The sequence below is a fragment of the Pipistrellus kuhlii genome, unplaced genomic scaffold (genome assembly GCF_014108245.1).
Source record: "Pipistrellus kuhlii isolate mPipKuh1 unplaced genomic scaffold, mPipKuh1.p scaffold_m20_p_5, whole genome shotgun sequence".
In the NCBI taxonomy this organism is placed as follows: domain Eukaryota; kingdom Metazoa; phylum Chordata; class Mammalia; order Chiroptera; family Vespertilionidae; genus Pipistrellus; species Pipistrellus kuhlii.
The window spans coordinates 20258816-20498844 of record NW_023425551.1 but is presented as its reverse complement, the minus strand read 5'-3'; the positions used below and the strand labels follow the sequence as shown (position 1 = coordinate 20498844).

The 240029-nt window shown below is 42.7% G+C and overlaps 2 protein-coding genes across 11 annotated transcripts; one reads left to right on the top strand and one right to left on the bottom strand.

The window, feature by feature from the left end:
- The first annotated feature begins 30773 nt into the window (after positions 1–30773).
- On the top strand, positions 30774–222333 carry NHSL1 (NHS like 1). Of its 6 annotated transcripts, none has more exons than XM_036415167.2 (8): positions 30774–31281; positions 175194–175346; positions 192953–193077; positions 202034–202226; positions 206599–206730; positions 212072–215302; positions 215795–215927; positions 220432–222333. In XM_036415167.2, exons 1-8 carry the CDS (start codon positions 30993–30995, stop codon positions 221126–221128), a joined length of 4953 nt encoding a protein of 1650 aa, XP_036271060.1. In that variant the 5' UTR covers positions 30774–30992; the 3' UTR covers positions 221129–222333. The 6 variants fall into 6 exon arrangements, with proteins under 6 accessions (XP_036271060.1, XP_036271062.1, XP_036271063.1 ...); XM_036415168.2 differs by lacking the exon at positions 30774–31281 and adding an exon at positions 108611–108853; XM_036415173.2 differs by lacking the exon at positions 30774–31281 and adding an exon at positions 134448–134574.
- HEBP2 (heme binding protein 2) lies at positions 221358–233160 on the bottom strand. 5 transcript variants are annotated; one of them, XM_036415179.2, is made up of 5 exons: positions 232978–233159; positions 232303–232438; positions 231352–231532; positions 223657–223758; positions 221358–222955 (listed from the first exon to the last, which is right to left on the bottom strand). In XM_036415179.2, exons 1-5 carry the CDS (start codon positions 233077–233079, stop codon positions 222946–222948), a joined length of 531 nt encoding a protein of 176 aa, XP_036271072.1. In that variant the 5' UTR covers positions 233080–233159; the 3' UTR covers positions 221358–222945. The 5 variants fall into 5 exon arrangements, with proteins under 5 accessions (XP_036271072.1, XP_036271067.1, XP_036271068.1 ...); XM_036415174.2 differs by lacking the exons at positions 221358–222955; positions 223657–223758 and adding an exon at positions 226885–227492; XM_036415175.2 differs by lacking the exons at positions 221358–222955; positions 223657–223758 and adding an exon at positions 226885–227438 and having other exon boundaries at positions 232978–233155.
- Positions 233161–240029: the final 6869 nt, after the last annotated feature.

Below are 240029 nucleotides of genomic sequence, written 5' to 3'. Positions count from 1 at the left end.
TCTTGGGTCACTGGTTTTCTTCTGATTTGTTGTCATTGATGGTGGTGGTGGTTTGGTTTCCTCTCCCATCTGCCACACATAATTACGACATTCCATTTCTTTTTAAATTAAACTTTTCTAACCATACTCATTCCCCATGAATCTAAGGCTAAAAGAAGCCAATTAAAAAAAAAAACAAAAAACTTTCTTGGGCTTCTCACACTTTCTGAATCCAAAACAAAATGTGCCTGAACAATGGCACCAGCAATTTCTGAGAAGCTGGGAGTGTGCTGCTGCCTGGGTGCTCTGCAAGGACCCTGGAGACAGAGCAGAGGGCCTCTGGGTGGGGAGCCTCTGCTGGCGCGGCTTGAGGGTGGGATGTGGGAGTGGCTGCTCACTCTTGACCTTTGGTACAGTTAGAATTTCTTTCTTTCTTTTCTTTTTCCCCCACCATAAATATTAGACATACTTACACAATAAACACTGAAATTAAGAATTGGGAGGTGAACTATAAAAATATCAGTGATTTTTTTTTTGAAACAGCCTATTTCAAAAGTACCTGAATATTGCAAAATATGCAGTACTCGCCTTGCTATGCCGCACATTGTGAAATGTAGCTTTTATGCTATACAGCAGTGAGAGTAGAATGAAGGAGTGCATGCGATGCAGCTATGAAGACCTGACCTACAATATTATTACTTAAATCAAGTAGCGATATGACTGGGGGAAAAGGAGCCCCTTCTCACTTAAAAACATTTCTACATTGTCCTGGCCAGTGTGACTCAGCGGTTGGAGTGTCGTTCCTCACACCGAAGGATCACAGGTTCAATTCTCCATCAAGGGCATGTATCCGGGTGGTACGTTCTTCCAGACGGTCAGAGCATGTGCAAGAGGCAACCAATCAATGTGTTTCTCTCTCAACGATGTTTCTCTCTCTCTCTCTCTCTCTCTCTCTCTCTCTCTCTCTCTCTCTCTCTCTCTCTCTCTCTCTCTCTCTCTCCCTCTTCCTCTCTCCCTCTCTCTCTCTCTCCCTCTCTTTCTCTTTCCCCTGCCTTCCACTCTCTCTAAAATTAAATGAGAAAAAATATCCTTGGGTGAGGATTAACAAAAAAATAAAAAATATATATAATTTTAAATGTTATTTTGTATAATAAGATATAAAATAGATATCATTTAATCATCAAATGTTTTGACTTTTCTATGGGTGGTTCTGTTAAAAATTCACTTTCCATCACTTTTTGCTGTTTATCCGAGGGGACATTTTTGGGTGCGTACTTTAATTTAGGCAGACAGCATATCTGCCGATCTTCTGATGCTGTTCTGTTGAGATGCTGCATTAGAAAGCACTTAACTCTTGCCTTGTTCGGAGACTAGTGCTTGTTACTTCTGAGACCTGCAAACTCTGTCAGACGAGAAGTGTGGTGTTCCGTTGCCCTTCACCACGGCACAGAGAAGCCCTGAGCAGGAAGCAGGTGTGTGTGGCCCACTCCTGAGTGAGATGCTAGTGAGAGGAAAAGGGTTGGAGCCATGTGGAATCATGGTGAGAGAGGGGAGGACGGGGATGTACACAAAAGGCTTCCAGCGCATATACTGGGGTAGTAGCTCATGAGCCTCAAGGGTAACAGTCAGCCTGGTATCAAAAGTATCTGAAGTCAAGAGCTCAAACCTCCCATCAACTACTGTCTCCTGGTCTGCTTTTCTCTGTACGTTTGCTCTATTCCCAGCTCCTGGCAGCCTAGCTTTCTTTACTTCACAAGTATGGGGCGGGTGGGAAATAACCAAGTCCAAATTCCCTGAAAAGTAAATGTGATCGAGTAAGCCTGGGTCAGGCCTCTGTGCTGATCTGGCATGTTTGAGCCAGTGGGGCAGGATCATGTGGTTCCAGCATAGTTGCTGAGAAAGCAGTTTTATGGGTGGGAAAGGGGCAGGGTTGTTGGCTCATGAGGTAAGTAGGCTCCCTTTTGGTGGGGACCACATTTTGAGGTATGCACTACATCAATCAAATCTATTAAAACCGTATGATTTCTATCTTTGGTGTAATGTGGAGAAAATCTTTCTCTAACCCCACAATTATATTGACACACGTTTTACATTTTCTTCCAACATTGTTGTTTCTTTTTTATTCACCTGGAATCTATTTAAGGACAAATTATCAGATAAGGACCTAACTTTAAAAAATGGTTAGTTACTTATCAATGATTATTTAATAATTCACTCTCTTCATGCTGATTTAAAATACCGATTTTTTTTCATATATCAAATTCTTGTGTGTGTGTGTGCATGCACAGCATGTGTGTGTGTGTGTAGATATAATACTGTTTCTGGGATTTTCCATTGGTTAGTTCATCTATTGCTGTTTTAAATATATATTAATACTTAAAAAATAATATGTATGCTACAAAAGCAAGTACTCCTGTTGGTTTTAAGTTTCTTAGAGGAACAATTATCTATACTAATAAGAAGGTAATATGCTAATTAGACCAAAGGTCTTCCATGCAAAGCCATGGTGGTGGAGGCCAAGGCAGAGATGGTTAGAAGCGATCAGGCTGGCAGGGGAGCAGTGGGAGGCAATCAGGCCAGCAGGGGAGGGCAGTTAGGGGGTGATCAGGCTGGCAGGGAGGGCAGTTAGGGGACAATCAGGTCAGCAGGCAGGGGAATAGTTAGGGAGTGATCAGGTCAGCAGGCAGAGGTGGTTAGAAGTGATCAGGCTGGCAGGGGAGCAGTTAGGAGCATCAGATTGGCAAGCAGAGGCTGTTAGGGGTGATCAGGCAGGCAGGCAGGGGAGCAATTAGGAGCCAGCAGTTTCTGATTGCAAGAGTGATGTCTGACTGCCAACAGAAAGACATTCCCCAAGGAGTCCTGGATTGGAGAGTGTGCAGGCCAGACTGAGGGACAACCCCCAAAGCCCACCCACAAATTTCACACACCAGGTCTCTAGTATAAATATAATTGCCTAGCACAGTTCTTCATGCATGCTAGATAATGATGATAATTATCATTTTTATAGTGATATATACATGACGAAATATAAAGTACATATTATTTTATAGTTTTCAATGTGCTTTCATAAAGTGTACATCATCTGGAAAAGAGCAAAATAAGGGCCTGGCCAGCTTGGCTCAGTGGTTGTGTGTCAGTCTATGAACCAGGAAGCCACGGGTTCGATTCCCAGTCAGGGCACATGCCCAAGTTGCAGGCCTGATTCTTAGTGTGGGGCATGTAGGCGGCAGCTAATTAATGATTATCTCTCATCATTTATGTTTCCATCTCTCCCTCTCCCTTCCTCTCTGAAATCAATAAAAAATATTTTTTAAAGAAGAGCAAAATAAGGGGTGATTTTGGCAAAAGTTTTCTAATATTTTAGGGTTTGAGAGGCATAGAGTTTCTGCTGTGACTATGGTAGCATGAGCACAACATCTATGGACAATATATAAACAAATGCTGTGGCCGTGCCTCATTATCATTTGGGGACCCTGGAATTTGAATTTCATGTAGTTTTGACATCAGGAGATATTCTTCATTTGATTCCCCTTCCATTCTTTGCCCGTGGGCTGTATAGATACAGGCAGTGGAACATGTTTGGCCTATGAGCCATAGTTTGCAGGTCCTGCCATAGGAGATGCTGGATGCTCTTGTCCACCCAAAGTCACCCCTTATTTTGCTAATAGGATCTGATTTCATTTGAGAAAGCTTTTTCTACTTGGACCTCTCATTGAAGACTATCCATCGGTCATATGCTTCAGCTTGTGCTATAGGAGCACATCTTAGCCTTGGCTCCAGTGACTGGTTCCATTGGCATGAAATTGAGGTCCACGCTCTCTCCTTCTATAGGAACTTTTAGCAGCAAGGAAGATGTGAGCCTGGAGAGACCAGAGGCCACCACATGAACCTTAAGAATGAAGCTGACACAGCAGAAGGCCAAGCTAAGAAACTATATAAAATGCTGATTTTCCCCCCATTTTTTTTTATTAAGGTATTATATGTGTACGTATCTTACCATTTACCACCCCCCCAACTCCCATACATGCCCTTACCCCCCAGAGTTTTGCATCCATTGGTTATGCTTATATGCATGCAAAGAAGTCCTTCGATTGATCTCTTATCTCCCCCACATATCCCTAACCACCCCGCTGTAATTTGACAGTCTGTTGCTTTACTGTCTCTGTATCTATCTTTTAGTTCATCAGTTTGTAATGTCCTTTATTATCCATAAATGAAGGACACTGAATTTTGATTTCATTTTTGGAGCTCCTGGATCAAGCCACTCATAATACTAGACTACTCCAAGGCCTTTCTGCTACATAAATATATACGTTTTCTTTCCTATTTAAGTTAGTTTGAGTTTGGGCTCACAACAGGACACTAACTGAGGCAAAACTCGTTCCCTCTCACATTTGTTAAAACTGTAAAACAGAAAGTGCAAAATTAGATGCCAATGTAATCACTAATCCAGGCAAGTTCAAATGAACAGTGTTTTTTGTTTTGTGTTGTTTTGTTTTGTTTTGTTGGAACTACGGTAAATCCCTGCTCCCAATGGGGACATGGCATTGGCTAATCCGCGTGGGTTGTGCTGAGCTCTTGCATACCTTTGTGTCCTACACACATGGCGAGTGCTATGCTTCATCGCGTTTCCCTGTTTGAACTATTGCAAAACCTTTATTCACAGAGCTTGCTGTGACAACCTTCAGCCGTCTCTTGGTACAACTATTGAATTTACATAAGTCTGCCTTTGTACTCTCCTTAGTTACTGAAACAAAGGAGAACATTATTGTGCTTGCCTTTCAAATTATATTGATACCAAATTTAAGTCCCATTTTATGAAGTTACTTAAGCTAAAGTCTCTGATCTGTGAAAATATGTTTCAATTATCAACTGAAGAGAGAAGCTTTGTGCTTTTAACAGGAAATAAATTCAACTGTGGTGACTGTTCCAGGTTGCCGTTGGGACATGCCACTTCTCAGTGACTGGGAAGCCTGTGATATCTAAAGCTGCAGCATTCATTTTTGGCCCTGCCTCTGCACCTTCCACTGACTCCCACCAGTGTCCCATAATTCTGCTCATTGGTGTGGTCTGTTGCTTCTATTAGAAATTTTAGCCCTGGCCAGTGTGGCTCAGTGGATAGTCTTGGCCTTCAGAACGAAGGGTCCTGGGTTCAATTCCAGTCAAGGGCACATACCTCGGTTGCAGGCTTCTCCCCGGCCCTGGTGTGCAGGAGGCAACCAATTGATGTGTTTCTCTCACATTGATATTTCTCTCTGTCTTTCCCTGTCTCCTCCACTGTCTCTAAAAATGAATGGAAAAATATCCTCAGGTGAGGATTAAAAAATTTTTTTTTTAAATAACTGTACAATTTTTTCGTCTCTTTGTCTATAATTGTATATAAAGTGTTCATACTGTCTTTTAGTTGGAGTATTATATTCTGTACATGTACTGCTTATTTTAACCAGGAATGGTTAATTAATCACCTGTTGCTCTAATCTAGCAAAGAGACCTCAAAAACACTGGCTTATAACATGAGGCATCTAGATTCCTGCTCACAGGGCTGCAGGTTAGCAGGGTAGCTCTGCTTCTGGCTGCTGGTCAGCACAACTTGGCTCTTGGCTGTCGGTCTGGTGTAGGACTGCCTGTGTGTCTTACCCTGGGGCCCAGGCTGAAGGGGGCGGAGCTAGCTGGTGCACTGCACTCTCTCTTCCTGGCAATCACAAGAGTGCTAAAGATTGGGCCAGAGGATGCAAGGTCATTGAAGTCCTTTGTGCATGCCATGTTCATTGGTTTCCATTTACTAAAATAAGTCTCCTGGTGCAATATCCATACAAAGCGGGAAGACAGCCACCCAATCCAGCATGCTGTAGGTTTACATGCTGGGGATGGAGAGATTGTGACTAATCCCATCCAGTACATATGGCTTTACTTTGTATGAACTCTGTCTCTGCTCCTCCAACTACAGATCTCAATTTCTATTGCTAATATGCCCTGTGGGAGGGAGAGGGCTTTCTAAATAGCTATTTTTAATTTTAAAGAAAGAGAATAGTTTCCAGATAGTTTAATGGCCATAAATTCAATAGCTGTTACAGCTGAGTTTCCATTTTTACTCAAACTTCTGGCTTCTTTGTTGATTTATTTTTATAATAATATATATTTTATTATTTTTTGGTTGATTTTAGAGAGGTAGGAAGGGGGAGAGGAAAGGAGAGGAGAGGGAGGGGAGGGGAGGGGAGGGAAGGGGAGGGAAGGAGAGGGAGAGGGAGAGGGAGAGGAAGAGGGAGAGGGAGAGGGAGAGGGAGAGGGAGAGGGAGAAGGAGAGGGAGAGGGAGACGGAGTGGGAGAAGGAGAGGGAGAGAGAAACACTGATGTGAGAGAACAATAATCAGTTGAATTCCATAGTGCCCCAACAGGGATCAAACCCACAACCTGGGTATGTGTACTGACCAGAAATCAAACCTGTGACCTTCCAGTACACTGGACAATCCAATCAAATGAACCACACCAAACATTTTAAAATAATAAAATATTTTAAAATGTTTTAAAATAAAATTAGCGTTAATTTTGTTTTTAAATGCAGTTAAAAACAAAAATGTAAATGATTGTGTCATTAGTTGTATACTTAAATATACAAAGGAACACGTAAGAGATATAGGTCTCACTCACTGCCAGTTTAATAGCTCTAACACAGTGCTGGGCATATGATGTGTGCTTAATAAATACTGGTCCACTGAAGTACATTTCTTTATTCACTAATGTTTATTACTGATCCACAGGTGGTAACTTGTACCTTAACAGACATCTTCTTTTTTAATATATTCGATACCTTAAAATGTATCTATAATCAATATCCTTCAACTTCATTAGTGTCTGTTACACCAAAAAGGTGTTTATAATATGAAACATAGAAAAGCATTAAGTATGTGTTCACTCTTTTTTGGACTAATTGTTGTTTGCTTTTCCTTTTTAGATCTGTTTTTAAGGTTATTTATTTACATAATCTTCTAATAGTCCTTAGAAGAAAATCTAAATAGGTAGTTAGAAATATGTATCAACATAGGCAGAATCTACTAACTTTCAAGTTTATAAATATCAACCAATGTAAATGCACTTAAAATAACTTTTAAAAAGCATTAAAAATTAAAATTATATATGATATAAAAGGATAATAATGCATGGAAAAGGTAATGAAAAAAAGTGCTTTCTGAAAGAGTATATTCTTCTTAGAAGGAAGTAAATTAATTTCAAGAGTTGATTTTATGAAAACTGAATAGATTATAAAACAGAAAGAATTTAATAGAAAGGCAGTTTGCTTTTATGATAGGTCATCTATACTTAGGAGAAGAGCAAGACTAAAGCAACTAAATGCTTTCTGGGCCTTTTTCAGTTATCCTGAAAATGTAGGCTATTTTTTTTTGCTTTCTTACAGGAAACATTTATTATAGTTTAAACATGCACTAATGTCTCAAGTTAAAATCATCTTGCCAGATATACTTCTGGCGTAAAGAAAGAAAGGAAATTCATATTTATGAAGTGTCTACTCTATGCCTGGTAAGGTGCTAGAAGCAAAAACTTGTTGAGATGAGAAACACTCTCATTTCAGAAAGTAGACTCAGAAAGTTTGTGACTGCCTTTTGACCCCGAAATCTTTAGCATGAGCCAAAACCCAAGAAAACTGTTCATTTGATAATGCAGTAAACTGGCATGAATTCCACTTGCAAGTTCAATAACTGCAGAGTAGGAAAACCAAGTTTTATTTAGAGATAAACAAACAATAACTCTGTACAGATGTTTTGCAATAGACAAGTCAGAGTGGTCCAAAGTCCTACAGTGGGTATTCCCCAATGCCACATCAGAGGTCGCCAAAATGATTCAAATGTGGATCTATCCACTAGATGCGCCTCCAGCCGGGGCCTGAGTGGACACGTGGCCATCTCCTGGCTGGAATTTTTTCTTGCTCTTGTGGCTGTGTCTGCAGCGTCTGCTGCGTGACCTTCTCCCTGGCCTCTAAATCCACTTCCTCTTCGGGTGGTAGCTTGTTTCTCATCCTTAATCTAGGCCCATTTTCCTAATCTGGTGAAACCTCCAGACGCTATTCTGTGACATTTCTTCATTTTACTTTTTGTAAACAACTTAATTTGGGGTTTACTTTTCATTACTGCATTATTGATCATTCCTTTCATAGGGGCTTTTGAAAGGAAGCATTTCATACACGTTTCAGGTTTTAGAAGTTAGGAATTGTTTTTTGTTTTTGTTTTTTTTTTATAAATATATTTTATTAATTTTTTACAGAGAGGAAAGGAGAGAGAAAGAGAGTTAGAAACATTGATGAGAGAGAAACATCTATCAGCTGCCTCCTGCACACCCCTTTACCGAGGATGCGCCCATGGTACATGCCCTTGATTGGAATCAAACCCAGGACCTTCCAATCCGCAGGCCGATGCTCTATCCACTGAGCCAAACCGGTTTCGGCTAGAAATCAGGAATTGTGATGAACAGTTTGTATACTATAAAATTATAAACTTATTCAGGTTGAGGGAAACTTACTTTCCTAGCTATACATAATTTAAGTTGCCAAAATGATACCTTGTTAAATAAACTTTATATTATGGATAGTGTCCACTAATCCATACTCCATAGGTTGGAGAGACTAGTATAACAAACCCACACATACGCATCACTCAACTTCAAAAATTAACAACGCTTAGGCATAAAAAGCACTTGACCGATATCAAGTAACAGGTAAAGGAACCCCAATCAAGCTGAGTTGACGTATTCTTGTTGTTGAAAGACATCCAAATAATACAAAAGTGTGTGAAGTACAAACGGAACTCCCAGGTTTTCAATCATTTGTTAGTGATCCCTTTAGCAAGGATGCTATCTCAGTCAGGAATTCCAGCAGCGCCATAATCAATGATGGATAGAAATTCTGGTCCTATGCTCACTGGGGACGGTTCTGACACAACAGTTACATAGAAAATCTGATTATTTTTTTTTTCAGATTAAAGGCCTAGCTGTTATTCTGTTTTAGATCATTATAATTCACTTTTTTTGGATAGCTAAAGATTACACATATTACAAGTTTTTGTAATTGCTTTGATGGCCACAGAAGAAAACAAAAACATGCATAAATATAAAAATTAATTACTATATTTGTATTATGGGATGATTGTGTTTTAATGATACTTTGGGTGGTGAGGAATTACAAATGTGAGAGGGGAAAAAACTTGTTATCTCTCCTGGTGAGGTTGAAGGACAAATCTTTCTGGATGAAAGGTGATCTGATATTCACATGCAGCACAATCTCTTATTTAAAAGAAGGCATCCAAATTCCTTCTAAATTAGGCAGAATTATCTCTTCATCAAATACTTATCCCAAATAGGAAGGTCCTCCTCTTGATCAATCGTAAACATCTAGCTCGTGTCCATTGTCTTTACCATCTGCTGCTTATCCATCCATCGTGGTCTCAAAGAATTCATAATCTACCTCAGGTGACAAGTGACTCACACGAAAATAAAGGCTGTCCAGTGAGAACGGTAAGTGTTATAAGGCTTCGTAGGTGGAAGGATGAGCGCGGACTCTGGTTCTCAGGGAGTGGAGACTAAAGCAGGCCTTGAAAACCAGTGTTGATCACGGGTCCTCCACCCCCAACCTAACATCGTGCTCTGGCCTGCATAAAAGGACACATCAAAGATGTGAGGAGCACAATGGGGCCATCATTCTGGAAAAACAAAGGCATCAACAGACTCTTTCTCCTGTGCTGAGTCACCTTCCCTCTCCCCTGAAAAACCTTCTTCTTGGTCCATGACTTCACCCTCAGATCCCCGAGCTTACGAGAAACGAGAAACGCGGGCCTGGCTCTGCTCGGTGCCTCACGGAGAGACATACTTGTGGTTTCTGCCTTGTCCGGCCCGACTCACAGAGTAGGAGATAAAGATCAGGCAGAAACTCTGGCCTTAGGAATAGCAAGCAGGCATTTCCCTCGCAAGAGCTCTGACATTTCTCTAGAGATCCTATACCAGCTGAGGCAGTGCGTACAGGAATTTAAAAAGAGAGCTCAGATTTGTGAGTAAACATTTTCCCTAAAAGAGTTGTTATAAGAATAGCGGTAAGTTGAGAGACCCAGAAGCTTCCACAGAGCTACATTCACCATTTGAGAAAATATCAGGCTGCTCCAGGGGAGGCTGACAGGACTCGGTGCTGGGATGGCTGGGATGGGATGTGTGTGCTTGCAGGTGCTTCACACGTGTTCATGGGAACAAATGCCTGGTGTGGTGGCAGCTCCATTACAACAGACTAGAGAAGTTAACTTGCTGACATTTATGAAACTATGAAGTGACTGATTAATTAAACACTTATTGGGATGTGAATATAAGTTCATGGATTGCACTAATTTTTTGAAAATTGATTTCAGAGAGGAAGGGAGAGAATAGAGAAATAGAAACATCAATGATAGGAGAGAATCATTGATTGGCTGCCTCCTGCATGTTACCTGATGAGGGGAGGAGGATCAAGCCCGCAACCAGGGCATGTGCCCTTGGCCAGAATCAAACCTGGGACCCTTTATTTATTTTTTTATTTTAAATATATTTTACTGATTTTTTACAGGGAGGAAGGGAGAGAAATAGAGAGCTAGAAATGTCAATGAAAGAGAAACATTGACCAGCCGCCTCCTGCACACCCCCTACCGGGGATGTACCCGCAACCAATGTACATGCCCTTGACCGGAATAGAACCTGGGACCTTTCAGTCCTCAGACCGACGCTCTATCCACTGAGCCAAACCGGTTTCGGCAAACCTGGGACCCTTTAGTTTGCCGCAGGCACATTCTATTCACTGAGTCAAACAAGCTAGGGCTGCACTAAGTTTTTTTTGTTAATCCTCATCCAATGGATATTTTTCCATTGATTTTTAGAGAGAGGGGAAGGGAGGAGGGATAGAGACACAGAGAGAGAAACATCTATGTGAGAGAGGCACATTGATTGGTTGCCTCAGAGCCAGGGATTGACCCTGCAACCGATGTACATGCCCTTGACTGGAATCGAACCCAGACCCTTCAGTTCAAGGATCGACACTCTATCCACTGAGTCAAACCGGCTAGGGCTGCACTCATTTTTATTTAATTCAATTGAAGAATTAACAACCTGAGGGTCGAATGGATAGTTCCAGACTATTCCACTGTTATGATTTACTAACTCAGCTAAATTCGATGGATGAATTAATGCTACATTTCCTGAGGAATTTATTTACATTGATAACTGGTGTTAGGATATATCTTAATCCAGTTACTGCATTTATTTATTTATTTAAATATATTTCTTTATTGATTTCAGAGAGGAAGGGAGAAGGAGAAAGAGACAGAAACATCATTGATGAGAGAGAATCACTGATCGGCTGCTTCCTGCACGCTCCCCACTGGGACCCATCAGTCCACAGGTTGATGCTCTATCCTCTGAGCCAAGCCGGATAGGGCCAGTTATTGCATTTTTAAAAAAGCAATGTGAACTTGCTGCAAATGAAAGCTTACTCCAAAGCCCCTTTCATAGAAGCCCCTAAAGCACAGTGGCTCTGACTCAAATGCAGCGGTGTGAGGGAGATGGTGAACTTGTACGATCTTTCCTTCTTCCATTCCCCCTCCCAAAGTATGCCCCTCAGTGACCCCAAAGTGTGCCTTATGTTCTACATGTGATGACTGACCACTGACTCAACCCCAGGGGGCTGCGAACTCTGAGCTAGATAGATCCAAGGAGATCTTGAAGTGGACCCGCCACAGGTGGACGGCGACCCCTTTCCTGGCAGAAAGCCTTGCCTGTAGCTCAGAAGTATGTCTCTCCTTTTGGAGAGATTCCAGCATAGTAGAAACTTTTCTTCAGTTTAATGTCCAATCATGTCATTTGATTATAAAAATTAGATAAGACAGCCCTAACCAGTTTGACTCTGTGGATAGAGCATCGACCTGCGGACTGAAGGGTCCAGGGTTTGATTTTGGTCAAGGGCATATCCCCGAGTTGTGGGTTCGGTCTCCATTAGGGGTGTGCAGGAGGCAGCTGATCGATGGATCTCACTGATGTTTCTAACGCTCTCTCCCTCTCCCTTCCTCTCTGAAATCAATGAAAATTTTTAAAAAACAAGAAGAAAGAACCAAGACATATCTCCAAAATTCACATCATCTCATGGGTGGGGGGTTGGGGCAGGGAGTGGCTGAGGTGGAATCACTCTATTGGGTTCTGTGAATTGCCCACATTTACTTCATCCGCCCCCCCCCCCCCCCCCCCCAGAATGAAGGACATTATGTAATTGTTTCCTTGTGACATCTCAACTTAGTGATGAAGAATGTTTTTAACTTCTTTAAGGAAGGAGAACTGAAAAGACTGACTCTGTTATACACTCACAGGTCAGAATCACATTGGTATTCTTTACATTATATGTTCATTCTCATAAAACTTTTAAAATGTCTACTTTTCATTAGTTTGACTCTGGTAATAAGCAAGGAAAGCAAAATTCATGTTACACATTATGTAAATCAAGTTTCTCAGGCATTCCTAGTGCTATTTGATGAAATGCCTTTTCTTAGGAGCTTTTTACAGTAAAAAAAATAAATAAATAAATTTCTAATTTCAGGGAGCAATCTATTTTCGCTGATGTGTTATCGTTATAAGTTGTAAACGTCTTTACCTCCAAGCAACTGAAAAGCCAGAAAGGCTTCAACAAGTGAGGCATGAATTTGCTTTTAGCAACATGGTATCTGAGGGAAGCCCCCAGAGCTGGGGTGGTGGCTCAGCTACATCTTCCTGTGGCTCTTCTCTTCGTGGTAGATTCACTTCAGGCATCATAGCAGAGTTACTAGTGGAGAGAAGGAGGGAGAAGGAAGCACAAAGTGTAAAGGACATTGCTTGCCGGGTCTTTTTTTTTTTTTTTTAATATATTTTATTGATTTTATACAGAGAAGAAGGGAGAGAGATAGAGAGTTAGAAACATTGATGAGAGAGAGTCATCAATCAGCTGCCTCTTGCACACTCCCTATTGGGGATATGCCCGCAACCAAGGTACATGCCCCCGACCGGAATCGAACCGGGGACCCTTCAGTCCCCAAGCCGACACTCTATCCATTGAGCCAAACCGGTCCCGGCTTGCTGGGTCTTTATAAAAGCTCTTCTGGAGCTCGGCCCATGTGGCTCAGTGGTTGAGCATCCACCTATGACCCAGGAGGTCATGGTTTGATTTTTGGTCAGAGAACATGCCCAGGTTGCAGGTTGCATCCCCTTTAGGGGGTGAGCTGGAGGCAGCTGAGAAATGATTTCTCTCTCATCATTAATGTTTCTCTCTCCCTTTCCCATCCTTCCTGAAATCAATAAAATTATTTAAGGAAAAGCAAAAAGCTTTTCTGGAAGCCTCTAGCAGAGACTTCCGTTGACACTGTGTTGGCCAGAACTGGATCACCTGGCCACCCCTCTTCCATCCAAGGAGCCTAGGAGAGCAAACATCTCACTTCCCAACCTGCCTTTTAGGGGAGGAGCAGGGTGGGAAGATGGAGGGATGTGTGGTGAGGGAGCCAGTTTACGAGATGGGCCACCACTGACTGGGAAGTTTTCTGATTGCTTGTCATGTGGAATTGTTTTTAACAGGCAAAAAAAAGTTTTCAGTTCAGAAGTTCTAGTTTCAGAATGCAATCTTCTCACCGCTTATTTTCTCTTTAAAATGATAGATTTGGGCTGTCTTGTCTCTAAATAGCTACTTATTGTAGCTTGTGTTTTGAAAGCAGCATATCTAAGATCAAATGACAGAATGAAGGGAAACATCTTGTGACCTTTCGGTTTTAGTCACTGGGGACGGATATCTTGCCAGGACAGACAGTCCAGTATTTTTAAATATTCTGGTGTTTATTTGTTCAAGACCAAGTCAGAAAAATCATGAATAATGACTATGTGAAAACAGAGCCAAACAGTAAGATACACACTTTTGAAATTCACTTGAGTCTATTGAACATAGTCAATTTCTATTAAAAAATGTAATGCCGTTCTTTGGAGGCAAACATTTTGTTCTTTTACGTGGCTAAAATCCTTAAACTCTCAAATTATTAAACTTTAAATTCTTAAAATTCTTAAAGGCAGCTAAACATGATTGGTGATTAAAATATCTAATTGGAGTGGCAGATCCTACTATAATTGTAATCATCATATAATTGCAACTAGGAGCTTTAAAAAGATTTCTTTCTACTTTTAGAATAAAAGGCTCTCAGAGTAACTTTGTAAAACAAGAGAAGACCCCCTAATACATTTACTATGACAAATTCTTAGCATTTCGATGTATTTCTGTTTATGAATAGTAAATAAATAACAGCCCGTGTTAATGGAATACGTACCCTAGGCCAGTAATTTTAAGGGTATTATGTAATTTAATCCTCTTAAAAACTCCAGGAGCGAGGTACAGTTTTATCCCCATGTTTACAGCTGAAGATCGCTGTGGTTAAGGAACTTGCTCAGTCACATGCTAGTCAGTAGCACAGCTGGAATGTGAACTTTCAAAGTCTTCAAAACTTCAGAACTTTCTGGCCCTGTATTGGCAGGGTGGGGTATCTAGGAGGCAGGAACAGAAAGATTCCAGGGCATGCCAGTGCTCTTCTGTCCTTGTATCATGTGAGTCAAGATCCTGCCTTCCAGGAAAGACGGATGGCTCAGCTATCATCAGTACCCTGGATCTGAGAGCCACCTCGGTTCTGATTCTTCCTGGGGACGGAAATTGCATGTCTCCTTGGATTCTGTGAGCCCCTCTGAAGCATTCAATACGTGTCTTCCTAATTTCCAGAGTATTTCTAATGCTTCCTATCAAAGAACACTTGATAACAACAGATCTGGGACATAATTAGGAAATCTCAACATTTTTCCCCCCAACAAGAAACCTATAGACTAGAGCTTCTTAAAAACAATCCATTAGAAAGTCAGATACTGTATTCATAAATATTAAAAAAAAATGTTATTCCTTCTATCTTAATTGACCTTTTCAAAAAGGTCTCCTTCTTGCCCTGACTAGTTTGCTTAGGACTGAAAGGTCCCAGGTTCGATTCTGGTCAAGGACATGTACCTTGGTTGCGGGTACATCCCCGGTAGGGGGTGTGCAGGAGGCAGCTGATCAGTGTTTCTCTCTCATTGATGTTTCTAGCTCTCTGTCCCCCTCCCTTCCCCCCTGTGAAAAATCAATAAAATGTATTAAAAAATAAATATAAAAAAGGTCTCCTTCTTCGGACTACTTGGTACTTTAGGATACTATCTTGACCCTAAAATTGTGTACAGGTAGCCATCTCCATTTGGCAGGGACCTCACCTATTTTACATAACAGCTCGTTCACTGTATATGCTTAGTAAAAGTCCTTCATACTCCTCCATTTGTTTTAAACAAGTTCTAGTGAGTGTGCTTATGTGTAAAAACTTCAAGCAACCAGGCAAAGTGAAAGGCCCCCTTTTCCTCCTCCCAGTTCCCATCCTTCCCGGGAACTGAACTCAATCATCAGTTAGAAGTGGAGCCTTCCATTTCTTTTCTATACTTTCACTTACAAAGAGGGTTGTGGTGTGTGTGTTATTTTTAAAAACTTAAAAGATGCTAATGGATGAAAGTGACTTTCTCATGACAACATGGCGTTGAGCTCTTTTCCACGTCCGTACAAACGCATCCCTCCATTTTTAGACTGCTGCCGCCGGGCATTCCATGATGTGATCATCGACAATGGGTTACTTAACTGTTTCTCTTCTGATGGACATTTCAGTTGTTTGTAATCGTTTGCTACCACAATGAAGCTGCACTGGCTATTGTACAGTCTCCTTGTGCATATCTGCCAGTATTTCTCTAGGACAGATATATCTAGCAGTCAATTTCTTGTGCTTGACAATTTTCATAGATGGTAAAAAAAGAAATGAATCTATAGCCAACTACATGGTCATATACCACCAGTTCCTGTGATCACACCAAGGTTCTGTTTCTCAACATTACTCTTACAGAAAATCACTTTTACATTCCCTCTTTCACTTCCTCTCTCTGATACTTCCATTCCTCTAAGATTAAAGACATATTTTTGGTTGCCAGCAACAGAAAACTTAATTGAACCAGCTTAGACAGAAAGGGTAACTTTTTGGCTTATGTAACCAGACTGTGGGGAAGGCCCCAGGCTCGCTGCATCTCAGGACACAAGCCCTTGAGGGCAGAACTGCCAGGACTCATTTTGCTTCTCAGTTTCTCTCATTGGCAGCAGCACAGCTTTCTCTGGGAGGTCTTTGTATTCAGACACAAGTCTTTTATCAGAATTCATGCTTTGCAAATATCTTTCGCAATCCATGGCTTGTTTTTAATTCTCTTAACTATATTCTCCAAAGAGCAGAAGTTTTACATTTTAAAGGCAACTTAATAATATTTTTCTTCTGTGAATTGTGAATTTTGGTGTTGCTAGATTAGAAATCTTGGCCCAACAGACGATCACAAAAATTTTATCCTATGTTAACTTCTAGAAGGTTTGTAGTTTTGGGTTTTACCTTTAAGTCAATGATCAATTTTGAGTTAATTTTTGTATATGGTGCAATGTATGCATGGAAATGTATTAGTATTACTACTTGAGGCCCAGTGCATGAAATTTGTGCACTGGTAGGGTCCCTAGTGGCTGTTGGCTGCTAGCTGGGGCCTCCCTCTCTCCCTCCTCCCAGCCAGCCCTGCCCCCTGGTTGAACTCCTGGACAACTTCCGGCCTAGGGGACAATTTGTATACTATGCTTTTATTTTATAGGGTTATTAGGATATCTGACTAGTCCAGCATGGTTTGTTGAGAGATGATCCTTTCTCTATTAAATTGCCTTTGTACCTTTGTTGAAAACCAGTTGAACATTTATGTATTGGTCTATTTCTGCATTCTCTATTCTGTTCCATTGATTGTTTGTTTATTTACTTCATTACCACACTGACTTGAATACTGTACCTTTATAGTAAGCATTGAAATTAGGTAGAGTTCACCCTCCAACTTTATTCTGCTGTTTTAAAGTTTGTTTTGGCTATGTCATGTCTTTTGCATCCCTATAAATTTTAAAATCAACTGTCAATTACTAAAAATAATCCTGCTGTAATTTTTTTTAAGTAAGATAAAATTCACATCACATAACATTTACAATTTTAGCCATTTTAATGGTGGGTTTGGTATATTTGCAATGTTTCACAACAACCATCACCACTCTTTAATGCCAGATTTTTTCATCACCCCCAAAAGAAACCTTGCATCCTTTAGTAATCACTTCCTATTACCCTCCCACCACCTCCATCCTATGAGTTTGCCTCTTCTGAACATTTCATGTAAATGAAATCATGCAATATTTGCCCTTATATTTCTGTCTTCTTCCACTTGGAATAATATGTTCAAGGTTTATCCATGTTGTAGCATGTATCATCTGCTGAGATTTTGAGTGGTATTGCATTGAATTTATGTATCAATTTGGGGAGAATTGGCATCTTAACAATATCAAGTATTTGGACCTATGACAAAGTATCTCTCCATTTATTTAGTTTTTCTTTAACTTTTCTCACCTGTGTTTTGTAGTTTTTGGTATAGAGACATTGCACATATTTTGTCAGATTTATCCCCAAGTACTTTGTATGTTTTGATGCTACTATAAATCATTAAAAAATTCAATATCAAATTGCTTATTGCTAATATATAGAGATATAATTGATTTTTGTATTTTATTTCATTGATTTTCTCTATTTTATTTCTCTATAATTTAATTATTTCCTTCTTCTACTTACTCTAGTTGGTTTTGATTTGCTTTTCTTTATCTAATTCCTTAAGGTGGAAGCTGGATCATTGGTTTGTTACCTTTTCTTTTTTCTAATATTTAGTGCTATAAATTTCCCGCTAAATTATGTTTTAATTTTCATCCAGTTAAAAGTATTTTCCAATTTCTTCTTTGACCTATGAGTTATTTACAAGTGTTATTTTGCTTCTAAATATTTGGTAATTTTCCAAAAATCTCTGTTATTGATTTCTAACTTACAGCAATTCTGTTGTAGTCAGAGGACATACTCTGTGTGACTTGGATTCTTTTAAACTTATTGACACTTATTTTGTGGCCAAGAATATGGTCTGTTTTAGTAAATGTTCCATGTGCAATTGAAAAATTATGTTTTCTGCTGGTGTTGGGTGAAGTATTCTGTAAATGTCAATTAGATCAAGTTGAAAGTGCTGTTCATTTATTCTATGTCTTTATTGATTTTTCTATCTACTTGTATTATCAGTTATTGAGAGAGGAACATGGAAATCTCTGACTGTAACTGTGGATTTTTCTATTTCTCCATGCAGTTCTATCAGTATATAGTTTGTATATTTTGAAACTCTGTTATTGAGCACAGACACTTATGATAGTGTGTCCTATTGCATTTATCATTATAAAGTGACTTTCTTTTTTTCCTAGTAATATTTGAAGTATTTTGTTATAGGCACCATAGAACTGGTTCTGTGTTTTTGCTTTTTGGTGTTGTTGGGTTTTTGTTGTTGTTAATCCTCACCCCAGGACATTCTCCTATTGGTTTTCAGAGAGAGTGGAAGGGAGAGGGAGAGACAGAGAAAGAGAAACATCAATGTGAGAGAGACATATCAATTGGCTGCCTCCTGTACCCACCCCAACCAGGATTGGAGATCCAGCCACAACCAAGGTATGTATCCTTGACAGGAATCAAACCCGGGACCCTACAGTCTGGCGGCCAACATGCTATCCACTGAGCCAAACTGCTAGGATTCTTGTTGTTATTTTTTAAACCCACCTGACAGTCTCTGCTTTCAAACAGTCAACATTTGGGGATGTTGACATTATTTAGTTTTAAGAAGATTATTGACATGCTGATGTAAGCCTATCATCTTGATATTTATTTTTTATTAGTTTTACTTGTTCTTTGTCCCCTTTTCTCCCTAACATTTTAAAATTTGAGTATTTCTATGATTTTATTTTCTCCCCATTATTGGCTTCTTAACTATAACTCCTTGTTTTATTATTATTGTGGTTGCTTTAGGTTTATAGTATACATTTTTAACTTTTCACAGTCTATCTTCAAGTGATATTGTATCACTTCACTTTTTTTAATTTTATATAATATATACTTTCATTTCTTCCTTCCTAGTCTTTACACTAGTGATATCATACATTTTATTTTATTAAAAAAGTTTAATGTGATACATGTAATTATATATTTGTTATTTTTAAAATTTTAACTATACATATGTTTTTAAGTATAACACATTATATTTGTTTAAATATTCAATTATTACTTAAAATACTTAAATAATGGGAAAATTTATATAAAAACCACTTAGCTACTATTTCCAGTGCTCTTTCTTTCTTTTTTGGGTCCATATTTCCATCTGGTGTCATTTTTCTTCTGCCTAAAGGACTTCCTTAGTATTTCTTAAAGCGTGGGTCTGCTGGTGATGAATTCTTTCAGTATTTGTGTGTCTCAATAACATAGAAGTGTGTGGTGAATGATTTAGTCTTATTAATTTAGTCTTTTTAAATTTAGTCTAAAGAGTTTGTATGGCTCACTTAGTGACCATGGTTCATTTGCCCACCAGGATTACTTAACAGTTTATTAAGGCTTGACCGTGGAGTGCATTCTTATTCATGTTCAGATTTGCTTTTTTTTTTTTTTCTTTCCAGCATAATGTCTTACTTTCTAATTGGAATTATTTTGTTTGCTTTAGAGCCTGCAGTGGGCCAGGCCTTGGGTAAAAGGCCTGTCCCAGCCCCCACAGAGTCTGTAATCCCAGCCTGGGGTCTCTCATTCAATGCGTCCAGCTCCCCATCCCCACTTCATAATAATTGTGCCTAGTTTGCTCCAAAGTAACATTTTCTTGTTAAGTCCCAGAGAACCCTTTTGAAAAATGTTTTCAACTTTTCTCCAGTCCCTTCTTAAGATTTAGAATTATTGAATTGCTAGTTCAGTATTCATTTAAACTTTTCTTTTTCTTTTTTTTTTTTTTTTCAATTCCTCAGGTGAAAAGTTCTTGTACAAAGAACGTAAGAAACAGAGAGAAACATAACCAGGTTTCTCAACTTTCTGGTACGTGGTCCTGATTATGTAGTCCAGTTAGCTCTCATCTGAGCTATCCTGGGTCTCTATGGAACTTTGGTTAGCAGAGCAGATGGTTGTAAACTTGACGTTGTGGCAGAAAGTCGGTCTAAAGAGTTTATACAGCTCACTTAGGGACAATGATTATTTTGCCAGTTGGATTACTCAGTACTAATTTAGTAAATGGAAATAATTTTAAAATATATACTGAGCACCATTTTTATCCAGTTTGCCCATGTTGCCTATCAGAAGTTAGCAAACATAATTTTTAAAACATTTTATAAAAAATATAAAAACAGCCCAGCTGATGTGGCTCAGTGGTTGAGGTTTGACCTATGAAACAGGAGGGTACATGCCTGGGTTGAGGGCTCCATCCCCAGTAGAGGGTGTGCAGGAGGCAACCGACTGATGATTCTCATCATTTATGTTTCTTTCTCTTTTTCCCTTCCCCTTCCTCTCTGAAATCAATAAAAATATATTTTAAAAATATATCTTCACACACATCTATATTAGTGTTTGATGGATAAGGAGGGACTATTGCCTCACCATAAAGCTGATCATCACCTTTACTTAATAATTTTTTAAAAAATATATTTTATAGATTTTTCACAGAGAGGAACGAAAAGAGATAGAGAGTTAGAAACATCAATGAGAGAGAAACGTCGATCAGTTGCCTCCTGCACACCTCCCATTAGGGATGTGCCCACAACCAAGGTACATGTCCCCCATCGGAATCGAACCCAGGACCCTTCAGTCCGTAGGCCGACACTCTATCCACTGAGCCAAACCGGTTTCAGCTACTTAATAATTTTTTTAAAAAATATGCTCACTATTAAGTATTTATACTGAAAAAGGAAATTTTGTTTTACTACATAATGAAAACCCCATGTAACAACGTAAGTATGTCAAAATAAATACCATGAAAATATTGTTAAGTTCCAGCTAGATACCACTGCCTGCACCAGGTTGAACCTGAGCTTGGTCTCACTGTTTACACAAGGAGATGAGCCAGGGGTAGTGAGGTGTCGACAATCCAGCACCACGCTGAGCCTTTCTCCTTGATGGGAAAAGACAGCTTGAAAAACCTTCAAAAGAATGTGACTTTCTCAATATTTAGTGAAGCACCCATACACCAAATAAAATCTTATTCGCCAGAGATTCTGTTTTAAAGTTCGGGAAACACTAGCATAAGGTTCCCAAATCCCAGCTGTTGAGTCAGACACAGGCTGAATTTAAATTCCGAGTCTCTCCCTCGCTCATTAGCTCTTCTTTGGTATACCTTCTCTATGAATCTGCTTCCTTACTAGCCTGGCAGTGATAATAAAACCTCCCTTGCAGGCAGGCCTTTCTGTGGATATTTAAATGACATAATTCATGTCCAGGCCTTGGCATAATGCCCAGCATGTGGTATGTACCTGGAAAATGTCAGTCACGTTGAAAGCAGGAAGTCATGATTGTAATCCCATGTCAGGACACAGTGTGACATTTTGGGCTGTCTCCTCTCCCACACCACCCTGAAGTTGAGACACTCAGCCTTGACCTAATCTCTTTGATCTCAAGCTGCAAAAACATACCCCTGCACCTTTTATTTCCACCATGGAATCCGTACCACAATGCATGCATGTATAAGTGAATTTGGGATTGGGGCACAGAAGCTGAGCCCAGTGGGGATTGTGGGCAAGGTCACCTGAGCAATAGACCGATAGTGAGTACTGGTTTGCCATAATTGTGCTTCTTCAGGGGTGAGCACCTGCTACAGCCTCCTGTAGGAGGATATTTCTCTGCAGTATTATGCCAGAGATGGTCGTCTGAACGCACTCTGAGGGGCCTTTGGAAGCTGTGGGTCACGCAATCCAGCTGCTTTGCAGCCCAGAGACACAAGCTGCATGGAGTGAAATTATAACTTTTTCAGAACTGTACTCCCCGCTTCCCTTTGGCGGCCTGTTTGTTTCTCAGTGTAATTTGCGGTATTGGCTGCGGGCTACAAAAATCTAGGTGGTTTTGGGTACCAAACTGTCTTTGGAATTACCTTTGTTTCCAAGTTCCTGGTAGCCAAGATTAGTAAGCATCACTTAGGAGTATAATTGCTGGATTTAAACTACAGAAAGAGTGTCCTTTGATGAGAGACGCTCACATTCCGTAAATGTTCTGATTTGATAAAACTGTACTCTCCTACCAACAGGTCATAATGGATATGTAATTTTTTTTTATGGTTGTAATAGTTTTGCTGCTTTTAAATACTTGGCCTAAAAGAAATGCTGGGGGAGGGATATTATTTTGACTCTTTACGGGCACAGATTCTTAAAAATCTGGTCATGTCTGTGAAATTTTAATTAAAGGTTGAATTATTGCCAAGTTCCCTGGGTTTATTATGAAATGTGAACTATAATTATATTATGAATAGAAATTAAAGCTAATAATTAAAGTTACAGTTGGACTTATTTGAATATGAAAAATGCCATTTCCCCCCCTAAATTGTATTTCTGTATTATTTTTAAAATAGCCTAATATAAATGACCCCCATAGGCACACATTCTCAGTCTCATGCAATTAAAACAGAACCTTGGGGAAGAGTCCTGGTTTGCTGTAGTTACAGTCTTACTTTTCAGAAAAGGAAACTATTGTACCAACCTGCTTTGCATTGAGATGGGGCCCAGATCCAGGCTTTATCAGCATGAAGCTTGTGCAAATCTGGAGTCCCTCTTTAAGAAAAAGAAGAAAAAAATCAAACAGTTGGCTTTTGCAAACTTTACAAACATGTGTGATCCTGTGAACATGTTGGTAAGGTCCCTGAGGCTTCTGCTTCGTTATCTTCACAGTGAGCTCACAGTGACGAGGCTATATTACCGTGGAAATTTCTGAGAGCACTCCAGTTTCCCAAATTACTGAAAAAGCTCTCTGGTTTTGATCCTTGGGGATGGGCAGCATTGCAAATAATCAATTACATGCACAAGCTGATGAATTACTCTGTTGACAGAGTTTTCTTATCAAGTTTATTGATTGAAGATGGTACAACAATGAACAATTCTTACCATTTTTACCATTTTGGATTTTCCAAATGCAAAATAGTAAGAATTGTTCATTGTTGTGCCATCAAATGCAAAATAGCCAGAATTACAAGTAGCCCTTTTAAGAGATGTGGGGAAAATGAAGACCTTCTCCCACATCTCTTAATTATACATATCTGAAAGCATTTTTTTTTTTTCCTTCAGTGTAGATTTTTCTCTAGAGACTTAATAAGAAAGAAAATTAGCTGAAACCGGTTTGGCTCAGTGGATAGAGTGTTGGCCTGCGGACTGAAGGGTCCCGGGTTCCATTCTGGTCAAGGGCATTTAGGGAGTGTGCAAGAGGCAGCTGATCAATGATTCTCTCTCTCTCTCTCTCTCTCTCTCTCTCTCTCTCTCTCTCTCTATATATATATATATATATATATATATATATATATATATTTTTATTTTTTTTTTTTTTTTAAAGGTATGTAGAAGTCCTATCCCCTAGTACCTCAGAATCTGACTTTATTTGGAAATAGGATCTTAGTAAATGTAAGAAGTTAAGGTGAAGTCTTACTGGAGTAGGGTGAGCCCTTAATCCATTATGACTGGTGTTCTTATAAGTGGAGAGTCAGAGACACACAGGGAGAAGATGGCTTGTGACAAGGAGACAGAGATTGGAATGATGCTTCCATCTGTAAGCCAAGGAACATGAGCATTGTCAGCAAATACCTGAAACTAGAGGAGGCAAGGAAGGATTCTCCCCTGCAGGTTACAGAGGGAGCAGGCCTCTGCTGACACCTTGATTTCAGATTTTGAGCCTCTAGAGCAGCGAGGCAATGCATTTCTGATGTTTCAGGTTTTGGTAATTTATTACAGCAGCCTGAGGAAACTTGTAGAGTTGGCTTCAGTTTTTATCAGAAGCCCCTGAGGTGACGGTGCATGTCTATTATCATTTAAAGTTTGAGTCTTTTTGTGATTTACTGAGTACTGTAGGGGGGGAAAAAGATTTATTGAGCACTGTAGTAAATATTTTTCAAATGGAATGAATTATTTTATTTCTGTTAAAAGATAGATTTTAGCTTTTACCTTTTGGATAATTATCAACCATAAATCAATCACACATCTCCTGGCTAGTTAATGTAGTTTGCTTTCCTTTAAGAATATTTCTTTTTCCAGTTTCCAGTTCACACAATCATACGTCAATTGTTCTATCTTTGATATTTCAGATTTGGTGCCCTCTTTTCTAATGCCTCCCATTCTTGCCTATTTTTTCTTTTTTCTTCTAATCTTCTACAGCCACTAAACATTCTCTTGGACCTTCCCAGGAAGGCAGGATTGACATTTTCCCTCCATACCCAAGCCATCAACTCACTTTTGTCCACTGCTTTCTTTCCGCCTCATACTCCGTAGTCAGCCTTTAAATGATGATCTTAATCAGGACCTTGATCGCCACCCCCAATTTTCCTCGGTGTTAATCTGCAAACATCTGCTATCGTGTTCTGGAGGTCTTAGGGTACAGAAATAGATCCATGGACATCTAGTGCCCCGCCCCCCCCTTACTCAAGCTGTTTAACTTACTTGAGCTCTCATTCAGCAATTCTTTTATTTATGACACTTGCTGAGTCCCTAACACCCTTCCTCCCCCATTTCCTTTTTTTGTACCTACTCCAAACAGATGATTTCTGCTATCTCCTTACAGAGACCTAGGACACCTGATAACGTTACTTGTGTTCTTGGTCTATTCCTACCATTTTCATTTAATTCCCTCCAGAGTATTCAATCCCTTGATCGCCTACTACTTCTCATAAATCCCTATATATTTAACTGTAAGTAACAGAAAATCCCAACCAACAGGAATTTAAACTAGCGCTTCTTAAACTGAAAATACAAGTGAGCCAGCTGGGAAATGTAGATCCCCACTTAATCCGTGGATGCGAGACAGTGGGGGCTGAGATTCTGCATTTCTAAGGAGCTCCTAGTTATGTTAATGATCACTGGTCTCCAGGCCTCAGGACTTACATCTTAAGTATTCCGAGTCCTTTGCACGGTGCTTTGATTCTCCTTGGTCTCAAGATCCTGGCACAGTGTCAGACATCCCATCCTCACCTGAGTGCATCCAAAGGCAGCAGGCAGAGGTCTGACCAGGAAGATGAGAATGAGGAGCTGTTCTTTTCTCCTCTCATGAGAGAGGTGACTATTTCTCAGAAGCTTCCCACTTCTCCTTACAATTTTCATTGGCTTAGAACTGGGCCACCCTTGAGCCATCACTGTCAGAACAGAATGGGATGGATGGGTGATGACTGATCTCAAGAGGCTGGACATTCTGGTCAACAAGTGAGTACTGTCCATAGGAAGAGAGAGGATGGCCCAGTGGGGTAGGCAGTCTCAGCCGTACCAGGCTTTTAAGCATTATTGTGAGGGAAAATATTTTTCAAACATTGGTTCATCTAACTAGTTTTTGAACTTCTTTGCCTGGCAGTTTTCTCTACGAATGTTCCAGTTCTATTATCAGTATATCCTCTTTATTCATCACTGAAATCTGGCTTCTGCCCCCACTGTCATAATACAGTTGCTCTTTTGAAGGTTGCTAGTAACCCTTTCCCTGCACACCTCTCTCTGCCTCTATTGACCACTTTATCTGAAGCCTCTCTAACCTTGGGACTGACAAAGGTCACACTCAGATTTCCTCTTCCTCTTCCCTTCAGTGCTCCTTCCTTCTCCTCTTGCTCCCTGGCTGGGAGCTTTCTTTCTCATGGGCTCACCCTCATTCACTAGCTCTTAGGACACCTGTCCTTGTGTAAGGGTCACATTTATGGCTTCAGTCCTCACCTGAATTCCACCCCAGATTTTTACCTGGCCCAAAGACACTTCTAACTGCATGTCACACCAAACCTCTTTCCTCCCAGACTAGTTTCTTTTAACCACTTCCTTTAACTTAGTTGGTTGATTACATTTTTCCTGGGATAAGTTGGTATAATGTTTGGTTCTGTTTTGTATACTTGCGGCTGTTAAATGGGAAGTTGTGACTGGACTGGTACACTAAGAAATGACAGATATCAGATAGCAAAATGAGTTGCGATAAGGACTATGGTGTGGGCATAGATGGACACTCATAGAGTCAGGTGACTGTCAGCAGGGTTTGGGGAGGAGGATTTTTAGATAAGAGTGGAAATCTTGCCTTCACCCCAAAATGGGTTGGGGCACTGGCATCAAACACCAAGCCAAGTGAGAAGCACTTCCCCCAAAGCACCCAGAGCTTGGTGTACGCTCCTGCCTGACTCCCACTGAGGAAGGTACTGCAACTGATGGCAGCAGAGCAGAGGGCCATGCCTGGGAGCGAAGTGTTCTTTCAGCTGTGAGATTTTATAAGGTATGTGAGGTGACAGGAAAAGATCTGACTTTGGGTGGGTAGGGAGCACATGGTCCTATATACAGATTGTATAAATTAGTAACCTACACATGTAACCTGTATGTTCATGTAGACTAGGGGTGTCAAACTCAATCAGAGAAGGGGCCAAAATCTAAAATCCAGCCTAAATCGAGGGCCGAATGGTTTACTGAACAGTCATAAACTGTCATTGTGATGGAAACGCAGTGGAGTGCAGTGATGACAGCATGGTGTGGGCCACATTGCAAGGCCTGGCGGGACGGATTTGGCCTGCGGGCCTTGTGTTTGACACATGTGATGAAGACTAATGTCACCCCAATAAAATTTAAAATAATGGGGAAAAAAAAGGTATGTGGATCTCAGAGACCATATGTGAAGTCTCCAGTAGGAAAGTTGGCCCCAGCTCAGTTTAAAAGGGATTCTGTCTAAAAGGTCTCAGCTAGAGAGTTGGTAGGACTGCAACAGCGATAATCTTCATGGAGTGGACAGAAGGAAAATCAGGATTGAGGTAGTATAAGCAATAAAAGGGAATGCATTGCCTGTGTCTTAGGAGGTATGGTCAAACATTCCCAGTAAAGGACCCCAAAAGTGTTCGTGAAAGAGTCAGCTTCAAATATGCCCAGGCCCAGGCAATGTGATGCCATTTTGTCAGAGTACCATCCAGTACACATTGCTGCTGTCTCCATTCCTCCCTCCCCAAACTATGGTTGGCAAGCTGGTGGGGGAGGGTGAGATGGAGTGGGACCAAGCCCTTTGCCCTGATTCCTAACTATAAAAAGCGCTGGCCAGGAAAAGGGGCAAGGTTTTTATTACAAATGGTCCCCTACTTATGATTTTTTTACTTTACCATGAATCTAAAGTGATACATGTTTGGTAGAAACCATGCTTTGAATTTTGATCTTTTCCGGGGCTAGCAATATACTGTAGGAGACTCTCTCTTAATGCTGAGCAGTGACAGTAAGCCATAGCTCCCAGCCAACCACACCATCCGGAGGAGAAGCAGCCCACTCCACAGCGTAGTATTAAATGCATTTTCAACTTAGAGTGGGTTTATGGGGATGTAACTCCATTATAAGGTGAGGAGCATCAGTACTGAATTGAGAGCACATCTTATCTCTTAAAGTAACAGTACGATTGTCTATTACCTAGAGCACATGTGTCAAACACAAGGCCCGAGGGCCAAATCCGTCCCGCCAGGCCTTGCAATGTGGCCCACACCACGCTGTCATCACTGCACTCCGCTGCGTTTCCATCACAATGACAGTTTATGACTGTTCAGTAAACCATTCGGCCCGCGATTTAGGCTGGATTTTAGATTTTGGCCCCTTCTCTGATTGAGTTCGACACCCCTAACCTAGAGAGAGCAAAATAGTTATGGGACTGCTAGAGTTGCCATTCAGTAGAAGAGGAAGAACAACCGCATTGCATTGGTTCTTAAACAGACAGTAGGCAACAAAAATGAAGTTGCTTTTATGTGTACACTCCATGAATCCTGTTTATTCAATGTTCTGGTTACATATAGAGTTTAAGTTCAGATTTGGGAGCAGTGAGGTCATTTTTATCAAAAAGACTGTATTGATTTTGCCCCTAGGGTTGCAAATATACAAACATTCCTTGCTCATTTAATACCATATTAAGTTTTGTAGTTAAACCATATTTCTTTTCAGATCAGGAAGACAGTCTCAAAGGACGCTTTGCCCTAGCTGGTTTGACTCAGTGGACAGTGTCAGCCTGCGGACTGTATGGCCTCAGGTTTGATTCCAGTCAAGGGCACAGGCCTGGGTTGCAGGCTCAATCCTCAGTGGGGGGCATGCAGGAGGTAATTAACCAATGATTCTCTCACATCATTGATGTTTCTATTTCTCTCTCCCTCTTCCTTCCTCTCTGAAATAAAAAACAAACAAAAAAAACAACAACAATGCTTAACCACAGCAAAATGTTGAAGCAATTAGTAAGTAAATTTACACATGATAAAGGACATGTATGTAGAATATATAAAGACCTATTAAACTAAATAATAAAGATAATTGAATTTAAAAATAGGCTAAAGGTCTGAACGTTAATTCAAATGTATGCGATCTTATTCCAAGGAATATAAACAAATGGCCAATAAACACATGAAGAGATGCTCAAAGTCATTGCTATCAAGGGAAATGTAAATCAAAACCACAATGAGATACCACTCATTGATAACAGATATTGGTTATCAATATAAAGACGGATAAATATTGGTGAGGATGAGGAGAAACTGGAGCCCTCATACCCTGTGGGTGGGAATGTAGAATGATGCAGCTGCTTTGGAAAAGTCAGTTCCTCAGAAAGTTAGACATAGTTATGATATAATGCACACTCCTCCTGGGTATATATTCAAGAGAAAGGAAAACATATGTCCATCCGTGGATGAACAAAATGTGGTATATCCATACAATGGAATATTACTCAACCATAAAGAGGGAATGAAGTACTGATATAGGTACAACATCGATGAACCTTATGCTAAGTGAAAGGCCAACTCAAAAGGCACACATTGTATGATTTCCTTTATATGAAATATCTAGAAGAGGCAGATACATACAAACAATGAGTATTAAAGAGAATTGTTTGTGGTTTTTTTGGGGGGGGAAAAGAGTGGATAGAGGGTGTGATTAAAGTGTTCTACAGTTGATTATGGTGACGGTTACAGAACACTGTGAGTATATGGTATTAAAAACCGCTGAAATGACCCCTTTAAATAGGTAAATTGTACTGTATATGAATTAAAGGTGTTTTGTGGCCCATTAGGTTGGGACCCTCTTGACGGTAGGGATGGAGCCAGCCAGCTTTGCACATATCTCCAGCCCGTGCCTCACATGCAGGCACTCAACAAAACTGTACCCTTTACTCTACCTGATGCTGATACAGTGCTTCATAAATTTTACAGCTTTTCTTTTTTTTTTTTCATTGATAGCAGCAGCTCCTTTGTGCCTCCTAACAACCCTGAAGGTGGTTAGAAAGACCATAATCAGCCATATTGTAAAAAATGACCAGCAGTACAAAGGAAAAGTCTTTGTCTACTAAGTTTTGTGTGGAGTTGCTCTCTGAGGTCCGTTTGTCTTGCACTTCTTGTCTGTCTTCCTTCGAGAGGGAATCCACTTTGCAGTGCAATCAGCACAGCTCTGGGACACCTGCCCACACTGCAACCCAACAACAGTGCAGCAGTTCCGGTCACTTGGGGGGCAGAGACCAAAGAAGCGGAGATTCCTTTTCTGAGCAAAGACCAATAAAGCTAAAGTGGGATTTTAGCTTCGGGGGTATTGGCATCAGTCTCCTCAAATACTTCTAAACCGAGGTTTGAGTTAGTGGGGTGTCCCATGACCGTGATCTCAAGAACACTTGGCTGGATCATCTCCCAGGCGCCAAATTCAGGGTTCAAACCCCCCACCCCTCCCTTCCTCAATCCCACTCACATGCTTGGGAGGGAAAACCCATATTTGGCACATTTCAGCTAAGGCCTTTCCAGTTGGGGACGGAGGGAGCCACTTTGTTAAGAAAAAGTCTATTGAAACCCTTCCAGCCCCGCCCCCTCCCCTCCCCCCCCCCCCCCCCTCAAAAAAAGGGTTTCCCTATTGGGAGGACTCCTAACCCTTGGCTACTGGACGATCCAACGTCCTCTTTTAGGTTCACCGAAGCGCCCAGCAGCCTTGGCCGCCTTCCAGGGTGGGACTGGGAGACGAGGACCCCCTGGGGCCCCCGGCGTTTCCCGCAGGCGGGGGGCGCCCCGACTCCCCGGTCCCCGCGGCGGGCGGAGCGCAGGTGAGCAGCCCGGCGGGTGTCGCCGCGGCCGCCCCGGCTCCTCCGCCCCCTGGCGCCCCACCCCCCGGCGCGGGGCCCGGTGAGGACTCGGTCCCACGGCCGGGGGCTTCGGAGAGGGACGGGCCGGCGACGCGGCAGCCCCTGGGCCGTGCGGCGGGCCCGCCCCGGTCCGATCGGGGGCGCGGAGCGCCGGCCGCCACCTCCCCGCGGGGCGCGGCGGCCGCGGGAGCCGCAGGTGGTTGCTCGGGCCGGCCCTTTTTCTCCTCCCCTTTTCCTTTCTTTCGTCTCCCCTCCCTCCCTCGCGCCCGGTGTCGGCGGCACTTCCCCCGCTTCCTCCTCCCTCTCCAATCGGGAGGGAGGGAAGGAGCGGCCGGCGCTTTCCTGCCGCCCAGCAAACTTCAGCGGGACGCGGCTCCGCCGCCGCCGCCGCGCCCCCCGCCCGCCCGCCCGGGAGCGGCCCCCGCGGCTTCCTCTGCGCGCGGCCCGGCATCCCGGGGCAGGACACCCCGGCGGCAGGACACCCGGCGGCAGGACACCCCAGCGGACAGGATCGTCCCGAGCCTTTCCCCGCCGCTCCCCCGCCCGCCCGCGCGCCCGTCGGTCCGTCCGCTCCCCGCGGGCGGCCGCCCCCCGGGCTGCCCCTGGGCGCCGCGCGGCCGCCGGGACTTCTCTTTGTGTTGGATGCGGACCCGCGCCCCGCGCCCACGGGGTGCGGCTTGAGGGCTTTGCCGGCGCCGGCGGCCCAAGCCCGAGCCCGATCGCCAGCCGGCCATGCCCTTCCACCAGAGGACCGTGGAGCCCGCGCGGCTGCACCGGCCCGAGGCGGCGGGGGCCGGGGCGGCGGGCGCGCCGCTCTTCCGCTCGCTGGAGCAGGTCAGCGCGCACGCCCTGGTGCGCCTGCTGGAGCAGCTCGCCGGCCTGTCGCGCTGCGCCGGGGACCTCTTCGGGGAGCTGGAGGGCCAGGCGGCCGCGCTGGGGCGCCGCACCGCCGCGCTGCACCGCCGCCTCGACGACCTGCACGCCGCCGCCGCGCGCCTCGACCACCGGCGAGTGAGAATCCGTGAGTGGCGGGCGGGGGAGGGGAGCGAGGCGGGGAGGCTGCCCGGGAGCGGCTCCCGCCCGCCCTCTGGCGGCCCGGGGCCGGCTCCGGGGCTGCCGGGTGCGGGGACGGCCTGGCCCCGGGACCAGGCGGCCGTGCAGGTGGCTGGCGCGCGCGGCACCCCCGGTCTTTGGGATCCTGGGAGGTTCCTGGCCGCCTGGATGGAGTGGGCGTCTGGCTGGCAATCTTGTCCCCCTGTCCGTGCTTCTCTCCGGGTCTCGGAGATTCTGGGGCCAAGATCCCGGGCAAAGGGTCAGCGGAAGGTAGCAGGTTCCAGGAGCCAGGGGTACAGTTGATATCATGATTACAATTTGGAGACGCCAGAGGGGATGTTTGTAAAAAATCTCATGGGGATCTGTCTCATGGCGCGTGGGAGCTGCTGTCCCCTCTCTGCCCACCAGGTACCGGTGTTCTCACCGACCGAACCAAAGTATGCAGACTTTGAGTTTAAGCTTTTCTTTTTTTCTTTTTGGTGCTCATTTTTTGTCTCTCTCTGCCTGCCCCTAACTATCTCTTGTGACTCACAGGGCCTTGACCGTGAGCCCAGATTCTGAATGCCCATTCATCTCTGTCTGACCTGCTGTACCCCTGAAAAGCCAGTCCTAAGTCTTGACATCGTGATCTCTCCAAAGACCCATTTCATACGTGCAGCTTAACTAACTAGCTCAGTGAATGAAGTAACTGGAATTTCCTGCTGGCCGGAAGCAGAGAGGAACTTGGAGTGTGATGTTCATGTGGTTTCTCCCCTTTTTTTTCGTACGTGGACTTGATCCTAATCCTCAGCGTGAAAGAGTACATGGAAGCCGGTTGATGGATGGATTGCGGGGTGGAAGGGGAGACGTTGGGGTAGCCCGCTTGGAGATGTCAGCAGCTGTGGAGGAAATACTGTCTCCTACCACTTCATGTGCGGCCCGGAATAGCTGGTTTTCCCTGCTGGAACAACAGCTCTGCTTTAACTACCTGACACCCATCAGAGTGCAAGTTTACAGAACTTATGTAGTGCGAGTGAGATTGCCTGCTAGACTAACTACATCTTCCTTTAAGTCGTGAAGTTATGGTGTGATGGTTTCACATTTTACAATTCGTCTCTTTGATTGTGCTGTCAACACTTTCTTATAAGTTGTGGATAGATCCCAACCAGGGAGTCTTCCCACCCCGCAACTTCAACAACAACAAAAAAAAAAAAGAAAAAAAAAAAAAAAGAGGGGGAATCAAAGTGGTCTCATAAAGTTATTGAACATAAATCCAATATTTCTGCTTAATGTGAATAATGATCTCAGGCATCAGGATACACAGCCCTACTGCAATGTCACGGTCATCTTAGTAGTAATCACTAGTTGCTTCTGTGCTTTTTCTGTGTAGAGTGTCGGTCGGTGTGTGGGTGAAGGAGAATTTCACCCCTGAGGAATGATGTGATGAGGCAGATCTACTAGGTAAACTGATCTATTGTGAGGATTAAGAAACAAGAAAGAAAAAAACAACAACTCCCTGACGGTCACGAACGCCTCCTGTGCTAGTTTAGTTTTATGTTTAAACATATCACTTTTCCCTCTTTGTGTACATACGCACCAATAGCCCAAATCCCCTAAACTCCCTACATCAACAGAGGTTGTCCTAAGGGACTGTCATAACTCTTCTGAAAACTTTTCACAAGTTTTAAAATCATCTGAACCTCAAATGGCTTTGCTTTCATATGAGAAAACCTGGCTCATTTTTTTTTTTTTTTTTAATGATCAAGAAAGAAGGTTTTTATTGAATGTAATTATGTCTGAGAGTAGAAGTACGTGTACAGAGAAGAAAGTTGAACTATGAAGACATTAGTTTTTGTGGTTTTTCACCTTCACACACTTTTTATATGCGAACACGCAGTGAAACACCCATGCATTCATTTCATTTAGCTTCTGTTAGGATTCTTTTTAAGAGGTGCGGTTAATCCTGTTCCTGTAAAAGCTACATTTTAAAAAGTCATTTTTAGATACCTTTTTAGGCAGGTCTTCAGAATAACATACTTCATTAGAATGGGCATGTAGACAGGAGTTGGAGTTATCTGTAATGGCCATCAATTTCATGAGCTCTTTTTAAAAAAGAGTCGTATTTTTCAGTTTTAGTTTGCATTCAGCATTATTTTGAATTAGTTTCAGGTGTATATTTCATGGGTTCTTAACAAGAGAGGAAGTCGAATTGGAGAGAGTTGGTGGTTGGCCCCAGGTTGTGTGGTTAGAGATGGTCATCTGCTGTCCCGCTTTATGGTCATGTGGAAACGGGAAACAAAGTTCACATGCATTTAACAAACAGCCCCAAGGATAGCTATGACTGTTCATTTCACTCCTTCTTGTCAGATAAACGTTTTAAGGAGTCTCCCGAGGAGCACGTAGCAAAACTGAGCAGCTTCCGGAAGCCAGCGTGCAGCAGGCGACTTCATATTTCACTACTCGATGGGTTTCTACCAATAATAAAGGGTGTGAGTGGAGCTGTTTTTAAAAACCTGTGGGCTTTATCTTTGCAATACAGAAGTAGCCCTTTTAGGCCTGTGGGCCAGTCCTGCTGGTCTCAAGGATTCTCAGAAGTATTTCATCAAGTTAGCCATTCCTCAAAATCTCATGGGTGGAAAGTCACTAAAAATCTTTTTTTTTTTTTGTCATAAATTGGGAAGAATGCACATTGCTATTTCCCCCCCCCCCCCTATTTTTTCCTAAGGCCTCTCTTAATGCTACCCGTGAACCCCCAGGCTGAAGGGGTGCTCCCACAGCATCCGGCAGGTCATCCGGTGTGCACCTCCATGCACTTAACAGCGTGGACTGCAATTATGCATTCACTTCTGCTCCATGAGATCAGTGATGGCTGGGTCACAACAGTGCCTGGTGTGAGATAGTTCTACAGATATTTGAATTGAACTGATATATAGTTTCTTGGTGCTTGGTGTCAGGAAAAATAACTAAACGTTTTCGGGAAGGGTTACTCTGCTGACTGCCGCAAATTTAAGTGAGCAAGACAATTACTTTAAAAACAAAGAAAAAAAACACCTTTCTGCCTTGTAAAGTGTTTGTGCTTCACCACCACTTTGCTCCTTTTTATAAAAGTCAAACTGCATTTGTTTTGTTGACACAATACTGGCGTGTTCTCATTGGAAATAGTGACAGCAGCAGGAATGTGGATCGCTGTATCCTGGCCCTGTCAGCAGTCCAAGCAGACTTTGCTGTGGAGAAATCGGTACACACCCAAGCTGATAGCCCTGTTTGATTTCTCAGCCACGTGGGCTTTGTTTCTGTTTATAATGAATACTAGCACGACATTTATGCAGTGCTTTCATGATTGGAAAAGTGTTTTTCATATTCATTATTTGACTCAAAAACCTTGTAAGGTAGTGAAGCCAAGGTTGTATTACATCCATTTTCGGACAAAGAAATGGAAGTTCTGGGACCAGTAAGAGGCATACCTAACACAGCCATTGAGTCTCCTGATTTCTAGACCTGAACTCTTTTCCTACTTCATTTTAAAAGTATTTCCTGGCGCCAAGACCGGTTTGGCTCAATGGATAGAGCGTCGGCTTGGGGACTGAAGGGTCCCGGGTTCGATTCTGGTCAAGGGCATGTACCTTGGTTGTGGGCATATCCCCAGTAGGGGGTGTGCAGGAGGCAGCTGATCGATGGCTCTCTCTCATCGATGTTTCTAACTCTCTATCTCTCTCCCTTCCTCTCTGTACAAAATCAATAAAATATATTTAAAAAAAATAATAAAAAAAAGTATTTCCTGGGTGGATGTAAAATGTAATTGTTGAAACAGGAGAAAAGATGACTTGTTGGCTTTTTTTTTTTTTTTTCTTATAGTGCCAGAAAAGCACAAGCTTTTCTCCTGTAGATTCTAGAAGTGTTCCAGGTTTAGGGAGGTTTGTTTTATTGCACAACTGTAGGGGGCACCATTCATATGTTAACAGCGCTCCTAAAGAGTTCTTAGCCTGTGCACCTACAGATGAAGGCCTTGGGAGAGTTTGAGCAGTTTATATAGGTGAAATGAATAGTGTTCCAGACAGCTGGTGGGCAGACATTGTATGAGCACTCTGCATCAACAAGGTATGAGTTTGTCGAGTCTGTGCTAGGCAGATACGATAGCCTTTTACCTTCTGGGCAGTGCTCAAGCTGCATTGTTCCACCTCACAAGGAACTGTCCCTCAAGCCAACCAGAGTTCTGGCTGTCCTGCTGTCAGAATATATTTGCTTCTCCCTCAGAATGGACCTTCTGTGTTAGGTGCTTGTCAGAGTTCTAAAGACAGAGGAGACTTCACTTCTAAGAACAGGTTGTGGGTTGTTCTTGTACCTCCCTGCTGATAAATGTTTGTATTTCTGGTGAAACTGGCACAAGACTTGCTTTTATTGAAACATACCACATACTTGGGAGGATGTTGGTGCAGGAATATGGTCTCCACCCTCCTCTAATCCCCACAACGTTCCTAAATGTATGAATGGAAACTGACAGCTGAGCAGACGCCCCTCAGGCGAAGGAGACTCTGTGAGATGAAGCAATGTGCCCCATACTTGCTTGGCCTTAAGAATGGCCTGGAACTCATTTTTTTAAAAAAAATTATTTTAGCTGGGACCGGTTTGGCTCAGTGGATAGAGCGTCGGCCTGGGGACTGAAAGGTCCCGGGTTCGATTCCGGTCAAGGGCATGTACCTTGGTTGCGGGCACATCCCCAGTTGGGGGTGTGCAAGAGGCAGCTGGTCGATGTTTCTCTCTCATCGACGTTTCTAACTCTCTGTCCCTCTCAATTCCTCTCTGTGTAAAATCAATAAAATATATTTAAAAAAAAAAATAAAAAAAAATAAAAAAATAAAAAAAAATTATTTTATTGATTTTTTTTTTTTTTTTTTATAGAGAGGAAGAGAGAGGGAGAGTTAGAAACATCGATGAGAGAGAATCATTGATTAGCTGCCTCCTGCACACCTCCTATTGGGGATGTGCCCACAACCAAGGTACATGCCCTTGACCAGAATCGAACCTGGGACCCCTCAGTCCGCAGGCCGATGCTCTATCCACTGAGCCAAACGGGTTTAGGCTGGAACTAATTTTAAAGTTACGGGTTCCCAGATGCTTCCAAAGCCCTTGTTAGAGTGTCCGGGTGTTTTAACAGGTGCAGCCACGGTGTTTTTCAAGCGCTCAGAGAAGTGAGAAATAGCCAGGAAAGCTCATGGACTTGACAGTTGGGAGCCTTGAGCCTGGCTTCACCTCTGCCATTTTCTAATGCAGATTTTGAGCAATTTATTCACCACCACCAGGCCTTAGTTTCCTTGTATGCAAAATTTACCTCTACTGATGTTTTTCAACTTCGGCATTTAATAATTCTGAGGGGTTACTATTTGATAACAGCAGTAGCTTAAACGGCCTTGTATGGATATGACTTTGATCAATAATCCCTCTCTGATTTCTGTGATTAAAAATTAGAAAAAAAAAAAAGATCCTTGTGGCCTGGCCAGGGCGGTTGAGCATCAACCTATGAACCAGGAGGCCGAGGTTGGATTCCCAGTCAGGGCACATGCCCGGGTTGCAGACTCAGTGTGGGGTGTGCAGGAGGCAGCCAACCAATGATTTTCTCTCATCATTGATGTGTGTGTCTCTCACCCTCTCCCTTCCTCTCTCTGAAATCAATTTATATAAAAATCCTTGTGCCTGAAATAAACTCATTATGACTGTACAGACTCAACTCACATTTTACCGACAGGGAGCATCATGTCTAGAGGGGTTAGTCATTTTCGAAGCACATCAGGCAGGTACTTGTTTCAAATTTATGTATACTTTTTCCACAGTCCATTCTTGGCCTCCTCTTCATCTTTCAAAAGTGCTAACATCATTGTGGAATAAGAACTATTTATGATACTTTAAAAGAAATATGTTTTTATTGTTTTCAGAGAGAGGAAGAGAAAAGGAAAGAGAAACATCAGTAATGAGAGAGAATCATTGAACTGCTACCTCCTGCACGCCCCCTACTGGGGATCGAGCTCACAACCTGGGCGTGTGCCCTGACCTGAATCAGACTGTGACCTCATGGCTCAGGGGAGGTCTTGCTCAACCTGTGAGTCACACTTGCTGGGTGAAAAAGAATTGTTTAAGTTCATTGTCATATGGCAGATATGCAATAATTGAGAATTATCTACATGTAGGTTGTATTGTTTTATCTAGCAATAGTCTGATTTTCTTCTACATTAGAGGAAAAGCCAATATTAAATTTCACCATGGGATCAGCAAATGAAAAAAATTTGATGAAATATTTGAGATTCTTAATATTTTGGAAGAAAATTCAGAAACAGAAAAACACTGGCTATCCTTTTAATATCTTTTAAAATTGGTATTTTAAACATAAAATAAAATGGTTTGCACCAAAGTAGACACTTAGTAGTTGTTTTAATTGTTTAATTCCATTTCTCCTCAGATTGGTTCATCTCCCAGAATGGATGAATTTTGCAGGCTTTGAAGTCCAGTATCAGCAGGGTGGCGCCGATGGCTATCTTGCTCTCACGTGTTACATTTGTCAGCAGCACTTGAGACAAATGTCGTAGCAAAAGAGACTCCTGTTCTAGTGAAGGCTCTTCTGAGAAAAGGCCCTGGAGGTGCCCCAGCCTCAGTCCCTTTCCTTGTGGATTAAGTAATGTGTCTGTGAAAGCACTTACTATCACCAACAAACAGTAACATTACTGATATCAATATTTGGGCAGCAGCACAATTCTAATTCCTGGTATTGGGTTGTATTTTTGGTGACTTTTTTAAAAAAAATATATTTTATTGATTTTTTTTTTTTTTTTTTTTTTTTTTTTTTTTTTACAGAGAGGAAGAGAGAAGGATAGAGAGCTAGAAACATCGATGAGAGAGAAACATCGACCAGCTGCCTCCTGCACACTTTCTACTGGGGATGTGCCCGCAACCAATGTACATGCCCTTGACCAGAATCGAACCCGGGACCTTTCAGTCCACAGGCCAATGCTCTATCCACTGAGCCAAACCAGTTTCGGCTTTTTGGTGACTTTCATTGCCTAATAATACAGACAGCTAATGAGCATCTGCTGTAGGCCAGTACTTCAGTCTGTACCACAGCTCTCTGAGGTGGGTACTCTTCCTATTTCTGTTTGACAGGTGACACAACTAAGAATTTGTGTGTTCACGTTCACAGCTAGCGAGTGATAGAGCTGGGATGCCAACCCAGGTAGGCTTAGCTCCTGACCACTCCGTGGCACTGTCTCTTCCAATGATGACGTTCTGTATTCGCAGGAGGAAAACCAAACACTGAGAAGGTTTGGCAAAAGCCTGTCAAATATCCGAGGGGGGAGAAACCTTCAGTCTTTTGGTCTTTTTTTTTTTTTTTCTTCTTTTCTTTTTTGTTTCGAAACCTCTCAAACTACTAGCAGATGGCCGAGAAATTTGAGACACACTTCTGAAGTACTTACTTAGCATAGTGCCTGGCTCGTAACCATCATACACTTAACACTGACTATTGTTTGGACGACAGAGAAGGCTGAGTTAACATCTGTGTGTACATTGATGTCCATAGATTGCCTCAGATGGCCCAGCCCATGTGACGCTGCTCAGCTCAAGCCTGGAAGGTGAAAGCTGACCAAGTGCACAGGAGAGCTTGTATCAGACATACACATAACATTACTTCTTCTTCTTCTGTTTCTTCTTCTTCTTCTTTTTTAATGTTTGGTTCTTTTTATTGATTTCAGAGAGAGGAGGAGAGAGGGTGAGAGAGAGAGAAACATCAGTGACGAGAGAGAAACATTGATTGGCTGCCTCCTGCATGCCCCACTCTGGGATTTGGCTTGCAACTCTGAGCATGTGCCCTAACTGGGAATCTAACCATGACCTCCTGGTTCATAGGTCAGTGCTCAACCACTGAGCCACGCTGGCCAGGCATAAAAATACTTAGGATTTGAAAACCAGAGAGTTCTGCCCAGGGATCCTAAAATATATCCATGAAGTGTATACATGTAGTTCCCTACAGGAGTGTGTGAAGGGTGGTTTCTTTCTGCCAGGCGTTTGGCGAGTGAGGGTTGGGGAGCTGGCCCGTCTCTGGAGTCTCTATGTAGATGTCCTTTTTCTCAAAGCCCTTGTCACCTTTGTTTCGTCCGTTTGTAGGAACTGCAGACCCAGCTCAGCTCTCACTTGGCTTCGTAGGTTTCCCTTTGCCTCAGTTTCCCAGGGGGTGATCAGAGCCTAAACCTACTCCTGTCTGATTTCCTGTTCCCTCCCAGAACCGGTGTGGCTCAGCTCAGTCTCAGCTTTTCCTGGCATCTTGACCTCGGCGATCCTTCACACTATTTCATTCATCCCGTGTTTTCCAGTTTCTGAATCATCAGAAGCACTGGGGCCCCTTTAGAAACGGATCCCCAGAGATTCTGGAGTTTGAGTCAGCAAGTCTGGGGCTCGGGCAGGAAGAGGCCTGGCGAACAGGCACCCTGAGGTGATTCTGATGAACCGAGTTTTGGAAACACCAGTCCGTATTGTGTGTGAGGAGTCTTGCCCATTGCTGCAGCAGGACAGTCACCCACTCAGGAAGTGCATTGTGGGTAAGTCTAGTGGTACCGCAGTGTAAGGTTATTGGAAAGCTGGTATTTTCTGCGTTTTATCTGTCAGTCCTGCATGCTGGATGTGAACTACTTCCTGAGCCAGCACTGATACAGGCTGCATCTGACTTGCAGTGTGGAGTCTTTTACTCTGAGATAGGGACTTCATGAGCTAAGTGCATGTGTTGGGTCATGAGGTCTGCTTGGTGTGCTCATGTCACTGGGATGGTCATAACTACCTGGGTTGCAACACCAGGCATGCTATGCTAGTGCAGGCCCACGGACGGCCATTGGAATGAAGCTGCTATAGTCACTTGCATTATTTTTTCCCTTGGTTGTTACCTTGCTTCAGACTAAAGGTTGGCACTGAATTAATGTAGAAATGACTAATTAAAGTATTATTCATGAGTGTGGACACAGAAATGTATGCATTGAATTACATATCGTACAGTGTAAAGTTTTGCGTACCTTTAAAAAGCTTTTAGCCTTACGGAGTATGTTCTACAATGGTATGTTCTACAAAGTATGTTATACAAATTAATACGTATTCATTTTAATTTTTGAATTTGTCAGGTGAAGAAAAGATAAACTATCATGACCTAGAGAATATCCATTTCCTCCCTCTTATTTTTGTTCGTTGATAGATTGATAGGTATGGATCTATATATTTTAAGGACAGTAATCGTGTTTTTAATAGGACGGGGGACATCCCTCCCTGCATTTAGTTTTGTGTCCTGACTTTGTAAACTGAAGTTTGTATTGTGAGATTTCCCCCAGGCCACAGACATTCAGGGGGTGTTTTAAACAGGAGAGGCATTGTGTGTCTCTGACATGCTCCTGTTTTGCTTTGGCTCCAAGCAGAGTTCTTTCAGGAGCCTGTGTGTTCACACGGGAGTTATCAAGGGAGCAGAAGTTTGTTCTTCTGGCACTTCCTGGGGTTTCTTCTCTGTAGTCAGTTATTTGTGCATTTATTGACTGCACGCACAGGTAGTCTAAGAGAAGACATGTGGGAGTTCCGTCAATTAGTCCAGTAGATTGCTAAGTCTTTGATGTTGTTCTGTCCCCTGAAAAGAAAGAAACATCTTTTATATCCAAAATTGTTTACCCACAATGACAGTTCTTTGAAGCTTTACAGTAAACAGATCGTTGAGTCAAAAGATACTTTTCTTCTGCTCTGGCCAGTGTGGCTCAGTTGGTTGAACATCATTCCGTGCACTAAAAGGTTGCTGGTTTGATTCCTGGTCAGGGCACATGCCTAGGTTGTGGTCTCCGTTCCCGGTCGGTAAGGGGTCTTGCAGAACAGCCCATTGATGTTCCATTCTCACACTGATGTTTCTTCTTTCTCTCCCCTTTTCCCTTCCCCTCTCTCTGAAAGTCAATACAAATATATATATATATATATATATATATATATATATATATATATATATATTTAAAAGAAAGTTGTCTCCTTCCTTACTGGTTCTTTAATTGAATAGTGTGCCTGTTGTACTGATAAATTGTGCTGGTTTCCCACCACCCCCCCTTCCGAGTTTATATCTTTCTTTTTCCCTTAGAAAACAAATAAACTTTTCCCTTCCCTATTCACCAAAATGGCAATCAGACATCTGCCTCCAGGTTTCTCACCGGGGCAGGTGCCTGCTCTGGGCAGCATATGGGGTCTGTTTAGATTGAGCTCAATAAGATTTAAATCAAAGCTTTGTCAACGATCTCTTGCTGTGACTGGTTCTTGGGTTGTGGAAGGATGAGGATGAAGTTTGTTCCTTTTATTACAAATATTGGCTGGTTTAACTGAGAAATATGTAGTCTGTAGAAAAGTTGGGGGACGGGGCATATTCATTCATGATAATAGCGCAGGAGATAAAGGTGTGAAGTGGGATGTGAGAAATGTCTTTGAGTGCCTTTAGTGCTTTTTACATAAACTAAATATATTTGCAAATTGCAAGGTCTGCTCTATAATAATATTAATAATACTTTCCATGAACATTTATGAGATTATTTATAGCTAACATTTATTGGACAGTTACTATGTTAGTTTCATTTAATCCTCATAAAAACTGTAGGAGAGGCATATTATCACCTCCATCTTACTGATTTTACTGAGTGGCACAGAGAGATAAAGTAATTTACCCAAGGTCACACAGCTGGTGAGTAGTAGAGCTAAATGTGATGTCGGTGAGTTCTTTGATTAAACATTTTATTTGTAATTGTAATTAATCTTTGTGAACTTTTTAAAAAAATATTTTTTTAATCAGAGAGGGAGGGAGAGGGAGAGAGAGAAACATCAATGATGAGAAAATCGTTGATCAGCTGTCTCCTGCACATCCCCCACTGGGGATCGAGCCCACAAACTGGGCCTGTGCCCTTGACTGGAATTGAACCCGGAACCTTTTCAGTCCGTAGGCTGATGGTCTATCCACTGATCCAAACCGGCGAGGGCTCTTTGTGAACTTTTGAATTTTACTAATGATACATTTTTTAGTTTGGCTAGGGGTTGATAAATGTTTTCCATTTTATTCTGATTATTTTAAATCATTGTGCCACCAGTCCAATGACAGAACCTGTGGAGGTGAGTTAGCAGCCTGTGTGACAACGCTCTTGGGAATCTGTGGAGAATTAATAATGTTTGTCTGCTTCTCTGAGCTGCACTGATGAAAGGTACTCTAGTGGCTAACTACAAAGTCTTTTTGTTAATGCTTCCCGTCATTCTGGCCTCTTTTTCTTTGCCAGGCATTCAGACCAGTGTCAGAAGACAGGTGACAGAGGCACACATTGGCTTTCTGGCTTATTTTTATGTGATATGTTAGGGGAAATTTTTCCCCCCTCTTTTTCTTTCCCCTGTCTCTCCACTCTTGCAGTATTTAAATACCGTCCCTGTGTAAAATGCTATCTCAAGCCCATACCTCCAGGACATTGCTTAGTTTACTTTAACAAGGGGTGGAGGGCCGAGACCGGTTTGGCTCAATGGATAGAGCGTCGGCTTGGGGACTGAAGGGTCCCGGGTTCGATTCTGGTCAAGGGCATGTACCTTGGTTGCGGGCATATCCCCAGTAGGGGGTGTGCAAGAGGCAGCTGATTGATGACTCTCTCTCATCGATGTTTCTAACTCTATCTCTCTCCCTTCCTCTCTGTACAAAACCAATAAAATATATTAAAAAAACAACAACACACACACACACACACAAAAACAAGGGGTGGAGGATGAGAAGCAGTGAGGATACTAGCTGGTTGATAACTCCACTCTTGAGTGCATTTTTACCTCTATTGATGGAAAATGTCTTTAACTACTTGGGCTGGCTGGTAGCATCCGTCAAGACAATCGTGACCCATAACCATTCACTTAAATCAGCAGTTTTCAAAGTGTGATTCCTGGGCCAGCAGCATCAGCTTTTCCTGGGAACACGGAGAACCTGGCCCCACCCCGGATCTTCTAAATCAGGATCCCTGGCCGTGGACTTACCAGCCTGCGTGCTAACAGCCCTCCAGGTGATTCTGATGCTGAAGTTTGAGAACCACTGTCTGCGGGATCAGCTGGCCTAGGGCCAGGGAGTGAATCTGCTTAGAGACCCGTAGGCTGTGCTGTGCTTTTCCCGGCTGGGGCTGCCAAAAGGAAATCCCCAGAGGGTTCTTTGGAAGCTTCTGCCTCTGGGCCAGGACAATACAGGTTTAGGAACTGATGCTTCATTAGCGTGCAACAATGAGCGGCTGGCTGTGAAGAGCCTCTGAGGCCCTGCCAGTGCGTGCTTGAGAGGCACTCTGGCTGGTGGGCCTTCACGAGTTGCAGATAGTAACCTGGCCCCTGGATTGTTCATCGTCCTCAAAGTCTCTCTGCTTTCCCTTTTCTCAGGAACTTGAAGCAGCGTCCAGAGAGCAGGGAAGTGACTTGCCACAATCATAGGGTAGGGACATACAAGCTAAACAAAACAGAATGGGAGAGGGTTATCCTTTCTAAACACAGATTACATAAAACCCCTATTTCAATATTTTGGTGAGTGCTTCCTGAAAAACATAAGTAGGAACACTTGAGCAGACATGGGAAATTTTACTTGTGGGTGGGTTATAAACATTCGAAGAAGCGTAAGAAAAAATTTATAAGCATGAAACATACTGAGTAGCTGGTGTTGGTTGTTGGTATAGGGATTCTATTTTGTTTTACCCAGTATAGTTCAGCCTTTCAATTGATTACTTTCTTATTTATGTGATCTATCCATAAAGTAGCTGTTAGTACGATATAATCTACTCAAATTTGGAGAAGTCAAAAATGATTGAAGCAGGCGATAAAAGGCCAGCAGAGCATCGTGGTTAAAAGACAAAGACGTATTAGCTGTGTGACCTTGGACAAATAACTTAACCTCTCGGTTTGTAAGTTTTCTCCTTTGTGAAACTGGGCCCTGTACCCATGGTTGTTATGCGGATAAAATGAGATATGCAAACCAGTGGCTGGTTGGTAATGGACAGTGAACATTAGCTGATGGGTACTTTGGAATGGCATTTGCTATTTTTAAAAACTGTTTCTACTTTTTTTTTTTTTTTTTTTTCCTGAGGGTATTTTAAAATGTAAGTGTAAGTGAAATTAAGACATTGGAATAAAGGATTGGACTTAATCACTTGATTGGACTCTAATGTAGAAGTTCCTAATGAGTATGCTTGTGTTTTGGTTAATTGAGTTTCTAGATAGCTGATGTCAGGTTTGATAATTGGGTTTGTTATGAGACTTTGGATCATTGTTTTGAACATCATGCTAATTTAGTTATGAAGGTCTGGAATATTGGATTAACTTTTTATTCAGCATGCTCTCTGAAAACAGTGTTTCAATTACGTCTCTGATGGGAGATTGTTTTGATGTCATTTTCCTCTTTTTCAAACGGAGATCAGATAAAGTCCCGTTGGGGGTTTTGGCTTGTTGAGTTCCAAGGGGTTGGTTTTATCACCCATGTAATCTCTAATTTAGACACCTGTCAAATTTTAATAATTTGTAAGTTGTTTTGAGCTTGTGATGCATTTTCTCTTATAAACCATGTTTCTAAAGCATGACTAGGTGCCGGCAGCCCCCCCCGCCCCCCCAAAGCCTGTCCAACCTGAAATAGACACCCCCAGACCACAGGGCCCAATTAATCATCATCTAAGAGATTTCTGTAGGGAAATGGCTAATAGGTGACAACCAAGGTACAAGACCACGTTTTTCTGTCCTCCTGACCAAGCCCTTCCCTGAGCTGTGTGATCTGGCTCCATCAGAGCTGAGTGTGTGAGAGGGAAGCTTTGGAAGCAGGGGCTGGGATAGTCTCTGGGGTTTAGAGATGAAGTGCCTCAGGCCCTGTGCTCAGCAGGATCGTGGCTGTGGGCATTTCTTGCAGGTGAACGAAGGTCAGCAACCAACAATTTGCAGGTCCATGTGGGGCATTTGACACGTGCAGGGTGTCATCGTAAAAAAATGTATGCACACTTTTTTTCCTGATAGCTCAATTGACGTTTCTTTTCAGATTTAACTCATTGGAATGAATAATTATTCAAAGTGTGTATACATTTTGGGGGGACCCCCTGCATCTACAGAGCATTTGTATCTGTTTGTAAGTAGAAGGCTGCTTGCAGTAGTGCCTCTTTTAGTTTTTTTTCTAGGGGAGTATAAGTGGATGAAGGTGAGCAGTTTTATCAGTTTTTAAAGCCCACTTAATTTTTTTATTTTTGCTTTTATATCTGCTTCATATGGACATGCATTTACATTTGATTTCTGTGAAAAGATTGCGAGTTTTAAAAATAACACACCAACTATGCAAAGCATTAAAGATCTATTCCACTTCCCCTGTGCATTCTCTGTAAAAGGACCTGAACTGCTTATGGAATCCAACAAGCTTTTGGTCAAGTACATGTTTTTAAATCGTGTTGAACATGCAAAGAAAAGACAGACTTGAGCTTGTTAAAAATCATTCCTGTCAAGTCCCATGTAGCTTTGCATGTCAAACACGACTCGAAAATGTTTTCCCCAAGTGGCCATGTCTTAACAATTTATGTTCTTGAGGGAGTTCCTCGGAAGGAATTAAATTCTGGGAGGTCACATTTTTCTTTCAAGTTCGATTTCCAAAGTGAAAATGAACTTCTGTTTTTCAACTTGAACTTTGAAAAAAAAATTATTGAAGAGCTTTTAGAACTGTGCAGTGATTGTGTTATATGGAACTGGGCTTCCCATCTCTGTAGCCAGAAATGGATCTTGACAGGTTTCTTTGTAGCTATAAAAAGGAAGAGAGAGAGAGGGAAGAAGAGGTAAAAAATGCTGACTCTGGGAAACTTCTAGTCACTTAAATCTTAAACAACATAAATGTCTGTTTATATTAATGGGGCAGGTCCAAATAACAATAGTATTTTTTCTCTAGTAAAATTTCCCCCCTCCCACCCTCCCAGAAGTCACTTTGCAAATTCTCATTGAAGACATAGGAATGGCTAAAGTTTAGTATTTCGCATAATCAGGAAATAGGCAGTTTTTACAGTGAAATTCCAATCAAGGTGGTATATTTGGTTATTCATTTTTCCCTTGATTATTTGGACCAATGGAGATGAGGTAGTAGGAATACTCTAGAAATACTTTTACTATACTAAGTCCTTGAAAGGAATATATTTCATGTGTTGATTCACAGTGTAGTGCTTTAAGTTGAGCCACAGTGAAGATCTGTTTCAGAAAGGATTGGAAAGAGTGTTCTGAATTACCTCTCATGTCCCTTTTGTTCAGATGCAACTTGTGCCCCATTTTGTTTTGGAAAGAGGCCACATCCCTGCTCAGGTGGCATTGTGGATCTGGATCAAGATAAAGTATTCTTTTAACATATGTTGGTTTTTATTTTCCTTGGTTATAGATAGTAAAGATTTTCATTTTTAAGTGTTATTGTTGAGTGATGGGTGGTCAAATGAAAAACCATGAAGGGGAAGGAAAATCAAGGAGGCAGTGATAAAGTTGTATAATGATAGTCTCGGCAGCCCTTGGAAGGTAAGGTGTCCTTAGCACTCCAATCAGTAACTGCTGGGGGCGGTCAGACTGCCTGTTCTGCCCTTCCTTGAATGGCTGTAGAAGACTATGGTGATTGCTTTCATGCCTTATGCATTGTCCTGGATGATGAGCTGGGTTCATGGCTTTGGAAATGAGCCCTAGGGATTGGCTCCTGTGAAAAACCTATGGATATGGGTAGTCATTTAAAAAATTTAACTGCTTTTTTAGAAATTTATTTTCATATCTCTAAACATCATGCTGGTTTTGTTATTATTTTTTTTTTTAAGTTTTAAAGTATTGTCTATTATCTAAATTCTCAAAGTGAGGATTTAGCTTTTTCCCTTCCCTCCATCCAATCCCCACCCCATATCCTTCCTCTACACTTATATCGTAGTGTTGTTTGGTTCTGCATTCAGTGGTGTCAGATGTTAGATCTTCTGGACTGATCCTTAATCTGTATCTTCTCTGTGCTTTTTTATGTCATTGCCTGTGCTTTTTTATGTCATCTTCTGGACTGATCCTTAAACTGTATCTTCTCTGTGCTTTTCTATGTCATTGTAATGCTTTCTATGATATTCCTTATACTTTTCTCCCCATACTTCTGTGGAGTGCGTCATTTCTGTCATCAGGTTTTTAGTTTCTAAGAGCTTTTTTGTTGCTGTTGTCAGTGCTTTTTATATAACAGCCTGCGCCTGGCTCATTGATATCCTGCCTCCCCTCATCTCTTTGAGACTATTAGTGAGTTTTGTAAGTTTTCCTCCCATTGAGTAGTGTTTCTTCTAAGGTTTGTTTTTTTTTTCTCCTTTCTTTTTTTTTCTATTTTGGTTTCTGGTTTAGCGATTTTTTCTGAGGTGTCTGGCAGTCTTTGGTTGTCTACTGCTTTCTAGTTGGGGGAACGAGGAGGCTGAATGGGAAGATCTGAGTGTTTGGACTGATCTTGTTGACAAGGTAGGCAGACTCTGTGTGGGAACCCTGCTGTCACTAATTCTAGGGCATCAGAAGCTGGTCCGAGGATAAATCCTGGCCCTCAGCTTTCCAGGGACTGTGTGGAAAGGAGGCTGGGGGCCAGAGCATCGAGAATGCATCTGTTTACTTAACCCTGCTTTTGGTAGGTTCTCAACTGTGCCTTGTATTCTCAAGCCGTAAACCCTGTTTTAACCTCTTCTGAGAATTTACTCCAGTCTGCTGGGGACGGTGACTGGTGGTTAGGAGAGTGGGATTGGGACACATAGAGTTTAGATTGCTTAAGCAGTTTTCAACCAACCTTATTTTAGCTGTTGCCTCTTTCCAAGAAAATCAGTTCACTTCTTAGCGCCAATGCCTGGACTTTGAGAACTCTGCAGAATAAATGAGGTTCTTAGCTTTCCTCCGAACTGGTTTAGAATTGGTTTCTCAAGTCTCCAGGTAGGTGGGCTCAATCATTTTCCTACTCCACCCTCAAAATTTTTCTGGTTTTCTCTTTTCCTTTTCTCTCCATCTTCTTAAAACAGTTCCTTAGTTTTAGAAGGACTTTGAGAAGGTTCAAGAGTTTACTCTTATGTTTAGTTCACCCCCTTTGCCTAGAGTCCCTGGACACGTTGTATGTGTGTGTTTCCCTGTCTTTTCAAAGAGAATGCCTTCCCCACCCTGCCCCCTCCCCCTTCCCTGTTCTGTTGGGGATACCACTATTCTTCTAGCTGTCAGAGGTAGGGTCAACTTTGAGTTTCAGTTCCCTTGCTCCCCCATTGTATTTCCAACCAGTGAACAATTTCTTCCCGAATAAGGTGTCTCTTATTCTGTCATCGCAGGGCCACTGTGTTTTGGGAAAGATTAGAAAGGCAGCAGCAGCGTGGACAGGGGCTGAGTTCCCAGCCTGTCCTCCTGGGCCTCAGTGCTTCCCAAATGAGCATCCTGTCTAGTTCCAGGAGAGGCAGAAACTGGGTCTCTAAGGTCTCATGTTTCCTCTCAGGGTTGGTGATGTCTTTTTTGGGTGAAGTGAACGCTCAGTTTTGGGCAGATAAAAGGGAGAATAAAACCCAGTTGTTTTTGTTTGTTTTGTTTTGTTTTGCCAGCAGTTTTGACACCAAATGTGTGCGTTTCTCCCTCACTGAGCAATTCTGACACTAACTCTATGAAGCTAGTGAAGACCCCACAGCGTAAGGGCTCAGTCCCTCCACCTCCCGCCCTACTTCAGACCCCAGCTGCAAGGCCTAGGTCAGTGGTTGGCAAACTAAATAGAGCCAAATATCAACAGTACAACAACTGAAATTTCTTTTGAGAGCCAATTTTTTTAAACTTAAACTTCTTCTAACGCCACTTCCTCAAAATAGACTTGCCCAGGCCGTGATATTTTGTGGAAGGGCCACACTCAAGGGGCCAAAGAGCCGCATGTGGCTCGCGAGGCGCGGTTTGCTGACCACTGTCCTAGGTAACCACCTGTATTTCTGTCCAGCTGGCTATGAATTGGGGATTCTCACCACTCCCTCCTCAGGTTTGATAATTGGCTACCACTAGCTCACAGAATTCAGGGGAACGCTTACTTACCACTTGCTGGTCTATTATAAAGGCGGTGACAAAGGAGAGAAGTGAGTGGCCAGAGGGAGAGGCACACGTGGCAAGGCCCATCCTAGTCCCGAGCACAGGACCTTCTGTCTCCATAGGGCTGGGGCGCTACCCTCCTCCGGATGCGCTCACCAACCAGAATCTCTCTGAACCCCATCCTTTCGTGTTTTTAATGGAGGTTTCATTACATTGCCACAGTTGATTAAATTGTTGGCAGTTGTTGGCTGAACTCCATTTCCAGCCCCTCTGTTTCTCCTAGACGTTGGTAGTGGGATGGGGCTGAAAGTTCCAGACCTCAGAACCTGCGGCTGTTCCTCTGGTAACCAGCCATCTCCTAGCGTTGCCTCATTCCTGTAGATTCAGGTGCTTTGCTCTGAGTAACAGAGACACTCAGCTCACCTTTCTCACTGAGGAAATTCCAAGGGCCCTGGAAGCTCTGTGCCAGGAGCCCGGCCCAGTGCATGTGGCCTGGCGTCGTCCTCTGCAACCTGGGAGGGTTGTGATGTCCAGATTCCAGAGCAAAGGAGATAAATCTTCTCAAACACTTTTATGAGCTGAACATCTTACAGAGATTTAACTTTTTAAGAATTTATATTCGTAAATGTCTAAGTTTACCTTCTACTTTTCTCTAGCGTTAACCTTTTGCTGCCCCTCGCTGGGCTAGTTTGTAACAGTTCTCGGAATACAACGTGCTCATTTGTGCTTCCTACACTTTCTCTTTAGGGCATATTGAGAATCAAGAAACAACTGGATTAGTGATCGATTGTTTAAGGCTGGCATCTGTTCTGATTGGTCAGGGTCCCAAGCACGGTGTCTGTGTTGAGCACATTGTTGAAGGTTTGAGTGTCTCTCCCAATTATATTCTATCCTAGGATGATCTGCCCTTTCTATGTTAAGTATCAAAAATAATACCTGGATTTCTGGGCTGAGTTTAAAATGCCTTTATTTCCAGAGAAGTAGGGGGAGATAGAGAGGGATAGAGGGGGGATACATGGTGATGGGAGGAGACTTGACTTGGGATGATGAACAGGTGGTGTTGTTACAGAACTGTATTGTGTAGCTGAAACTATAATTTTGTGTCACCCCAGCAAAGTCAATAAAAAGGAAAATAAATAAAGTGAGCATAAATTTTTTAAAAATCCTTTTCCCAAATCCTTTTCTACTTAATTAGAAAATGGCTTTCTCTTCATAATGTATAATATATGTATCTGAGGTCCAGTTAAAACAAAAACTCCTCAAGAATGGGAGCTGCCTGTGCTGCTTAAGATTCTTTAAGTTCACGGAGATCCAAATGTAGGGACAGTGGGCGAAGCTGGAAAGAGTGTTGGAATTTTGAAGATTTTACCTTCTAGTGTTTGACACCATGACATTTGGGTACATTATGTCACCTCTCTAGTCCTCTATTCCCTCATTGGAATCGTGGGTAAATGAAATGACATGATCTCTAGAATTCAAAGTAAAAAAGAGTGTTTTTAAATTCCTGAGCACAAATTGTGATAGTATGAACATGTCATATAGCATGGATGGATAGGGTGAGAACTGAGTTTCTGGTGATTTCATTATATACTGACATTGGTTACTGAATGCAGCCCGCATTTCTGTATTTTGGAATAAAAGAAAGTTTTATTTTCCTTGGAGTCCTGCTTAAAATAGAGACTGCAGCCCTGACTGGTGTGGTTCAGTTTGTTGGATCGTCATCCTGAACACTGAAAGGTTGCAGGTTTGATTCCCAGTCAGGGCAAGAATGGGAGAAAACTGATTCATGTTCCTCTCTCATATCGATGTTTCTCATATCTTCAGGCAAGGATTAAGAAAAAAGAGTTTAAAAAGTAGAGACTGTCCCTGCTGGTTTAATATGGGGCAGATATGTCCTCTTAATGAGTTGTTTCTGAGTGGTCCTAAGTTTTATAACGTCTGTACCAAAGATATTAGATTCCCCCCCCCCCGCCCCCTGATTTCAGAGAAAGAGTTCAATATTAACTGTTAAAATTGTAGAACAGCATAAGAATTTTCTTCATAGTCTTGTCCCACAGATGTGACTGTTAGTAGTTGGTGTGTAACAGGATTTGAAAATTACAGATGCTTGCCAGTTATCAATACCTCACTTGACATTTACCTTTCTAAATTAATGTTAATGAGTATATGGTAAGGATATGAAAGGAGAGAAGATAATGAACAAAATGAAGGTACATTCCTTGAGCAGGCAATTAAAGGGTCTGAAATTTGTTCTGCTAGCTGCTTTGCATTTTAACTTACTTGGGATTTGGTGAGTGAATGAAATTCTAGACAAGAACTGAAAACATTGTGGTTGACCAAACACTGACATTTTATCCGCCTTTTCTCTCCCTGTTCTTTGGAATAATGTCTCAAGCATAGGCATTTCCATTGAGTCCTTCCTAAGAGAAATTATGTAGTGTTGAGTGATGATTATGGTATCCTCCTTGATTTTTTAAATATACATTCACTTGAATCCTTTTTGCATTTCTCAGATTGACATAATATGAAAATCCAAAATTTTGATGGAGACTAGAAAGTAAAAGTGTTGAAGTTTTCTGGTATTTCAAGCTATCTTTTAACAATGCCGAAGATTGCTTCCTTGTTTTTTTCATTTCTTTCCTTCCTTTTACCTCCTATTGACCCGCTGTAGAAAAAAAAAAATAGTCTTTAATTTCAGCGAGGATGTTGTTATATGGCTGGATATGCCCTTCATTGCCTTTAGAAAAAGCCCTCAACTAAAGCATTGATGCTGTGAACTGTTACTGGGTTTGGAACACTGAAATGGTCTAGGAATAGGCATCTTAAAATTCTATGTTGGTTTTTCTTGTTATGCTTGTGGTATTAATTTAGTTCAGAGATGGGACTCTGCTTGTCTGTTTCTGTGTATTGAGCTCTGAGTGGGGTTTTGCTTTGCCTTTGCGAAGGCATTGCCATACGAAAGGGATGTTGAAAGCAGTAATAATAGGACTCCAGACTCTCCCTTGGGACACAGCTCTGGAACACTCATGGTTGCAAATAGACATAATTTGACATAAAATAAAACATGGACAAAAGTATTATTCTATACATCTCAGTGTATTATTCTATACAAAAGTATTATTCTATACATCTCAAAAGTATTATTCTATACATCTTTTCATCATAGTCATGTTGAGAGAGTTTGTGTTTGATCTAATGTTGCTGGTGTTGCTAAAAACATTGTTGAGTGTAAAAAAACACACACAAAAAACCCCATCTGATTCTGGAATCTATTAGCACGTTTATATTTTTGGTTTGTAATCATGTATGAGTTGTATGATTACAGTCTCCTCGAAAGGAGTCCAGTGCTACACAGTTTTATTTCCCACCATCACCAGACCTACTCCCCTCGTCAGAGTTAGATACAGCCAACATTGTTTAATCAGCCTCTTATTGATAGACATTGGGATTGTTTTTCAGTTTTTGCTGGTACTCACCCATTCTGTAGCCGTATTGACAACAACTGGCATACTGTAAAGCTGTTCCTTGAAGAGCCATATAACTTCGGCAAAGTGAAATGGCAAAAATCTAGTGTTAAGGTGTGTGCTCAAACTCTCTGCTGTTCTAATTTTAACACAGAGGGCGAGTTTACAGACTCATTCCTGGAATAAATGACTCAAGCTCATAAATTTGAGAGATGATATTGATCTAGATATAGCAGTCCCTGGGGTGTGTGCTTAATTCATTTTCTTAGTTTACAGTCAGACCATTACAGTAGATATAGTTTTAGAATTGTGTTCAGTTCTAATAGATGACTTTTATGAACCTTTAGTTAAACAAGCATATTTTGATTCTTCATTTATTCACCCCTTCTTCCCCCCCCCCAAACTGTTTCCTCCAGTCTGTCATACTGGCCGAATCTGCTGACTCTTTTAGGGGGGGTGCCACCTGAGCTTTGCTGTGAACTACTTCCTGATGCCTCACCACACTCCTGAGTTCTCAAGGGATTCCAAACCTTCCCATCTTTTAGCATCTATACATTATGGTGTGTCCACGCTTTGCTGTTGGATCCTTGCAGATCCACGTGCATTGAGAGCTGTATTGTTTTACAGATTGTTTCATCCTCTGGTGGACACAGTGCATGGTAAACACCTGCCTGCAGAGAGCACCAGGGTCTTAATTGGGAGCAACTTGGTCACTGGGAAGAAACACTTGATGCTAAAGTCAATGGGCAATGGGATATTACATTTGTTTGAATAGAGAGGTGATAGGATTATAGCTCCATTTAAGTAATAGAAACCAGAGACAGGAATTGAAAAACAAGCGTGTGGTTAAAATGATCTGGCTTGTATTTGTGAAATGATAATAGAAAGAGAAAGGGTAATATTTGGAATAGAATTGGCCAAAATTGACAGTTCATTGCGGACAACATTTATTTGCTCATTTAGCTGCCTTCTTGCATAACATGAAGTGCTAGGAGCTTAGGCACTGGTGGCAAGGTGCAAAGACAAGTGCGAGCCAGGGCTGCTGAGCACGATTGGAAAGTAGGTGACCTGTCGAGTGACGATGGCAGCTACAGACCCTGTACAGCCAGGAAAGAGGAAATGGTTTTGTTGGAGTTTTGTGAGCTTTTGGACTCTCAGAGTGTAAGCTGCCAAAGGATATTCCACAGATTTTGCAGTGTGGGTTCTTTTGAAATAGATTTTGGTTTTAATGTGTGTGGAAAATGACAAAGAATTAGATTCTGGGACTAAGAAAGTTCAGTTGATCTGTGTTATTGTAGGTGCAGAAGCCAGGGATTGCTGAAAAGCCCTCTCCCTTAGTCAGGCCTGTAGACACCAGGACTGGGAGATGAACCCTGGATTTGTGTGAGAAAAAAGGAAGATAGAAGATAGACAAAGCGAGTTGAAGATGAAGGGCTGAAGAGCTCCTAATCATATTGCATCTTTCTCTTATTTGTGCCATTGTGTTATCACAGCATGTGTGCCTGTTTCCCCCAGGGACGCTGTGAGCTTTCTGCACCCTAAGACTTGCTCCTACTAGCTTGTGTAGCTTAGATAACCCACCTGGTTAGCACGGAAGAGTTTGTCACTATGTGTCTGTTGAGTGAAAGAGCTGAGCTCCAACCTGATACCAGAAAGAAAGAGGTTGAAAGAAGTACTAAAATGGAAAATGGGGCCAGAAAATACTGGAAAAGGTCGGCAGTGTCTTCTGGATAATAGCCTTTTCTTGGTTGTCAGGTGGGAAATGTATTTTGTTGGTTTGGACATCACAGTGAACCATTATCTAATGTGTTTGTTTGTTTTTAAATTTGTCCAATATTTAATCAGATGTGACTTCACCAGTCATGGCCAGATTTAACTAGACTTTAAAATAGTCAATTGAGAAGCTTTCAGGGAAACACACAAGCACCAAGAAGGAAAAAGAAATTGTTGTAACCTCACTACCCACAATTAACTGAAAACTTTTTGTGTGTATCTACCTAGAATTTTTATGTACTCAGACATATACAATGATAGCACATCATATATCTGTTTTGTTACTTAATTTTTCCAAGTAAACATGACATAGCATCTTTTGCTGTTACTCATTAAACATTATTATTATTTTTTAAAATATATTTTTATTGATTTTTTACAGAGAGGAAGGGAAAGAGATAGAGAGCTAGAAACATCGATGAGAGAGAAACACCAACCAGCTGCCTCTTGCACACCCCCTACCAGGGATGTGCCCGCAACCAACGTACATGCCCCTGACTGGAATCGAACCTGGGACCTTTCAGTCCGCAGACCGACGCTCTACCACTGAGCTAATCCGGTTTCGGCTCATTATACATTATTTTTATTACCTGCATAATATTCAATTACAGGGAAATATATGCATATTACTGAATCAATCCCCTTATTATTGGACATTTAATAGCTCTCATTTTCTGCTATTTTTAATAGGGGCTCAGTGAGCATATTTGCAGATCTATCTTTGTGCACTTGGCTATTACCTCCTGAGAGTGAATTGTTAGAAGTATAATCTCTGGGTCACAGGAAGCCAACTTTATTTTTAAGGGACGTTTTTGCTGTGTTTTACCGATATGCATTAATGCCAGCGGTGTGTGAGAGTTCCATGGAATGCGTCCTTAAAACATGTACAGGTGTGTAACTGGGTTTCCTTTTATCCTTCTAGGCCAGATTGCTATTTCTTAAATCTTGACTATTCTGCATAAGATCTTGTTCAACCTGCTAAGCCTATTAGTGATTCCACTAGGATAAATGAATAGTCATCATAGACCCATGCTTGTTTGAACAGAATGCTCAAGCATCCAAAATATGAGTAGCCAGTCTTACAGCATTCGCACATGACTCACTTGTTTGTTTGAAACGAGAAAGCTGGGAGGAGGCAAGTCTAATGACCATGAATCTTCTTTAAAGGACCCGTAAGTTATTATGTAAGACCAAGAGACTCGCCCAGCCCCAACCCTTGGGAAATAGAGTATGGCACATTAAACCATGGTATATTGTCATAAAATCCCAAATATGACAAATGATATAATGATCAGTTAAAAAAAATAGTGCTTTCCCAAGGACAAGGATCATAACATCGTAATTCATACCTTAATGTGTCTTTGGCAAGAAATGTTAAAAGAGTAATAGTGTAGCCTCAAACTGGATTTTTCTCATATGGACTCCAGTTAAACTACACTTGTAATGCTACTTAATGGTAATCCAGGAACCTTTTAGAACAGAAAGGAATTAATGAACGCTGTGGTACTTATTTCTGAATATTTGTTCGTTCATAAAGCTAAATTTATTTCGTATAACTTACTCATTTATTCTCAGATCATTTTATTGCGAATCAGGCTTATCCTAGGAATAAATTTGTTTTCTCATTGAAATTGTTTAAGATTCTTCTTCTTCTTCTTCTTCTTCTTCTTCTTCTTCTTCTTCTTCTTCTTCTTTTTTTTTTTTCTACCTAGATTTTATTCTCCATTTAGCTCAGGGACATTTTAGAAACTCCAAATTTCTAGCCCCAAAATTGGTATTTATCTCTGTTTACTGCTGTTAACCAATAGATAAATAAATAAAAGGAAAATGTGTACTATGAGAAATGAAATGTACATTTTCTCATGGTTAGCCATTTTTGTTTTTTGATTAAACACCATTAAACAGTTATTGGAAGCTTAAAAAATGTCTGGACACATTTAAACTATAAATTAAGGGGACACATGGGAATGAGTAAGTCTGGCTTTCGGTGTCTTTGGTCACAGCTCTGTATTTCTCTCAGAGTTCAGGGGAGGAGTACTTTCACAAAAATGTGTTTGTGTAATCAAGCTTGTGAGTTCGATTCCTTAAATATTCAAATGGGAGTAGAAAGGTACACATTAACCTAGATATGCCTGTGCTCAGACTTGTTATAGATCATTGAAACCTTACATGTTCCAGTATAGCCTAATTAAGAGGTAGAGGAAGTGTAGAAAATGGACAAGTGATTTAAAAACGTAGCACCCACTAATCCTGGGTGTGCTACTGCAGAAGAATCACATAGGCGTGGGTCCTACTCCTGGGTGGGTTAGAACTGGTAGGCTAAAGTCTCCAGAGGTCCAGGGTCTTCATGTATGCAGACACTTTACAAAAGACGTATTTTTGAATCAGTAAAGGAATAAGAGGACATGAGGTATTTTGTGATAGAAGAACTTCATACAAGTTATGTATTTTGGAGAGGGTGTGGTAGGGGAAACTCTCTCTCTCTCTCTGGTAATTATCAGCTTGTTGTGTTAGTTGCCTGACTTCGAGATTATATTCAATTAGTGTAATAAGTCAAAATGTCACGAAGTAGTTTTACTGCCAGGTTTATTTTATAATTCCTGTGCTCAGTGGGCCCATTGTTAGATGTTGTTAGAACATCATTCTCTCAACTCCTGATCCCTGTTTTGGTAAATAGATGCCCAGTGTTAAATTCCCCACCCCCCACCCCCCAATGGTAGAGAAATATGAGTTCTCTTTCACAGCTGCTATTTAGAAATGTCTCAAATTTATTTATACTTTCATCAGTAGTCAGGAGAAGTGTGATAGTAATTTTATAAGACAAAATTGAAGAATCACATAGTATCTCAGCATATCAGGCATCTGCTACTTCCTGTTCTCTTGCCCTTTGTCAGTCTGTGTGCTGAGTGCATGTCCCAGCCCTGTCCTAGGACATGCGTACTAGGCTGTACTAGGCTGTAGACATAATATGCACGGGAGAATGTGGGTACAAATGTAAATGTGGAAGAAGCAACTCAAAAACAATGTTTTCACAATTTTTCTTCCTGCTAGCTCCAAGAAATCCCTTTGTCATTAGCGTGGATTTTGTCAAATTAACTTAAAATTCTTTAACTCTTCACATTAAGTGAGAAGAACTGGAATAAACCACATAGCTGGAGGCTTCCGTCTTAGGACATGACTGTGTACAGCAAAAGGTTTTTGCCAGACCTAGTTTCACCATTTTCTTATTAGATACTCTTTCTTAAACTACAAGGACTTTTTTCTTTTACTAGTATACTTCTAAACATTATATCTTAAAACTCTCTTAATTGTGGGGTTGCTTTCTCAGTGAAATTCTTTATAGACTTTTTCCTGAGTTAGATTTAATTCATTTTCCCACATATTCAGGGACTTTCTAGAAACTTCCCGCCTCTACGTAGAAATAGAACACATGCTCTCAGGGAGATAGGGTGGAGCAGCCCTGGTGTTTCTTCACACTTTCCACATCTGTTGTTAACAAATGTAATAAAAGGTAAATCCTTTTAAATACAGATGTGAGAAATGAAATTTACATTTTCTTATGCTGGCAATTTATATTATCTAAAAGTTTAGACATTTTGCCAGGAATTCTGTATCCTCTACAATGCTTGGACATGGGCCCTCAAGGGGTAGAGTGATTTTTCTGTTTTTCTTCAAATAGGGTCCTGTAACTTAGGCTGGACTCCGCTATGAATGAGGATTGATTATTACAGCTGATAAACGTGGAAACGGGCAATGAAATCACGGCACACATGGAAACGGAAAGTCTTCTTCATCGTTGTCCTCTCAGGGTAATTTGTGGTGTTGAGAACCTGCCTCAGGTGTCTTCATCATGTTTTCCTGGCTGGCTAATGAGGATGTGCTGCTGATGGGATCCAGAAAGGGTTTGGCTCCAGAAGAGGCTGCCAGGAAAGGGGAAGCCTCGGTATGGACAAGCCTGGGAACGGAGTGCTGGTTTTATTTGGCTGGAATGGCACAGAGAGGTTGGTCGCTGATGTGCCTGCTCGCACCATCACGGAGTGCACTAGCGCTTTGCCTTCTCTTCTTGTTCACAGATGGTTCTATTCCCTAGACCAGGTCTTCCTTTCCCCCGTGTTATCCCGCCACAGGGCAACACAGGCATTTATTCTTCTCAAGTAGCAGAAAGTCACGCAGGTAGGCAGGCCAGGGTCAGCAGCTGCTCAGCAATGTCCTTCAGCACCAGGCTCTTCCTACTGGGGGTCCCTGTCAGGAAAGTTCCTTTTTAGAGTCACACGTTGGCTGTTGAATCTCCAGGACTTACAAGGAGGGCTATCTCCTAGTGAGGCTTCCTTGGGAGGTGATCCCTCTGGTGACCTCTGCCTCCATCGCATTGGGAACACTGTGTGTATGCCCACCACTAGCTGCAAGGGAGTCTGGGTACTTACCTGGGCACATGGCTGCCCTCGGAAGTGATGGGTGCTGTGTTAGAAAATGGGAAAGGGCCCTGGATTGCCAGTGCAGTGTGTGCCACAGAATGATGCTGTTGCTATCCCGCTGATTTTATTCGGGTATAATTCATTTGAAATATTGGCTTACCTAAAATGATAGTTCTTCATGTGGCTTTGCAGAATTCTTTTGGTTTCAAAGTTATTTAAATGCAAAAAGCTTTCATATTCAGTATATTAGAAAGACCAATTGTAATTTTATAATTGGTTTTCAACTAGTGCTATTGAATGGGATCCATTTTCTCTCTCTGACTCATCTCATGGCTATAAACTTGTTAAAACGCATGCCAAGTTAGGTACTGTTTCACAGATTGTTAAAAAACCATCAATCAGTAGCCTCTTATTGAGCAGCAGCTTTCATGGGGAGACTGGAGAGTGATCAGTGGCTGGGACAGGCCTGGCCTTCTGATCTGGTGGGGCAGGCAGGTAGACCAGCTAACCATGAAAAGGGAGCATGAAATATGAACTAGAACCGGAGGTGTTAGAGGTAACATTTTTATGTGTGCTGTGTGACAATGGGGACTTAAACCATAAGTAGTGTTTAATTTTCAGATTTTAATTTTTATGCACATTTAATTAGTATATTAAAGGAAGATCTTATCACTTTAATAAGGAAGGAAAAGAACTTTTATGACTCCAGCAAGTCATTAGAAATATATCCGTTCCTCTTATTCTCTTTCCCTCTGTGTTTTATAGCTCTTTCAATGGAATCTACTCAACCACAGCTCTCAAAATAGCCACTTAAGGTTTGTGAATATATCATAGATTTTAGTTTTCTCAAATAAAATTGTTAATCTAATAAAATCCAACCACTAGTACAGAAAGAAATTCTTTAAAAAAAACACACACACACAAATCAAACAATATTGGAACTCATAGACCAAAACTTGTAAATCTCTCTTCACACGTCTCCAAATTCACTGCATTCGTGAACACACACATCAGGGTGTGGTTGATTTATTTTCTCATAATTACAGTCAAACTATCTGTATGTTCTGCAACTTGACTTCCCCACCTCCATCCCCCTCCCCTGTGACATCTTTTTTTGATAGTTTTCTCCACAGTACACATGGAGTAGTGGTTTTCTCAATCAAGGATGGTACCATACTCTACCCCAGGGAATGCTTTTATTTTTATTTGTTGAAGTAATGCTTCATAAATGTTCTTTAGTTCTTGTTCAAGAGAAAAACAGTGAAATAACCTGGTATTTATTGTGTATTTGCTACTGGTGCTCCTTTCATGGGACTAAATAGATAATTTGTTGAATTGATAAATTTTGTGAAGGGGCCTATAAAAAAAAGAGGAATAATTATAAATGCTGTTATAACAGAACATGGGTGGAAATCTTTAGACGAACATGGGGAACTCCAAAAAAAATGTGTTCATTTGTTGTTTGTAGGTTGTTTGTTTTACTTTTGCCAGAGTCTTTACATATTGAGATAATATTGACACTAAATTCATACTACAAACATCTGTAATTATCACTAATGAGAATTTCTTTCTTCTTGTATAGCTTGGTAAACAGGAACCCTGGATGCTTCAGGTTGTGCTGAGCTTCTTTCATTGTGCTTTGGGCAGAAAGAAAAAAATGAAGTAAAATAATTTTGGTCCCCCATCGTTGTAGCATTAGGCATATCTTACTAGACTTTTTGTCCTAGGGAGTATTTTTAAATATGTGGGGGCATTTTATGAAGGAGTATCCCACCCAAAATGCCAATAGCATCCCACTGAGAAGCAGTGATATGGAAATACCCTGTCTACTTAACATTTCTGTATATAATTTTTAAAAATGTGATTGTACCATAAATATTTTTTCCCTGATGGTCAGTGTCTTTAGACACATACCTCTGTGCTTCAGTAAAAGCCTAGCGTAAATTATTAGCAGAATCACTGAGTTAAAGAGTATGCCCACTTAAAACCGAGTTATATGCTCCCAAATCACGCTCTGAACAGGCTGCACAAATTACAGTCCTAATAACATTGCACATATTTTCCTACATCCTTTGCAACACTAGATATTATCAGCTAAAAGCGTTGCCTACATAATAAGAAAAAAATTAAATTCTTGTTTAAATTTCCATTTTCCTGTCCAAAAAAGGCCTGTTATAAAGTGTTTTCAGGATAGCCATAAGTGACTAATTTGCTCTTAGAGCTGCTTTGTCGGAGCTCACCTGCTGTGGATATCCAGCTGCCGGTTTCATTCGTGTTTCAGAAACAGTCCTACTTCCATATCAATCCCTCTTTGGAGTCTGTTTATTCTCATCTACTGGGTGTGTTATACCAATACTGATCGGCAGGAGTGATTTTTATGAAGAACTAGGGATTGGTATTTATATAGGAGGACCTGTGTTTTCCAAACTCTGGTTGCTGCCCAGCTCCTTCTGGGTTGGTGAAACCAAACTAGGGATCACCAGAGAATAGGAAAAGAGAATGGAAAATACTGGTGTGTCTCGTATATAGTAAAGGTAAGGCACATTTGTGGCTTATTTCATAGGCATTTTCATGTGTTTAGAATATGTCTGTGTTTGTGGCTATGTATGTATAGGTACATATAATGCCTGAGGGGTGCATTATGATATAAAATATATCTCTGTGGGTTAAGGATTGCTGATAAGGGGAATCTTACCTTTAAACATTTATTCAAAGCATGATTTAGTTCTGTCCTAACTGAGGCAGCAATTTCATACTTGGTGGTAAAATTAAAAAAAAAAAAAGTTGCCAAGAGTACCACTGTTAGTTACAAAAGGGCAAAGAGCAAAGCTTTAGGAGGGGCTTACATGCTTAAAGATAGATGTCACCTAATTGGACTGGAGATATAATGGGTGTGGAGCGCCCAGCTGGCTTGGGTGCAGGATGAAGAAAGGATGAGTTACACCCTATAAACGTAATTTCACGGGGCAATGTAACTCAGCTGGGCTCCAGTGCAGTCTCCACATTTGACTCCACAAGGACTGTGCTGCTGCCCGGGCAAGAGGACTCGGAGAAAACCCTGGTGCTCAGCGGCTTAGCTTCTCCCTGTGAGCAGGCACCTGGGCACCGGAGTGTCCCAGAGCGGCGACTTAAACTCCTTTCCACTAGTCAGCTCCCCTCAATTCCAGTGCTGATCGTATGCTGCTTAGAAAATTACCTGTTGGTGATTATAATAAATGGCGGTAATTAAAAAAAAAAAGAAGCTATGGAGCACTCGGCGTGTGGGTGTATGTAATTATCTGGCAGGTGTACATATTTCTAGAGTCTGGAACTCGCGGGTAAACAATGGCCTTTCTGTTAGAAGTTCTGCCTACACGTTTGGTTTCTTCCCTTTTATAGTTGGGTATTTTCCACCACATAGAGAACAATGTCATGGTGATTCCTCCAGCTAATTTGTGTCCTACTGTGTGCTTCCCAGGTGCTCATGCTTTTCATTCATTTTGCCTCAATCAATTCTAATTTTCTTACTTGGATTATTCTTATTCAATATTTGCCTCTTGATAAAAAAAAAAAAACACACAAACAAGAATAGAAATGTATAATCTTCTGGGTTTGTAAACAATAATGTTAGAACATTTGTGCTTTTAAAGTTCTGTGGTGTAACCATAAATTCATTTCTTTCCAATTTTATGAGGTATTACTGATACATTTTTTTGTAAACATGAACACTAAATAATAAGTATTATTTCACAGACCAAAGAAGGTGGAAGGGAAAGGGTTTTAAAAGCCTATCAAGCACCACATAACATTACTGGGTTTTTATGTTCTATATTGTTGATATCAAGCATGGAGTGGGCAGTGTTGACACTAAGGATATTGGATGTCAACACTGCCCACTCCTTAGTGTGTTACTTTAAATTTAGGTAAAACCGTTTGACCCTCCCCCAAAAGTTTAATTCTATACATACCCTATTCACTCCAATCCTGTGGATGAGATGGCCTTCTGGGGACAGGACTTGAGTTTCTCTGTTTATTTCCGTGTCTGCTCAGTGCCACCAAGGTATCTGGTAACCTACTGTGATTTGGGATCAATCTCTCCTATCCACATAAAAAGTGTGCTTATGCAAGTGCTTTGAGCTCTTTGCTAGTGGTGAGTATAAGGACATTTCTGTCAAGTGTCTTATGGAACTTGGTTACTTAAGCAGGTGATCTTCTGGATGAACTTATAGTTATTCTCTAGATACATATCATTGCTCTTCCTCCTCCTTGAGAAACACTCCTTTCCATCCACCTTTGGTCTAAAGAAGCTGCAGGAAAGAGAAGGCAAGGTTTAGAAGATTTCTGAGTGAGTGTTGGGGTTTCATTGTTCCTACATCAGCCCTTCTCTTTTGTAGCCTTGAGTCACAGCTTAGAATGATGTCAGTGCCCATTCAGCCAGTTGGCTTGATGAAAGACTCTTGCATAGTGCAGAATGAAAAGTGTTATTAGTAGATATTTAGAAATAAAAAGAGGGCTAATGTTGCAATACACTATGCTCCATATGTTAAATTGAGGGAAACATATTTTGTGAGTTTCTTTTGAATAGAATTATTTGTGCTCTCCTTTAAACAACCTTTTTACTTTTTCTCTTTTTCTAAGATATGTCCTCTCTCAATTTAAATAATTAATTAAAAGAAAAGGACTAGTCAACATTTCAAAAAAAACCTACAGCAATGCCAATAAAAGTCAGTTGCAGTATATACTAGAGGCCCAATGCACAAAGATTTGTGCAAGAATGGGCCTTCCCCTGGCTGCCGGCAATACCTTCACTCTGGCCAGAGCCGCCTTCTTTCCTTCCCACGCTGGCCAAAGGCCCAGAGTGGCTGGGGCCGTGCAGAACGCCTTCATTGTCACCTTGGTGACTACACAAGCCTCTCGGCCCATCCCAACTGCTCGGCACCTGTGTATGCAAATTAACCTGCCATCTTTGTTGAGTTAATTTGCATATTCACTCTTGATTGGCTGGTGGTCATCGTGAAGGTATGGTCAATTTGCATCTTACTCTTTTATTAGTGTAAATTATTTTTTCTTTGAAAATATTAGATATTAAATTAAATTGGTTTGGGTATGTTGTTCAGGCTTAACAGATGAGTTTTATAGCATGTTTATGAAAATATGAGGCAATTAAAATAACTGTGTTAGAAGTCTAACTTGCTCTAATTAAGCAAGACCCACACAAAGCCTTTCAGAACCAGAATTCCATGGTTCCTTCCAATGAGTGGCCTTATGGAAAGAAATGAAGATCTATATAGGTCTAATTTTTGGAAGATCCTTAGAGTATCAAGTTTCAAAAGTTTTATTGACTTGGGGAAGTAAAGCTACTAAATAGAAATGATGTATGGAATGAGGATATTTTCTGCCTCTCTCAGAGAAAGAAGCTTCCAGAACCCACATCCTCCCAGAGCACTGTTTCCTGAGTTCTGGATATAAAGGTTGAGCCACTGCTATTGTCTCTCCATTCATTCTGCTTGGTAGCCTGACAGTCATTTTAATGACCAAAGAAGGGCGTGTGTGTGTACTTTCCTGTAATAACCTGGTGTATCATTCTCCCTGTTCAGCTTCTTGAATATTACCTATGTGATGCATAATAAATAATGGTTAAGCTTCATTTTACCAATAAACGATTTAACAGTTTAAAAAAACAACATATTTGGGTATAGATTTTTATATCAAATATGTTTAATTACACTGTTTTGTGGTTCATCTTCCCAATAAGGATTTTCTCCCTTCCCTCTACTACCCCTTTTACTATCCCCATCTATTAACCCTCTTTCAAATATTTGTTCTTGCCTGCTCCATGGCACTACCAGAAGAAATAGTGTAAGTTTAGAAGGTAGAATATAAACTGCCCTGATGGTCTCTTACATTGAGGAACGCCAGTAAGCTGCTCCACCCAGTATTTGCACCATGGTGTAGGCCCCTCCCTCTGAATGTGGTTTGTGTCTGAGAGTTTAACTGGCAGAACTGACACCCTGAAAGTTCTAGGTCTAAGCCTTAAGAAATCCTTGCCTGGAAAGTAGTCCTAGGAGGGAAGGAGGGAGGGAGATGGGGAGGGAGGGAGTGAGGGAGAGAAGGAGAGAAAGAGGGAGGAAGGAAGGGCTGCCCAGCTGAGCAAATGTGAGTAAATAAAACAATTGTTTGAAGCCATTAAGTTTTATAGTGGTTTGTTATGCAGTGATAAATGAAAACACCCTTAGATTGATATATATTGAAAAAACCATTTTAACAGCTACTTAGCAATAATTTGTATTTATGTGTTAGAAAAGTAAAACAGAAATAATTGCTAATCAGATAGTAACATTGATTTATCCACGTATTGTGTGTTATTTACTAATGCAGTTATATCTATAAAGAGGGAAATAAATAAAGTAACCACTGAAGAGATTCAAATGTTACTCAGTGCTGTTATTAAATACAAGCTTTCCCATCACAACTTGATAAAATAGTGATGACTTTGAAAATTTTGGCAACATTTTAGGCCACACTGTTCGTTGGAAAAGAAATGTATATAAGAAAATAAAAAATGCTATTTTTTGATGGGATGAGTTTTTAAGTTTCTTTCCCTCCCAGAATCTTTTTTTCTTTTTCAATTGACGTTTCAAGCAAAATGCCTCTAGGTTGACTGATTACAAATGTTTTCACTCAAGCACACTAGTTTCTAAGTCTGTCTGTAAGCCGCTTTCTTAAAAAAGTGAATAAGCTTGGAGAATAATTATTCCTCAAAGTACACAAAACTTCTGAGCAAGCTTTTGTTCTGCAGACAGATCTGATTCATCAAGACACATCAAGATAATTGTCACGATTTAAATTTTTTAAAGGAACCAAGAAGCTTTGGCTCCAGTATAAAACTTTCTGCTGCTTTCTTGGCACGGGGCCTTGCGTTGGATATTTTGTGCTGTACGTTGCTCCATTTTTTGTTTTGTGTTTTTGCCCCTGAGACAGGAAACTACTGAACAAAATACTCACTTTGGTAACCAGTGCTGGTTCTACGGTGACTCACTGTTCTTGAGTGATTAGTACAGAAAAGAGAGGCGGACACTTGAATGCTGCTCCCTAGTGGATGCAGACAATGAGCCAAGATCCTATTCTCCCATCACTGGCGTTTTGTAAGACAGGGAATCGCTGTTTTGACAAAACAAGAACAACATTTACAGTAAAGTCTCACAAACTATTTCTTTCAGGCTGTGGAAGGCTTCCTTTAGATGAAAATTCTTAATTGGTTCAGGCAGTTTGCCTCTAACTACACCAGTGTGCTCTCCCTTTTGGGATTAATCTGTGCGATTGTGTAAAAATAATTTCATAGAGAAACGTGTTTTTCCTACAACCGTAAGCATCGCAACGGCAGAATAATGTCTTACTTGCTTGAGACTATAAAACCCAGAATCTAGGACACATCCTAGTATTTATAAGGTCACGCTCAGATTATATTTTGAAGTAAAGAATTTAGCTTTTTAATCAACTCCATTCTCCCTAACCCCTAGGTGTCTGCAGAATTCCCAAATTGGCAGCCTGTTGAGGGAGCCATGTTTTCGAAGTTCTTCCTCAATGGATGAACTTTTTTCCTACCCCAATTCTATGAAATATCGATGATAATTTTTAATTCAACAATCTGTGCTGTTCGGAGTCTTTTCAATATACTATTTCTGATTCTTACAACGGATTATTTGGAGTTAGGAGCTTAAAATATTTGTGTAGTTGATTTTCTTATAATTCCCCATTGAAAACCGGTATAACAAGGGATTTGTGTGGTATGTTAAGAACGTTTAGATGTTTCTGGAGTGGCCGAGCTGGAAGATGCCTGAGTAAGAGATGCAGTGGAACGGCTTTTGGTTCCTATAAATGTTTGACAAGAGAAAGTTCTTGGGAACTTGGCTAAGATTCTGTGGTCACTGCTTGTATCTAAATTTTCCCCTTGCCTGAAAGGATGCAAAGAAATCTGGGTACTAGGTTTACCTTTTTGCTCAGGTTATACCATACTCTATTTTTTAAAAAATATATATTTTATTGATTTTTTACAGAAAGGAAGGGAGAGGGATAGAGTTAGAAACATCGATGAGAGAGAAACATCCACCAGCTGCCTCTTGCACACCCACTACTGGAGATGTGCCCGCAACCAAGGTACATGCCCTTGACCGGAATTGAACCTGGGACCTTTCAGTTCCCAGACCGACGCTCTACCACTGAGCCAAGCCGGTTTCGGCCATACTCTATTTTATTAATTAAAACAATTAAGTTCAGTTTCCCCCTGCTTTCTAAAAGTAGAGCATCGCCTGCCCCCTCACACTCTCCCCCCCACCCCCATAACCTGTGAAATCCTACCGAATAACACAGCCCTAAAATAACACTAGCATATAGCAAAAGCAGTGACTCTCTCACAGCTTTGGGTGCCCATGCCTCTATAATGGGTCCCTGCAAAACACACCTGGAAAGCTATTTTTTGCAAAAGCGAAAATCCTCTTTGGATTTCTTTCAGTTAGCAAAAATAGGTGGTAATGTAGGTCTTTGATGAAAGCGAAGTGGCATAATATGGAACTTTCGAAAAGTGAGGGATACCTGTTATTTATCATGAACGCTTATTTTATGCCAGAGGAAATTCTTGAGGTACCCCAGTGAACAAAAAGGGCCACAATTTCCACCTTGGGAAAGTCTGCATTGTAGCATGGGGAGATATTACACAAGAGCAGGTCATAAGGCGGTAATTCTGTGGAAACAATAAAAGAGGGTAATGGAAATCCATGCAAGAGAGGGGTCCTACTCTCATTTAGACCAACCGCGCAGGCTTCATTGAAGAAGGTGACTTTGAGCAGAGCTGGAGGAGGTGCGGAAGTATCAGGAAGACGCATGGTAGGAGAGACTTCCGGCAGAGGGACAGGCAGAGGAGGGAGAGGGGCCGGCTGGGCCAGAGCAGAGTCCTGGCCGAGGCCGCCTGTGGCCTCTGACGAATGCTTGGATGGGTCACCTCAGGCAGATCGCTGCTCAGTCATGCTGATGTTGTGAACCTTATTGGATGGCCGTTGTGTATCACGACTTATCACCAAATCGTAACATAACACCACAAAGTGACGTTCCTAGACTGGAACCACGTAGTAAGATGTGACCTTGAAACATTGCTTTTGTCCTTTATGGTTTGAGGGCCCACATCAGTCATAGAGTCTCAGCGACAGGCGACAATTGGTCCAGGATTCCCCATCAGGCCCCGGGGCCTGCAGATGGGCAGGTTCAAAGCTATTCACTTTGTATTCAAAGTTAGAACCCATGTAAGTCAGCTGATTAGGATGAAAGGAGTTGTATGTAAACATCCTTAAATCTGTGCCTGTACATAGGTACATAGTAATCTGTGAATACTAATTTTCAATTTAAAAAGTAATCTCTGTTTTATCTCTGATCACCTGTTTCCTTATCCCATAGTCCCCACTCCTCCAAATTAAAATCAGATTTTGAAATAATAACACAGCAAGGCCCATGTCTCCTTTTTGAAAACATTGTCTTATTTGTGTTACATGTTTTTCAGCTTTTCAGCACAGATAGAATTTTAAACTGGCGTCTGATACTTTAGGGAAGAGTTGCTTTCTATTGAATATAATCATATGAAAATAAATGTTTTCAGGGAATTTTTTTTTTGCTGTTTTCTCTTTTAAATAATGAATACATATAAACTTGACAAATCGGTTTGATCACTAGCTGAACGTGAAAATTCTCTGTCTGTGTTAAAGTGGTGCCTAATTATATCATAATTTTCATGACTGAGAGATGCTTATTCAGGGCAGACTGTGTGCCTGGGGTTGTCTAGGTGCTAACAGAGATGAATCTCCATCTTGTGCAATACCTGTAGTTTATCAATATATGTAAATGAGATGGGTTTGAATATTGACTCTATCAGTTTTAAAGATGTGCCCTAACTCAGGTTTAACTACTTAATTCATTGACACTCAGTTTCCCCATTTTAAAAAATATCTATCTCCTGAAAATTTTGAGGAGTAAAGATGATGTCTGCAGAATGCCTGCATAGTACTTGATGCAAAGTAAGCCCTCAGTAAAAGATAGCTGCTGTTCATTTGTTTAAAAAAATCATCTTACTACCCTGTTTCCCCGAAAATAAGACAGTGTCTTATATTAATTTTTCTCCCAAAGTTGCGCTAGGTCTTATTTTCAGGGAATGTCTTATCTTTCCATGCGCAAGGACTTATTTTCGGGGAAACACGTAGCTTTTGTTTTCAATTGATTTGCTTTCATTTTTGGAGTGTCTTCTACCTAAAATTTTAAGTTTACCTATTCCTGTCCTGCCCTTCAGCCTTTTGAAAATAACCACTTCAGTGTTTGATGGGTATGTTCATGGAGCAGATCCAAAACTTAAAAGAATCTGAAAGAAAAATACGTTGAGAAAGATTACCCTTTAATTAGTGTCTTTTCTTTGAATGCTTGAGTTTCCTTTTTATCATCGTTTTTTCCTCTGTGACCTATAACCCTTATCTCCTAGTGCTTGGCTTCTCTTCCATTGCCCCTCTAATTACTACCTCCCTCCCCACTTCGGTTCCACTCTACATTGTGGCCAGACTGTATTTTCTACAACCCCACTGTACTCCTTCTTTTCTTTTTTTTTTTTTTTTTAACATTGGCCATATGTATTTCTCCTTTAGGGGAAGATCTGTTCAAGCCTCAGCCCCATTTTAATTGGGTTGATGACTTTTTATCAGAGTGGTAAGAGTTCTTTATATTCTGGGTATTATAAGTCTTTTGTGAATTATATGATTAAGGGGTACTAGCTCATGTGAGCTTTTTTTGTTCTTAGCAACCCAGAGCTAAGAACAAAATAATTCTAGGAGCTCCTGCATCTTCATACGTATGCCTTTACAGGACTCGGCAAAGGTGGGAACGGTGGGGGAGGGGAGAGGCCGGGCAACAAGAGAGAACTTCTTTCATTTTGTTTTCTCCTTTTACTTCTAAGATATATTTTTCTTTTTCCCAAAGACCCTCACCCATGGCCCTCCCAGAAGACTTGTGTCTTATTAACATGCCTAGCTTCAGGAAAGGCTGGGAAAATGTCTTTAAAAGCCATCTCCAGCCCTAGCTGATTTGGCTCAATGGATAGAGCACCCAGCCTGTAGACTGAAGGGTCCCAGATTTGATTCTGGTCAAGGGCACATGCCCGGGTTGCGGGCTCGATCCCCAGTTAAAGCCACCCAAACAAACAAAACCTAGCCATACGTAAGAGTCAGGTTTTGAAACTAACTGATTTTAAAAGAAAACACACACACACACACACACACACACACCAAAACAGAAAACAAGATACACCTTAGTGCCTGCCAAGAAAGAAGATGAGATAACATTTAAGATGCAAAGAAAAGAATCCTTCAGATTTAGGTGAAAAGAAAGAAGAGCTTGAAAGGAAATCGGTACAAAGGAAATTACTGCCACAGGCTCAGAACTGAGGCAAAAACCCGGGTTCTTTTGAAGATAGAAGAAAGTGTCTCATGACCTAAATGATCTCAAACAATTCATCCACAAGCCCAACATCTGAGAAGGTCACAAGGAAAGCAACAGGGTAGAGAGAGTTAATGAAAGACACTCATGCCCTCCCCCCAAACAATTTAATATTAGCAAAATGTTATATTACCAATAACATCGGTAGACTGTTCTGGGAAAGAGCAAGGGGCACCAACCACACTTCACAAAGAAGCTGGTATTGTAATGATAGAATATGACTTATTCAAAAAGCTAAATGCTACATTAGTTCCAGAAAAGAGATCAAGATCTGGTTACTAGTATAAAAATAAGAGAATTAATTTAAACAATTTTACTACAAATGCCAATGGGAAAAATGGAAATATAAACATTTCTTTTCCACTATTTTTGTTTTGTTTATAATGCTGTTCTAAAAAGACATTGAAACGCAAACACCTAAGATTAGAACAAATACACTCCAGAATTGTGAGAGGAATAGATAATAGAACGAAAAAAAACCCCAAGTATTAATATTTCTGAATATCGGTCCAGCAATTACAGTCTCCTTGGGCCCAGACAGGTCATGACAATGTTGACTAGTATCACATCGAATTCTCTCTCTCTTTCTCTCCCCCTCTCCTCCTTTCTCTCTCTCTAAAAATCAATTAAAAACTTATCGTTGGGCCGAAACCGGTTTGGCTCAGTGGTAGAGCGTCGGTCTGTGGACTGAAAAGTGCCAGATTCAATTCCGGTCAAGGGCATGTACCTTGGTTGCGGGCATACCCCCGGTGGGGGTTGTGGAAGAGGCAGCTGACCGATATTTCTCATCGACGTTTCTAGCTCTCTCTCTCTCCCTTCCTCTCTGTAAAATATCAATAAAACATATTAAAAAAAAACTTATTGTTGGTTGAGGATGAAAAAAGATGAAAAAAAGGATGAAAAAAGGATGAAAAACAGTAGCTAAGATGACAGAGTTGGCTGTTTCTTGTGGCCATGCTGCAAAAAAAAAACCAGAACATGTTTTCCAGTTAACCGGGGAGATTCCGTATGATACAGTATTTATCTTAGTAGATGGCAAGGAGGCTGAAAACATCAACCTTTCTAAATATAAACTCCACAGGAGGAAATCGGTGATGCAGTGACGCAAGCATCCGCCCAACCGTGCTAGTGATCATACAGTTAAAACCTAGAATCCCGCCCCATATCTACTAGAGAATTACTTTGAACCACTAAAAAGTCAAACAGCAACAAGGCAAGGATACCTTATGTCACCGCTCCTAGTTAAGAAAACAGTAACTGTTGTCTTCAGGTTGTGTAAATAGAGAAAAGGGGGAATTTTTACTGTATTGCTTACGTGATGGGGTTGTTGGGAGGACTGAGTGAATTAATGAAGTATTCACAGAGGTGCTGTGAATTCTTCATTAATGTGAATTCTTCAATAAGATACACAATCCCCTGTGAGAATCAGGGACCGGCAGAAGGCTGTTTCCAGTCTGCTTTTAATGGATCAAATGATTCCGGGCCCTGGGGGATCCAAATGATTCCATCTGACTTCTTAGCCAGCAAGTCAATGTTGATCTGAGAAAGAAACATCTGGAAGCAACCATACAGTCTTGGCCTGATCAGTCCACTTGATTTATTGTGAGGACTTGTACTCAATGTTCAGAACCAACTCTATTAGTTAGTGTGTTAATGCAGGAAATCTCTTCCCTCTTAAGGCAAAATCCCCAAACAGCGAAAATCATTTTCTCACAGTGGACTCGGTAAAAGGATTGATCCTGACCAGTGGTCGGCAAACTCATTAATGTCAACAGAGCCAAATATCAACAGTACAACGATTAAAATTTCTTTTGAGAGCCAACTTTTTTAAAGTTAAACTTCTTCTAATACCACTTCTTCAAAATAGACTCGCCCAGGCCATGGTATTTTGTGGAAGAGCCACACTCAAGGGGCCAAAGAGCCGCAGTTTGCTGACCACTGTACTACACTAATACCTGTGAAGGCAAGGCTTTATCTGCGTGTTAAAATTAAAATCACCTTCCCAGGACCCTGGAAGTGATGGCACATTAAGGTGGTGAACCAGGTCCTTTTCTGCAACAAGCCGTCCTCTAAGCCTTCAGCATCAGCTTCTCTTCTCTGTGACCCTGGCAGGAAAGGGGGCAGCCAGGTGCTGAGTGCACTCCTTCCAATCTCTCACCCGTCCTGGAGAGAGAGAGAGAGAGGGGGGGGGGGGGGGAGGGAGGGGGAGAGAGAGAGAGAGAGAGAGAGAGAGAGAGAGAGAGAGAGAGAGAGAGAGAGAGAGAGAGAGAGACCAGAAGTCAGTGGAGCGGCCCTATTCCTGGCTCCATCTCCTACTTTTCAGTTTTGGCAATTTAAGTTTATGTAATAAATATTCCTCTCTGCCCCTGTGGAACTATTTGGGCTTTTCCTAGCCCGTTTAGTTCATTTTCTCAAATTTCCTCTCTAGATGTGTGCTTTGCTTGCCCTGAGAATGCCAAATAAGCCATAATGTTTCCGAAGAGGAAAAAAAAATTCACAAAGGTCAGCTGTATTTTTATACACTAACGATATTGGGGGGGGGGGGGCAGGGGGAGGGTTAAAAATCACAGTAATCATATCTAGTTCATCTTCTAAATAAAATCAACATTTTAGCAAACACTGACAGGTTTGAGAAGAAAACATGATTTATATCATTACGTAGCTTAACCAGTTCCGGTCACCCCACTCCAGCCTCTGGGGGGCACTGGCAAAATGGTAATGAAGGTGGCAGCAACCTCAAAAAAAAAAGTGTTCAACCCTGAAATAATCTTAGTTCAACTATAGCTCTCCTCACAATGTGACTGAGTCACGTGAGCCTCCCATCAGTCCTGCCCCAAAGCTATGGCAGCAGCTTGGACAACTAAACTGTAAATGAGGCAGCACATCCTTATCCCTAATGGTTTCTTTCTTTCTTCCTAAGATTTTTTTTTTTTTTTTTTAAGAGAGTGAGAGAGGAAGGGAGGTTGCTGGGAATTGAACCAGCAATCTTTGGTGCATGGGGTGACGCCCAACCAACTGAGCCAAATCAGCCAGGGCCATCCCTAATTATTTCAAAGAAGGCCAGTCCCATCATGACTTAAAAGTACCAATTTTAATTTTTGCCTGCAAATTTTTACATCACTATTATAATAAATCCAAGAGAAGCAATTGCCAGAATTTTTGTTTTTAAGGCACAAATTTAGAAGTGGTGGCAGTTGTTACAAAAGCATTTGTGGTAATAGCATTGCCCTCTAACCTTATAGGAAATGTCGGACCTTAATAAGCAAACAGGTAGAAGTGGATTTCCATGAAAGCAGGTTTAATAACAAGTACAGTTTGGAGAAATAATGACTTTACTCTTTCTTTTCACATTTCTCGTATTTTCTTCAATAGAATGCCATCAGTTTCTCCTGAAAATAAATAACCCCAAATTTCTATTAAAATTTTTTACACTGCAAAACCTTATAAACGGCATCTGTTGATTATTCTTTGCAAAGCCATCTTTGAAAGAAATAATTATACCCTTGGGTGAATGGCTAAATGTGCTTTTTTCAATATGCTGAAAGAGAAACAACTCATTCTGAGATTATACACTTTACGTTTTTACAATCGGTTTCATCTCAGCCTCACTGCTGACAGCAATTCGTCAACAGTTTAACATTCGTCAATCTGTGCAAATATGTTTCAGCTAAGAACTATGTTACGCTTATCTTAACCTGATTCATTATTTTATTTTCAACAAGAAAAGCATACTTACTGTAAAGGAAGCAGAAAAGTTAAATCCCAATTGGATCTACATCACAAGGAATAGAGAGGAAAAAAACCAAAAACTTTCTATTTAAATGCCTTCAGCATTCAATGGATTTGAGAAAATGGAACTTGGTTGCACTGTTCCTGGGGACATTTGCATCTTTCCTCAGAAAGCCTCCCAGGACCTTTCATTGCACTAACTTCCAGCCCTTTGCTGCCTTCTCAGTCACTATGCATCAAGCTGAATGTTAATGAGTGAGAGCAGCCAGGATATAGGAAGCTCGGCCAAGAATACTGGAACAGACAAGAAAAGCGCTTGCTATTTTTAAGAAAACATCTTTTAAGAGTTCTGGGCTCCCAGAAGTCAGGCCAAAATGGAGAGAAATGGCCCTTGAATGAGGATAAATAAGTTTGAGCCTTGCCCATAGGGGATGGTAAAAGACTTCTCCGTCTTTTGTACCATCTGTTTTAATAAAGCTAAATCTGGGCTGCAGCCGATTCATACTCAAATCACATTCGTCTGGAGAGGAGATACAGCAAAATTCATAGTGTTAGTTAGTAATCAGGAACTTAAAGAAAATTTATTATCTTCTTAATGACCATCTGGAAACTGTCAAATTACTCCTTCTCCCCATCTACTCCTGGGAGCAGTTAAGGATATTTCCTGAAAATATCTTCGGGATAAAAACACATTATATTAAAACATGAGAATCTGATGTAAGTATATTTCACCTAGCACAAAATAAGTACCTGCCATATACTAACTTTTACTCGTTAACTGCTTAAAACACGAATGTATACAACCTTCTCATTTTTATATACAAAAGAATGTTTCCGTTTAACCTACGTTTTAAAAAAGAAGCCCAGCTTTTAACCCCTCCTCTTTTTTTTTTTTTTTTTTTTTTTTTTGGTCCAGAATTCTCTATTTCATCATAAATATCTGATAGTGTTCTATCAGCATTTCAAAGTTCTCAGCAGTAAGGTTGTATTACATAGACCACAAAAAGGCCCTTGTAACCTTGGCAACAGCTTCTCGGGACTTGCCATTCCGCTGACCAGTGTCCATCCCAAAACGTGTCCACAGCTAGATGAGCACTGCCTGCCCCTTCCGGGAGATGCTCTCAGTGGCTCTCGGAGGTCATTTTTCTCTGGGAGCCTGAAAACGCCTTTCCCCCACGATTTGTTAGCTCTCCCTGGGGACTCTCAACACCACTGAAGCTTCCAGTCCCACCTACTCCCTGACGCTTACAAATCAGACTCCCAGCCCAGATGCTCTGGCTCTCGGTGACCAACTCATTCGAACAGATACTCACAAAGGTTCTGCGAGGGATACACAAATTTTTCTCTCAGAATAACACCAGTTCCCCGAATAGGCTACGTGCTCACACCTGAGGGCTTTCCTTTCCTGAGACACCCTGACCTTCACAAGTAAATCCTCCACCCTTCTCACCTCTTCTCACTCATCCACCCACCACCATAGCGATTGCTTTTTAAACTATATTCCATTGGTTTTTTTTTTTTTTAAAAGACTCACTGTTTTTATTGATTTCAGAGAGGAAGGGAGAGGGAGAGATATAAACATCAGTGATGAGAGAGAATCATGGATCGGCTGCTTCCTGTATCTCCATCCAAACTGGGGAAGGAGCCCGAAACCCGGGCATGAGCCCTGACATCCTGATTCATAGGTCGAAGCTCAACCACTGAGCCACACTGGCCAGACTTGATCCATGTCTTAAAGAAACACTGTTTTTGGCTTCTGATTTGTTTAAATTTACCTGTTAGAAATGTTTTGGCTACCAGTGGCAAAAAAAAAAAATTTTAGAAAAAATTCAACTCAAAATGGCTCAAACTGAAAGGTACTTTGTCATATGGACTAGTGCAGAGATGGCAGGGGGAGACAAATCATGACTGGTCTGTAAGCAAATCATGAAAATCGCTTTCCCCTATCCTTTGCCTCCCAGTTAGGCTGGGCCAGAGGCTGCCGCTGACCCTGTGCTGGCAAGGAGAGGGCAGAGCCCGTCCACCCAGAGCCTTCCGCCCAGGGCTAAATGGGGACTCCATCTCCCTACGGCCGAGGCCAGGAAGTAGAGGCCGAAGGGGAAAGAGAGGTCACCTCTGCCGCGATGACATCACTGCCATGCTGAGCCGAGATAATGAAGAAAATGACATTCCCACTGAAGCCACCTCAGCTGGAGTTTAGAGCATTATTCCTCGCTTCCTTTCCATCTGTCTCATCCTGTTCTTATCAGCCGGTCCCCCAGGATGGCACCGATACTAATCTTTCCATCCTCTTCCTTTTAATCTAGGAAGACGCAGTGGCCTTCACCTTTTACTTATGGACTTTACATATGTCTTCCTTGTACTAAATAGCACTACACAGATGAAATAGGCACCTTTAAAAAATTAACTTCTCTTGCTGGTCTGCTGCATTTACAAGCCGCTTGGCCGAGAAGAAAAAGGAAACCCTCTCTTATGTGAAGGAGAGGGCCCCGGAGACCCCACTTCTAGTTTTAGCCAGAAGACAAAGCATAGTTGTGCCTGCGTAATGTGCTGTCCTTAATTGTATTTGCATTGGCTCTTCGCTGAGCGCTAATGGAATTAGAAGTAGATTCAAAGCAAATCCTTAGAAACCACCACACCAGTCTCCCCTCCCCTCTCCTCCCCCCTTAATGAAAAGTTTACTGGTTCTGTAGGGGGAGGGAGAGTGCTGCAGACAGGTAAGGAAAACTGTTTAAGGGTCAGCGGGTATTGTGTTTTTAACGAAATGCCGGCCAGAATATTGGCTATTAATACAACGGCCTCTGACAAAGCCCAAGCCCACGTCTTAAGTAGTTGCTCCCAACCCTGAGACGTGGTTGATTATTTCCGATTGAGGCGGAGTTTTAGGTGATAACATCTGGCCTCCCGCCCTTCCCATTAGCAGGCCCCTGATGGATGTGCGCTGGGAGCGTGTCACTGATGTGATGGCCACCACAGATGGGAACACCATGCCTCGGTCCAAAGAGCACGAGCCAAGTTTTCCCTGCTGACAAATTCAGGCAGAGGCTCTTTTTCCATTTCATCAACACCCAGCATGGGAATGGAATGCTAATAAAACCGAGGAAGTAGGTAGGCCAGAGGATCCGATTAGCAGGGGGGAAAAGCACAGAAAGCTGAGAGCTGGCCGCTGGGAAATTCCCCGAAGGCTGGTGGGCTCCTTGCCCTCTCCCCAGCCTTGGTGAAGGCCCTTCCTGCTTCAGTGCTGGTGGGGCCACCAGTCTGCCCCAAAGCACCCTGGAGTTTGTGGGAATAGAAGAGGGGGAAGATGTCTGATAAGGACAGGTGGGGAGAGGTGCACGAGGCCGGGGAAGCAGCAGGAGGTGTGGTGTGGGGCAGTCCACGGCTCAGAGCTCAGACAGGCTGGAAACACCTGCTGCTGCCTCCTCCACAAGGTGTGCATGCTTCCTTAGTTCCTCAGCAGGATCCCGGGAGAGACTTCCTCCAAACCTCCCGCCTCTGGGACACCCACACGCAGGGGTATTTTTTGAATGCTGTGGCAGACACTGCTGGTTTGCCAACCCAGTATCCATCTCCTACTTCTTCCTTCCCACGAGTAGCAACCTTGATGTTGTTGGGAATGATAATGTGCCCGATTTAAAAGGCTACACTTCCTTTCCTTCCTATGGGGAAGGCTACGTGAAACCCATTTTTTAAGCCAATAGGATGTAAGTGGACATGGGTGGGTGGGGCTTCTTGGAAATCTTTTCATTAAGGTGAGGCTGTTCCTGGACTGCGAGGTGACAGACACACAGGAAGGAGAGCAGAGTGGAAATCCTGGAGTCTGACGACGGCCTCGTAAAACCACCAGGCCGGACCCGAACTTCGCATTACGGGGGAGAAACACATTCGCCCGTGCTCATCACCACTGTTCAGGATCTGTCACTGGTAGCTGAGTGATGACTAAGTGAAATGAGTGCTTGCTCTTTGTGCTGACATGTTACCACTGCATCCTTTATTTATTTATTTATTTTTTAAAATATATTTTATTGATTTTTTTTTACAGAGAAGAAGGGAGAGGGATAGAGCGTTAGACACATAGATGAGAGAGAATCATCGATCAGCTGCCTCTTGCACACCCCCCACCAGGGATGTGCCGGCAACCAAGGCACATGCCCTTGACTGGAATCGAACCTGGGACCCTTCAGTCAGCAGGCCGACACTCCATCCACTGAGCCAAACCGGTTTAGGCTACCACTGCATCCTTTCAATAACCGTGCGTGGTGGCTACTCTCTATGCATATCCCTATTTATATGATAGCTGAGGAAACCGAAACACAGTGGATTTAAATGATATGCCTGGGTCACACGCTTAGGAAATGGCCAAGCGGGGCTTTGGGGGAGAGTGAGAAAGCCCAGCGCTCCCCAGTTCTCAACCACGGGGCTAAGGTTCCCATGGGAAACTTGGGGCTCCTGCAGGGCGTGGGCCAGGTCTGTGGAGTGCGTCCACAGCTTCTCTCCATGCAGAAGCATCTTCCAGCCCAGGCCCTGCAGGCAGCAACCTGACAAAAACCGCGCTGTGGCATCGGTCAGTGTCCTCTTACCATATGCTTAACACGCTGCCTTCTTGTCCCTTCTTGTCAATGCAGCTTTTTGCTGGTGAAAATAATGTTTCTATTCATAAACATGCTCTCAATCATCTTTAGCTACAAAAAGACATTCAAGTTACATATGAATGGAGGTGGCCAGTTTCAGAAAACTCTTTGATTATAGAAATAATGGAAGCAAGCAAGCTAGGGTCTTAAAAGTGAATAAAATTAAAAATTAAAATAATTAGAGGATGAGGAGGAGGTGGAGGAGGAGAAGGAATATGTAAATTCAAATGAAAGCCCGCTGACTTGAAGGGCAGTGCCCCAGGTGATGCCAATACCTATGACTCCTGGTTATGTCTCTACTGACATGGAAGCAGACTTAAAATATCAGCTGTCACCAAATTTAGCCAAGTCCCAGAAATAATACATCTACAGCGTGATTTGCTGTTTTTGAAGCAGAATGAATCAATTCAGACTTGTTTTATTATCAGTTATTTCTAAAATGCATGCCGAAGAGGCATGTGCAGACTCTGTACATTGTAGCCCAGCTGTGTTTACTACTGCACCTTTGCTCCTTAAGCTTAAAAACTTGCCAGTGCAACATCATAAATAGTAGACACGTATCGATAGGTCCAACATCACATTTCTTGAACACCCAACATCCAGTCAATGAACAACTGTTATCCAGGAAGCAGACTCTACAGAGTAGCACGGCTTATGGTAGGGGCATTCCAGGCTAATTCTTGATGTTACGACTTTTCTAGTGAGAGGGGTTGGGGTAGGAAAGAGGGACGGAGGGAGAGACAGAGAGAGAGAGAAACACAGGAGAAAGCTCATTCATTGGACCTTTTGGGTCAAAGTTGAGCAAGTGCAGGGGTGCCTTGCAAGTCTGGATAAACCAGACTGCAGGCCCACTTGACAACAACCTGAACCTGAGGGGAGTGGCCCAGAACAGGTCTTGCTAGACCTTTGGAATTTTGGAACCATTCTCTTCTTTCTCCCGCTTCCCACCAGGACTGTTAGTAACAGGGGAGTAAACGCTCCAGGAAAAACAGTCCAGTCAGCTAGAAGCAGGTCAGAGAAACACAATGAATTTCAGTCACACAAGTCACCGCTCTTAGGGTTGACCCAGTCTGGGGCGCAGACGTGATCTGCCCACCATCCATCAAACCGCGAGTGGGAAGGAAGCGGCCCTCCCAGCTCCCGGGGCAGGCACGTGCAGGAGCTAAAAGCACCAGCACTGCTCGCTGCTCTGCGACGGTGGCAGAAGTGACCCCAAGGCGGTACCCCTCTTCCTACGGTTACCGGCTGCTGGGAAAGATAAGTGACCTCGCTCACATGCAGCAAGACGAAAATCAAGGGAGCCTATAATTAAGTGCAAAGGTGGGGAGGGCAATTCAAATACTATAGTGACTCGGGGGAGAGGAGGAAGACTAGAGACTGTTCGAGAAAGCGGTGGCCACATGGTGATGCCTTGTGACCTAGATAGGATGGAAAACGGTGGCTAATCAGAGAGGAAGGGAGACCTTTTCAGGCAGTGAGAGAGGACACAGGCAGCATGGACAAGGTTAGTGTTCTGGCTTCTGCAAGAACTTCCCAGGAAACAAGATAAATTGGAAACCCCACCCTGATGAACTCCATTTACTTCCCAGACTCACTGGAAAGGTTCATCCGTCAATGGCCTCCTCCATTTTTCTTTCTCCCACCCCTACCATCCACAAGCCACCCTCTCCACGCAGACACATTAAGTTCACCTTCACTCGTTCATCTATTAACCGATTTCCCCCTCCCTCCACTGTTTGTTCATAGAAAAAAAGGACTGTTGCCGGGACTGGTTTGGCTCAATGGATAGAGCGTCGGCTTGGGGACTGAAAGGTCCCGAGTTCAATTCCGGTCAAAGGCATGTACCTTGGTTGCGGGCATATCCCCGGTAGGGGGTGTGCAGGAGGCAGCTGATCGATGACTCTCTCATTGATGTTTCTAACTCTCTATCTCTCTCCCTTCCTCTCTGTACAAAATCAATAAAATATATTTAAAAAAAGAAAAAAAAGAAAAAAAAAGGACTGTTCTCTAGCACATGGATTTGCCATGTTGAGAACAGTTAAGAAGAGAAAGTCATGCTGGTGACACAAGAGAGAGAATAAAAAACAGAACAGCCCTGGCCAGTGTGGCTCAGTTGGCTGGGTGTCGCCTGCTGCACCGAAAGGCTGCCGGTTCAGTTCCTGGTCAAGGCACATGAAAATTCTTGCATTCAGGGTGGGGGTGTTCCTCAGCCCAGTCTGAGCCCTCTCACAGTCCAGGACCCCTCCGGGGATGTCTTTTTGCCAGTTTAGGCAGCTCCTTAGGGGATTGGGCCTAAGCTGGCAGTCAGACATCCCTCTGGCAGCCCTCGGGGAATGTCCGGCTGATGGCTTAGGCCTGTTCCCTGTGGAGTCAGATATCCTTAGTGCTGCAGAGGAGGTGGGAGAGGCTCCCACCACCACCACTGCGCTTGCAGCCATCAGCCCGGCTTGTGGCTGAGCAGAGCTCCCCCTATGGGAGCACACTGACCACCAGGAGGCAGCTCCTGCATTGAGCATCTTCCCCCGGTGGTCAGTGTGTGTCACAGTGACTGGTCCTTCCCAGTTGTTCCACAGTTAGGGCCCATTTGCATATTACCCTTTTATTATATAGGATATTCAAGTCAATTAATTCTTTGAAGTCGGTTTTGATTTTGTCAGCTCATTTATACCTTTAATTTCTTTCTAGAGGAGTAGTTCTTAAACATTTTGGAATAGTGGATTCCTTTCTGGGCTCAAATACAATTACTGATGAGTGTCTTCCAGAAAAACTGGACATTTTCACTAGAAAAAAAAAAGTGTGTGTGGGGGAATACCTACTTCAGAGCTTCATAGATCCGAAGTTTCTACATGACTCTCCCCTTCTTTTAAAAATCTTTATGAAGCCCTAGCCAGTTTTCTCAGTAGTTCGAGCCTCAGCCCAGGGACCTCTCCAGCACGCATTGTCTGTATCAGAAACTTTTCATCTTTTTGGGATTGTGCATTCTGCAGAAGCTTTATGTATACTCCCTAGAGAAAAATCAGTATGTGCATGTAAATTTGCACAGTTTAATGGACTCGTAAGTATTTTGAAAACCATTGTTTCTCTTTATGCCCAGCATTGGATAGTCACTAACAGAGTAGATGTGTATAGTGTAGTGGGGACGAAGGAAGTGTTTCTATCATGTGAATGTCTTCCCTGTGTTTACATTTTCTTCCTAATCCGCTGGAAGGCAGGGATAGTCTCAATTGTCTACTGAATGTATTTGTATATTTTGATATCACTAACACAGTTATTTGTCTTACAAATTGTAGAGTTTTGTTGATAATGGCAGTTGAAGGAAACCCCTTTGCTTTATTTATTTATTTATTTTTGCCGAATTATCCTGTTTCAAGCAGTCCATAGAAAAGTTAATAGAAATAAAGCTTTCAGTATGGGTAACAAGTTTTATCAAACCGAATAGACGCAATAAATGAGTTTGTGCTGTAGCCCTATGGCATTATTAACAACGCTCTTTTATAGAGAAAGTTTTATATAAAATTTCCAAATCCGCTCTTTTGCCAGTTTAGGTTGATTTGCACATATGGAATCTAAAAGACCAGCTACTAAAATTCTGTGGCATATGTGAATTATGGTTTTTGAGTTTGGATTATTAGTGCTAAGACTTAAAAATCTTGAGACTGTTTACTATTGAAAGCTGACTTCCTTTTATCTCAGAAATCACTCGGTATGAAAAACATGCCATTCAAAGTGGTTTTCATGATTTTTCTGACAGACAGACATGTTATCGCCTTTCAAACAAGCTAGAGCCTTCATTTCATATGATTTCCGCTCTTGTGAACTAAAATATGTGCTTGGACAAAGCAGTACCTTGGTCTGGAATTCCTTTGTTGGGGCTCACTGTTGTAGACTAGATGTCCCTGACGAGCGGCTGCTTTGCCCCGTGGCTGGACAGGGCGGGAGGCTGGCGGTGGTGTTGAAGGTCAGCACTGAAGGTCAGCGTCTGGAGCTGGGGAGGCAGCAGATCTTCTGTGAGGATGCTCAGGTAAAGCCGGAGCACTGTGAGAGGACCTCAAAGGGGATTGCTCCTCTGAGGTCCAAGTAGTCCCCCCTTGTCTACTGCTTCCCTCCTGTGGTTTTACTGACCTGTGGTCAACCACCGACTGAAAATATTACATGGGAAATTCCAGAAAGAAACAATGGTAAGTGTGAAACTGCACGCTGTTCCGAAAGTCAGTGTGATGAGCATGCCGTCCTGCTCTGTCCTGGCCGGGCGGTGAGTCACCCCGTAGTCCAGGGCACGTTGCAGACGGTCCCTGAGTAGCCCTCTTGCTTGCCAGCTTAACTAGAGTGACGCTGCAGTGCTTGTGTTCAGGTAACCCTGGTTTTACTCAATAATGGCCGCAAAGTGCAAGAGTCATGCTGGCAGTTTGGATAGGCCAAAGAGAAGCCGTAAAGCACTTCCTTTAGGTAAAAACGTGTGTGTATAGGGTGTCCCAGAAACATGTACACACACATTAACAGCTGATTACTCAATTTTCATTCCCTTTCAGGGCTGTTCTGTTTTTTACTACTGCAGTATTTTAATTCTGCAAACTTGTTTGAAGTGAGACTGTGAGTGTTTGTATTTTTGTTTGTTTATACAAAGGTAGTTTGATGAGCTAAAAATGGTGAAATCTAAGTTAGGTCTGTGTTCTCATTAACTGTGCCCGTCCGTTTCCTGCTTCTGATAATGCCCTGTGGTTATGCAGGATCTCACCACTGGGAAGGTGGGTGGCGGGCACTCCTTTCTCTGTACTCGTTTTGTGAGTGTAAACTATTTTAAAAATACAATAAGGTTGCTCTGGCTGGTGTGGCTTGGTTGGAGCGTCGTCCCATATACCAAAAGGTTGCGGGTTTGATTCCCTGTCAGGGCACATGCTGGGTTTTGGGTTGTCCACCCCCACCCCCAGGAACACATGTGGGGAGGCAACTGATGGGTGTTTTTCTCTCTCCCTTCCCCTCCCTCTCAAATCAGTAAAAACATATCCTCGAGTTAGAATTAAAAACAAAAACAAAAAACAAAAGCACTTAAATAACAAAATAAAAAGGTAGAGAGGATATGTCAGTGAAGTTAATATTAAGAAAATTAGATATTTTCATTAGTTTGAAACAGTTTGCCATGACTAAATCATAGCGCAAACAACCTACTCACCATTCATTCATTCTCCAGCTCTTTACTGAGGTCTTAGGGTCAGGCCTTGTCCTGGGTGTGGAACAAGGAGATGTGCCCTTCTGCTAGGGTGCAATTCTTTGTTTCCAGGCTGTAGAGCTGGGATTCTTAATCGAAGGTGCATGGGTTTCACAGGTCATATCTGTGTGTACGTGCGTCCTGTGAAAAGTGTCCCTGGTGCTCATCAGGTTCTCAAAGGCCAAGGACTGGCGCCTCGGATTATTGTCTCTCTGTGTGGATTTCAAGAACATCTTTCAACATGTAGGAAAATTCTGAAGTGCAGCACAGTGTCTTTGGGGAACTATGTAAGATTTCTATCTAGCAAACTTCTCTATATTTCTCTTTAGTTGAGTGATCAGGAAGGCATCGGCTTCATAGGCAAAGTTTGACTTCCGAGACTGTTCAGAGCTGTTGAGTCGGTCAGCGTAACTGTGCTTCTGGGGGTGGTCGGCTTATGGAGCAGAGCTTACACTAGTAAAGAAACTTCTGGAATGTTTCTGAGGGAGCTTGTGTTTGGCACCTAATGCTGAACACTGTTGGCCCTGAACACCTTTTTATTCCATGTGGCCAGCTTGCCTATGCACCTCTGCTGCTTAGAATCTGTGTGGTCTTCTAAATTAGGTCCAGTAGAGCTTAAAATTCATGCTATGTTTTAGGAGTCCTCTCTTCTACATGCTGTTGGTACAGTTGTGCAGTTTCTCTCTCAGAGGAAAATGAAAATCCATCTGGAATGTGTATTGCACTGGATTGCCCTTCAGCCAGCGTTAGCTCTGCTCCTGGGTAGCTCTTGATGTGAATGACATGTTTCTATTTTAGAGGGTTGAGATGTTCTGAGAGTCAGGGATTCAAAGTGAGAACGTGGGGCTTTTGGACTAAAATAGATGAGGTTTATACCTGTAAGAATTTATAACGGGACCTGTTAGGTCGGCCTCCCATCGGCAGACTGTGGGCCACCTGAGGGGAGGGCTGAGCTTGTTCACATCTGCGCTTCTTCCTCAGCTCCTTCGTGGGGTCTGGCACACAGGTGCCCAGTGATTGACCTTCTCACATCAGCGCTGTTTCCACTGTGCCGGTGCCACCGGGCTTCCTCTTAGCCCCAGGCACCACCTCCTGGGTGCTGGAGCCCTAGAGTGTGTTTTATCTTTTAAACGTTCAAAACCCTCAGATGGTTTCCCCCTAAAAATGGTTCTTCTTCATGAAAATGTTTAATTTCAAACATTTAAAACTAATAATTGCATTTTGGTACTTGCTTATGAAGCTAATTTTTCGAGTGGAAGGCATCTTTTTTCCTTTTATAAAAGGAAACAGAGGCCAGCAGATAACAATTGCACTGAATTAATTTTTGCTCATGTTGGCAATATTTGGAAGGGTTTTTCAATTTTTGGAGGAATTTCTCTGTGCTTCACTTGCTTTGCCATGATGATGTTCACAATAGATTTATGAATTGTCTTAGAAGGAATGCTGTTTTACTTTCTCACAGACAGCAGTGTCTTAAACACATGGATTCTTAATGCATCTGACGATGAGGATGTAATTCTAAACATTTGTGTTGATGATGAAAAGGGCAAAAAGCATGGCATATTCAGTTCAAGTGGATTCTCTTTAATGCATTATCCATGGAAAATGATAAATGCCCCAAATTGTTGAAAAAAAAAATCTAAGATTAGATTGAATAATTAACAGTTATTAATAGCAGCTTTATTTGTAATAGCCCCAAACTAGAGAGTATCCTAGTACCTTACCATGGTTGAACAAACTGAGGTATAGCTATATCATGGAATAATACTCAGTAACAAAAAAAATGAACTATTGATACAAAAAACAAAAATGAATCTCAAATGAACCTTTGGATGAACCTCAATGAAGTGCTGAGTGAAAAAAAGTAATATTCATGAAATAACATAACTACAGAGTTGGGGAACAGATTATTGATTGTCGGGTTGGGATGGAGTGGTTGTAGCGATAAAGTGGCAGTATGAGAGTCTTATGGTGACATAATATGTATATGGTGGTTGTACAAAGTGACATATAGTAAAATTGTATAGAACTACACACACACACACACACACACACACACACACACACACAAACACTAATTCCTTGTATAACTGGTAGAATCTGCATAGGATGTATGGGTTCTACCACTAGCAATCTCCTGGTTTTGTAAGATGTTAACGCCAGGGGAAGCTATGTGAAGGGTGCGTGGGGCTTCCCTGTGCATTTCCTTGCACCTTCTTGTCAGTTGATAGTGACTTAAAAAATTTTTAAAAAAATATATTTTATTGATTTTTTGAGGAAGAGAGGGGGATAGAGAGTTAGAAACATCAATGAGAGAGAATCATTGATCAGCTGCCTCTTACACACCCCCTACTGGGGATGTGCCTGCAACCAAGGTACATGCCCTTGACCATGGAATTGAACCTGGGACCTTTCAGTCCACAAGAGCCGAAACTGGTTTGGCTCAGTGAATAGAGCCTCGGCCTGCGGACTGGAAGGTCCCGGGTTTGATTCCGGTCAAGGGCATGTACCTTGGTTGTGGGCACATCCCCAGTGGGGGGTGTGCAAGAGGCAGCTGATCGATGATTCTCTCTCATGATGTTTCTTTTTTTTTTCTTTTTCTTTTTTATGCTTAGAAAAGTTTTTATTGATTGGGCTATCTGAGCAAAAATGTGCAAAGATGATAATTCTGGATCTCATGATGTTTCTAACTCTGTCTCATTGATGTTTCTAACTCTCTGTCCCTCTCGCTTCCTCTCTGTAAAAAAAATCAATAAAATATCTTTAAAAATATAAAAAATAAATCTGATGCTTTTTCTTCAGTTAGAAAAAGAATTTCAGTTTAATTCTTAGTTATCTTTTTTCAGTAAAGGGTGTTACTACCCCGTAGTCTGAAGGAATAATGATAGATTTGTTGTGCTTGAAGGATTTGCAGCCTGATAGATCTCCTTATGAAAACATTAAAGCATATGCTTTTTCTTCCTTTTCAGTCTTAGTTTTGTGTTTGTTAAAATAAATGAATTCTGGAGTTTACATGCGATATTGCCTGCTTTAAGAAAAACTCTACGGTTGGTATTAGTCATCAGTTTGAAGAGTGATCTTGAAAGAGCAGTGTCCCTCTCGTGCGTTTTTCTGCATGACACATGCAGTGGAGCAATTGCCACCTGTGTCCAGGGATGGAACTGAATGCGTGACAAAAGGTCAAAGGGTTTCCCCACAGATTACAAAGAATGTTTTGCATTTCCTTAACACCAGGAGCTGGTTTAGCTTGAGACTGGGTATCCATAAAACTAGAGGACATAACCGAACAGATTTTTAAAATAATAGGGGAGAAAGTTTGCTGTGTTAGAACAAAAGAGTTAAAATCAGGTTGAAGAATGTAATCAAAAGATGCCTAACAATCCTGGTGAGGTTTACTTTAGGTCAAAGTTTTAGCATAAAGGGTTTAGATTTATCATGGAACCAGATTTAGAGTCATCCCTTCCTAGTTAACCAAAATTCTGTCATGTATGTGCAATCTCTTAAAAGGTAAATAAAGATACATAACGTTGGAGTAGAATCTTTTGTCTTCTATTGAGTTTAATGTCTTCATAATTATCACAATGATGATTAACAAATGATTTAGAAACGGAGGCAGGCAGTTTTTTCCCAAATAGATAGTTGTCTGTATGGTACACAGTGATGCATGTAGACATATCATGGTACAGAATTGAGTTGTCATTTTTGTGGGCTGAATTTTCTTAAAACATTTTAAAATATTGGAGGTTAGGATTATTGTAAAACATAATTTCCCTCTTATAATTAAAAGCTTTTGGTCCTCATAATTGATAAATATATGAACTATAGTGAGGATATTAAGACCTAAGTGTCTGATTTCTGTGTTTAACTAAACCACTAAGATGAGAAAATTTTAAGTAAAATTCTGGATTTTTAAAAGCACGTAAAATTATTTTTCCAGGTAAGTTTACTGTAATTTAATAAGAAACGCATTTGTGAGCTCAAGAAAACATGAATTTTATTTAATTTTGCTTAGCGATATTCTCTTTGGATTCAAAAGAAAAAGTTTAAGTAATATTTGGGAAGAAAACTCTTAGGATTTTCTCACTCAGCTGCCTATAGTTTAAAGATCCTTCAAAGTGCTGAGAAACACTGTTAATTTTTTTTTTTTTGCAATAGGCTTTGCTAATTCAAGGTGAAAGAAGGCAGCAAAAGAACATAAAAAACACGTCTATATTCTTTCATTTAAAACCTGCTGTAGTTTCTCTGGGTACCTGAGTGTTATATCCAGAATTCTTTCAGAACCAACAGGAAAGACGTGTAGGTGACATTGGAAAGTTACCTTCTGGTTTTTTCACAGACACTACACTAACCTAACCTAACCTGAGACCTCGAGATCAGATCGGACCAAACCGAGCATCTGTCATTTGATCATCTTAAGGTAGCCCAAGCACTCAAGGAGAAACTGGAGGTTTCCAAGGTATCTGGGTTACACACTTGGTTAGATAAGCCAATTCTCATTTCATTAGCACCATTATGTCTGCATTTTTTTTTTAAATATAAGGAAATAAAAAGACTTTAAAGAGTTCCCCAGTCTCTTCCAGGTAGAACAGGCTGCCATAAGACACCTTCCTGTGTAGAATTAGTTTTGAAAACTATATGGTAGGATTCAGAACAATTAGGTAGTTCAGAATGTCTTATTAGGTCATAGTGTTTCCCTGTGTGGAGAGGTAAACAAATCTGATCCTCCTTTTACAGCTGGATAAATTGGAACACGCAGAGCGTGGGTGAGCTGCCGCCGATCAAACAGGACCGGACATGAAAGCCGGACTCCAAGCTCTGAACTTTGACTCCTGTCCCTTTTGCAATCGAATGATCTAATGATTGAAAACACAAGGGTGACCTGAATTAAAAAGAAATGTGCAGAAGGTCATTGGCTGTAATTTCACCTTCGTTCTAGTGCTTAGGGTGTGAGGATGCTGTCATCCTAGAAGGGGGGAGGCAGGATTTCCCATTGGTGGGATCCTGTGGTTTCTCCCACCCTACGCCAAGGAAGTGCTGCCATCCTTCCTGCCGGCTGGAGCAGAGCTGGATCTTTGAGCATTGCGGAGGAAGGGTCCACGCCAGGGATGTGTTTTAGTTAGTAGTTGTACTTAGAAGAAAGACAGACGATCTCAGGAAGATGTCACACAATTTCATCCTGTTCTGGCCCTTAGGAATACTCATCAGCGTTTGGAAGTATAGGGCGGGCAGGTAGGCAGCTATATGGAGGTAGGTTAGGGAAATGAAGAGGTTATGGTCTTCATTTAGAGCACATGTGTCAAACACAAGGCCCGCGGGCCAAATCCGTCCCGCCAGGCCTTGCAATGTGGCCCGCACCACGCTGTCATCACTGCACTCCGCTGTGTTTCCATCACAATGACAGTTTATGACTGTTCAGTAAACCATTCGGCCCGCGATTTAGGCTGGATTTTAGATTTTGGCCCCTTCTCTGATTGAGTTTGACACCCCTAATTTAGAGGGTCTTAGGTACTGGATCAGTGATTCACTAGTTCAATAAAATAAGCACCGTTTTGTTTCTGTTCTGGAGTTGGAAAACAAAGAAATAGGGTCTCTCTCTTCTTTTTAGATATATTTTTATTGATTTCAAAGAGGAAGGGAGAGTGAGAGAGAAACATCAATGATGAGAAAGAATCATTGATTGGCTTCCTCCTGCATGCTCCCTTCTGGGGATCAGGCCCGCCACCCAGGCATGTGCCCTTGACCAGAATCAAACCCAGGACCCTTCAGTCCGCAGATCCACTCTCTATCTTCTGAGCCAAACTGTCCAGGGCAGAGTCTCTTAACTTTCATGTATTTTTCCCTCGGCTTTTGGTTACAAATCTGTATTTCTCTTTGTTGTATTTTCAATATAGGATGAGCTATTGGAAAAACTTAGCAGATACCTTTATATTTAGGTGTAACTTTGTAAAAGTGATACAGTGATGCGCTGCATGTTACATAGGAGAACAATGCTATATTTCCTTGATTTCTTGAACTTTTAATTGAAAGGTAACATGCATACAGGAAAGTGCACAAACTTAATTGCTTTTTGACTTGTGGATGCCTTCATCTTTTGAACACTTTCTTTGTCCTGTTTCTTGCACTGACTTTTAATGGGTCATAATGTTCACTTCTGGGTCTTCCTAATGTTCAGCTGCTTCCTAATGGAAGCAAGGAGGGCAATGTTGACATTAAAATACCAACATAGAAAGGAAATGTCATTGCCATAGGGCCTGCTAGAAAAAAGGCATATTAATTAGGTGGAATCCTGTGCACTGGAAACTTTCCCTGAGGTTTTTGTTTTTGCTTTTGTTTTGTCAACATAACTCATGCAAGGGAGGAATAATTTGCTGCTGTTTTAGAGGATTATCTCGGGGAAGCTTACTGGTAGAGAACCTGGTACTGGCCTGCCACCTTGACTCTGGGATCCTCAGGAGCAACTCTGCTAAAATAAATCAATTGCAGCGAACTCTTCGGGATGTCCTTTTGTGGCACTGCTGATTCTTTCAAGAACATTATCTATTTTGCCAAATATGTATCACTCCTTTAACAAATGAGGTTCTGTTCCGTTTCTTCACTCGCTTGTAAATAAGTCACAAAAGTCTAGCCATCCACTTAATCCATGAAAATCCCATTTTTACATGTTCATATAATCCTTTTAATCTATTTTTACATTCACTTCGTGCTTTTCATATAGTTGATGAAAAGGCTTTCATTTAAAAAAATGATTTCCACATGACCCTGGAGGCCTCCTATTATAGTTTAACAGTAGTTGAGATGTTTGCATTATTTGTGGAAACTGCAAAGTAGATTACTGCTGGCAGGTCAGGGAACGCTAGACCTAAAGCTGGAAGAGCCTCAGGGGCAGTAATTTAACCTCTTCATTTCACAGCCACTTCTCATGGCCTCCTCCCCTGGTCAGACTGTCAGTTCTGATTCCCAGGTCTTTGCCTACATCAGATTGACCTGCATACCTGAAAGCTTTCAGTTTTCTTTTTAAGTATATGTTTATTGATTTCAGAGAAGAAGGGAAAGAGAGAGAGAAACATCAATGATGAGAGACTCACTGATTGGCTGCCTCTTGCTTGCCTCACACTCCGGATCTAGCCCACAACCCACGAATGTGCCCTGACCAGGAATTGAGCCATGACCTCCTGGGTCATAGGTCATCACTCAACCACTGAGCCACGCTGGTTGGGCAAGGCTTTCAGGTTTTGGCCAAAGAAATGGCTTTCTAACTTGCTTTGCATGAGAGATCCAAAGGAAGAGGTACTTTTGATGTGAATATTTTTGGTTTAGGTTTTCTAAGAGAGGTATAGGGCCTTCTTTTCTGCTTGGTGTTGGGCAAAGGCAGTGTTAAAGAGGAAAGAGACCCAGAAATGCCCCCATGCTATTTCTGAGAAAGGAGGAGCATATTGGAACCATGTCTGTGTGTCAGTTACACAAATCCAGTGGCAGGTGCAACGTGCAGAGGGGGTGTGGCCCCTCTGGACTTCTCTCCTCTTATCGCTCATCTCCCCCAGGACTCATGGTTTTGTTTTCTAACCATTTCTCAACTCTGTCTTTATGCTGGACTGTTCTTACCCATTTAAGGTGCATGGGTACCTTTTCTGCTGATTAAAGAAATTCAGAAAATAAAGAGGGAGAAATTCTTTTATTCTCTATTCCAAGGTTTAGAGAAGTTGGCTCTTTAAATTAAAAAATATATATATCTTTAATTTTAACTCTTTCCTTCTTCCCAATTCTGACATGCTCTGCTTAAGGGCTATATATATAAGATAGGTTAAATAAATGTAATTTAGGAAGAAAACTGGTTTTCAAAAATCACTTTAAAAATATATATTTTATTAAGTTTTTACAGAGAGGAAGGGAGAGAGATAGAGAGTTAGAAACATAGATGTTTCTCTCTCATTGATCAGCTGCCTCCTGCACACCCCCTACTGGGGATGTGCCTGCAACCAAGGTACATGCCCTTGACCGAAATCAAACCCGGGACCTTTCAGTCTGCAGGCTGATGCTCTATCCACTGAGCCAAACCGGTTTCAGCTTAAAAATCACTTTCTATCTCAGGTAAGTGATGGACTACTTATGAGACCCTCGCCTCACCCTCTACCCGCCAAAGAGGCCCCTGCCCCTGTGCTATGTATTATATAGTGGTCTTGGCTTTAGCACAGTGAACCTTTCTGGTTTTGACTTTCTCAGGTGACCTCCGAAGGTTCAAGGCATGCAATGAAATGTTGAGTCCCAGATCAGGGTCACGTGCTGGGTGGGCTGTGTGGGGGAGCTGAGATTCAGCTCGTGTGTGAACCAGCAGGCATCCAGCCCCCGCCATCTGCACTGGAAAGAGCTCTGTGGAACATTCTTTGTTCTAAGCACTGTGCTCCTCTCGGAGTAAGACATTTTTATCCCTGTGAAAACGGCCCACAAGAAAAAACACCACCACCCACCTGTGGATGTTATTGATTTGTCTGTGAACGCGGGGGACTCGGGAACATTTGCCCCATAGCCCTTCTCTCGTTAATGTCCATGTGCCCGGTTTACAGAACATGCACAACCAATTATTTGTCCATTGACCTCATCTTCCTAGAAGCAGAACAATGGTTTTCAGCTCTGGCAGCCGCTCCTTGGGAATCCTGGTGGATTCTGCAGGTCTGGCACAGGGCCCAACATCTGTAGCGTTAAGCACTCCCTGGGTGATTCTGATGTTCAGCCCCGGTTAGAAACCACTGCAGCGGGCTAGCGCAGGCAGAGCCAAGAGTTTAGGGGAAATACGGGGCCCCTCCCAGGCGTTCTGCAGGAACTGGTATAGAGACTGCTCTTCTCGATGCCGGGAGCCGTAGATCTGGGTATCCAGAGCCTGGGGAGCTGGCAGTCCAGATGGCAGTGAGAAGTTAAGTCCTCAGGGGTACAGCTCCTTTTAGGCTCCTTCAGGACTGAATGGAGACTCCCACCTGGCGTTGAAGTCCCTGTGAACCGGAGTCTTAACTGTTCACTGCTGCCGAGAACAAAAGCCAAGGGTGCTTTTTGAAAAGCCTCTTCGCCACCCTGTTGCTTGGAAGCTGCTGGAAACCAGCCTCGTCTAGTGTTGTTTGTCCTTATCCCCCACCATCCAGATAATACATGTGATCAAATAAACCGAAGTTTCCATCCTTGGAAATTTACAGCATCATTAGCATATCAAAGGCTGGTTACCAAAACAAAACAAAATAACCTTTTTGTAAAAAAAAACACACAAAACTTTGTTTGAGTTAAACAAACTTCTTTGCGTTGGAAGAGACTCTGTACTCCCTTACCTACAGCTGAGCAGTGTTTCTTTAACACCGGTTTTTTTTGGGGAAAGAATGGCCAAGACACTTTCCTAGGGTTAATTTCTGACAGCTGAAACCTTCTTTTAAAACCCTCTTTGAAGTTGGGCTGAATTAACAAATGGAAGGGTTGGCAGAGCCGTTTACTAATTCATAACTACACCCCCCCCCCCCCCCCGCTTTCTTTGTGTTGCTAAGTACTATAATCTTTGACCTGAAAGGAAGAATACTGCTAACAAGTAAATATTTAAAAGGCCCCGTGAGGTGCAGTGTGCATGCGGTTGTGCCTGGGGAGCCTGTCTGCTGGATGAAAGACATGACTCACTTTTCATCTCCTAAATAGGCCGTTGTTTTACAGTAGGTTGAAAGGAAGTACTTTAAGTGCGAAGGGTTAGATTCCTCTTTATTTTTAGATTTCGCCGGCCGCGGGCTCCCCTGATCGGAAGGTGGCGCGGTGAGTCCTAATTCCTCGGCCGTCTGCGGGTGAGTTAGCAGCATTGTGAATGAATGAGCGCTGTGCTACCAGAGGCGACTTGGAACAGTGCGAGGAAACGGAAACATGACTCATGGATGTGCTTGACGAGTATCAAGGGGCCTCACTAACTCCAGAGCCAGCCCCGAAGGGTGGCAGAGCCCTGATGGGGCCGGGCGACCAGGCTCCGGGCCCTGCGGGGCCCCCTCCCACCTCGGGGACAGGGGTCTCATTACTAAACTTCTGTGAATAGACGGGAGGTGCGATTGGTTAGTGGTGGCCAGGGTAGCTTCCGGCTTGAAGATTAAATGAGTCTTAGAATTGGGATTTTCTGGCTAGTGTGGAAAGTGGGTGTGTACGTTTTAATGGCCTTCAGATGGGAATTCATGGAGGATCCATGAAACAAACCTTTATTTTTAAAATTAGAAGTGAACTGCTGTGACAGTTGGAGCAGGAGACTTCATAACCGGCAAGGAGGGAAAGCAAACCGTGGCGTGCTGCGGGGCCCTGACTTCGTGCGGCTGAGGTGTTTGGTGTATGGGATGGTGCATCCGTGATACTGAGGGGAAAGGGTCCTGATTGTCTACAGGCAAAGTGTTGCTCTATCTGGGTTTCTTTCTAAGAGCTATAAAATAGCTCCCAGGGACCCTGTTTGATATGCTGTAGTTTTTAGAAAATATTTTGATCACCCTACTGAGATATAGCCACAGACATTTTTCCTTAAGAACAACCAACCTAGCTCAGTGGTTGAACATCAAACTATGAGCCAGGGGACCTAGGTTTGATTCCCGGTCAAGGGCACATGCCTAGGTTGCAGGCTAGATCCCCAGGGGGGGATGCAGGGGGCGGCTGGTTTGTGATTCTCTCTCATCATTGATGTTTCTGTATCTCTCCCTCTTTTTTCTTGTCTGAAATCAATAAAAACATATTTAAAAGAAAATAACAGTAACCTTCCAGTTTTTATTAAATAGTTTTGCACGAAACAGTTTTAGTGTTTGCACTACAGCAACTTTCAGGTTTTATTGAATGAAAATAACCTTGTGTCCTACTGTGATAATCTGGCTCATTTAGTGCAATGTTTTGGGGAGGAAGGAGCTAGCACAGTTTTCTTGTGGGTAACGATTAGTTCACTGTGTAGTTTTATTATGGTTAGGGAGACACATTAATTGTCATGAAATAATTGTGAAAACAAAAAACAAAAAAAACAACAACAAACCCAAACAGAACAAATGAGCCTTGCCAGTGTGGCTCAGTGTTTGAGCGACCGATCTATTAACCAGGAGGTCACAGTTTGATTCCTGGTCAGGGCGCATGCCCGGGTTGTGGGCTCCTGGGGCTTGCAGGAGGCAGCTAACAAATGGTTCTCTCCATCACTGATGTTTCTGTTTCTCTCTCCCTCTCCCTTCCTCTCTGAAGTCAGTACAAATATATTTGAAAATAAACTTCAAAATATTTCCAAATACTAATTTTCAGAGTTAAATCATATTTGAAAGTTTATAATTTTATCAATTTTTCCCCCCTGCAGCTTAGGCCAGTGCAAGATTCACTGCCAGTGTTTTTTTCTCCTTGAAAAATTGGTAGCAGCAGCATCTTACCTTTTCCTTTCTTAAATTATCTTTTGCAAATTCTTAAGTTCAAAAAACTATGTTTGACAGGAGCGATTCCCATATATTGAAGCTTCCTACAGAATTTGACTTATAACCCCAGTAGGTGGCGGTATTGCTATTCTTTTTTTGTGTGTTTTTTTCTTTTATGGGAAACTGGTTGAGAGAGGCCTGCCCAAGATCAAATTGTCAATAAATGTATTGAAATGAAGATTGGAATCCAGCTCTGCCTGACTAAAATATCTGTGCTTTTCTCTCTCTGTTTTACTGGCACGTTGTTGTTGTTTTTTTGGTTGTGGTAGTGTGTGTGTGTGTGTGTGTGTGTGTGTGTATGTGTGTGTGTTTTGTGTGTGTGTGTGTGTGAGAGAGAGAGAGCGAGAGAGAGAGAGAGAGAGAGAGAGAGAGAGAGAGAGAGAGAGAGAGAGAGATAAAGCTTTACTTCTTATGTTATATATTAATTAAATATTTACGGAACACCCACAAAGTCAAAATTTTTCTTCCCAATCAATTGGTGGTTATCCTTGGTAGACAGGAGAAGGGATTTGGGTGGTCAGACATCCTAAGTTACCTACAGCAAACTGAGGCTTGAATCCTATGTGACCAGCTTCCTGGTGCCATGCAGGTTCTCAGAACGGAGAGTGTGGATACGGAAACACACAGCCACTTTGGAGAGTCAGCAATGATGCTGTGGAGGAGGAGGCACCGAGATGACTCTAGAAAGGCTCCTGGAAACACATCATGGCTATGGAAGCACATTGATTGTCATGGGGGGGGGTCTCCTAGGGAGGCCCCCGGATTGATGGCGAGAAGCCTGGGTTTGGTTAGCAATGGTGGCTAGTGAGCAGGTGACAGGGTCCGGGCTGTGGTGGGAGGGTGATGAGGCAGGAGGCGGATGCAAGAATGGAGCACAGAGGGGTCAAGCTGAGGCCTGGTGCTGCCGGAGCATTCCTCAGGGGAAAGGAGGAAGGTAGAGGGACATCTAGACTGCTGCCAGGGGAGATTGGTTATCTTTAAGTTTGAATGTAGAGGTGGGAGTAAGGCTTAAAGGAAAATCTAAAGGTTGGGAATAGCTTAGGAAGATGTAAAAGGTGAGAATAGAAAAAAACGAGGGCCCGGTTAGGGATGGGCAGCCAAACTTATGCGCAGGCTATCTTCTCTGTTCAGGAGGTGGGTAGGGCGGAAAAGAAGGGTTACAGTGAATGCCAAGTGCAAGGGGTCAAGAGGAGTTAGTGCTGAGCCAGAGTTTTTACTGAGGATCAGAGCGACTGGCAGGAGGCATTTTGTTTAAGGTAGAGTGGATCAGAGGAAAAGGAACCCTGGATCTGGAAAAAGAGATTGGAAACGCAAAGTAGGGAGCCAGTTCAGTCACGCTGTAGACAGGCATGAACCAGGGGAGGCAGGATGGGAGAAATGGTTTGAGGTGAACAGGAGGGTCTGGTGCTGGCTGGAGTGTGAAGGTCCCCAGGTGATCAGAAGTCTTGTGGGCATTGCTGGAGCGCCTAGCCTATGCTGAGCAGCAAGAGGCGAATTCGTGCTGCCCAGCTGCATGCTGCTGACCTGGCCCAGTCTTGAGACGCGACTCCACCTGTGGGCAGGTTCTGGCAGCACCCAGCTCAGGAAACGCGCATGTTAGATTGTAGCACACGTGCCCTTCAGGGAGTTAGCACACAGCCACGAGCCCTGGACTTGACGAGTCCCCCAGAGAATTGATTCCCGGGCCCTCTGTTTCAGGCATTCTGTGCATCTGCGGCGAGGCCCTGGCATCTGTATTTTAATGAGCACCCCCATGCCATTGATCATGTCAGTGATGGGGCAAGTTTGGGGAAACACTTATGTAGATGCCTTAGGTGTCTCTTAAGGGCTGGACACTGCGCTCTGTGGTACTGCTTTTTCAGCTCCTCACCCGTGCAGGCCAGCATTGGTACAAAAGATACACCTGAATTTTACACTGTAGGTAATTTCAGCGAGTGGATACTTGACTGTTTTTATTTTATGAGGGTTCCTTTTAGGATCCTCCACTGGTTCTTAACCCACTCTGGGCCAGTGTTTGAATACACTCTTGCTGGGCTTTACGGAGGTTAGATTGTTCTGTTCTGCCACCTGCTGGCCAACCACAGGCAAACCGTGTGGTGTTTTGAGGACAAGGACGGCCTCCTATGTCAGACAGGGTTTCACACGCAAGTTTCAGTGGCGCTTTGGTGAGGCAAGCTCTTATTTCTGATAGAGCCATCTGCTCAGCGTGAACCTTTTACACTTAATATTGCAAATCAGACAGCGTTAATTTCCTCCTCTCTGGAGCTTTTCTCCAGCCCGGGTGTTAATAACAACAACACATTTTGAGAGATGGGTTTGCCGTGTTAATGTCACAGAGTGTTTTCTCTGTGCCTTGGGTCTGTGCTGTGGGTAGATGATGCTGGCGGTTCCATGCCATGGTGAGGGCAGGTGGGATTCACACTAGAAAAGCTGCTTTATCTCTCTCAGGAGCAGTTTATTTTCTGTGTGGTGGCAGATCATCATCATCATCATCATGTTACACTGTTGTGGGACCCTGACTCTGGGTCCTAAGTTTTCCCATGACTTAAGCCTGACAATTAATTTAAAAATATATATATATTTTATTGATTTTGTACAGAGAGGAAGGTAGAGAGATAGCGAGTTAGAAACATCGATGAGAGAGAGTCATCGATCAGCTGCCTCTTGCACACCCCCTATTGGAGATGTGCCTGCAACCAAGGTACATGCCCCTGACCAGAATCGAACCCGGGACTCTTCAGTCCCCAAGCCGACGCTCTATCCATTGAGCCAAACCGGTTTCGGCCAGACAATTAATTTCTAAGAATTCTGTCAGGCCACAAAGTCACAGAGCTTGAGGCCCTCAGCTCCCAGGTTTCTGGAACTTAGCCAATCAGCATGAAGCATAGGACTTGTTTTCCTGCAGCCTAGAACCGTGGTTGGCAAACTGCCGCTCCAGAGTATGGCCCCTTGAGTATGGCTCTTCCACAAAATACCACGGCCTGGGCGAGCCTATTTTGAAGAAGTGGCGTTAGACGTTTAAGTTTAAAAAATTTAGCTCTCAAAAGAAATTTCAATCGTTGTACTGTTGATATTTGGCTCTTTTAACTAATGAGTTTGCTGACCACTGCCTAGAAAGAAGTGTCTGCTTGGTCCTTGGGGCATGTGCCTCTGACCCCACCTGGCTCCATGGACACCCAGGTGCAGAAAGCTTCAGAGAAGGCTACTTTCATGCTTAGTAACTGATGTGCTTTAAACATTTAAAAAAATTAGAATTAGAAAAAATTACAGGCTTCTTTTTCCCTTTTCCTCTTGAATATTATTGATTGAAACACAGAATTAGCAACTAACTTAGCTCTATCTATAATGAAAATATAAACACTCTCAAAGATTAATGGTTCTTAATTGGGGAACGGAGAATACTTTCCATAGACCATGAAACTTTTAAAAAATACAAGTGTCAACAAAAAATCAAAACCCAATCTATAAATGACTTACCGATTACGGATCTTTTATAAAAGGTGATTCGGATGTTCACCCATGATTGAGAATCAAGGCACTAATACGGTTTCCGTTGGGCCTGGCCCATCATCCTGTGTTTCTTTGCGCAGCGACAGGCCATCAAACCTTGGGACTTACAGTGTCCCAGGGACTGTGCTCAGCTCTGGACCCTGGGTCCTGACAAACGCTTACCCATCATCCCCTCTGTCCCTGTCCCTATCTTCTATCTTTACAAGGCTGGTGGCAAAACATCTTCTTAGACTATTTTAGTTATACTGTAGTTTGAGGCCATCCCTTAGATCAGTGGTCGGTAAACTGCAGCTCTCGATCCACATGCGGCTCTTTGGCCCCTTGAGTGTGGCTGTTCCAGAAAATACCATGTACCCTAATTAAGTTAATCACAATGTACCTACCTATATAGTTTAAGTGTAAAAAAATTTGGCTCCCAAAAGAAATTTCATTCGTTGTACTATTGATATTTGGCTCTGTTGACCAATGAGTTTGCTGACCACTGCCTTAGAAAGATAAATTCGATTTTGAACTTTCTTCAGATTTCATCGCAATTTCATTTTGTAGAAGGCATCTTTTCTGGCAGTGGTTGAACATATACGTGTGTGCTAATTCTTAAGTGACTCCGGTAATTTAAGTAATGGCATTCGACCTGATGGTAAATGCAGGCTGCAGCCTGCTATAATTGCTACATGCTGAATAAGCAGTACTGGAAAACGTGATAAATTAAAGGCTATTTGACTCCACATTTTTTTCTTATTTTGAAATGTAACTTACATTTAGCTAAGCATTTTCTTATCAGCTATAACCAATAATGTATGTTTTATGAAGCTATACATTGGTGCTTTCCTCCTATATTAATTTTTTCCCTAGAAAAATTATCAGCGGAGTGAACATTAGAAAATGCCTGGATACACACACAGTGTGTGTGTGTATGCGGTTTATGTGCAGTTTGATGAATTTTGGAGTTGTCTATTTATTTTTTGCTGTCATTCTTTATGAGGTAGCTACCCCTGTGCTATTTTTGCAATCATTCCTTTTAATTTGTCAGCATTTCACACTTCTCTTTGAACCGTTCACTGCCTCACATCACTTTGGGAAATGTGCCTAACAACGGACCCACATGCAGTTACTTGAGGATTTTATCCTTTCGGTGAGATTTGCCTGCACAGTTCTCACTTTCACAGCTCTGGTGTAGAATCACTGTTTTCCTAAGAGGAATCTGACTCCCAATCCAGCTCACCATCCCCTTCCTGTAAACCCCAGGCCTCCTTTTAACCGCCTGCTTCTGGCCTGACCTGGTGTCCTCCAGCCACACCTACTTCACGGCCTGTCAGATCCAGGGCTGCCTCTTACTGCTGCTGCTGCTGCTGTTGCTGCTGAACATAACCTACCGATAATTGACGCCAGCATTTTTTTGTTAGTTTTTATCACAACCTGAAGAAAGTTCCTGGTGTCTGTGATGCAGGAGTTTGAGCGCAGGAATGAGAATCGAGGGCATTGCTCACCTGGGTGCCTTGGGAGGCAGCACTGTCTTAGTGCTCCCCGAATCTCAGGGGGACACCCGAGTCGCAGGGCTGGGGTGGGAGGGAGACGAAGGGGGAACCTCTGTAACTCATGCCTTCCCTTTGCCTGCCAATCTCTGTCTGCCCACTCCAGTCTGCCAGCAGTGGAAAGGGTCTAGCATTTATTTTGTAGAAGTACTTCGTCCTTCTTTGAGGTTCTTCGTGCTGGCATATCCTGCTAGGAGTAGCGTATCACAGAAACAAAAGTTCTCTTGATGGAACATCCATTGCGACCCTGGGGAGCAAATGCTTCCACCCCAAATTTCTGAATGTCCTACGTGGTTTTTAGGCCTTGGCTTTCTGAATTTCTCCTCATCAAGATGAGTTCATTACTTGAAGACTGACAAATGTGATTGCCCAGGGGAACGGAAGTAGTCACTATCACATCGGATTCCTACTTAGAGATTTTGGTGACAGAGATTTTGATGATGGCTGTTTGGCGAGTTGGCAATGCACATGACTGTAAAAATTGTTGAGCTGAAGAGAAAAACACATGAAGATAAAGCTGTCTTTACGTTCGGTTATGTTTTCCTGTTCCAGAAAGCTTAAATTTGTTAAGCTTTTAAAGAAAATACTCTTATGCAATGAGTGAAATGTTCCACTCTCACATCAGTGTTTCTCTTTTTCACTCCCTCCCTTCTCTAAAAAGAATAAAATAATAATAAAAACATTTAAAAATTTTTTAATTCTTCAGGGGCAGGGTCCTGTCTTTTATGCTTTAGTATCATCCTGCCTAACTGATATCCTGGATCAATAAATATAAACTGCTCCCTTTATTTGGGCACTTGCCCATCTCTGGGAATGCCTGGGATAATTGCAATAATCCTATCTATCTATCTGTCTGTCTATGTATCTATCTATCTACCCTGTTTCCCCGAAAATAAGACAGTGTCTTACATTAATTTTTTCTCCCAAAGTTGTGTTAGGTCCTATTTTCAGGGGATGTCTTATCTTTCCATGCACTAGGTCTTATTTTCAGAGGATGTCTTATTTTCGGGGAAACACAGTATCTATCTACCTACCTACGTTTCTGTCTCCCGTTGTTTGAGGAGACATTCTTGAATCTGGCTTCTGGGTACTACCAATAAATGCATTGTAAGTACTTTATGTCTAATTCTGTTTACTTACATCTTTACATCTATGATTTGTCTTGGTCAATGAAATCACTACAGGTATTAGCAGTTTTTAAAATTTTTATTTTGTATGGGTTTCAGGTATATAGCTTAGTGGTTAGACAGTCATATACTTTACATAAAGTTCCCCTTGGCAATTCATGCACCTCAACTGGCACCATCTATAGTTATCACAATATTACTGACTAGCCCTGGCCGGTGTGGCTCAGTCGGTTGGAGCAACCTCCTGTGCACCAAAAAGTGGAGAGTTCAATTCCCAGTAGGGGCACATATCCCTGTTTCAGGTTTGACTCCTGATCAGGGCAGCTGATTAATGTTTCTCTCTCACGTGGATGTTTCTTCTTCTCTCTCAAATCAATTTTTAAAAATCTTTAAAAAACCACTAGTATTAGTAACTATATTTTCTATGCTTTTCTTACTTCCCCGTGGCAACTTTGCAACTACCAATTTGTGTTTCGTCAGGTATCAGCAATACTTAACATGTGTTCAGTATGGAATGATAGTGCAATAAAAGTTGGCTGAATTGATAAAATGTCTGTTAAAAAGATGACATATTCAGTGTGCTCTATCGAGCCATAGTGAATAAAGTTTTAAAGAGAGCTAAATAGAATAAACCCTTTGGAAGGTCCCTTAAGATTGACCGAAAATTTTTTTGTCTTAAACATGTACCAGGGAAAACTAATGTAAGACATTTTTTCCATTGCCACAGAAAAACTAAATTCACACAGGGGCACTAAATTCCCAGACTGTGCGGATTACCAGGGAGAATGTGGCTACTTTTCTGATTTTGGTTTATTAATTAATTTGGTTTCTTAAGCCAATGATTCTGAGCAGGATCATTGGGTTCTGGAGTTTTGGGAGATGGAAGCTGTGTAGACGGTTTAACAAATTTTAAAAATCATAGAGCTTAGCAATTAACAACCCTCTTCCTTCTCATAGTAAATCAGTACAACGCTGAATAATGGAATTTACTATTAACTCTTTAATTTGGGCTACATATACATTTTCTCAGTTTACAAATTTTACTTTTACCTTTTTGGGATTTAGCAATAAAGGACTGATCACCATAAAAGTCTCAGTATCTCCTTTTCCAGAACCATGTTAAGATCAAAAGAAGGAAGTAAGTCTTTCTCCCCCATTTGTTCAGTGCTGTGTGTAAGGGACTTGAGAATGGAAGATGAGATCCCTGTCCTCGGGGAGCATGCGCTAACTCGACAGTGGCCTGTGCACTGGCAGCGCCCGGGGCCTCTCAGGACTTCGGGATTTCAGGCCCTGCCACAGACCTGAGTCAGACTCTACATTTTAAAAGATCTATGATTTATGTGCATGACAAAGTTTGCAAAGGACTGGTTGAGTAAGGAAGAAAAAAAAAAATTATAAGGATCACTGGAGAGGCACCAAATACAAAGGAGATCGTGATTAAAATATATTTTTAATTTGGAATTTTATTTCAGTTTGCGAGTAAATTCATTTTGGTCTTCTTATATATCAGTTTTAGGGGATTTCCTGAACCCTTTGGATGGGGACATTTTCATTAAGGCTGGGACAGTTTGGATGTTCGGTTATTGATGCCAAGTAAGCCTCTGCGGTCCAAGGTATCTGTCGGTGATGGCTCTGTCCCCGGGCAGCCTTCAGCCCCCTGCAGAGCGCCCGCCCCAGGGGAGGGAGAGCAGGCGTGCCCTGCCATATTGCCCCCATATCAAGTGATCCCGTGGGAACCGTGGGGCTAAGGCGTAGAGTGCCAGATCTGTGCAGGCGTCCTTTTCAGGCACCAGGACACTGAACGGCGGCGGCACTTACGCTGTGATCCTCCATAAACACAAATGCTTGTCTTTAAGCTTCCCATTTAGGGAACCAACCCTGTTAATTCCATTGAAAGGGGCTTCTTCTGACTCTTAAAGCTAGAGCTTTGTGAAAGGGCAGTGTTTTCTTTTGAATATTGAAACAGTGGTAGGTGAGGGGAACCCTGAAAACAGGCCCTTCCTGAGTAGACAAGAGGCCTTGCTTTGTCTTCTGTGACTTCTCTCTCCCTTGGGGGCCAGGAGGTGGATGGGGAAGTGGGATTTAGTGAACTGTGGGAATTGGTTTACTTACTTCTGAGTAACTGAGGTTAATGTTTTCTTTTGTTAGTTACAAATAGTGCATACAGATTACCTCAGAGGAAGATTTCCATTTAAACCCTGCTCTTAAATTATGTATAAGAGGTGACAGTTGGACAACCTACTGTACCCTGTCCTAGTAGCTAAAGGTCCCAGCGGGTCGTCCGGGTGATTCATGTGGTAATCTGATAGGGTGCACGCTTCATTGCCCCTGCCCGGGCCGGCTGCCTGAGAACAGGACACAATTTAGAGTAACTCTCCTCACTCCTGTATATGTGTTTTTTGTTTTTGGTTTTGTTTTGTTTTTCCCAGTTTTGTCTTTGTTCACCAGTGTTCTGTCTGTGGACTCCACCTCCAGCCACACCAGCCAACCCCACCAACTCTTACCTGTATGTTAGCCCTGTTCTCTGCTGGTTTTCTGACTTCAGGGTTATGTCTCTCCTATTCCTCCTTCCAGATTTGAAGGGGAGGGTCAGGGCAGAAAAGGCACACAAGGAAATGAAAAGTCACAGTGTTCATTTGTGGCCTCTGAGGCCAAGAAACGGAATGATTTCTTGAAGTTTGTTCCTACTCCTGGCGGGCGTTTTACACAGATGGCAGGTGGACCGGTTCCAGGCCGGAGTGGGCTGAGAGGTTTGATCCAGTCCTGTCATATGTAACAATTTTCATTACATAAAAAACTTCTGCTTGAGCTAAACTTTTTTTTTTTTTTTTTTTTTTTAAGGATGGGTACATATTAAAACATTAAATACTGTATCTTTTGGCAAGGACCTTCCAAATGTATTCAGTCTATCCCTGTGACTCTTGGTAGCAACATACATAAATCTTCCCAAATGAATGGGCATTTGACTCATTGGGAATTTCCAAAGAAGGTGATCCTGGAACTTCCCTTAGTGAGATAGTCTGGTGCCTCCCAGTTCTGATAGTGAACTTCCTTTAGTGTGTTACTTAAATCGTTCCTGAAATAATATAGGGCGACTTCTTATCCTTTTGTTAGTTGTCAGTGGTAAGCTTCTCTCCACCCTTAAGGGCCAAGAACTTAATACATCTGGTGTAGACCCCCAGCCATTTCAGCCCGTGGGCTTCCATCCTGTTAAGTGCAAGGACCAGGGTTTTGTCCAGGAGGCCGCTGCGACAAAAGGCATGCATTTCCCTCTGTCAGCCCTCCTTCACTCCCACCGCACATGCAATGTGAGTAGGATTATCTGGCTTCCCGACGCCTGAAGCTCCACTGTGCCACGTGGTAGGAAGGGAGCGGTTATTGGCATAGACGATGACAACAGACGTGTCTGTTTGACAGCCTGACAGTGAGCGGGGAGCTGGGAAGGCACTGCACAGTGAGGGATGGGGTGGAAATCTGTTCAGCACGCCTGTTCCAAAGGTCTAGGAAGTGTGTTCTCTAGTGTAGATTTTCATGGGGGAAATCGTTAAATTAAGATGTTTAGCACACTGAAGACTACAGCTGAAGCTATTTGAAAAATCAGGATTTTCCCACTGCAGAGTGATTGCGGATGTGGGCAATAATGTACAGGAAGCATTAGTACATAGCACAAGCAGACACGACCCTGTGCTGGGAGGGTGGGCGTGCAGGGCTGTTGGATTGATAGTCCAGGTAATTAAAATGTGGTTCATCTTAGTTGCCAAGTAATTATAGTTTGAATGAATGGAATAGCTTTTCAAGCACCCCGCTTACTGCTATGGTCTTCTAAGCTAATTGGAATACATATCGAACATGGATAGTTAGAATCTACATGTTTCCTCCAAAGCTGATTTAAACCATTATGCTCTATCTTGTCATGCAGGAACTCAGATCTTGTTGTCACAGTAGTTAATTTATCCGACCTTCTTTTACATTAAACAAAGGTATTAATCATCATGGCCTGACAGAACAGAAACATGGATGAGCTAGTTACTGTGCAAATGTACCCATCGGTCTCGTGGGTAATGGGAAACCCATTAAGGTTTTTGGGACATCAGCCTAAGTGTGTACTTACTTTGAAGGAGAGTCAGGAGTCTGGTCCCTGAAGTGACAGGTGTCCTTCCTGGTTGGTTGGCAGGACCCATTCCTCCAGCCCGGCCCCCAGCTCTTTCCCAGATGTGTGTAGGAACAGGTGGTCCTGGAGGAAAGCACACCAGGTGCTAATGACATCCATTCGTCTCTGCTGTTGTGTGCGCTCCGAGGAGCCTGAGCCGAGGAAGGCACTCCACAGCACTTACCGTATAGAAAGAGCAGCACCAGGTTTATTTCAGAGCTTAGTTATTTCTCTGTTAAAAATGGAGACATCAAGGAGGAGACAGTTGTGCTTCTTATTTGGGGTCCGTGAATCTCTGAAATGGGAAGCAGCATTTGAGATGTTTATGTATTTTCTAGCATGATGATCCTTTTTTGCTTTTTATATTTTGACTAGAGGCCTAATGCATGAAGATTGTGCAAGATTCCCCTGGCACCTGGGACCCTGGCTTTTGTCTGGAAGGACATCCAGTTTAATTAGCATTTTATGCTTTTATTATTATAGATTCTCAAAAGTGCCTTTGAGCCCGAGCTGGTTTGGCTCAGTGGATGGAGCATTGACCTGTGGACTGAAGGGTCCCAGATTCGATTCTGGTCAAGGTTACATGCCTGGGTTGTGGGCTTGATCCCCAGTGGGCGGGGAGGGCATCCAGGAGGCAGCCTATCAATGATTCTCTCTCATCATTGATATTTCTATCTCTCTCTCTCCCTTCCTCTCTGATATCAATAAAAATATATTTTTAAAAAGTGCCTTTGACGCAGAAAGAACAGGGGTGTTTGAACTTTGATGCTAGCCACTGGTGCTGTACATAATTTATACAATTTTTCCATTGTGCTAGTGATCAAACTGGAGATATCACTCTAGTGTACTAGCGGAAGCAAGTCCAGAGTGCTTGGTGAGGCAGCTAGCACCCCCGGTGAGTGGTGACGCTTTCAGCCCGGCGGTGTCTGGCATGACCTGGTCCGTTACTGACTCCTCGCTGTGACGTTGGGTTGCCACATACTTTCTGGGCCTGAATGTCCCCACCTGTACATGGAGGGGTTTAAACAACATGATCTCTTAAGGACCCTTTTAACTTCTAAATTGAGTCCATACCTGTGGCTTCCCCCTTCAGGCCAGTGCCTGACCTCTGTCGAGGTCCCCGTGGTGATGTGAGCTCCACCCCAGGAACACTCCGTGTTTTCCTACAAGTGTCCCTACCCTGGTAGCTTGTAGAGCCCTTCTCTTAAAACCTCAATGAATTGTAGGTAAATGACTTTTATATAGAAAAGATTCTTAATACGTAAAGTATACTTAATATTTTATTTAAGTGAAAAATCCCACTTTTATAATTTTAAAATCACAAGTTTCTTTTCTATTGCAGTTTGCTAGTTTTGATATATCTGCTCAATTCCGAGTAAAGGGAAGTGAGATGGACCCAGTTCTCAACCTGTTGCTCATTAGCCTCACTCTGAATAACGTTTTGCAGAGGGGATGCCAGTTTATGATGGAAAGTTGCAGGGACTCTTAACGCTCCTCTCTCCTCGGAATTGTGGAATTACATTGGCCTGTGGCTGTAGGTATTTTGCATGTCACGACTAAGGTTCTACATAGGGGGCTGGGGACTGGAGCCTGAAGCTAATTGCTATTAGCATGGCTTCTCCCCAGAGGAAGGTCATTGGGAGCTAGTGAGGAATGGCCCTGGGGGTGTGGGCTGCCAGGGGGCAAGCAGAAGAGGGTCCTTAGCCCCACACTGGCTGCTAAGGAAGAGAGGAGAGACCATGACAGGCGCAAGAATGGCCGCATTTCACCTCTGCTAAAAGCCGGGAGTGAAGGAAGAGCTGGGTCAGGTTTATTCTCTTTGGATAATGACGTTCCTGAATCCACCTAGGAAGGCTGGATGTATCTGTCACTCTATACTTTTTTGAAACCCTTCTCAAAACCCCACCCTGCGAGGTGTGGTCTGATAATCAGCACGTGGTTGATTTTTATCCCCGAAGTCTTGTTTTCTGCATGGACTTGCGTTTCCGAGCGTTGCCGGGGAGTTCAGAAGTTTGAGCTGCCTCTGAAGTGCTGGCTGCGGAGAGGCGGGGTTTCCCGGCTCCAATGAGGTGCCTGCAGAGCGGGGAAAGCCTATCGGCTTCCACAGGAGTGCCTGCTCTGCAATCCAAGCGCTGGCCACGCAGCCTGTTTTATTGTTTGTGGAGTCCTGTGGATCTCGCCGGCTCCTGGCCCGGGCAGAGGGCGAGGGGGCGGTTTAGGACGCTGCACGCTGAGCTCGACTTCTCCCAAGTCCACCTGTGCGGTGACCTCTCAGCCGGGTGCCTGGGTTGCCGCGGAATCTCTTTCTCCAGCCGAGGAGCTCGCGGACGGACGGCTGGCTCTCTGCCCGTGCGAGGAAAGATGCCTGGGAGCGGAGTAGGATTACAGGTTGGGATGCTAGGTGCACGGCAGAGAGCCCGAGTGCTTTGGCTCTGCTCTTCACCAAGTCCTGACAAGTGTTCCTGAAAGGAGCACCCTGCTTGGTTTTTTAAATTTTTCCTTTTAATGTATTTTAATTTTACTCTGGTGTGTGTGGCTATCAATGTTCTAGAAACCAAGTAGCACCATGTGGCTGGAGTAAAACAAATATAATTTTTTAACCCTTCATTTCCTTTCTCTTTGTCATTGAATGACAGAGACACAGTCTTTTTGCATACAGCCGTCCGCGCCTGACCCTCAGCGTTGTCTGAGTAAGTGGGAAGGAGCAGGCTCGTGGAAAGGACCTGGACCTGTTTTTTTTTTTGTTTGTTTGTTTTTAAAGAAGCTTTTTGTTTGCAGGGCTGTCCTTTGTCTAGAGTGGATTTCGATGTGAAAAGAAGATGAAAAAGGAAGGCTCTTCAGGTTCCTTCAGACTCAGGTCCAGCCCGGGCTCGCTCTCACGTGCTGTGAGTTGGGTGAATTTCTCCTCGCTGTCCAGGCAGACAAAGAGGCTGTTTCGCAGTGACGGGGAGCTCTCCGTGTGTGGGCAGCAGGTGGAGGCGGACGATGAGAGCTGGATATACAGAGCCCAGCCCAGGAAAGGTGACTTGATTCTTTGTTCGTTTAAACATTTTTTTTTTTTTTAAGTGTGCCACGTAGAATTCTTTGTCTCTAGCACTGATGTCCCTTCACGATTTTTGGCCTCGTTAGGCGTTTTGGGTGTTTTTTGTGTCGGAATTCAGTGTCATTCATTTGTTTACATGTCTACAATAGACAGGTCCCTCCAGCTAGATTCAGCTTGAGGTGGTGCCCCCCAGAGAAGGATAAAATAGCAGTTACCGGTCCTCAGCCCTCCCCCCCCCCCCATCAGATCACGTGACGTGGTGAAAAGTTCAATGGTGAACCTCCATCGCAGGAGGAAGCTTCTGCTCTTACGGTTTGAGGTCAGGACATGGAGCTCTTTTCTGAAGCAGTGCCCCGAGGAAACGCTGGGAATCATGGATAAGCCCCCTTGCATCTTCTTAAAGAAGACTGACAGAATCCCAGGAAGGCTTGAATTGAACAGGTGTTGGGTGACATCAAGGAACATGAACTCACGGAGGAAGGGCTTAGCCAAAAGGAGTTTCTGGATCTCCTTCAAGTTTCTTTTCAGACCAGTGTTGCTCTCTGTTTTCAGGTTTAGCATGTTTTGCCTTCCTTCGGGTGAGGGGGAAATACCAGTTCCCCGGGGCAGAGAAGGAAGCGTGGCAGCGTTTCTGAACACACCCCCTATTTTTTATATTTAGAATTTGAGTTCTTCCTCTTAGCATGCTTGCTGTAGACCGGATTGTTAAGCCCTAACATGGTTTCTCGATTCGGTGCCGCGGCAAAGCCCCATAGGGGAGCACTGTTGAAGTATTACAAAGGAACCTGGTGCAGACATTCCTCGGGATTGTGCTTTCTGTTGATCGCATTTTTCCCGTGCCAAAAGAAACTCTCTAGCCTCTTTCAGGGACCTGCTCTTTCCCTTCTTTGGGGGAAACAAAACTGCTGAAATGTGAGAGAATAAACTAAGTTGTGTGTGTGTGCGGGAATTATACTCCGTGGACGGAGAATCAAACACACCCCTGCTTCCTGGATCATGTGTGTGAAGCATTTGTTCTTGTCTGTTCAGCTATGGCACACGGCGGGAGGGCGAGCTAACGCTCTTTGAAGATGTCAGATGTTTATTGGGTCCAGGAGCCCATAGACAGTGGTCCGCTGATCCTGAGCTTAAAAATACAGGTTTTCGTCTCCGATGCTGTGTAATTGCCAGGCGCAGACGAGGCGTTTGGGCCTTGAGTCGGGAGCTGTGTAGTTCAGTAAGTCCGTGAACTTTACTTTTCTAAATCAGGCATAAGCTGTGGTTTTAGGAAATGGATGGGTTGTAATGCTTGAAGCAAACATGTTAGCAGGGTGGGTACAGCGGTGCTGTGGTTGCGGGAGGGTGTAGTTTTTATTCCTTTGGCCTTTGCCAAAGATTTGGTGTGTGTTTTATTTTATTTTATTTTATATATAGAACTTGTTTTAAATCAACTGCTGTCAGAGTTTTGTAAAAGATGGTGTGCATGTGAGCATGTGGCTTTGGAGTTTCTATCGTAGATGCTTTATCCAAGTTAACATTAATGGGAAAGAGACTGGGAATTTGCATGTGTTCATTCTAGTTGGGAAACGAAGCAGATATTGTACAGTTGACTTGTGAAAAATAAAGAATTCATTGTAAAGAACAGGGGTGACTTGAAAAAGAAAGAGAGGACTTGTCTATGCAATAACACGAAAGATAGTGCTCTCTATCCCTTAGTGCGATAGAGCACACAGTAGGCTCATGAAGATAAATGGAAGCATATGACGACATATGAGTTTATATGGTCTTAGAAATAATTAGGCATGATAATGTTATCATTTTTGACATAAGGAGTTGGAGGAAATCCTTAAAAAGCTGCCTAGAGATAACAATTCATGGCATTATATTCTATTTTCACATTTGTCTTATTAAAGAAAGTTGACTCCCAACTTTGACATGTGGTTTCAAAGGCATGTTGTAACAGTGGATCTTTATTCTACATGATCCTTTCCTTTGGAGAAATACAGAAATGACATTTGTTTATGCTTGCAGATCAAAAGAGTTAAAATCAGAAAAATTATGCAAGGTTGGAGTCTTGTCTTAGGAGCCTCCAATAAGCTAAAACTCGAGCAAGGAATGGCAGTCAGTGTGAAGCATGCCCAGTGGCCATATTAGCATTTGGTTGCAAAAATATATGCATTAAAGATCCACAATCTGATGGGAATTGTGCAGCACCTTTTTTTCTTATACATCTGTCTGCCCAGGCCACATGCATCTGAATCCACTTTCCTTTCAGCCTTCTCCCTAACCCCTGTACCTATGTGAGCTTTTTTTTATTTACACATGTTCCTATGAGATGGAACAACAACAACAATAACAAAATAGGGCACTCTCAATGAACCAGGTAAAATATTAAGTGGTGCTCACTATGTGTGTCTTTCCACATACACCACCAACAAGCAGTGACAGCTAAAGGTAGGAGAGTGTAGTTTAACAGGTCAACCTCACTTCAGCGGTTGGTCACCCCTGTGTCCGTCCCCCACTTTCCCCTCCTCCCCCGCAGCCATGGGATCTTTCTCCCTCCCACCTTCCCATCCAGCAGCTGCTGCAAGGCCCTGACTGCTTGCCTGCTCCCTGCCCACTGAGTCCAGGTCACATTGCTTTGCTAATAGTTGTTTTGTACTTTAGCCCGTCAAATTCCTACAGTCAGTGTGGGTAGTATGTTGTGTAAGATACACAATCATTTTATAAAACAATTCTTTCAAGTTTTGTTACAACCAAAGAAGCTCTTTTTGTAGTGACTCTTCATGCTGGATTGCTCATCAGAAACATCGCAGTGAAGTGTTTAAGTTGCTACCCTTATGGATATCTATCAGTACACAAACCTATAGCTTTATACTTTAATGTTGTCACTTGTTACTCAAGAAGCTAAAGATAAAATTACAGTTCTAGAGATTCCTTTGGGGAAACTTTTCATAAGAATAGCATGCTACTAAAAGGCATCTTTCTGAATACACTACTTTTGCTGAGCCTCAAAAGTAACTAAAAGATAATTCTGATGTAGACAAGCAATCTCAAGTAAAAATAAATATTGGCAAAAAATGTCAAGGTGGCACCCCAAATTTGAGAGCAAAACTAGATAAGTAATATTTATTTTGAAGGTCACTGTGTATGTTGGAAAAATAAGCTAACTAGAGTTTATCTCAATGTCTTCATAAAAAGATAAGAATATTATCTTGCAGTGAATATACTGTTTTTCTGCATTCTTTCTACTGACATTGACATTCTTTGAAAGACACACACAGTGAGTGCCACTTAATATTTTATCTGGTTCACTGAGACTGCCCTGCTTTCTTTTGTTCCAGCTCCTGGCAAGTTTCAAAACTCTCTTGCATTAACATTTGTACTCAGGAAGGTAAAAAGGAATTGAGTAACAGTAATGATCAGCTCTTACATTCATAGTGTGACATGATGTTTCGACTTAGACATTAAAATCAAGAGTGTGAGTCTGTATCCTCTTGAGTATTACGTTTAATGCATCATGAGCCAGTTTGTTAAATGCCTGTGTAATTAAAAAGTGGAAGTCACTTGTAGATGAGAGAGCATGTAGCTCTTCATGTGGAATTGTTGTATTACGCATTGAAGGAATTTTTCCTGAGAACTGTGTGTGGGACACAAAAGAGATACAGCTCTGAAGTAAAGGAGTTCATACGTCATTGGAGAAGCAGATAAGGCATTTGAGGAAGAATTAAAGAGAAAATGCAGGGTATTTGTGAGCAAGGATAAAAATGAATGGCTTAAACAAGGTCTAGATAAAGAGACTATATCTGAAGCATTTTCATGTTTTGCATGGTCGTCTTCTGGCTTTTAGCTCATGAGCTCCTGCTTTGTTAACTCCCACATAGTGGGAGGTTTTCAAGGGAAACTGGTGACGAATAGTATTTATTCTGTGCTTCCCCTGTCTCCCTCACTTCCCCTTCTCTTGTCAAATAAAACCAAAAGAGGCGGAATAATGATGGGGCATCCTCTCCTTGGGCAGAGCATGTTTTGTTGTGCTCTCAGCCCTCTGTTCAGCTGGGCAGAGGCGTGATTGATGATTCTGGTATTGGCAGGTCAGCAGATAGAGACGGTAATTGACATGCAAAGCCTCAGTTTAAACAGCGATTTCACTCTCTTTTTCTGGACTTTGTCCTATTCTAGTATATTTATCACATCACCGAATTTTGATCATTTGGACTTCATGACCTTCCCTTCCCACAGACTACAGAAATGGCCAGAATGGCCTTACTAAGTATCAATGGTAATGGATAACCCATACAAGAGATAATCAGTTGTTGAAGGTGGGAGTTGGCTGTATTTAAAGTAATTTCATTCTAGTGTCCTTCCTAATAAAATTGCTGCAGAAAACAGGATCCATGTGCACAATCGGATTAGCAATGACTTCAGATATTACAACGGAGAAAAATGGCATGGAAGACCACACACGGCAAGGTCAAGATCCTGTTTTGTGTAAATAGCTGTGATTTATTTTGGATTATAAAACCCTTCAAAATTATGGGAATTAAGAACACTTTCTTCATGGCATTCAAGGAACCTAAAAAATGTTGGCAAGTAATGTCAAGGTAGCACCCCAAATTTGAGAGCAAAACTAGATAAGCAATATTTATTTTGAGGGCCACTGTGTACATTGGAAAAGTAGGTAAATGGAGTTTATTTGTGTCTTGATAAAAGAGGTCAGAATATGCTCTTGCAGTGAACGTAATGTTTTCCTGCATTCTTTCTACTGACGTTGACATTTGTGAAAGACACAGTGAGTGCCACTTAATATTTTATCCGGTTCACTGAAACTGCCCTTTTTTGACCTTTGATTATTTTTTTCTTTTGAGGCTGGGAGTCCCTGTTGTCTTACTTTCTTATTTTGCTGCAAAAATGATTTCATTTTTTTATTAAATTGATGAAATTAATGTTTTATGTAAAATACCCATTATTTACTTTAAAAAGTTTGTGGGCTTATTTAGGGAATTAGACATACTTAGATTACTAGAAATATTTTAGAACAGTGATTTTTCAACTGGTGTGCTCCAAGGATTTTTAAAACATGCAATACCTGACTATTTAGCCAGGGGCACTGACCTCTTTTCCCGTAGGTTGTCAAATAAAAAATTGACAACAGCCAGCACAACAACCGCTGTCTAGTGTGAATGAATCAAAATTACTAACTTTTTTTCAGACTGGCAAAAAATATAACATATTTTTGGTGTGTGTGTCACAGACTTTACTAATCAGTGAGTGTGCTGAGCTAAAAAAAGGTTGAAAGGTTGCTGTCTTGAGTGATAAAAGAAGTAACTTATTGTCAGAGCTTGGTTTTGGGAGTAACTTGTGTCCTTTTCTACTGAAATGTCTTTACTGGGTTTTGGAAACATTTTTAAATCATTCTTTTTAAACAATTCTTTTAAAAAATAGTTAAAATAATACCCTGCCTATTAAATGAGGGTTGATTTTTGTAAAGTCTCCTTCCTGCTATTATATAAAGTGTGTTACTTTTCCATGTAATCTCAAGGGTTCTTGGTTTAACTCTAACAGTTTCTATCAAATTAAAGTTTTTAAAACTACACTCTATTCTGTGAAATACTTGTCAGTTTCCTCCCCTCAGGGTCTGTTGTGCACAAGGCTTGTCCGTCCAGACTGTACGGAGCTCAGGCCCTGCCCAGCTCTAACTGCCCTCTGAGTGGTCTCTTTCTTGTTATCTCCACTCTTGTCCTCCTCTGAGCCACCCGTGAGTCCACAGTGCAGCCAGAACAATCTTTCTAAAATACAAATACTGGGATCGGTCACTGTCCTGTGGCTCCCCATTGCCTGCAGACTAGAGCCTGTGTCACTTGCCATAGCACGCAACCCTGCTCCACCCGTCCTGTCCCCTGCCCTGTTCACCTCTAGAAATGACAGATGGACCATTGCTGGACCATTACAACTCCAGAACTTTCCATTTCCCACCCCCTGCCTTCCTCATTCCCTGTGACAGGGTGCTCCAGTCCTCTCCTCTGCCCGTTGACTTCTGCTTAACCTTCTAGACTCTCTTTAGAGCTCTGTGAAGTCGTCCCTGATCCTCTCAGGGCCAAGCTGATTACTCCCTTCTCTCTGTTATTTCTCTGCCTTCTACACACCTCAGTCATTGCCTTTATTTTACACTGGATTCTACTTATTTGTTTATTTGTCCGTGTCCTTAGCTGGACTGTGACCTCTTTTAGGACAGAGACCAGGTCTTATGTGTCTTTTCTGTCTCCCAGGCTAAGTTGTTAATAAGTGGTTGTTGACTGGGTGGGCATTGCTCCTCTGGGACACGGTTAACAGTGCTGTTTGCACAGGCCGATGGGCCAATCCAATACTCTCTAAATTTGCACCGTGTGCTTACTTAGTCAATTATATTGATGAATGTAATCTTACAAGTGCTTGCAACTCTTGAACTTTTTTGAGTGCATCGAAAGAGAGTTTGTGGGCACATAATTTCTGTGGCAGTCTGTGTTGCCTATTGCTCCACTCGAACTGAGCATGCAGCACATGTTTTGTTTTTTTTTTGTTTTTTTTTTAAATATATTTTATTGATTTTTTTTACCGAGAGGAAGGGAGAGAGATAGAGAGCCAGAAACGTCGATGAGAGAGAAACATCGACCAGCTGCCTCCTGCACACCGGGGATGTGCCCGCAGCCAACGTACATGCTCTTGACCGGAATCGAACCCAGGACCTCTCAGTCTGCAGACCGTCGCTCCACCACTGAGCCAAACCGGTTTCGGCCAGCACATGCTTTTTAGAAATGTTTGATCTTGGCTGTTTTGACCGTTAGTAAAGATGACTAAGTGAACAGAGGGGAGGAATGGGATAGATGATGCTATGCCTGATAAGGAGGGCCAGCTCAGTGCTACGGCAGCCTTTTCTTGACCCATTTCCCTGCTTCGCCTTTGACCTGTTTCCCTGCTTTCACCTTTGCTCTCCCCCACCCTACCCACACCGCATGATTGGCTGAACTTCACACAGGAGCCTCAGTGACCCTGTAAAATTTCCAACATAAGTCATGCTGTGTAACTTCACTGCTTAAAACCCTTCATTGGCATTCCTTCTCAGTTTAAATACTAACATCAGTAATCGTCTATACTAATAAAAGGGTAGTATGCTAATTAGACCGGATTGACCGGACATCTTCCAAATGTCCCACGTCCTTCGGGACAAAGCCACAGTGGCGGGGGCTGAGGCCTAGGCGGTTAGGGGCCTATCAGACTGGCAGGAAAGCAAGCAGTTAGGGGTGTGATCAGGCTGGCAGGCAGAGGCAGTTAGAGGCAATTAGACTGGGAGGGCAGCAGTTAGGGGCAATCAGGTCAGCAGAGGAGCAGTTAGGAGAGATCAGGCTGATCAGGTGTGATCAGGCTGGCAGGCAGAGTGGAGAGGGATGATCAGGCAGGCAGGCAGGCAGGCAGGCGAGCGGTTAGGAGCCAGTGGTCCTGGATTGTGAGAGGGATGTCTGAGGGGTCCTGGATTGGAGAGGGTGCAGGCCAGGCTGACTTTCATGCACTGGGCCTCTACTGTTCTATAAGGCCCTACCTCATCTGCCTCATCACCCATTGCATTCCTACCCTCATCACCTTTGCTTTCCCCTCACTGTCCTCTAAGTCTCCTTGCTGTTTTTGGAACATGCCCAGCAACTTGAACTTTCCTCCACTGGAATCCCAGCTGTGCACATGGTTCCCTCCCTGTCTCACTTCTTTCAGATCTTTGCTCAGAAGTCATCTCAGCGACTCTATTTAAAATCTTATCCTCCCCCTGACCTTCCTATCCCTATTTCTATTCTTCTCCAAAGCACTATACTATATATGTAGTATATACTTAATATACTCTATACATTATGTGTTTTGTTTTTTTTGTTTTTTGTTTTTGGTACTGACTGTCTCCTCCAACTAGAATTTCACCTCTAAGACAGGGGAGGCTTTTTTTGGTGTGCTTTGGTAACCGATGTTCTCCCAAGCCTGGCCCACACATAGTAGGTGTTCAACAAATTTCAGTTGAAAAAGGGATTGAATGATACAAAGAGCACCAGGCCAGGAAATCTGGATGTTTCACACCTGTCACTTGATAACTGTGTGACCTGTAACAAATCACAGAAATCTATTTAAGGTCTAGTTTTAATTTCTGTAAAATGGGATAATACTTACTCATCATACCTATGGATAGCCGATGCAGCTTATTTATTGAATAAGTGAGAATATGTTCTGTAGATTCTCTATCAGCCTGCAAATTGGATCTGGTTGCATTTAATAGGACTGTCTTTGGGGATGGCCGTCTCTTCACCACCAGTAGTCAGTGGAGTCACCATATCTTTATCCTAGCAGAGAATATACTATTCTGTGGAATTTTCAGGATAGAAATAAGCAACCCAGGTGGAAGCTATCACTTCCTTTACATAGTTTCTACCTCATTTTTTTAATGTGAAATCCTGAAATGATTAAAATACCAAGCTGAAAGTCATGTCTAATTTTGTCAACCCACCCATAAATACTAAAAATAACTAACACTTAATGAATACTTTCCATGGCCAGCCACTATTAATAACACATTACATGAATTAACCCACTTAATAAATATTATCTGGATACCATAATTATTCAATAAAAATAATAGTTGGTTTGATAAGCAAGGAAGGATTAGATCATCAGGGAGAACTAAAAACTGGGCAAACTTATATAGGATGAGACAGGGAACCCAGTATAATGCTTCAAGAAGAGGAATGAGCCTGGCTGGCATGGCTCAGTGATTGAACATCGACCTATGAACCAGGAGGACACGATTCGATTTCCGGTCAGGGCACATGCCAGGCTGCGGGCTTGATCCCCAGTATGGGGCATGCTGTAGGCAGTTGATCAATGATTCTCTCTCATCATTGATGTTTCTCTCTCTCCTTCTCCCTTCCTCTCTGAAATCAATAAAAAAACATTTTTAAAAAAAGAAGAAGAGGAATGTCGTGGAAAATAATGAGGACATTCTAGAGCCTTAGATTCAGCAACTTCTGGTTTAAGGGCAGATGCTCTGGTTTGTGACTGTTTGGGTGTGTGCTTTATGCCTCACCTCATGTCACTGTTTTTGATATCAAGCCTGTGTTTCATCCAGCGTCTTGTGCTTTGCAGAGAGGAAGTAAGTATAATATTTGCAGTGTGAACAGGTCAGGGTGATGCTGGAGGAAAGCTGCTCTGGTTGGGGCGTGCAGCATGGGTGGGAGCTCCAGGGATGGGAACCTGGACGGGGCTGTAGAAGCTGAGAAGAGACAACTGCTGGGTGAAGTGATTACATAGGCACCTAAGGAAAGGCAGTTATGAAATTTTTTTTAACAGATTTTCATGGTAGGGTATCTTTATTAAGGGGTACCACAGGCTTTAATAATTACTTGTTCTTGTAGCAACAGCATCTGTCATTTTCAAGGTATAGTTATATTTTTCCTAGCTTTCTGAAATGTGGGTAGCCTTCACCTTGAATTTCTTTTTTTAAAATAATATATTTTATTGATTTTTTACAGAAGAGACAGAAGGACAGAGAGCTAGAAACATCGATGAGAGAGAAACATCAATCAGCTGCCTCCTGCACACCCCCTAACGGGGATGTGCCCGCAACCAAGGTACATGCCCATGACCGGAATCGAACCTGGGACCCTTCAGTCCGCAGGCCGATAGTCTACCCACTGAGCCAAACTGGTTTTGGCCACCTTGAATTTCTAGTCTTCCTAATTAAAGATGCTATTGATGGTGATTGCTGTCTTAATACATGTGATCGGATCCCAGTACTGTTTGCTTTACAACCATCGTGCATATTGTTCATCTACGAGATGTACTGTGTGAGGCCAGGGGAGCTGTAAGCTGGTGGCAGTGATGTCTCTGTCACTTCCCTCCTCAGCTCTTCCAGAACCTCTCTCTGTACCTTCAAACGCAGCATCACGGGGTAGTCTCTGTCGTTTATGGCTGAATCTTTGATGGCCAACTAATCACCAACAATTATTTACTTAGTTCTTGCTAGAGCCCATCACTGTGCTGGAAGCATCCCATTGTGGCTATTTAAACACGTAGGGTGCTTATCTAGCTGAGCAGTTGTCTGACACCATCTCCCTGGGGAGGGAAGGAGAGAGGGTTGCCAGCTGGGGCCCCCCGTTATTGCTCCTCCCGCCAGTGCCATCCATCGCTAGATTCATTCCCAGGACCCGGGTGGGTGTGGTGGGGTCTTGTGTTCTGAGAGCGCCTAATGGTTAGTGGACTTTATATAAAGCAACCCCTCGGGGAAGCCACCCGAGGAGCCACCTCTCGCTGAGCAGGTGCAAAGAGCTTGGATGGGCGTGACCTGGACTGACCTGGCCTGACCTGGCACAGGGAGCCTTCCCTAGTGCAGGTGCTCCTTAGGGGGCTGGCATGGAGAGTGCCTGCCCTGCCACTCTCATGGGCTCCTGTTTTAGAAGAAGGTGGTGCTGAAGGCAGTAAGGGATGGAAGACAGTGGAAGGAGGTGGCAGTAGACTGGGGGCAGAGGAGGGGATACGCTCTGAGGGGAGAAGAGACCATGCAGCTCCATACCTCTCCACCGGCCTTCTCTTTGCTAATAGTTGTTTTTTTTTGTTTGTTTGTTTGTTTTGTTTTTTAATATATCTTATTGATTTTTTACAGAGAGGAAGGGAGAAGGATAGAGAGTTAGAAACATCGATGAGAGAGGATCATTGATCAGCTGCCTCTTGCACACCCCCTACTGGGGATGTGCCTGCAACCGAGGTACATGCCCTAGACGGGAATCGAACCTGGGACCCTTCAATCCGCAGGCCGACCCTCTATCCACTGAGCCAAACCGGTTTCGGCTGCCAACAGTTTTCTAATCAGTAAAGCGATGGCGGCCTCCCAGGAGTCTGACTATGCTGCTTGCACAACTAATTGTGCACTTGTTAATAAATTGGGCCTGTTTGTCTTTAAAGACATAGGTAAATAGTGTCTGTACATGGCTGGCCAAGGCAAGGGACAAAGATAAAAACGAATTTTATTAACTGGTTAAAATAATGTCAGTGGCACACGTAAATGGTCAGATTTGAGTTCTAAGAAAAGCCCATTTGTAAGTGAAAGCCACAAGCAGCTGAGATTTCACTAAACGGTATCACTTGGTTTTTGTCTTTTGAGTAAACCTAAAAAGAGAAAGTGAGAATAAGTGTATTTGACTGTGAGTGCAGTTCTCTCTCTTCTATTCCCAAAGGTTCTCTTTCACTTTGTAATCCTAAACGCCTCAGCTCAGGTAGAAACCGGGTATCTGGTGTTTCTGGATTACATTTGGAGATAAACCAGAGTTCTTACCTGAACAGGTGTATATTGCTTCAGCCTGGATTGGTTTGGGATTCTTTTACAAAGCACACAAAAGGCAGCCTGTGAGCTTTCCTTCGTGGGTGGTTGTGGCTAGTGCTTGGCGTGGTTGCTGCGGTCGTCCTGACTGGTCGTTGTTTATTTACATTTTTTTTTTCTCGTTAAAAAAAAAAAGTGCTTCGACTTCCTGGAAAAAGAACTTTGGTTTTTACTTTAACGTGGTTTTATTGCAGCCCTGGCGGGTGGGGCTCGGTTGGTTGAAGCATTGTCCCATACACCAAAAGGCTGCGGGTTCCATCCCCGATTAGACGATCTCTCTCTCTCTTTCTCTGTCCCTCCCTCCGCCCTCTCTCTCTTCCTTCCTCTCTCTGAAATTAATTTAAAAAACACCCTTGGGTGAGGATTAAAAAAAAGTAATTTGGTTGCAGAGTTAATCAACGCACTGTATTTCTACTATAACAAGATCCTTTAAGTACTTTTTTTTTAATCCTTGCTAGCTTTCCAGGTCCAGTTTTTTTTTGTTTTGTTATTTTTTGCCCTGAGGTATGAATGCCTGAATGCCAGTGTGTTCTAAGGGTCCCGGTTCTGTTTGCTTCAGAAGCAGTTTTTGGGACACCTTGTTGCATGTGGGTGGTTTTTGTGTGCTGCTGGTGCTGCATGAAGCTGGCGAGGTTGGGCTTCCTCTTGTGCAACGTTCCTGTGGATCATCAGACCTTGGTTTACAGCCTACACATGGGGACAGGTGTTATCCGATCCAGTTATCCCGGTTCTCATGTCACTGTAACCAGGCGAAGGTTATGTAACTGACTTTTGAAGGTTAAGTTTCAACTCTGACTACAAAAGATTTGAACAAAAGTGGGATTAGTAAAATTTCCCCTAGCTTCTGAGAAAATTGAGTTAGGTTTCTCTACAACAAATGCTTCTTTGGAGTGGGGGAAAGAACCTTTTAAAGTGGATCTGTGGTGTGAATGTTTGGGGGTTTATATGTCCAAGAAGTTTAATTGTATGTGGTTTAAGTCAGTGACTTTGGAAAGTGTGCCTGAGTCCAGAGTAATCATCTATTACACTTGTTCCTAGCCATCCCTTGCATGCACACACACACACACTTATACATATACATATGCACACATATGCAAATACAGTAAGTCCTCATTTCGTGCTGTTGATAGATTCTTGGAAACTGCGATACTAAATGAAACAACATGTAAGGAAACCATGGAATAGGCTAATTGATATAAACAAGAGCTAAGTATCAACGGCAACATTTCTGGTCACAAAAATGCATCACCAAACTTCCAAATAAAGATCTACTATTGAACATTGAAATAAATGTGAGCACTACATACATTTAAGAAAGATGGGTAAAAACAAGGAAGAGAATAATTTTCCAACCCGCTGATTCCCGGTCGGGGTCACGGTGGCCAATCGGGCAGTTCTGGGAGCATGGTCAGAATGTCCTTCCGTCAGAGGGCGCACTTGCACCCACACCCGCTCGCTTAGACTGGAGTAATGTACACACTCCAGTTCACCTCCTGTGACAGTGCCGGGATGTGGGAGGAGATGGAGTACTGGAGAAAACCCACACAGACATGGGGAGGACCTGGGGGAACACACAGACTTCACACAGTCTTCCTGAGCTGGAATTGATTTTTATCTTTTCTCATCCCCTTTATAAAAAAAACTTGAGGTCCAATGCACGAAATTCATGCACAGCGGTGGTGGTGGTGGTGGGGTGTCCCCTCAGCCCAGCCTGCACCCTCTCCAATCTGGGACCCCTCGGACATACCTCTCACAATCCTGGACTGCTAACTCCTAATTGCTCACCTGCCTGCCTGCCTGGTTGCCCCCAACTGTCCCCTTCTGCCGGCCTGATTGCCTCCAACTGCCGGCCTGGTCGTTCCTAACTGCCCCCCCGCCCCTGCCAGCCTGGTTACCCCTCATGGCCCTCCACACAGCCTGCTTATTCAGTCATTTGGTCACTTCTCACTAACCCCTCTGCTGGCCTGGTCGTAGGCAGCCATCTTGTGAGGGTGTGAGGGACAATTTGCATACTACCTCTTTATTATATAGGATGAGATTGAATGAAACAAGGTTTTTGAGGACCTGCTGCATATAAAATGAAACAAAAGCTTTGTGAAAACACTTAACTTTACCGCAAGTCCACATATGATACTTGCAATTTTCTCTCCTGTTTTATTGTCTTACTTTATGAAACAGGAAATGTCAGTCCTGACCTGCGGAAGTTAGGCCACGCTGCCTTCAGTAGGCAAGTGGTGCTTTCCGTGGACCTCACTTCTTGTAGGGTTTTACTATGCGGAGTCCAGATGGCTCCTGCACAGTGTCTGCGAGTCACAGACTAGTGGTGTTTCTGTGGACAGTCCACTGCCACATCCATGTTGTGGAAGGGCCCCACACACCAGAAGTAGTATCTTGAGATGCAGTGGCATCAGGGGTGAATCTCAGAAACCTGTCTGGTCTGAGAACTGACCAAGGACAACAAGCGCCTGAGCATGCATGCACTATATCAGTCCACATCTAGGTCTCCCTACTTGCTCCGAGCCCAGACTGTGCCGATGAACAAAGGGAAGTGCTGGGGCATTAGCGGGCAGGACGGAGGAGCCGCAGCACGCACCGTGTCCCTGCTGGAGCACAGTGGCACGGAGCCTCGCTAATGCACTCCGAGGACTGCTTGCAGCTGCTCACCCACCCAAGGGAGAGCTCATGAATAGCAATGCCTGTCCAATTTCTGCCTTCTTCTGGAGATGCCTCTGTCATTCTGCCTGCTGACCTATTGTCCGTTCCCCATAGGGGAAGATTCCTTGGAAAGTTCATTCCATTTAACTTTACCTTCGAATGGCTGGGCCATGGCCTCTCTGAGTCAGAGAGCCTGTCTGAACTGGAAGAAAAGTTACGCTTTCTTTGAAACAAAGCTATTATAAAAAAGTGATGATTAGTTAGAGATACGTTTCTAAATTTCGATCATATGGACTACATGTTAGCTTATATAAAATGTTAGAAGAATATGCCTTTTATTTATTTACACACACACACACACACACACACACACACACCCTAAGCAACCAGCCAACTACTGGCCGGTAGCTATGATGCGCACTGACCACCAGGGGAAAGATGCTCAATGTAGGAGCTGCCGAGCAACAGCAACTCTGCAGAGTGCCCTCTCACACTTCGGGACCCTTCGGGGGTGTCAGACTGCCGGTTTCATCCCGATGCCTGCAGTCTATGCCAAGGGACCCCACTGGTGCATGAATCTGTTCACTGTGCCTCTAGTTTTCGTATAACCAAAGTTTGTCTCATTCATCTTTCAGTATTTAAAAAAATTTCAAAATATATTTTTTAAAAGAAAAAACTTATTTTCTGAAGTATACTCTGCAGATAGAGTCTTGATTGCAGGTCTTGGTGTCCTCCGCAGTCACACCTGGTTAGTCTCATGTCATTGCTGTGACAGCCCTGTGACATGGGCAGGACAGATGGCATGGCCCTTTTTGTGGTGAGAAGAGAAAGCAGCCTCTGAAAGATAAGTGACGTGCCTACAGCCTTATGGATAGTAATGCTGTAGACGGGACTTGAATCTACTTTTTTGTGACTTAGTCCCACACTCTTGATGTGACAGGGTGCCACATCTCTGCTCAGCCCACAGAGCACAGTTAAACCTGCTTTTGATGTCTTGGTGTCACCATGAATAGTCGTTGAACCCTGTAGTAACCCGGCGATGCCCTGGTGGCTCTGGAGGCCTGCACGGATCTTTGCGGGGGTGTGAAGTGGGTCTCCAGTGCATGCCTCTTATCCCACATGAGCTGTAGGCAGAGCTTCTCTTTCCCCACTTGCAGCCATGCCTGCCTCCTGTCCCCACCACTCTCTGGTCTGTTGTTTCTAATGCGTTAGCTTGTGTGGAGGCTCTGGGCAATCCGCTTGATTACAACAGTGTTGACCCGAGCCACCGCCCTGGGAGAGATGCTATCTAGTCAGAGACCATTTTGACCTTTTGACTGTATTTTGAGCGGTTGAGCTGGTCAGAAAAGTGATCTCTCGATAAGTGGGATGTTACTGTACTATGCGTTAAGTATGTTTCTTACACGTCTATCCTCTGTTGGCTCTTATGTTAGTTCAGTTGAATGAAGGACATGTTTGTGTTAATGTGTGGGATTGTGTCTATATTTGGGCATCCCAGTTCTTTTTGTAAACGTTAACTTTTAAACACTTCTGTAACACTGAGTTTTCAAGTAGGATTACTGCGTTGTTTCACTGAATAAGCAAGTATAACTTTTAAGCTTTGTTTCACTATTATTCACATTCTCTAATAACTTGTTAAGTTCACATTCTCTCCTCTCCCTCCCTTCTCTTCTCTCCGTCTAATATTTAGACACCACATATATTTTTTTTGTTTTTCATATGGGTGAAATCTCCCCGTATCTTCAATTTCATATTTTTCTTCACATTATCTGCTTATAGAAAAGTAAAAAAGTGGTGAAGATAAAACATATTTCTCTGAATAATTAATATTATCTGAAACCACCTCTACTCCACTAAATATTTTTGGCCAATAACTTTAAATGACATTTGATCTTCATTAACACAAGTGGGAATTATATAAAATGTGACTGAAAAAGCTGATTGGACTCTGCTTTTTTTTTTTTTTTTTTTTTTTTTTTTGCGATTTCTTAATAAACCACTATATCCCGATATTCAGAATTAACATGATCTTTTAATAGATGAGGTTGAAATGCCACAGTTCCCATTTTGCATCCTAGGCCTACAGTAGTTGCTCTGTGAATACTTTGATTTACAGACAGGAAAACTGCAAAAATGTTTGTATGCAATTTGAATAAATTGAAAGTAGAGATTAAAATGAAGTTGTTTTGTGTGATTCAAGAATTGAGGCTCAGAGAAAAGCACAACAATTTCAGAAAGCACTGTTACGCTTTCTCTTATTCTCCAAACATTAGAGAATTGATAGAAGCTGCTCACTCCTTGTAGCCAAAGCTTTTGATGCCCAGCGTTTACTGTGTGTTTTGGATGTAAAATTTCAGAGATGATGGCAGCTGTGGATGTCTTCCTTTCCAGATGAAGCAGAATTTCAGAGAATTCTGACCATTTTGTGTACACCTAATCAGAGAAACGAACTGTAGCTGTTATTTAGACAGAGGGTTTATTGAAGCAGTGACCACATATTTTTCTCTCTCGGTGCCATTTGAGAGCATTTGAGTAAATATTTGCATATATCCCCCAAATTGGCCGTGTGAAGGGATCCAAGTAGAGTCACCTTAACAAAACACGGCTAACTTATTGGGGCTGGAAGGCACCTCAGAGATAGCCCTGTCTGATGTCTGTGACCGATGAAGCGGGGGTCCAGGGAGGCCAGTTAGTTTGCTTAAGACCCCACAACCCACAGTGGCCCAGTGAGGCTGTGCCCTGACATTCCTCTCCCCTCTCCTAAACAGTATTGAGATGGTGTCCTTTCTGTTCGTTTCTTCAATTCTGGCATTCCTGACTGCCCTGTGAAGGTCAAGTGACACATTCCTTTGCTGACCTTTCAGAGCAGGTTTGGGAAGCTTTTCATTCACGCTGTAGTACACAGAAGTTTTCTAAATAGACGTGCCTAGGACAAGCAGCTCACTAACGAGAGCAGGGGCAAAGAGGGACATCAGGCTCTCTGGGGTAACTTTGATTCCACCCACAAAAGCAAAATTTATTCAGCTTTCAAAGAATTGGGAAAAACAACAAAACCTCCCCAAAACAAACAGAAAACCCCAAGGGCCCCGGGCTGCAGCCTTTCCTTTGTGTCAACTGAAATCCTTAGAGACAGTGGAATAACTTAATAGAGCTGTCAAAAGCACACCTGCCTCTGAAGAAATAAGTGCATTCTCAAACTTTAAACTTAGTATTACTGTTTGACATGTAGCTCCCCCCCCCCCCTTTTGAGGGGTTGTAGAATTATTATCATTAAAAGCTGAACTTGCAGAGATGCATTAAATAAAAATGGAACGAAAATGCCAGCCATTATCATCTGCAGAATTGCAGACTTCTATTAGATTTAACTTACTGATCGAGAGAGAGAGAGAGAGAGAGAGAGAGAGAGAGAGAGAGAGAGAGAGAGAGGAGGAAAGGGAAGGAAGGTAGAAGAGAAGAAGAGATAAGACAAAAATGAAAAAGGCTCAGATCAGTTTGGCGATCAAAGAGGAGGTCCAGAAAAAGCTGTTTCTGTGGAAAGCTGTCCTCTGTGGACCTTGTAACTCTGTGATTATCATGCACTGTGGCAGGACGCCTCCCTGGAATTGGCCTGCCAAATTGAAGAATCATTTTCTTGCTTATTTTTAAACTGCTAAGAACAGGGGACAAGACTGAATGAACCTAAACGCTGCGGTTTCCTCAAACCATTATTGTTGTAAGTCCTATGGGTTCTGAAATAACTCGCTATTCCTGGGAAGTTTCAGGCTGCCTGGCTGCTCAGAAAGAAGACTTGGCAGCTGAAAGGGAAATGATTAGCTCCTTCCTTTCACCGTTGTCGCCAAGGCTTAAGTGGGTTAAAAGTTGGAGAATGTGGTATTTCAGAAATAAACTACCTTTTTTGTGTAGAAATAACACTAAATAATTAGAAAATGAAATTTGGGTTTTAAAATATAGAGTTGGCTTTTAAAAATAAAATATTTTAAATTTACAAATTTTAAGGTTAGTATCAGAATAATAAAAAGTTATCCGGGGGCTGGGCACTTATTGTATGTCTTCCTTTTAACTTCTATGTTTTGCTTGATGATTCACAGTAGTTGTAGTTCAGTTGGTACTGTCTCTGGTTATGAGCTGATGTTCTATTAACACGTAAGGGTGGCAGAACTTGGGTTGCTCCTGGTTGGCTGCCTCGGGATCTTGAATAATTCTGATCTGTAGGCTGATTTCTCTGTAGAATGATTAGGATGGGGATTGTGTGGGCAGGAGAGTTGCACCTGTTTCCATAGTTGAAGGTTGGTTATTGTTTTAACTTCCTTAGAGTACTCAGATGCTTAGGAAAAAATGATACAAATAGTCTATTTTAGGTTAGTTGCTTTTTGTTGGGGAGGGCTTGTCATTAATATGGTATTTTAGGAGTCGATTCCTTAAGGAGCATAGTGATGAAATAGATAGCATGAAAGGATAAGAGTTTTTTTTAGATGTAAAACTTTCTTTATTCATTGACCACAGTGGTGTATTTTGAAAACTTTAGGTAATTCCCCCAAAAGCTACTAGACTAATAAGTGAACATTGCAGGGGTGCAGGATATAAGAGAAGCATACAAAAATCAATTGTGTTTCTCTGTACTAACACTAAATAATTAGAAAATGAAATTTGGAGAATGCCTCCATTCACACACAGAAATACTTAGGAATACATTTAGTGAACAATGAGCCAACTACAAGACATTACAAAAGGAAATTATACAAGACCTAAATGAGTGTACATATTTATCATTCCAAGAATTAGAACCCTCAATGTTTTAAAATAGTAATTGAAACGAGGTTATTTATATGTGCTTTAACTTGGACTCTCTAAAATATAACACATATTTGTTAGGTCTACAGAAAACGGCAGAGCTTTAAGAGAATTAAATTAGACTCCAGTGGTTTTATAAGGGAAAAACAAAGCCACTAAAGGGGATTGGGGGTCATTATTATGACATTATTTGTATCCTCCCTCCAGCTGGTCACACTGACTTCAACATTCTGACATAATATTTCCAGAAAAATTATTTTTTCCTTCCCATGTCCATCATCCTTCAAACATTTAATTTAGGCTGAATGAGAGCAGGAAAACTGTTTTCTGAGTTTGCTTTGGCGAACTTGCCTTGAGAATGGTATCTGTGTTCATGGGTTTGAAAATGAGGCCTCTATAGACCATGAATTTTTAAAATAATATATTTCTATTGAAAAATAATTGACATATAATATTATATCAGTTTCATATATATAACATAATGATTTGATATTTATATATTGTGATAGATTATTAATCTCTAAAGAAATTATGGTTTACAAATATTCTACCATAAGTTTAGTTTTTAATGATCAGTAACTATTATTCAATAATGAGTTTCAATAAGTACAATTTTATGTAGGAAAAAATAGTATTTATTTAATTTTAAGGAATATGCTAAATATTTTTATGACTTTCCCAGGAATCATTATGCTATTAGATAGATACCTCACCCAAGTTTTATACATATTCTTTTAACATTTTGCTATGTGTTTTTGGATGAAATATAAAGTGATAGTAATTCTGGCTTATGCTGAGGACAGTGATCATCTATTATGTTCCGGGCACCCCACAGGGCCTTGTAGGTTAAGTGTGAATGAACAAGTTCCTACTTTGTGGAACTCTCATTTTAGGCATGCAGATGGAATTGTGGCACTATGATAGCTGCATAAGTAAAGAACCATGGTGCCTTTTTGCTCAGTGGTTAGAATATTGGCCCATGGACCTGAGGGTTGCAGGTTCGATTCCCGATCAAGGGCATGTACCTTGGTTGCAGGCTCAATCCCTGGCCTCATTCGGGGTAGAAATGAGAGGCAACCAATCAATATTTCTCTCTCTCCTCCTCCTTCTTCCTCCCCTCCATTCTCTGTAAAAAATGCAATGGAAAAAAAATCTCCTAAGGTGAAGATTAAAACAAAAACAAAAACACGGTGGCATAGCCCAAGGAGGGATTGATTCTGCTGGGGGAGAGGAGAGTGGTCAGAGGAGGCTTAAGAGAAATAAAAAGTGGGGTGGGGCCTGCATTCCAGACAAAGGGAATGATGGCTTGAGCGAGAAGAGTGGAGGTTTAAGACCACATGGAATGTGGCGCAAAGACTCGCAAGGCCACTTAATGGGAGATGTGGCCAGAAATGTTGGGAAAAGAAGGGCCTTTATTGCTCAGTGGGGACTTGGGGATTCATCCTGACCTTGTGTTTTTCACATAAGCTAGAAACATGATTTTTTTTTTCTTAAGGGAGAGAATGGAGCAATTGGAGCTCTTTGGGAAAGATGTAGAATGTATGAAGGTAGAGTAAGGGGTTAGGCTCGGAAAGAAAAAAAGTAACTGCTACAAAGGTCTGAAGGAGTATTATAGCCAAAAGAAAGCTCTCAGCCACAGGCACTGCCTTTTGAAGCTACATCAGGGTGGGATGAGTGGAGCAAGGCTGCAGAGTAAGGACTCCTTCTGCTGGATCCTAAGATAGACAGCAAGAGAGCCTGTGAGGTTATCTAAGCTAAGAGCTCAGGTCAAGTTGGAAACGCATGGTTACACTCCCTGGGAAAGTGGAACCGGAGTAACTCAAAGGTTCTTAAAAAGAAAAAAAAAACAACTCATTTAGGTATTAGGAGAAGAACTAGGCTTCCTTGGATATGATAAGAGACAATTTCATGATAAAGGGTCAAATGAGGGCTGCTTTCTTGGTTGTGATGTCAAGAAATCCAGGCTTGGTTGTGAAGAGGGCCAAAGAGAGGGGAGGAAATAGCCTTAAGAATGGGCTCAGGAGTGCGTATTTAAAAATGGCCAATTAGTGCAGAGCTCCTTTGATTCTGGGAGGACATTTAGTGACATGAATGAAGCTCCCTTAGGCCAGAAGCCATTGGAGAACCCCAGAGAAATATTTGCCGGTGCTTTGGAGCTCTGTGGCTGGTTTGTGTCCAGCATAAAATAACCTAGAATAACCTGTTCCTTTAACAAGCCAGGATTCAGACCTCTCCTAAGAGAAGAGTGACTGTGAAGAGGCTGAGGTCGCCCTTGGGTTCAGAGTGCAGAAAAATTAAACAGGATGCAGGGAGAGGAAGTGTCTCGAACAAAGACCTGTGTCCCAGATTTCCCTGTGATGAACTGATGTTGCCTATGGAGGTGACCAGAGGGGGGCACTAAACCAGGACCAGTTTTACAGTCACCGGGGAAACGTGCAATTAGCCAATGTGAAGTTGTAATGCTAAATTTTTTCCTGTCTTTCTCTGGAGTAGCAAAGATATATATATATGGAAAAACCTAGACAGTAATTCTCTTAAATGAGAAATTCAGAATATTGTTAAAAACCGAAGTATTCTAGAACTGCTTAGAAAACTGAAGTGCACATTCTCACACTTTGGTGAGATGTTCACATTTACCCTTGGCCAACAGTGTGGCTTCTATGACAGAGAATTGGCTTAACTTGGTTCTTCTCTTTCTTTTTAAAAAATATTTTTTTAAAAGTATTATTGATTTTAGAGAGAGAGGAAGGGAGAGGGAGAAATGTCAATCAGCTGCCTCCTGCGCCCCCTACTGGGGATGGAGCTTGAAACCTGGGCGTGTGCCCTAACTGGATTGAATCTGTGACCTTTTGTTGCACATGGGACTACGCCCAGCCAACTGAGCCACACTAGCCAGGGCCCTTCTGATGTTAAAGTATCGGGGGTTCAGCATCTTCAGTCTCCTGCAGTATAGAGGAAAATGGGAGGTGGTGACTGGGAATATGTCTTTAGTCTCTGACTTTTGAAGCACTGAGATGCATACAGAGAGATATGAAAGCAGGCCTTGCCCAGCGTGGAATACTTTCCTAGTAAATGTGGAACCTATTCTTACCTGGGTATGGAGAAGGTTCTTTCCATCTTTGCCTGGCTTTTGTGAAGAGTCAGGGTGCACAGGGAGAAGGTATGGTTTGCCTATTTCTCTTGTGTTTTTGGGTTTCGTCAGGAACAAAGTAGACTTTTGTGCCCTCTAGACTCACCAATTCTACGCATTGTGCAAATTTATTTCTAATTTACCCATATCCCCAGTATTTTATTGAAACAAACAAAATTTCAGCACATAAATTTCATAACACTGCAGTGGTTTGGAGGACAATAAGTCTCTAAAATATTTTGGTTGTTTGTGTGGCCACCACTCCCTCTGGCTGAGATAATAATGTTAAATTTTAACATGATGCTAGATGTTGTAATCCTACAAGGGAGAACAGTGGTTGCTGCTCTAAGGTCATGGCTGGCAAAGACAAGGCCTTTGTCCTGCCCATCGGGCTGTAAACTCTGTGAGCATTCATCATCCTGGACCCGCTCCCCAGCTTCCTCAGTATTTACTTTTCAGACTCAGTAGGAATGATCAGTAGTGGCAGATAATAATTTGAATGGATAATTCTTTTTCTTCCTAGTTTGAAAAAAAAATGATTATAGCGTGTCTTATGTTTTATTTCTCAAACATATTCACACTTGTTTGATAGTGAAAATGAGGGATTTAAAAAAAAATGATACTCTTATATTCTATGTTAGTAAAATACCTATTCTATTGCCATTGTTTGAGTTTAATGCTGTGAACTTTTCAGATGGGGATACTTATAATTTCACCAATGTAAAGAAGATGGTATTTGTGCTGATTATGAGTGTTATAGGAAGATTATTTTTTCCATTGAAAATATAGACACAGTGAGTTCAGCAGTATGGGAAAAATAGGTTTTTAAGCCCATGTAACCATGAATTGAAGTTGTTTTAAAGAGAAATAAAAAATCACGCCCCTCTGCTATAATTGTTACCTTGCTAAATGGATTAGTTTCCTGGGGCTGCTGTAACAAATCACCACAAATGGGTGGCTTAAGCCAGCAGAAATGCATTCTCCCAGGAGGCTGGAAGTTGGAAATCAAGGTGTCAGCAGGGCCACACTCGCTCCCAAGGTTCTAGGGGAGAATCCTTCCCGGCCTCTTCCCAGTGCTGGTGGTCCAGGTGTTCCTTGCTTTGTGGCCACATAACTGCAATCTTTGCTGCCATCTTCACCCGGCCTTCTCTGTGTCTCTGTGGGTCCTCTCCTGTCTCTTATTTTCCTTACCACTATCCTAATCCAGTGCCATCTCATCCTGATTCTTACCTTAAGTACGTCTGCAAGGACCTTATTGCCACGTAAGATCACATCCTGAGGTTCTGGGTAGACAGGAATTTGGGGGGACACCATGCAGCCTATTACATTAAATTATGGATGTTTTCACCTGGCTAGGAAGAGCAGCTTAGTTAGATGGTAATAGGCAAGGAGCTTTGTTGATCATTATTGATGTTGTGTATTGTATGTTATCACATTGCATTATAGTTGTTCATTCACCCACTTCTTGCACTAAACCATGAGAAGGCAAGAATTGTCTTTTTCCTTGAGATAATGCCCCTAACAAAATGCTTATATATATTATATTAATATACAGGCTATCTGTGTCAAAGCAAAATATTAATGGAATTGGCTAGAAGGATAGAATCTTAGAGTTAATTTAGCCCCCACATTTATAGGCCATGAACTGCTCTAAAGATCAGCTAAATAAAGCTACAGATGCAGCTGCAATCACATTCTCTTTACTTTTCAACTCGGTGTTCTTTCCAGCAATAAAGTTGTCAATATTAAAAGGTTTAACTGTGAGTATTCATAGAGTGCTATTAGGAGCATATAACCACCCAAACTCCGTCTACTAACCTATGTTCAGAAGTCTTAACTCTCCGAGTTGTAGAGTTTCTCGCTCTGTGTGCAATTTCAAAAGTTATATCTACCCCATGAGAATACATCCAGGAGTACCTTCGTAATTCCTACATTGCATCGAAGACCACTCAAGACAGGCAAGGACAAGGTATGACTCCAGCCATCCATGAGAGGGTCACATGGTGAGATGGAAAAAGCCGAGTCAGGTGATTTAGCTTTGATCTTGATGTAGCCACTGGTTAGTTGGGCAAGTTGCCTCATCGCTGAACCAGTCTACCAATGAGAAGAGCTATAAGCTTCCTTCCAGCTGTGTTCTAAGAACTAATATCACTGTCATTCCACATGCAGGATTTTTTCATCCCAGTGAGCTCTGGCTAGGGATCTCTGCTATTTTTTTTAAAAAAATATGTTTTTATTGATTTAAGAGAGGAAAGGAGAGGGAGATATAATAGAAACATCAATGATGAGAGAGAATCATTGATCGGCTGCCTCCTGCATGCCCCTCCTCCCCCACCTGGGCATGTGCTCTTGATCAGAATCGAACCTGGGACTCTTCACTTCGCAGGCTGACACTCTATCCACTGAGCCAAACCAGCTAGGGCTCTGCTATTTTTTTACGATTATAGCAACAAGGACAATGACTTCCTTGCGGTAGGAAACATTAACTGGGTGCTGCTGGGGATACTAGGAGGTGAGGAGCAGACACCCAGCGAGGATATGCTGCACCTTCTGTGCAAATCCGAAGCCATGGAGCATCCATACTGTGTACCTAGGGCTGCAGCCAGCACCCCAGGACACAGACAGATAGATGGTTCCTATGAGTCAGTTTCCTGCATCCTGTGGAGTCGAAAGGAAGACTGCACACAGCAACGGGCCCTGGGAACAATGGCCACTTCCTGTGACCAGGGGGCTCTGGAGGCTGTGGGCCACTCACTGTCAGACTGCCCTTCAAGCAGGGTGTTCCCCAGGCCACGTTAGGAGACCGTTTCTCTTCTCTCGCCTTTTAACCTGTTAAAGAGTTTCTAAGTAAAGGGACGTAGACTTCTGATGCTAACTGGCCATTTTTTAAAATGAGAACTTCGTTAAAGCCCTTCACTCACCAGAGTGGATGTAGCTTCCCAGGGGAGGGGAGAAATGTCATGATCTGATTGTGGCTGCAGTAGAGTTAGACCTTCACCTGCTGGGATGCCAACTCGGGGACATTTATTTTCGTTGCCTCCTCTGGAAAAACGGCAGGGCCCTACAAGCATAACACGCTTCACATTTTTTGTCCTCACCCTCAAGCTGAGTGACAGGAGTGGTGATAGGAACCATAGTCAGCACTTCGTGGCGCTCCCTCAGTGTCACCAGCACTTCCCCTACACGCACCCCTTTATTGAGACCCAGGCAACTGCATGCGGTCTCAACGCTAAGGTTTAGCACTGCCTGTGGACCAGTCCGTGAGTTGTCTGATATCAATAAAAAAAAAAAAGTTAGAGTATTGGAATAATGAAGTCCAAGGATAGTCGTCATTCATAGCAAACAGTTAAACTGAATCCAGTGATTTCTGCTTTTGCCTCGTGGGTCACATGAGCTGCCGCATCTGCTGCAGTGGAAACTGTGACCGGCAGGCCCGCGGACTTGCCCTGCACCGCTCTGCTCCCCTGGACCCTGTGAGCAGCAGCGGCTCACCCCTGCGCCCCTCACTTCCCCAGATGATCCCGGCTGATTCTGTGGTGTGAAACCACGCCTGGGAGATAGGGAGGTGTCAGCGGCTGGGCCAGAAAGCCGGGGATTGGGCAGTGGCTTCCTGTAATCGCAGGCGCTGGCCGGCTGCCCCGCGCTTGCTCTGGCAGGGAGCGCTGGGGAGGTGGGCTGGGAGACAGCTGTGCCTAGCACTGCAGGCGGCTCGCCGCAGAGCACGGCCCCTCCATGGGACTGCTCCACCATGTTCTGCCTGAAAGGTGAGGGGGCTCCTGGTCCCGGTGGGTGGTGAGGGTCTCCGTTAGAAAGATGGTCCTTGAGCATCCCAAGTCCAGACCGCAGGGCTGGCTCTATGAAAATCAAAGTGTGAGGGAGTTTGGAGAAGTATGAAAGTGAAAAAAGTCATTGTTCTTAGTCTGTTGCAAACAGGAAGAAAGGACCTCCTGCTGGGGAGATGGAATTTTGTTTTAGACAGAAAAGATAGTTCTCCAGAACTTTTTGGGTGTGTTTCGTATATATTTTGTCATAGACAAAAGTAGTTAAAAGTTTAGAATGAAAGGAAACTTAATGAAAGTGGGAATAGTTTACAATGGTAGTATAAATCCTATTAGGGAGCTTGCGTGTGATGAGTCAATTGCCCACGGCAAGGGTCAGAATGACTCGAAGGGGCAAACAGTTCTATTGCTATCAGCTTTCTTGTGTGAATCAGGAATGAAGTTAATTTTACTGTAGACACAGTTCTTATTCTAGCCATGTAAGGATGGTATTATTTCTCAAGTACTGTAACACGGTGAATATATGAGTGCATGTAGTGATTTTCTGATTAGGGGAGAGTGTATTTTCTCTTTTGAGGCAATTATTTTCTTTCTTCAACTCTGTTTTTCTTCCAACTCTTGTCAGAATGCAATTAATTTAGGCATTTGAGAGTGAGTGTGTTTGTCTATGAGATTGCTGGAATGGGGGAGTGAAAATGAATTTCCTCAGAACTGGAATAGATTATTTTGTTCATTTCTTTGAGTGTATGTCATTCTGTTGATGTGAAATTCTTGACAGCTTTTCAATTTTTGGAAATAAACTGGTCCCGGCTTGCTTTGTTTAACTATTCCTTTGTCCTCAGTCTATTAATGAGGAAAGACATGGATTCTCTAGACTGAACCTTTACAGACTTTAACCCTAATTTGGCATCTTAAAAACCACCCACGTCTTTAATATTAAACTGAGTTTTGGATATTTGTTTATACAGTTGGTACAAATTTGATAAAACTGAGGGGGTAAGAACAAGAAAAAACATCCCATTTTTCTCTTCCAAAGAATTAAATTAATATATACTATAGGGATTATCGAGTTGCAGTAGATTTCTAAGGAGTTCAGAAGGCTCAAATGAATTTGAATACTTCTGAAAAATAATTGTAGATTAAATGAATTATGAGTTCATTTTTGTAAAAAAAAGTTTGTGTTGTTTTTTTTTTAAGCTGTTGTCTTAAGAATGTAACTGTCAGAGCCAACATGCAGTTTTATTGGATGAGGTTGCTTGCTAACCTAGAGTAATTTCCACAGTGCAGTTGAAATCATTATGATCTAATGATAGCTTAAGGTTTAGGTTTTTAATTGAATGCAGGTGTGGAGTTGTTGCAGGGTATGACTTTTGCAGCTTCAACATATTTGTCTCCACCCATTCCCATAACAGCAATTCCACTTTATTAAAGAATCTATCAACTTCATGGACTCTTAGTTTCCGTGGAAACTTAGGAGGACAGTTTAGAAAGTTAGGTGAATGGCATGTGATGACAACAGAGTAAGTACTTTTATGCTGAAGTGTGTGTGTCTAACTGGGAATCCAAAGTCCCCATTAAAGCCCACTCCCGCTCTCCCAGCAGCCAGGACAAACAGTTGGCATTTGCTCTCTTCCTGGGATGTGTAGCCTCTTGGCTTACAGTAATGATGCTTGGGTTGCCCTTTGTGCTACAGATGAGGCGACCCCAGGCCGAAGTAATGGAGATTGAGATTCAACACAGGGATACCAAGGGCTCCTCGCAGTGCTCTGTGTTCTCCCTGTGTGTGTTCCCCTCTGGGGGAGGCACTCTCAGGTCTCACTAACTGGCCTGTTTCTGTGGCTCGCTGAGATCCTAAGGGCTGTGGAGTCTGCGGTTATGATTTGCATAGACTTGAAAGGAAACGGCTGCCCTTCTTTGGGGTTACGTTGTGTTCCTGTGCATTTCTTTTGTTTAAAGAAGACATTCACACCAGACAGCCTCCCACACGGATGCACGTTTCCTTTTCTCCATTTAGGCTATTTTTTGTTTTTCCCTGAAGTCTGGTCTACTCAGCTTTGGGTTGATTTGGTGCTAGAAAAAAAATGCCTTCTTGTAAAGAGAGATGTCATCTTTATCTCTCTTGTCAGGGTAATAGCTCATTTAGTTAGAATCACTCTCTGCTGTTGCCATTGAAGTAGCTCAGCTACGCCCACTCCACCCAAGTTCATTTTGGATGAGCAGTGCCTGAGCTCCCAGTCTCCGGGAGGATGTTCTCTCAAGTTCTGCCAAGGTCCCCGTGGTTAACAAAGCCACGATGTGTTTGTTGTTCCTTTCCTGCATAATCAATGGATGGCCCAGTGTGGTCTGGGAAGTGAGCTTCTGGCTAATCAAATAACATGGTCCATAGCAAACTACCATGCACATATCGAATACTATCCATGGTTTACTTTGTTCAAAAAATCAGAATGAAATATTTTTACCACTAAAACTGCATGGAACCTAACTAAGTTTCTCCGAGATGATTCAGATGGTAAGTTTCTTAATTGCAGAGTACACCAGTTCATCTTTATGAATATTAACGATCTTTGTAGTGCATCTCTAACTCTGAAGACTGTTTCCTACTTCTAATTTCCAATCCATCACAGGCAGATATTTTGTAAAACATAAAATCATGTGCTGTGGGCTATTGCCACAATGTCAAACAGCTGTACAAGTACCTAGACATTTCATCGCATGTCCTACAGTAATCTTCTTGTAGACTGGTAAGCAAAGCATTGGCCAACTGACACGGGTTAGTGGCTAAACAAATCCGTATTAGTTTCCTGGAGCTGCTGTAACAAATGACCATTGAGTAGTTTAAAACAGAAATTTCTTCTCTCCCAGTTCTAGAGGCTGAAGTTCAAAATCAAGGTGTTGGCGAGGCCAGGTGCCCTCTGAAGCCTTTAGGGGAGGGTCTTTCCATGCTTCTTCTGGTTTCTGAGGCCTCAGGTTTTTTTTTGGCATGTGGCCGCATCTCTGGCTCTGTCTTCCCTGTGTGTCTCCCTGTGTCTCTGTCAGGTGGTTTGCTCGATAAAGACAGCAGTCCTTTGATTTAGGGCCCACTCTACTCCAATATATGATCTCATATTAACTGATTACATCTGCAAAGACTATCCTATATAATTCTACATAATAAAGAGATGATATGCAAATTGACTCTCACACAAGATGGCTGCCCCCATGTGGTCAGAGATGGCTGCCAGAAGATGGTCGGCAGGGGAGGGTAGTTGTGGGTGATCAGGCCAGCATAGGGAAGGCAGTTGGGGGCAATTGGGCTAGCAGGGGAGCAGCTAGGCATCAATCAGGCTAGCAGGGGAGTGGTTAGGGGCAATCAGGAAGGCAGGCAGGCGAGCAGTTGGGAGCCAGCCATCCTGGATTGTGAGAGGGATGTCTGGACTGCCAATTTAGGCCCGATCTCTGTGGGACATCCCTCGAGGGGTCCCAGATTGGAGAGGGTACAGGATGAGCTGAGGGACACCATCCCTCCCCTATACCCCCCCATGCACAAATTTTGTGCATCGGGCCTCTAGTTTTCAAATAAAATCACATTCTGAGGTTCCCAATAGATGTGGGTTTTGGGGAAACACTTCACCCCATTATGTAAAATAACATTGTAAAAAAGCATTGATAGGAGATGTAGTTAATGGACAGAATATAAGAATGACTGTTCAGTCTAGCTGCTTTGATGATTCATTTGTAACTTAGGGCAAGTTCAAGACAGGTTTGTATGTGTAGGTACAAGGGTTAAAAATATACTCACAATGAATAGTCACGCAAAAGCAGAAAATGGTGCCTTTTTATTTCCAATAAGTGATCCAGTTTCCTTTATGAACTCATCCCACTGAGAAGGGGAAAAACAAAAAACAAAATTGAACTCAGTTGACTGCAGTCAACTCAGTGTGAGCCAAAAATTTAAACAGTTGCATTAGATGGCTCAGTCTGCTGGATGACTCAGTCGTTCAGAATTCTCCTGTGATCTTTCTCTCCAAAGTGGATTCTGTTGCCGAGTCTCCCCCCGTATTAATAAAACAGAAGCGATGCATGCGAAATTACATCCTTTTGAATCATTGGCTCTAACATTACATAGTTTACTAAGTTGTAAAGCAGGATACCCCTGTGTAGTTGAGTTTAAGACCATTGCTCTTTATGAAAGGATTAAGTATAAGTCCTTTTGTGTTCTAAGGATAATTTCAGCATGCTTTGTGAACATCCTGGACCTTAATTTTCTGAATTTAATGTTGGATTTTACCCGGCCAGCATTCTCTACAGAGATTTAAACCTGGCTTTGGTGTTTGGACTAGATTCTTCCCCTTTCTTCGGTCTTCTGTATCGTCCAAGAGCTGGACATCTAGTTCCGTGGATTGGAAACAGGGTGAATTGTGTGGAGCGGGTGTCTCCCAGCTGCCCGCATGCTCAGCATGGCAGGGTCCCGTCCACATCCTTTTCTGCTTCACAACTTACAGATTTAGGAAAGCCTCTAGGTTGTCTAATAATAGCAGAGTTATGTTGCAGATTACAGCTCAGAACTATCTCAGGCATGCGCTTCTGCTCCCGCGAGGGCAGTTCATACTTAAAAACGCAGCTCTCTCCTTCCCCGCTGTGCACCCTGGAGCGGATCACAGGCCGCTCTCCAGTTGTCTTGTGCATGTTGTGTATGTAAAAGAATTCCTTAGATTCTTTCCTCAGCAGCATTTGGAAAGTAATGTCTGGAATCAGAAACAGATTTGTTATTTCTGTGCTGAAACAAGTGCATTTTTCAAGTTAGCTAGCAAGCAGCCCTCTTCTCTGGCAGGTTCCCCACCCCTTCCCAAATCCAGTAATAAACTGTCAAGTAAGCCTTGTGCAAAGTGTATGCCATTTTACTCTTTGATCTGAACATCATCTTAAAAGACCTGAACAATTAAAACGCAAGGGAACCTGGAAAGGTTGCGTCCACGTGAATCCGGACATTTTACTGTCATACATTCAGCAGCAGCTTTAGAGCCGTAGTCCTGCCATTCTCCCCCCACCCCCTCCTTTCATTCAAAAATTGCATATAATTGTTAGTCAATAACCTGCCGCTACCAAAGGGAATTCACACTTGCTCAATCTGCAATTTAAAGCAGCACTTTTAATAAACACACTGGTGATATCATGCATTTTTCAAACTGGCCTGGCAGAGCCCTTGAAATTTAATAAACCAAACAAAGCTAGCCCTGTATTTCCTTTGTCTCTCCCTTGAAAACTTTGTCATGCTTTCTAGTTCCCCTTCTGTCTCCCACTACTAATCAAAATCTTGCTTTTGAGTGTGTGGCAGTAGAAGCCAGATCGCCTTGTTGAACAGATGATTCACTATGAACTGGGAGATGCCATCCTTAAGGGATGAATGAGCGGTTAACCCGTTCACCGGCTCTGCTGCCTGAGCGCACAGCGCTGGGGTCTGCCCCTCCGGAGCATGCTCTGTGCGGAGAGAGTGCTCCTGCTAATTTGGTGGAACTGAATCAAATGACTTCAATTGCCAAAAGCGTTGGCAGAGGTTCCAGTTAAATTCTCAATTTTTAACATGTCCTGTCTCGTTTTTACCTATTTTTGTTGATTTCTGTGTCTGTCTTTTGTAGCTTTTTTCCCCCCCTTCCCCTTTCTTATCCTCTGATTGCCCGTTGGGGGAGCTGTGTTAAACCTCAGCCGGATTGAACTCCCTCCGGTTGCGAAGGTGTGATCAGTAGTCCGCACACGCGTTAGGGAAGGTGGTGGTTAATAGACGAAGGCAGATGGATCAGTGTGATAGAGGCAGTTTGCCACTCAGGACGTCCTGTCCCCACCATCAGCCAGGCACAAAGGTATGCCCGGGTATGTATTTTCCTCCTGTAAATATCAGAAGCAGATACTGCTGGAAGCAACCTGAGGGGCTGTTAGCAATTAATAGCTTTTGCATGAGTAAACAGCTGGGTGAGATTTTTGTATCGGGGACTCTGGGTGGGAAGATGGATATTCTTAATTTGAAAGGAAAATGTCAATTATATTATAAAATCATACAGAGCGCTTGAATTTGAAACCGGAAGGTCTTTACTCGACAGGCAATATGATGACAAACTATTTGGTCTGACGTTCACAGCATTCATCCTTCACCGGCTGATTACATGACATTTGTCAGGTTTTGTTGCTTTAGATTGGGTTTAGAATTTTCATTGTTATAGTCAAAACATGGCTAGCCCTGGGAACCACTGAGACAGATAGCCATGCTGACTTGAACTTGGGTTTAATTTGTTGGGGGAGGGAGGGGTAAAGGGTGCATGATAAGAGGAATGTGAACACTCCTGGCCACTTTCTCTTTGGAATGTCTTCTTACAACAAAAAGGTATAAATAGCATCTAGTGAGCTTTAGGAATCATGCGATGAAATGTAATTGATGTGGATTTCTGGGTTTTTTGTTTGTTTGTTTTTAAAATATATATATTTTATTGATTTTGTACAGAGAGGAAGGGAAAGAGATAGTTAGAAACATCGATGGGAGAGAGTCATCAATCAGCTCCTCTTGCACACCCCCTACTGGGGATATGCCCGCAACCAAGGTACATGCCCTTGACCAGAATCGAACCTGATACCCTTCAGTCCCCAAGCCGATGCTCTATCCATTGAGCCAAACTGGTATCGGCGATGTGGATTTCTGTTTAAGCGGAGATTGGTTTTCACAAGTCAGATTCTGTGTTACATGTTGGTTCTTGAGAAGTTTCACAAGGCAGCATTTGAAAACAAAAGAGAAAAAGCTCTCTTTTGATGGCCAGAAGAGAACATCCGTGTTTTTTCTTTTTTTATTTCACTGAGTGAAACTTCGAGGTTCATCACCACTGACGCTCTCAGAGTGGAAGTGGGACAGGTGCCCTGCTCTGCCTAGGGAGCTGACATTGGGAGGCGGAGGGGGAGGAGGAGAGGGAGGGGAAGGAGGAGGGGGTGGTAGGGAAGGGGGATTGTGCTCTCTGAGAGGTGTTCTTACAGGAAGGCGGCGGACAGCCACATGGTTCAGGGCTGCTTCAGGGGAGGGGCAGGAGTCAGGAGATTCCAGAGTCGCCAGAAAATCTGCTGAGGAAATGGAGTTACACCAGACTGAGAGAAGTGACTTTTCTGTGTCCAAACAGAAAAAGTTCCTTAGTGAGTAAAAAGGAGCCCTTGTAAATGCTTAGAGATGAGATGAGATGAGATGAGATGAGATGAGATGAGATGAGATGACAGAAAAGGCAGCATGTGGAAGCCCTCAGCACCCATGGTTTTTCATCTCTCCTTCCTTAGCCGACTCCCAGACTGAGGTTTTGCTTTATTCAGACCCTTTCCTAATTTTAAGGGGACCCTTTCCCCTCTAGTCCCTTCCCTTTTTCCTGGAAAACTGTTGCTATAAGAAAATACCCAGTTTTATGCAAAAAAAAGGGGCCAATATTATCTTTAAGGTGGCTAATTTATATATCTAGATTCATCCAAAATTTGCTGATATTCCAAAATAGTTCTGAAGTTCCTCAAAGCTGACCAGAATGTTTCAGTAGAATTTTGAGTTATAAGTGTTTCCTTGCTGGATATCGGGGGCACCTGCCATGTGCCATGCACGGTCCCCCCCGCACCCATCCCCCCAGGAGACCCTCCCTCGTGCGGCTCCTGCCCATCTCCCAGGCCCAAGACCTCCGCTGCCATCCTGGCCACCTATGCCCACTTCTGGGGAGTCCGCCTTCTTCAAGATTAACTCTGAGCACAAAGCAAAGCCGAAGACTTTTTACAGAGTTTTCCTAGTAACCATGACCCCAATAACAAAAGTAATTGCCAGATTAGCGACGAAGATTGAATAAATCCCGACTCTGTCCATTGATGTAAGCTTGTGTAACGATCTCCCTGGCTGTGAAAAGAGAATCTGCCTGGTAAAATACTGAGTATTGAATAGCAACTTACGTAAGATGCTGGGCATTTTCTCACAAGTATGTAGTCAGACAGGGTATTTCTTTCTTACAGTTTACCTTTCAATTACAGTTTATAGTCAATACAATTTTGTATTAGTTTCAGGTGGACAGCATAGTGGTTAGACAATCATACGCTTTACAAAGCATTCCCTTTGATATTACTGGTACCCGTGTGGCCCCATCCATAGTTTTTACAGTATTATTGACTACTAGAGGACCAGTGCATGAAATTCTGCACAGGCAGAACCCCAGGCCTCACTGCGGAGCTGAGGGCACCACCTGCACCGCACAGCTCTGACTGGTGGTTTGGTTGTGACACCATTAGGGTGTCACGACCACAGGCCTTTTATAATACAGGGTATTTCCTATGCTGAACTTTATATCCCCTTGACTGTTTTGTAACTGACAATCTGTACCGCTTAGTCCTTCACCTTTTTTCACCCATTCCCCTCTCTTCTCTGGCAACCATCAGTCTGTGTTCTGTATCTATGAGTCTGTTTCTATTTTATAGCAATGCTATTTAAATCTGACCTCCCTTAAGTGCTTCATAACGTTACTGATTAGGCTTACCTCGGGCTTGGGGAGGTAAAGATTAATTTGTACCATAATTTGCAAATATAGTATAAACTACCTAGTGAGAAGGGTAGATAGATAACTGCTGGTATTCTTTTTAAAATAAATATTAAAAAACACATTTTTATTAATTTGCGAGAAAGAGAGGGAGAGAAGTAGAAACATGAATGAGAAAGAAACACATTGATTATCTGCCTTCTGCAACCCTGGCATGTGCCCTGACCAGGAATCGAACTGGCAACCTCTTGGTGTGTGGGTTGATGTGCTCAACCATTGAGCCACATTGGCGAGGAGACTTCTGGTTTTCCATTGCAGCATATTTATACCAACTTCTGTAACATTTTCTGGAATCATAGTTGTATGACTACACCCAAATGAACACAAAGTACTGTAAGTCACATAGACTGGCAATGAGCATGAACCAACACAAATATTTTGAAAGCAGTGGAAGCCAGCGAGTATCCTGATACCGCTCTCACTGCTCCAGTGGAAGTGTTTTCTGCCACAGCAGTTGAGACAAAATCTTTCCACCTTGGAAGTGTTCCCTGGCAGAACAAGTCCTTGATAAAAATTTAAAACAAGATTTGGACCTCATATGGTGCCTTTTATAATATTGTTTTATTTTCACAAAATCTTTTCCTATCCAGAAGGAAGGATGGATGAATGGATGGTTTAATACTTACATAGAGATTTTATTTCACAAAAAATCTCTTTCTCTCTAGAAGGAGCAATGGATAGTGTTACCCGTACGTAGGTCTACTTTAGGTTGATTGCTGAGGAGTTGGTACCCAGCTCTCCTTAATCACTGGGGTGTTTCTCTTCTCACTATATTCCTTTTTTTAATTATTATTATTATTTTTTTATCAGTAATTGGCAGCCCATTTTTCACCTCAGAGAGAATTGGTTAGTGAGTGTAAAATTGGCCAACTGAATTATCAGTACATTACAATGGATGTGTCAAAAAGGTAGCATTCTCAAAAGATGGCATTATATGTCCATCTCCAAAAATGCTGAGTCCATAAAGGACTTGAGTGCAGATGAGTGATTTTTTGATGGCTTGAAGCATGGTTTAAATGTAAAACGTTAGTTTGATATTTGCCTTCTTTTAGTCGTCCACCTAGAATACCTAAAGCTGAACTATCTAGTGCCTTTTTTGCTTCCCATAGAAAGTTAATGTTGGAATGGCAAATATTCTAAATCTTTATCTATCTATATATATTTTTTTGTTTCTGATAACAAATTCTGCTGAGAATGAGTTTGTCTTAGTTGCTCCCAACCCTCAGCTGCCTTCATGAAATAGATGAATAGATCCATTGTTGGCGTTATCTGCAAAAAATGACGCGCCTGTGACCCGAGGAGAATGCAGGAGCCCCTAAAATAGGTGAGACTCCCTGGGCACATGACATGCCAGAGGGTTCTCCGGGCTGCTGTTCGGACTGTTTGACCAGGTTTTCTTTAATCGTCCTTCCACTCATTTCACCATTGGAAAGTGACCTTCATGCTCTCTGGGTGAAGAGTCAGCCACCTTCCTCTGTCTCCTGCTCTGTGTGATGTCTGAAATTAGGTCAGCCTGTATGGATGTGCCGTGGAGAAATGAGAGAGCCGGCTTCTGTCTGCCGAAGTGGTCCTTCCCTCACCGCACAATGAGAATGCTCACTCACACTGAGAGGATTCTCTGGTCAGTGTCGAGTCCTTCGCTGAACCTAGTCCTTGTGATGTACAGGTAACTCCCGAGTTTCTATCTCCAGCCAAGACCTCTCCCCTAAACTTTAAATATGAATATCCAGATGCCTGCTCCATATTTCCAAGTGGATGTCTATCAGGCTTTATGAACATATCAAACCTCCTGCCTCCCCACCTTTGCCCCCACATCCAGTTCACCGCAGTCTTCCTCATTTCAGTAGGTGGCAAATCCGTCTTTCCAGTTGCTTAGACCAAAAACCTTAAAGTCATATGACTCCTTTTCTCTCATACCCCACTTTTGATGTGTCAGAAAATCCTCTCGACTCTATTTTTAAAATATTTTCCAGGATTTGACTCCCTTGCACCACTCCACTGCTACCTTCCAGCTTGGGTCTTACCTGGACTGATATCATAGCTCAGCCCATTTTCAACCCCGCAGCCAGAGTGAACTTAAAAAAACACGTGAGAATCATGCCACTCCTTTGCCCAAAACTCCACTTCACTCAATAAAAGCTCAAGTCTTGGCAATTTCTCTTGTGTTTGAGGATGTCAGTCACAGGCCGAACCTAAACCCTAGAGGGGAGGGATTGTTGTCTTAGTTCCAGGACTTATAGCTGTGTCAATCCTCAGTCCGCCAGAAAAGCAAGAAGCTTCCCTGCGGAACTCCAGCCCCAGGGGTTCTGTTCCCTTCAGATGCGCACGGAAGGTACGGCCTTTGCTGAGACTCCTTCATCTTTTCTGTGATGGGAATGAAGACTGTTCTCTCTCACTTTGTCTTTAAAGGTAGCAGTCTGTACAGTTAGCACAGCTACTGTGCTGTACTTTCAGTCTTTATTTAGTGAGTTTGGTAAGAGAGTTTCTGATGGAATTTGAGGGAATTGATTCTCATGGTTTTTATGATAATGAGGACAAAGCAGTAGGGAGCCTATTCAAGTCAGAATGCTAACTTACATGTTTACTCAGGTTTTACTCTTATGAGTATATTTGTTTTGCTGAGCTTTGATATGTTATGAGGAATAGCAACCAGTTCTCCAGGATCAGAGCAGCTTGTTTTACTTTCATAGAACCCCGGTGTGTTCTTTCATGTATCATTAGCAGGGACTGCAGTGTGCGATTTGCATGTTTTCCATGTACTTCCTACTGTGTGTGGTAGTGATAGGTTCTCCTAGATTCTAAGCTCCTTAAGGGTGCAGCCCAATAGACCACCAAGAAGAGATTCCAGTCCATATTTATGGAGTAAAGGAATGAAATGTAATGTTTAACCTAGTTCAGGTGAAAAGGAGTTGAGCCATCAGTCACTAGGAAAATAAATGGACTTTTCTGAGGATAGTTTAAAGTATAAAAGTGGACTTTTCTACTTTCAGTGGGGCTGAAAATATGCAGGTGAAAAGCAGAATACGTAAGATTTTTAACTTTTGGAGTTTTATTTTCTATAGCAACCGGGTAGGAAAAATGCAATGCAACGACTTCAATCATGGATGGCTTGGAAGAGGGGGAAGCTGATCATAGAGGAGGAGGAAGGTTAATGTGTTTCTAGAAATTCAAACATTCAGAACAAATGAGTCTGGGCTTTGTGGCGACTGGGAGAGGCGGGGGGAGGTCCATTGCTCAGGTCACTTCTTGGTCTTTGAAGTAGCAGGTCACCCTCGGAGAAACGGCCACGCCCCCGTTGGCTTCTCTCAAGCACCCGTCTGAAGTGTGTTATTTCTATTAAAGGACTGAGGATTTACTCTCTGCACTTCCTTCCCGCTTGGCTTTTCAATTAAGCACACTCACACCCTCCAGTGCATAGTCTGGTAGATGAGCAGTAGAGCACAGACCAAAAAAGAAAAGTGGTAAAATTACCTTTAGGAATATGGGATTATTTTCTCTTAGCAAACCATTATTGAAACAAGTGAGTCTTTTTATTTCTATAGACATTTTATTCCATTTGGTCCTCCCATCCCTGGTTCTAAATGTTCAAATCCACTGGATTGTTTTCTCGGGCTCTCCTGTATGCATTCATCATTCCATTTCCATTGCAATTCTTGTTCCCCATTTTTCTCTTTAAATATGCTTTCAATTTAGTTGCTGTGTTTTTCTGTCTGTATTAGATATTATGAGAACAAGCTGGTTATTATTCAGGACCTTATGTCAGAGTATACCTGGAGGTTCTCTATTAATACCTGTTGAGTGATTGAATGCTTAGCGGCATTAGGGACTTGACCCTCTCTCCTTTATCTCTGTGAACTGTTCTAGTTATTAAAAGTTATAGGCACCTTGACCTATAGGTTGTCTCTTCAACTAAAAAAAAAAAAAAAAATGCAAATGATGGACCAATCATTTAATGACCATTTGAGGTCTTACTAAAATGCACACTCAGGATGGTGAGCCTGAAATTGTCATGATGTGGTTAACTGAGTAAACTCTGCACAAGAAGCAGAAATGCCCTTAACTGGGGAGTCAGAGAGGGCTTTTGGTGCTCGGTCTGTCATTTACTAAGTCTGAGGAAGCCCCTGAGCCTCTCTGAGCCATTTCCTCCATCTGATAAAGTGTGACCGCCCTGCCTCCTAGATGTGGTGATGTTGTTGGAATCAAATGAGATAAGGTGCCTAGAAGTAGCAGGACACTGGCATCCTCCCCTTCCAGTCAATCCCACCTCTCTCACAGGTTCTGGAGCCCATCTTTCCGCTCCATCCCCTGGGCCAGCACTGCCTTCGTGTGGTAACTATTAGCATTTCATGCTTTTATTGGCTTATCAGCTCCTAACTCCCTGATTCTAGGCTAATTGCTCTCTAATCCCTTCTCCAAACTCTACCTAGAATGTGGATAACAGACCTCGTGTGTTTCTCCTCAGATTTACACTCTTCATCCCTAACCCCCACTTCCCACCATGCCATTATCTTTAGGATAAAGTTAACTTCCTTAACCTGACCTAGAGGAGCCTTTCATGAAAGAATGCCTCCTTATCTTTCTCTTCAGCCTCAATGGTCACTGTCCTTTTCCTCCATGCATATTCACTTTTGTCTTTCTTTGCCTGTGCCAGGACCCTCAGCCTAGAATGAATATTTGTTCCCCCCTCCCCCCCCACCCCCGTTTCTTCCTCCTAACATTTAAATATATATTTTTTTATTGATTTCACAGAGAAAGGGAAAGGGAGAGAGAAATAGAAACATTAATGATTAGAGAGAAACATCAATTGGCTGCCCCCTGCATGCTCCACACTGGGGATTGAGGCCGCACTCTGGGCATGTGCTCTGACCAGGAATCAAGCCATGACCTCCTGGTTCGTAGGTCAACACCCAACTATTGAGCCACCCCAGCTAGGCTCTTCTGACTAACATTTAGATTTGACTCACAGGACTCAGTTCAGATGTTCTCTCCATAACAAATATTTCAAAGCTGGTTTTGAACCCCTCCATTGTGTGTCCCCATCACAATGTCATATAGCTTGTGCTAGGCACTAAGCATCTAGAAGGCAGGGAATGTGTATCTTTCATTATCATGCCAAGAATCATATAAATGTTGATTGAATTTTTCATTAGTATTTGAAAAATATGAGGACAAATTCTGGTGTGTTGTTCAACTTAGTATTGGAGATAAAGTAGCAAGTATTACCCTAACCTTGTATAAACTTATAAACTGTTCACAGCTGAGAATGCTTTGGCTCATGCCAGCTATTCTCGCTAAATAATTGCTAACCAGTTGAAATGCATAAAGAATTTTAAGTAAGATTATTTGTCTTTGAAGAAGTAACTATGCCAAGAGATCCTATAATCATTCAGATTTTACCTGGGAAAACTGTGATTGGGATGCAGTAGCACAATATTCTGTAGGAGTCAATGATCTGGATGTTGTCAACCAAAGCCAGGAATTGAGGTTTAGGGTTGTAGTATTTATTACCTGGAATGGTGATGCAAACTAATAATAATAATCCATTAAGGAAAGTACAGGTAAACAATCTAATGATTAATTCATAATTGATTATCTAGGTGAAATGGTCTTTTTTGAGGAATGTTGGTCTTTTTGAGTAATAATGGTCTTTTCTGGAATTGAGAAGTCTACCTAGTGGAAAACGACCTCTCCACTCTACCAACGGTGATAGTCAAAATTTGGGGTCCCGTGACTTTCAGCCCCTGGTGGCATGCCTGTCAGTATGTTGCACTGTATGGCAAAAGGACTTGACAGATGTAACTAAGGCTACTACTCAGAGACTGTAATAGCGGGGTTATCCTGGATTATCCAGGGGAGTTTGATGTAATTACACAAACCTGTAAGTGCTGAGCTTTCTCCTCGCTGATGGTGAAGGGGAAGTCGGGAGATTCTAAGTGTGAGAGTGATTCATTGCTGGCTTGAGGTTGAGGGAGTTACTAGGAAACTGAGAAGGAACTGAATTCTGACAAAAACCTAAATAAGCTTGGAAGCAAATTTTACCTTCACAGACTCCAGATAAGAGCCCAAGCCAGCCAATACCTCCATCGAGGCCTGTAAGACCCTAAGCAGAAAGCCCAGCCAAGGCTGCTGGGCTACACAACTGTGAGATGATAAATGGGTCTTGCTTTAAGATGCTAAGTTCATGGTAATTTGTTATAATAGCAGTAGAAAACTACTGCACCAGCACAACAAAACCAAAAAGGGGATTGAGATATATAATCTTTTGGTTTGGGGACCTTTCTCTTAGAAGATTTGATTTCCAGAGGACCTTAACATTGAATGCACAATATCTGACAAACACTAAAATTGAATGCCCTTTCCAACAGCTGTAAGGGGTCTTTATTTCTGGCTGATCCATGACCTTTCCCTGACCTTATGAACATCATAGTTGACCCAAGGCATGCCTTTAAGTATGCCTCAGACTTATAAGGGCTCCAGTGGAAAAATCAGCCAAGGGATCTTACATTATTATGTGCTGACTTCGTGCAGGAAAGGCTAACAATAATAAGTTGGAGGAATGAATGTTGTTTGTGGTAGTAGAATATCAAAGGCTCATCTTCGATTTTTCCAAGTGTTGTGTAAAAGGAGGACATCTGAGATGCTGACTTCTTTTTAGCACTGTTTTTCTCATGCTGCCTTCATGAGAGCCATTCTCTTTGTCAAAGGCCCCCCTCATACCCTAAATGCTGGAAATACACTAATATTTGGTTAATGAAAAGAGAGGATTTGCTTTTGACTTCCTTTAAGAAGTACTATACTCTCATATTGTGATTCTAAAAGCCATTCATTTTAGTTGTGATGTACAGAACAGCAAAGACTTGAGTCTGGGTCATGCTTTGCCAGTGTGGTAAATTTGTCCATATTAAATATTGAAACAGTTGCCTTAGTATCAAAATAGAGAAAGTTGTGTCTGTTCAAGATGATTGATAAGAGAAGAGTCAGAAATAAACAGAGTTGATAACCTACTTAATCACTTACCTTTGTGGAAACGGACTATTGTCTACATCTTTCTAGAGGACAAATCATGAATTACACATTTTTTTTCTCGAAACACAAAATAATAAGCTTATAGATAACTCTTTGAATGACTAGTCAAAGAATGACAATTAGAAAGACAGACTACTGACTTGATGTACCACCACTGCCATCAAAGTTTAAAAACTTGGCACAATTTGTTTTGCTTGCTTTGGTTAATTTATATGTGTAATGACTTTGAGATGTAATCCTAGCTTTGGAAATGATAGTTCTGCTTGATCCACTGCACATGCATTTTATTATTCAGATATTGTCTATATTTTCTTGCTTTTCTGAACCAGTCTCTTTCCTTTGTCTCAGCATATTTACTTTTTCAAAAGAAACATTTACTTAGGATGAGCAAACCTACTGCACAGTGCTGTTTGAAGGCCAGGCTGGCTATTAAATTGTCTCTGTCTTTTCCCCATTTTTTTTCTTTGATCCTAACACCTGGCACAATTGTTAGTTCAGATCTGCTTTGTTGCTGTTGTTTTTGCCCCTTTAAATGTGTTCTCATCCCTTCCTTGTGATAGAAACTGGCTCATCCTGTTCCTTTTATCATGCTCCTTTACTTGGGTATTATGTCAGTCATCCAATTAAGAATATATTTTTGAAGTAATACAAGAAACAAAATCTTGACATTTTAGACTTATCATATAATCATCTGAATACATTTACTTAAAAGCCTATAGCCCAGCCAGATGGCTCAGTTGTTTGAGCCTTATCTTATACACCAAAAAGTTTGCAGGTTCAAGTCCTGGTCAGGGCACATAGCTACGTTGTGGGTTCGATCCTGGTTGTGGAGCATATAGGAGGCAACTGATTGATGTTTCTCTCTCTGTCTCTTTCAAAACAAATTAAGTGAAAATATCCTCGGGTGAGGATTTTTTAAAGAAGCTTTATAATTATGTCAAAGAACTTGCTTTCTCTTCATAATCTTCTCATCTGAGTGTTAATATATACTACTTACCAGCTCTCAGTGAATTACAAAATATGGCTTGGAAAATGGCCCATGTACCTGGGAGGAGGAATAGAAGAGGAATAAATAAAGAGGAGGGTTTGGCTTCCAATTCACAGGCTCTTGCCTTCTGTGGGGCTTTCACATCACTGATGACTGGCGCTGCCCCGTGGAACGCTGTGACAGTGGGGCAAGTCCCTGAACTTCCCTGGGTCTCAGCTCTTTCATCGCTAAAACGCCTAACTCACAGGATTTTCATGACCTTTCACTGGGATAATGCGCGCAGATCTTGACTGGAACCTGGCTGGACCTGATAACTGTTCGTGCCCATTTTCTGCCTGTCGCTTGTGTGTGTGAAATGCTGCGTGGGCTCCTGTGCGTCTCATTGGCACTGGCCACACTGCAGTGTCAGCGGATCTTTTCACGTGGAGTATTCCGTTTCCTAAGTGGATCAGTCAGGGTCGTAGTGGGTACCCACTTCTTCCTACTGTTCCTATGGAAATGCTGGACACTGCTAATCCAGCTTCACTCTGAGTTGCCATTTACCCGGAGCTATGAATTCAGCTGCTATTCACGGGTGTAAATGAGGAAATTTGTCTTCACGGTGCCACAAGCCTAATAAGCCTTATTACTCCTTTGTCACTTCAGATTAAGATTTAAGAAAATTAACTTTTATTTTTTCTTTCCACTTCTGCCTTTTCTGTTTCAGCGTCCCAGACTGCTGCTTGTGTGACAAATCAGATTGGTCATCTAAATGTTTATATGGATTTTGGTGTCCCATAATTTTTTTTTTCTGTGCTGAATTTTAATTCCCAAAGTATGTATTTACAAAAGAAATCCTTATCGTGATAAATTCAGTGCAGCCTCGCCGCACTGGCTTGACCTCAGATGGTCAATAGGATCAAGAGGAGGAGTCGAAGAAGGGTGACATGATTTGTGTGCTGCTTATACAGCTGGCTCAATTTGCTTTCTTGTTTAAACACTGCAAAGCAAAGACGAGCTAATGTCATACACATGACAGGATGCATTACCTTCTTAAAGCATATCTAAGTGCAAAGAAGCAAGGATGGATTCTGGGAAAATTTCAGAAACCTACCAAACATGCCAAACTTTTTTATAGATCCTATGAAGATGGGTTTTATTCAACTCTTAAGACCATATGTCAGGTTATTTTAAGCTTTATTAATTGGCATTGTAGCTAAAAAATAGAAGTAAAAGAGGATATTTAAATACAAAAGCAGGCATTTTAGAAAGCCATGATGCAGAGAAAGTTAAATTTTAAAGCTGATGGGATATAGTCAAAACTGCATGCAGAGGGAAGTTAGTAAATTTACACATTTTTATTTTTAAACAAGAAAGAATAAAAATTAAGCTCTCGACTCAAACATAATAAAAATAGGAAAGTCACAAATCCACTGGAATGTGTTTCATATATTACAGGTGTTCTGGGAACAAGAAGAAAGGGAAGGAAAGTGGCATATATATAAAGAAAAACTGGGGGCTGTATATGGCAAAGTGTGATCAACATTACAATGTAGGAACCCAAAAGAACATTTTAAAATCTTGGGATCATTTTTGCCAAATATTTTCAAAAATTTCTCCCTAAAGACTTCCTTCCTTATCAGATCCCAAAATGTTTCTCTAACACTTAAGTTGCCCTTCGAACTCCCCTGCATTTCCTCATGTATCAACCCAGTTAACCTCAATTTTTATTTTATTAGTTTTTGTACAAAAAAAGTACAGCTATGGTTTTATATCTTCTAGCTTTGGGTGCATAAAATAATGAGTGTATAAGACTGAATGCTTGCTGTTTCTGACAGGACAGAGCATTCTGTCTTTTATCTCTCTCTATCACATAATTCTGTACCCAAAACAGAACTTAGAGCTCAACTAATGACAGTCTGTCATTACAAATGTGAAAACGCCAAGGCCCAGGGGCATTAAGGTTCCAGGTCTCACATAGCAAGGTGTGGGGATTAGAAATTGCAATTTTCAGCCCTTGGCTCCTCTCTCTCTACCTTAGTTTGTAGCCAGCCCAGTTACTATGTGTACCAATCCTTTCAAGACCCTTCAGTCAATTTTCTCTTTAGCTTTTATTACGCAAAGCTTTGAGAATCATGACTTCCATCATTCAAATGATTTTCTAAGACAAAGACCAGCTTTTTAGTTTATCTCTTATATTCAAGAATGACCCAATGATGATATTTTTGATATCCTTCAGTATTTAAAATTTTGTTAATGTTTTTGTTGATTTTTTTTTTTTTAAGAGAGAGAGGAAGGGAGAGAAAAAGAGATAGAAATATCAATGAGAGAGAAACATCTAACATTGATTGGCTGCCTCCTGCACACCCTGTACTGGGGATTGAGGCTGCAAACCAGGCATGCCCCCTTTCTGGGAATCAAGCCGATGACCTCTTGGTGCATGGGTCAACAACACTCAACCTCTGAGCCACTCCGGCAGGGCTATCCTTCAGTATTTTGAAATTCTGTTTTTACTTAAAGCCCATTTAACATGGAAGAAAATTTTTAAATCACTCTGCTAGGCTTTTCTTTTTGGAAAACTTTCTGACAGTATCTACTAAAGCTAAATACTGGTATATGTGTGCCCTATGAACCAGCAAATTCCCCTATTAGTAATCTACCCAACATAAAGGTATGAATCTGTTCACCAAATAGCATGTATGAGAATGTTCATAGCTACACTATTCAGAATTAGGAAAAAAGCAAATGTCCATTAATAATGCAGTGGATAAGTAATTCTATTACCATACAGCAATATGAATAAAAAAACTACTGCTACATGCAGCCACATAGACGGCCCTCACAAACATAATGTTGAGTGAAATAAGCCCAAGACAGAAGAGTAGGATTCCAATCATAAAATTCAAGGCCAGGCAAAACTGATCTCTGGTGACTGTCAGGGTAGTCGTTACCTTTGGGGAGGGGGCCTGCGGGGAGTTCTGGGAGCTGGTAACCATCTATATGTTGATTTGGCTGCTGGTTGCCTAGGCATTCACTCTGGCATTTCGTTGAGCTGCACATTTATAACCTTTGTACTTTTCTGTATCCAATAAAAAGTATACTTAAGCCTAGGCCGGTTTGGCTCAGTGGATAGAGCGTCGGCCTGCAAACTGAAAGGTCCTGGGTTTGATTCCGGTCAAGGGCATGTACCTTGGTTGCGGGTGCACCTCCAGTGGGGGGTGTGCAAGAGGCAGCTGGTCGGTGTTTCTCTCTCATCGACGTTTCTAACTCTCTGTCCTTCTCAATTCCTCTCTGTGTAAAATGAATAAAATATGTTAAAAAAAAAAAGTATACTTAAAATCCACGTTTAATTTTGGCTTTCAGCTCTCTTGCTTTGGGTAAGTGTATCTGGGGCTCAGCTCTCTGTCTGCGTAGCTAAGTGCTCAGCCCTGCCATGGGTATCCCCAGAGCTCCTGTGGAGCGGTGAGAAGTTAGGGAGGCGCCTCCAGCATCCCAGACCTGGACTGAATTCACACACTGCCACCTGGCACGTTTATGTGGCCTTGGAAAATCACTTAGCTTCTTGCTGATCTCCATTTCCCCAGCTTGAAAACTGGGCATGATAACAGCTCAAACACCTCAGGGCCGTGCCATGAGTTAAATGAGATAGTGGACATGGAATGCTCAGTAAACAATATTAGCTCCTAGCTATGATTTTTATTTTGTTTCCCTAAGGATGATTCTGTGCTTATAAAATACAATGCAGTCCTGCCATTTGGCACCAGGCTGGACCTACAGCATAGACACAGGTTTGGGTTTCCTGTGTTAAATCCTCAGAGAAGTTCTCTTATTCTCGGTTACTCATCTGTTCCAGGAATTCATATTCTTGATGATTCCATATCAGTAAACCAACCAGGAACCCCCCTGGCTTAGTCCCACTATCTTCTATACCTGGAGCTATTTATGCCATCTTTTTATCTTAAAAAATTCTCATGAATCCATTGCCTCTCCCATCCCCCTTCCCCTCCCTTACTTTTTTCTTCATAAAAGAAAAAAGAGAAAAAATGCTGGATGAGCTGCAAGACTTTGTGGACCTGACTTCCCGTAATGTCCTTGGTGAGCCCAAATGAGCGATTCTTTTCAGGAATGTTCTGGAATCTGAACTCATTGTTCGTTGGTGGGAAAATGATGATGGCAAAAGCTGTACACGGAGATATTATGAAAAGGTGAAGATGGGAAGTCAAGGGCTTTTCATTTTATTTTATTAATGAAACTCATTAATTTAGGAAACAATGCCCATCTTTCTGCCTGAAGATGATTGTTATTCATTAACCCAGATTGTTGAATCTTGTTTTGTAAGGTGACCCTAAAAAAAGGCTTTCCAATGACCCATGCACTCAGAAACAAATTAAGAGAGCTTGAAGAGAAACAAACCAAAAGTTTTTTTGTTTGTTTGTTTTTTTAAGGAAATTATAATGACCTATTTCAGTGTTGGGAATTAGGTCAAATATTTTCTTGACCTCACATAGCCTTTAGTGCCCACCCATTTTATCTTCAGGGCAAAACTTATTCATCAAGCTGATAGTTTCCATCTGATCTCCCAGCCTTCCCCCCTCCTCTTCACTGTTCATCTCTCTGAATCTGCATATCTGATCCTCTGCTGTGCTGTTCATTCTCCTCCAGAGCACTAGGAGCTTCTGTTTTTGCCTTACTTCATTCATTAGCATATTCTGTGGAGTTTGACCACTACTCCCCAGCCCCACCCCACATAGTTTCCTCTCTTGAATTTCAAGACCCTACAGTCATGGGCCACTTCTGGGCTCCCTCAATGACTTTTCCTCTTTCTGACCCAGAGCCTAAAGGTTTGACCCTCTGTTCCCTTCTCCACCTGCCTTATTTCCCTAAATGGTCTCATTCAGTGGTTTTAAGTACCTTTAATATACTCATTTCCAGATTGCATTTAATCTCCAGCTCTGGCTTCTCCTCTGAGCTTCAGACTCACATGCCATTACCCATGTGAGATTTTTTACTTGCATGCTTAACAGACAGTCCGCATGTAACATGTCTTGATTCCTTTTGCTTCCAATCATTCCTCCTCCAGAGTTCCCCATCTCAATAATTGGCATCACCAGCCTCCATCCAGGCACCTTCACACTCAGACTCCTTTGCAGCTAGAGTGCAAATATGTGACCTAGGCTCTGTCAGCCAGGCCCACTCATTGAATTTGGATGCCAAATGGAAAAATGTTAGGCAGTTGTTTGGATTTCCTGATAAGCTCAGCAGCCTAGTTTGCTGCTTAGATTCTGGCATTGGCTTCTAATAGAATAGACACTTGGCATCCAGACTTACACGTGATCAGTGGTGGCCAGCTGTGTGGCATATAAACATACTCTGGCCCTCCTGGAGGTTCTGAAAGCTCCTTAATATGCCTTAATAAGTCCTTTTTGCTTAATATAATGTTTAGATTCTGTTGTTTGTGTTTAAGTGTTCTAGTATTGTTTTCATAACTGCCTTAAGGTAATTTGTCTAATGTTCTTTGCCTAAATACTGAGAATGGTTAGATGTTCTTGTATGTTCTTTATTAGAATTTATGCAGTATTTCAAAATTATATTTAATTAAGATGGGGGAAAAGTCAACATTTAAAAAATAAGTACAGAGAATGTTTTTGCCTCCACTTATGGACTTTGATCTTAGCATACACTTTATGCAGAAAAAAGTCAGTTTGTCAAAGTAGGAAATAATCAGGAACTAAAATACATATTCACTCAAATTCGCCCAACCACATGAAATCGAAAGAGAGGCTGACCTGAGTCAGTAGATGACTGACCATATCCTACCCCCTGGACAGTTGGTGTCCTGCCTGAAATAAATAAAGCATTTAAGAGAGGCAGAAATGTTATGATGGGGGTAATCATTAGCATAAGGAGGATAGACTATTTTCATTCCTTCTTCAACATTAGTTTACCTTGGATTTATAGAATTCGTCTACTTTTTCATTTTAGTTTCCCTTGTCTCTAAAAATTTCCTAAGATACAGATCACTATCTTGTATGAAAACTTTTAACGTTTAACCATTACTAACTGAATGAAGTCTTCTCCGTTTGACTTGATAGACAAGTTTTCGCACAACCGGTCCTGACTTAACTCTTCCAACCTTGTCTCCCACTGCCACCCCTGCAAACCCCACCTTGTCATTCCACTGGGAGAGCTGATGGTCGTGGGCAGGTTCAGTTGCAGGCTGTGATAGAAGCAGAAAGGGATTTAACACGGGGTGTGTGAACTTGGATCATTGGAAAAGCTTGAGAAATAAGCCCACGCTGAACTCGCAGGAGTGATCACAGAACACCCCTCAGAACTAGCCACCAAAGGGGCTGTTATCTCTGCTACACTCAGAAGCTGGCTCCCAGTGTTTGACTCCAAGACCACACTGCCTCGGAAGCTTGCCTTGCCAGCTAAATGAAATCCACCTCCCCTGCTAATCGCCCTCAAGAAAGCAGAGACTGGATGCTGGGGCTTCAGTAACCACGCCCACTGACATGCCTCAAGAGCATCAGTGATAGCAAAAGCAGTAGGCACGTGGACTCAAGTCCTCAGCCAAGTTCACCAGCTAACGGCCACCCACATGCAGTGCACGCCATAAGGCTGCCTGCCTGGGGCTGTGAGAGGCAAGGTGAGCCATCCGTTACACATGTGACTCAGTATTCCCAGCACACAGATGACTCCCTCTTCTTTGTGTCTCTGCTCTTGCTCTTTTATCTAGCTGGAATGTGTTTCATATCCTTCTCCATCCAGAAAGTCTAATTCACTCATCAGCGTTCTAGCTCGTATGTCACCTCCATCATGTGTTCTCTGATATTATTTCCTTCCAGCCCCCATCAGAGAGCACCCTCTATTTTAAAATGTGTCTTATTAACATTTGATTATATCTGTCTTCTTCAATCCAATGGAATTCCTTACAAACAAGCAATAGATTATGTATTCATTCATTTTTTGCCAGTTTAATCAACAAACTTCCTGGCTTCTCCAAAGCCAATAAAGGCCAGGTACATGTCCTCAGGGAGCGATGTCCTAGTGGGGGTCGGGGAGATGCTATAGATAAGCACAATTATGGGGCAGATAAGCCACAAAGGAGCCAGTAGTCCACTCTGCTGGGGAGAGGGCATGGGAGACAGCAGGTCAAGGAAGGGTTTCCAAGGGAGAGTTGTCTCCTCAGCAATGCCAGTGCCTAGAGCAGTGCCTGGTGAGTAGTGTCTTTAATGAACACTTCAAAGCTGGAAATAAATGATCTTTTCATTTTTTTTGAATCATAGAAGACCCTTTTATTTCTTTGTTTTTAAATTGAATTAATTGGGCGACATTGGTTTGAAACCTTTCAAGTGTACAACTCCACAAAACGTCCCCTGCACACTGCATCAGGCACTCATTGCCCCAAGCCAAGTCCCTTTCTACCCCCCTCAACCCAGCGCTGCCCACCTCGACCTCCCCTCAACTCCTTACTCTCTGGCTATCACCACTCAGTTATCTGTGTCTAAGTGTTTTTTATATATGTTTTTTTTTTCCATTTAAATGAAATTTTGTCTCTAGTTAAAAGCTCTCTACCAGAACTGTGATACTTGAACATTAGCTAGTGTTTAGTACCATCGAACAAAGCCAAATTCTCTAGCACCCATTTTGTTTAAACTGTTTCTTTTCTTCCTGTAATCCATTCCTGTAGTAAAATAATATTAATTGCATGCTTACTGTGTATCAGATCTGGTGCTCAGCCCCTAAGCCCCATGGATCCAGCGAGCCAAGGCTTCAGTTCTGTGGTCCAGATTGTGTTTCTAGTGGGAGATCTAGCCACGAAACAAACTATGAACGTAAGTGGCAGCTTATGAAAGAAAAGCTCAGGTCCCCACGCAAAAGGAGGTGTACACAGAGTTAGAGGGTCAGAAAAGGTTTGCTGGTCTGAAGAAATGGTAATTAACTTGAGGCCCAAAGGATGATGGGTAGACAGCAGGTAAAAAGTAATCTACAGGTTTACCCCTTTATATATAACAACTAGAAGAGTTTTTTTCCTTTTACTCATACTTCTCCCTTTGTCCACCAGGTCCTCTAATCATTTCATTGCCAATAAACTTCAAAATTAAGGAAACAAATTCAACTTCAGCATACAGGGAAGCTTTAAAAAAAAAAATGACTTGCATTTATGAGGTTGAACTAGCCATGTGTGTGGAAATCTTTGCTTAGTACTTACAATTTGGTATTTCTTAAGGGACATTTTCATAGAGGTTAGACAATTATGGCAAATGCTTTTATATTCTCTGGTCTTTCCTTCCCTCGCCCATTTCAGAAAGGTAACGGATAATGCCCTTTCTTTGAAAGTGCCCTTGATGGTTACACATTGTCACACGGTATCACATTACAGAGCAGCTGACTTTGGGTGGCCCCAAGTTTGGCACTGTGCAAAGTCAACTGCATGGATTGGCTCTGGCTCCCCAGGAGGCTACACAAATATCAGGCTTGCCATGTGTAAAATGCACAGAGCATTAAGCCAAACAAGAAAACATTTAAATTAACCAAAGAATGGATAGATGGAGGGTATGTGCATTTTATTAGGAAAGCAGGAGGAAAAAGGAATTTTGTGTGGAGGCTGGAAGCAACTTCAGGGAAAGGCCATCCGGACAGGCAGGCGGGAGGGGAATTAGCTGGTCCTCCTTTGATCACCGTGGGAAATCTTCTGAAACTGGCCCTGGCCATTTGCATGCACCTGAGGAGAATTTGCAGGCCACTGCTCAAAGCGCTCCTTCACCCCAAGACTTCCAAATGACCCCCTGCCTGTGATGTTTCCAGGTGATTCTACACACTTGGTTCTCTCTGAATGAAGCATTCGCGCTGCCATTCATCAGGTCTATAGAGTTTGGGGTGCATTCTGAGTCAAAGTGTACAAGAAGCTGTCTGTGGCACTTAGCAGCTGCAGGGAGAGGAGGCTGAGGGCCAGAGCAGGGGAGGATTCAGAATTTAGAGTTGTCCTTGTTGGAGGGCAGTTGTGAATGTGTGGACAAGAGGCAGAGGGAGGTTCCTGAGTGAGGAAGTGAATTTTCTCCTCTTTCAACATAGGATGTTCCGCTAGAATGAATTCTCCACAGATGCTGTAGGGTTTATTTTGATAATGAATATAGTACATTGTCTGGGGTCTGTGGCTGATCCCTCTATCCAGGGTGGTGCAGTTGGTGAGTATTTCCCCATAGAATAAGGTGACCAGACATCCTGCTTTTGGCGGGACGGTCCCGATTTTTAACAATTTGTCCTGCATCCCCCCGTATTTTAAAAAAGTCCCGATTTTTTTAAAACGCCGCGGGACAAATCGTTAAAAATCGGGACGTCCGGTCACCTTACTTTAGAAAGCAGTTGTGATCATTAAGTTCTGGTCAGATGAAAGCCGCTTGTGTACGAACGTAAGACAAGTATGGAGAAATGTAGATCTGTTAGGACCGCCCTTGCTAGCATCAGTGGACACTTCATTAGATGCGGTTTGCTAATGAAAATTGATTGTGGCAGCTTCATTTGGATTTGTTTTATCATACAATAGTTTATATGGATTGCCACTCTCAAGGAGAAGGTGTTGAAAATGGGTCTAGCTGACTGTTCTAAGTGTTGCTTTATTTAAGAGAGGTTTGAGAAAGTGATTTGACCTATCAGTTTTATTTTTTCTCCTCAAATATCTTACTTTTCCTTTTGTGCTGTCTCACAAAAGCATGGATAGCCTATGTCTTCATTGTCGGTCAGCTTCCTATAGCGAATTCTTTTCCCTGTGCCTGTTTTCTTTAGTGAAATAAGTAAAAAATTTAACAAATTATGAAATATCCATACCTGTCTTTATAGTTCCAAGCTTCATATTCTTTTTTCTTTTTTTTTTTTTTTTATATACACTCCACTGATTTTTTACAGAGAGGAAGGGAAAGAGATAGAGAGCTAGAAACGTCGATGAGAGAGAAACATCGACCAGCTGCCTCCCGCACACCGCCCACTGGGGACATACCCGCAACCAATGTACATGCCCTTGACCGGAATCAAACCTGGGACCCTTCAGTCCGCAGACCGACACTCCACCACTGAGCCAAACCGGTTTCAGCTTCATATTGTTTTTAAAAATATATATATTTTTTATTTATAATATTTTTTACAGAGAGGAAGGGAGAGGGTAGAGAGTTAGAAACATCAATGAGAGAGAAACATTGATCAGCTGCCTCCTGCACACCTCCTACTGGGAATGTGCCCGCAGCCAAGGTACATGCCCTTGACCGGAATCGAACTTGGGAACCTTCAGTCCACAGGCTGACACTCTATCCACTGAGCCAAACCGGTTAGGGCTCAAGTTTCATATTTTGGCTGAATGTTAAAAATATTGTCAGGTACATGAAGATGCTGATTTCAGTCCTCCCTCTGATTATTATTTTTTGCTAAGATGTGAAGAATTCCATTACTATTTTTTCTGTTCCAAGCCCCCTTCCCTATACCCCCCTCCCCCCATGCAGATGGGGAGGATTAAGCATATCATTTGCACCAAGCAGTGGCCAGCCATTACTTAGGATTAACATTGTTGTTTGGATTACCACGTGACTTTTCTCCCACTCTGAGAGCCTAATGACACAGGCGCTACAGTCACTTTGCCTCCCTCCCCTCCCAGCTGTGCCCTGAATGTGCTGCCCTCCCGCACCAGGGAATGCCAACAAGCACGGGCCCTCTGCCCCAGCGGTTCAGAAATCTGCGATGGGAAGTCCTTGCTTTAGAAATACCAGGCTTCTGGAATGTAGAGATACTGAATGACATGACTCCATACAACAATAGATGTTCTTATTCTTGTCGCTTGCTCTCATTTCTTTCTGAGTTGAAAAGGGATTAAGTGAAAGAATATGAGAAACTGAGTTTATATAGGAAGGTTTTATTAATTTCAAATGTCTTGAACTGCCTGGCTGGAATGGAAGTTCTGTGCCCTCTGGACTAATTCTGAATATCATTTAATGCCCGGCTGACCTTGCCGCACTCCTGCTGGGACCCCTCCAGCGTAATGACAAAACCTTCACAGCGGTCCTGCTTAATGAGGAGCTGGGGTCCTCTGCCGTCTCTTCAGCTGTTTGAGACAGTGTACATTTTTTTTTTTTTTGAGAAAACAACGACACTAATCAGATAAATATTATCCTCGTCTAGATCAAACTAGAAAAACAAATGCAGTTGGAGACATGTAACTATAAGTATTGCTGTCAGCTCATCAGCAAATCGAAGCAGCCTGTGCTAATGTCTCTAATTATCATTGTGCATGTGAACCAGCTGGCCTCTTAACAAAAGCAAGGGCTCACACCAGCTTATTAATTGTAGCATTCCTGTTAGCCATATGTGGAACAATGTAAGCGAGCACAGGAAAGAGAGAAAAGAAAAGCCGAACACTTCGTGAGCTTGTCCTAAAGCTTGCAAAAATAATTAGCTCCAATGATCCTTTTCTCTAAATCTTTAAACTCATGGGTCATTAATTGGGAAGAATTTAGGTGATAATGAATCTGATTTCTCTTCTGTCGTTTAAAATTAAATAAAGTAGTTCTATCTGGATGGATAGAGCATGGGCCTGTGGACTGAAGGGTCCTGGGTTCGATTCCAGTCAAGCGCACATGCCTGGGTTGCTGGCTCGATCTCCAGTACGAGGTGAGCAGGAGGCAGCCGAACAGTGACTCTCATCATTGATGTTTCTATCCCTCTCCCTTCCTCTCCGAAATCAATAAAAATATACTTAAAAATAAATAAAGTATTTATTTAATTTTAATACTTTAACATTAAAGTGTGGTTTCAAATGATCTTCTTCCCAAAGGAGAACACTCTCCCCTGGAGTCCTTTGATCTTACCGTTTGGGTGTAAGCTGATGTGGGCTTCTTTTTCCTCAGCCCAGGTATTCAGACACATTAGCTGCTCCCTTAGCTGGTTTAAAAATGTTTTCTGTAACTTGGGTGCTTCCTTACTTTGAGTTTGGTTGTAGGTACGAGGTAGTTTATGAATATTCATAAGTTTTTCTGGAGATATGAGATCAACTTTGGGTGAATTGAGGCTCAAAAGGGTCACGAGAGGTTATAGGGTCTTCCTTTGGTGGGAGAAGGTGAGGACATTCTTTTGAGGTATGTCATGGATATTAACCCCAGCCCTTCAGTTGGGAGAAGGTGGCAGGAATCATGCTCCTGAAGCATACAGTGTCCTGTAGGTGGCGCCCTTCTACTTTATTTTGTCCGTTTTCCCCTGGTATAGATCAGGAAGTCTCCCTTGCTCTCAATTCCCCCCCCCCTCGCCCCCCCCCCCCCCCCCCCCGTAAAATATCCTCCTGAAGTATGGCTTCCTGTAAGTTTTATAACACAATTATTCAAGCAGGTTTTTTTTTTCTTTTTTAATATTATCCAATTTAAAAAGTACAAGAGAGCTCAGAATGTAAAGCACTTTAGCTAGTCACATGACACTTAAATTAGACTTCTAAGCTCATCACATTATACTTTGGCTTTTCATTTCACAATGAGATTTTTTTTCCCCTCCCCTGAATATTTTAGAAGAAAGGTTGCATTAATTTTTTTCTTTTCAAATTTAAGATTTATTTCCCTATAAATTATTTCATTATAAAAGGATATAATTATGTTAAATTTAAAGAGCACAGAAAATGTATTTTATTTTTCAAGTGAGTGGAAATTATTCTCTTCTGCATGAAGTGCTAGACCCTTAATATGCATTCAGAAAATGTGTTTTGAATGACAATTGAATTGGAAAAGGTAAAGTGAGTTAACTTTACAACTGAGCTAATTGATATGTAGCTCTACTCCTATAGATTATTCTGGAATGAGCCTTTATAGACCTAATACAGGCTAAGTGGAATGAAGTAGATGAGTGAGTACTACTTAGGTGGATGGATTAGGGCCATACAACAAGCCATGAAGAGTAACGGGTTCAGGTATAAGAGGCTTACAGTTAATGACATTCATTCTCTTTCTGCAAAGCAGATATAGTTCACTTTTGAGGAAGTTGTCCTTGAAGTAAAAATGACATATATTTTTTGAAATAAAGAGTTACTGCAGTCTGTCAAGGAATGCTTTTAAAGGAAGATTAACATTTGACGTATCACTTGAAGAATGAATAGGGGCATGCCCAGTGATTTCAGGGATCAAGTGCAGAGGCGGAGAGGCAGGACCAAGCGTGGACGGTCGGATCCCTCGCCCCACCTAATCTCTCGCAGTGGAGGCAGAGGTAACATCTCGTGTATTGAAAACCTTGAGCATAAGATAAATTAGCTCAGATGCTGGGTAACTCTGTGATCTATTGTATGACAGTGGTTTTGTAAAATAAAAGGAGTGGATTTGGTCCCTCTGAGTACTCTTTTCAGTTCTAACTTCCTAGAATCTATGAAATCTCCCCTTTCCAACTTGTCCTTACCATATCTCTACTCACATTGTTTCCAACCTCGGGGCCCATTTCCACAGGTCTCTCCCCTGCCTGCCCGCTCCGTGGCCATCATTTCCGACAGCCCCTGGATTGTCACAGCCCCTGCAGGAGAGACAGAGCATCCTCCATCCCTATAAGAGGGTGGGACTTTGAATGCCATGTCAGCAGGGCTCCTTTTGTGTTTTGCCATTTTGATGGCGGTTTCTCTTTTTCATAGCGTGTTTTCTGTCTGCCTCGCCTTTCATTTGTTCAGCGCTTGTCACATGAATATTGTGACTTGACCAGTCACAGTGATAGCAGATGCTTTGCAATTGACAGGACAGATGGTAGCAATGGTTTTAGATTAAATTATTAACTAGGATCTACAGCTGAAACCTTCAGCTTCCACACATGGGGAGTTAGGGTGTTTCCTAGCATCAGAATTAACTGGCAGAGTGGCTGCCAGATCAGGTTCCTTCTGAAGAACTGATACATTATCATCTCTTAAGGTTTCCCTTTCTATCCCAACCACTCGCCCCACCCGATATTGATGACGAGAGCGACTTCCATTTGTCTTGTTCTCAATAGGCCATATGATTCATCATTAAAGATTAATTCAGACTCAAAAGAAAGATCATTGTACCAACAGACATCTAGAATGTTGGTGATTTTCAGTGGACTTTTGTGAAATAACATGATTCATGGGACAGTTAAAACAATTTTTTATGAGCATGTGTTGTCAGGCACATGTCTTCATTGTGTGGAGAGTACCTCTACAACATTACCTTTAAAACCAGTGTGTGTGTGTTTAAACCTCATTATGCAATTGTAAAAAAGAATAAGATGACACCTACATATTCAAATTTTCCCACATGTAGGAAAAAGGCCTTCTTATAGCTGAGTTTATTCAGGACTAGTATCCTACCCATGATTGTGCATCTGGTTGTGATGTTCTGTAAATCTCCCTTAATTTTGCACATTCCTATTATTATTATTATTATTATTATTATTATTGTTGTTGTCATTATTTAGTTGACTTTTAGGAGAGGCCAGACCAGCAAAATGTTTCACTTTTAGTTTGTCTGATGGTTTTGTTTATTCCTATACCTCTTGTATTCTCTGTAAACTGGGAAATTTTACCTTATCACAGAGTTTAACTTGGATTTACTACAAGCATATTTATACTTGGTGTTCATCACACCAGGGGCATGGGACAATGACCGTCCCGTTTCTGTCTGCTGGGTTAGGGAGACGGCAGGCTCCCTTCCACTGTGCAATCGCTCTAATACCCATTCCTCTTCTGCGGCAGCTCACTGGACAGAGAATCTAAGAGAAGGTGAAGTTTTAAATGCTTAACGTCTTAGACTGAGAGATGAATAGTATTAATTTGTAAGAAAATGCTTAATGTGAAAAATAAGAAATTGATTTCTTCTGTTTTAAGTGACCAACTCATTTTGGGATTTTTTTTTCTTTCTAATCAATTGAATGCCAAACAGCAAGAGCCTACAGTCAATTCATTTGTCTTGAAAAACCTGAAGGATATTTTTTCATCTATTGTGTCAAACACTTAAGGCTATTTTTCAGTACCATAAATTACAGTTGTATTAACAAATGAATTTTACTGTACTTTTAAAAAAAAATTCTTAATTGTGAATTTTGTTTATCTGAAATTCAACTTTATCTGGGCACCCTGGTTTTATCTGGCAGCTCTGTTTTAAAATTTTATTCTCCTATTTACACACTTATTGATTGTATTAATTCATCTGCTTATTATTGATTTGTTTTGCAGCTTCAGTGCTTGCCATTTTGATAGATATAATAGACCGTATATACTTGCTCTCAATGTGAAAGGGTTTTTATAAAAACATGAAACATAAATCCCCTCTCCCCCAAAGTCAAAGTTATAGGAAGAATGTGTTCCTTAATAAACAGAGGATAGGCCTACATTAAATACAAGTTTTCCTGTTACTAAAGCCTTATTACAAATGTTTATTGACTTTTAAAGCAATTTCTTTTTTTCATTTTTAAGTTTGTTTTAGAGAGAGAAGAAGTGAGATGAAGAGAGAGAGAGGAGAGAGAGGAGAGAGAGAGAGAGAGAAACATCGATCAATTGACTCCCGCTTATACCCCACAGAATATTGAACCCATGGTCTGGGCATGTGCCCTGACTGGGAATCAAACCGGCAACCTTTCAGTGCATGGGATGATGCTCAATCAGCTGAGCCACACCAGCCAAGGCTATAGTGTTTATGAAGTAGATTATGTTGCTAGTTAATTTCTAGAAATTTCTAAAATCTCTTACTACCAAGTGTATATATTTTATTTTATAGCACCAGGGGCTTATATTGAATACTTTCTGCTATGATGTTTTCCAAAGCTCCAATAAGTCTGAAAAGCACAAGAATGGTGTGCCCATGAATTTAAAAATTTTAATTCAAGCATTTTAACAACGCATAAAGATAATGATTATACCTAAATTAACTCAGTCTTGTACAACCTTCTATTTCAGATATTAAGCTTGATTTTAAACTAGTCTAAAACAGACTGACAGTAAAGGCACCGTTTATAGATAAGGTTGGACAGAAATTTTCTATTTTTGAAGAGTTAAGATGTCTTTGAGAAGTGCTTAAAATTATTATTCAGTACATGACCCTAATCAGAAGAGAACTCCATTATGTCTGGTTTTTTTCCCCCTTTCTTCCCCTCCCAACTTAGAAGACCACAGTGATCTTTATTGATTATATATTCCACTTCAATTGATCTAGGATTTGATTTTATGTAGTTTGAAATGTACATACATATATATATATATATATATATGTATATAATATTCTTTGCTTCTGCCTATAATTCCATGTACAGTATTTTAGTAAATAAAGTTTGTGAAGGTGTTTGCCTTCAAAATAAATACTTTTAATACCCTAGCTACACTTAGTACACCTGGGAAGGCCTGAGGTTTTATGTGAGTGGGCATGGGGAATGGGGAGGACTAGAGGGACCTGGAAGCCTTATCTATGAGTAGTTCTGAGAGCCATGGACAACTCTACTCATAAGAAGCTTTTAGGTTTAAGCATATAATCTTCTGTGTCTAATAAAAACAATGAGTATATTATAAGGCTGTGTTACAGATGAAGCTTGAATGTTAGTAACTGAGTCATTTGTTGACTAGTTGGGGCTTTACTTTTTAGACTGTTAAACTTTACGTATATGATGGTTCCTGAAACATTATAAACTGCTCACTACAGGCAGATAAGAGCGAGGGAGTTGTAGAAAAAGAGCCCTGCATGGGAGTTGGATCTGACCTCCTCCCCTTGGGCGTGGATTGCTGGCCCAGTTCCCCAGTGTCTCTCTCCCCGGCCCCTGCCCAGCCAGTCCAATGCACAGCTCAAGCAGCACTGACCATACAGCTTTCCCTCTTAACCTCTTTTGGTGACTTCCTAGCCCACTATGGAAAATCCACCTCCTTACAAGCAGTGGCCTCCAGGATCTGGTCTCTGCTTCTCTCTCTGCCTCCCCTGCCACTCTTTCCCCCATCACCCTCCTGTAAGCTTACAGGGAAGCCTCTTCCCTGTGTGTCCCAGGACCTGAGTCCCCTCTGCTCTTGTGTCCTCTATCAGCTGTTTGCTTTCCAAATGAGATCCATGCCCTTTATCATCTTTCCGTGATCTTATCTCTCTCCCTGCCCTCATTCATTTTATTGTGTTTGCCTGTTTGGGTGTGTCCTCCCTACTGGACTATGGAACCTTCCCAAGGCCAGTGACCATGTTGGATTTACTTTTCACCCGGATACCTAACACAAACCAGCCAATCAGTGCTCAGTGTCTAATGGCTGAATGGTTGAACATTAATGCACAGTTACAGTCAAAATTTTTAGAATACGTATTATTTTGTGAAATATTCCTGCAAATCCCTTTGCTGGTAGGTCATATACTTGCTCATGGGAAGTATGCAGCTAAGTATGGAAAGAATCAGATGATTCCTAGAATTAAAAAATTAAAATTTAGTTGAGAATAAGATTTTATTTCAGTGGAAGATTAAGCAAAAGTGTTGGAACTTTATGAATAAGGATGCCTGCATTTATACAATAGTAATGGTAATAGAATTTTCAAATCTTGGGCTAAGATAAGCCAGCAGGGCTGTACGAAAAAAGATACTGTGTGCATAAAAAGTAGAAATGACAGGTTTGAAGCCCACATTCATGGAGCCCACAGTTTCACTTAAGATAAGAAGTAAAACAGCTGAAATCTGGGAAGTGGACTCCTGTCTGTTAAGCATGAATGAACCTTTAAAAAGCTTAGGGCAGCTTAGCGATCTCTTAAGATTTTATTAATCCAACAAATATATATATATATATATATATATATATATATATATGCTTACCATGTACTAGGTGCAGTTCTAAGGCTTAGTCAATAATAACTTTGAATCCTCATACTAACCTTGTATAACCAATACTGTTATTGACCCCCGTTTTACATATGAGAAAACTGAGGTATGGAGAGGGCACAGTTCTAGGAAGTGGCCAGCATCCTGGGTGGGTGGCTCCGGAGTTGGCTCTTCCCTTCTGTGCTGTGCAGTGAAGTAGTCCACATTTGGGATATTAGAACTTTGGTTTAACTGTTGTTGCTGTTATAGGACTAGCATTGGAATAGGAGGTATTATTTATACGTTTTCTGTTGGGTGTATAAATTGAGCAATCAAAAATTATTAGACATTTCCATAAAAGCATGGCTCTTTAATAAACTATGGCATGGAGGCAATGCAGATCATAAGATGAAAGCACTTACCTGTTCTCATGCTTATGAGGATATCGAGAGATGATAAAATTATTGGGGAAGGTTTTTTTTCTGTTTTTTTTTTTTAATATATTTTATTGATTTTTTACAGAGAGGAAGAGAGAGGTATATAGAGTTAGAAACATCGATGAGAGAGTAACATCAATCAGCTGCCTCCTGCGCACCCCCTACTGGGGATGTTTCCGCAACCCAGGTACATGCCCTTGACTGGAATCGAACCCAGGACCCTTGAGTCCGCAGGTCAATGCTCTATCCATTGAGCAAAACCGGTTTTGGCTGGGGAACTTTTTTATAATTAGTAAGCTATTTCAAAACACAACGTAGTATGTAACACAACAGAAACCCTCCTTGAGTTGGTTGCTACCTGACGATCTGGACTTCAGGAGTCAGGAAGCAGCATGCGATAAATGAATGGCGGACCAGTGCCTGGGATGGAGCCTGCGTTCTGCCCCTGGACTCCCCCTGACCCAGGTGTAACCAGTTGGCGGCCTCATCATTACACAGCCGTGGCCGTGTAATAACCAGCCTAACACTGAGGAGGAAAGGACTCCATGCGTGGCTCTTACTACAGTTCATCTTCTGAGAGCTCTTCTCCGACTAGTCCTGACGGATTGGAAAAGTCTCATTACCCAATGAAGAGGCCTTCCTCGTCCTCACTACAGATGTTTGTTTTCTTTCCAGTGCCTCCTTAACCTTTTTACCCAAGTCTCACCTTTCCCGTGAGGTCTGCCCTGACTTCCACTCAATACTGCCACCTGCTCGTCCCCAGAACTCCTTTCATCCTAGCAACTTTTTCTTTTGTCCATTACACTTACCGTGTTCTAATGTGCCATGTAATCGTAGTTTATCGTCAGATAAGTCAGCTTCCTGAGGGCGGGCATCTCACTGATGTATCTCAAATAAGTGGAACTTGCTACGTGCTCAGTCTTTACCTGTTTCATGCACGAGTCAGTGGTCGGATGCCATTGTTGTGTACATGAAAAAGCTACATGCTGCTTTCTATTGCAAGTAGGGTGGTGCCCATCACCGTGTGGGCTGTGACTAGGACTGTCTCCACTGCGATGAAGGTTGAGAGGCAACCCTCATGAGCAAGGTCACTGTTGCTCATGCATTGGTTTTCCTCAGGGGAACTGTGCCCACCAATGGGAGGCAGCTATAGAATTTAACCTACCATCTGGCCATGTAATTGCTTTTAAGCAAAGCTTTGGGTAGGATGAAAGACCACAGTTTGGAAATCTCTCATACAAATGCTAATATGATAATAACTTGTTTTATTTTTTGTTGTTGTTCGAAGTATAAGATGGAGGAGGGGAAGGATTTGTGGAGGAATCCTTCCAAAGCTTTCCCTGGGGGGAGCCCCTTACGTAAGCTTTACTCTTTGAGAGTTTTTGTTATAACTAAATGTTTTGAATTAGTGGGTTATTACATTTCCCCATTCAGTTATAAGTCTGGCCCAAGGCTATGAACTAAGAGGGTTGTCTAACGTGTTTCAAAGACTGCATTGCCATAAAGTGGAATTGGGGAGAGATGTGAGGAGTATTGTTTCTTCTTTGTTCTTTTTTGTAGTATTTCCTGATCTGTATTCTTTTCTTTTTGTTCCCGTTTCTTTACCCCAGAACATATGTTTTCTAGATCCTGCTTAAACCCCATTTCTGACTCTTCTTTATTTGTGTTTCCCCAGTTCTCTGAGGATGGACAAAAGAACCAGAACACTAAGTATACTATTATATTCATGTTAAAGAGAAACCCAGATAATGTTTCTTTGAAATTACTCCTCTTCTTCCCCACCAGCAGCGTGTGTGTGTGTGTGTGTGTGTGTGTGTGTGTGTGTGTGTAACTTTTTAGCCAGGATCTTAAATGGTAATTAAACTCAAAATACAGATTTAAATGATTAGGGTACTTTATTTCATTTTGTTTTCCTAATGATTAAGGTACTCCATCTAGTTTCTCCTTTGGAGTGGGTAAGCTGGGGTTTTGGGAGGGAGGGAGTTGTGAGAGCTAAGTGCAAGTAAGATCAAACTGGGACAATTACAGTGCTGGTTCTCAATCACTGGCTAAAAAAAAACCCCACAACTGGGTGAGAATACTGGGCGGACTAATTTGCAGGAAAATGCAACCAAGCCATCACTTACAGCTCAATGGAGGTTCTGTTGTAAAGTTTTACTACTTTGGCAAGGCAGGCAGAGCCTGGGGGCGTGGCCGGGGAAACAATAGTTTGGCTCTTTTTCTCCTAAAATCAATTCCCATGCCTGAATTAACTGGAGAGTCAAAGAAGCAACACAGACTTGCTCTTAGAATCGTGGGCTCCAGTTAACAGATCTGGGCGTTCTCGGGGCCTCGTGAAAATGGGGAGCCCATGTGCTTCACCTTGACCTCCGCAGAGGTGAGCTGCACTGCTCTCTGGACTCTGGAGAGGAGGAACTTCTGATCTGCTGGCAAGAAAGTGGAAGACATGAGCCCAGGGGCAGAAAGACGGCCATGGCTATCATGCAAATAAGGACTGTGATTGGCTTTCTCTTCCTGCTCATGTTGTCACTGGAGGCTCTCGGCCCCAGAGATTAGGTTTCAGTGGGAGATTTTCAGGTTCAAGGACTGTTAATGGTTTGTAACTGCCTGACAATAAGCTCAGCCTCCAAGTTACATCATCCTGGGCAGATGTCTGATGATAGGAGGACAGAGCAAGAAGTGAGAATCCGAGAATCCGGAGCACAGGGATGCAGTTTGCCACCTGCCTGCTGGACTGAGCTCTGAATGGGATTTAAGTTTCTAAGCCCTATGTGGGCATCCTGGAAATGGTGGTCTTCATTAACGCAAAGATCAAGTCTTTCATTAAGCTATTTAAGAAGAAAAGTAAGTAGTTTCTCTCCTCCCCGCTGTGGCAGTGTGTGTGTGTGTGTGTGTGTGTGTGTGTGTGTGTACTATTTCATCCTTTGGAGTAGTGGAATTAGAGGGTGAAAGAGCATAATTGATACATGTTAAACTCAACTCTAAAGCAGGTTGTTCAAATACCTCAGACTTTGGTGGCTCTAGGGCAGAATTAGGTGATCTCAGCATGCCTTATTTATTTGTGGCTCAGATTTCTGGTGAATTCACTGCTTTTGTGCTCTTAAAAGAAGCCCTCTGAAGAAGGTGGAGGGAAGGACCTTGTGTTTACTTTATGTCCACCCCGCTGTATGTTTTTTGGTGTGTGTGTGTGTGTGTGTGTGTGTGTGTGTGTGTGTGTGTTTTATTCTTTGGCTGACTGTACAGGGAACCTCTGAGTTAGGTGTCACATATTTTTGGTGGTGATGATCCTCTAACTCCCCTGGCACTCTCTGTCTTGTGTTTCAGAACTGGAGCACAAACTCTGTCTAGATGGGCCCGCCATTGTAAAGTGCACACTTCTGCGGTGTGGCTTCATTGTTCACTCCCCATTGGTTTCCATTTCTTTAATCCAGGTGCTTCTTCATCCCCTGGAAAAGTGTAATTTTCACACACACACGGTTTTGTTTTTACCTAGCTATTGGTTGATTCGTTTTAGCTTGGTTTTGGGACCACTGATTGAAACCGGATAATTGTGCAAGGGCAGGAGCCATTGGTGAGAAAAACTGTGGAGGAAGCAACCGAGAACTGCACCCCGGGATCGCTGTCTGCGGCTCTGCCACTGGAAGGCTGTCTGTGGATGGACTGCCTGGCATCTGCCCCCGCAAGAAGGAGAAAACCCGGGGAGAGACCGCTGCCCATTCATAGGAGCAGCTGGTGGCTGTGCAGGGGGCTAATGGTGTGGTTGCACAGACTCCAATAGTATTACTTGGACTTGATTTGTAATTGGCAAATAGGAAGTTTCCATTTTCAGTATTTTCCAGCTGTGAAAGCGGGTCATTCAGTCTTTCAAATACAAGGACATGAGCCCAAAACATTGTAATTGACTAGGGCTCCTCTTTAGGGTACATACGGCGAATTCCGAACTGTTCAGGATTATCAGACATGTATGTAAGAGCTTAGACGGGTCCTTGTGGATGTTATGTTTGAAGATCGAGAGCTATATGCGCCATGCAAAACATTTGTTCAACAAGAGGTTAGGCGAATCCCGGTGCCTAATGTGCATGCTTCTTTGTCCAACACTGAAAGCAGAAAGCACACGGGACCTTTCTGTTTATAACTTAATGTCTAGGTCTCAGCGTTTATTTTCCCCATTTAGCAATTGATGGAGAGGGTGGGATCACATAGGAAATGAACTATTTGGAATCAAGGCTTGTAGAATTTAGTAGCTGCAGAGAGGGGGAGTGAGAGCTAACCTCTGGCTCAGGTTCCTGGGATTGCTGAGGAAGGACAACTTCTCATTAGTGATGGTGCTACAAGTCAGGGGCTCCCTCGGGGTAAATGCGCTGCTGCTGCCTCACCCAGGCTTTCCATGAGTTATTTTGTGAGCTAAGACTTTACATATAGTTGTTCACATGATCTTTATAATAGACGTGGTAGCTGTGCTATGGGGTCCACTGTGTTGACTTCAAATATGTTCAAATAGAAGGTTGAATAGTTCATGTATGCCTGCTCGTTTTATTTTGAGAATCTGTTTTATGGTTTAGTTACCAGAGATGTGGGTCCGCCCATTGTGCCCTCTATATCATCAGTCATGGTTAGGGAAGACTCGCCCCCGTCTCACAATTTTAGTATCTGCTGGTTTTACAGGTGCTATACTTGCCACCACCTGCAAATGACTCAGCGCAGGGTCTTTCTCTTACACTTCTCTAGTCTATTCTATGATTGGCTCGCAGTGGCAGATACTGTATGTAGAAAGTACTTAAAACTTTTGATGAGCCCTGGCTGGTGTGGCTCAGTTGGTTGGGTGCCGTCTCTTGTGCACCAAAAGGTTGCTAGCTTGATCCCTGGTGGGGGGCATACAGGAGGCAGCCAATCTATGTTTCATGCTCCTCTCGATGTTTCTTTCTCTCCCTCTCCCTCTCCTCTCTAAAAATCTTTATAAAAATTGTTGATGAATCTGTTTGGTGCTCCACTGGTATGCTATTTTAGGTTGTGTTGTTAGGGAAAGTGAAATAGACAAAGAGGTCTCAAGCCCTAGGGGGATATAAAGAAAAATTATTGTAGAGATTTGGCATTCTCTCATGATTACCTGTTATTCCTCCTCCTAATATTTTAATCTCTGTTATGTTGGAAAGTTCAGTTGAATTGGATTGTGTTGTGAAAAGTAAATTACATTGGAATTAAAAAAAAACACCCATTTTAATATAAAAGTATTTCATGAAAGCAAGAAATACAAAGAAAATTTCGTAGCACAAATTGACTTCTACTTCTATTAGGTATGCTATTTAAATGAATTACATTGACTGCTTATGCTTAATTTTTAAATTTAATTGAGTTTACAACAGTGATATTTTAAAATAATGCTTAAGGGAGGAACTATTTTGTCTCAACTTCTCAGTAGGAAATTTGTTCCTGTTCTGATACTCTAACGTTTACTGAGCAATGGCTCTATATAATTGAGTAGCAGATTCCTGTCATGGTGGACTTAGGTAGGAATTGGAGGTCTCTATCAATTCTGTCAATCATTTTCTAACATTGGCTTAGAGGGAGGGTCTAAAATGCTAAGAAGCAGTTAATTGAGTAAACATTTCTACCAAAACATGATGGAGAGTTTCACCAGTTCCTTTAGAGACAAAAACACTATGGGAAGGGACCCCTGATGTCTAAGGTCAAAGCTCACTTAGAATTTGCTCCGTTTCCCTCTCGCTGGCCCTTAGCCCAGGGATGTGTTGGGCACCAAGATCCCATTTTGATGCAATACATGTAGAGCCAGTGAAACTTAATTTGACAGCTGGATTGACTCTGACTCTCCTTCCACAGCGGTCTCCAACCTCGATGAGGAGAGCAGATGGACGGTCCACTACACCGCGCCTTGGCACCAGCAGGAGAACGTGTTCCTCCCCACCTCGAGGCCCCCCTGCGTGGAGGACCTGCACCGCCAAGCCAAGCTCAACCTCAAATCCGTGCTGAGGGGTAAGATCCCCACTGCAAGCCTGTTCATTGGCATTGAAAGCATGCGTGTGATGTTACTTATCAAAGAAGACCTGTTTCTAATGAACATAGAGTATGTGTGAGATATCATAATACTCTCAACCTGCATGCCTAATGTGTTCTGGATTCTGTGGAAACCTCCCTCTTATGGAAATGTCCTCAAAGAATCGACACCAGTTTATTTTTAAAATATGTTTTTATTGACTTTTTAAAGAGAGGAGATATACAGAAAGAGCATCTTCCTTTATCTGGTTTAAAATTCTCATTTTTACTTCAACTTACTGTTGGTGGTAAGGACTGTAAAGGTGTGACAAGGAGACCCTCCTGAAAGTTGTAAACTGGGAAATTATTTAAAAGAGCAAGGCAGTAACTTTTAAGACTTAGAGACTTTTTTTAAAAAACAGCAAACCAGTGTTCTTATTCTACTAGATGCTAGTTTACCAGTTTTCTCTTACCATGCACTATTGGGACATAATTATACCAAAAAAGTACTGTTGTTTATCTAAAATTTAACTTAACTGAATGTCCTGTATTTTATCTAATTGTGAAAGGTTTAAATCTGGGAGAAATACTGTCATTTGTTCAAGGAAAACCCAGCATCAGGATCCCCCCTAGTTTTTATGATAATTCTTCCATGTATATCAGTCATTTATTAATTCATTTATTAATGTGTTATTACTATGACTACTGATTACTAGGCAACATTCATTCAACACTTAAGTATATGCCAAGTACCATTCTAAGCCCATTACAGGTATTATCTCAGTTAATGCTCACAATAACTACTGTGCCAGTTTTATATTTGAAAAAAAAAAAATGGAGACATGAAGATTAGAAACTTTCCCGCCATCTCAAAATTAGTGGTAGAATCAGGGCTTAAACTTGGACAGTCTCAGGCTGCAGGGCTCGTATTCTTAACGGCTGCACTCGATTACCTTTAACAGCCATTTGTTAGAAATCTGTTATTCTGGCAGAATCGCAGAATACAAAGTCAGGGTCGTGGCTCTCAAGGAATTTACACTTTTACTTATAGTGCAAATCACAATGTGAAAAACACTCAGAATGGGCCATAAGTTGCTGTATGGGAGTTAGAGAAAGCGGATAATTTCTGCTTAGAGAGAGAAGGAACAGCTATCAAAGGACTCACAATAGATTTGGAATTCTGAACAGAACTAAGGAGACCGTAGATCCGAAACCTGTTTTGTTCCTTTAATCTAGAAGATTAAGAGATGATCTCATATGTATCTTATTACTCTATCATGTGTCTCACAGTCTTGGCATTTAACTGTTCAGAAGTGGACATTATTGGATTCCTTTCTCATTAACCCGAGGAATCTACGTACTAAGCCTAAATGGGGGGGGGGGGGGGGGGATGGCATTAGTCAGGCTCTTCTGTGTGGCCTTGGAGTTGTACTTTGACTTTTGCCTTCCTCGATGGTGGTTACATAAAGCACCTACATCCAACCACGGTTTCTTCTAGATCTCTTCACTTCCTAGTGATGGTCTTTTGTAAATTTTGACTGGGAGCCAGGGAGCTTCTCTCCTTCTAGCTTACCTTCCTCCTGAATAATGAGTATGAGGATTAAGTGGCACTGTGCCCCGAGCCAGCCCCATAGGTAGAGCCATTGTTAAGTCCCTCCGCTCTGCCGGCCTGCCTGTGGAGAATGCTCTAAGAAGGGCGGGTGTGAGCTGGAATTTTCAGGCCCAGCCTTTTTTGAACACTCTCCAGGAAACTGTGCTTCCCTGCCTCTTCTGTGTATTTTCAAGCACCAGCTCAGAGCTTCTCTTTGCTTCCCTTATAAAATTAAACATCTAGGTTTTTCTGATTTTCTTTTCTTTTTGACTGTTCAGTAGATCCAAATGAAATGTCATCACCATTGGTTTTGCCTATATGTGAATTTAATTTTGAAAAGATAAATGCTTTAATAGTTGCCTTAATGCCCTAAAATAATTCATTGAAGGGGTTTACCATTAATAAAATTAATAACTTTGGAAAATTCTTAAGAGTTCAACTTTAAAAAAAAAAAAATCCTTACCAGAGGATAAACTTTTCTTAATGATGAGAGAGAGAGAGAGAGAGAGAGAAAGAGAGAGAGAGAGAGAGAGAGAGAGAGAGAGAGAGAGAGAGAGAGAGAAACATTGATGTGAGAGAGAAACAGTGTTTGTTCTCGTACATGCCCCAACCAGGGATTGGACCCTCAATATAGGTATGTACCCTGGCTGGAATGGGACCCACAAACTTTTGGTGTGTGGGATGATGCTCTAGCCAAATGAGCCACCTGGCCAGGGCAGAGCTGAACTTTTAAAGTCTAGATTTAAATACTCCCTAAAGTTATTATTTTAAGAACAATGGTTGGCAAAGATGAAATAAGAAAGAGCATCTGAGTTCTTTATTCTTCATTTACTTACTTTTAATCACATGTACAGGACTTTAGGTACTACTTAACCATCACCAAGTTAGCAGCCTGAGATAAACTGAAAATGACTGCAGAGTACTCACTGCCTCATTATCAGTGTGGATTACAAAGAAAAAATACAGCCCCTGAACATATGATACTATTAAGGTATGATCTTATATATTAAAAGGCTAATATGCAAATAGATCGAATAATGGAACAACCGAACAACAGAACAGCCAGTCACTATAATGTGTGCTGACCACGAGAGGGCGTGTCATGGCCATGGTGGGATGGTAGAGCAGGTGAGTGGGAGCACCAGATGAAGGTGGGGCACTGATCGCTGTCATCAGGGCAAGCCTCTGGTGGTTACTGAAAATTCTTGCTTCCACACGCAGCTGTCCTGCCTGGCGCTTGCACCTGCTGCTGGCGCTGGCCCCGCTCACACCCACTGCTGGTGTTGGAACCACTGCTTGCACCCACTGCCAGTACCCAGTGCCAGTCCCGCTCACTAGGTGCTATCAGCAGGTGCGAATGGAGGCTGCCGGCCCTGATTGCTCCTGTGGGCTTCTCCACCTCCCCCTGCTCCTGAGGGGCGATCTGGGCAACAGCCACCCCTCACACCTGCTGACAGTGCCGGCCTTGCTCACACCCACTGCTAGCGCCTGCCCCAATTGCTCTGCACAGTTAGCGGATGTGAGTGGAGCTGGTGCCATCAGTGCATAAGAGCGGCGGCAGCAGAAGCAAGGCTGCTGGCAGACGGGCTTGGGGCCATGGTGGGAGGTTGCCAGGCGGGGGCATGGAGGATGGGTCAAGACCCACCTCTGTGCCTACCACAGCCTCAAGGTCCATAGTTCCTTTCAAGGTGCACGAATTCGTGCACTGGACCCCTAGTGTTATATAAACTTATCAGTCTAAAAAAGGGAAATGGCATTGAGGGACCCCTTTCTCTACTCCCCACTCCCCCAGGGAGAAGGCGAGGGGCTTCCCCGGCATTTAAATGGCATGCAGAATGCCCAGAGCACATGTTGTCCCTGTGCAGTTTATCTCTATTCTGGTCCAAATAGAGCAGAGACCTTTAGCATTTATTGTTGGCTAGTCTCTGGAGACTTTGATAGAATTTGTTGGCTAAATGATTTTGTTTTGTTGATTTCTTTGTTACTAGAGATAAACAGATGCAGTAAGTTCTCACTTGACCCTACAGCAAAATGACATCTAATGACACCAATTTTATAGGCTAGCTGTTACAAGCAAGAGTTATTTTCCTACAATATCTCATAAACATTGTAATGAAACATTGTTGAACGCTAGTGGAGGACCTGCTGTACTGGGATGTGAAAACAGTATTTTTATCATTGGTTCAGCAGGACATCTGGCTGGAAATGAACAGTGCATTTCTAAAAATGGATCCCATTATCCATAAAGAATTCACTCAGCTTTTTACTGAATTTCCAGAAGAATTCTACCCTTTTAATCTCCACAACAGTCATTCGAACCCTTCATGAACTTCAGCAGAGTTAGCTGAGATGATGAGCAACCTTTGCCTAACTGGATTTTTATCTGGACACTTTTTAGTTTCATTAAAAGGGCCATGATTAAGTGGGAAAAGAGGACTTGAGGGGAAGGGATGGGCATATTAGGCTCAGTGAAAGGTTCAGATTTAATTTGTAGACCTCATTTGAAAATTAAGAGCACATTAAGGCCCAAATAAAGCCATGTTATTTTTTAAGATTCCATCCCCAAAAAGCCCAACTTGGGAGAGAGGTAAACATACTTTCTCACAGTATGTGTAACAGGCAGTTTCGTTACTGTATCTGTGTACACTCTCGCCTGAATTAGTTCCCAGAGCATCTGTTGCTGGTATCAGAAACGTTCTTTAGTCACAGCTCTCTTTCCTGAGAAAATTCATTTTAGCAGGTCAGCCTGCTCTGTGATTCTAGAATTGGAAGTGTGAGCACAGGGAGGAATGTTGAATCTGGCCTGTGCTAACTCAGAGTCAGAAGGTTACATTCATTATATCAAGAGATATAGGAGTTGAGGATTTACAATGTGAAGAAATAACTCTGTGTTCCAAGTTATTAAAAATAAGTGTGTGTGCACGCATATGCATGCATGCACCAATAACCTGCCCAACATTAGAAAATGGTACACCTTTCTTAAAATGATGGACGACATCCAGACAGTATAGCTCAGTGGATTGAGCACCATCCCATGCACCAAGAGGTCGCCAGTTCAATTCCCAGTCAGGGCACATGCCCAGGTTGTAGGCTCTATCCACAGTAGGGAGTGTGCAGGAGGCAGCCGATCAGTGTTTCTCATCAATGTTTCTCTCTCCCCCTGTCCCTTTCACTCCAGAAATCAATAAAAACATATTTTTAAAAAATGATGGACAAGGTCTCCAAGTGGTGTTAGCTAGGTTTCTCTGACATTCCCGACACACAGGCTTTATCTGAGGGTCACTGCATCTGCCCTTCATTGCTAAGAAGAGTCCTCATTCCCTTTGACTCAGACCAGGCTTCCGTTCTGGATTTGATGAGGCACCTGGGCTGACTTACCTGGATGCCTTGTGCACATGGGTCCTGCTCTGTCAGGCCCTGTGGTTTGGGCTGTAGATACTCCTCTCGGGGGACCGGTGGCACTGTGTGCAGGCCTGTCTGGGGAAAGCCTTTCTATGCCTGAGGCTGTTGATGAGAGGGCGCTCTCCTGGATGATACATCTGCTCACCACTCCAACACACTCGAGAGGAACAACTGCTTTGCCCTCCTGGTGCTAACAACATTGAATTCTTCCTCTGTTTTTTCCCCTTGTCACTTTAAAAACTTGTGACATAGCACAGACAAATACATAAAACATGTACAGCTTAAGAGATACATTATAAAGCAAATCTGGTGAGGATTGACAACAACAAAAAAGTGCCTGAGTCATATATCTAGGTTCAGATCCTGACGCTGTTGTGTAGAGGGATATGTGATTTGAGTTTAATTGTGACTTTGTTCTTTCAACCACTTGAGCTCTTCTCATCTGTAAAATAAAGATCATAAATATCTGCTTACATGGGAATGAAATGAACTTTTTGTGTAAGATATCTCAAAGCGCAAGCAGTTTGTAGAGGTAAGGAGGGGTGCGTTTTAGTATAAGTGCAATGGAATACAGATACAATTGTTATAAATTTCAGCCCTCGTTCCCAAATGGCTGTCAGGATTTAGCTGGTGCTTTCTCTCCCACCCATTATCCTCCAGAGGCACGCTGTGAGGAGGAGGGAGAGAAGAACACAGGGCCATCACCAGGTGATAGTGACAGCCACAGGCAGTTAACACTGGGGTCATTTCGGCCACATGAGCAAGGTGCCTTTCTCCCCACTACCCACCAGCCCCTGGAATGCTAGCGCTGGAAGAGGGCTCGCAGGGTCTCTGAGTAATAAATCCCCTCTTCCTTTTGTAGGTGAGAAAACCAAGGCCATAGAAGCCGTAGGGTACGTTTACAGATACTGTGCTGTTTACAGATGACCATGTGAGGATTCAAATCAGGTTCCTAGCTTCAGCTCATGCTGGCCCCTTGTGATGTCAGACCCCTAGGGCCCATCCCTTGGATGCCTCTTCCGCTGCTCTCAGCTTTCAAAAGGGTCATAGGGACAGGGCTCACTCTGGGAATCTAAAGGCCCAGGAAGATTTGGTTTCCTTAGCTAGTTAACAGGGAATGCAGAATAGCTCACGGGTGCCGAAAGGTGGTGGCTTCACAGTTGCTTAACGCATTCCCACTTTCATTAAAACTCAAATAAGTTTAGAGAAATAAAGAAAGGAAGCTTCATCATAAGACATCCTGTCCGACATTAATATCTATAACCATGCTTCAGCGTAATGGCATTTAGTGCTTATCTTTAGAGTTATGATAGATCATTGGTAATTGTTTGATCCAGTGGCTTTTTTTTTTTTTTTTTAATCCATTCAACCAAAGGACTTGTATGCATGCATATAAGCCTAACCAATGGACACAGATAACAGGGGGGTGAGTGCATGAGTGGCGGGAAATGGGGAAATAAGGACACATATGTAACACCTTAATCAATAAAGAAATTAAAAAAACAAAACAAAACAACAACAACAACAAGGGGTGGGCAAAATTAGCCTTACAGTTGTTTGTATGAGAATACATGCAGGTTAGATTATTACAGCAGCTTTATTAACTGTGTTTTGCATACTCAACTGTAAACCTACTTTTGCTCACCCCGTATGTGCCTTTAAAATATTTTTTAAAAAAGCTACTGGTTATAGAAGGAGCAACTAAAAGAAAAATAAGGGTTTGGAAATAATAAATACACCAATGACTTAGCTCTTATAGTAGAGTTTACTCTTTGCCTAGTTCTGTGGTTGGCAAACTGAGGCTCGTGAGCCACATGAGGTTCTTTGGCCCCTTGAGTATGGCTCTTCCACAAAATACTATGGCCTGGGCGATTCTATTTTGAAGAAGTGGCGTTAGAAGAAGTTTAAGTTTAAAAAATTTGGCTCTCAAAAGAAAATTCAATCATTGTACTGTTGATATTTGGCTCTGTTGACTAATGAGTTTGCCGACCACTGGCCTAGTTTATTACTTACATTCTTTCTGAAGAAATCCATTAGTAAAATTGGATTGTAAAAGGTGAAGGTGAAATATCACTAGTTAACACCCCTTTAAATGTTTTGTAAGTAAGAAACATTATTTATGTTCATTCATATAGAATTGTAAGGTATTTTCTAGTTTAAAGGAAGATAGGCCTAAAACAGGGGGTGTAGGGTTGGGGGTGTGTTATGCTGGAAAAGTCACTGAATGCGGTACAGTGTCTCATCTTTCTAACTCAGCAGCACTGACACCCGTTCTGCTGTTATGATCTCCTCCAGAAGATGAGACAGGAGGCCAGAACGCTGATTCCAGGGCTGCCAGGAGCTCGTGGGACGCTGGGAAATCATATCCCATTTTTATCCTTGGCCTCCTCTTCTGTAAAACAAGTTATGATCTCCAAGTTTCTGCTGAAGCTCTGAAATTCTGGTGGGCCTCTCGGTACTTAACTGCTATGCGTGAAGTTTATTCGACACCAAAATATAATTTAGTGCTGAGCCTAAGTCCTGATAAATTGGGTTGGCTAAAACCTGAGTTTGTGTTGACATAAAGATTTTCTCAGTGGCTCCTACAATGATGGCAGGGGGCTGGATGTTGTAGGTGAGTCAAAGATGAACAATGTTACTGCTTCCTGTCGAAGCTTAAAGCTAGCCAGGAAGATCAGATAGATGTATGAGTCACTCACGTACAAGGTTGCTAGTGGCATCACAGAGTCTCACCCTTGTCCCGGGTGTTGTCAGTAACACGTAAATCTGATTATACTTCTCCTTGGTTAAATTCTTCACCGGCTCCTCATCACTGACAGGATAAAACCCGACTTCCTCAGCACCTGGCAGCCTTTCTGACTTGGCCCGTTAGTCTGACTTCACCTGCCAAATCACCCTTTCTCCCTCACCCCCCTACCCACCCATCCTCATGCTCCTCTTCTCCCTCCACCCAAGTTCTTTACCTCGTGCCTTCACACGTAAAGATAAGGTCCAACTGGAATGCTAGCTTGTCTTATCTGCGCTTTCTCTTCACAGCGTGCTCCAGTCCATTCCTTTTCCTTCTGACCCACAACCTCTCACATCTGTCCAACTCCCCTTCCTCCTCGAAGAACCTGGGGGTGCCCTTGTTCTCACAGAGCTTTCCTGGGCTTCTGAGGGCAGACCCTGGATGGATGCCGTCCATGCTTTTCCACACATTCCCACGGGGCCTGACACCCCTCCACTAAACTAAGCTACATAATTGTATATACAGGTTTCTCTCTCCATCTGAGAGCAAGATCCTTGGGTGCAGGGCCTTTGCTTGCCATTTGTGTGGCCCCAGCACTCAGCCCGGTGCGTGCTTCTTTCTATAAATGCTGTTGGGCTTGTGCAGGTCCTGGGAGGTCATCTAGAACTCGGGAGAGAAGAGAGCCAAAGCCACAGAACAACTGGTGAAAATGTGGGAGTGAGATTAGGGCTGGAGGGGGTGGTGGGGCGGTTTGAGCCTGGCTATTTTAGGGGTTGGGAAGAAGTTGGTAAAAGTAGTTGGGGAAGAAGAGAGGAGATCAGGATTGGGCAGTCGTCATGGAGTTCACAGATGGGGAGAGGGTCTGAAAAGAGGCTACTGTACTCATTACAAGGCCATTGGTGCCTTTCAAGAGAGCCGTTTCAAAGAGGTCTTTGGATTGAAGAAGCCAGGTTTCATGAGATAAGGATTATTTTTATAGGCAGAAAAAGAATGCAAATAACTTTTAAGAAATAAAGTAAAAGCTCTCAAAGCTAAGAGGAAAGGGGTAGTATTTTGAGGTGGCAGGGTAGAGGTAATATTATTGCTTGAGTTAAGAACCAGAGCCAATTACAACACTGTTGTAGTTCACAGGCACCAGCAGGAGGGGAGATTTCAGATAGGAAGAGCGAATGGGAGGATGTTCCCTGAGGAGGCGGTAGGCTGTGAGCTCAGAGGCAGGCAGAGGTCCGGTTTCACCCTCTGTCTCCTCAACAGAATTAGAGAAAGCGCTTCTTGAGATGCAGCAAAAGAATGTGGAGATGTTCATAAGGTTGTGTTGGAGGCTTGATGGAAACTATATGCTGGTTCTTCGAAGAGAAAGACGGCTTTCATTTGGTCCTCTCTGGTTCAGTGGTTGTGAATCTGATCAGGTTGGCTTTTCAAAGACAAATGGTAATGCTGTCAAATACTTTAAGAAATAGAGAAATATAGGTATTTCTTTTTGAATTTATATCCTCAGAAAAAGTTGCCCAGATGAAACAATGGATGAAGTTCTCTGTTGAGAAAAGAGAAGAGCAAAGACAAAAATAAGGGATTGATGGGTTGGAAATGCCATACCAAAGGGGCAGTTGAACTTCTCCTTTGGGTCTGATGGCTCACCACATTTTTGGTAATACTGACGACTCTGAGCATAGTAGCCCCGAAAAAGGAGTTAGTAACCCGTGAGAGGAAGTCAGGTGCAAGAGCAAAACAAAGGAAAGGTGAACACTCATTGCTTTTACAGAGGTAAAGAGACATGTCCCTTTTTTTTTTTTTTTTTTTTTTAATGCTAAGCAACACACAAAAGGCAGAATAGCAAAGATAGTCATTTAAAGGATCCAGGTCTTAACAAAGCACTATGGGGTGTTTAAACAAAAGGCTATTGTTTTTGTGTCTGTAGCCAGTCTGCTGTTTCAGCAATTCTATTTTAATTCCTGATAAAGTGAGTAACTTGAGTGGCCTCTATATTTCACCCAGGGCAGCATAAAAATGCTACATTGAAGGTACAGTGGATAAGGTTTGTTATCATTCAGTGAACAACTGAAGTCTCCAGTGTTGGTTTAGAATCTCTGCAGGCTATTTGATATTGAGTAACCTTGGTGATGCTCCACTGCTGCCAGTGATAGGGCTTTTCATTGTAAAGTGAAATGATATCACCTCCCATTTGGCCGTGCTCTGATGGTGCTGGGCCAGAACTGGCAGGCCCGTCCAACTCTCACATTCATCCTGGGCATCAGGCAGCTTTCACTTCAGCTTCAATCAGCTCGAGTGCTTCAAGTCTCCTTAAAATAATCGGTGTACGTGAAGAGAAGAAATGTCAACATTTAGTGTTCTGCAATGGCAAATAACCTTTTAAGAGTCACTCTTTCCATGGTTTGCAATGAAAAATAAAGCTAACAGTTGTATGCAGCCCCCTAAGTTTAATACTTATTTCTTTACTTTTGGCGAAGGTTTGTATTCCTACTCTAATAAGAATTAATGATAGAGGGAGATTATTAATAAAAAACGACTTCTTTCTCTCCCTCCCTCCCTCCCTCCCTCCCTCCCTCCCTCCCTCCCTCCTACATAAAATGAGATGGCCTTGCAGTGTTTAGTATCAGCATCACTGGTCCCAGGCTGTGAGGGAAAAGGAACTCTTTTCAGTTTGCTAATATATTAGTCAGCACTAATAAATTCACTTCCTGTTTGTTGAGCTGGTAACCCAATGTGTGTTTTTTCTCTCTCTAGTACTCTATCTTCCCCATCCTGATCACTTTATTTTGCCAAACACTATGTAAATTGAATGGGAAGTCATTTGGAATTGTGCTAAAATAACTTAGGCATAGGAATTTGGCAGGCTCCTTAGTATCCGCGCCCCTCTTGGCAAAAAAACAAAACAAAAAACCCCCCCACATTTATTACAAAGGTGGCATTCCTTCACCATCTCCTCTTTTCTACGTTATTCCTACCCCAAATCTTTTCTGGGAGGTTTCTCTGTAAAATGAAGCTTTCCTGTGACAGACATCTGTTCTACCCGAACAGAAATCTTTTGGGAGTTGCCCATGATTTTGTTAGTTTTTCAATGTGGATATTTGGTCAGTTTCCCTAAAGGTCTACCAAGATTCAATTTACTGGGATATTACACATTATCTTCCCTATTTCAATCTCTCCCACCTGCTCTTCCCTCATCCTCTTATTTCTTGAACATATATCATTGGGGCCTCTCTCCCATTAAATTCTGTGTTGATGCTGCCCAGTTGTGCTTTATAAACACTGATGGCACAGCTGGTATAATTTGGAGAACCACTGCTCTATAAATTGTTACGTGAACTTCTTTATCCAGCAGCTAATTTGTAAGTATCTTGAAAGCTGGATTATATCCCGTAAGCCCCTCTAGCTCAGTGCAAACTAGGATTCAAACACACAACTATTGACTTTCAGAGTTTGAGCTCTTGACTGTTGTCATTCATTACCTGGGTGTTGTTAGCAGGTTTCTTGAGCAAATTGAGACTCATTATCTTTGGGGGAACTTGGGTGATACTTGGCCCTGATTGGCCCTCTCTTTCTTACCCACAGTTAAGCAAATTATACCCTAGCAGATGGAATATTGTGTCTTCTATACAACATTAGGAGAGGAGATATTTACTTTCAGAACTTTTAGAGGGACTTGTGCTTAACCATTAAAGCCATACATTTTCTCCTTTTCCTTTTATGTTTTTACTAGAGGCCCACTGCACGAAATTTGTGCACTTGGGGTGTGGGAGTCTCTCAGCCTGGATTGCAAAAGGGCACAGGCCACCATTGGTGCATGATCGGGGCTAGAAAGGGATGTGGGAAGTTGGCCAGACAGGGAGGGACCATGGGAGGGCTCCAGGGTGTGTCTTGCCCATCTTGCTTAGTCCCCATTGGCCTGACCCCAGCAACAAGCTAACCTACTGGTTGGAGCATCTGCCCTCTGGTTGTTAGTGCATATCATAGCAACTGGTTGATTGTCTGCCCCTGGGTGGTCATTGCACATCATAGCGAGCAGTTGAGTGGCCTTAGCATATCATTAGCATATTACACTTTGATTGGTTGAACAGCCGACCAGACACTTAGCATATTAGGCTTTTATTATACAGGATAGTGCTTGGGATGCTCAGTATCATTGATGTAAGAATTGATGAAGAAGTGGTTTTATGGTCTCAGATATGCACTTATTGGAAGATAAATTTGGACTTAATACTCCATATATAGGAATACTCTTATGTCATTGTACGCATTCCTATATAACTACATATAAACTGTTACCCTAAAGAGGAGAAAATAATGAATCATTAATGTAATACTAAAACAAAAGGGCATATTTGTTTAGAATCTATCATTAAAATTGCTTTCAAATTATCTAGGAAAATATCCATTGAAAAGATCTATATTGAATATATGGTGCTTTAAGCTTTCACACAGCTTTACAACTCACTTGATATGCTACAAATTACAAAATGAACATTTGACCATTTGTAATTATGTTATAATTTATTGATTCTTAAAGACAATTTAAGTATATTGGTGCTCAACTGCTTTAAATAATTTAGGAGAAATACTTATATAATTTTAGAAAATTCAATATGCTTGACTAGCAAAGCAGAATCTTAACTACAGTATCAGTATGGTTTCTTTTTCTCTTCCAGTATTGCCACACCTAGTAAGTTCATGAACTAGAAGGTAAATCTCTTCTATTTTAAAATGTTGGATTTTTTATTAAGAAAATAAGTTATCTAATATTTGTAAAGCATAGAATTTGAGTGAAGTAAGTTTTCCTACGTGCTTACTTGAAAGCTTAAACTTGATCCGTTAGCTGTGTAATAGCCAATACAGCTGTTGAACTAAAATTGCCTTTCTTCTAAACATATATGATTGTAGATTTATGTGCTCTTATTCCTCTGGTCCTGGATAAAGACATACAATAGAACTTGTTTTTTAACTGTTCTTGATAATCTGATGGATAAAGTACTAGGATAAGAGTTTGGAAATCTGGATCTACCAGAAATTTGACACCTGGGCTTATAATTCATAAGACAAATATATCTGTTTCCTGTGGCAGGAAGCTTAGAGCATCATGGAAAGAAACGGTGGCTGGGAAGACCCTATTTCCAAACAAGGTCACATGTACAGATACCAGGGATTAGGACTTCAACATCTCTCTTTGGGGGACACAGTTCAACTCCTAACACATCCTTTCAGATCAAGGAGCCTGAATACTGCCCTTGCTCTAGTAGTTACGCTATTTCAATACATTCACCACCCACCTGGCTGATACCCTTCCTATATAAAATGTCTGTAGAAGGCTTCAGGTTACTATGTAAAAACAATTAATGACTATACGTTCTGCAGATAAATCAGTTAACATATTTTAGCTCTATTTTGGATTGAGAGCAGTTACAACTAAATATCCAGGCTCTTGACAGTACGAGAATCCCCGTATGATATAAGCTTGGTGCATCCTTAGGAAAAAACACAGCCTCATGATATTTTGATAAAGATGGAAACAACAGCTTTGTAAAAAAGGGTAGAAATTTAAAGAATTGTGCAGCCAAGCAAATCTTGGACTTGCTTACTGGCTTTTAAAAGTGAGAGAGTTTGAGGTAGTTATGGTTTCGTGGTATATTCTGCCAGCAATGGCTGTGTTTGAGCATCTGCCACATAGAGCGAGCGGTCTGTGCCAGGTTCCGGCTTACCCTCACCTAGCCTCCCCGCGGAGAGCAGCGCCTTGGGTCTGCTGCTGAATGATTCTCACGGCTGCTTCCCAGGCAGGAGGAGTGACGTCCCGGCTTACAGAGGTGGAGCCTGAGTTTCCAGGAGGCGAAATGTCCCTGAGGTCTCGAGGTATAAGTGGTGCCAGGTCTGTCTGGATTCCAGACATTCAAGGGGCTCCTCCATGCAGTGTCCCCCTCGGTCAGCCTCCTGAAACACAGAGGGTTAACCTCTTGTTACTGTTACATATTTCACATCCAAAGCCTCTCAGCCTCGTTCAGGGGAGGGAAATAAAACATCAAGTACGTGTTAGGAGAATGGTATCAGGAATCAGGAAGAGCTTAGATTCCATGTTATTCCTCTGTTTGGAAGAGTTATTAGAGTTGTTTTTGGATATTCTCATTTTCTCCCTTGCTTATGAGGTAGGATTGCTCTTACTTGTCCCCTGTGAAGGTATGGCCATGGGGTTTGTTTTGTGTAAAGAAACAGTAGCGGAAATAACCCCTGGGTCCTTGGCAGAGGTTCCTAGAGCAGGTGTGAAATGCGGATTGTCCCAGCACAAGTGGGGGCAGGAGCTGGGGGTGGGGGCAGGAGCTGTGAGTGTGGTGAGCACAACCCCTGCCTGCTCAGCCTGGATGGGGAGATAAGGGGAATGTGTGCAGCAAAGAATCCTCTGGTTGCGTTGAGCCCCTGAAATGTTGGAACTCTGTATCCACTGCAAATTCTAGTGTATTGTGGCTGATTCAACAAATTAAAGGACATAATACACAAAGTGGAAGTTCACCAGGAGTTTCCAGTAGAGAAAATTATTTGGGAAAGTAACTCTTTAAAGCATCTTTCAGGAGACTCTCTTACCATGTCTAAACTGTTAAAACGAAAAGCCTGAAGAACAGCGTTACGGCATGAACGTTTGGAAGCCAGAGAAGTCTTAAATTCCCGGTATGGTTAGATAACCGTCTCGTTCTGTGACATTGTTTTTGTCCTTCCATATTGAAAACGTTGGTCTCCTAAGAAGTGTTTGTTCATTGTTCTTGCACTAAAGAAAATAGTTTGACAGGTGAGGAAGGAGGAGGAAAGTGGTGGCTGGGAAACCAGAGGACACAGCGAACAGTGACACCTTTATCCAGGCAGCCCCAGAGAACAATAACGGGGTTTTACTCTTAATTTCTGTTGCAGGAGGAGCACACGTTAAAGACAGATCTTCTATTACATTTAGTATCTTGTTTCTCGCTGGAGCCTCAGGCATAACCCGGCATTAAATTCTGCTTTGCCTTGCAGTTACTCCGTTGAGTGTTTGAAAAGTCTTTCTTTATTCATGATGGCTTGCACTTATATCTCACTCTACAGACAATAAACTCCGTTTTTAATGAACAAAGCCATGGTTTTAGAAACTGAGAGCTGTTGCAACCTGACAAGAGAAATTTTCCTACATTTCCCCACTAGAGTTGGGATAAGATAAATGACAATTGATACCGATGAGTTTACTAGATTTCAGAAAATCTGTAAGACTCCGAATATTGGTGATCTGCCATAAATTCAGACTACCTAGCTTAGTCTTAGACCCAACATCAACTTGCATTTGATATCCTATGCTGTTCGTTATATGAGTATTTAAACATTTCTGGGACATAAACTTCATTGAGATAAAAGGAGGCATTGTCTCTTAAACTAGGGTCAAACGGTGTCACACCGTTTATTATTAGAAGTACTAATAACTTCAAGACTTTTATGCTTTCAGCATAGGAATAATAATTTTCCAATATTTTGGTCTTTTTAAATATAACATGTGTCAGGTCATTTTTGTCATTTTAATAGTCTTCTCTAGAATATCGTCACCAATAGCAGCTTTAGAGATGATCTAGTTCCCGAATCCTTGCTTCCTTGGAGAGAAACCTTCTTCAAACATTACCTGACATGGTATCCAATACACAATGCAGGTTCTTAAAACAATACCATTGTATCATTTCAAACGTACTTATTATAAGGTCAGTTGGTGAGGGGGAAACTGCTCTTTCGAACAGAAAAGACTTCATTTAAAGGGGCCTTGGCCTTCACTTGGTATTTCGTTTCGTTTGGCAAGTCTTTGAATTACATGGTAAGTAGCTGCAAGTGGTAATAGTTTTTATGAGTGTGTTTTACAAGGTGCACTCTTAATCCTTAGGAGACTCCAGTTTCGTAGGACCACAGAAAAGTTAATTTAGTAGCACACACTAATGAAATGTAAAACTATTGAGCTTGAGTGTTATGTTGTTTTTTTAAATCTAACTTTAAGGTAGTTGAAGAAAAAATTTACAGAATCCCTAAATTGCATATCGAATTGCATAATAGAATAACATTTGAAAACTACTAATTATGTTCTATGTAACAGTATCTCTAGTATAGATTCTGGTTGTACTATTTATTTTTATAGAAAAATTGTCAAATATTGTAGAAAATGTGAAAATATCTTTCACTGAAAAGAATTAGGTTAGTATGAGTTAAATACTCATGAAAAAAATAAGGTGTGTTCTGGAAGTTTCAGAATTTTTTTTTTTTAATTTCCATTTTACACAATAGTAATAGTGATTGCCAGCTCAGCCCACAAATTATTTTTCCCATAAGTGACTTAAGTAATAATATTTAGCAATCTTTTGATTACACATGCACTTTTAAGTTAGCTTGGCATTCTATTTGTGTTTTGTTTTTAAATTCTCGTCCAGGGATGTGTTTATTGATTTTAGAGAGAGAAAGGAAGAGGGAGAGAGAAAGAGAGATCAATTAATTATAGGTGCCCTGACCGGGAATCGAACCCACAACCTTTTGGTGTATGGCACAATGCTCCAACTAACTGAGCCACCTGGCCAGGGCTAGCTGGCATTCTAAAAGATCCTCATGGCTCTTTCAGTGGGCTTTTTAAAACTCTGATTTGTAGCCCGGGATTGGAAACTTTCCACTCCCACTGTGTGGTAGCTAAAGAGAGGGTTTTTTATTCCCTGGTTGGAGAATTTTTATCCATGTACGAATGCAACTACTGTCTCCTCTTTGAAGAAGAATCATAGATCCCAGTGTTAGAAAAGAATTCTGAAGATGGCCTACTTTGGTTCTGTGCTTTTACGTACATGGCTTTGTAAAGCTGTGCAAAGAGGAAACTTTTCCAACGGCACACACATTTGGCACTCCTTTAGCAAGCTGAATAATTAAAGGAACCCTGTGGCAAATGCTGTTGCAAGACAAATGCTCCTCCTCTAAGGTGGCATCGGAGTAATGGGAAAGCTCCTGGGGCTTTATTATTATTATTTTTAAAAATATATTATTGTTGATTTCAGAGAGGAAAGGAGAAGAGTGAGATATTATAGAAACATTAATGATGAGAATCATTGATCAGCTGGCTCCTACACGCCCTCTACAGGAGGTCAGTTTATTCCTGGTCAGGGCACATGCCAGGGTTGCAGGGATTGAGCCTCCTGTCCCATAGGTGACACTCAACCACTGAACCACGCCCACCAGCAGCTCCTGGGGTTTTAAAAAGCCTTTGGAACTGGGGTTTTAAAAAGCTGCATTCCCCCACTGATGACAGTAATTAGCGCAATGGTCCTCCTTGAAGACAATGCCCAGTCTCTCAGCAGCCAGCCAGTGGTGTGGTTCCCAGTTCCCCAGGGCATCAGGCCTCCTGCTTACCTGCCACTCGGTGGTGCCAGGCATTCCTCTGTGGGCCGGCAGGCATCTCAGACTGCCACCAGATTCATATTAAATTCAGCACAATGACTATAGGCTGGTTGGCACCAAAGTTAAAACGAGAACTACAAATGAGAGCATTACCACCAATGATTTCTCATGCCACTTCCAGCTGACGAGTCTAGGAAACAAGCCCAGCTTGCTCATGAGTTTCGACGTGGAATTATATAAGCAGTTGTTGTGTGTCAGAAATTGACCCGGAGGGTTGCTGTGAGGTTTGAAGGTGGTCCCTGCAAAGTATAGGAACATGGCCTGGAATGTATAGTAGTAGTTGCAGTATATATAATTCTTAGTCATTTTTATCATTTCATTCTTAATGTTGTTATTATGTTGAAGTCTTATTATGCCCAGGAAAGTGTTACCAGAAACGGTAAATAAAGCGGAGTAAAGAAACCCTGGTTCTTAATGCCCTTTCTCCCTCCCGCCCTGTGCCCCCTGCAGAATGTGATAAGCTGCGACGAGATGGCTACCGGAGTTCTCAGTACTACTCCCAGGGACCCACCTTCGCCAGCTCCGGTCCACCCAGCGATGAGTATCAAGATGAGGATGATGAAACGGATCAGAAGGTGAGGCTCCCAAATTCAACATGGGATCCTAGAACAGAAAAAGGATATAAGGGGGGAAACTGGTGAAATTAGAGCAAAGTGTGTTGTTGTTTACGTGTGTCGTGGTTTTGCAGCACATCAACAATAAGGGACCCTGGGTAAGAATACACAAGGAATTCTCAGTACTATCTTTGTAAGTTTTCTCGAAGGCTAAAATTAGTCTCGGGGCAGGGGGGTGGTGAGGGGAAGTAGGGGGAAGTTCCTGATCCAAACAAGTTATTGAAGAAGCATAATCAATATATTTGTGCATTTTGAATAAATGCATTTCTTTTGGTTAAAGAAATAAAGTATCTTATTTCTGTTGTTTTGCTTTGTTCACGTGACCAAGAACCTAGTGAGATTACAAAGAAGAACTCTAAGGATAGCAGCAAAAAGCCATTGTTTCACAAGTGGGCAGTGCTTTTACTTAATATTACAGCGCAGGGCAATTTGCTTTCGTGATGCTGTTTGATATCTGCATTCCTTTTTCCCCCACCATCTTTTGTGATATGTGCAAACTACTTAAGACAAATATATTTCTCAGTACTAAATGCACATGGAAGAATAAAAATGTATGGAGATTTTAACTTACATGGTTTTATTTTTCATTTTATTAAGGAATGTTGACCGACACTAATTACCTAATAAGGTTTGATGAACAGGGTTTGCTTTAGAAACCATTTTAAATTAACCTAAGAAATTTCAGTGGAATTTAGGTCAATACATCAAAGTCTTACTGTTTGGAGAACAGTATTCAGAAGTTATTATCCTCTCTCAAATAAGTAACATCAGAGCAAAAAAGTTGTTAACAGTTGTTCAAAAATAGAAAATTAATATATTAAATTTTTGGTTTTCTAATGAAGATTTGACCCAGATTTTTATTACAGAACTAGAGGCCCCGTGCATGAATTCATGCACCAGTGGGGTCCCTAGGCCTGCAGGTGCAGGGCAGGCTGAAACCCTCTCTCCGACATCCCCTGAGGGGGTCCCAGATTGTGAGAGGGCACAGGCCAGGCCATCTGATCCCACCGGTGCACGATCAGGGCCAGGGTGGGACACAGGAGATTGACCAGACAGGGAGGGACTGTGGGAGGGCTCCAGAGTATGCCTGGCCCGTCTCACTCAGTCCCAATCAGCCGGACCCAAGCAGCAAGCTAACCTACCAGTAGGAGCATCTCCCCCCTAGTTGTCAGTACATGTCATAATGAACTGTTGAGTGACTTTAGCATATCATTAGCATATTACACTTTGATTGGTTGAATGGCTGACTGATTGACTGGACACTTAGCATTTTAGGTAGGCGGTGGGGATGGAGATAAAAGGTGAAGAGACCAGTAGACTGTCTTAGAAGGGACACATGAATTAAAGGTTTAGGCAACGGGTGCTCTGACATCAAAAGCAGTTGGGACTGGGACTCAGTGAACATATCATCAAATGATAGAAAAAAAGCATTACTTGCATTCAACAAATACTAAGCATTTGTTATATATTTAAGACAGAAGCCCTATCCTAAAAGGAGAGTTGCTAATAAGGTCAAGGTTAAGAACATATAAATTAGAACAGAGAACCTAGAAGACATCTGTTCAGATTATTTATTCTGGATAATTATTTTAGAATAATAAATGCAAAGTATTTGCCAAGTAAACGTCAAGTTTATGGTATGAAGAAAGATATTTGGCTAATGATAACCATATATATCTTTCAAAGTGGTGACATAGTGTGGCGAGAAAAAAATTGTTTGAAGTATTTCCAACTATGTATGTCTGTACATCATCTAAATATTAAACATGCTGCATGAAAAATGCTGTCTGCAGAGGGATGTAGGAATCCACAAATTCACCCACAGAATCAGAAAGTAAATCATTACTTTAGTGTTGTTTTGGTCTTCACATTTCTGTTTTGTTCTTTCAGCTTTCATTGTGTGCCGGGTACTACCAAAGAGGTTATTCAGGTATTTGGAGGAAGTTCAGCTATAGATGCTAAAATACATCCTGTGAGTCGATAGGGCATTTCTCCAACTGCCATGTCGGAGGTTATATTTGATGATATGTTCACTGAGTCCCAGACATGTTCATAGAGGCCCCATTGTCTCAGCAGAAAGCATGTCAGTCATGAGTTACTCAATCTCTTGTGTAAAATTCACCCCCAAACAGATAAGTGAAGCTGGGATTATGGCAATAAACAGTTGGCTTTAATAGTATTGATAGAAACTAAAGTTTTCTTTCCTATTTCCTGTTATTCATTGAACTGGCATCTCAGGTTCTGTTTTAGTCTTCCTTGATCAGAGATATTTGAATCAAAGGAGGACTTTGAAGAATACAGAGGATAGCAGCCTTGCTCTCTAACTGCAGATGTCGGAGGCTTACATAACATGATGCTTGAGAGCGCTGGTCTGGGTCAGCTTTCCCACCTGTCCGCGGTGGCGGCAGCCTTGGCTAAATTGCTTGTGAGCTTCGGTTTCCTCAACTGTAAAGAGTTATAAACCACAACCCTGGTTTACAGCTGCTGTCCTGTGTAATTATTAATGCACCGCCTTCATGCTCAAAGGCAGTCAATAAAAGAATAGACCAACCAAAGGATTTATATGCATGCATATAAGCCTGACCAGCCACAGACACCAGTGGGGTGAGGGCATGAGTGGTGGTGGTGGTGGTGGTGGAAGCAATGGGGAGATAAGGACAAAAAAAGAATGGATAAATAAATGTGATATTGGAATGCAATGTGTACCCAAGTAAAACCAGTGAATTGCAAGCTCACACAACAATATGCATGTGTCTTAGAAACATATTACAAGTAAATAAGTAACAGTGCAAAGAGCACGATACCATTTTTATAAAAGTCCAAATAAATATAAACATGTAATTTAGGCATATTTATACTCTTGTTTAAAAAAAAAACAAAAAAAAAAAACGGAAGGGAATGATTAACACACAATTCAGGAGAGTGATTACTTCTGGGGAAGCAGGGAAGAGCATGGAGGTGGATGCAATTACTGGTAATATTGTGAGCATGGGTTGGGTAGCGAATTCTTAAATATTCATTATGTTGTACTGTAGACTTTGGATCTATGATTTACTCTAATCAAAAGATTATTAAGATAAGAAGTTACTATGTCTATTAAAATGTATACTCTAATTACCTATTTTCATTATTTTGAGGAAAAGATCACCTAATACGGGATAGTTTAAATCCAAACTATTTTAATTCAGTACATGGTAAGAAAGTTTCTAGAGTCCTTGACAGGCCTAGGTTTTGTGATAAAGGGACTAATATGCTGAATAAGAGAGAAGGAACAATTAGTTACTTAACAATGTGGGTATGAAAACCACCTCCCAGCCAAATCATGGAGTTGCCAGGAAGAACATGAACTGTGCTTTTGTGTGGATCCATGTCCACTGCCCCTGACTTCTGTGTTGTTGTTGTTGTGTCCGGGATGGGGAAGGAATAGGAGAGAACCAAGTCAGTCAGGATCTCGTGGATCTGAGTAGAAGCAGCATATAGCCAAGAAAGACTGAAATAGTTTTGACACTTTATATAACTATCTAGAATCTTCAAAACCAAAAATCAACCCAAAAGAGATACAATTTTGGGAGTAGAATCACCAAAGACTAAAAGGTCTAGAATGTATGTTGGTGTTCTCTTAAACAGTGTCCTATGTTGTTTCATCGGTTCAGTGTCTATTCTTATGTTATAGTTACTAAGTGAATACTAAATTTAGCTGTTTATAATTATATTTTCCAATTTTTAAAAGCAGAGCAGATTTTTTTTTTTTTTTTTTTTTTTTTTTTTAATAAGCCTGGGATAATCTGTGTTTCACAGTTAAGCCTACAACCAAGGTACGTGCCCTTGACCGGAATCGAACCTGGGACCTTTCAGTCCGCAAGCCGACGCTCTATCCACTGAGCCAAACCAGTTTCGGCTAGGCCACGTTCTTATTGACAAAGTGGGGCTCATGCTGTGAAAATTGAATGAGGAACCAATTCCTTTAAAGCCTGTAACCCAAGGAAAGCCATCTAAAACTCAGTTACTAGATGGTGGTCCCTTTTTAATTTTTATTTAAAAAAAAAGATTTTTATTGATTTCAGAGAGAGAGAGAGAGATAAAAACATCAATGATGAGAAAGAATCTTTGATCAGCTGCCTCCTGTTTGCCTCCTACTGGAGATCAAGCGCATAACCCCAGCATGTACCTTGACCAGAATCAAGCCCAGGACCCTTCAGTCCGCAGTTCCAATGCTCTATTCACTGAGTCAAACTGAACAAAGAGCTATTTCAAAATTCTGAGATAGCTCTTTTGCAGTTCCAATTTAAAGGTTCCGGAACTTACATTCTCTTGGGAGAGACAAATAACTAAAGTATGTGCATACTGGTGATATATATGAACTAAAGAGAAGCTTAGAAAGCTGAAAAGGGGATATAAAATCTTGAGATGGAGTTAAAATTTTAGGTAGGGTGAACAGCTGAGACCTCAACAGGAAGGGGACTCTTGACTAAACCAAGCACCTGAAGAATAAGAAGGTTATACTTGCGTGGATGTCTGAGGGAAGAACATTTCAAGTGGTGGGAGCAACAAGCACAAAGGCCCTGAGGCAGTAATGTGTGTGATGAGTACCAGGATATTCATGGAGTATGGTGTGATGGGGTAGGATAAACAAGGGACAGACTAGTTGGGAGATGAGGTCGTTGTTGGCAGGGGGCCAGTTCATAGATCACGTACGTAGGGTTTTGTAGGCCATCGTAAGGATCTTGGAGGCTATGAGAGAGGGAGCACCATGTTGAAAGGGGAGGAATACGGGAGGGTAGTCAACAAGGACAGAAGCATGCAGGCCAGTGAAGAGGCGAAGGTGATAATCTGTAGCGCTCCAACGCCGGTCTTAATGGAATACTTGTGAGGTGTTCTGCCGTTGAGATGCAGGAGGTTTTTTCTGTGTTCCTGCTGTATTTATAAGTACTAGGAGGGATGGGAGTCAGGTCATTTTGGAAGTCATACCATCCTGGTTTTCAAATTTTCTTCAGTAGATTGTAGGTCTGCATAACAGTCACTTTGCAAATAGCATTACCTCTGCCCTGCGTGTCTGGGAAATTTTCTTGCAAACGAAGGGAGCACTTTACAAAATAGATGATCTTTGCCAGCTGTCACATCGGAGCTGTCCCTGGTGATCGTCCCATGGTCACGAGGCTAACGGAAGTACTGTTTCATGGTGATAGCTATCGGTTCTGACAGCTGAAAGAGAAGTAGGTTACTAGGCCTGATGAGCACCATTGAGACACATGCAAACCACAGAACCGAGCTCCTCCGGGTCCCTCAGCGGGCGGGCCTCACACGAAACGGGAATCCTCTCCGCAGGATGTCGCCGAGCTATTTATTCTCTGGCCCTTTGAGGTTTTCCTTTCCTTTCTCTTAAGCCTTTCAGTTAGGATGTGCTTCTTAAGGCCTTCAGAATTTGTGTGATATTTCAAGGTTGCCTGGAAAATTATTTCTGTGTAAATATATCAGAAAACTGGAGTAACCTTTTAATTTACTAGATTAAGATTCAACCTCAGACATGTGACCTTTACACAAATTGACATGAAATTCTCAAAATTAGTTTTACTTTATGTGTATGTGTATCTACAGCGTAAGAGAAGAGAATCTGTGTTATAAATCAAACTTAACAAGAGTATCACAACTGCAAAGGGGGCAGAAATAATTGATTTATGTCAGCCTGGCTTAGCTGACTCAAACATTCCTTTGTTTTTTTCAGGATCTGTAGCCAGTGTCAGATCCAACATGAATGGATATGTATCATGATTAAGATGCCAGTAACACATACTCCAAATGAGTATGTTTGTTATTTAATTACAGACATTTTATAGTTTCCTTAGGTGAAAAAGAAACTAGGTCATCATGTTACATGTTTTATGTATTAAGAATTTAAAGTAAAAAATACAATTTATATTTTTATTTCTATATTAGAGGCCCAGTGCATGAAATTCATGCATGGGGGCGGGGGAGGGGGTGTCCTTCAGCCCAGCCTGCACCCTCTCCAATCTGGGACCCCTTGAGGGATGTTAAACTGCCTAGTGGGATCAGTTATAAATGGGCAGTCAGACATCCCTCTCACAATCCAAGACTCCTGGCTCCCAACTGCTCACCTACCTGCCTTCCTGATTGCCCCTAACTGCTCCTGTCTGCCAGCCTGATCTCCCCCTAATCACTCCCTTGCCAGCCTGATTGATATCTAACTGCTCCCCTACCAGCCTATTTGCCCCCAATTTTCCTCCTCTGCCAGCCTGGTCACCCCTAACTGCCCTCCCCTGCAGGGTTCATTGCCTCCAACTGCCCTCCCTTGCAGGCCAGGTCCCTCTCAATTGTCCTCCCTTGCAGGTGTGGTGCCTCCCAACTGCCCTCCCCTGCTGGCCATCTTGTGGTGGCCATCTTGTGTCCACATGGGGGCAGCCATCTTGTGTGTTGGAGTGATTGTCAATCTGCATATTACTCTTTTATTAGATAGAATAGAGGCCTGGTGCATGGATGGTTTACCCTGAAGGGTGTTCTGGATCAGCGTGGGGGTTCCCTTGAGGCATGGAGCGGCCTGAGCAAGGGGCCTGTGGTGGTTTGCAGGCCGGCCATGCCCCCTGGTGACCCAAGTATCTGGAATTTATTTACCTTCTACAATTGAAACTTTGTAGCCTGAAGCGGAGCCAAGCCTCCTGCTCACTCTGTGGCTTCCACCATTTCTGTTTGGATTTGTTTACCTTCTATAATTGAAACTTTGTAGCTTTGAGTGGAGGCTTAGGCCGGCAAGGGCAGGCGGAAAGCTTGGCTTCTTCCGTTGCCTGGGAAACCCAAGCCTCCCTCCTGCTTTCTGTGGCTGTAGCCATCTTGGTTGGGTTTATTGGCATACTTGCTCTGATTGGCTCATGGGCGTGGCTTGTGGGTATAGCGGAGTGGTGGTTAATTTGCATATTACTCTTTTATTAGCTATTAATAGATGCTTTTATTATGGGTAGTCTTACAATAAAAGAAAAATGCAGGTACTTGTCAATTCATGATTTTGTTGTCATAAAGTCGCATTTATATGTCTACCACCTTTATGGCCATGATATTTAACTGCCCTAGACATTTCCACAGCTATCATCTCATGAGGTCCTAAGAGTACAGGATATTCCCATTTTACAGCAAGGGACCTCAACATTTAGGAACAGCCTAAAGGTCCCTCGACTGTAAGTTATAAAGTGAATAGACTCAGGTGTTTGGATTCTTCGCCTAAGACCTTATCTATCCCTAACACCCCAAACCATTTTCATCTGTTCTGTGTAGCCCTTTTCAGATTGTCGGCGGTACTTGTAAAATACATACAGGTATTTAGTGGGAAGTTTAATTCATTAGCAGTAGTGATGACAGTGTTGTTCTAGGTGTTTGAGATTTCTAAATGATGGGTTTCTGAAGACTTTTTACTGATGTCCTCTCAAAAACTTGTATTAAATCCAGAAAGACATTAACATATGCTTTTTAAAAATGGATCAATCCTTGCCTGGCTGGTGTGGTTCAGTGGTTGGATATTGGCCTGATGACCAGGAGGTCACTGTTCAATTCCCATTTAGGGCATATGCCCAGGTTGTAGGCTCGCTCCCTATTTGGGGAGCGGGACTGGGGCGGGTGTGGGGGGCCAGGGAGGAGGTATGCAGGAGGCAGTGGATCAGTGACTTTCTTTCATTATTGATATTGATGTTTCTCTCTCTCTCTCCCTCACCCTTTTTCTCTTTGAAATCAATAAAAAATATGTATGGTTCTTTTTTTAAAAGTATCAATCTTTCCAAATGAAATGTTGGGTGAAAGAAGTCACAAAAGAGACCTGCAGTGAGTTCCTTTACAGAAAGTTCAATACAGGCCAAGGAAGCTGTGATGTTAGAAGTCAGGAGGGCAGTTACTCTTGTTTTGGAGGAAAGGGGAGCTGCTGAAGTGACCTAGGTCCTGGTTTTATAGGTGTTCCCTTGGGAAGGTTCACTGACTTTTTATTCTTAAGTAAAATTCTTTTAAGTGCCATATTTTCACAGGTGGTAGTTTAAACACTTTCCACCTGAAGCATTTAATATACATTTATTAAACGTTCTTATACGCTCATTCTTATTATAAACTGCCATCTCCCAACAAAAGTCAGTTACCCCTTTCTGTTGTTGTGCCGAGCTCATTGTATTTCTTTTGAGTTCTTGGAGCTTCCTTGGCACCAACCCAGTTGCCATGGGGCCATCATCAGATGCCAAAACAGCTTTCTTGCTTACTCTTTTTAAGACATTATGGGAGGAAAGGTATTCAAGATGGTCCCCAGTTAGGATGTTAATCTGTATCAAAACCGACACTGCTAGAAATGTTCTCATGGAATTCTGATAAGGCTCAGGGCACAGCTTTAGTCAGCTTCTTCTAAGTGAGCAATTTTACACGGATATTTTTCCATATAAATGGCTTCGGAAGAGCACAAGTAGTTGAACAACAATAGCTCTATCATTTTCCAAATGTCCCTTGAGGCCAGGGCCTAAAGGAAATGAGATTGAGGCTAGAAATTATTTTGAGCCAAACTGCATTTTAATAAAAATGGAAATTGATGGCCATAACCGTGTTGTGTCTCTGGGCTTCTTATGTTAAACTGAATCCGTAATCTTCCGACCACAGGAAACAGGAAGAACTTAAGATTCTGTGGGTCAGCAAAACCTTCGGCTGTCCACGGTTTAGGGCCTCTGGCCTCTGCGAACCATCATCATTACAGGTCATGCTTAGGATGCTGAGCCAGAGTTCTTGCAAACCATTGCTTCTGTTCCTAAAATGTGACCGGGTGTTTTAGTTTGTTGTTGTTTGTGTATTTGTTTTTGCTTCAAATCAGTTTAAGTTTAAAAAAAAAAAAAATGTTTCTGTCAGCTCTTTACACACCGTGGCTTCTTTTCCCTCATTCCCCTTACAGGGTTCTGTCTCCTCCTCGGAAGAGGAAAGACATATGCCCACCAGGAGACCTAAAACGCCAACCTCAAGTGACTTCCCTGATCTTAATACTCAGACGAACTGGGCCAAGTCTCTTCCCTTGCCAACGCCAGAAGAGAAGATGCGGCTGCACGCCCAGACAGTCCAGGCTGATGTGGTTCCGATTAACATAACCGGTATGCTTTGCTGTGTAGACAAGGTTCAAAATGTACTCCGGGGAATGACTGGCTTTTTGTTGCTGTTGTGATATGCACTTCGCATTTTATACATCAGACGGAAAGCTGTAATATATGTATATTCCTGATTGTTGCTTAATGAAGGGAATACTAAAACTTATTTATATGTGTACATGTACAATAGCTATAGCTTTTAAGTAAGAAGGCTGTCACCAAAGGTTGATGTGGAAGAACTACTTGGTCCAACTGTTCATTTGAAGCCTATTTTTTTTTAAATGGACTTAGCTTTAAAAAATATTTTGATTATATGGAGACATATTGTAAATGTGATTTTGGATAAGAAATATTTATGTGGGTTTGTTTATTTTTCCCCTAAAAGTTATTTTAAGTAATATTTATAAAGGTAAAGAAATAACAATTTTGTGATATTTCTTAGTGATAGATTTTATCTTTTTGTTTTCTCAGGTAAAAGAGGGAAAAATTCCTTGAAATAAAAATATCAAGAGAATTAATAATAACTATAAAATATATTTTTTAAAGCCTCAATAGGATGGTAAAGTTATATTTTGATCCCTAAAATTTAAATTCTACAATCTTCAAATAAAAGTTAATTTTTAATATGAATTTTTAGAATATAAATACTAGCTGCCATATGTAAAATTCAAGTTCTTTTAGAATAGTATGCTCAAGTTTTAATCACCTGTGATGATTAAAGGTGACAAATTACAAAGTACATGAAGTTCAAAGTCAGTATTTCACAAACTTAGATGAGCTGTTAAAAATTTCAAAATTTCCTGTTTTATCACGTTGGTAGGCATGTACACAGTGCAAAATAGATATGTTAAGAGTTTATAGCTTCAGCCATTGGACTGTGTGTTAAAAGGAATAGAGTACTGATCATCCTCATTGATTATCAGTCCATACAAAGCATGGCTTATAGGGCTAGAATCTAAAAGAAACAGGTTACCAGTAAGGATAAATTTTCATTAAAAAATTAGGATGAAAACCATAGCACATTTGCTGCGTTTCTGAGACTATTGCTGTTTACTGCCATTAGAAAGCTTTTTGCCATGGCATTGGTTAACTTTTAAAGGACTTATGACATTTTGATAGTTATTGGAGAATTCTTTAAAACCTTGCATTTAAAAATTACTTTTAGAACTCATTTTGAATTCCAGAGGAATGTAATAAATAAGTGCATGAATTATTTTAAATTCCATGTGCATTTTCACACATTTATTGTGCATAGGCCTTAAAGGAAGAATATCATGGCATTTTGGTCCATTTCCTTTTCAGGTAACATCATTGATCTTTCTGAATGTGATTCTTGTTCACCTAGATCACATTTATTAAATATTATTTTTATAAGTAACTATGTTTCAGAACAAAGTATACAGTTTACTGCTCAATGTAATACATAGATGCATATTTTCTACAAGAATATGCACTACATTATTTGATTGATTAAATGCAGCAGAATGTAATTATATATGATTAAATGCCTCAGGAATAATATTATAAATAGGTTGTGCTATGAAATATGACAATCCTTAATGGAATTAGGATAAAATATATTATTGTGAGATAAGTAAATTTAAAGCAGAGTAACTAGAATTTTAGGAGTAATGAATTATTTACAGTGAAATGCATTGCACAACAGGAGACAGTGTCCTTTCTTTGAGCTTTAATCCTCTCCCGTTTGATATGAGTTACATGAAGTTTAAAAGGAGGCCTTCAGAATGCCACATAGGAAAGGTTAATAACAAAAAAAAGGAGCAATATGAGTTATGTCAAAATGCAATTTATTTTTGTGTGATTAATGTTTTTAGAAATGTAGACATTAATCATAATTCCTAATTACATATTTATTGATCCATTTTCTGGATACATGTGTTCACATACACATACATATATTTCATAAAGGGAATATTTTTCTAATAGTCTGGTATAAAAAAAGCATTAAATTAAATATTTTCACTTTTAGTAGTTGAATTGACATAGGTTAAACAGTTTCCTGCTATTTAAGTGACATTTTCTAAAGCCCCAGATGACTTTTGAGATAAAAATGTACCTTCCTGTCAGAAATTGTCAAGTGCTCATTTATTTGGGTAAACATTGACCCTCTAGTGTGATTCTCAGTAAGGTTCAGCTGGGGAGAAAGTGCCGACAAATATATTATTTCAAATCCGAGGTGAAGCCTGCCAGGCATAGAGGTAGAACATTAGCACAGGAGCTGCAAGCTTGAAAACCAATGTCACCCCTTCAGTTGTAATTCTGTGGGACTCAGCACGTTCTGAATGTTGAAGAGGAAAAAAAATCTTTAAAATAAAATGTATATATGTTTCATAATCTGCCAGGTGGGATAACAACTCTTCCACCTGGAAAATAAGAGTAAGTAAACATACTTAAGCAGTTTTTACAAACTGGCTTTGTATTGATGTTTGAGCCAGCAAAATTTATTTCTAAGTAGTAACCATGACTAACTAATGCCATTTTTTTCAATGAAAGAGAATGATTCAATTCCTCTCAGATATTTTCTGAATATTCAGTATTTACCTAATAACTACTGGTCCCTGCCTTCAAGAAATTTATAGTCCATCGGGGGACAGAGTCCTTGTAGGTAACAGTGTAAGATAGAGATCTTTTTTATATCTCCCCTCCCCCAATATATTTTTATTGATTTCAGAGAGGAAGGAAGAGGGAGTTATAGAAACATCACTGATGAGAGAGAATCATTGATCGGCTGCCTCCTGCACGCCCCCCACTGGGAATCAAGCGGGCATGTACCCTTGACTGGAATCGAACCGGGACCCTTTGGTCTACAGGCCAACACTCTAAACACTGAGCCAAACCAGCTAGGACAAGTTTGACATCTTTAATGGTGATGTCTGTCCTCATGGTTTGTTTCTTAATTTCCTGGGAGCTTGAGTGGTTTATCTTTTGTTTTTATTTAGGAAGCAAAACTAGAGACCAAATACAACTATCTATTAATATTTGAACCATTCTTAATGCCTTGATACAAGGCAATATTTTCCCCTCTGGTGCAGGCAACTAATGGACCATTGAAGGCAAGACTTGCCACTTATAAACACCTTACATGGCTGTTGCACAGAGCGACACATTTGTTACAGCGATGGTGCCTTCTGGTGTTTCAGGATCTTCTCTCAGTGGTTTCTGTTTTCCTCCATTAGGAGCAAAGTGGCAAGAGTTTTCAAGTTGAACTTTGTTCCTTAGTAGGTGAAATGCAGTTTGATCCTTTAGCTCTTTTATCATCTGTTTTGATTAGATAAAATTTTATTTACAACTTATTCCTATTATGATAGAAAGTACCTTGTTCACAAAATGCCCACTTTGAATGGGCCAGTATTGCTAAAAAGAAAGAATGCTTTTATACTTTTCTCACAACAATAGAGTGGAGGGAGTACATAATTTGTGTGTGTATATATATGCATTTTTAAAATCTCTTTTTTGTGGAGATAACCACTTGACAAGATCAGCGCTATAAAACTTTCTTTAATTAAGCTGGCAAGTCATTTAAAGTGGACCAATCAAAAACTGATACTTTATTTTTTTAATGTTTTCCCATTGTGTGTCAATCACACAAGCCCACATTCTCGAGAGAAAGAAGTCCTGTGGATCTGACATTTGGGGGGATTGATTGCAGCATTACCGGAAACGTCTAAATTCAGATCAACTATTATAAGTGACTATGATTAAAGAAGCAGTTCAGCTTTAACAACAAGCAGTGCTACTGGGTCTCATTATGGTAAAAGTCCCTTATCATTATAAGGCTTTTTATGTTTCATCAGAGTATCTCACATCACAGCTACCTTCCATAGCCTGTCCAAATTGTCTGCCTCCTTGACTGGAAGAAAAACTCTTCATCTAAGAGTTCTTGAGTTATCTGTTTCATCACATAGGATGGGACATTGGGATGGTCTCTGGCATTGACCAAATGATTAAGATACATCTATTGCCATCATCACATGCACGCTGATGTGACGAGTGATGCCTGTGATCAGAGGACCTGTGTGAAACACTTCCCAGGTGACTCATGTCTAAAATAATGCAGAATCACTCTTCTGGCATGTTGTGAATGAATTTGCATTTTCCACTCCAGCTCATTTGAAAATGAGATCCAGGTGCTTCCTTTGGAAGGACACACACACAGAGAAATTGGAAAAGAGCCTTATGATGATAATGTGCTTTCCTTCCCTTTTTGCCCTTCAGCATTCATTCATCACCACATGACTGGCTAACATCATTATTAATACCTTCTTATCATTTGACAACAAGCTTCTGGAAGAAAGTGCATGGTGTCAGCTTGCTTAAAAAATAACATTGCTTTGCTTGTTCTACTACTCTACATTAGGGGAGAATTTCGATCGCCAGGCCAGCCTTCGGCGGTCTCTAATTTACACAGACACACTGGTAAGACGACCGAAGAAAGTCAAAAGGAGAAAGACTATTACAGGAATCCCTGACAACATACAGAAGGAGCTAGGTATGGCTCATCAGAACTGTATTCTGTTGCCCCTCATTTGCTGCTCAGCATTCCTATGCTAACCTCATCTGTGGTGCTTATGAAATCGATACATTCTGATAGCCATCTGGTGCCCCAAAGGGCCAGCTTCTTTCCCGAATGAGGCACTGGGTACAAATCTTAACACCCTATGCAGATGATGTATTGAATTTTGGTGACAAGGTAAGACAAGAAGCTTATATGAAAACTGTTCACTGGGATGGTAGAAATTCATAGTTATGTCATCATCTCTGTGCACCTTAAACAGTGGGGAACTGCCACAATGAAATTTACTTTTCATATTTAGATTTTAAAGTTTTCATAAAACTGAAAACTCATTCTAGAACTTAAAGTTACGGATGTGGACTTCATTAGTTATACTGACAGTATCCGTGGCATTGTCATCAAAGAGACAGCAGTGTGGGATCATTAATAACTACTAGTATGATGGAAAATAGTCATTTAGGTTGGATAATGCGTTTCTGTACTTCCAGTGGACCTGTGATAAAAACAGAAAAAAACTAGCTAGTGGGGAGGTTGTTTACTTCATTATTAACGTACCCATTTGTTTCTGCTTACCTGTATATACATACACTATGGATAATCTCTTCATTCTCCTCTTTCTACCTTCACTTCTTCTCTGGTTTTTAGCGGGCCCGTCAGGAACGTCTGAAGAGGCAGCCGGGCAGTCCGGGTCAGCACAGGGACTCTGGGGCCAGGCTGCTTGGCTTTTCACCCTACCTCTGCCACTAATACTCTGGGTGACCTCCGGCTGGTTCCTTCACTTCTCTGAGTACTTTCTCATTCCAGGGAGGGTTGGTTGGATTTAATATAAATTAATATAAGTGAAGCCCTTGGTATCTGGTACTACTCTGAGCATAAGAGCTGCTATTGTAGTGACAATAGGGAACTTGATACTACCTTTCTAGAAGTGTGCCTTTCTCTTCAGCCAACATCTGGACTTATTTCATTATAAATACTTCCTCACCTGATGTTTTTACTTTTACGACTATTAAAGGTTTTACTCTAGAAACTCAGAATTCTTACTACTGAGCTTGCCTCTTGGTTACAATGAATGTATCCTAGCCATAGTGGTATGCCTATTCTAGCACTTTGAGGTAGCATTTCAGCTTCCGGGTGCTGTAGACACTGTTCCTATGTATGTCTACCCAGCACCCTTGCCCATTCTTCTTTTCCTGACGTTTCCTCTTGGACTGCCATTCAGTTCCCAGTATTGGGCTCTGCCTTGCGGACTGCAGCGAGACAAGAGTAGCAGTGCTTTGCTCCTGCACTTATAGCTCCAGTGACCCAGGTGACTCCAGGTGCTCGTCTTATCCCATACCTGGGGGTTAGAACGAAGGCAAGACGACACCCCAGGATTGTGAGGTCTGTCTGTGGTTCACACCCCCTCATGCTGCCCTTTTTTGTTTTGTTTTTTTTTTGTGGCCAGTCCTTCTGTATTATTCTTTCAAACTTTTTTTCTCTTTTAGATGACAGCTAATTAATTTGAGAAATGAGTATGTACATGTATGTTCAGTAGGTGCTTAATGAGTGAATCTCTTACATGACTCAGGTAACATTTGTATTTGAAATGATCTTTAAGAGATGTGTCTTAACCAAAAGGAGCAACTTTAAAGATAGGCCCTTTGTAAGATAACAAGGCTGATGTTTCAAATGTAGGCTGCATTTTAATCGGCTTTCCAACCAAAATGGCTAGGTTTTGGATGGCTTTGTGCAAAGGGTGTAAGAATAGTTTGGCCCAGATAAAATGCACAAGCACATTAAGTATTCAATGTGAACTATCTATATATGCATGTAATAGGAATTCTAGACCTCAGAATTATGAACGTTTATCATTTTTTTTACTGAGCCAACCAGTATGGGCCAATCACTCACTTGCCTCTTTGACCTCACTGGAATGATTTGGCCAGCTTGGGAACTCATATCTTCTGTCGTTGTAATATTTGTTAAATGAATGTTTGAGCCCCTGGAGCTCATGCTTATTTCTCTTTTGCATGTGACATGAAACCACTACTAAGGATGGAGGGAAAAAAAAATAGCTTTCCCCATATCATCAATGTTGTGATTGTTGCCAGATGTGCAACAGTTGATGCCATTGCACAGTCAATGACATGACCTGGATCACAGCTGGAGATCAACTGAGACAGCTATATCTAAGTTAGAACTACAATAGTTAAAAAAAAAAAAATTAGACAATGACTCTCAATTTTTGTTTTTATCCTCACTGGAGGATATTTTTTTCCATTAATTTTTAGAGTGAGAGAGAGGGTGGGAGAGAGAAACATTGATGTGAGAAAGACACATAGGTTGGTTGCCTCCCACACTTGCCCTGATTAAACTTTCAACCCTGGTATGTGCCTCTGCTTGGGAATCGAACCCACAACCCTTTGGTGCATGGCCAGTACTCTAACTACTATGCACACTGGCCAGGGCACAATGACTAGTTTTATAGGTAGACTAGTTGGAAGGAATGGTAGATAGACTAAGGGGAAAATGACATTTGAATACAGTGACATTTAGGGGAAAAACTGAATCATACTTTTTCTTTCTTCATTTTAGGAATTGTCTAGATGTTCTATCCTCTATACACTACCCAGGTTGCCAGGGCTTTGGATTTTTAAAAAATCTAACCAGAGATGTGTCCAGAATTATAATTATAATTATATTATGCTTAATTATATGCAGCTTTTACTTCAAAATCTGTCAATGGTGGACTCTAGAGATTAGCTAATACAACACTTTAAAATCAAGGTTGTGATATTTTCTGTTTACTTCCAAAGTATATTTGATGACTTATTATTTATTACCTTCATTTAAATGAATTGGACAAAATTTTAGTTTTTTTCTTTAATCTTATCATAAACCTACATTGAAGTATATTTGAACACCCTATTGTGAGGTTTCTTTTTTAGACTCAGATAGGGTTAATTTGTTGATGATAATTATATTTGGCTATTTCTGAAATTTATCCCAATATGTATTTCCCAAGCAGAAAAAGCCTGATTTAAAGTAATCTTCTTCTGAATAATGTCTGATAGGTTTATATTAAAAACATCACTAAAGACCTGCCAAAACTTTTTCAGATTTTCAATTATACTTGACATGCAATAATATATTAGTTACAGGTGCTGATAAGACTTTTTAAAAATCCTACGTAAATCTTAAATCAACTAACTCATTTCTGTCTTTGATTACATGTGTTCTCTAAAAATCGAGAATCCCTTACAATATTATATAATAAGTAAAAGAAAATATACGTAATTATTTCTTTACATTATGTTTTTAAATCAGATAAATCCCAGTGATATTTTTAGCAGCATCTAATTGTATATACTTGTTTGTAGTTCTCTTTTTGTAGTCTGGCTTTGTTCTTTCATTCTAACCAATGTAGCATCTGAATCTGTAATATTGTGACACTTTTTGTAGTGTGAAAATATTGGAGGACCTGTTTTTGGAATAGAATTTTGATGGTCCCTCTCTTAAATGGTATATGAGTTTTTCCATTTTTAAAGGTCTTTAGGAAAACAGTGTTATTTTCATAAGAAAATTGTATTTGGGTGAAGAAGTGGCTATATGCTCATTTTCTGAAGCCTAGAAGGGTTTCACGTTCAGAATTATAACCTGAAAGAAGCAGGACATGATGGCCCATAGAGACAGTTAAAAATCTACCATGGACCCCATTCAAAAATTATTACAATTTCGGGGCTGGGCGGGGGGGGGGGGGGTTGGGGGGGAGAGGGGGGCAGGAAGAGATATTAAATCCCATCATTGAGTAGAATAGGTATCTTGAATGTTTGGAATCAAACTGCTACAAACTGATAGTGCCATACAGGTCAGGCTCCCACCTTCCATACTTGTACCAAATGGCAAAACGAAGTGGGTTTTTCTTTTGTTCCTGCCCTCTCGCTTGTTTCTGCTCTTTCATATGCATATGTGTGAGTGTGCGTGCGTGAGTCTGTGTGTATCTTTAGTGAGTGGGTAGTTGGCAGAGGGGAAGGAGAGGGAAATGGATCCTGTTGGGGAGAGATATGAGTACAAAAGTGATTCTCCATCAGCACAGGGAAAGGAAGGGCTTGGTGCTGGGTGCCTGCCTCCGCAGGGCGACATCTCCTTGCGGTTTGCACGGGGAACATTGCTGCCATGTGCTTGCCGGGCGGACAGTAGTGCTGGTGGGTGCCCAGCCAGCCTCACTCGGCAGGCCCCTGCTTCAGCCATTTTCGGGCCTTTGTTGGGAGAGAACAGTGTAGAGAGAACTGTGGTTTTGCTACTGATTTTCAAGACTTAATTTGTCCTAATGATTACTCTGCATGAATTGATTTTTCTTCTCTACATTTTGCCTTCATGATTTTTTTTTTTTTAAAGCTTCTGTTCTTTCCTAGGTACTTGAAATCTAGCTGTTGTCTACATTGAAGGTGTTTTCTCCTCCACTTCCCTCTCTGCTTGGCCTTCCTTGTGCTTTTTTATTTCTTTTTCTTTTTGAAAAGCTCCAAGAAATGAATAACGCTAATTTGAGGAAACGCTCGCTGGATCAGTTCCCGCTGCTTTTTCCCTACCAGAACACAACAGATTGCTGTTGAATTTTGAATGTCACTGACAGTCAGATGATGATGGCTTGAGATGGATAAGAGTAATGTTTGAAACACAGATGGGCCTATCAATAATTTTTTTCTTTTTCTTAGGATTTTCTTCTGCCGTAGAGATTAATGTAATTAACACTGTTTTATACCCATATCCTTCACAAATGGTGTCTCTTTGGAGCCCTGTTGTTGAACTGGTGCATTCATCTGTCTTTGGAAAAGACAGTCCCTGTGTGTCAGAGAGATGCTCTGGGCAGGCGCTCCTGGGTGACTGGCTGCTTGGAAATCTTTGCAAAACCAGAAGGAAGGTTACTTGGAGAGTAAACCTTCCACAGAGCTCTCGGCCTTGATCTCGATGGGGAGTACCTAAGAATTCCTTATGCAGCACCTAATCGATAGGAGGGTTTGAGGTACAAATGAAGTGCATGAAGTTCATAATAAGGGTTTTTATTTTAGGAGCTATTTGGTAACTCTTTAAACTCTCAGGTGCCTAGGGGAGGAAAGAAACGAGATGAGAGAGAGAGAGAGAGAGAGAGAGAGAGAGAGAGAGAGAGAGAGAGAGAGAGAGAGGGAGGGAGGGAGGGAGGGAGGGGGAGGGAGAGTGTGTGTGTGTGTGTGTGTGTGTGATTTTTAAGTACAGCAGGGCCAGAAGGAGATGAGGGTTCGGGTGATGAGCTTACGAGACTGAGTTTTAGGTAACAGGCCTCCTTCTGCTTTATCTCCAGCCTCCGGCAGCGGCCAGGATGGTACCGGCGGCCCCTCGGCCTATGCCCCTGACCACTGCTCCACGCTGGGGAGGCACGGCGGCTGCCGGCCCGCGGGGCCGCGCTCGGAGACCCGGGACTCCAGCTGCCAGACGGAGGAGGTGAAGGTCGTGCCGCCTTCCATGCGGAGAATCCGGGCCCAGAAGGGGCTGGGCATCGCCGCCCAGATGAGCCACCTGTCGGGCTCCTCGGGGAACATGTCTGTGCTGAGCGACTCTGCGGGCGTCGTGTTCCCCTCGCGCCTCTACACGGACGCGGGTTTCCACAGTCTGCCCCGCTCCGCGGCCAGGGCCAGCCTGCAGGGCCCCGCACAAGACCTGGACGGCGCGTTGGAAAACTTAGGGCAGTTAGGAGGCGCCTCGAGGTCTGGGACGCTCTGCAGGCCCAAGTCCCAGGAGCTGAGGCGCTTGGAGGGTGAAAACAGGGCAGGCCCCGCATGCGTGGTGTCCCCCCACGGGACCTACAGCACCAGCGTCATCCCCAACGCCACCCTCTCCTCCTCCTCGGAGGTCATTGCCATTCAGACCGCTCAGGGCTTGGGGCAGCCGGACGGCAAGAGGACCCGCTCCGCGCCCCACGCGAAGGGGAAGTCCAGAGACCCCCTGCTGTCCAGGCACGCCGGCGAAGGCGATCGCCGGTCCCCCGGGGGTCCCTGGAGCGAGGGTCCCGCCTCCATCCTCTCGCAGGCCTTCGACCCCCACCCCCCCAGGGCCGCCGCCCTCCTGGCCCTCTGCGACTCAGCGGGCTCCCTCCGCACCCCTGCGAACCAGGAGAACGGGTCCCACGCCATGGCCTACGCCTGTCGGAGGAACCCGCACTTCCCACCCCACCCCCAGGATGCGGACGTCAAGAGCGAGCCCGGTTACCCCGGAGGCAGGGAGCCCTCGGACTGCAGCAGCGCCTCCGGGAGCGGGCGGGCGTCCCCCCTGAAGCCTCCGCCGGCGACCCCTGGCTGCTCCACTCCCGGGAGTAACCTGAGCAGCTGCAGCTTGGACCAGGCGTCCCACAGAGAGGGCGCCAGGTCCCTGTACACCGAGGACCACGACGGCTACTATGCATCTCTGCACCCGGATGCTGGGCATGGGCCTGGCCATCCGTGCAGCAACAGCGGCAGCAGCAGCAGCAGCAACGGCTTCGGGCACCCCCGGCACAGCGTGATCAACGTTTTCGACGGCAGGGCTCCGAAGAACCCAGGGGACAGGGCCCATTCTCGAAACATCTCCTTGAAGAAGGCCAAGAAGCCGCCTCTGCCCCCGTCCCGCACGGACTCCCTGCGCAGGGTCCCCAAGAAGAACAGCAACGCCCCGGCGGCGGCGGCGGAGGCGGCCAACGGGCAGGTGCTCAACGAGAGCCTGATCGCCTCCCTCCAGCACTCGCTGCAGCTGAGCCTGCGGGCCCAGGGCGGCCTGTCGCCCTCGCAGAGCCCCTGCAGCGACCTGGAGGAGCCGTGGCTGCCGCGCTCCCGCAGCCAGAGCACCGTGAGCGGGGGCAGCAGCCTGGCCTCGGCCGCCACCGCGCCCCACGGCGGCGGCTGCGCGCCCGGCGGGCTCACCCCGACCCAGAGCGACACGAGCAGCGTCAAGTCCGAGTACACGGACCCCTGGGGCTACTACATCGACTACACGGGCCTGCAGGACGACCCTGCCAACCCCGGCGGCGGCGGTGGTGCAGCTGGCGGTGGGGCGCCAGCGGGGAACGGGCCGGGGCCTCACGTCCAAGAGGGGTGCAGGGCCGGGGCCCCCCACCTGCCCGGAGGCTCCGTCAAACCGAAGGTCACGTCCCCCGAGAAGCCCCACCGGGTCACCTCTCCGTCCAGCGGCTACTCCAGCCAGTCCAACACGCCCACCGCGCTCACGCCCGTGCCCGTGTTTCTGAAGCCCCTGTCGCCCGCCAACGGGAAGGGGAAGCCCAAGCCCAAGGTCCCGGAGAGGAAGTCCTCCCTGGTGTCTTCGGTCTCCATCTCCTCGTCGTCCACGTCCCTCTCCTCCAACACGTCCACGGAGGGCGGCGGCACGGTGAGGAGGCTGGACTCGGCCCCGGCCGCCCTCCTGGCCGGCCCCTCTCTCCCCTCGCCTTTGTCTCCGTGTGCTGCGGACAAGTCTCCTTTCCTCCCTCCTCCCCCGCCCTTAGCTGATTCCCCCGAGGGCCCCCCTCTGCCTCGGTCTCCCCTGTTCCCCCCTCCGCCCCCAGAGGTTCTCTCTCCCTTTGGTTCTCCTCCTGATTCCTGCTTTCCTCCTCCCCCCACCGCCCGGAGCCCGCTTCTGGACGCGCCTGCCCCGCTGCTGCCCCCTCCACCCTCTTTGCCCTCCTCCGTCCCTCCTCCTGCCCCACCACTCGACCCCAAGCTGATGAAAGAGGCCAAGCAGTCCTCCTTCAAAAAGTCTAGCCAGCCAGTGTCCCCCCAGGAGGCCTCCAGACCGCCGGGGAGCAAGGAGGACGGTGGCAGGCCGCCCCTGCCCCTGATCACCACCGAGGCCCTGCAGACGGTGCAGCTGAGGCCGGTGAGAAAGGGCCCGGGAGCCCCCGGAGCACCGCTATCCGAACAAGCATCTCAGGAAAGACGAACCCCGCCTGTGCCCCAGTATCATCTGAAGCCATCTGCCTTCCTGAAATCCCGAAATAGCATAAATGAAATGGAGAGTGAAAGCCAGCCTGCCTCCGTGACAAGCTCGCTTCCGACTCCTGCCAAGAGCGTGAGTCAGGGTCACCAGGACGGTGCAGCCGAGCGTGGCCGCCCGAGCCGCAGCCCGGGCAGTGCCGCGGAGGCAGAGGCCGGGCCGGGCCCCGCCGCCGCCCCGCTCCAGAGGGCCCCCGGCCCTTCTCCCAGCAAAAAGCCGCCTCCCCCCATCTCCAAGAAGCCCAAACTGTTCCTGGTGGTGCCGCCTCCGCAGAGAGATCTCACCGTGGAGCCAGCGGAGAACGTGCGTGGAGCGGTGCCCAGCCCCACGAGGGGAGAGGCCAGCGAGAGCGGTGCAGCCCAGGCTGGTTCTGATGAGACCGACTCCTCCGGCAGCCCGGTGCTTGAGGGAGGAGCTGCAGGATCCACGTCCCCCGGCAGAAGGGAAGCCGATGTGCCCATGGTGCAGCCCAGCGCCTCGCCAGCCCCGGAGCAGGAGGAGCCAGGCGCCGAGAACAGCGCAGACCACGGGGGCCACGCAGAGGAGAGCTGCCTGGCTCTGCAGGACCCAGGGCGTGAGTCTGGTTTTCTCTCTTGTTTCCTCTCCCACCATGTGCAGCCGAGGCAGATAGGGCTGGGGCGGGTGCACATTAGAGCCAGCAGTCTGAGTTTAGCTTGGCATCTTGTGAAATTTTAAAAAAATCTAGGTCTAAGGGTAGAGCTTACAGAAGGACAGAGAGAGAGGAGTGGAGGGGTGGGATGAGTGGGGGTGGGAGTGGGGTCTGCAGCAGGCTGAGTATTAAATAGCTCTCCCTTCCGGAGAGCCACAAAGTCATGTTACAACACAATTTAAGGGCTTCCTTCTGAGTTCCAGACTTGAGCACAAAAGAAAGAGCTTTGGCTAGCATGCTCCCTATCCTTATAAAATATCAAACTACAGACCCCATGGCGCGTCCCTGCGGTTCTCACGTTGTCAGGAATGACAGGGACGCGTACTGGGAGCTTGGCTCGGGACTGAAATTCAAGTCGTTTGTGAATCTTGTGTTTGCTTGCTTGCCTCTCCACAGCCCGGGTGCCGGAGACCGAGGCAGCCGGCTCTTCCCCAGAGGTCTTTGACTTCCTTAAGGAGGAAGGGAGCGATGAGGTGATGACCCCCAGCAGACCCCGGACCACCGAAGACCTCTTCGCGGCCATTCACAGGTACCCCGACCTCCTCACATTGCCTTCTCCTTTTTGAGTCCCCCTCTTCCAAAGGGTTCCTCGATTTGTATTTCTTTCTTAGGGTTTCTTCTGTCTCCCAGTTAGGTCTCCTTAACTGGATTGTTGACTTGTTTTCGTGTGTCTCTATGTTTTTGTTTCTGTGTTGCTGTGTTCCACTAATTTTTATGATGACACGGGGGTGGGGGGTGGGGGGGGGGTCAGAGGCTCAGGGTGATGCCTCTGCTCAGCTCTGCTCTTGCTGGCCAGGAACACAGCGTGTCAGTCATCTGACAGGGTGTTTAAGAGTGGGATGAGAGCAGCCCTGGTCCAGTCCCGGGGAGGAAGGCTTGTTCTGTGGACGTAAGATGCACAGTCTAGCGCTCTAGGACAGGAATTTTCCTAATGGCACAGCATTGTTGTTGTTTATGTCACAGAAAAACCAGGATTTTATAGTGCAATTCCTTTGGCTGCTTACACGTTTCAGTTAAAGAGTACATCTTTTTTTAAGCAGGAGCAAAAGGAATTAAATCTACTTGTTTTACGATATGCTGCTAGGGCCACCTACTGGCATCAGAGATTATGGGTTTGAAAACATAAAGAACAACTGTTTTTTAAAAGAACTGCCTGTACTATTTATACTTTTTACATGTGGTCAACTTGAGTGAATAGGACTTAACACTAAAGTTTTATTTGTTGCCTATTTTTTTTTTGGTTGTAAACCGCCAAGTACTCTCACAACATTGTAAAACTATAAAGATTATATATGTGCAAGTACTTTCTGTATTAAACCGTTGCTTCTTCCTAGACTTCTTCACCACAGTATTTTCAGTTCATTCGTACACATGCCCTTATGCTTCCAAAGTCTTGTATTGCCCTGAATCAAGTCTCTTTTTTTCCCCTCCAGAAACAGAAAATCCTGATTGTGTGCCTAACCTTGTATAGGACCATTTTCCCAATTCTTGGAATAGGACAAAAATGATTGCATATGATGAAAAGCATAGTGCTGTCTCTACCTGAAATGCCTCATGCAACACATAAACACCTAATTTGGGAGAGGAAAAAAAAAACAAGCTGGCGAATTAAGGTGTTGGTGAAGAATTATATTTTTTACCTCCTGGCCCTAATGATGGTATAATGTCCCAAATGATGCCACAGACTGTTCCTTTAACATTGGCTGGCTGTTCTCTTTGATATCATTAGGAATAAAAAGGTAGCTAGTTTACCAAATTATTTCTTGAACCAGGGAAACAACCAATGATGCAATCTTTGAAATCAACTTTAATGGCATGTGTAGCGGCTTACACAGATGTTTCTAAGTCTTACCATGCGAGATACAGATGAAGCACTCAATTAATATTTTCTGAATTAAATGAAACCAATTGGTATTTAACTGTCTGGAAGTTGTTCCAGGACTCCACAGCTTTCGTGTGGTATGGAATGCACCGGGTTGCTCAGTGTGCAGGCATGTGTATTTATAACGGCAGTCCGCAGGGAAGTGTTGCCTGGCCGCTCTGTGTACTAAATACTTGGTCTTAGTGAGAACCCAACTGTTGTGGGCCCAAATTACAGCATGCTTGTCCTAAAAATATGCCAGAGATCTTCCTTATATTTTATTTTAGCAACCTTCTTGAGGCCCTGAAAATTTTGAGGTTTCTTCTACTAGAGAATTATATCTAGAGCGTAATCATAATTATGTCGACAGCAGATGTGGGACTTGGCCTATCTGAATTAGCCTGTGTGCACATGGTAGCCCTCAAGTCCACGCAGGATGGGATTGCCAAGAGAGAGCAAGGACACGTGCCGGTTTTCATGTTAGCACAGGCAGTACATTAGCGGACATAATCCAAATCCGCCTAAAGTTCCTGGTTTTTAGGGCTTTATTTTATATCCCCTTCAGTACCCAAGCTAATAGTTCAAAGTAAGAATATCTAAATTGAAACATAGCTTTCAAGTTTTAGAATGCAAATAAATTCACTTCAGATTGGAAGCCAGATGGAACATGTAGCACACCAGTTGAGGTGTGAAATTTTTATATTCATTTAAAGTAATTAGTTTTCAAGCCGGAGTTAACTGTTTAAGCGCCTTTTACAGCCACCTTTTAAAATACACACACAACATAAAAGCAGAGCATTCATGTGTTTAGACATAATTCTCACTTTAGAGGGCAGCTGTTGAAAAACACTACTTTTTATAAATTTCCATTCCTTCCCTTAATTCTGAATCTGCAGTTAAAGGCCATAGCTTTAATCAAGGATGGCTGTGGGTTGTTGTGTGGCACTTGGCACATTCTCTTCGTTGAAAAACCAAATAAAAAACAATATCACAGACCAGTACCTGCAAAAATGGGTCTAAAGAGTGAAGCTCTGTGACTTCACTCTTTAGACCTCAGGTACCTTCTCTGGTCAGACCAAACCACCTGAAATCTTTTCCAGCTCTGCAATTCTGAGATGTTAGTATTTCTGTGGTTTCTGTCAGTCCCTCATTACCTTACTCTAGAACTGTGGTTGACAAACTGCGGCTCTCGAGCCACATGCGGCTCTTTGGCCTCTTGAGTGTGGCTCTTCCACAAAATACCACAGCCTGGGCGAGTCTGTTTTGAAGAAGTGGCATTAGAAGAAGTTTAAGTTTAAAAAATTTGACTCTCAAAAGAAATTTCGATCTTTGTACTGTTGATATTTGGCTCTGTTGACTAATGGGTTTGCCGACCACTGCACTAGAGCATTGCTTTTATTGACATCTGAGCAGGACCATTGAACCTAGATATCATAGGCAGGCTCTGCATTCCCAAAGGGGCTGGTGCCACATCAGGTCTGGCCACCTTTCAGCCTCCAAATTGGGAATTGGGTCCTTACTACTTCCTGTTTTCCACTTTGGTGGCTCCTTTTTGGCCAGAAGCATGGGAGGACCCTGGGAGCATCAAACCCAGGACGGCCCTCATGGCCCACCCTCCTCCATGCCTTGCTGTGCAGGTCACATGACAACAGGACTGAAGCCTGACCTAGAGGCAGGAAGGGAAAATATATTTTCCTAAGAGACACTCTTAAGGTTTATTAAGCACATTCTCTGTGCCTGACATTTTGTGGCTGGCGTTGCATCCATCTGGATCAATAAATTATGTGCTTTCTGCTGTTAATTCCCCTTTTCCATATAGGAAACAGGATCAAAAACTTTAAGTTGCCCAAGGTAATGAACAAGGTCACTTTAAGCAATGGGAGTGAACCCAGGTCCACGTGACTCCGTGGATTCTTTATCACATTGAATCCTCACAAACCTGTGAGGCTGATACCATCATCCCCCTTTGACAAGTATGAATGCCGAGGTGCAGCATAGAGGAGCAATGGTCCAAGGTCACGCAGCTAGAAGTTGGTAGCGCTCATGTTCAACCCTTGTTCTGTGTGTACAGATAGTACACCCTCCCAACCTTTCCCTGCTGCGTATTCTAGAATTTTATAGCAGAAAAGGAAATATCCCCACATCTTTACTCATCAGATGTACCATGTGTCCTTAAAGCAAGTCCACCTGTACTTGGCTAAAGGATTCCTGGCGCCCTGAGCTGTTGTTATGAAAAGACCAGCAAGGGGCCACTTGCTCGTCTGCTTTATTATCTCTGACTCGCTCTCAGCAGAAAGCACATGGAACAGGGAGGTTCTTAGTGACTGAGGTAGGAAACATTTTACTTTTCCCCTCTCATGATTTTCTTGATCATCTAGAATAGGGGTGTCAAACTCAATCAGAGAAGGGGCCAAAATCTAAAATCCAGCCTAAATCGCGGGCCGAATGGTTTACTGAACAGTCATAAACTGTCATTGTGATGGAAACGCAGCGGAGTGCAGTGATGACAGCGCGGTGCGGGCCACATTGCAAGGCCTGGCGGGACGGATTTGGCCCGCGGGCCTTGTGTTTGACACGTGTGATCTAGAAGTTCACTGACATGAGTCACAAAACAGGATGTGGTGTGGGCGGTTCGCTTTTGTTTCCTGGACCATTGGACTTCTAGGAGTTGACAAATGGCCCAGTAAGAGCCAAGGAAGACAGGTTTTATGACAAATTCTTGTAGGATTGTTCTAGAACCTGGGTGGGGGCCCTTCTTGGTAGAGGGGACAGGGTATTCTGGGAATTGGCTTATCTGTTAGGCCTTTTCATTGCCAGCACCATAAAATCCAATCAGGATTTCTCAGGGAGCGGGCCTAAGCCATCAAGTAGGACATCCCTGAGGGCTTCCGGACTGTGAGAGGGGGCAGGCCAGGTTGAGGGGACCCCCCACCCCCACACACACACACACCCCGCACAAATTTTCATGTACCAGGCCTCCAGTAAGTTAGTAAGTATAGCTGGGTCATGGGCACACATGGCAAATACAATGAACTATTCTTGTGCATGCATGGGTGTTGGAGGATTACATAAATGGTTACCTGAATGTGCGGTAAGATAAGCAGGGTGGCTGTGGCTGACATCCAGTGGCCCATTTGGAATTAGCCTTTATCTTAATGTTTTTAAATCTCAGATCCAAGAGGAAAGTCCTTGGCCGTAAAGACTCTGAGGACGATCACGCCAGGAACCACTCTCCCTCCCCACCAGTGACTCCCACGGGCGCCGCCCCCAGCCTGGCCTCCCCAAAGCAGGTGGGATCCATCCAGAGGAGCGTCCGCAAGAGCAGCACCAGCAGCGACAACTTCAAGGCTCTGCTGCTGAAAAAGGGGAGCCGGTCAGACACCAGCGCCCGCATGTCCGCGGCCGAGATGCTCAAGAACACAGACCCTAGGTTCCAGAGATCGAGGTCGGAGCCTGCGCCCGACGCTCCCGACAGCCCGTCCAGCTGCTCCCCGAGCAAGAGCCGAAGGGCCCAGGAGGAGTGGGCCAGGAACGAAGGCTTGATGCCTCGGAGTCTGTCCTTTTCCGGCCCCCGGTACGGCCGCAGTCGAACCCCGCCTTCTGCGGCCAGCAGCCGGTACAGCCTGCGGAACCGCATCCAGAGCAGCCCCATGACCGTCATCTCAGAGGGGGAAGGGGAGGCCACGGAGCCTGCGGACACCAGGGCTCGCCGTGCCCTGGGTGCTGCCAGGGGCTGTTCCCTGGACGGACTGGTGGGGGATGACATGGTTGGGGGCAGCCTGCAATGTGGCCCCGCAGACGGGACAGCCAGTGCCCAGGGCAGGGGCCCATTGGAACAGTGCGGGGGTGCCCTGAGGGAAGCGAGTTAGGGGCAAGAATGGGACCTCCCAGGTGACAACCCACCGCTCCAGGAAGCCCGAGGAACCCTCCACTGTCTGCCCAGGGGTCCCACCCGTGTGCGTGCCGTGGACCCGGGCGCTGCCATGCCTGCAGTGGGTGAGGGTCCCTGAGGACTCGGCACTTGCCCTGTGGCTTAAAAGCAAGTAGAAGCTTAACTTCTGAAAGTGCTTCCTGGGGAAGATTTTTTTTTCTTTTTTCTAAATGTTGGGTGTGTGTGAACAGGTGTGTATGTGTGCATTTTGAACACTTTTTATGTTTAAAAAAATAGACACACAAACAACATGTACAGATATAGGAGGGGGAAAGACACAAAGTAATGGAGGTTTCTGGACTAGGTGGTGATGCTTTGAAAGTCTGTTGTGGAAATGAGTGGGTTCTGGAAGGGAGAGGACCGCTCTTGGAGAACGAGGTGGTAGATTTGCTGGTTCTGAGTGCACAGAACGCATGGGTATATGCACAGGTGTGCTTTCATGGTGAACCCGAAAGGTAGGGAAAGGGCTAAGTGACTAATTGGTTCAGGTACTTTTTTCTGGGGGAAAAAAGGCTTTTGTTTCTTTTTTTGTAAAAATGACAAACATGTGGAAGTGGAAACGCTGTGGTCGGAGCCTGCTGCCCTGCAGCCACAGACACCACTCTCAGCCCGATGTTTAGAAACATGGGTGATTTTTAAATGAATTTCCTCCTTTCTAGCGAGGACCTTCGAGAACTGAAATGAGGGTGTGCACATGCAGAGAGGGTGAGAGAAGGCAGAGGAGCGAGTGATACACTGCTGCAATTTGTTTTCTGCTAATGAAATAAACTTATTTTTCAGAATGAAATTTGAAAACTTGCACTACAGAACTGTGGGTGGAGCTTTTCCTTGTACAACTGTTTTTTACCAGAGTTTAAACTTACGTTTGGCAATTTCTTACCACTTGAAACGTCAACATTTGCTAACTTTTGGATATCCTTTTGGTTACACCAAAGAAAAAGTTATGGCTATTTTTCCTTGAACTGCCTGCAGTACCATATCCTCACTGAGAAAGGTTTATCGAAATCTATTATATATTATCTTACTTTGACAAAAATGCTGAATAGCTCTTGTTAGTCTAATAAACTGATAAAAATTGGTAGGGCTTGGCAATGAATTGGCCCTGGGAAATGAGTTTTTAGATTAAAAAGATTTTTTTTTGCATCACATGGTTTGTGTGTTTTTATATACTTTTTTATAAATAATTGAGTTAGGTAATTACCTCCCAATCTTCTTTAGTTAGAATTTAACACTTTTAGACATGGGAAAACGTGTGTATTTATTTTTATGTCATGTTCTTGTGCTTCCCTCCCCCCCCCCCCCAATGCCCTTCCGACTGCCATGTACTTGATTTGTTGGTGAAATAAAATCGGTGTCTTGTCTTCATTAGAGGGACCTAAGGTGGCAATGCTGAGATGCTTAGATTACATATAAGACAGCTGCCCAATGTCATCTTCCCTGATGTGAAAATATCATCTCAAAGTTGGACCACACAGGCCAAATCATCATAAGGATCAGATGCCCACTTTAGACACATCTTTGAGACAAAAGCAAAACAAAAACAAACCAAAAAAACCTCTAAAGAATTAAGGCTTCTTCCATTCTCTGAAAAAAAAAAATTAAACACTTCGTTTTACACAATAGAAATCAAGACCTGACCTTTGGCCAAAAGCAAAGGACTTTTTACCTGTTGGAGCAATTATCTAGTACACTGGGAACAAGGACTTTTTTCTTCTTAATTTTAGAAAAGTAGTGTTGGCTTTTGGATATGAAATCTCATAGATAGCTAGAAAAGATTAGAATGTACATGGCTATCAGAGAACTTGAACTTAATATACAAATCATATATGTTGAGGGTAAGATAAGCAACATCAACACTAATTATAAAACTTTAAAAACCCCATTTTTAAAGGAAAATATATTAGGTTTTTAATTTGCTTTGAATGAAACAATTGCAAAGGAAATATTTGAACATTATTTCCTTTTGTGAGTACATGGGTTTTTTAATAATGTGCAGAACTGCTGAGTGCTTTGTTGGATGCAAACAGAAGAGGAGTGAAGACCAGACGGTGCCCGTGGGAGGTGGGACCCAACAGAGAGGAGTTAGAACATCCTAGGCTCTGGATGGTGCCATCTCAGAGGACATCCGGGAAAACAACTCCAAACGATGTCCCAGGGACTTCTGAAGAAAATGTGAATAATGCACTGACTGGTAGTCCTGATGATGTGATGTGGAGAGATGGATGACATACAGGGAAACAAGCATCTAGATTCCTTCCTGAACCACTGGGCATCTTTAGTTTTACTCTGTATTCCTCGGGGCCAGCCACAGTTAACAGAGCAGATCATACTTAAACACTGAATGAGGGTAGAGTTGACCCTTCTGCCCTGAGACCTTAAGTGCCAGGTAGTCATGGATAGAAGCCCCAGGCCTAAATGATTTCCACTCTGGTTTTTCTAAAAGTTGGGAGAGAAACTAATACCTATTTGGATTGTCCGTTGGAAGCAGCCTCAACTTGGGCCTGATTTCTGCCCTCCTGTTTCTGAAGAATATTGATTGGAGCCATTGCTTCTCGTGTGTGGATGAGTCAATGTTTGTGGAGGATCACAGTGACAAGAAAGGTAGTGTTTCTGTACTTCTTACTCCCCACCCACCACCACACCCAGCTCTGGTGGCCTCCTGGGAGGCCAGGTGAAGCTAGAGATTGGCTTTATTGGTCTGAATGTGTTTTCTGTCCATTAAGTGAATATGAATAATTGTGTGTATTGCTGCAGTTCTGTCATGAAATGAGCAAGTCTGGATACTTTGGCAGCTATTAGGATATTGTTGGGGGAGGCGAGTTTTGGATAAAGCATGGACCTGATTTTTGAGGTCTCTTTTTCTGTAATAAGCTATTCCGTTACTATAATCTAGTTTCTTTAAGTAAGTTGCTTTAAACTACCTTCCACACGGGTCCACCTTTATTTACAGAACAAAGACTAGAGCAAGTCTGTAGTTGTGTGTTCAGCAATGGAAAAAAATTTAAAAAAAAAAAAAAAAAAAGCTCTTTATTAAATACATCTCATGTCCTAGATGAGGATGAGGAAGTTCTAAGATAGAAAAATTTGGATGAGAAAGCTGAAGGAACTTCAAACCTAGTGAAGAGAGGCATCAACAATGGACTACCCTGTAGAACAGATCAGCGAGGGAGGAGAGGAAAGGGAAGAACATTCAGGGTAAATCCGGCCAGGACCCCAGCCGGCACGCATTCTCTTTACCAACAGAACACATAGAATTGGTTCAGGCTGGCAGTGCGCCCACCTGGACTGCCAGACCCCTCTCCCCCACTGTTGTCTGGGAAGTTGCTTTCCTCATGCAGGTGCCATTCCTCTTGTGGCTTCCTTCCCCCTCTTCTCCCTAGAATGGTGGGAAGCTGGAGGAGGGACAGGGCTCTTGCAAACTCTGAAGCTCCAGTAAGGATGGAAGGCAGAGGAGCCTGGTCCAGTGAGAACACCTCAGCTGTCCATCTCCAGGCTCACCTGGTGAGTATTTTTCACTGACTTTGCAGGAGAGAGAGATGGTTCTCAGAGGAAGATGCCACAGCTTCTGACTTAAGGGGGTGGGCAAGGCATTGGCTGTGGTGAACCTGAGGTAAGACTGCACAGATGAGGAGCTCACCAAGCATAGGGAGTTGGCAGAAGTCATGCCAGATTGAAGAAACAACCTGAGCAAGGACACAGAGCCAAAGTGTTTAGAGAAAGCCATGTAGCTAAAAGAAGTCTCTAGTAAAACAGTGAGGTGTGATACTGGAATGGCCACCTGGAGTAAGAATGCAGAGGGCCTGGTATGTCATTTAAAAAAAAAAATTAGGATTTTGTTTTGTAGTACTGGAGAATAACAAAGGTTTTTAAGAAGGGAATTATGTAACTTGGCTGGGTTCTTAGCCTTGTTTACAAGCTACACATTCCATTGGTGGGTTGTGGTCCATGAGAGTGATTAGAGTGTGTGGAGAGCAAGAGCCTGATGAGGAAGGGAAAGGGGCTAATGGATGGAGCACGAATTAGACCATCAGCAAAGATGCAAGGTTTAGCTTAAGAAAAGGTCCAGATATGAATTTCCTACAGGTACAAGAATAAAAATCGCAAAAGTTGACATAAGGGATACCATGTAATCATGCCACCTACATACATCATTACAATAACTGACTCACTGCCATGAAAATTACTCTCGGATTGATCAGGGCTGGAAAAGGTTTATGCATTATGGGAGAGGAAGGGAAAATGAGATAGTGGGATTTCAATAGTATGAAATTGCTTTTTTATTGAACACGTTTCAGATTCAAATATCTGAGTGACCAGAAATAAGTTCTCTTATTTAAACTGATATTTATTGCGTAAGAGAAGCCTATTTTATATAGGACTGTAGAGGAAGTGTTGAAATAGTTACCTCTTACCATTAGGGACTGGTATTGTGGACATTTGTCGGGAGGGCTAGAGAGTAGTCTCTAGTTGGGGACAGTAAATGAGTTAAAAAAGAATTTTTGTCTTTTGGCAAGCATAAACATGCAGAGAATCAATTATCAGTGTAAACAGATGATTATCTTTGGAAAATAATTGCCTGGGATTTTAAAATTTATACTCATAATAATTCCAGAACCAGAAATCTAGCTTTCTATCAAAAATTAGTCTAAAAGGTATGTCTGAAGCTATCATCATGATATGCATGTGATTATGCATGTGATATGCAAGAACACCTCCAGACGGTCCTAGCCTACTCTTGACCACTACCTGCCAGTGGGCATAGTGGTTAACAGCATGGACCAAGGAGTCAGCTGCCTGGACTCCAATTGGCCTCTGTCCTTAGTTTCATCTGAGGCATGTAACCTAGCATCCGTGCCTCAGTGTCCTCATCGGCAAAATAGAGATGATGCGATGTGGCACACAGCATTGGATTTGGTGATTCAGGTAAAGCACTTGGGATGATATACCTAGAAGACAATCCAGAGCTAACTGCAGGTATGTTAGTCGCTTGTATCCAGATTAGGGAGATCAATTTTAAGAGATAGTATATATCGTTGGGGTTGAAAGGACCTGAAGCATCCTCTGGCCTCACCCTCCCATCCATTGGACACTCAGATCTCCTATGTAAATGATCATGTGTTTCCCCACTTAAACCACCCAGTGCTGGGAAATGGAACAAGTATCATTCATGGGAAGCTCTAATTATTGGATGTTACTGAGGTCCAGCTTGCAATGATCATCCTCCAGGAGCCCACAGCAAAGCTAATGCCTTTCCCCCACAACAGGATTCGAGGCACCTGAATGTGACACCTTCCCAGGACAAACAGTTTCCAACACAGGTGACAATGTTAACCTCCTTGATTTTGGGGCACCCCACTCTTTTATCAGTCACTATTCCATGACCTCCAGAAAGACGACATGAAATCACTTAAAAATTAAAGTGAATTTTAAAATTATATGTTTGTATACATTTGTTCAGGAAAAACATACCTTTACTGAATATCAAACTTGGATAGGAAGTCCCTAATCTTATAAATTTAATATTTGCCACAAAATATTATCAAAACTTTTGGGTACTGTGTGAGTTTGGGCAGATAGGGAGGAGGAATCAACAGAAGGTAACAGCAGCTGCAAAGAGACAGTTTAATTCTTTGTGTCCAACCCTAACTTCACCTCTCTATGCTGAACAGTACAGTAGTGCCACACAAGGTAGAGCTTTAATATTTTTATTGCTATTATCTGGAGGGGATAACATCCAATTGACACGAATCCAGTAGAAAAAAGCAACATGATTATGATAGAGAAGAAGGGGAGGTAGCATGACATTTCCCTGGAGCCTCATGGAACTAAAGACCCCCAGGACAATGACAATTTCCATGTTCATAGATTGTTGTCCCCTATTATCTGTGTATCCTGATAAAGCTTCAAGCATTAAAAAGGCACATTGGAAATAGGCTCAAGTCCTATGTGTACTGTCAAGGAGAAGGTACTAGACACACATTTTATTTCTAGATAGGTTGATGTCTATATTAAAGTTCAGCCCCTGGCAAAGCTATTTCTTTTCATTTTCTCATTCATTTTCTTTGGAGGGTTCGTTTTTCTGAATCAACCACACTTCATTATTCCTATTAAGCAAATCGAAAGGACTGTTGTAGCCTGCAGTGTAGTAAACCTTTTCGTCGAAAACTTTTCCTTCTTCCCTCAAAACGCTTGCTAATGTCAAAAGTTGTTCTTGATTCTTTTGGGCGCTAGAGTATCCATCGAAAGACCTACAAAGGAGAACGTAAATAACCATGAGTGGCTTTAGTACCCACGCCTGCAGTCTGAAAAGAAAAGCAGGAGCTGATACAATGAAGCTGGATAAAGTCCAGCTTCAAAGCTCCATCTGCTCAGCCCCTGAGCCCAGCCATCCCTTCCTCTAGTTCCTGCTCTCAGTGTCATCTCCACACACCGAGAAGGAGAACCAGGAGGAGGGATCCGGGCCAGCAGCTGGCAGGTAGATCTGGAATTCACACTTCCCATCCTCTAACTCTGCTTCTCAAACTTTAATGTGCACACAAATCTTGCTGACATGTAGATTCAGGAGGTCTGGGAGAAGCCTGAGAGTCTGTATGGTTTCTAACTAGCTCCTAATGCTGCTGCTGGCCAGAGGACCCCATAGAAAGCCACTCCGAAGCCTCTCTCCCAGACTTGCAATTTTCTCTAGAACATTTTGCCTTTCTTCCTCTCCTTGGGCAAGGGACAGGCGCTAATTGATGGATGAATATAATGTAGTTTTGACCCTATTAACTTATAGTCTGAAGCAAGAGACAAACATTTTGGTAGCTCCCTCTCTATAGCTTGAGAAGAGATTTAACAGAGACAGGACCAAAGTGCTTAGGGTCTCTGAGTATGATTAAATCAAGATCAGGGCTGTGAACTGAGTTGGGTCTGGAAGGGAGGGTTTTTGCTGGGCAGAGAAGGGGGAGGGATATGAAAAAGAACAGAAGTCCCAAACTGCGAAGTGTTTTCATAGCGAGGGACAGCATGTGGGCTCAGGAGAAGAACCTTGTATATCATCATCCTAAGACCTTTGGAGATTATTCTTAAAAGGATGTTGAGCAGAAAAGTAACTTGGTCAGATCTGAGTGGATACATGGGAGGTTTGGGATGGGGAAGAACAGACAGCCAAAATAGCTAAATTAAAAAGAAAATCAGGAGCTGGGAAAGTGAGAAAAAAGCTCTGGCCAGCGTGGCTCAGTTGGTTGGGTGCCATCCTGTGCCCTGAGAGGCGGCCTGTTCAATTCCAGCTCAGGGCACATACATGGGGTTTGGGGCTCAATCCCCTGAAAGGGGATGGGGTGTGTGTGTGTGTGTGTGTGTGTAGGAGGCAGCCAACCAATTGTTTCTCTCTCTCCATCTCCCTCTCTCTTTTTCTAAAATCAATAAAAGCATATTTTTTAAAAAGATTTTTTTAAGTGGGGAAAAATAATAAAATATAAAGCATAGATAGAAGCAAAACTATCCTGAGATTAAATCATGACATGACACAGACTTAGCTGAGTTGCTGGAAACATGATGCATTTGATTTTGAAGGTTAAGAATAGGAAACATGGGGAATATGTTCCTTATACGCCTTCTTTAGCATACGTTTTAACATCAGTTTGCCAAGGAAATGGTCAGATAAGATGGAAGTTCTCAAGGGTACAAACCAAACCATGTCTATTTTACTCAATGTCAGGCACCTAGAATCATTCCTGGCATGCAGTCTCCTTCAAATCTTATTGAATAAGCAGGGACCGGTTTGGCACAGTGGATAGAGCATCGGCCTGCGGACTGAAAGGTCCCGGGTTCGATTCCGGGTAGCAGGCACATCCCCAGTAAGGGGTGTGCAAGAGACAGTTGATCGAAGATTCTCTCTCATCGATGTTTCTAACTCTCTATCCCTCTCTCTTTCTCTCTGTGAAAAATCAATAATATATATATACATATATATATATATATATATATATATATATATATATATATAGTTAAAATCTTATGAATAAGTGTAGGAATCTATGTGCGCACCTGTATATAAAACACTGAAGATAAATTGATAAAACTGTTCTATAATTTTCAGCATGTTGACTGATAATTCTGAACCATGTGTTAAGAAATAGTTTGTCTTTTAAATTGTTATTTTCTTTCATAATAGCTAACTCTTAGAATGTTCTGCCTACAGGAAATTTGTTTTCAGGTCCTACTTCTGTGAAATCCAATCTTGAAGCCCCTAATTAGAAATTACCTTCTGTTCTTTGAATTCATATTGTTCTCCAATGATCTATCCATGCTCTGTTCCATAAACAAACACACCAAGCCTCCCCCCGTCAACCTGCCTTGCCTGGAGCCGAAGGGTATGGACAGAGTAACTTACTGGCCGAGGTGCCATTCTGAGTCCTACCTAGAGGATGGCCGTGGGCTCTCCAGAAAGAGAAGAAAGAGGAAGCTAGAAGTCACGCCATGCTCTAAGTATTTTATGTACATTCACTCATTTAATCATGGCAACCCTGTGAGTTAGGTAGGTGCTTTATGATTATGCAGTTTCCAAATGCAGATATCTGGGCAGGGGAAGTCTAGGAAGTTGACTGATGTCAAAGGTAAGGAGATGGGGAAGAACACTGCCTGCTCAGGGGAGAGTGGGAACATCAATGGAATGCAATGTGTCGGGGGAGACAGGGTTGGGACACATTATAAAAGGCATTGTGTGCAATGTGACTGAACAACTCAAATTTCACCCTGAAGCAAGAAGAAACCAACAAAGACTTTTTAATGGAGTGACAGGTTGAGGCTTTTGTTGCCGCTGTTATAAGAAAAGCATGAGTTCCAGGGTGGGGCAAAAGAGAGGAGCTGGGAGGCTACTGAAGTGGAATAGTCAAGATCCGAGATCAGTAGACAAGATCCGAGATCAGTAGACATGGGAGTGCCTTGTCAGCCACTGTGCTCAGCAAAGTATGACTGAGGTGTGGTCCCTGTAAGAGGAAGACTGAGGAAGTAACAATGAGGAAGGACAGAGGGGAACAGAATCACAATCCTTTCTGAGGGGAAGGGGCCCAGGAAGAGGGTGAAGACCATGGAGGTCCTTGCTGGGGAGGCTGTCAGGATGTGGAGGCCCTTGACTGACGCAGGCATTGTTAGATCACTGCCCATGCAAGTTGGGAATTCGGGAAAGGCTTGTTTTAGAGCTATTTAGTTTGATCCCCACCCCTATCCCACATGGAAATGGCCAACAAGTAGGGAACTCGGGCTGGAGACATTAAATTTGAGTCATTAGACACAGGTATTTGAGATGTTGTGAATAGATCACCCAGAGCAAGCCTGCTTTGACATGAGCATCAATAATAGGCATCAACAGTGATTCTTGGGGTGAGGAGTGGACGAGGAGTAGAGGAATGACAATAGAGCAACATTCTGAGTTATAAGATGGACAAGTATCAGGGAACAGACTAGTCAGCACGCAAAGGCTGCAGAGAACCTTGGGAAGGGACTGTTACGTAACAAATGCAGGTACACTGGGGAAGGTGGCAAGAGCAGTTCCATGGAGAGGGTGTGGGCTACAGCAGACGGTGGTGGTTTGAGGTGTACGTGGGAGGTGAGGAAGCAGAGACACAGATTCCTGTAACAGGTTGGTGGTAGAGAAAGGGACTCCAATATGAGATTATTATCATGTACTGTGATCAAATTTCAACAGAGAATTTAATATAAGACATGAGTGGCACAGGTAATAGAAGTCTGAAAAAGTAAAGAACCCATGAACTAGCAGAGGGAATAACCTCAGGAGGCAGCAGCCATCTCTTGTACTGGGGAGCAAACGGTAAGAGTTTGGGGTTATCAGGACCTAGAAGTTGGGAGTTAAGGGATTTTTGTTCAGGCTTACCTAGATGGCAGGTAAGTTTATGCTTTTTGGGGGTGGGGAAGATAATTTGCATTGTGTCCGATTTGTGGAAGGTATGCAACAGACTCTGCGTTAACTGAATTTTGATTAGATTTTGCAGCAGACCCTTGGTAACCTACTTAAAATAAGCCAGAGGGAAAACGCCATAAAAACGCATCAGCCTGTCCTTGTGGAAGGGTGAACAGCCTCCTGAAATTGCATCAGAGCTGAACAGAGGGCAGGACGGTGACACCGGCAGTCAGCAGGGCTATAAATTACCTACCACTTACCGCACAAACACAGTCATAGCGGCTCTGTCTTCAATGAAGACATCGGACTCTGAGGGCCTGGGCGGATCGGGTTGCTGCTCGGAGGGGACGTACAGGGAAACGGTAATGGTAGACTCGCTGAAAGGCCCCGAGCCCGGCTCCACGTAGCTCACCACGGGAGCTGTCATCTTCATTTTCATCTCTGTGCCGTAAAAATACATATTTAAACACAAAGGAGAGCATGAAAGCGAATTTATCACTACTTTTTAAACGTCACCTATTGTTTTGGGATCCGGGTGTCTTGATTTACTTTATGCTATTGGCATAAGTACAGGGAGAGGCAAAAGCAGTGTTACCGTCGTGAGTGTGCAAAACAGAGTTTATTCTTGCGTTATTTATTAATTATTGTACTATTTTTTCCATGCAAGCACCTGCCATCATCTTACTTTTGCCCCACCCTCTATTTGTCTTTAAGATAACTTCCACCGTTCAAAATTAAGACCAAAGTGACTCAGTTATACACTGCCCACATTAAGCGCTTTCTGTACAATTAATATTTTTGGTTGCTACATTCTAAAGGTTTAGGGATAGCAGGGAAGATGAGAGATCACATCGTCCAGTCATTATTTTTACAATTCGGAAGCTGAAGCCCCATTGGCCAACGACCTACTGGAACATAAACAGCCTCAGAGTCGGAACCACAAGCTCAGGCTTGAGACTCTGGGTCTTGTGTTCCTCCCTCTGACTAGCCTCCTGATGTCTCTCACCCACCAGTCCAGCATCAGCCATAAAAGGGACCCAACACTAGTGACAGAGGCCCGGCTCAGTCCAGGATGAGAGGCTGAAAAACAGTAAGTCTCTGTTGATCTGGTTATTTTTGTCTTCTAAATTGGATTGCCTTCATAAGCTCAAACTCAAGAAGAGCCAGGGGACTCCACCACCGTCTGCAATTACCAGGAAGACTGCCCTCACCTTTCTCGTTTTTGCCTTGGATGTAACTGGTCAGCCTGGTGAAGCCGGTCTGGATGGCGGAATCCCAGTCCCTGGATTCCACGGAGGTGCAAACCCACTTGGCTGGTCCGTAGTGTCGGATCTCGTAACTTTCGGGCTAACATGGAACAGAAAGCTTGGGGAAGTCATTCTAAAAAAGGCAGGACGCCAGGTGCAACAGTGCCGGGCCTGGGCTTGGGTTCTGTTTAGGGGCTGCGCCCACTTGGATTGGGCCGTTGGGCCGTTGGGCCGGGCTCCTGAGGGCCGGGCAGGGCCCTTCCCCCTCGGCTCGCAACCGGACTGCGGGGTGGGCGAAGGGTGGAGGATGGGGATGGGGAGTCAGCCCAATTCGAATTAAGAACAAGCATCCGTAAGGGCCCCTCGGCCCGGAGGGTCCCACCTGGGCTGTGGGACAAGGTTGATTCCTTTTCCCCACCCCAACCCCCCACAAAGCAAAGGAATGGAGACGTGGCCGGTACCTGGGCTGTGGCTCCCTGCCGAGTTTTCCCGTTTGTTCAGGGGCTCAGACATTTTAAAATGTACTTTTTCCTAAAATATGTGGGACTCTCCAGCCTCACTATACAAATCAGCTCGAAAACGCCTCCCACCCCGGCCCCTAACCCGGCCTGCACCCTTCGTGCCGCGGGAGGCGCCTACCTGGGCGCCCGAGTCCTCGGGGACCTGCCAGCCCGGCGTCTCCACCGCCGGGGCCTCCGCGCCCTCGGCCGCCCCGGGCCCGGGCTCCTGCTCCTCGGCCATGGGCGGCGCCGTCCGGGAAGGAGCCGGTGCGCGCTGCGGCCCCGAGTCCCCAGTCCCCGCCCCGCCGCCCGCCCCGCGGCCGCGCCTCCTCCCCGCCCGCAGCGCGTCCCCGCCCTGCTGGGCCCTTCTGCAGGGGGAGGCTGGAGGCTGGCCTGCAGGGCCGCTGCACCCTACCCCCCCCCCCCCCCCGCAAACCCCCAATCCCCCCCCACCCAGTTTTATTTATTTATCTATTTATTTATCTATTTAATATATTACAGAGAGGAAGGGAGAGGGATAGAGAGTTAGAAACATCCATCAGCTGCCTCCTACACACCCCATATTGGGGATGTGCCCGCAATCAAGTACATGCCCTTGACCGGAATCGAACCTGGGACCCATGAGTCTGCAGACTGACGCTCTATCCACTGAGTCAAACCGGTTTCGGCTCGCCAGTGTTTTTAATGAACTGGCAGGCGGAGGTGTGGGAGCCAGAGGGGCTGGGGTTGGAGAAGGACCGGGCAGCGGGCTGGCGGGGTTTCCGGTGGAACCGGTTCGGGAATCTCTCCCAAGGCCCCGCCCGCACTGGGAGCGGGCTCCGCAGACAGGTCTCCTCCTGGAAGGGCGTGAGCGAGAGCCTGCACCCATGGGTGCAGCCAGGGAAAGGCAGGAGGGAGTCTCCGCTCCTGGTGGAGGTGGGTGCGCACTGGCGACCCTGAACTCGGCTGTCCTTGTCGGCTCTCCGCTGGGCAGAGAACTCCAAGCCAGGTTTGGCCCAGGGGCCCAGCCAAGGATGAGTGCCTCTCACCCAGAAGGTGGCCTGTGCCTGTCCCTGGGGGAAGTAGATGGACCACTGCCCTGCTTGGAGGGAACCTTGAGTTGCCCTCTTTTATTGACCTCACCTCCCCAAGGACGCCCAAACCTCTGAGTCACCCCACCAAGTCTAACAGGCTGGGGCGAGAGCAGTAGAAGAGGAAGGGAAGATGACTGAGGGGAGGAAGAAATAGGGTGGGGACATGGGCTAGACTCCAGTGTGTTTTAAATCTCTTGGCTGTATTTATTCTTTTTTTTTCTCTAGGAGATTTATTGAGATACAATTTCACATATCATGTAGTTCACCCATTTAAAGTGCATTTAATGGTGTTTAGTATATCCACAATTGTGCAACAATAGCCACTATCCATTTTATTTTATTTTTTATTTTTTTTTAATTTATTTAATGATTATGGTATCACATAATTGTCCTCATCTCCCCATTCCCATCCCAACTCTGTAGGTTGGTCTGTTCTGGACATCTATACAATAAATGGGGTCATTATAATAGGTGAGCTTTTGTGACTGGCTTCTTTCACTTGCTGTAATGTTTTCAGTAGTCATCCATATTGTAGCATTGTAGCATGTATCAGTACATATTTCATTCCTTTTTATTCCTAAATAATATTCTTTTGTATGGTCCTAGTACTATTTAAGCAATGGATGCCCTCTCTTTTCCTTACCCTTCCCTGCCCAAGCAAGTGTGCAGTGGCCTGCAGACATGTGACTCTGCCTAGTGTTTATATCAAGTCTATTATGCAGAGCTAACTTTGAATTATTTAGTAAAGGTTAAATAATGAATTTTGACATTTTTTATAAATCACCTGTTTATTTTAACTTAAGTAACAGCTGTGACTCATTGCTTAGTTGACTGTAAAATTGAGAATATAATTTTACTTTACAGTGAGTTTTTTTTTGTTTTGTTTTGTTTTGTTTTTTAGGGGAACAGGAAGCAATTTACATTTTGTTAAAGAAATCTGTTTTTCTTTTCATCTGCAGAGTACCTTTTATGGTTATCAATGCCTTCTTGGGGGCTTTTTACTTATAGAAAAACTGAGGCTAAATTTGGAGACACTCGTTTTATAAGGTGTGGAATATGCAATTAATGAAGATAACAGCAAGTGACTAAGCTGCATTATCTATATTTACAAGGTGATAATTAGTTATAAAAAAGAACAGAAGAAAAGAAAGCAAAGCATTTATTTAAAAATAATAAGATTTGTATTAGGACAAATTTAATGAAATTCAGAAGGCTCAGGTTTAATACCCATATGTCAAAACAATTCAGCTAGTTTTCTTGTTGCTTAATTATGGCAACATTGTTATTCCTATTAGCTCTTAATTAGTGTTCACAGGTGCCACGTGGCGCTTTTATAACCTGGTGCCTCCACTTTCAGCCTAGCCACTGGGGGAGGAGGGCCCTGGAGAGTCCTGCAGCAGGCACAGAGGCTGCTCAGTCCAGCCACCACGAACATTGACCAAATGAGCACTGAACCCGTGCTTCTAGATGAAACTCAGTTAGGTTTCGTGTGAGCCTGAACATTCTGATCTACTGGTATGTTATGTGTGTTGTCGTATAAAAATATCTAATTTAATATGTGTGGTTAACTCCTTAATACTGAACTCACCACCAGCATTGTTACAGAGGACCAAACACACACACACACACACACACACACACACACACACACACACACAAAATAAGCCATGCTTAGAGAAAGGGAGTTACATTTTATCAAGGGCAGGGCCAGAGAAAAATGTGCCTTTCAAATTCTGCCTCCACTCCCTGCCACACACACACACACACACACACACACACACACACACACGGAGAAACCTTTTCTATTTATACTTTTCCTAGCTCGTTTGTCTCCCAAATTTGGAATGAGACCTCCAGGCCTTCTGGGAAAGAAGGCCTGCGTGCTGGGAAGGGGCCATGAGACCAAATCTCAAGGCCTGGCCTGGTGTCAGCACTGACAACTCTGTCCACAGCCTCTCTGGAATGGAATAGTCTTATTTTCCTTATTATTTAAGCAAGCAAGCGTTTACAGAAGCCAAAACAGCAGGGTTAAGATTTCAAACCACAGTTTTTATATAAGATGGATGCTTCAGCATACCGTCTTCAAAAGGTACATCACAGTCTTCCGGTGCTTAAACTCACTTCGGCACTAAGCCTGGGGTCATTTTAAAGAGCCAAATCACCCGCCAACCCCCCTCCCACCTCACCCCCACCCCAAAAAATGCTGAAAACATGGCACTACATAGATTTCAGAAAGGACACCTTTTTACTGTGTGAGAGCTGAACCTAGTGGACGGACCTCTGCTTTGTTTAACCTCAGCTGGGAACATGTGGCCCTGCCCTTAATAAAATGTAACTCCCTTTCTCTAAACAGTGGCTCACACTGTTCAGTGCTCTACGCTTGCACAGGTCCACCAGCGATGGCGAGGGTGCTGTATGGAGCTGCAAACGCATACTAACAGGTTGGTGAGTCTGCAAATACAGAGTCTATGGATGATGAGGATTGGCTGTCAGTGCTTCCTACCATAAGTTACATAAGTCACTCCCACCCATGTTTCATTGACCAAAGCAAATCATAAGACCTTAAGGGTGAGTATATAGTCACGCTGTGTTCTCCAAGAACTCAAAGAATTGAGGCAAGTACCGATGTTTAACCATGACATTTTTAGTCACCAATGGATTATTTGATATTTGTGGCAGAGTTTATTTCCCAAAAGTAGTTGCAGCATTAAATCCTGTGCAAATTCTGTTCTTATAATGTGACTTTGCCACACCTTCCACCGAGAAGTAAAGATCTATGTTTTCTTTCCCTGAAACTCGGCAGGTGTGTGACTACAGTAGAAGTCACACTGTGTGATGTCTGAGGATAGGTTATTAAAAACTTCCATCATATTTTCTTTGGAACACTTACTCTTAAAAAAACCAACAGCTGCACCAAGAGTAAGCCCAAGCAGCTCCATGGAGAGCCATGTGTGGGTCCTTAGCAGAGGTCCTGGTTGACAATGGCATCAACCACCTCACATGTGAGTGACCAAGAGTACAGGCAACTCCAGGCCTCCACCACTGAGTTGCCTTTGGGCATCCTCAGTTCTTCCACGCCGAGGCCCCCAAGGTCATGGAGCAGACACAAGCTGGCCCCACAGAAGCCACAGAATCTGTGAGCGTAACAAATTGTTGTTATTCTAATGCCACTCACTCTGAGGTAATTCGTTTTTCAGGAATAATAACTGGAAGTGTATTTTCTATGTGTAGTGCTGTAGAGGTGCTGGTGGGTGTTAGCAATGAATAAAATCTGGTTCTACTCCACATATTTTTCTATCAAGTCATTCTTTACTCTGGGGTCATTCTTGCACCCACGATGTAAAGAACTATTTGGTCTTTTGCTTTTTTTGTTTGTTAATCCTCACCTGAGGCTTTTTTTTTTTTTTTTTTTTTTTCCATTTTCAGAGAGAGAGGAAGGGATGGAGGGAGAGAGAGAAGCATTGGTGTGAGAGAGACACATCAATCGGTTGCTTCCTGCACATGCCCAGTCAGGAGTGAACCCAAGACCCTTTGGTGATTGGGCCAGAGGCTCTAACCACTGAGAACACCTACCAGGGCAACGATTTGGTCTTTTTATTGTTACCATTGCCTCAGATATAATGACTATAAAGTTGGTATCCTAACAGGAAATGTAATTTTTTGTTTGCCCGGCTTATTTATTTATTTATTTGTGAGGATTATAATACTCATCTATTATTAAGACACAAAACAACCCAGCAAGCCCCCTTTTATGCTAAGCCCTTTGCTCAGTGCCTGACACATAATTGCTTGATAACTGTTGGATGAGTGCCGGTCAGAAACACAGATGCGGGTGAGTGTTCTTAGGAGCACCTGTGAGCCACCTTTCTCATGGGCCACAGAAAATGAAGAGCCACTTATTGGTTGAGGATAAGAAAGCTAAGGTCTGAAGCTGGGAATGTCTTTAAAAATTTAAAAAGTTAATTCTAATCAATATAAGACTTGATATACTTCTGAAACTGCGGTGAGTATTTATAAAAAAATAATAATAATAGACGCCATTTATGTGACTTTCAAAGGTTCATGCTTTTGAAGTAAAAGGAGACAACCCAATACCCCACAACTAAACAGCTCATATTCTCAAAAAAAAAAAGCTCTAAAAGTAAACAAATCCTTTCTACAGCTAGGAGGAAATGTCTCTAATAGTTATTGGTTAAAGACCATTTCCTAAAAACGTAGGGCTGTGAAGATGTTCCCTTAAGCTCTTATGTATGGGACTTTTGCTGTTGCCATACCCCGTGGTCGGCAAACTGCGGCTCGCGAGCCACATGCGGCTCTTTGGCCTCTTGAATGTGGCTCTTCCACAAAATACCACGGCCTGGGCGAGTCTATTTTGAAGAAGTGACTTTAGAAGAAGTTTAAGTTTAAAAAATTTGGCTCTCAAAAGAAATTTCTATCATTTTACTGTTGACATTTGGCTCTGTTGACTAATGAGTTTGCCGACCACTGCCATACACCATTGCATTATTCCTCGGTTAGGACAAATTACAAAATTGGTAGAATTGGACTTGACTAGTGACTTTTTAGAATAGAGGTGCTTCAGTGCTCTCTGTTCTAGGAAGTGGAGCTGCCCTGCCCCAGTCTTGAACCAGTCAGTTCTCAGCCTACTTAGGGGTCCTGCATAACGGTCTCCCCTGGCTATTCTACACCTGCGTTTGAGTGTCATGTTCATAGTAAGTTCCAGGCGTGGGAGAGGTGAGTGGCAGGATGGAGGAAGTTTAGCAGTAATGTCTGTGACATCTCACCTTCTAGGTCAGTGCTCTCAAGCTGTCTGTCATGAAAGACTCCCTCCCTTTAAAAACAATTCTGATTCATCATAAACCAATATATAATTCTACTGCACGAGACTACCTGCAGCTCACTACGCATTTTTTAACTCACGGGTTCAAGAATAATTTACTTGGTCTATATCATGCTCAGTAAGATGAGTCCACTGGTGATGTGCATGGATTTTATAAAAATGTTAAATTTCTATGCAATCTTTACACACCCACTGTCAATTGCTCTAATTAATTTAACTGGGACTGGTAACAAATAGTTACTATTTGCTTTGAAGAACATTGATTGAAGTGAACTTCCTAGTGTCCTGTCCAGTTAAAACCTGCATTGCAGCCCTAACCAGTTTGGCTCAGTGGCTAGTGCGTCGGCCTGCAGACTCAAGGAGGGTCTCAGGTTCAATTCCAGTCAAGGGCATGTACCTTGGTTGTGGGCACATCCCCAGTAGGGAGTATGCAGGAGGCAGCTGATCAATGTTTCTCTCTCATTGATGTTTCTAACTCTTTACCCCTCTCCCTTCTTCTCTGTAAAAGAATCAATAAAATATATTTAAAAAATAAAATAAAACCTGCTTTGCAATACCTCTGAGGTCTACTCTCTGGATATCTGGTTTGTATTTACACTTAAGGATATTATTTGCAGATTATATTATTTTTATTCTATATTCATTTATTCATATAACTATAGGTTTTACATTAATTTAAATTCATATTGAAATATATTATAAGTTTGCATTTTAGTTTGGTTTGGTTTTTTTAGTTTTTATTTAATGTTTAGGAATACGTGTGTGTGTGTTTTTTCCAGGTCCAGTATTATACGAATTGAATATTCCATGATGAGTTGACATTAGTTTCCCCAGGCGTGAGGACTTAATGGATGAGATACAGACAGGTTGCTTTACAGAAATCCATTAATGTTGCTTTCCCAGCTGGAGTTTTGGGTTTTTTTTGGTTTTGGTTTTTAGACCTTCACAGGACCATCAAAGCAATGTCTCTGTATGTGGCCATTCTACTTGTGAGAGAATAAGAGTTGAAATATTTTTTAATACCAGTGAACTGGAATCGGGCATCGGTTTCTGGGCCAAACATAGTTTCAATCCTGCCCTAGTCACAAATTCTGGAACGTGTGTCCTTCAACATACTAAGCACCTCTACTCCAGGTCAGAAGAAGCTGCCTCCGCTGAGGTATAAACCAATGTTTGAGTCTGGCTCTCCATCCCAACCCTGCTGCTTTCTGGTTGTGTGACAGTGGGCACTTGGATCAGCCTTACTTAATCTATTTCTTCATTTATTCAAGTGGGTGG

Excerpts from the sequence above, each read along its gene's own strand:
- HEBP2 (XM_036415174.2), bottom strand. The coding sequence starts at position 233,079 with ATGGCCGAGGAGCAGGAGCCCGGGCCCGGGGCGGCCGAGGGCGCGGAG. Across the intron at positions 232,439-232,977 it reads CCGAGGACTCGGGCGCCCAG|CCCGAAAGTTACGAGATCCG; the intron begins GTAGGCGCCTCC and ends GTTCCATGTTAG. Across the intron at positions 227,493-231,351 it reads GCTATGACTGTGTTTGTGCG|ACTGCAGGCGTGGGTACTAA; the intron begins GTAAGTGGTAGG and ends TTTTCTTTTCAG.
- NHSL1 (XM_036415167.2), top strand. The coding sequence starts at position 30,993 with ATGCCCTTCCACCAGAGGACCGTGGAGCCCGCGCGGCTGCACCGGCCC. Across the intron at positions 31,282-175,193 it reads CCACCGGCGAGTGAGAATCC|CGGTCTCCAACCTCGATGAG; the intron begins GTGAGTGGCGGG and ends CTCCTTCCACAG. Across the intron at positions 215,928-220,431 it reads CTCTTCGCGGCCATTCACAG|ATCCAAGAGGAAAGTCCTTG; the intron begins GTACCCCGACCT and ends TTTAAATCTCAG.